Raw genomic sequence first — 279,644 nt, forward strand, 5'->3', positions numbered from 1 at the left:
TGCCAGGTTCAGACACATGTCCTGGACCCAGACAAAAGCTGTCCCGGGGCCAGATAATGTTCTGGGCTCAGCCAGGTGTCCCAGCCTCAAACAGATGTTGTCTCCAGCCCAGGCAGATGCTACTCTAAGCTCAGACAGATGTCTGCCACCAGAGATATATAAAGATGCTAAGAGGTCCCTGGGAAAATATAATTCCTAAATCCTCCTTTGCCACTTCTCCCCTCCACCTGCTACTCTCAAGAAAGCTGAAGAAGGCCAGCATTGAGCCCAGCCAACTCTCTCCAGACCCTCCCAACTTGTATCAGCCAGGGAGCTATATCATTCTGTCCCTCCCCCGACTCCAGGCTAGACTACTTCATGGGGCAGGGGGAAGCACATGCAGTGAGGCGATGAATGAGGCACATGAACAAGAGAACAGGGCATCTGTGCCATCTGTACCGTGGTATACAGTGATGTCCAGGCTACCCAAGCTGACTCCATGGAGAAAGGGGCCTGGGAGGGTTATAGACTCGGGGACATAGAAAACAAACTGGTTACCAGCTGCAAAGGGGGAAGTGGGGGAGAGATAGATTAGGAGTTTGGGATTAACAGATACACACTACTGTATATGAAATAAATAAACAAGGACCTACTGTATAGCACAGGGAACTATATTCAATTTCTTGTAACCAACTATAATGGAAAAGAATCTGAAATATATATATATGTATGTGTATATATATATATGTATGTATATGTATGTGTATATATATATGTATGTATATGTACAACTGAATCACTTTACTGTACACCTGAAACTAACATTGTAAATTGACTACAGTTCAATTAAAAATAAGAATAAAAAGAAAGAAAGAAAGGGAGAAGGAAAGAAAGAAGGAAAGAAAGAAAGAAAAGAAAGGGGCGAGGGGGGATCAGAGGAAGGAGTGGGTTGATGTAAAGACCAGGCCCACTAAATCTGACCTCAAACCCCCACACTCTGGGCCTGGAGGGAAGAAGTCCAGTCCAACCTCATACTCATGTACCCTGACCAACACCCTAGGAATGTCATTACTGGATAATTTAAAAATAATTACTGCTCTAAATCTAGGCTGCACTAAGCTAGGGAGAAAGTCAGGAATAGAGAGGTTGGCCTAGTGTGGGCATAAAGTAGAAGATAGTCCCATTCATCAGCTTGGTCCTGGCTGGAAGCATGACCTCCCATCCCCAAAAGCCCTCAGAGGGGCATCCCGGACCTGGAAGGAAAAAGTACTTCCCCCTGATGGCCACACAGCTCCCATCAGGAGCTAGAGTTGTGTGCAACAAAGCTGTGCAGAAGTGGGGTTCAGAACCATAGGTGTTGGATTTTCCCAGTCCACAGCTGGAGGAGGCAGCCTCTAGACCTGGAGTGGAGGAGTGAGAGGCTGACCTCCCATCTCCCCATCTGCTGTGAAAAGCCTCAGGCTAGACTCAGTCTCTTCCAGAGGGGAGTTCCGAGAAGCAGCCATTCATGAATATGTAAATTAACCACGAGCCACGCCCCCAGCAGGTGAAGTTGGGGCTTCTCTCCAGCTCCACCTACTCCCCCTCAAGAGCTTCCTGGAGGCTGAGGAAGGTGAGGTATAGCCTTTAAAGCCACTTTCAAAGGGAAGCACTGTCTGACACAATTACAACCACTAATGCACACATATTAATACAAAACAAGCACAAGCACCCTAACACAAGGATAAAAATACTTATGGGCATCTATAAAGTACAAACACGAATTCATGCAAGCATGCTAACATACAGTCACCCACATATACATGCACACAGGCCCCCAACACACTATTGTAAACACTGTAATGCACACAAACACAAAGGAACTCCCCTCCCTCCCTTCCACCCCTCCCAGGCTGCCCACCCTCACCCCTCAGTCAGGCCACAAAGTCAACACCAGGCTCAGAAAGGCACCTCACTCCTCTAACAATGGCGACAAAAACTTAAATTATCCCTTGCTGCTCCCACCCCACCCTGTGGTGGTGAATTTTGCAGCCATTCAGATAAAAAGTGTGTTTTTTAAAAATAAATAAATAAATAAAGGAGAGAGAGAGAAACTCAAACCCAGCCCCAGCCTTTTAGAGTGATTAATCCCCACTTACGATTTACCGATTTGCAGAGAGCGAGTTCTGCATAACCGGACTGTGGGCATTAACACCAGCTTGGAGGCTGCCATTCTGCTAAAAATGAAAGTAAATTTCAAGAGCAATTGACCACCTCTAATTTGAATATTCCAACAATGCACTGGGAGGAACCTCACCCCTACCCGGAGACCTAGGGGGCTGAGGCAGGGGAGAAAAAATACAAGGAAAGTTTCATCCCTAAGAAGTATTTCACTTTTTATCTTTCCATCCCTTAACCAAAATTGAGAGATCGGGAACTTTAAATGAGACTGCCAAAGGCAGCCACGCCTCTCCCACTCCTCTGTTCCTCTATGCCAGGTGCCTGTGAACACAGCAAGGACAGAGGAGGTAGGACATCTGGAGGAGCTGAGTTTAGAGGGGTGGGGCTCGAGAGCTTGAGTGATCACACACCACGTGGGAGAGCTCTCTGGACGGTGGTGAGACCTGTGAACCTGCCTAGCTAGCACCAACCTGCACAGAGGCTGAGGATTCGCCTATCCAGGCTGGAATCTGCAGCAGCCAGGACCCTGCCAGACTCTTCCAGTCAAAAACACGTTCCAGCACAGAACAAGCAGGGTATGGGCGTGGTCATGCCTGACACTGCTTAGCAAGAACTGGTTAGGGGAGCAGGCAGGTTCCGCTCCTGCTCACATAGCCTCTTACTCACCCCTGGCAGCCAGGGAGGAAAACCAAGCCACACTTTCCCTTTCCAAGTTTCCATTAGGGCAGTGATCTCATCCTGCCTTCACAAGAACCCAGTGGTGACCATCCCGCCCAGCTTACAGACCAGGATACTGAGGCTGAGAGGGATCGGGAGGTTGAGACTGGTCCAAGGTCATCCAGGCCTGAGTCTGAGCCAAAATGGAACACAGAACCCTTGACACTCTGAGAACACCAGGTCTAGGGCATGAGAAGACTGGCAGGAGGGAAAGGAAGTGTGAGCGCTGTGAGTGCTGGCCGCGTCCCACCCCACTTCCAGCCCAGCCTGTCTCAGACAAAGACTTAAAGCCCATGCACACGGAAGGGCATCCTAGGACACGAACTCCTCCAGCCGCCCTCCCCACTGGCTCGATCTCTCCTCTCTTTAGCTCTGCTCAGCACTCCTGACTTGAGAGGAATCCAGGTGGAGTGTCCTGCAGGCAGTCATCCCCCAACACTGAAAAGGCCTTAGGTCTGTGGCTGTGTGTGCTCCCAGTGTCTCCTGCACTCCGAGGAGGACCCCCCTGACCAACTGACAAGACACAGCGGCCAGGGAGAGCAGTCAGTCCCAGCTGCCCCCTCTTCTTCCCTCCTTAATCTTGTTCTGTGCGCCATCATGTCGGCTCACCCATCTGGGACATGAGTCTGGAATATTACAGTGCATGTGTGGCTGCAACGATGCTGATGGGGAGCATGGTCGTTTGCTAGAGACCGCATCTGAATCTCTCAGTCTGGCGTGTGAATGTAGCTTGCGGGGGTTTGTGTCTGTGGTCTGGGACTTTGCAAAGAGAGTAAGCGGGGCTTGTGTAGCTGTGGTTCATCCCCACAGAGCCTCCCCCTGCAGCCCCTCTGGCTCAGAGACCCCCCACAGCGAGGGCCCCATCTGCTGGAGGCTCGGTGACCTGTGTCAAATGAGCAGGCGCTCGGTCACACTCCAGAGCCTGGAGGAGGCCTTGCCACTCTGGGAAAGCCCGGGCAGCTCCTGGCCTGGGGGCAGGCTGGGCAGGGGCCCCTGCTGGGGAGGGAGGCCCGGGAGCCTCTGAGGCTGGCGGCGACCTGGCTGGGAGCTGCCCTCCATAGAAAAGGAGAGTGAAAAGAATATGAAAAGAAAGGGCTTTCCCACTTCCTTAGGATGAGTGGGACCCCAGAACCACATGGACTGAGCTCTAGGCTGGGTACAGCCCGTTCCTCTGCTCTCTGATCCGCTGTGCAAATGGGTTAGTTCCTACAGGGTGTAGGTGTCTGTGTGATGCGTGGAGTGGGCCTCTCTGTATCTGTGCACTGGGTGGGAGAGGGTGTGCTCACGTTTGTGAACACACGAGGGTGTGCCCATTTGTGTGAAGAGACAGTGCCAGCTGACAACCTCCATGCTTGTCACCCCAACGGCCCGTAGGTCTCCTCCATTTCTGTGTCACCGAAGGAATGCCTATTTGAGCTGATTTCAGCCTCTGCGTGGGCTCTGCGAATGTTCCCATTGAGACACAAGCCTGTATTTATCATTGTGTGTTGGTTTATGTGATTCTGAATATCCGACCTAATGATGTAAGTCCATGTGTTCCTATTGTGAATCTGTATGTTTGTCCCCAGGCCAAATTGCATGTATGTATCTGTGTGTTATGTGTATTTGCATGTGTGTGAAAGCACCTCTGTTCACATGCCTAAACCATCCTGTGTCTGCATGGGTCAGGTGGGTGTCTGACTTCCATGTTCCAAGTTTTCTCCATGGTCTGTGAGGGTAGGGCTCCTGGAGAGAGGCGAAGTTCTGTAGCAGGTGTCTCTGCCAATGGCCATGGCACAGCCCCCAAGGTCCCACCCAGAATCTCTTGGAGCAAGAGCAAAGGGGATGTCGAGACTTCCTAGGGAAAACTTAACTCTCAAATACAAGAAAATTTTGACTCAAGACCCAACCCATATCTTTGTAGAGGATCTGAAACTTCCAAAGCAGAGAAAAGAATGTTACTCTTTCCTAGTTCACACTGCTGTTAACCCCAGGGTAGCATCCCACATGAAGAAGGCATCTAAGTTATATGCTTTGCTTTATCCTTGCAGCTTCAGAGCAAACCTGAAAAGCAGGCATTACCGTTCTCACTTTAAGATGTAGAAACTGAGGCTCCAACGGGCAAAGCAACAAGCACAGGACCACAGGGTTGTTAAAGGGGGTAATGGGACTGGGACTGAGATATGCTAGCTGACAAGGTGGTAACCTAGGAGCATGACTGCCTGGCTTGGCTGCTGCCACTCCTCAATTGAGCACAGACCTGGGAAGTCAGCTTCAGGAGTGCCAGCTGGCCAGAGATAGGGCGGTGAGCTCTCTCAGCTATGACGGCCAAAGCCGCCTCCTCCGCAATCACCCTTCCCCATCCCACAGCCCTGAGGAGAATGATGATGAATGGGACCTCCATGCATTCTGTGCCCTCAGACAAGCCTCAGTTACTTCATCTGTGCACTAGGAGAACAATCCTTGTGCTCTCCCTCAGGGCAGGTAACGTGACAAATGACAAGCACTTCATAAAGCACCCATTGCTCATCGTGAGCATTCCAGACGTGACACCTGTCCACTCCAAACACTTCCCTTCTTCCAACAGACACTGAGACAGATTTCTAGACTCGAAGACCATCAGAGCTGGAAAAGAGGTTACCAGAGAGGTCATCTAGTCCAAACCTCCACAACCCCACTCTACAGATGCGGAAACAGGTTTAGTTAGAGAGGGGAAGTAATCTGTCCAGTCACTGGGCACCAACAATAGAAACAACCACAGTAAAAGCCCTTTCTGACAGCTTTTCCCTTCCATTGTCTTGTACCACCCTCTGACTTACCTTAGTGAGACAGGTGGGCTGCCTACGGTACTGTTATCCCCAGTTTACAGGTAGAAGAACCAAGTGCTAGGGAGACTGGACCAGAGTTATTTTTGCCCAAGAAGATAGTGGCAGTTCCAAGTTGGAAGCCCAAGCTTCAACGTCATGCATGCTTGGTTAGGGCTGGCATGAGAGGACACTTCACTACAGAATTCCCAGCCTTGGTCCTACCTCCTGGGCCTGGGAGAGAGGCCAGGAAAGTGAATGGACCAGGAAGTCCTGGGCTGCCTCAAGGTGATCACTTCCTGAGCCAGAGTCCAGAAAAGCCCAGCATCCCTAGCTAAGTTCAGACCCAGGGCTCCATCACAGCTCTTGCAGTGAGAGTGGTACCTAAGGAGCCTGCTCAGGACAGTAGCCAGTGGCAGACATAATCCTGCCTTGTCCCGTTCCATCCCTTGGGGGATAGGCAGAGGCTAGTCCTATGTGTTCAGGGCCTGAATGAGCACAGTCTGTGCCCAAGGATGGCCCTTTTCACTGTCAACTCTGTCCCAGTCATCCTTGGGATCACCTGAGCACCCCCCCATCACCCCTCTTTACACATTGAGGCTTTATTGCACAGGCCTGACTTGCCAGTAGGATCCTAGCTGTGTCCCCAGATCCATTCTGTGATCTAGGACCCCCCAGGGCCCTGGAATCTATGAACCCATTGGAAGCAAGATCAGGGAGAGAAAAGAGGTGGTGAGCTGGCAGCTGGAAGACTCCCCGAGAGCCAAGCCTCAGCGTGGGGAAGACACGGAGACTACAGCTCACTCACTCTGAAGAGCTGCTACTGAGGCCACAGTCCACTCAGGATCCTTCAGGGAGTCCTCAAAGATCTGGTGGAGTAGGTACCCCAGCCGCACTCCGCACCTTTCCAAGGCCTCTTCAATTCCAGTTCCCTCTTCAGCAGCCCCAACCAAGTGTATCAAACTCCAGCCCAGGGCTCCCTGCTAGGCTGGACAGCTCCCGGACTGCACTCAGGATTTCTGAAGTGCCAGGGCCCTTCCCCAAGTCCATGCCACTCCTCACCCAGTGCAAGCTTCCCCGGGGCGTGACCCTGCCATAACCCAGGACAATGAGCCGTGCAGGCAGGTATGAGAAAGAGCGAGAAGGCGGCGGTGTAGGTCAGATGCCCATGGGCCCAGTGTGTCCACCATCCCTGTCGGCAGCATTTTCCCGGAGCCACAGTCTCCACCTCGAGGTCTTCTCACTCAGGAACCCCGGAATCAGCCTGGTTACAGAAGCTCCCGCGTCCCCGCAGCATCGCTGCCGCCGGCGACGCCGGCTGTGAGTCACCAGCGCGGTACTCACCTGGCCCGCGATGCCCGAAAGGAGAGCCCGTGAGAGGCATGAAGCTGGGGCCGGTCCAACTCTGCCTGCGCCGGACGCTTTCTCAGGGCCGTGGAGGTCGACAGAGTTGCGCTGGGTGGTCTAGAGGGTGACGAGGGAAAACGAAACGGGACGGGAGGCGCCCAGAGGAGAGCTCCGTGCCCGCTGGAAGCCGAGAGAGGCGAAGCGAGCGAGGTGAGCAGTCGCGCCGCAACCGAGCCGGGGACCCGCGCCGCCTCGCGCTCGCCGCCGCCGAGACCCGCGGGAATCCCGGCCCGCCGGCAACGGCACTGCTGTGGGAGGAGCGCGGGGCTGAGCTGCTTCTCGGAGCCCGAGCGCCTCCCGGAGCCAGCCATCCCCGCCACGGCTTCTGGCCGCCCCGGCGGGAGGCCGGCGGGAATTCAGCTCGCGTGGAACGTGGGACCTGCCGGGCTCGGAGTCTCCAGAGCCAGAGGAAAGCGGGGCCCACGCAGCCAGGACGAGAGGGGGTGTGGCCCCAGTGCCACCCCCCGCGCCACTCCCCACGTGGCGGCCGCGCCCCCGGGGCGTGAGTGTGTACGCGGACGGTAGGGGGACTGTGAATGAAGCCCCAGCGGCCAATCAGCACGGCCGGCGCGCGGGACCCCGGGAGCGAGGGCCAATGGCGAGCTCTGGGCTGCCGGGCAGGGAGACAAGCAGGGGCGGGGGGCGGGGGCCGAGGCCGGGGGGCGGGAGGCGGCTCCGCGGGCAGCCAATGGGTGGCGGGTGGGGTGGGGCTCCGGAGCGCCGAGCGGGTCGGGGCTTTAAGCCGGCGGAGCGCGGCGGCGGGGCCCGCAGACGGAGCGGAGCGGCGGCGGCGGCGCGGAGTAGGGCGCGGGGCGGCGTAGGGCGCGGGGCGGCATGGCCACCACCGCGCAGTACCTGCCGCGGGGCCCCGGCGGCGGAGCCGGGGGCACGGGACCGCTTATGCACCCGGACGCCGCCGCGGCAGCGGCAGCGGCGGCAGCCGCCGAACGGTTGCACGCGGGGGCCGCGTACCGCGAAGTGCAGAAGCTGATGCACCACGAGTGGCTGGGCGCGGGCGCGGGCCACCCCGTGGGCCTAGCGCACCCCCAGTGGCTACCCACGGGAGGAGGCGGAGGCGGCGACTGGGCCGGCGGCCCGCACCTGGAACACGGCAAGGCGGGCGGCGGCGGCACCGGCCGAGCCGACGACGGTGGCGGTGGCGGCGGTTTCCACGCGCGCCTAGTGCACCAGGGGGCGGCCCACGCGGGCGCGGCATGGGCGCAGGGCGGCACAGCGCACCACTTGGGCCCTGCCATGTCGCCGTCGCCTGGGGCCGGCGGGGGCCACCAGCCCCAACCGCTCGGTCTGTACGCGCAGGCCGCCTACCCGGGGGGCGGCGGCGGCGGCCTGGCTGGGATGCTGGCAGCGGGCGGCGGAGGCGCGGGGCCGGGCCTGCACCACGCACTGCACGAGGACGGCCACGAGGCGCAGCTGGAGCCGTCGCCTCCGCCGCACCTGGGCGCCCACGGACATGCACACGGACATGCACACGCCGGCGGCCTGCACGCGGCGGCGGCGCACCTGCACCCAGGCGCGGGCGGTGGTGGTTCGTCGGTGGGCGAGCACTCGGACGAGGACGCGCCCAGCTCGGACGACCTGGAGCAGTTCGCCAAGCAGTTCAAGCAGCGGCGTATCAAGCTGGGCTTCACGCAGGCCGATGTGGGGCTGGCGCTGGGCACGCTGTACGGTAACGTGTTCTCGCAGACCACCATCTGCCGCTTCGAGGCCCTGCAGCTGAGCTTCAAGAACATGTGCAAGCTCAAGCCGCTGCTCAACAAGTGGCTGGAGGAGACCGACTCGTCCAGCGGCAGCCCCACCAACCTGGACAAGATCGCGGCGCAGGGCCGCAAGCGTAAGAAGCGCACGTCCATCGAGGTGGGGGTCAAAGGCGCGCTAGAGAGCCACTTCCTCAAGTGCCCCAAGCCCTCGGCGCACGAGATCACGGGCTTGGCCGACAGTCTGCAGCTGGAGAAGGAGGTAGTGCGCGTCTGGTTCTGCAACCGGCGGCAGAAGGAGAAGCGTATGACCCCCGCAGCCGGCGCCGGCCACCCGCCCATGGACGACGTTTACGCACCCGGTGAGCTGGGGCCGGGCGGGGGCGGTGCGTCGCCACCCTCAGCACCCCCGCCGCCCCCGCCGGCCGCGCTGCACCACCACCACCACCACACACTGCCCGGCTCCGTGCAGTGACCCCGCGGGCCGGGCTCCCCGCCGGTGCGCGGCGAGGCGCCGCGCGGCCTGAACTCTTTTTGTTCGGTTGCTTTGGATTTTACAAAAAGCTCAGAAACTTTCGAACAAAACCAAACACCCGGACGACCCTCTCCGGCAAGCGGCGAAGACGGCCGATAGGCTGCGTCACCCGAGCCCTGAAAGAGAGGAGCGAAGATCCGGAACGCGCCAACTCCACCCCGGGCATCCTGCCCGCTGCCTGCTCCCTGCCCCCAACCCCTCAACGACCCCCGCCCCTGCCCCCCGGGCTGTTCGGGGCCGGATCCCGGCAGCGGCCTCCCCACAGCGACAGGTAACGCGGTACGGGGCTAGGGATTCCCCGGGAGAGAGGACGAAGAGAGGAGGGTTTCCCATCCTTCTCCCCGGCGCGGATTCCCGAGCCTGCGGGTCGAGGATGGGGGACTGTCACTTTATTCGCTCCACGCCTCTTCTCTTCCATAAGGATGAGCCCCATCCCCCTTACCCTTCCTCCGGGCTTGGTTTTTTACGGTTTTTATTTATTCATGGAGCCTCTCGGCTCCTGGGTTCCTTCTAACTCCGCCCGCGCCCTTAATTTAAATCGCTGTATACTGTATTTATCGGGGCCCCGGAGGGGAGGCCGCGAGAGCCGCGTCTGTGTATAAAAGCAGGAAATAGCCAAAGCTTTAATCTAGCCTAATTTATTTTTTCCCTTACCTTCCCCTACCCTACCCCCAAGAAAGCAAAACAAAAAAAAACAAAAAAAAAACTAACAAAAAAAAATTCGAGTGTTAATTTTTCGTTTCGTTTTATCCGAGCTCCGGCTCGGTTCCCGGCCTCGCCGGAGGGGTCTGCGCTCCCAGGCACACCCAGGTAGGAAGGGGCTTCTGCCCGGCTGCAGACCGACCACCGCACTGCAGGGCCCCCGTTCCCCGCGGGACCCCGCCCTCCTGGCCACAAACAAACGAAACTTGGAAAAGTTGGAGATATTTTTTAACCAGCTGTAGAAATAAGCCGTTCCCTGAGAACCTTCTGCCTGAGTCCTTGCAGCTTCCATCCGCTCCCTTTCCTGACCCCTGGGATGCAGGATGCTGGGGGAGGCCTGGAGAGAAATTCCCCAAGCCTGGGGTGAGGCGGGAACCATGTATATATGTGAGATATGTACACACTGGCGGGGAGAAAGAAACATTTTGTGCTTGGTTTTTATTTTTGGTTTTCCGGGTTGCACTCCCTTCCCATCCTAAAGGATTTTGTACACCCACTAACCCGAAAGAGATATTTTAATATGATTTCCAGATTTCTGATCCATCTCTATTTATTTTCTGGATGTTTTTGGAGCTTCCCCCTTCTCCATTTCTTGTTCTGTTTGTTACCGTTTGAATTTAAATTTTGTTATTTTATTTTTATTATTTTTTGGAACAATGTTTTGGTGCATTCTCTTTGTATCTTTATTGCAAAAATGATAATAATGTAGACTGGGAAGTTCCCTTTATATTTATGTTATAGTAAATATTTTATTACTCACATAAACATGTACCCCAGGGCTGTGTCCTGTCCTCTTTACTACTAGGGCTGGGTTGGTTTGTGGGGAACCTCAGGGGATATCCTGATTCACCTCCCCAAAAGTTCTGGCCTCACTGTCTTGCAGAAAGGTGACCTTCCAGGCCAGTATCAGGCTGCCTGTTACTTGGGCAACAGTCGGGCCCCTGCCTCAGATGAGTGAGGTTAGGGAGGATGAAGCTGCCCGTGTCCCCTCCCACAAACAGACTCTACTGCGACCAGACCAGGGCCTAAGACGCTGCAGACACCTACGGGATTTGGGTCAGCCATCCCTCAGGCACAACTCAACTGCTCTTCTGGGTCAGTGAAGAAGCCTAACTCTCTCTACCTGGACCACCAGCCCAGCATCTTTGTATCCTCTACCTGACACCCCTCACCCCTGACTTTGTTTCACTTTGTACTCCCTGGTGGGGCCCAGGCCAACTTCATCATTCCAGGTCCTGGGCCAGTAGGAAGCCACGTCAGGCCCCGCTGGCCCACCCCAGCTAGCTTTCCACCCTCAGACAGTACCCAAACCTGCCTGAATCCACTGGGAGTTCTGACAGCTTAGACAGGGGTGCTGTGGGAGTTGAGCAGCCAGGGAAGAGACCCCTGCCTGTTTGCTTGGGCAAAGCCAGTCCTTCTTCTCTACAAACAACCTGCCCCAACTTCTTTTGTGGAGCGGGAGCACAAACAGCTGGGCCACCAGAAAGCCCTGGCACCTTCTCTCTGGGGACGGGTCCCCAAGGGAACCCGGGACCCATCCCCAGGGAGTGACGCTTATACCTATGGGAGTACTCAAGGCCCATGCAGTCATGACCTGGGGAGAGAACACAGCCATTCTCAGACACCCCCTTCTCAAGCTTTCAGCACAGCAGGCCCCTCCCCAGAGTCAGGAAAGAGGGGGCAGCTCTGGATTCCAGGACCAGAGCCCGAGACTACACATGTCCCAGTCAAGGTCTTCTTTCTCCTTTAAAACAACTCCTTTTAAAAATGCTAATAAAACAGCCCTTCCTGTTTCCTCCGTAGATGCAATTCTTTTCCCTTCTGAGGAGAAACCACGGGGTTTCTCTTACTCTTCGTGGAGACAAAGCCCAAAAACACCAACGCTTGACTAGGGAGAAAGTCATGCCCCTAGTGAGGGTCTGTGTGTGGCCCCCTCCTGCCAGGGAAGCTGTCCAGACCTGTGAGAGGCCTTGGCTCCAGCTGACAGCATCTTGAGTGCCCAGAGAGATGTTCCCAGGCCCCCGAGTTGGCTGGCTCTGGCAGGCTGGGGCCTCGGGATGACTGGCGCGATGCTGAGGGTCCCTGGCTCTGCCCCTAAATCTCAGGAGGAGTCGAGTTCTCTGCAAGTACAAAGGCCACTGTGGTTTTCCAAGGCTCAGCTTCTCGCTGCTCCTTTTTCTCCCTCTCCCTCCTTTGGTCCAGCCTAGTGAGCGATTAGCCCTGCAGTTGGCACCTGCGTCCCAGCCATTCCATTCCCCGCACTGGCAGGCCAGGGACCCTCCCCAGTCTTCTTAAAAGGTAGGCTGGAAACTTTACCTGCTGGTTGGGTGACAGCATCCCCGGGAGCCCCTGGCCACCCTGCCTGAGCCTCTCATTCCCTGCTCTACTAAGTACAGAACTTCGAAGTGGTCCCACACTCCCGCCTTGTCTCTCCCTTCCTGGATTTGTCCCAGCCTCAGGGCCCTGAAATGGGAGCAAACATCGCTCAGAGCCCCCTGCCGCCCGCGCTGCCCTGAGCCACTGCAGGTTTGGAAGTTGGAAAGAGCGGCCAGGAAGACAGAGCCTTTTCTGGCCTCTGCCTGCAGCTGACACCAATTGATTGATTGATTTCCTAATTGTCTGCTTAATCCCATCCAAGAGGGTGGATTTATTATTTAAGCAAGTCAACTCAAAAACAGCAAAACAATGTGGCCCCCAAGAACCAGCAGCAGCTGAGGAGTAGTACAAAAAGAAGGAAAAAAGTGGGCAAAGAGATGGAAGAAAAATCTCCCGGCTGGCGAGGATTTTGCTTAATGAGACACCAGCCTGGGACAGCTACCCCGTCACCCACCCCGTGGTCACAGAAGGCCTCTGGGGGCTCCTTCCCCCAGTCTCCAGCCTGGGATAATGGTAGGAACCATAGCTAACTATATAAGGAGGAAACCTTAGGAAATACAGAGAAATATTTTTCCCTGGAGTCTCCCTGGATAGAATGGAGTCCAGGAACGGCAGTCGGCTGTGAGCTTGACCGTGGTTTTTCCATCCCAGATGTATGCAGATCTACCTGCTCCCTCCTGAGACCTTCAAAATTCCTTACCTTCAAGAGAGCAGATGTCCCTAACACTGACCTCCCAGGAGGCCCAAGCTTTTCCCTGGCAGATTTGGGATTTCCTGATCCCATCTCCCTCCCCTTCTCATTTGAACAAAATGATTTCCTAAGATCATGCAGCCACAGATTCTGGTAGAGAGAGCTTCCCTCTCCCCACGTGAACCTCTGTGTGTTGGTGGACGAATTTGTGTGTGTGCTTCTGTGCGGCTCCCAGGCATAGCAGGGGGAAGAAAAAGTCCCTGCTAAACTGCTACTGCTTTGAGCTGGGAGAACATTTGCAGTCGGGGATTGGCTAAAATAGGAAGATGGAAGGTAGCCACTGTGGTCACCTGTGGTCATCCAGGCAGACCCAGAAGGTACCTGGCCCTGAAACTCAAGGTCATCTGAATTTCCCACCCACCCCCGCCCCCAACCATCTTCCCCAGGAAGTGGCACTGGCTTCTATGCTGCATAGCTGAGGACCTGTCAATCATCCCTTGACCCCAGGATTTAACTGGATGTCCACAGTCCACCCCCAGCCACAGCTGCCCACTTTGTGCTCTTTAGAATCCGGTCTCCTCTGGAGAGCTTCAGGGCCTGCATGTGGGAGGATCAGGCCCTCAGTGACACACTCAGTCCCAGGCTTTCCCCAGGAGGGCTTGAGCTCCAGAAGGGAGACACACCTGGGCAGTGAGAGGAGGTTGGTTACCTGGCCTAGCTGCTCCCTAAAGGTTTAGCAAAGGGGATCCATCCGGGACGTCAGACTTAGTCACCGAAGCCAGAGTAGCCATCAATCTTGTCCCTGCTCGGCATATTTGAAGGCCCTGGAGTTAGCATTTGGCCCTTCGTTCAGGGCTCCCCTTGCCACTTGGGAGGCCTCTGTGTGGGAGGACTGCCCTCTATTGGTCCCTGAGCTGGGACATGGCAGCAGTCACCAGGGCCACCTCATGGCTGAGCATACCCCAAAATCAGCGTCATGTTGGCTACTCTACAGCAGGTGCCAAGTAGAGCACAGGCAGCTCCTGCCTCCACAGGAAGCTGTCCTACTTCACGCACACACAGGCTGGCCCAGGACCGTTCCTTCTCCATCTACCACCCTGCCTGTTCCCACAGCCGTTCTCAGAAATTCGCCATCACAGCTACCTCCTCTGTCTCTCTCTCTCCCAATCACACCCATCGCCCCCACGCCTCTCAACCAGCTAAAACCCCAAGGCACACTCTGCCAGCTTGCTCGCTCACGCACATGCTGACACCCTCGCGGGCACATCCATACACCGTTTGTCTGTCCAATGCCAGGGCCTTTGGCACTGAGCCCTCCAGAGTCACTGGATGCCTGACACCTGTGCTATTTGATGCAACACACACAACCATCCTTCCCATCCCTTGATGGGATTCCCCTCCTCTGGGGATTTCAAGCACCCACCCCATAAACCGCTTTCCAAACGCATCCCTGCTCATCATTGTTCCCAGCTCCTCCCAGATTTCGCCTGCTTCTTTCAGATAATTAAAGTTAGGCTGTGTGTTTGTATGTATGTGTGATCTTATTTTTTAAACACACACCCCCACACATACATATGCGTGTATATATACAAACACACGCAGCAATTAGATCTATCCATTCCTGCCGTCGTCCCTCTCGTGCAGTACAACCTCAGCTAAACACATGTCCCCACATTGCCACACCATGAACCCAACATCACCTAGTCACATACACACACACACACACACACACACAAATGCTGGTACTTTCACACTGTAACACACACCCCTAGCTCCCTGGTGTTTCTCCAGGGGCGCGACCTACCTCCCACCCACCTCCAGGGCATCTGAATGGACTCCCCTGAGATGAGCCAAGTACCAGGAAGGCTCTGCCTCAAGGTCCTCCCCACCACACACATGCCCCCAGTGGACATGTCTCTGGCTGAGCCTGACCAGGGTGGGTCTGGGTATTATTAGGCTGCAGAGACAGCACGGAGGCATATGGTCTCGTACACAAGAAATAATGTTCATGTTAAATCAGACCTCATGCATAATGCATGGTGCCTGATCTCACATTATTTTGGGTGTTCGTCAAAATCAGTGTTCTTTCTTGTGAGGGCTCCTGGAAAGAAGGGGGAAAGACGTTTGTTAATTGCACCCGCAGCCTGGACCAGGGAGCCGAGCGCGCCCTGGGAGCCTCCCTCTGGCCCCACTTCACCTACCACTGGGTCTCATCCCTCTGTCCTCTCCGTCTTTCCACATGGAAGGAGGGGCAGCTCGGGTTTGTAGCAGGCGTAAGGCCCCGTGTTATTTTTATTTCTTTTCTCTCGGCTCTCTTGTCCCCAGAGGGTTCTGGGGAATAGCAGTGCCTCCGTCGTTCTCACACCCGATTCATTTGCTGTTTTATGAACTCCCCTTTGATTCATCGCCTCCCTGAGTCAATGATTCACTCCTGATGGCTTTTCAGAAATCCTTCTTCAAAGGCTCCAGATTATTCAGCTCTGAATAGGAGCAGATCTGGACCCTGCACTGCTACTGCCCTCCCCACTTAGGATGGGAAACTGTCACCATCCATGACCTTTCCCTGGGGCTGGCCGGCCCCGGGTAAGAGGGAATGCTCCCTCCCTGCAGAAATGGCTAGAGTTGACCCCAGTAACTCATGGACAGACCTGGCCCTCTGGCAAGGCCCCCTCCTGCCACTGTGGGTCACCTGCCTTTTCCTATTGTCATCAAAGTCCCTGGGGATGCTCTTCATGTCTCGAGGGAGGCAGAGAGCCGAATGATGAAGCATAGGAGCTGTGGACCAGACAGATCTGGGTACCAATCCTGGCTCCACCTCTTATCAGCTGTATGACTTTAAACCAACTCCTTACCCTTTCTATGCCTCAGTTTCCTGATACCGTGACAACAGCAATCCCTACATCACAGAGTTATTTTGAGGATTAAAAGGAGTGATGTACATGTAATGCTTAGTATAAGTAGGTGATGGATAAATGAAAGCTATTTTATCGTGGGGCCTGGGCAGGGTATGAAAACCAAAATGTAGTGAATATTTACCTCGGACCTCACTCTGTCCAAAGCACTCTGCCATAATACTTATCCAAGCACTGACTTTGTGCTTTATTTTCATTATCTGACATTAACCATTCCTATTTTGCAGATGAGGAAACTGATGCCCAGAGAATTTGAGTGGCTTGTCTAAGGCAGCAAGACTAGTTAAGGATGCCGCCTGGGACAAAACCCATTTCTGACACCCAGGTCTGTGTAATTTTTCCACTCCCTGCTGGGGTGAAGAGCAGTGCCCAGTGCTTGGGGTATGTACTCAAAACAGGGGGGGTTCCCGAACTCAGGACTGGTCAGGAGAGAAGTGGGGACCAAGGGTTATTGGAGCTAATTGGCTAGGATCTGCCCCCTTCTCCACCACCCTGCAATCAGGTCAATCCCATGAGACTCAGGGAAGTTGGTTGACTTGCCAGGAATCACCAGGAAAATTAAGAAGCCCTCTTGATATGTCCATTCAGAGCACTGTGTCCTGAGCAGCTCCATAGAGTGGCCAAGAATGTGGGCCCTGGCGTCTGCCCAGGTTTTCATCCTGGCTGTACTACCGACCACCCACGGGACCTTGGGCAAGCCGTGTATGCTCTCCACACCTCAGTTTCCTCATCAGTCAAAAGCAGAAGATGCTAGCACTTGCCTGGTGGGATTGCTGTGAGGATTAGTTGAGAGATGATCTACGTAAGCACTTAGAAGAGAGCCTGGCATGTTGTCAGTGCCCATTAAACATTAGCTATGAAGTCAACCTTATATGCACAGCGTATATTACTGTATTATTGCTGGGACTGAAGCAGTGCGGGAAAATCATGCATAGAACTCTTTTCCCTCCAGAATTATTTCTCCTCAACCTCAAAACCATTCTGGGAAGAAAAGTTCAAGCTCTCCATTCCCAGTCCACAGAAGAGGAAACAGGGGCCCAAGGATGTTAAGGGACTTGCCCAAAATGACCCAGAAAATTAGTGGCAGGTGCAATTTCCCAGCCGATTCCCCACTTCCGACTCTTGTGGCAACCCCGAGCCCCTGGTAATATGCTCAAAATCCCTTCTAAGTACTAAGGCTCTGTGCTGGGTTCTGGAGAGACAGCACCCATGGGGTCAGGGAAGGCCTCATAGAAGGTGGTACCATTAAGCTGGGTCAGGAAGAGTGAGTGGGGGGTCGCTTCTGGGGCTCCTAGCTCAGGGCCTGATCCCAGGGAGGCAAAATCACTCAGCCGCAAAGTCCCTAGACTCCACAAATTCCCCCTTCCTAAAGCTTCGTGCCTCTTCCTGCCTTGCTAAGGACCCTTCCACACACCTCCTCTGACCCCAGCACAGAAGAGTCAACTCAGGGTCAAGGCCCCTAAACCCTGCAAAGCCATCTACCATGACACTAATCTAACTATAAATTCCTCCAGGTCCCAACTCCTGGTTCTGCTGCAACCCTGCCCAGAGGTTGACCACCAAACCATGCCACAGGGCATCCCAGCCTCAAAGGTGGGGCCCTGGAGTACCTGGATTCAGGCCTCACTCCACTGTTTATGGAGTTGGGTCCATAACCCACATGGCCCTCACTAAGTTGGGTCATTTGTCATCTCTGGACCTCAATATATGAAATGAGCATTCCTCATTTATCCATCCATCCTTCCTACCTCCATCCACTCATCCATTCACCAACCCACCAATGCACCCATGCAACCATCCATTCACCCATCTACCCCCCCATCCACTCATCCATACCACTCTTAGTTACCTTTTCAACCATCCACTCATCCATTTACCCAACCATCCACCATCCATCCACACATCCAATCACCCAATTTAACAGGCCCTATGTTGAGAAGCAGGAACGCAGAGATAAGACCAATCTCCCTGTCCTTGAAACACTCCTGGATCAGCCTCTTCCCTTCCCTACCTCTCAGTCATATAGAATACGCACGCGAGAGCCCAAGTGAGACCATTGTTTGGGAGGAAACAATGAAGTCTATTGTTACAGCTATGAATCTTGTGTGTTGGAGCACTGGTAACCTCCATGCCCAATTCATTTCTTCGGGGCTCTACAGAAGCTGTAGTCAGTATGGCCTCTGCATGGCCCTTGGACTCTCCTTACCCATAATTTCTCATTCCAGGGATGCCAGGTGCTGACCTAAACTAGAGGGATTTCAAAGGAAGTCGGGGAGAGGAAGGAGCTTATGAACATAACTTCTGCCAGTGTTGAAGATTCCCACTGGGTCTCAGTTTTTTTACCAGAAATGACAACAGCATCTCAACACCAGAGAAACATGGGGAAATGTTCTGGACCCAGGCCTGTCCCCACCTAGCTGTGTGACCTTGCCATTCTCTGGACCTCAGTGTCCTCACCAGTGCTGTGTGAGGCGTGGTCTATGGATCCTCCCAGCTCCGAGGTGGCTTCTCTCCATCCTCACTTCCCTTCTAGTCTGGGTGGGCCTGCCCCACTGACAATGAGGCCTCTCTGACCAGCCCACACACGAGGAGGAGTACAAGATGACGTGGTTAGTGTCCACGGCCCTGAGTCCTCTGGCTATTCAACCCCCCCTCCCCTGACACAAACAACCCTCAGTCACCTCCCCCTCCCACCCCCCAGAATCTGGGCACAGCTGGGGCTTGCTGTGCCCTGGTCACCCCATGAATCATCCCTCTATGGTCCCCGGGGGAGTGGCCCGGGTAGCATCCTACGCCCCACGTGGGGTGAGGGCCAGAATCTTGGCCCTCAAGCAGGCAGTGTCCACAGGAACAATAGGGGCCTGTGGCTGGCAGCCGGAATGCAGCCATTGTCCTGCCCTGGCCCCCAACCCCAAGGCCTCAGGTCCCCAGGCTGGGCAGGCTGGGCAGGCTGGCGTGGGTCGGTGCGTCAGGCACTCATGTGCCAGGGCCAGGACACAGGGCCTGCTGCTTCCCTTCTTTGGGCGGGCAGGCGGGTGGGCGGATGGGCCACAGCCCACCTCCACAGCCCAGCTCACAAAGGATCCCATGCACAGGGTGAGGAGGAGCAAGACAGGACCCAAGGAAGCCAAGCTGGCCTCAGACCCGCCCATCCCTGGGGTGCTTGGAGCAGACTCAGAGAAGGGGCCTTGCAGCTCCAAGACTCAAGCTATACATCACAGTGGGGAGGGGGACCACATTAGAATAATGCAGGATTAGAGTGGGGTTGCTATAGCGACGTATTAGGGCAATACATCTAGGGAGCCCGGCCCCTTGGTGATGTATGACTCTGCTCAGCTGAGGGGAGCAGGGGGAGGGGGACTGTCCCGCCCCTCGGAGGGGAGAGCAGACACCAAACATTCTTTTCATTGGGGGAAAACATCTGCCTTGGACCCCCAAAATAGGTTTCTCAGAATCCTGTCAAGACTGAAAGAGACACCCTGCCAGCCCGACCTCCAACAACCTGACTGGTCCACCCACGTTCAACTTGGCTTCAACTTCAAATCCCAGCTCCAGCCGCTCCCTCAGCCTCAGCCTCCATCCCAGCCCCTTCAGGCTCTGTCCTTCCTGCTTCAGTGCTAAGGACCATTCCCGTACTACTACAGGGTTTCCCCAGCATCCAGTGGGATCAATAGGACTCTATGGGGGGGTGGGCGGGGGGTGGCCAGAAAGGGAAACAGAGGGGAGGGAGGGGGAGCGTCCAGAAACACCCCTCCACCAAACCGCTCAAAGCTGTTAATTTGAGAGAAGCCCAGAGAATCAGCCTGAGGGTATACGTGCGGTCCCGTCCTCACAGGCCTCCTCACAACAGCATCTGGACACCCTACTCCCACCCAACCCCAGATCTGGGAATGTAACTTCCCTCAACATATTCCCAGGGCCACCAAAGGGATGTTGGGGTGGACTGGCCCTAGTGAAAAACTTGGATGGGGCTCCCGACAGAGGAGGACTCCTTAAAAAATCTTCACGTAATATTTGTAATATTATGTAACAAAGTCAGGCCACATTCAAACTGCTATAGCAAGTCATTTGTGCTGGCTTGCCCCATCTCAGAGGCCCAGGGCCTCAGCCCCCTGGAGATTTCAGGGAAAGAGTCTCTTGAGATAAAACCTGCTTTTCTATATCCACCTTGTTGAGGAAGAGGAAGCGGGACAGATAACTCCTTTCAAGAACCATAGGTGTAAGTATATCCCTACCTCCCTATCTCTCTGTATCTCAACTTTCCTTCTGTGTACACGTGTCTGTGCATAACTCCCAGTGTGTTTGTGTGTGCACACGTGGATGCATCTTGTCTTCTCACTGAACGGTCATTTTTTGTTCATTTGTTTTGTTTTGTTTTGTTTTTGCCTTTGTTTTGGAGCAGAGAAAAGTTTATTGCAGGGCCAAGCAAGGAGGACCAGGTGGCTCATGCCCAAGAAAACCCCAAACTCTGAATGGTAATTTTTGGTTAGTGCAATTGATTACGCTAATTACACAACTTCCTCTCCCCTCCTCCCAAAATAAAAAATGTCTTCCTTTTTCCTTTTGAAAGTAACACTCTGGCCCTGTGCCAAAAGGGGGATGTGGCTCCAGCCCAAACTGGAAGATACTGACGAGAGATGTCCCCCGCCTCCCACCAGAGGAGGACAGAGGTCATAGGACAGGGCAGGTTAGGAGGCATTGTCCTCCACGTGCACACACGTGTCCACCTGTGCCCATGAACACACATGCGTAGACACACACCTGCACTTTGGCCCCACCCTGTTCCCCACAATTGTCCCCACAGTGGAAGAAACTTCATCCTTGATTGGAAAGAACCCATTAAAGGGGGTTTCTTCTCTCACTGTCCTTCACTGTCTGGCTGCCACACAGACAGACATGCTCATGTACAATATACACTCATACAGAGCGGAGCAAAGAGGAAGGGAAGAGGAAGGCCAGAAGGAGGAGGTAGGTGAAGACTATGTGTACCCAGAGGGCTGTTCTTGGGGTGGGGGCGGCAGGGTGCCCCGGGTGTACTGAGTGGGAGGGAGCTCCGTGGCTTCCTCTCTTCCTCAGCCAGCGACCAAAGGTCAGTCCAGGCGGCTCAGCCACGTGCGGTCCAGCCACCCCCGTTGGGTCATGTGAGACCAGGACCAAAGCCTCATCAACACGCCATTGTCCTCCGGAGCCCAGCCTTGTGCTGAAGGGAGCAAGCCCCCTGCAGCCCAAGGCTAGTCGGTGCCCCTCCAGAACCTGTGGTCCCCTACTGAGGGACCCTCTCAGCCCCCACCTCAAGGAAAAGATGCCTGACGCCCAGGAGAGTCCTAGCCCTCTCTGGGACCTTCCATCCCCTTCAGAGAAATGGGGAACAGCTGGCTTTCCATGTGCACTGAGAGTGCCCGGGGTGGGAGTGGCAAGCGGAGGAGGAAGGGCCCTTTCTCATATGCCCTCTGAGGGGTGCATACAACACCCATGCCACCCACTCCCTGCCCATTCCCCAAATACTCTGGAGGGGAGAGAGTGCGAAGCAGAGAGGGCCTAAGAGTTGCCCTGAAGGTCACTGTGCACGTCAGCACAGGACGGGCCCCAGAGCCTCGTGCACCCTGGCTCCCGGCCTGGACCACAACACAGGCACCATTGACTCCCGGGCACCCTCTTCCCCAAGACACATGCAGAGCTGTGGGCTCGTGGTTCTGGCCCGCGGGCCGCAGAGTCCTGCAAGGCTCCATGGGGCGGAGACCCACAGGACCCAGTCAGGAAGAGAGACCAGAGCTAGCTGGCTGGACGGCACGGGTGGATTCAGCCCCCGGGGGGCTGGCAGAAGAGAGGAAGGAGGAAGCGATGGACACCACACCTACACAGTCTCTGGGCTCTGGGCTAATGGCCCTCATGGCCAAGCTACCAGCCTGGAGTGGAGTCAAAGATCATGGGCACCCCACAAGGACAGGTTACCTACCAGTGCCACCTCTACCCACCCCTAACCCCTGCTAACATCTGGCAAAAACAGGAACCATTGAGACTAAAGCTGGGGCAAAGCCACCCTGGCCCACCTCTCTCTCCTACAAGGGAAGTCAGGTAGGGAAGGATGGTTGTGTCGGGGGGGGGCGTGGATTGGAGGAGAGCCAGGCTCCAGGAAGGGGAGGGCTTCACCAGCAGGATGACAGAGAGATGATTAAACCCACAGAGAAGATTGATAAGAGAGCTGAACAGCTGCAGCTCTGCAAGGTGGGCTGGGGACAAATCTCATCTTGTCCTGGCGGCACTCAGAGCACTGGGGGGCTGGGCCAGGCTGGCTGAGCCCGTGACCTACACAAGCTCCCCGGGCAGAGGTGGGGGTGAGAGAGGAGGGTTGCTCCCACCTTCTTCCTCCCTCACCCCCCACCCCGCCTCTGATGGTGGCTTCCAGAGCATAGGCCCCCAATCCTGCCAGCCCGGAGCTCCCTCCACGCTTAACACTCCTCTGCACCTGGGCAGCGCGCCCCTTCTCACCAGTGCCCCCTTCACCCACAGCCTCTCTGCCCCAGCTCTCACTCTCGTTATTATTAGATGTGATTTACAGCGGAAACGCTGAGTCAGACAAACCCAGACTCCCCAGGCAGAGGCAGTGGGAGACGAGAGTCCAGGGGAGGTGGCCCTCTCTGGGCAGGGTTCTCGGAAGAGAGTGAGGAGATGGGGGTCTAGGATGAGCTGGAGTTTCATCTCTCCTGTTTCTTCTGTCTGCTCCAGGCCCAAGATCCTCACCTGAGTCTCCTGGACGTCCAGACCCATTTTCTGATTCCCCACCCAGCTTCTCAGCCTCTGATCTCCCTCGGCAAGTTTGAGAGAAGAGCCCAAGGATCCAGAACTCTTGAAATCGAGGTGGTTCTGCTGGACCGTATCCTCATACCAGGGCTCATGGTTCAGAAGGCAGCCCTTGCCTCCCAGAGATGGAGAGAGTCAGGAAAAGTGCATTGCTGGGGTCCCAGCCCCCATCTCTGCAAGCAGAAAACATGGCCACTGTGCGCGTGTGGGCGTCTGAAGGCACCAGGACACCTGGGGCATACATTCCTGCTTCCACTTTGCACCGAAGAGCTCTGCAGGCAGGTCCATCTCTGCTCCCTGGGTCTCTGACTCCCTGGCAGGGAGGAACTGGGCATTGTTGCCAAAAATAAACGTTCACTCTCCCGCTCCCTGGCTCCCGGCTCCCGCTCATTAGGATGCGTGGCGTTTGGCTGTGGTCCCACACCTTGCAGCTCATTATAAATATGCAGTCGCTGCTGGCGCTACCCCAATCATCTCTGCAATCAGAGCTTTTAATTAGGTTAATTAAATTGTATCAAATCTCGCAGGGACGCAGTTCACTGATGCTGATGAGGCAGCCAAAACAGACCCCAGCTCCCCCGCTAATGAAGGCCGCTGCCTGCCTGCGCAGTGAGGGAGCCCGAGCGCATAATGAACGGGTGCGCCCTCTGGGAGGAGCTGCTGCCCAGGCCCTGAGCTCCGGGGACCTGGCAGGGGTTCTGCCTGCAGCCGACCAGGCTCCAGCTGCGGCAGAGACTCCCACTCCGGGACCATCCTCTTCACTGCAGAACTAACCCAGGGTAGCTTCAGGAGCCCAGGCAGGTGGGCAATGTCGGGGTCCTGAACACCTGCCACCCCTACACAGCAAACGTAGGTGTGGCCCCAAGGTCCACGACTCTATCTGGGGTTCCCTCTTTCCCTCACCCCCAGAATGGCCCAGAAAGTCCAGGACTCCATCCCGTACACACACACACACAGACACACATATCCTGCCACTGCCCCTCTGGATTGTCTTATTAGCCAGGGAGGCTGGGCTGAGATTCATCCAGCCACTGCTGGCCTAGTCTCCATCTGCTATGGAAGCCATCTGCCCCTGTTGGGGTTGGGGCAGGGGGTGGGTTTATAATGCTACTAGCTAGGAGCAGGTGGGGGTGGTGCCCCCCAGTCTCCACGTGCCAGATGGACCCTGTATCCTCCCACCTACCACTCCACCTCGAGCCCTCTCCAAGGGAGAGCCACTTGACCCCAATCTCCTGGGATCAAATTAGCCAGAGATGGTGGCTTCCTTCCCTGGTCCCTGCCCATCCTGAGCTGACTGTCCCAGCCCCCTGGCAATCCGTGGCTGGCCACTGGAGACCCAGCCTCCAGAGCTAGAGAGCCCTGCAAAGGTCCTCCCCTGTCTTTACGCAGGAAGGCAAGTGCTGCCACCACCTCCAAAGGGACTGTCCCCAACACTCTACTCAGCCCGGCTCCAACCCCCACTCCTCTGAACCCCTCAGTCACTGGCCTCAGCGTCGCTGAACAGCTGAGAGAAGATGGGGAAATTTTCATTACTCTCGGGACATGTTGTTTCTGCTGTAGAGGCTGGTTTTGGGGTTTGGAAAGGTTATTTTTTCCACCCAGTAATGTGAAAACATGAAACCTGAAACCAACCCCCCCACATTTGTCACCTCAGAGAGAAGCCTTTGGGGGAACTGGGAGAGAGCTGTAAATGAGTCAGGCTGAATTCAGGGCGGTGGGGGGGCTGCCCAGCTGCCTCCGTGGGGCACCATGATTTCATTAACACTTATGATCTGGGTTTGGCCGTCAGGTGACAGACGACAAGAGGAAAGGAAAGGGCTTCCTTTCCACCCTCAACCCCAAACACAACAGTCCTCAGACAAACTCCTCTTGCCGAGAAACAGCTTGGTCTTTGGCTCCGTTTCAGACCAGCCTCTACCACCACCTCCGCAGCACCAGCACCCCGACACCAGTCTGCTCCCCTCACACGAGAGGACATGGCCATGGTCATTACCAGGGCCATCGAGTGAAGCAGACAGGACTGGGCAGGGAGAAGAAGATACCAACTCCAGTTAGGAGAGATACAGATTAGACAGCTTCCCAAAAGCAATGATGATGGATCTAGGAATAAGGAACCGGGAGATCCCTTCTAGGGAGCCTGAAGAAATGGGAGCGATTTCTTCCCTCTGCCCAGGGAAGTTAGGACAGGAGAACCTGCAGCAGCATGAACTGGGCAGGCTCTTGACCCTCCTAATTCTACGTGCTGGACTTGGGAAGGGAAGCTCTGCCCCCTTGGGATTGCGTAGCTTATCTGCTCCTTCCCTGCCCTTTCTGCTGAGACAGACCCAGGGAGCCGGCTGGGAGCCCCGCCAGCAGGGAGGACCCGTGAGCTGGCTGGCAAAAGAGAGTGCACCCTCTGACCCCAGGAGGCAACTCCAAGAAACCTGCCGGCTCAGCCTCAAGATGGTAATTTCAGGTCCGACCCTGACTCCTCCACTCACCTGGGCCTTTGGGCCAGGACTCCCACCCAAGCGTCAGCCCACCCTTCCCCAACCCCCAGTGCATGAGGCACTGGGAGAGCTGGAGGAAGGAGGCCAGCACCATACACCCACTTGCCTCACTGTCTCAAGTCCCAACAGGCTCCGGCCTCACCGGCCTCTGCAGGTAGGCAGAGCGAGCCTGCATCTGCTGGCTGCCTTCCCTGATGGAGGATGTGCAGCTCAAATGGTTTGCTGCCCCACAGCCAGCAGCAGCGGAGACAGCCAGCCATAAACAGATGCTCAGAATCACACACGGGGAGACCCGGACCACGTCTGGGTGGGACCACTCTCTAGCAACCTGGGACTCCCAAGACATGTTTCCTTCATGGTCCTCATTAGAAATGGGAGGGGAAAATCCTTTCCTGCCCAGTCTTTGTTTGGGGGCCACCCTCATCTCCAGCTGGGGGAGCTGGGGTGGAGAAAATCTTTTTTCACAAGAGCTCTCCCACATGGCATTAAATTCAATAAACAAATGCATATTAAGCGCCCACAGAGTACAGGACGCTTTCTACAGAAGCAAAGTGTGCTAAGTGGACACCAGCATCCTGAGAACTAACCCCAGTGAAGGGGCAGCAGCTCCACCTACTGGGCTCTTTCCCACCCTGTCACCAGGAATCAGATTTTCTTCAAGAATAAAGCTAGGGCCTGACACTCTCTTGCTTCCGGGCCCTAAGATGTGGCAACAGGCTAAGCCTGAGCCGGGCTGGCTGCTTCTCTGCTGGAGAGGCCTGGGAGTCCCATGTCGTCCAGGGAGCTGCTGGTCTGTATGAAACCTGAACCAGAAGAGCTCTGCCGACAGAAATGCTCTCCACTTCCATAGTTCCCCTTGGCACAGCCAGAGAAGGACACCAAGAGCCCAAAGCACCCTCCAGACCTGGAGGGGGCGGACCCTAAGGAAGCAACAGTCCCTCCCTTCCTAAGCAAGGAGCCAGGAGTCTGAGGTCCCGGTGGGCACCAAAACATCAAATTCCTGGCCTATTTTCCCGACCCATGAGGCTGGAGTGTCTTAGGTTCATCACATCAGAATCCTTGGGTCTTAGCGACAACCCTCAGTTTAAGAGCAGTTCCCTCCCAGAGCTTTATCCTCTGACAGTGAGTGCTCTGATTACTTGTACCTTGGAACTAATGGTACTGGGAGAGGATGGACTTTCCTGCTCCATTTGGCCTGTGCATGTGCCTCTTCAAGCATCACTGTGTACCCAGGTATCATGTGAAGCCTTGTGGGTGTGTAACCTGTGTACCTGGAGGTGTGTTTGTGAACCAGGGGATACACAGATGTTCACGCATCTGTGTTTCTGAGGCCTGAGCAGTCTGTACCTCGCCCATCTCTTCATGTGAGAGCCCACGAAGTGTGGGTACTTGGTGTGGGCGTGTGCTTCCACGAGAAGGCATTTAGGCTCACCGCCCTCCTCCTCCCACCTTCCTCCCCAGCAGGGGCAAGGGAGGGTCAGAGCAGCAGGATCAAGCTGTTTTGTCCCAGGAACAGACTGCTGCTTGATCTGTTCGCTCCTCAGTCCAGTCCTCACATGATGAGTCCCTTCCCAGGGTTGGGTCTACGTTACAAGAATATCAACATTTACTCAGCTCAGCACCTCCCCAGGAGTGACTTCCTGCACAGGCTGGGAAGCACTTCCTTCCTGAAGGCAAAAGCTGCTCACTTCCAGTCCCCAGGCCCTTCTTCCTATTTTCCAGGGCCCCCAGATCTGAATCCCACTGAGTATACCCTGAGGAAACAGGCTTTCATGTTAGGCTTTGTTCAAAAAATACAGCATTCATGGGAACTTAATAGGTTTTAACAATTTTTTTTTTAATCTTTAAAATCTACACAGAACTGTTGCCCCTCCAGGGGGTGAGGTATAAGCAAACCTCCCAGAATCCTGTTTCTCCCACATTTACTCTAAGCATGCTCAGTCCTGTCCTGACCGGCCTCAGCCTACCATCCCTATATGGGCAGGGAAAGGAAGGGTGAGGCTCGGGAAGTCTGTGTGTCTGCCACACACATCCTAGGGTCTGTATCTCCAGGGTGAAGGCCTGTAAAAAGCCACCGATAGCCTTGGAATCACGAGCTGGCCAGGAGGGCAAGAACAGAGAGCCAGGTCTGTTCTGATGGGAGACTCGTCGGTAAAGAAGAGGTGCCCTGTATGTTCCTAACCCCAAGGATTTCTACCTGCAGTCAAGCGTAAAGGAAAAAAATTTCCTCCTTCGCTAACTTATGAAGTCACCTGAATGCCCAGTAAATGACAAATGAATGAGAGTAAAATCAGTCCATCCACTGGACAAAACATTATGCAAACATTAAAAATATTTATTTTAATTTTTATGATAAGCATATATTACTTTTTAAAAATTTAGTGATGTAATAAAAAAGAGCTAACAATGTAATAGTAAGTGTAAAAAGCAGGCCATAAAAATGTTTACTATAATTACAACTACAAGACACAGAAACCAATGGAAACCTGCACAAACCTTTACAAAACGGAGGAAACAAGCCAGAATGCTCTTGGTAGTTGCTCACCACCGTCTCCCTACCCCCATCACTGTAAGTATACAACAATTATTTGCTGCTCTTGAACAAGTATTGGGATTTGGGATGAACTCATTTATTTTCCAAATTTGCCGTGATGAGATTATATAACTTTCATAAATAAAATAAAAATACATGAAAACAAGACTGATTTCAACAACCCACGAACAATTTAGACAGGGGAAGGGGCTTTAACATAGCTCGTAGCAAATGTCAGATCTATAATAAATTACAGTTACAAACAGGAAAACCAAATCATTTAGACCAACTGAATTTGAAGTTACTGGGGGAAAAAAGAAACCATTAACTCAGCTCCATGCGGAATGACAAGGCATATCTACAACACGTCAACGTTTTCGACGACTCTCAAACTTGTAAATAGCTGGGGAGTTCACTGTTTCTTTCTTCACCTTTACCTTTCGAGTTTTATCCTACAAGAGAGTAAAAAGTTTCCAGTAAACAGCAGGACAGGGTCATGTAAGACAGGAAGGTTAATGAACTACCTGTGAGGAAGCCCCTAATTCAGCGCGGCGCAGTGTTCAGGAGAAACAAAGCCCTTTGCCCTAAAGGCATCCCAGACACAGTGAATCAAGCCCTCCCTGGGCATCTATGTCAGTGCTCGCTGTGCAGAAGTTCTTGGGAAAACTGAGAAGACAGGCACTCAAATCATGTTTTGTAGGACTTCTTCTCTCACGGAACCCCAGCTCACAAAGACAGACCTAAATGACCTGCAAAGCTGAAGAACTTGACATTTAGAGGAATGATAATAATATGAAAGGGGCATCTTACAATTCCTCAGCTCTGCTATTTAACTACACAATGTTGTCTATTTTTAAACACCAGTGAGTGACACGCACTGTTTTGTTAACCTGTTTAAATGTTACAGATAGCTGCTCGTAAGCCATAAAGTTCATATGCCACCCGATCCTACCCTTTGCTGTTCCAAAGCATTGACTAATAAGCCCCTCATTACCTTCTTAATCAAGGAACATTTCAACACTGTCAGAGAAGCAGACACTGGCTCAAACCACTGCCCCTGAGGAGCAGACATTTTCAATGGGGTTGATTTATACACCGCTGAAATCCAGTCTCAGTTAAGACCTTTACAAGGTAAAAATAACACAAAATTAAATGAAGGCCTGAGGCTCTCTCTCCTCACCATGAGATCTTTGCGTGTCTGAATTTTCTGGGCAACAATGAACAATTTCTTCTCGCGTTCAATCCGCTGTGCCAGGCAGTCATACTGCTTCTGCCTTTCTTTAGCTATCCGCTGCAAAAGAAAGCACACACGTTTTCAGTAAAACAATTAACAGGATAAAAATGGGTTAAGAAACTGTTTCTTAATCCACTTAGGCCCAAACGCATAAATGGTTTCATCAATTCTCTCCTTAGCCAGGAATCAACGTAACAAGATACTTTCAAGTTGTCCATTTTAGGAACAGCACATTCCAGAGCTCGATGGAACCTTGGAGACTTGCCCAGGGACACACGGTTCACCTGGAGCAGGGTCAGGACTGTGCCACGAGCCTCGCGGATCCCAGGAATCTTTCCACTACTACACTGAGCTGCTTCACCCTTTGTGTGAGAGTCGCGGTTATCTAAGGCGAAGCAGGAATGAACCAATACTGGAAACCCAACACGAGGTGAGAGGAAAAGACCAGAAGAGCCACCGGGCAGTGTGCTGGTGTCTGAGAACTGAGGAACTCAGAGGGCAGAGGACTTTTTCAGCAGAAGCTGACCTGAGAATTCTTACTGCTGATGACTCCTCAAAGACCAACGGTCCTCAAATGTGGGGGAATCATAGACCTCTGAGAAACTGATGACAGTTTTGGATTCTTTCTTGAAATAAAGGTACACATGCGTTTGTACAAATTCATACAAACATATATATCCAGTCGCACAAAATTTCCATGTGAGCAGAGGGTGTTTACAGACTTCCTAAAGCCCATTCATGGACTGCCTACCCCCTCCAAGTGGCAGACTAAAAATTCCCTTGCAACCCACCCACCGGCGATCTAATAAAATTAATTTTGCTTTAAACAAAATCAAAAGAAACAACACCACTAGACAAAAATGGCAAGATCCAAACCTTCCCAACTGCTCAAAAGGTATGCTGGTGAAGTATTCTACACAGGAATTCGAAACACCCATCTCTTTAGGGACTCTGCCAGACTTGAGAAGTGTCAGTGACACAGCTAACTGAAAATACAACTAAATGACAAGCACGGTGCTCACTAGAACACCAGCCAGCCGGCTCCTCCACTGGACGTGTTATCCACACAGAGGCGACCACTCCTGGGCCTCAAAACTACACAACCCACCAACTTGAGCACAGTCTCACAGCAGTGGTTTCAGACAGCTTTTGTTTTCACTTTATTGCACAGACTGTCAAATTTATGGGATTACCCAATATAGTCAAACTAATTAAGGGTATTTATATTACTAAAGCAAGTTTAGCTGCCTCTGAGCTAGAGAAGCTGCTGTGAAATTAAACACTGGAAGCAAAGCTGATGGGTGTAAATGATTCAAATCAAAACAGAACAGCTGTCTGCTTGAAACACACTGACAGCATTTTTCTAAATGAATCAGTCAGAAGTGAGAGTTCAACTCCAGAAAACTTGGAGAAAAAGCATGTTTTCTGCACAAACACAGAGATGGAAAGCACCATAAGGACAAATCAATACAAAATTTGGGGTACAAATCCCTAATATGGAAGCCTTTTTGACATGCATATTCACTGCTAGAGGTTTAGTCTCAAAGTATACCAAATCCCTTCGTGTTCAGTGTCCCCTGCTTTCTCTGCAGTTTTAAACTGTTGGCATGTTACAAGCAATGAAAGCACGAAGCCCAGGATCAGAGCTGGGATTCAAATGTAGATCTAGAGGCCAGAATTGCAGCTCCTGACACGATGCTACAGGTCCTCCAATCTTAGAAACAAGAACCCTCCTCCACTTCCATCCCCATCACCAAATCCTCCTTCCACTTTTCTAAAAGAATTTGGTACGTTTTCCACAAATAATTACATTAAATGCAGGGGGGTGGGGGAGATTCCCCTAAACTCAGACCTAAAGAAAAATGGAGAAAATTACCTTAAGTCGAGTCTGATGGTTCACTCCTTTCACTTTCTCCTTCTGCAGGGTGTCTATCGTGGGCCTATTAAAGACTCTGTCAACTAGTTCTGGGGCTGTTCGTAGGTGAGTTGCGATATCAAACTGTTCAACTAAAATCAAGAGAAACCTTAAGGCACTGTCTCTAACACCAAGCAACACAAATCAATGTTAGACTGTCCCAGAAACCTTCAAACATTTCATACCTTCCTTTTTGGTGTCAAAAAAGAACACGTGCTTATTCTGTTGCTTCCCCTGGAAATCCAGCAGATGGAGCTCTGATTTTAGTCTTTCAATTTTCTAGAATACAGAATACAGTCTCCTTTTATATTTGGGTATCCAGGGTATCAGAAATGAATTTGCCAAAGTTTAAACCATTTCACATCATTATCACCAGTCAGCAAAGAATTTGCTTCATTCTTTTAAAAGAAAGGACCACTAAAATTTATCAAGCACCAACCACATATCAGGTACTAGACTAGGTGTTCCACAAAACTTATCTAATCCTTACAACAATCCTATGAGATACAAATGAGAAAACAGCCTCAGGGAGGTTAATTTGTCCATAACCATGGGGATAGTAAACGGCAGAGCCAGAATTTATACCTAAGTCTGCCTCATTCCATTCCACCATGCTGACCATACTTTTTTCTTTTTTGAAGTATAGTCAGTTTACAATGTTGTGTCAATTTCTGGTGTACAGCATGTTTCAGTCATACACATACATACGTATGTTCCTTTTCATATTCTTTTTCATTATAGCTTACAAGATATTGAATATAGCTGCCTGTACTATACAAAAAAAACTTGTTGTTTTTTATATATAGTAGTTAGTATCTACAAATCTCGAACTCCCAATTTATCCTTTCTGACCCCCTTTCCTCCCTGACAACCATAAGTTTGTTTTCTATGTCTGCAAGTCTGTTTCTGTTTTGTAAATAAGTCCGTTTGTGTCTTTTTTTTTTTAAGTAGATTCCATATATGAGTGATATCATACAGCATTTTTCTTTCTCTTTCTGGCTTACTTCACTTAGAATGACAATCTCTAGGTCTGTCCATGATGCTGCAAATGGCATTTTAGTCTTTTTTATGACTGAGTTTAAGTATTCCGTTGTGTAACTATTCCACAACTTCTTTATCCAGTCATCTGTCATGGACATTTAGGTTGTTTCCATCTCTTGGCTGTTGTAAATAGTGTTGCTATGAACATTGGGGTGTATGTATCTTTTTGAATTAGAGTTCCCTCCGGATGTATGCCCAGGAGTGGGATTGCTGGATCAATTATCCAATAAGTCTATTTTTAGTTCTTTAAAGAATCACTATACTATTTTCCATAATGGCTGCACCAAACTACATTCCCACAAACAGTGTACGAGGGTTCCCTCTTCTTCACACCCTCTCCAGCATTTATGGTTTGTGGACTTTTTAATATGGCCAATCTGACTGGTCAGATGATACCTCATTGCAGTTTTGATTTGCATTTCTCTGATAATTAATGATATTGAGCATTTTCTCATGTGCCTATCAGCCACTTATATGGGACCATACTTTTAAATTATTATTATAATTAAGAATACTTCAAGATTGGAAATGTCAGAATAAATCAACTTGTAACTTGAGACCAGTGGATTTCTATTTCTCTTCTTAACCAACAAAAATATCAGAACAAAGAGTTTTGGTTGTTACCTTAGCTTCTGCAAGCCTCTTCATTTCTATGTATTTGACATCCTGAGTTCTCATCAGTTTCAGCTGTTCTGGAGTTACTTCTTCCTTAGTCTCCTTAATAACATGAACTCCATCCTAGAATCCAAATTTAAAAGACACATTTGCTATTAGATTAAAATCATTAGCAAGTCATTGGCATAGTTCATGGTTGGAACAAAGACAACCAAAAGCTACACGCAACAGCCATCCAATGCACCAGGCCTCCAAGGAGCACACGTCCAATTCAGAACCTCCAGTTATCCTCTCAGAACAGCTCCAGGCATGAGACAACTCAGACTCAGGGGCAGAAATGCATGCTGCTCACCAAGGGGCAATTTTGCCTTGGATACTGACCAAGAGCACCTGACCAACTGGAGAAGGGCTAAATAGCAGCCAAGGATCCAATCTCTCCATTGCCTCTCTTATCTTTATTTTTGCTACTGAGCTGGAGCTCAAAACATCAACTGCTCCATTAGGCACCCACCTGGAGTTTAACCCGGGTCATTTTATAGTAGAATTCATCTGGATTCTTTTCAAGAGCTTTCTTCCGGAGAGCTCTGAGGTACTCTTGCTTTTTCCGGTAGTCACTAAAAAGCAGGTGAAACAGGTTCATGACAAAAAAGAAAAAAAAACAAAAACACAAAACCACAACAAGCAAACTTTATAAGCATCTAATGATACATACAAAATGAAACTCACAAAAGCCAAAGCAATGGCTAGATCTGATCTGCACTCCACTGTCACGGATGCTGAGCTCCTCTCTCTGTGGGTCCTCTCCTATCCCAGTCCCACCTGAAATTAACTGTCCCCATCTCATGGAAGTTTTAGTACCATTTACATCATTACAGGGAGAGACCAAATAAAGCAGAAATTAAAACTCTTCAGACACGGTTCTGATGCAAGCTTGGGCACCAAGTGATCAAATAAGATTCAGAAACTACATGGTGAGCAGAGTGACTAGAACCATGGACTCTGCAGCCAAACTGTCTGGGCTTCAACCCTGACTCTACCACTTCTGGCTGAGTGCTTCTGGATAAGTTAGTTAACCACTCTGAATCCCAATTTAGTATGTAAAATGGATGTGATAATAACGGTATCCCCAAAGGTTGTTGGGAGGAATAAACGAGTGTAAAAATGGTAACCGTCTTAGAACACTGCCTGGCCCAATAACAGTACTCATTATTATTATTTGCCTTAGAAACTCTGGGACCCAGAGAAATCCACTTAATCCATCATCATCTGCACCAAGAGTATAAAAAAGGACCTCAGCTGACATGCATGGCTAACAAATAATTGTGAAATATTCTGCAAATAAAGTGCTAAAGAAGAAGAAGAATGAGGATAATTGTTTTATAAAATGTTTTCGGACTTCATTATCACCCACGCTCAGTCTCATGAATCCATCTTTCATATCTCTTCATTCCACACCACACATGGTGATGTAAGAGACTCAACCACTGGAATTTTAGATTCTATCTTGAACTAAGAAAAGGGAGAGAAAAAAGATTCAGCTTTTGGCTCAAAAACCAAGGCAGAGGCAAATCAAAGCCACTATGAGGAAACGATCTGGAACAACATAATAAAAAAAAATTCACAATGCAACTACAGTTAAACAAATAACGCTCTGCCTAAACAAAGAGAGAAGTTCAGGGTCCCAGAAGAGTATCTGACAGGCTGCCAGAGCTTTGGCCATTTTATCAATGGCAGGAAATTATCCCCTGTTGGACATTCAGGGAATTCAGCTGCAATGCAGGGAGGTTGTAAGCTTTCCTGGCAGCACCTCTACAAGAGAAGATTGCACTCACTCTGCACGAAGTTTGTAATCTTTCTTTTTCTCCAGCAGACCCAGATGTTTTCGAAAGCCGGGCTAGAAGACAAAAGAAGAAAAAAAAATGCTTTGTTTCCTCAGCAAACACATCCCCAAATCAACATGACACCTCATGGGAACAAGAGTCCTTGAAGTGCTCAGTAAATCCATGTCTTGGGAGCCAATGTGCTGCCCTGTGCCCTCCCTCCCCCAGCTGGGCTCTGCCTGAGGCGGAGAGGCCGTGCAGGCGCCAGAGAGGTCACAAGGACTGCCATAGTAGGTTTCTTGGCCTATTAAGGACAGAGAAAGGCAACAATGACTCGGCACTAAGCAAGCAGTTACCAGCTGTACTAAAATTACTACAGGCTTAATCCAAGGGTTTATAAAATACTATGAAGGGAAAACATAGTAACAGGGAAGCAACTGTGGTAAGGGAGCTAAATTTAGAGTCTGAAGAACTGAGTTCAAATTCAAGCTTTACTTCTTAACAATCTGTAACCTTGAGCAACTCACTTGACTTCTCTGAGCTGCTGTTTCCTAGCTATAAAATGAGAATAACTGTACTTACTTTTCATGGTTATCCCGAGGAGGAAACGAGCCTCTGTAAGTGGTAGTGCCCACACACAGCTTGGCACACAGCAGGTGCCCAGCACACATGTACTGTTGTTACTGTAAGTTTGGTACAAAGCATGAGAGAAAACCAAGTATGACAGAAAATACTTTCTCTAACATGGAACTTGGATGGCACAGAAGGTATGAGGCTTAAATCTTGAGCACTTGATCTACGGCAAGGCCAGTGCTAGACGCCTGACGACATCGTGATCCTAAGCCACATTTATTAATAACTACTCCATCACAAAACAATCTACTATACTCATTACATGCAATCTCATTTATCCCCACACAATCACGGAAAGTAGATAAAGCAGACACTAGTGTTAGCCCAATTTTCCAAAAGGGGAATAAGGTTTAGAGAATGACTGGCCCAAGAACATAGATAGAACTAGAAAGTGGCAAAGCTAGAACTAGACCTGTTCGATCTGGGGCCACAGTCTGTGCTCTTCCCCGCCCTCCTACACTACATCCTCTTCCACTATCAATAATCTCTATCTTTGACGAAGTGTGTAATTTCTCTACTATCTAAACTTGTATAATAACTCAGGTGGGATTTTTAAGTCTCCTTTCTCACCTTCTACCCTTGAAGTGATGCAATAAATAAATTTAAAATAACACCCAAATCCTCTTCTAATGATTTTTATTTTAATTATAGCCAACAATGGGAGGTTGACAGTAGAGAAGGAAAACTCTTATGATCAAAAGAGCAACACGAGTCAGCAATCTTGAAATGTGTCATGTCCATTTGAATGTACATCTGCATTACAGAAGGAAGCCTAGCACATACCCCCCCATACCAAGTATCTTCCGTAGCTCCCTCACTTTCTCAGTGAAGGACCTACAAGATAAAGTCCAAACTTTACCCAAATACAGAGTGCTCTCATCAACGTGTTTACCATCGTCTCCAGCCTGGACTTCTCCTCACCTCTCCCACAAAGATTCTCCATTACTACTCAGACATGGCCATGTCATGCTCTTGGCCAGCCTTGAAAGCTCTGTCTTCTCTACGAATCCAAATCAACTACCTTCAACTGTACCTCTGGACACACTATTCAACCTCTTTAGGTATCAGGTTCCTCATTTGTAACATGAGGATAACATTCACCTTATAGGGATGCTGTAGGATTATGTGAGATAATCTTTGTACGGTATACTGGGCTGTAGCTAACATGCAGTCAGGGCTCAAAGAGTGACAGCTATTACTTCTGCCTTCCAAGTCCAACAAGTTTCACTGTGACGCTTTCTCTCATCATCTCTACTCTTCCCTCTCATGTTCCTCATTTGACATTTTTTGTATCTCTAATAAAGTTGCTTCTTTATTCAACTTTCAGTAGCCTCTAGATCCAAAACCCTTGGTCTGGTTCCTGGCTTTGCCGATTGCCAGCTGCAGCTGTATGTCTTTGGGCTAATCACTTAACCTACCTGAGCTTAGCTTCCCCATCTGCAAACATAAGAAAATTAGAGTACCTACTTCCACATACCCCTGAGAGCTGAATAAAATAACAAGAGCAAAGCATTTTGCACTTTGGGTCTGGCACACAGCAAGCACTTCTAGCTATTATTACTTTTTAGATAGGTCCACACGCAGGTCCAAACAAAGTGGCAAAATCACACTATTCCTCCCAATACACCACTGAACACACAGCAAGTGCACAATAAATGTCTGACAAGTGCTATTAAGCAGGAAGACTAAACTGTGGTTGGGAGGCCTTAGTTCCATCCCATCAGTCAGCGACGCAACTTTGGACACATCCTTCTCTCTCTCTTCCCCATCTGAAAAGTGAAGTTGGACTAGATAGCCCTACAGGCCTTTCTAGATTGGATATTGTGATTCCTGAGAGCAGCAAAATAAGTTGATTCTGCATACATTAAACAAATTTCCACTCAACTTCCCCACACAGACACACCCTCCACAGAAGTCCTACAACTGTTTATTCGACCTGAATTTGGTGTTTGTGACCAGGCAAGCCAATTTTGCTCTTTGGGCCTCAGTTCTGTCATCTGTATAATGGAGACGAGAAACACCAATATTACAGGGTGAGACATAAACAAAAAGCGTATGTGGCTAATATTCATGAACCACAAAGCCCAGGCATAATGATGATATCACATTAATAACACCAATCTCTTGGGGGTCAGCCCGCATACGCAGCGAGCGGAGCTGGGTATCTTTAGATGTGGGTTCCTGTTCCAGCCGGGACACTTATCAGCAGTGTGAACTTTGACTTCAACTTCCCCAGAGAAGGTCAAGCACTTTATACACAGAACCTCACTTAACTACGTCACTAAAACCTTGCCAGATAGCTTTGATTATCCCCAAAGAATGGGGATAGTCGTGCTCTTCCTAGACAGAACGACAATTCCCTCCTCCCGGAACCGCGAGGCTCCGCCCCAGCCACCCCGGCGTCGTTAGCATATATTTGCATCTATCTGCATGTAGCATCTCCATACAGAAAAGACCAGTACCCGCAGATGGCTGGGGGGAGGGCTTGGGTGAGAGTAGCGCATGGAGCCACCGGCCAGCGCTCCTGGGTCCTGTGCGGTCCTACCTGGCTTCGCTCTCGATGTTCCCGCTGCCGGGACTTAGCCGCCTTCCGAAAAGCCGCCGCCATGTCTGTTCACTCCTGGAAAAGCTCAGTAGACGACGCCGGCTCCTCACTGCCTCAGCCGCCGCGTCCACTGAATCTACCGGAAACAGGCCAAGCCAGTAGCCGCTTAGAACCGCCCACTTCCTCTCCGCAACCTATCCAGCGCCTGTCTTTCCGGAAATACGTCATCGAACAACGGCGTCCACCGCAGGCCGCTTCTGGGAAGTGTAGTTCTCTAGGTTTAGTCTCGTGACTTACAACAGCGGGTTCTTATTCGCCAGGGCTTGTCCACGTGTAGCGAGAGCTCGCCTTCGCGCTCCGCTCCGCGTTGGCACCTGGGAACACGAGGCTGGCACTGCCCTCGGGCTGAGCTGGGTATGGAGTGTGCGCATGCGCAGTCACCTATGGCTAGATTCCACTTGTGGTATTTACACGCTGCGTTTAAAGGTAGGAGCCCTGTGAATTTTCCGGTGTATGGGCAAGAGAGCTCTACAGAGACACAAGACTCCTTAAAACTACGTCTGTCCGGTTCTGCCACTTACTGCCTATGTGACTTTTGACATGTCTCTTGACTTTAATGAGCATCATTTTTGTCATCTATAAAGCAAGGATAATAATAGCATGCACTGCTTGCCTCATGGGTCCGTCAGGAGGCTCATACTTGAACGGAGGAGTCATATCGTGGCTGCAGTTATAAAGTTTTGAGTCCCTCACACCCTCAAGGTGTGGCTGACAGAATCAGCGTCAGAGGCAGCACAATGTAATGATTAGGACCATAAACCACAGAGGTGTGTTCTGATCCTAACTGTTACCAGCCAAAACAAAGTTGGCTTTCACTGAACCTTAGTCTCCCATCTGTAAAGCGGAGGTAGTAATACCATACCTACAAGGATTGTTGTGAGGATTAAATGAAATAATATGTTTGAAGTTCTTAATGCTGTGGTCACCCATTAGCGAGTTCACAATCAATTGGAACTGCTGTTACTATTAATATTACTAAACCTATCTGTAAGGTTTGAAAGAAGGTTGGGCAAAGCAGAGCATTCCAGAGGCATTTGGTTTCTTTGCCACCACATGAAGCTAACCTTCTGCGAGTTCTGTAATTGCACCCATTTCTCATGACAGGGCTCACCCCTCCAGCTGAGGAGCTCTGAGGAAATTGGCTTCTCAGTCCCTAGAGGTGCGAATCCAGTAGACCAGTGGGTGTGTAAAAGCTGATGTAGCTGAGCTCTGCTGTGCAAAAAGTTTTTCCCTGCCTCTGAGTCAGCCTTGCAAGGCCACGGCTACATGCAACAAAATTCCATTTCATTTGTTATTTAACCATTGAAAGACAAGGCTCTTCATGATCTGGCCTCTGCCCACTTTTCCAGCTTCACCTTGATTAAGAAGCCCAGCCTTCAAGCAGAATGATCAGGTGGCAGCCCCAGTAACTCCTGCCACTTCCCCTGAAGAAGAAGAACTCCCATTGAGTGGCAGGCATACTCAGGAGAAGGCAGTTCTGCACACTGGAGGAGGAGGGTCAGGGGGGCAGAGACTGGAGTCAGCCCTAGATTTGAATAGCATATCCACCACCTTTTGGCTTGTGATTTGGGGCCATGTTGTCAAACTCTCTGAGCCCTGTGTACTACTCTGTAAAATAGTGATAATAATAATAACCACCTCATATGGCTTTTGTAAGAACTGAAGGAAATAACGACAACTACTTAGCATGGTGCCTTGCATGTAGCTGGCATTTAACCATAGGTTAGTTTCCCCTTCACCCTTCATCCCCCATGCTCAGCAAAAGTCACTCATTTCACTTATGCACCCAGACGCATTGCCAGGCTTAGGGGGTGGGGGTCAGAAGGAAAATGTTTCTGGGCAAGTTCTGGGCAAAGAGGGTGTCTGCTAAGTCAGTAGGCCCATAGGCAGCCCAACGGGTAAGAGTGAGCAACACACCCAGAGAAGAAAGGAAGTTTTCTCACTTGAGGGGAGGAAGGCTTGTGGTTACAAGCATCGGAGAGTGATTCAGCAGCTGGAGGAAACTGTGAGAAGCCTGTCAGGCATCAGTCACCCAGGGCCTCTTTGTGAAAAATGCTTTCAAGGTAAAAGAACAGCTGAGAGACCCTGAGAAAGCCCCCTTCCACCACAAGGTAAGGAAGGATGAGTGGAGATCTCCTGGGTGGGTGAAGGGACAACCAGATCCCACTCACCCGAGGCCAGTCGTCCAGGGCTCAGGCTCTGCTTACAGCCTCAGCTCAGACACACCTGTTCCCTGGAGAGGGGGGAGGACTAATGAGGGGAACAGGAACAGGGAGTCCATGAGGCCGATCCGTAGACCTCCCTGGGGCACGTCCACCTGGGTCAACGGAAATAGAGCAAGCAGGGAAATGTGAGCCCACTAGGGAGCTGGAAATGGAGAGGGGAAAGGCACAGCCCCCGCCCTACACGAGTCTCCCTCCTGCAGGCTGGGCCAAGTTAGAAATCTACTAACTTTCCCTGGCCTCTGGACTCCAAGTCCAAGAAGCAAAACCTTAACACTTGACCAGGAAAGGGAGGGGGGCGGGGGGTTTCTCACGTATTGAATACCCACTGTGTGCTCTCATCCAATCCTCACAAGAACACTGTGAGACAGGGAGTCCACCACTTTTAACAGATGAGGGACTGAGGCTTCAAGAGGTTGAATGATGACAGAGGCTACAGAGCCTAACAGTTAAGCTCTTTTTTTGGCATAAGGAGCTTTGACATTTCATTGTCTGGATTTGAATCCAGGCTTGGCTATTATTAGCTGTGTCACCCTTGGCAGGTTACTTCCTGTCTCTGTGCTTCCATGTTCTCATCCTTAAAACGAGGATAAAAATACATATTTCACAAAGTTGTTGGATAATTGAGTGCATTAATATATGCAAAGCGCTTAGATAGGGACTGGTGCAAAATAAGTACTCAGGAAATACTGGCTCTTGTTCAGGCTGCTCATCAGAGATTCAAGCTGTGAGTAAAACCAGAGATTCCCCCCCCCCCCAACTCTGCCTTTGATCCAGCACCTTCCTTACTCACTCATAATCCCTCCCTTTCTGAAGGCTGCTAACCTTTGCCTTCCCCTCACTCCAGAGCAGACCCTTTCTTGCCACCTCCTTCAAGCAGGTAGTCTTCCCTGCACTCCCAGGGACTAGGAGTCTCCTACACCTGCAAGACAAACTCCAAAGTAAAGTCCCTCCCATGGGTTGACTGCTCCCTCCCTAGCCTCCAGATAGCATGTGCCTATGGTCCAATCAGAGGGGGTGGTGTGGGGGCCCAAACAGAAGCAGTGTCAGTCATTCATTCATTCATCAGATATTTATTACATGCCAGACATTGGAATAGGTACTGGGAGTGTGGGGTGAACCAGAAGGCCCCAGCCGTTGCCCTCATGGCACTTACAGTTTAGGCATCAGGAACAACAACAATAAACAAACAATTTCTTAATTTTGAAAGGAAACCTGGCGTCCAGGGTGACTTGGGACCCAGGAAGGCAGGCTTGTGATTCAGAGATGGGAGAGGAGGGTACTCAGGAGCCCAGGAAGGAATGTTTCTCTGCTCTGACAGCTTGGCTGGACCCAGCCTGGGGGATGGGAGAGCCTCTGTGGACACCTGAGTCTCTACTCTAGACCCTGAGGTTATTTCCAGGGTTGGTTTGTTGTCTCTTGTTTTGCAGAGACGCAGCAAAGCCTCCTCCTCCCTCCCTCATCCTTCCAGATTAAGGCTATTTATTCCTAGTGACAAGCCTGAGGATCCCAGAGGGGGTGGCCTCAAGGACCTGGAGGGGCCTTGTGTCCCTGGCAGGCGCCAGTTCTCCCTCCCAGGCAGGGCACAGGGAGGAAGCCAGAAGGCTGGAAACTCTAGAGGTCGGGAAGGAGGACTTCCCTCCACCACCCCTACCGCGCCCCATCCATGCACACGCCTCACACCCCTTCTTGAGAATATCAAAAAGCATGAGCCAAGGTTTAGGGTCTCTCCTGGGCCTGAAAGGTCAAAACTATTCCTGGGCACTGTGGAAACCAAGGGAAGATTCCTCTGTTCCTCGATGCATTTGGAGGTGAGGAGGTGGTCACTTTTGGTTTTGCCACTCAAGAGTGGAATAAAGCCCTTTTGAAGGTCAAGGCCCTATAGAGGGGGTCCTTCACTCCTCCTTTCCAGAGAGCACCTCGGTTCCCACTGACAGGGCCTTGACACAAGGTCAAAACTGCCTCCTCCTCCAGGCTGGAATAAGTCCTCTTTTACAAATTCGGGCTGAGCGTGATCCCTGGGGGTAAATTGCGAGGGGACAGAGACACGAAGAGGGAGGGCAGGAGGACTCTAGGTCCCCAAATGGATCTTGGTCGGCTGCCTCCTATATCCCTGGCCAGAGATTGAATATAGCTAGCCGCTGCGGGGGTGAGTGGGGTGGACAGGGAGAGAGGACAGCAAAAGCTGCAGGGAGGGGACGGGGCGGGGTCCTGGCCGCCGGGGAAGGTTGGGAGAGCCAGGTTAGGCCCGGCCGGCCGAGGGGGCTGGGGCGGGCTTCTGGCCAAAAGGGAGGTGGGGGCGGGGTCTGGCCCCCGGCCTCCGGGATGAGGGGCGGGGGGCGGGGGGCGGGGTTGGTACCCCGCGGGCAGGGGCGGCCGGGGGCGGGGTTCGGGCGGGGCGGGCCGCCGCGCTCACTTCCTCCGGGAGGGGTTGGGGCCGCGCTCCCACTCGCCCACACAGTCCGTGCCGCCGGCAGCCTAGCCGGCAGCCCGCTCGCCCCCGCTCCGCCCGGCCCGCAGGTACGAGCCGCCGAGGGAAGCGGCGCCGGCTCCCCTGCCCCACTCCCTCGAGAGCGCCGCGCCCCGCTCCTGCCGCCCGCTTCGAGGTGAGCTCCCCGCCAAGCCCGTCTCCCCATCTCGACTCCCGATCCCGGCTCCCGGCCCCCGCCCTCGGGCCGGGGAGGGAAAGGTGGCCCGCCGGGGGTTAAGGGCAACCGCGGCCCCCGCTCCCTGCCCCCGTCCCCGCCGGGGTCGAGCCGCGGGCTCCGGGGACACGCTGGGAGCCGAGCCCCGGAGGGCGTCCTTCGGACCGAACCGCTCCCGGCCGCCCGGCGGGCTAGGGGCTGTTGAGTTGGGCGGGGGAGGGGGCCAAGTTTGAAATGGTAAAGCCAGAGAAGAGCGAGAGAGAAAGAGAGATCGAAATCTAGAGATCGAGATCGGGAGGGCTCGAGAAACAGGCTCACCAGCGGAGCAAGAGACCGAGACAGGACAGGAGCGACTAGCTTTGGACCCGAGGCAGCAGAGATATCCGAAACAGAGAGTAACTTGGGCTTAGAGTTACCCCGGGGGCAGGCCCGAGGCATAGGGACTGTCCCAGGTTTTGTGGAGCGGAGCATTTTAAGAAAAAGCATACAGTGACCCTAGACGTGTTGTCGGCCCTTTCCAGGGCCTTGGAGATTTCTGCGCAGGTTGAGGGGCCCCAAAACTTAAGCTTCATTAGCCTCGTGGTAAATCAGCCTCTGAGAGGCCTAAAAAGACATCCAGAGGCTGGAGACAGTCACTGAGGGGCAGAGAGATGCTAAGAGATAGAGAAGGGGGGTGGGTAAGGACCAAGGCAGTCCACCCTACAGAGACTCAGAGATACCAAGACTTGGGTGGACAGAGGTGGAAATCCACAGAGGCTCCCGTTGGGAGATAGCCAGTCAGAGATACAGAGACAGGGAAACATAAAGACAGCTGCTGAAGTGTGCAGACACAGACGTGCTGAGCAGAGCAGGGCTAGACGCCGAGAGACAGATGTAATGGAGGCGCAATGACAGCTTCCAAGACAGACCTGGAGGGACTCAGGCCTGAAAAACTGGGAAGCGAGGATGTGGGGAAACAGAAACTCTGGGCCAACTGATCCCCCCTGAGGCAGAGGACCTGAGACAGTAAGACTCATCAGGAAGGAGCCCCACACATTTACTAAGACAGCCCCAGCTTATTTTTAAACTCAAATCTTGGACTCGCTGCTTCAGCCCTGGGGGACCCGGGGTGAATGAACTGTTCCTCTTCTGTCCCCAGAGCAGCTGCTGGATCCTGCTTCCCACCCCCCTTGCCCTAAACTGCTCTGACTCCCAGGCCTCGTGGGGAGAAGGGAGGGGGAAAGAGTGGAGAGTTTGGGGTTGATGCCTAGTAGCAGGGTTTGATTTCTCTCCTCAGGTCTCCTGTCAAGTCCTTGGAGCTGGGGGAGGGGTCTGTTCTGATCCTGACTCACAGCTGTGGGACCTGGCCAGGGTCCTCCTGGACGGTGGGGGCTGGGGGTGGGGGGGAAGGGCTCGAGCGGTTGGCATAGGGACTTGGAAAGGCTTCTGGGTGTCTTCCAGTCTCAGGGCTGGCAGCTGGGGAGAAGAGCCAGGCTCCTGTGCTAGTGATATCACCCAGCATCTCCTGTCCCTCAGCCCTTAAATGCTGACCACCCCCTCCACTGCCATTGCAGCAATTTGTAGGGAAAGAGAAATGGGAAAGGGCTCTAGGCTGGGAGGCAGGGGCCCTGGGTTGTCTGATACCTGAGTGACTTTGGGCATGCCTGTGCCTTGTCCCTGGCCTCTGTGCTCAGCTATAAAATGGGGACGATACCCTATCCTTCCTGCCTTTTCTGTGATCTGTTAGGTGGCAGGTGAGGGGGAATGTGCTTTGAGAGGCAAAGCAGCACGCAGGTGTGTACACCTTTGTACCCGTGTTGCAGGTTTCGGAGTTATGCTCTCTGGAGTCACACTTTCCCCACTGGTCTCAGTGAGCCCCATGGCCTCAGTGAGCCCCATGGCCAGGGCCTCTTCAGTTCCCCCAGCAGATCTAAGGGGTTCCCTTTTTGTTCTCTCCCTGGGTTCACACTGCGAATGTCAAGGTCAAGTCCCAGGCCAGCCCCTCGACCCAGGCCTGGCTGAGAAACTGTTGTCTGACCCCAATATAAGTGAAGGGCTAATAATAAAAACACTAGAAGCTACCATTTACTGACTGCTTGCCATCTACCTGGTGCTTTCCAAGTATCATCACATTTAAGCCTGGCAACAACCCTATGAGGTGGGAGGTAGTATTAGATGGGAAAACAGGCTCAGGGAGCTTAGGTGACTTGCCCAGGATCACCCAGGTTTAGATATCACAGCCTGAGCCTCAACACAACATATGCCACATCATTTAACCAGCCATTCGGAGCTGCAGGAAGTGGGTGGGGAGGTCTCAGGTGTGTCTGGGTCAGGTGCAGGGGGGTGTGTGTGTTGGTAGGGGCAGTGACTGAGAGCCATCTGGCAGACTGAGCCGTCTCCCCTGCACCACCCCCCACCAGCCATGAAGGAATACAAGACTGGTTCCCTTTAGTCCCCTAGCCCTGCCAGGGCAAGGGGGAGGCGGGGAATGGGCAGAGACAGGTGGGCCTTGGTAGTGCCCTTCACCCTGTCCTCACCAGAGCCCAGGAGGACAGACTAGAGGACTAAGGGATTCTGGGAAAGAAACAGAAGCCACGCCCATACCTTATTTGGGGTTCTCCTGTCTCCGAGTGGTGACTGCCTCCCTCCCAGGGGGCGGACCTAGGGCTAGCCTGGGCCTGGGAAGGTGGCAGGGCTACTGGGGGCCCAGCCAGGAAGGAAGGGCCCAGGACACTCCCAGACAGACGGATGCATGGTCACTCTGCACCTGTGTGGCCCCCTGCTGCCCAGTGGCTGACAGCCCAGGCAACCCTCAGATGTGGGGCCAGAGGAAATCCAGGCCCGAATGGCAGGGAGCGTACAGAGAAGGAGGGGTGCCCTCACCCTCCAGCATAGCCCCCAGCCCAGAAGTCCCTGCTCTGAAGACCTCAGCTCCTGGTGACCTCATGCCCTGGCCTGGGGTATGAATTGAATGTCCTTCCATTGTACAGAAGGGCAGCTGTGAGCTTACGATCTGTCCCTTCGAAAGATCCAGGCCCTCCAGGCTTGGGGTGTCTGCTGGCATCTGGAGTCTGAACTCCAAGCCAGAGCAACGCTCGCTCATTGGCAATAATTTCCTGCTGGGGGTGGCTGAGAGAGGAGGGCTTTTTCTTCACCTTGAGCCAGGCCAGGCTCTGGGGACTGCCAGTTACTGGGGTCTAGTGGGGAAGAAGGGACTGGGGGGTTCCTTTGTACTCCCCAGACCCCATCTGCAGTGGTGAGAACATCCCTTTCCTGTGGTCCTGGTGGTTCTGCTCCACCCACCCCGGGATCCCAGTCCTCAGTGAGTGGGCTTCATGATGGAGGAAGCTGTGGGTGGGGAGCTCTAAGTTTGGGGCCAGGGACTGGAATCAGGGGCAGCAGGAGGGACTGGGAACCCCACTTCCCTAACCCTCCCTACTCCCCAAGCTCCTGCTGCAGAGGCAGCTGTGTGGATGACCTCATCCCACAAACATGCTTTGTTCCTGAGAAAATGGAAAGTGTCTGAGGTTTGGTGGGGGGCTGGGTATCTGCCATAACAGCTCTCAGGGCTCCCCACTTGCCTGACTAACCATCCAAGAGGGGGCATGATTGGAGAGCAGTGTCTTCAGTGGCTCCCACTCTTACCCTTCACTCCTCTGGCCCCAAACCCTTAGAAAAGCTGGGGAGAGGCTGTCTCTCCCAGAGGCAGGGGGAGGGAAATAATGACCCAGGGGATGGAAAGATTCTGGGGCTTTGCCAGTCACTGCCAGGACTGAAGCCCGGCAGGAGATGGCAGGAGGCACACTGCATTATCTCCAGTTCTCCTCTTTCTCCCCAAGCATTTCATTTCCCTTTTTCTCCCCTGTTGCTGGCAAAACGTGACATCTGGCCATCTGTGCTGCCACAGCTGCTGCAGATGTTGCAGGCCCGGGCTCCCCAGGCTGGTGTGACCAGAGACTCAGTGGGAGGTGGCAGGGGGTGAGGGTAGAGGGTCCAGCTAGGGAAGCTTGGCTGTGTCCAGCTTGCAGGATTTCCTTCCTGCTTAAACCTAGGTCGAGCCTCTGAAGTTCTTGTTGCTGGATTCTCTTGGGAGGGGACGCCCTGTGTGATTTCTCCCATCAGCCTACTCCACCTCCACCATTCATTGGCCCAGCATCCTTCTTACATTCTGCCGTTTCCTGGGTCAGGAGGGAGAGTAGGAACAGCTCATGGTCATCCTAAGCTCCCACTCCCGAGCTCTGGGTCTACCCCTAGGATCCCTTCCTGGGAGTCAGGACAGGGTGAGTGTGCTGTTCATATGGGATAGAGTGGGGTCCTGCCCCTGCTCTTGCCCACCTTGGGGACATTAGGGACAGTTGGAGGCTAAACGCAGGGGCAGGAAATGAGTCACTGACCCAGGAAAAGCCCCCTCCTCCCAGTTCTGCCAGGGCCCAGATAAGAAAAGAACTTCTGCTTCCTGATTTGCTTCCTGACCCCCTCTCACCCCCCAGTGTTAAATACAGAAATAAACATGCAGGACTTGGGTTCCCAGAAGTACCCGCTCCCCATCACAACCTGCTCTGATCTGGCATTTCCTACATCTAGTCTCTTGCTTTTTTTTCAATGCCATGGGCTAAGCCACAGCCCCTCTGAGTGACCCCTGCCTCACCTTGTGCCCCTAACAGGGCTCACTCAAAGCCACCATGAGCGAGGCCTTTGACTGTGCAAAATGCAGTGAGTCCCTGTATGGGCGCAAATACATCCAGACGGACGACGGTCCCTACTGTGTGCCCTGCTATGACAACACCTTCGCCAACACGTGCGCCGAGTGCCAGCAGCTCATCGGGCATGACTCGAGGGTAAAAGAGTGGACTACACAGGCCAGGGAGTGGTGGGTGGAGGCTGGCAGGAGGGGGCCAAGGTGCCAGTGCCCGTGCCCTGCTCCCCGCAGGAGCTGTTCTACGAAGACCGCCACTTCCACGAGGGCTGCTTCCGCTGCTGCCGCTGCCAGCGCTCCCTAGCCGATGAGCCCTTCACTTGCCAGGACAGCGAGCTGCTCTGTAACGACTGCTACTGCAGTGCCTTCTCTTCCCAGTGCTCTGCCTGCGGGGAGACCGTCATGCCTGGTACGTTTCCGGGGGCTCACTGTGTGTGTGGCACTGGCATGCCTGTCTGATCCCTACATGGAGGTTTGGTAAAGACCTGCACACACAGCATGTTCCTGGAAATCGAATGTGTGCAGGATCCATGGTGCCTGCGTGCTCCTGGGAGCTTGGCACACACAGGAACTGACACGCTCAGGTATGCACATGAAAGCTTGGCACGTAGAGACTGACACGCCTGGTACACACCTTGGGGCTTAGCATGTATGAAGACCTGCATGTTTGGCACAAGTAAGCTGAGTGGGCTGAAACTGTCATGCTTGGTGCCTAACGTGCGTGGCAACCTGCACGGCTAACAGAAAGTGAGGATTTAGAACACATGGAGGCTGGCATGATTAGGATATGCCAGGGCTTATTACATACTGAATCTGTCATGTCCAGTGTGTTGGAAATTGGTGTGGGCAGAGACTTGCTTGCCTACTACATGGGCCTTTGTGTGTGTGCTCACACCATCATGTCTGGTGTGTGAGGTCTGAGCATATGTGGAGTCATCAGGCCTGTGACCTGGAGGCCTGGTGTGTGCTGAGATAGTTACATCTGGTACCTATGGGGACTTCCCATCTGCCAAACCCTCAGGTCTAGTTCGTGGGGGCCTAGCACATGCTCAGCCAGCAAGTCTGGTGTTGAGCAGAGGTTAGCATGTGTGATGTTCGTGCCCCTGTAAAAGCCTCGACACCACCCTGTAGGCTGTGAGAGCAGCAGGGACTCTTCCTTCAGTGGGCAGCAGAGGGTGGTGCTCAGAAGCTTGGGACACAGCCTCTGAGTGGGACCCCTGTTCCCCGCAGGGTCCCGGAAGCTGGAGTACGGAGGCCAGACGTGGCACGAGCACTGCTTCCTGTGCAGCGGCTGTGAGCAGCCGCTGGGTTCCCGTTCCTTTGTGCCCGACAAGGGTGCCCACTACTGCGTCCCCTGCTATGAGAACAAGTTCGCTCCTCGCTGTGCCCGCTGCAGCAAGGTGGGGGCTGGGCCAGAGGGGCGGGCGCTCAGAGTGGGGGTGAGCAAGGCTCCGTGGTGGTTGTGAGGTAGGAATCCCCGCTCCCCCCCTGCTGACAGATGCTGTCCTCTCAGACGCTGACACAGGGTGGTGTGACATACCGTGACCAGCCCTGGCATCGAGAATGCCTGGTCTGCACCGGGTGCCAGACGCCCCTGGCAGGGCAGCAGTTCACCTCCCGCGATGACGATCCCTACTGTGTGGACTGTTTTGGAGAACTCTTTGCACCCAAGTGCAGCAGCTGCAAGCGCCCCATCACAGGTGGGACAAAGGGTCAAAGGACAGAGTGGTAGGGCATAGTCAAGGGAATGGGGGACCTGGTATTGGGTGAGGCCAAGGGACAGAACGGCCTCCCTCCAGATTGCAGCGCTAACCTCCAGCCTCCCTCTAGGACTCGGCGGAGGCAAGTATGTGTCCTTCGAAGACCGCCATTGGCACCACAGCTGCTTCTCCTGTGCCCGCTGCTCCACCTCTCTGGTCGGTCAAGGCTTCGTGCCGGATGGAGACCAAGTGCTGTGCCAGGGCTGCAGCCAGGCAGGGCCCTGAGCAAGGGCTCCAGGGCCCAGGCCCTCCCAAACCAGGTCTCCAGGACTAAGGCTCCTTTTACAAACCACCTCTGGGACCTAGCCCCTCCCCAAATTGGGGCTCCCTCTGGGCTCCAGGATTCAGCTTCCCCACTCCAGCATCCCCAGTCTGGTACTCCGTGACCCAGGGCCCCCAAACCTGGGCTCTTATGGGGCCTCCAACATTCAAATCTCCTCCCCAAGCCAGGACTCCAGAACTCCATCCTCTCCTTTATGGTCTGGGTTCCCAGACTGAGTCCTCTCCCCAAATCAGGGCTCTGGGACACAAGCCCCCTTCAATCTGGACTTCTTTCCAAAGATTTTAGGTCTCCTGTGGGTGCCTGAGAAGTCCTCCAAAGTAGACTAAACTCGGGCTTGACTCTCCCCACCCCTGTCCCACCAATGTCCCGAGGGATGGGGCTGTCAGGGCAGCAGATCCAGTGTTCACTGGTTAGGGGGTCCTAGGGTACAGGGTTTTGCCCAGCCCATGTTGTAGAGTGTTTTCTCATTTCATTTCATTTCAGCTCAGTTTTGCCCAGAGATGGGCAGAGGGGTGGGGTTGGCTTACCCCACCTTCAGATTCTGCAATAAAGCAGTATGAGGAAGTGAAGGCCTCTGTGTGTTTGTCTGGGGGTGGAGGGGCAAGGAAAATTCCTTCGCACACAGGGGGACCGAGGTTCCTACTGGACCTCCTCTGTTTAGAGCTGCCAGGCGGGATGGGAAATCTCTCCAGAGAAAGGAGATCCCCACCGCTGCTACCGTCCCTCTCAGGCTTAGCCTGCTTACCCCTTGTTGGCAAAGGGCTTTTTCCTCTGGGTAGGGAAGAGGAGGGGTTTGAGGGAGGTTCCGGACGGGAGCAGGGGTACGGGTGGCGTTGGGTTTCCCCGTCTGGTACCAATCGCCCCCCTCCCTTAACAGCCCATCCCAAATCCCGCAGAGCACCCGGTGCGGATCCCCAGTCTGGGCCCAGACCCTAGCCCCCTTCCCCCTCTTCCCGAGGATTAGCGGAGGCGGCCTGGGATCCGCTCGCGGCCGCACGTTTTTTGCCAAAAAAGGCAAGGATGCAGCTGCACGCGCCGCGGGAACATCTGGATCCGATTCCCGGCATGAATGGGTCATGGCCCCGCCCCCCCGTGATTCAAGGGCGGGGGCGGGAATGAGAGAGGGGGGCTGTCCCCCAAAATGGGGAGATGGGGCGGAGCGCTGCTCCCCTCACTCGACGTCCGACGCCCCTGCCCCTGTGCTCTCGGCGGCCTGCGGTCTGGGCTCCGCGGTCCAGACTGTCGGAGCCCGACTCGTGCGCGCCGGCGGCCGGCGCGGGCTAAGGGGCTCAAATCCTGCCCGCAGACTCCCGGGGTGGGGGCCCCGCGCCTGGCGGCGGACCCTCGGCGCCCTGTGGGGGAGGGGCCCCTCCGGTCCGGCAGAACCGCGTGATTATATGTATCTCAAACGCAGTGCTCCCAGAAATCCTATGGGGCGGGCGTTTTTCCACTTCACAGAGGTGGAGACTCCACTTGTCAGTTCCCCCAAAGTCACAGAGGTAGGTCCCGAGTTCTAATCTGCTCCGCACTGCCTCCCCCGCCCAATTCGAATCCTAAACATTCTGGTTGACATTTTCAACAAACCTTTACGAATGCCCACCATGTTTGCTTATAAATAATAATTGTATGTTTACATTTTTGTCTCTTTCTTCCACCAGCCTCTGTGAGGATTGGGCTCATGACAGCTGCCTCACTCACTCCTCCGCTCTCGGTAACCGGCACTTAACTACATGCTCAATAAATACTTGTAGTCCAAGCATACAAAACAGCTAGTGCAAAGGCCCAGAGGCCAGAAAAAAACATATGCTGCTTTGGGGAAGCAGCAAGTAATTTCATCCGGAGAAAGTGCCAAGAGACTAAAATGGCAGGCAGAGGCCAGTACATGAAAAGCCGAATGCCAAGTTAAACAGACCTCACCCTGCGGAGAAAGCAGCCAGTGGAAATGTTTAAGCAGGGGCATGAGATGATCACTCCACTGCAGCGTGAATAATTGATTGGAGGGGAAAGATGAGGAGGCTGATTAGGAAGCTAGTGTAGTGGTCCGGGTGAGCGATAAGGAGGCAGGTGGCAGCAGGAGTGGAAAAGACAGGACTTGGTGACTGGTTTGAAGGAGTGGGGAAGATTTTAGGGGAAGGAAGACCTCAGGTGAATGGTGTTGAATAGGTAGTCCATCCACCCATCTAAGAGGAAGGGATGTACAAGTACGTGTGTCATTGATTTCAGGATAAACATTTTTCAGATTTAACATCTCAAAAGCCCAGATGCCGTGTATAATCAAAGGTGTGACATAGTTTAACTGACAATTTTTATTTTCTTTCTTTTTTAGTGGAACGAAAAATAATGATGGGGTTAATATTTAATAGTGTCTCATATTCGATGAAATACGGTAGATCTCAACCCTTTACCCCATCACACTCCCCCCAAAAAAGATACACACGCAGAGGCTCTGCAATCCCGAACGAAAATTTCTTACCACTTTCCTAGTGCTGCAGGAAAAAACTCTGGGAAGGAGTTGTGCCCGAGGGCCTCTCCCTGAGGTTGAAGTCTTGCTTAAATTTTTAGACATAAATACAACCTGCGCAACACCCATAAGCGAGTAGGACAAAAGTCATCTCTGTTATCTTTTTAACTTTAAAAAACAAAAAGCAATGCATGCTTATTGTAGAAAAGTTGGAGAATTCCAAAAAGTAAAAAGAAGGTAAAAAAAAAAATCACTAATAACTCCTTGACATATTATAACCTCCTAGTTCTTTTTCCTTAAGCAGGCATGTACATATTGTGTATTTTCATTTTTAGTTTTAAATTTATTTTTAAAATGAAAACAGTAATACATGTATATATTAAGAAAAAATTTTTCATGCTGTACTTTGGCTATATACAAAGAAAAATTTCCCTACCATACCAGATCTTCCAGTCTATCTCCTTATAACAACCACTGTTTACTGTTACTTGGATATTCTTACAGAAATAATCTCCTTGTGTATCTATTTTTATATACACTATTGTGCTTTTAGCTTTTTTCACTTTGTGTGGTCATCTTTCCATCTGAGTTTATACAGATTTTTTAAACAGCTTTATTGAGGTATAAATTACATACCATAAAATTCACCCAATTTGAGTGTACAATTCAGTTAGTTTTAGCAAATTTAATAGAGTGGTGCGACTATCACCATAATCCAATTTTAGAACATTTCTATCACCCCTCCCCCAAAGATATATTGTCTTTTGCAGTAATTTCCTGTCTCCTTCAGCAACTGGCAACCACTCATCTACTTTGTCTCCATAGATTTGCCATCTGTACATTCAATATATCATTTTTGTGTGTGTGTCTGGCTTATTTCACTTAGGTTGATGTTTTCATGATTCATCCATATTATAGCATTCCTTTATTGCCATATAATATTCCATTGTATGGATACACCACATTTGGTTTGTCCATTTACCAGTTAATGGACTTGGGATTTGCATCCAGTTTTTGTTGTTTATGAATAACACTGCTATGAACATCTGAATTAATGGACATAAGTTTTCATTTCTCCACCTAGAAGTGGACATGTAGACTTGCTTCATTCTTTTTTATTTATTTTTTATTCTTTATTTTGGGGGGTATTTCATACTTTTTAAAACAGCTGTATAGCATTTTACTGCTTGGATGTACCGTATTTTAACCATGCCCCTGCTGGTAGACAATTAGGCTGTTTCTACATACGAATTTCTTTTAAAAAAAAGGAAGGAAGGAAGGAAAGAAAGAAACGGAAGGAAGGAAGAGGGAGGGAGGGAGGAAGGAAGGAAGGAAGGAAAGAAGGGAGGAAGGAAGGAAGGAAAGAGGGAAGGAAGGAAGGAAGGAAGGAAGGAAGGAAGGAAGGAAGGAAGGAAGGAAGGAAGGAAGGAAGGAAGGAAGGAAGGGGAAGAGAAAGGAAATAAAGAACAAAACCCGCTATCATCCCCATTTTATTGACAAGGGCATGGAGATCCCAAGAAGGGAAAAACGTTGTCACAGGTCACACTGAGAGATGGAGATCCAAGTTCGGGTTCCCCAGCTCCCATCCACGCTCTTCAAATACTCAGTCCGAGACCCTGCCAGCAGGGCCGCCGGGCCCCAGGAAGCCCGGGAATGCCAGGTTAGATTCCTTAACGCCAGGCAAATGGGTTTCTGTATGCCCCCTAGAGGCACCTGCAAACCGTTAGGCATCGCGCCACACACACCCGGCCAGCAGGGGGCACTGCAGCCGTCTCCATAGCACTGACTGGATCTCCTACAGTGCTCGCTTTTCTGAGTCCCCGAGGCACTTCCGGCAGGCGCGGAACTTTGGTGCTGCCGGACGCACAGCTTGCGGACGCGGGCGCGCAAGGCGGCAGGAGTTGTTTCCGGCCGGGTCGGTGGTCTGGATTGAGTTGCCGCGGCGGAGGAAGGAAGATGGAGACGATTCTGGAGCAGCAGCGACGCTATCATGAGGAGAAGGAACGGCTCATGGACGTCATGGCTAAGGAGATGCTCACTAAGAAGTCCACGGTGAGTGGGGCCTGGGCAGGAGGTACCTCTGAGGTTGGGCCCCATACCGTGTTTAACCTGAGAGCTTTCTTAGGCCCTCAGACCCGCCCCACGGCCCGCGCCCTCCCCGGGCTCCCCCGCCGAGCTCAGACTTTGGTAACCTCCCTCCGGGGCCTAGCGCCCCCGGGGCCTCTGGGCCACTAAGACCTGAGCGGGTAAGCTCCTCCCTCGGGCGGCCTTCCCAACTCCAGAAATCCGACTAACGGCGTCTGTGTCACCGTTTGCCTTTCTTCAGCTCCGGGACCAGATCAATTCTGACCACCGCACACGGGCCATGCAAGATGTGAGTGCCCCATTGTCCGCTTCTCTTTGGGTCTCGATGGGCAGGTAGAGGGGGGAAGGGGCCGCGGGGTGTCAACAATCCGGTAACCGGATTGGCCAGTCGGGTCGTCTGCCCTGAGATGTCCACGCTGCTGCCAAACCTGAAGGTGTTTAACCGCCCTTGTTCGCGTCTCTAAATGGAGAACTCTTACTCATTCTTCATTACACTCAGAAAGATGCCCCTTCTTATAGCATCGTGTCTCATGGATGTACAGAGTAGTTATGAGGAATCAATGATTCAGGCTCAGAAGGTATTCTGCCTTCTCCCCAAAAGAGAATGCTGTGTATTTGTGTTTTCCTCCCAGAACACTGTATTGAAGTATTTGAAGAATATTTGGCTACCACGCTGCATTTCCTAGTAATAGTTCAATTTCTTATTTTTAGAAAACTTATCAAAATCAAAATATTGATGTTCGTTAAAGCCAAATGATAAGTAAACGGAGGTCTGTTATACTGTACTCTCTACTCTTGAACGTTTGAAATCTGTTTAGAAAGGAGTAGAAGACCTAATCAGAGTTTCTGATTTGGGGGAGAAAATTAGCATTACAAGCCCTTCGTCCCTTATCTAAATTCCCCAATCCAAAATACTCTGAAAACAAAAGGTTTTTTGTTTGTTTTTTCTGGTAATTACTTGGTGGCAAAAACCTGACTTAACCTGAACAGATGAGAGGCTTTTTTTTTATGGTTTATCCTATTTAATAGATAATGGTGTAGGTTTCACTGCAGAACTATTAATACGCATTCCAGATTCCACTAGGGGTATTATGTATAGTACCTTCCTGAACTTAAAAATTCCAAATTCTAAAACAAATCTGACCCCAAAAGTTTTGGAAAAGAGACTGTGTACTTTTACCATGTTGAGTTTGAATCCAAAGGAAGCTGTATGATGTTTTATTTAGCCTGTGCACTCCTCAGTCACACTACTTTCTGAAGTAGTGAAAACCATCTTGGACCATCCTTTTTTAGCTTTGAGGGTCTCGGGTGGAAACTAATGTTTACCAAAAGATGACTCTCTTACTTGGCTCTGTTTTATGATTCTTCTAGGGAAAGTTAAATATAGGAACTTTCTGCCACCCCTCAAGTCACATCACTTAGGTAATCTTAAAAATGACCTGTTTTAAAAGCTAAGTGGGAACCAGTGCTGTCTATTAAAGGTACTAGAAAGCACAGGAATTTTTAACACATTTCTTGCGTTTTCCCTGGGCTTTGACTAGAGAGCCTTTGTTGGTTGTTTGGCTCTACATTGTACAGACTGCTTCATTCTAATGGGTTTGTGTTTGCCTTTCAGAGGTATATGGAAGTCAGTGGGAACTTGAGGGATTTGTATGACGATAAGGATGGGTAAGTGACAGTCACAGCCAATCCAGGAATTAGTGCTTTTGAGGCACCATGGTTAAAGGACTGACTTTCTGTGCTCCATGTTCTTTGGATTTTTTTTTTTCCAAAATTGTAGGTTACGAAAGGAGGAGCTCAATGCTATTTCAGGACCCAACGAGTTTGCTGAATTCTATAATAGGCTCAAGCAAATAAAGGAATTCCACCGGAAGCACCCCAATGAGGTATGACCTCAGGAAGTGTTTTCTCCAAACCTGCCCAAAGTGTATACTAAAGGAAAGGTGTGAGGAAAATAGTTGCCGCTCAGATGTCCCTTCAAAAATGAACTTGCCATTTAACTGCAAGGAGCATAGTTAGCTGATGTCCAGTGCTCTCCAGTGCTTTCAGGATCTTCCTCAACTTTAAGCTAAGGCCATTCTCTTCCTTGACAGCCCCCAGCCAGAGGCTGAGCACAGTGGGGGTACCACGGCCTGGTTATTTCTGCCCAATGTGAAACTTCTAGTGAGTAATCTTTGCTCAGGAGCTCCCTGTTGGGTTGTCCTATCTGCATCGTGATGTAGACTGTCCCTGCCCAGTCTTGCTCTCTCCTTTTTATATTCCATGGGTAGTACACCCCAATAAACTGCTTACACTCCTAATTCTGTCTTGAAATCTGCTGCCTAGAGGATCCAGCTAGCACAGAGAGGCTTTTACTCATTTCCAGGGGTCATTACACCTTCAAGATTCAACCCAGAGGCAACTCTTTCATGCAAATTCTTTCCTAGTCTATCCCATCCCCTAATTTTTCCTTTCTTTGTGATCCTGTCATATTTTATGACAGTGAATGTCTGCCCTACTATACTGTAAAATTATAAGGAGTAGGGATTGCATCTCAGTTTTTGAGAAACCATTAAGCATCTTGCAGAGCTGACCAATGGAATTCTAGGGTTAGGGGGAGTGAGGCATGGCTGTAGGATAAGTGGAGAGAGTGGAGTTAACAATTACTCTGAGCTTTCACGACTGTGTAACTGAAAGTTTGTTTGTTCCCTTGATAGAAATAAGGAAGAAGGAGATAACCCATTTGCAGTGGAAAATGAATTTACATAGATTTTCAGGTGATATATCTAGGTAGAAGTGTCCTATGAGCAGCTAGGTGACTGGGGCTTGAGAATTGTGTCACGTGGACTTGATGGTTGGAGCCATGAATCATAGAGTTCTGGGAGGGAGAGACAATGTGAAGGGAGACTGCCTTGGGGTACACTCACAATAAGGTACTTAGCTAAAGAGGAGTCTGGAAGCCTCCACCACAGGTCACATGGCCTCTCCAGGTCATGTTGTCTTACCAAAGCTCAGCAAATGAGTTTCAGAAAGGAAATTACTGTGTCAGCTGTTGTTGATGGGTAGCTGTCAGGATTGCTGCTCTGTTGAAGTAGGTTCACAGATAGATGGGAATGTGGTCACAAGGGTGCAAGTGGATAATGGGGACATAGTTGTGTGGAGTGTTTAACATACATTTGAAAGACTGGCAGGGAAGAGGAGAGGAGAAACAGGAGGATTATAAGCAACATAGGGAAGGTATACATGTTTAAAGGAAACAGATGCGAAAATGAGAAGACTGCAGATACCAGACAGGAGGGGCTCACTTACTTGAGTTTAAGTGGAGGCAGATGGAGGTGTTCTCACACAGCTACAAGTCTCCCCAGTCCCTTTAGAGGGTAGAGTATTAGGTCTTTTGATAACCAAGTGAGAGGCCATGAGTACCATTCTGGTGTGTTAACCTTATCCCAGCCCCAGTAAAAAGGTGATGCAGAATAAATGGTTAAATGAATGATGGGGAGGTTGCCCAAGATACATTAAGGCAAAAAAAATAAGTCTGATTATGTGGAAAACAAAATAATAGTCTTGCACTTGCCTGTATGTACTTGCACAAATACATATATTTAAATACATAGAACAGTGGTTTCCACATTTTGCTGTGTATTTGAATCTGGGGGTCTTTGCAAAGTACTGATACTTACCCATGTCCCATTCTGATTTAATTGGTATTAGGTGCATTAGGGGTTTTTTTTTTTTTTTAGCACTCTCCCAGGTGATTCTAATGTGTAGCAAAGTTTGGGAATGGCTGGCATTTAAACAAAGGTCTATTGACAGTATTTACCTATTTGCAGGAGAATTTTTAAGGGGTACTTTGATTTTTTTTTTAAATTTTGTCTTCTTGTGTTTTTTGAGTTTTTGTGATCATGTGTTACTTTAGCAATTTTTAATTAAACAATGCAGAAAGGAAAAGGAAAAAGCAAGGTAAGTGAAAAACAAGTGCACTCCTAATGAAAAATAAAGCCAAATAAAGCGTTAGAAGTTCAACTTTCTATATAGCCCATTTCTGTGATACTGCAACGTTTATGTTGAAAAGTCCACTTGAGGTTTTCTTTTTCCCATCAGATCTGTGTGCCAATGTCAGTGGAATTTGAGGAGCTCCTGAAGGCTCGAGAGAATCCAAGTGAAGAGGCCCAGAGTAAGTAGGGTTTAACATTTCTATCCAGCACGAGAAGTACAGGTTAATGACAGAGCTCAGATTTGTCCTGAGAGTCCCGGAAAGTGGCTGCAGAGAAATTTATAGCCAGGTTCTCTTACTGGTTTCCTTGTTGCTGGTGTCTAGGCTAGATTGACATCCTAAATTGGCCTTGGACAAAATACTCATTTTGTCTGAGCTTAGCTCAGATTCAGTGACCTGAAAAGCTGAAGCCTGTTCTCCTTATGAGCCTAGGGAAGACACTTGGATGAAGTGCTGCTTCATGAAACAAAAGACGAGCAGTCCACTTGAAAAGCCAGGTCTAAGAATGTCGTCTTTAGGATCTGAATCATTGATTTCTCTGATTCCTTCAGATTTGGTGGAGTTCACAGATGAAGAAGGCTATGGTCGTTACCTCGATCTCCATGACTGTTACCTCAAATACATTAACCTGAAGGCCTCTGAGGTAAGACCCAGGAGAGGGCAGAGTGGCTGTGATTCTAGGGGTGAGTCAGGACACTGGGCTGGGCTCCTAGAGTATCTTCCTTGTGTTTTGTAACTTATGTAGGTATTAAAGAGCTGGTGTGCTTTCTTGGAATGAAGTAGTATTCAAAATGAAAGTTGGATATCTATAGTGAATACAATATGCATATTTTATTTATTAATTTTACTTTAATAATACAACAGACATATTTTGCTTTTGTAAAAAAAAAAAAACTTTTTAACTCACAAATACATATCAAGCTCCAGTGTGAGGCACACATATTACTAAATACATGAAAGATACAAAAACATAATCTCTGCCAGCAAAGGGCTATTTAGTATCTTTTTTAAATGTATTAAAAAGTAACTTACCATAAGAGATGATTTAATGTGAGAGTCTCAGAAAGGTCACAAGGAAGTATACGGTGAAGTTTCTCTTGGCGTTGTAAGGAAATGTCCCAAAAGTTATGACTAAACTTTAAGCCGCATCTGTCTGTCATGTTTTCATCTGTATTCATGTACTTGATCCAAAGATGTTCAATATGTGATTGAATGAGTGAATAAATGACACCTTCCAGGACCTTATTTTAGGATGCAGTGGTTGTCAGAGTCTTTAACCAAGTGCCTGGCATGTAGTAAGTGTTCAACAAATGTTTCTTTTAATTTACTATTACCTTGATCTTTATTTTGCAGAGTTAATTATGTGTCTCATATTCTACTCACTCCAGTGGAGTTAACACCCAGTTAGTGAAGGAATTAATTGATCGGGGGAAAAGACTAAAATGATCCGGGCCTTGTTACTTTGTTAGGCAGTGATCAATTTTGATCTCATTTATTGGAGATTATATATTGTAACTTGGTACAAACACCTATTTGAGCCTCTTGTCATTTCTCTTTCCAGAAGCTGGATTATATCACGTACCTGTCCATCTTTGACCAGTTGTTTGACATTCCTAAAGAAAGGAAGAATGCAGAGTACAAGAGGTAGGCATAGATTTGACTAGAAGATTATTTGATGAGAAGGCTTGAGGGCAGAGTTCTGAATTTTGTTGCCTGAAAGACATACATGAATGACTTTCAGGCTAATTGTAGGATAGGAATTTTGAATAGCGTGGGTGTTTTTACCCCCTTAACGGAGGCACTGGAATTGAACCCAGTACCTCGTGCACGCCCAGTACACACTCTGCCACTGTGCGGTACCCCCACCTCCTTGAATGGCATGGTTTTAAAACTCTGGCTCTGGAAAGATGTGTGTCTGTGGGCACATCTAATCTTAGACCCATACTGTTCCTAATTTTGTCTCATTGTAGAAGGAAGTCTCCCACCCAGGTGCCTCTGTGTCTTTGGAGTTTAATGGGGAAAAGTTAAACTTTCTCAGATTGTGACTGAAGTCAGGTACCTGGGTCTGATGTGTAGATGTTAAATTCTGTTTGTGTCATTATGTCCCTGGTTAGTAATCTGTGCTCTAGCTTCTTCTCTTTTTCCTCATTTTCTTTTTACCTGAAATCTTTTCTATGTGAGTTAAGATGTTAGTATTTGAAATTGTATCATGAGGATAAAGGAAGATAGGAAAAGTTAGAATTGAGATGACATTAGGAGAAAGCCAGTTTTCAGCTCATTTTAAAAAGTAGTATTATTACTTTTAAAAACTAGTATCACTGGATTAGACTTGTATTTTATAGGGCGTAACAGTGTTCAAAAATAGAAACCCTCTTGTTGTCTCTGTATTGTTTGTTCACCTATAGGTACTTGGAGATGCTGCTTGAGTACCTTCAGGATTACACAGATAGAGTGAAGCCCCTCCAAGACCAGAATGAACTTTTTGGGAAGATTCAGAATGAGTTTGAGAAGAAGTGGGAAAACGGTACCTTTCCTGGATGGCCGGTGAGCTTCAGGGGGGGGCGTGGGCAGCGGACATGCCAGGAAAGTGGACTAAATTATTTTACTTTAATCTTGAGCCTCTGCTTTAGGGCATGAGATGCTGATCCCCTGGGATCTGTTGTGGCCATGAGATGTTCTCTGCCAAGTATGCTGGGTTTTCTCTGTGTACTTTGGAACGAGATTTGTCAGCGCCAACTTGCCGTTGGCTAGACCCAGGATTTTCACCAACCATGTCTTTACTGCGTGTGGTTCCCACTGACCAAAAACTGATACAATTTTGTGCTAGAAATCTTTACTGTAAATTTTCATTCCTGGGGATAAACTTGAGTTTTCCTAAACTCTCGGGGAGAGTTGGACCATCTGGTTTTTTTGCTCTGCTCTTGTAGGGATTCGGTTCTTATTCATACATGTGGATAAGAAAGGGGCCAACCAGCACCTAGTGCAGGCACACCTCATCTTACTATACTTTGCTTTCTTGCACTTCACAGATGGTGCATTTTTACAAATTTAAGGTTTGCAATTCTATTATCACCATTTTCTAACAGCATTTGCTCACTTCATGTCTCTGTCACATTTTGGTCATTCTTGCAGTATTTCGAACTTTTTCATTGCTGTATTTGTTATGGTGATGTGTGATCAGTGATCTTTGTTACCACCAAGACTCACTGAAGGCTCAGATGATGGTTAACTGTTTTTAGCAATAAAATATTTTTGACCGAGATATGTACATTGTTTTTTAGACATAATATTAATGCACACTTAGTAGACTACAGCATAGTGTAAATGTAACTTTTATGTGCACTGGGAAACTAAAAATTTCGTGTGACTTGCTTTATTGCGATACTTACTTTACTGGGTGGTCTGGAGCCAAACCTACAGTGTCTCCGAGATGTGCCTATAATTTAAGTGGCTCCCTTGCCTTCATTCTAAACCTGGATCTTGACAAACATCTTATTATTCTTGCCAGAAAGAGACAAGCAGTGCCCTGACCCATGCCGGAGCCCATCTTGACCTCTCTGCTTTCTCCTCCTGGGAGGTATGTTTTCTTTAGCTACTGTACTGGTCTCGTCTGTTCACTCCCCAGAGGGCCACTGGATCGCCTGGTTTGTTTTGGGGGGGGTGGGAAGGGGGTGGTAATTAGGTTTATTTATTCACGTATTTATTTATTTATTAATGGAGGTACTGGAGATTAAACCCAGGACCTTGTACATGCTAAGCAGGCACTCTACCACTGAACTGTAACCTTCCCCCTTGATCTCCTGTTTTTAATGTTGAGGACTTACCATGATAAGACACCAGTTCTTGGGGCCAGTTATCTACAAAGGATAGAAAGTATATCCAGTTACACTTCTAGCTATGTTAAGCTGTAGCGGAGGTAATGGAACACTACCATATGATTATGTATGAAGCTGACCACAGAGTCATCCTTTGAAGAGTTTGAGCTTATTGCTAGAAGGTTGGCTCTGGAATGTGTGGTCTTGCCACAGCTTCAGGAACACCCACACACCAGCCTGCAGAGACCAAATATTGAGCATTTGTTGTTTCTCAAAATCTATATATATAAAGTTGTAACTTGTCTCTTTTATTTAGGAGTTGGCCTCCCTTGGTCTGGACAGATTGAAATCTGCGCTTTTAGCTTTAGGCCTGAAGTGTGGTGGGTAAGACACTTTTTTCTATTAGAACTATCTGGTTTACTGTGTGTTTCATGATTTTCTAAGTGGCTCTGATTCCATTCTTTGTCACCCCACACTGGAAAGATAAGCAAGTTTATATGGTAAAGTAACCCTGAAATCCTTTGCCCCTCGTGTCTCCTCAGGACCCTAGAAGAGCGAGCCCAGAGGCTATTCAGCACCAAAGGAAAGTCCCTAGAGTCACTTGACACCTCCCTGTTTGCCAAAAACCCCAAGTCAAAGGGCACCAAGCGGTAAGTGGGGGGGCGAGGGGGAACCTCTGCTTATAGTTTTAAATTTGTATTTCCATGCGTAATTCTTACCATGACCGAAATTTTAAAGCCTGTCTTATCACCATTATTGGTCCATCAAGATCCAGTTTGCTCTTTTTCTCTGCTAATGGCAGAGAGTCCTATCATTGTTGTAAACCAAGGACAACCTGTAGTCAGGTGATTGAAAGAGAGTGTCAACTCTAATGTTGAAACTGCTCTGGGTACCTTTTGTTACCTTGATAGGTCATTCAGGCTAAATAGATTCAAAAATATTTTTCTATGTGCATTTTTGCTAATGACAGTTGAATCTGTTCTTGAGCCACATGCTTGTACAGGGTATTTTTTATATGTGGGTTTTCCTAATTCTTGAAACAACCCTGAAAGGTATTTGTTATCCTGACTTTTTGCAGATAAAGACTTAGAAAAGTGGTGTGGAATGCACCTGTTACCTCACAGTTACTAAGTAGCAAAGTCAGAATTTAGGCCCAAGTCGGCCTGTTCCAGAGCTTGCTTTCCTGTACCACATGTCCTTCGTATACTATAATGATAGGAATTTAAATACCTGGATGTGTTTTTCACCTTCTAGAATGAAGTCAGAAAGGAAGCTTCCAAGCATTCTAAAAAATAACCTCAGTACTTCAGCAAGTCCTGAGCTAAACAGAGCATTTGCTTTCACAATGTGACAACTTCTCATGTGCCTGTAATTTAATACACTCATGGAATAAATGTTCCCAAATGTAGGGAACATGGCACTAGGTAAAAGAACCCATTAGTAATAGTTTGTTTCTTATTTTCAGAGACACAGAGAGGAACAAAGACATTGCTTTCCTGGAAGCCCAGATCTATGAATATGTAGAGATTCTTGGGGTGAGTAACTGACTTTGCTGAGGGCTGTAAATGTTACAAGGTACGGAAGTAAGAGAAATATGAACTTGGAGGATTTTTTTTAGGATTGCAAGAGGAATGTCAAACTACTTCAGCAGAAAATTGGGTTCTCCCAGGGACTTGGCCCTTCATTGAGATCTGTCCTGCTCTGTTCTTAGGTGTCTGTTGTTAGGTGATATTCCCAAGGTTGCCCAGTTCCCATGAGACTAGGCAGAGAGAATAGACTCCCCGCTCAATATAGTATCCAGATTCTTGGCCTGAGCTCCAGAGTATACCCAGAGGTGACCCAAGAAACAGACACTCAAAAGGCAAATAAGAATGGCTAATCTCAGCAGCTTTTCAGGTGTGGCTTACTACGAAAACGCATTACATATGTGTTCACAAAATTGTGAGAAACTTATTAAGGCTAGGAGGTTAGTGGTACAGAGCTGGCTGTGAGCTACTCCTTGAATATTCTTTCCGGAAGGAGCTGAAGTAGGGTTTGGGGGTTAAAAAAAAGGGGGGTGCTACCCTGGCCCGGATGCTTATCTCAGAGAGAAAGGAGGAGGAGGAGTGGGAAGAAATGACTATTTCAGGGAAGAGAAGGTGGAAGAAAGGGCAGCACTCAACCCAAAGAAGGTGGTCGGTGTCTCTGGGAGTCCTGCAGAGGGCCAGCCTTCCTGACAGGGGCTGCTTTGTGGAGTTTGCAGCTGCTCTCAGAGCCTTTCCCTTGACAAATGCTCACATGGTGTTTTGAGTGGGTGGCTCTGGCTCAGATAGCTGGTCTGCAGGTCTTTGTCCGTTGCCATGGCCAGTTTCATTCTGCCCTTGTTTAAGGACCACGCATACAGTGGCTATAGCACTGGTCAGCTGTTGATTCCCTCTGTTACAGCTGCTTGTGCTAAAAGGCGGCCAGTCAGACATTGGTCCCGGGGACACTTGTATTTCCCACAGTGGACTTGGGCTGTGCTAGTGTGGGCGGCGATCTGAGTCTCCAGTCCTCTGAAGGTGACTGCGAGGTTAAATTGTGCCCTGACATAAGCTGTACCCACTACTTCTCCTTCCTTTGAGAGCATTTTGCTTTCCCTGCCAGGAGGTGGCACCATTTTCTTTGGAATTCCAGCCCATTCCAGCCAAAATGGCTTCCAGAAGTTGCTCTCATTATGTACTGATAGTATTTTTACTGTGATCTCACCATTTATTGATACCTGTTGGTTTCCAGACATTATGCCAAATCTTTGGATACGATAGTGAATGTGGCACAGCTCTTGTCCTTGAAAACCCACTTTGTGGCTGGGGCTACAGATAACTGCAGTATAACGTGACCCATGCTGTAGTACATTGAGATTGAGTGTTCTAAGTAGAAAGGGGGGAAAAGTGTTCCAGGTTGACGAAACAGCAAGCATGAAGGTAGAATATTATGAAAGGAAATGAGATATTTAGTAAATAATGAGAAAACCAGTGTGTCAGGGGTGTGCCTTTTGAAGGAATGAGTGGTCAGAGTGAAATCTGGAAAGTTATGTTGGAAATTTGGACCTTATCCTTTAAGCAGCAGAGAGCCAATGAAAGTTCTTTAGCAGAGTGTACCATTAGACTGGTTTTGTTGAGCAAATAAACATGGAAGTTCAACTGAAATAAGGAGAGATTCAGGGCAGATTAGAAGGTTGTCATCTTGGTGAGGGCAGTAACAGTGGGAAAGGGAAGGAACGACTGGTTCAGGAGACACTTTAGAGACAGAAGAGAGAGACTGCTCTCTGTTGTTCTGTGATAGTCTGGGCCTCAGGTGAGTAACTTAGGCAGGGCTATAAATCCTTTCACTTTTCCTGTTAAGATCAGGGAAGGCCTGCTGATAAGGAGTTCTGATTTGAGAGCAAGACTTTCCCTTTGTTCTACAAGAAAGAAAACCTGATCCTTGGAAATTAAGGGATCAGCAAGGGTTACAGGAAGATAGGAAACTCCCCCTTTTGTTCTGCACTATTCTCTGACATACCTTTTCATTTATGGACCTGACTTAGGAACAGCGACATCTCACCCATGAAAATGTACAGCGCAAGCAGGCAAGGACAGGAGAAGAGCGAGAAGAGGAGGAGGAAGAGCAGATCAGCGAGAGCGAAAGTGAAGATGAAGAGAACGAGATCATTTACAACCCCAAAAACCTGCCCCTTGGCTGGGATGGCAAGGTAGGTCCCAGCCCTGCCGTTTTTCCCCCATCTCCTATTTTGGAAGCAGATGCAGGCATTAGTCTAATACTATTCTCTTATCTGATTCTTTTCAGCCCATTCCTTACTGGCTGTATAAGCTCCATGGCCTAAATATCAACTATAACTGTGAGATTTGCGGCAACTACACCTACCGCGGCCCCAAGGCCTTCCAGCGGCACTTTGCTGTAAGGAATTGAGAGCCATTTCTCTTGGGCTTTGAAGTATGAAACATGAGTCTTAGAGAAGGGGATAGGAGCAGCCTGAGAGGATCACTAGTGTCCAGAGCTTAAGAGACTCAGAGAGGAGTGGATCTAAAGTCCAGCATGTGACACATGGCCTCTAGCACGAGCACCAGCCGTGAGTGGTGCCTGAGACAGTTCTGGAGGCATTCCGCCACTCCACTGTTTGAACCACATTTCTGTTTTCTCTTGCTTGCTCTTTGCTTCTCTCTTTTTGTCTCTCTGACTCCTTGGTCATTCCTCTATCCTATTGCTAGCACTCAGGACCAAAAAAGGGGCTGACTGCCTCCTTCTTTGGGTCTTAAATGGGTCTTTGCCTCTTGAAAAAAAGAAATGAAGAGGATGACATGTATCAACCTATTCTTAAGACAACGCATTATCTGGGTGGTACTCCAGTAAGTGGATTCACCCTTGTTTTGTTTCTGCCTTCAGTTCTTAGTACTTGGAAAGAAATTTTACATAATCAGATGGATCAAAGTGGGAAATCCAAAAGACAGGTTCTTGGAGGGGATAGTGGGAGGGAGGGAGACACAAAAGACATTTGACCAAGTCTTCAGTCAGAAGGTCCTAGAAGGAAAAGAATAAGAGTAGAGACAGGAGAGAGTAGGTGGAGCCTTCACAAAGGGTCAGGATAGGGTTTATGAGTAGAATGGAGTTAGTTCTCTGTGTTCAGTCAATCCCATTTCACATTGTCCTCTCGCTTCTCACTTCTCCCAGGAATGGCGTCATGCTCATGGCATGAGGTGTTTGGGCATCCCAAACACTGCCCACTTTGCTAATGTGACACAGATTGAAGATGCCGTCTCCTGTAAGTAAGCTTTACTTACTGTTCCCTGGGCCACACCAAGGGGCCACTCCTACAGTTCCCTGTCCTGATACTCTGGTGTATGCAGGCCTGAGGGTGGCAGCTGGTGGATTTGTACAAACTACTGCAGTCATACAGTTACTGCTCTTTGAAGGGATAAGTTAGGCAACTGATTATTCCTCCTTTGAGGAGAACTCTGTGCTAGTATAAAACAGGCCTTTTAACTGGGGTCTGTGAACTCCCCTGTATGGAAGAGTTTGAGTGAATGGGTATGTGTATATTTTTCTGAATTGATTTTACTGTGTTAAGAACTGCAGATACGAAGGAGAAAATAGAAATGGTCTCAGTAAGTTTATTTCTGAGCTGACAGAACAGATACACAGCAACGTGGCAGCAAAATACCTCTTGGAGAGAAAGCCAGGTGCAGTGTGTGTCCAGGAATGTGTGGTTGAGGCACCCAGGGACCTCAGTCAGGCTTCCTGTTTGCCTGGCAATGGTGGCTGTTTGCACCATTAGCAACTTCCTCACAGGCTTCTTGTTTTCTTTCTGGTTTATCTCTTCTCTGTCATGTTTTCACTTTCAGCCAGTTAGACTGTGAAGAAAGGAATATTACCACTCCACTTTGTCAGATTTCAGGCACTCCCTCTCAAGTGCACGTATCACACTACTTGGCTGCATGGTCAGCTAACTCCTTTGGCTCCCAACTCTGGGGCTATTCAAATCCTCCGTGGCAGGGCCAAGCAGAAATGACCTTCTAAAGAGCTCCCTGATCCCTGACTTAACCCGTGGATTCTGGGAACTCTTTCATTGAATTTTTTGTGTGCAGTCAGCTTTAGGGACTCCTAGCTTTCTTGTCTTCCCTTAATCATTTATAAGCCAGGATCATATAGTTGCAATCAGAATTATAATGTCTCTTATCAGATTATCCACTTAGCCTCTTTTCATTTTTGCCCTTCACTTTGTTGGGAGGAAATTAAAATAGTAATGAAATTTCATAGAATCATAATGCATTTTGAATGCAGTCTCATTTTTAGATGTGTTTTCTAGCTGCATGTCACTAATAAATAGATCACAGTTCATTTTTTGTGTATTTACGTCCTTCAAATTGCCTGAGTTAATTTGTTACTTGATATCTTGAAATTGATCCATTTATTTTAGGCTTACAATCATGCCAACTGCAAAAACAAAGGTGATGTTTTAATTAATTTTGTTCTGTGTGTTATTTCTCTTCATGGATAGTTATCTTAAGCATTGCCCCCCAAGTCTTATGTTAAACAGATGCAGGTAATAGGTCATCCCTGCCTGGATGCTGTTTTTAAAAACTGTGGTGATGCATACTAACTTTTAAGATTGGCTCATGATTTTATCATCATGTTCCCCAAGAGAAAGATGACAACATTTTTACCACTATTACTTTTATCAGGCCTTGGATAAAACAGCATTCCTAAATTATTTCATACTGGGTGGTAGATATTCTTTTAATGTAGTTATTTATCCTGTTAGGATTCTATTTAAAAGTTATGTTTTTACTTTCATAAATAAAAGAAGTGCTTTTTCTTTTCCTTTCAGGTGTCAAATTTAGGGGTCAAAACCATATATGTGGCATAAAATCAATGGGATTACATGCTACATTCTGTTCTGTCATTTGAAACTATTTACTATTTTTTAATTGGAGTATAGTCAAACTGTTTATATTTAAACAGAGGTTACTTTTTCAAACAAAGGGACAACTCTGAGAAGATTCTTTAGTTAATAGCCCATACAGTTCCTTGATTTATTATGACAGGGTAGGAAACCAGGTGCTTTATTTCTATTGAGTTTTACTCTTTCCTTTTTCCTATTAGTACTTTCTTTGATCTTGTTTCGTTGTTCCTTTCTTCAATCTTTAGTCAAGAATTCACTTTTTTTGAGCTGTAGTTGATTTACAATATTAATATCAGGTGTACAACATAGTGATTCAAACTTTGTATGGCTCATACTCCATTTAAAGTCATAAAATATTGGCTATGTTCTCTGCTGTATAATACATCCTTGTAGCTTATTTATTTTATATATAGTAGTTTGTACCCCTGAATCCCCTGTCCCTATCTTGCCCGCCAGCCCTTGCCTTCCCCACTGGTAAGCACTAGTTCTCTATATTTGTCAATCTCTTTTTTGTTATATTCACTAGTTTATTATATTTTTTAGATTCCACATGTAAGTGATATCATACTTGTCTTTGTATTTGTCTTTTCTGTCTGACTTATTTCAGTTAGCATAATACCCTCCAGATCCATCCATGTTGTTGCAAATGACAAGTTTTCATTCTTCTTATGGCTGAGTAGTATTCCATTGTCTCTGTGTGTGTGTGTGTATACATCATGTCTTTTTTATCATTCACCTGTTGATAGACACTTAGGTTACTTCCATATCTTGGCTACTATGAATGTTGGGGTGCATGTATCATTTCAAATTAGTTTTTGTTTTTTTCAGATACATACCCAGGAGTGGAATTGTTTGATCATATGGTAGTCTTATGTTTAGGGTTTTTTTTGTTGTTGTTGTTGTTGTTTTTGAGGAACCTTCCTACAGTTTTCCATGGTGGCTGCACTAATTTACATTCCCACCAACAGTGTACAAGAGTTTCCTTTCTCCACATGCTCCCCAACCTTTGTTATCTATGGTCTTTTTGATGATGGCCATACTGACAGGTATGAGGTGAAATCTCTTTGTGGTTTTGATTTGCATTTCTCTGATGATGAGTGATATTGGGCATTTTTTCATGTGCCTGTTGGCCATCTGTATGTCTTCTTTGGAAAAACATCTATTCAGATCATCTGCCAATTTTTTAATCAGTTGGTTTTTTGCTATTAAATTGTATGAGCTATTCATGTTTTGGATATTAACCCCTTATCTGTCAGTCATATCATTTGCAAATTTTTTCTTCTGTTCAGTAGGTTGTTTTCGTTTTGTTGACAGTTTCCTTCACTGTGCAAAAGCTTTTAAGTAGGTCCCGTTTGTTTATTTTGCTTTTGTTTCCTTTGTCTTAGGAGACAGATCCAAAAAATATTGCTACAATTTATATCAAAATATCAAATTTATACCATGTTTTCTTCTATGAGTCTTACATTTAGGTCTTTAATCCATTTTGAATTTATTTTTGTATATGATGTGGAGAAGTGTTCTAATTTCATTCTTTTACATGAAGCTAATTTTCCCAGCACCATTTATTGAAGAGACTGTCTTTTCCTCATCATGCCTCTTTTGTCATAGATTAATTGGCTGTAAGTGTGTAGGTTTATCCTTGTGCCCTTTATTCTGTTGCATTGATCTATGTGTCTCTCTTTGTGCCAGTACCATACTGTTTTGATTATCGTAGTGTTAGAGTATAGTTTGAGGTCAGGAAACATGATACCTCTAACTCTGTTCTTCTTTCTCAAGATGTTTTGGCTACTTAAGAACTCTTCTTTGGTTCTTTATTCTTTCTAATATAGGCATTTAGAGCTAGATGTTATTCTGTTAGGAATCCATCAGAAATATCCATTATTTATGTTATATTTAAAGCTTAATTAAAGCTGTTACTTCTGATTTTTAAAAAACTAATTCAGAAATTATTTAAAAGAGTACTATTTTTTTTAACATCTTTTATTGAGTTATAGTCATTTTACAATGCTGTGTGAAATTCCAGTGTAGAGCACAATTTTTCAGTTATATATGAACATACATATATTCATTGTCACATTTTTTTTTGCTGTGAGTTATCATAAGATCTTGTATATATTTCCCTGTGCTATACAGTATAATCTTGTTTATCTATTCTACATTTTGAAATCCCAGTCTGTCACTTCCCACCCCCTGCTCCCTTGGCAACCACAAGTTTGTATTCTGTGTCTATGAGTCTGTTTCTGTTTTGTATTTATGGTTTTTTTTTTTTGTTGGGTTTTTTTTTAGATTCCACATATGAGTGATCTCATATGGTATTTTTCTTTCTCTTTCTGGCTTACTTCACTTAGAATGACATTCTCCAGTAACATCCATGTTGCTGCAAATGGCGTTAATGTTGTCGGGTTTTGTGGCTGAATAGTATTCCATTGTATAAATATACCACATCTTCTTTATCCAGTCATCTGTTGATGGACATTTAGGCTGTTTCCGTGTCTTGGCTATTGTAAATAGTGTTGATATGAACATCGGGGTGCAGGTGACATTTTGAAGTAGGGTTCCTTCTAGATATATGCCCAAGAGCAGGATTCCTGGGTCATATGGTAAGTCTATTCCTAGACTTTTGAGGAATCTCCATACTGTTTTCCACAGTGGATGCACCAAACTGCATCCCCACCAGCAGTGTAGGAGGGTTCCCTTTTCTCCACAGCCTCTCCAGCATTTGTCATTTGTGGACTTTTGAATGATGGCCATTCTGACTGGTGTGAGGTGATACTTCATCGTAGTTTTGATTTGCATTTCTCTAATAATTAGTGATATTGAGCATTTTTTCATGTTCCTATTGATCATTTGTATATCTTCCTTGGAGAATTGCTTGTGTAGGTCTTCTGCCCATTTTTGGATTGGTTTGTTTGTTTTTTTCTTATTCAATCATGTGAGCTGCTTATAAGACTACTATTTTTAAATTCTGTTTTATTTATTCCTGTTTTTCTTGGTCCATGCAGTAAGATACAGAATTTCTGCCTTTAGAATATATTGTAAACTTGTGTCCAAGTATATAGTCAGTGATTTGTTAAAAGGTTTATGTACACCTGAAAGAAAGTACTCCTCTCTATTTGTAGGCTGTTTCATTTTCTTCCAGTATTCAGGTCTTTTATTTCATACTTAGATCTATTCATTTTGAATTCTGATAGGCTTTGTTGACATTTCCAGTTGTAATTAAACTTTGTCTCTTGCATTTCAGCCACTTTTGTGTGCCCTTTGTTTTGTGTTTGAGCCACATAAATTCAATACTGTATTGTAACCTAAATTGATCACTGCCATTTTCTTTTTGGAATTCCCTTTATCTCATAGCTTGTTTATTCTCTTGTGATAGACTTAGACCATTTCCCCAGTTATCAAAGTTTTGGCAGCAAATGTGGGCTTTTTTTCACCCTAGTCATTTTAGTACCACTCTGGGTTTGATTCCTGAATGGCCTGGACAGAGAATAAGAAGAGGCTCTGCCCTGGCACATAATAAATTCTCCATTCCTTCATGGTGTACATATTATCTGGACCAGTTAATTTAAGGTGATTAGAAAGGAAGGAAAAGATGGTTAGTTGAGCACCTGTACGCCAGGCACAGAGCTAAGCACTTTCTTATATATTGCCTCATTAATTATTTCTTCACCCATCTTAGGCTTCCATAGGATATTTTTCCATAGGATATTTCTTCTAAACTTGTCAAATTTGGAGATTGTTCTACTTGATGGGAAATGTGAAAGCATATAGGAATCAAGTAGTTCCTTTCACTGTCATCTAGTAATATTTTATCATCTTACCTCTGTAGCAGCAGACCTGTCTCATCTGTTCCACGCATGTAGTTGTTTGTACGTATCTGCTCACTACCTCTGAAGCTATGGTGGTGTCTATAAAGGTCTTCCCTTTTCATGTTCTTTGGAATAATTTGTTACTGAACTATCAGAATTCTTGTTTTTCTAATTCAAAAAGGCATATGCACCCCAGTGTTCATAGCAGTACTATTTACAATAGCCAAGACATGGAAGCAACCTAAATGTCTATTGACAGATGACTGGATAAAGATGTGGTGTATGTGTATACAATGGAATACAACTCAGCCATAAAAACAAATGAAATAATGCCATTTGCAGCAACATGGATGGACCTAGAGATTATCATACTAAGTGAAGTAAGTCAGACAGAGAAGGGCAAATACCATATGACATCGCTTACATGTGGAATCTAAACACATGACACAAATGAACTTATTTACAAAACAGAAAGAGACTCAGACATAGAAAATAAACACAGTTACCAGGGCAGAAAGTGGGGAGAGAGGGATAAATTGGGAGTTTGGGATTGGCTGATACAAACTACTATGTACAGAATAGATAAACAACAAGGTCCTACTGTATAGCCCAGGGGGCTATATTCAGTGGCTTGTAGTAACCTGTAATGAAAAAGAATATATATATTTATATATTTTTTATAAAAAGGAATTCTTGTTTTAATGTCTTTAGTGTTTCTTCAGCTATCTTACCGTATTTCACTTTTTTCCTTCTGAAGTTTTTGAAATTTATGCACCAGACTTTTTAAATAAATGTATTTGACAATGTGTAGTGTTTTTTTCTCTTTATTATGAAATTTAAGACAGTAAGGTTATGTGTTGTACCACATTAACTTCTGCCTTTGAGAGTGTCAGTTCTCAATTCTAAGAGGTCTTTGATTATATTTGATCTAGCTTTTATTTTATAGCAAAGCAAAGATGATGGTAAATTTTGCAGTGGAAGGCGTTTTGTCCACAGGTGTTCCAGAACCAAAATTCTAGTTAGGGCCCTGCAAAAGTTTCAAGGGCGGGCGCTCAGGGGGACCCTAATGAGGGATGTGTTGTAACACTGCGTGCCCAGTAGATAAACTCAGTTGAATCTGATTGCTGATCGTTTCTCGTCCTGCAGTGTGGGCCAAGCTGAAACTGCAGAAGGCGTCAGAACGATGGCAGCCTGACACTGAGGTGAGTGCTACTGTAGCATCAGGGACAGCATTAAGCGACAGAGGACCCTTCCCATGTAGAAGGGAGGTGAAAGATCCCTGGTCCCCTGCAGTAGCAAGTATAATGTGACAATATCTATAAATTGGCTCTTGACTTGTAAGCCTAATTTATTTGTGATATTAAATGTATCAGCCTTTAAATCTGTGTCTTAAAACGGGTTATGTTTTCCCATTGAAATTTTTTTTTTTTGATGGAGGTACTAGAGATTGAACCCAGGACCCTGTGCATGCTACTACTAAACATGCGCTCTACCCCTGAGCTACACCTGCCCCCCATCTCCCACTGAGGTTTTGAAGTGGCAAGGAGGAGTATCCTGTGGCTAGCCCTGCCATGAGGATTCCTAAGAAGCTGAGAATCCATGTCATACGTTAGCTCTCCTCTGAGGAGAGCATCAAAGGGGAGGTGATCCTCTCGTGGGGTGGGAGGCGTCCTCGTAGGTGCTGGGTTCTCAAGAGTTCTCAGTTCTCAGAGATGAGGGGTGATGGGCACGTGAGATATCGTAGCTACTCCCTCTCTTTCAGGTCAGTGGTTTTCAATATTCCTTTTTTAGCACCAAACCCCTTTCCAAACTGTAATGTAGAACTCCAGTATATAAAATAGAATAAAGCAGAACTCTGGATGTGGAGAAGCTCAGCCTTCTTGGCCTCCCTTTCATCCTTAGAGTGGGATGACAGAGTGGCATCTTGGATAGAAACCTAGATTTCTAGGGTTCTTAGGAACCATTTGAAAACCGTGTCTTAAGTGAGCCTTTCTCAACCAGAGTTCCTCGTCTTAAACACAAAAAGTGATTTGAATAAACTGTTTTCTCAGATTTCCCCCAAGGGTCGGTCATAACTGGTACCATTCTGGATACCTGATGGATGCCATGGGCAGTAGGGCAGAACCCCAGTTGAGAAAGGCTGTCTTACAGGAATGTCTATCAGTCAGGCCAGGATGAGCTCAGGTACCCAGAGGTCGGTTCCAAACATGTCTCCCAGGAGGTGTAGCTAACAGTGTTCCTCTTCCCTTTTAAAGGAAGAGTATGAAGACTCCAGTGGGAATGTTGTGAATAAGAAGACTTACGAGGATCTGAAAAGACAAGGACTGCTCTAGTGTTCGGGGACGTCTCAGCTTTTGGGCTTGCCCAGGCTTCCCTAAGATCTGCTTTTTCTATTTCCCAACCAGATGCTCCTAAAGACTCTTTGCTACTTAGTCTTATGGACTAGCGTGCATCTTGTAGAAACAAGGCATGCTGGCAGATTGCAGGGTTGGGATGTGTTTTTATCTTTGTTTTATATTAAAAACGATTCTGTTGGAAAATAAGACCAGCCCATGTTCTGAATGTGTTTTGTACTGAAGCCCAGGATTATTGACTAATTCAGTTCTCTAGTTCTTAACACCTCCCTACGTCTTTCTCATAAACTTGAGTAGCAACTAACGATTAATGAGCACCTGGTAATGTTATATATGATACTTGGTAAATCTGACCTAGCCTCACTCCCCGCCCCCATTTGCTGCCACTTCCCCAAATGAGTATCACCCCAGGATAAGCCCTGCCCTTAACTGAGTCAGCCATTCATGCACATATTAGGGAAAGTAGGGAAAGTGAGCCAGGACCTCTGCTAAGGACAAAGTTGTGGCACCACAGTTGCTTTTTTATTTGCATAAAGGAAGGAGTTGGAATGGCCTGCAGCCCTGCCCCTTCTTCAGGCCACAGCAGCCTGGCATGCAGTTGGACTAGAGCAGAAGTGACTTCCCCTGCTTGCTAGTTCAGAGCAAGAGTCTTTGGTGATCCTGCCTGCCTTTTTCATCTGTAGGATCCCTACTTGACTGGGAAGTGGTTAATATTCTTGTGTTCTCCAAGCCCAGATAGCCAAGGTGTCGGGTGGAAGCTGAGCAGCTGCCTCAGGATCTGAATCTGGTGTCCCAAATGGAGACGGGGAGCTTGGATCTGCCCACAGGCACAGTCAGCTGAAGGCCAGGGCCTGCTCCAGAGCAGGATCTCCCCAGGGGCCCGGCCTCCTTTGCCCCTCAGGGCCCAGACCTTCAGTTCCTTTGTAACGTATCTACTTGTAAATATCCTAACTCCGGAGCGGCCTTCTCCCTCACTCACCTGCTGCCCCAGTCATCTCCAGGAGGAGGGTTTCGCCACCCTTACCCTGTGGCACTTGGCTCTGGGTTGATATTTTCCTTCCTGCTTCAACCCATCCCTCAGGCAACTCCTCCCATGTTCATTTGTACTTTGGCTCCTCCATTTGCTTAAAACCCTAGTTGGACAACCTCTCCAGGGTCTGAGCTTCCGAAGCAGAGTAAGTAGATAATTAAACCTAATTGAACCAACTAAAAATACTACCGAAAATGGGCCCAAAGTGCAGGGAGACATTGCCATTTGGGAAAAGAGTTAAAGCCTCGGAAACGGGAAACATGGGAGGGTATGTCCCTCCAGCCGTCCAGTTGGGCAGTAGCAGCATTGGGCCTCCCCAGGAACCCACCTGCTGCTTTCCAGGCATTACATTCCTCCCAGCCTCACTTTTAGGAGTAGATACCTGGGGCTCCAGGGTCAGCAGAGCATCCCGAGAACCCACTTTCTTTACAGTGCGGAGGGGAGGTGGGACCAGGTTCAGAGCAGTCCTGCCATCACCCTCGCCCAGATGACTGCAATCGTCCTGTGACCTATGAGCCAGAGCTGCCTTGGAGTAAACCTGGGGCTTCCCTGTCACCACACAGGCTTCTTTTGTTCATTTGTTACATTCACCCACATATTTTTTAGTGCCTCCCATGTGCCAGGCACAGCTGTGTTTGCAAATCTTGAGAATTAGGTAGCGGTGAGATGGTTGGAACAGAATCAGGTAAGAAGGTGCAGTCACAACCCAGGCCGGCATGGTGTGTGGCCAAGTCCACCCAGCCCTGAGGGCACAGAGCTACTATGGAGGTGCCTATGAACTTAGACCAGAAGTGGCTCTCCCCAGAGGTGACTCCTTTAAGCTGGCCTTTAGGGGGCGTCTTCTACAGGAAGAACAGGATTTCAGCTGAGCCCCCTGACCAGGCTGGGGAGAGTGGAGGGGTGCTCTTTCTTGGTTTAGATCAGTAGTTCTTAATTTTTTTAGGATCATAGATTCCTTTGGAAATAAAAAGATAATTGTAGGCTTTCTCCTAGAAAAATATACATGCACATACATTTTTGCACACATTTCAGGAGCTCATGAATCCCCAGAAGTGCATCTTTGGAGTCTGAACTCCACCTGGGCTCTGCTTGCGGAGAGCAGGTCATTCAACTTGCTCTTGAAGGAGGAAAACTGCTCCATCAGAAAAGCTGCAGGACTCCGCCTTTCCCTCTCCAGCCCAGGCAGGAAGCACCTGGGAGTCGTTCCTGGGGTCGACCCCCAGACTAGTGCTGCTGGACCCCGGGGCCAATCTTGGGATGAACCTCCCAGAAGCAGGAGTCTCCTCACTCCCCACCTCTGAGAGGACAGCAAGTAAATCTGTGTCCCGCCTCAACTCTCATCCCCTTCCTCCACTTCCCTTCTGTTCTGGTCCCTGGGGTCAGCTTGTGCTGGAAGGTTCTATGGACGGAGCATCCTAAAGGGAACCCATGTGTCAGGGAAGTGAGGGGCAGACAATGGCGAGGTTTTCGTCTTCCCTCAGCATTACTTTTACATTTTTTAATCCTTGGGATGACAGCTACCTCTCACTTCATCCTTCCAGGCCTGCTGGCAGCCTCACCTCAAAGTCCTCATGGTCGGAGTAGGCCTGCCACCTCTCCCACACATACCCTTTCCACTATCAGCCAGACAGCCTTCTCCCGTTGCAGGTGGGCCCTGGGAGGACCCTGGCCTCCCCTCCCTCTGATCTCTTCTGACAGCCCTCTCCACCTGCCAGGTTTCTCATCTACACAAAGCATGTCCCAGTGGGGTCCCTTTATCTGCCAGTTGGCTTTATTTTCTCCCTCTGGCTCCAGTCTGGACATCAGCTTCCTTCTTCGCTCGTGTCCCCAGTGGCAGCAGCAGCATCAGAGGGAGCTCCGAGAGCTGACAAATGATTGGACAGAATGAGGGGCAGCCACCAACGTCCAGGGGCCACACCTGGATACTCCCCAACTCCAGCACACACACTGGTTGCCCTCCATACCTTCAGGTGCACAAGTAGGTCTCCAGTGGGGAGGAGGTGGGGCACAGTGGGTATGGGAATACTCTCTCTAGTCAGAGAGGTGTGTACAGGCTAAAGGAGATGGGCCAGGAGCCAGAACGAACACGGACCAGCAGGTAACCATCTCGGCTTTGCCCAGCTTTCCGATTCAGCTGAGTGTCTGCTTCCGTCCCTGTCCTGAACTGTCCCTCCAGCCTCATCTGTCCCCACCAGGGAGGGGGAAAGAGGCTGTGTGGGAGGCCTTGGCCCTTCCTTTCACCAGGACACAAGGGCTGAGTAGAACCTTTGGGCACCCCCTCTTGACCTATTTGTCTTCGGAGACTGAGGTCCCCTTGGAGAGGAACTGACTGGATAAGAACACTTCTTTTCTTTGAGGAGGGGAGTTAATTAGGTTTATTTATTTATTAACTTACTTATTTTTTATCAGAGGTACTGGAGATTGAACCCAGGACCTCGTGCATGCTAAGTACACGCTATACCATTGAGCTACGCCCTTCCCACTGCCAAAAGCTTCTTGAGTGTAGCATTGGAGGGGAGGGGGTGGTAGAGGGGCTGAGGCTTCTGGTGGTAAGGATGGGTGAGGGTGGAGAGAGAAGTGGCCCCTATTGACAAGGGGTCCCATTCTGCCTCACCTCCACACCCTGGATTCTGAGCACCACCCCATTCGTGCATTAAAGACCACTGCTAGCAGGGGCCCAGCCCAGGCAGGGTCCTAGCTCCAGGCTCCCCTCTGTTTCACATCACCCTGGCAGCCATCACCTGAGAGACTGATGTGGTGATGGAAGTGCTGATGGAGGACTATACCCATGAGGACAGGGAAACATGCCCTGTTAGCCCTGGGGACGCAGGGGGCTGGGTTGTGCTCAGCTTCCCAGGGTTGAACCTGAAGATGGGAATAATGCCCCCCTCTCCCACCTCCAGCAGTTGTCTGCCTCACCTGGAAAAACTTGAACCTGGGCTTAGCAGACGCTAACAGGCTTGATCCTTTCGTACTGGGGAAGACAGAGCTGGGATCCTGCTATCCGAGGTCTGAGAGCTACGTCCTGCCCTTGGCTCAGCTCTGATTTAGGAACAGGGTGGGGTCTGAACCCTGAAGAATCTGGACAAGGTGAGCCCTGATTTCTGACCCTCTCTGTGACCCAGCGTTTCCCTGCCCTGAGTTCTGAGGAAGCCCATCACCCTCCACACCCCACCCCTAGCACCTTCTGACATCAGAGGTAAATGAGGCCAGATCAGAGGCACCGGATGTCTATTTCCTGTCACTGCACCTGCTCCAGCTCGGTCTCCCCTCAGGGCTGGGATGCTGCTGTTGCCATGCCATCAACAACATTCACTCTCAGAGGGGCTGTTACCTGGCTACAGGCCCCTTTATGCTGGCCTCAATGTCACTCTGACAGTATGACTTGCAGGAAGCAAATGCCCAGCCCCTGGGATCCCTTATTCCCTCCAGGTTGACCACACCCCCAACCTGCTCCCAGCCTTGGTTTACTCATCTGCATAGTGTGTAATGGGAATCCCTGTTTGCAGCCCTCCCCTGGGCTGCCCAGGACTGGTCTTCACTCTCTCCGGCTCCTGAAATCCCTCAACAGATGTCTGTGGCCAACAGTAGCCATCAAGCTGCTTTGCTCAGAGGTAGCTGTCCTCAGCCAAGGGACCCCAGCCTCTCCCAGACCCTGTGACAACCCTAATCTGTGATGACTTCTGGGCCCTGGGGCTGTCCCTTCTTCTCCCTGACATCATGACCTCTTCTACTTAACCACTGCATGACCCTGCCTTGACCTTGACTCTTGAGCTGATGACTCCCTGCAGTGGTCTCCTCTCTCCTTCTCCTCCTACCAGTCCTCCTGCTGTTCTTACTAGTAGCTCAGAACCTGGTGAGAAATCAGCTGACCCCTGCTCCTGTCCAGGTAAGCAGCATATGAAGGCAAAGAGAGTTTCCTGGAGGCCTTCACCCATGGGAACTGGGGCCACAGAGTTCAAACCCTCCCACAGATAAGCCACAGTTTCCACTGCTTCAGAGAGGCGTGCTACTAGGAGGCAGGGTTCTCCAACCAAATGGTGGAGCACCCCTGCGAGGAGGTGTGGGAGGGGGGCTGCTGTTGGGGACAGGGGGACCCAGGCAGGATGCTGCCAGGAGGGACTGTTACAGGGTTGAGAGGGGTGCTGACATTTGGGTATGTAGAGTAAGGTGCTGGGAGCGAGATACTGAAGTGGGAGGGAGAGGAGTCAGTGTGTGGGCTGCCTGGAGAAGATGAGGCCTCCTGGACTCACAGGCACTCTCTACCCAGCTGATTCAACTCAATGCTTCCCTCTACATAGGCAGGTGCAGCCTCAGCTGTGAGGGCAGAAATGAAACTGGTCCCAGCCCTTGCTGGGCCAACCACTCAGCCCCAGCCCAGGCCCCTGCTCTCTGCAGTGCTGCAGGGGTGGCTGCTCTGCCTGGCTCTCAAGCTTTGGTGACACAGCCCCACCAGCCTGCAGCTCTGGACCCCTCCTCCATGGTCCTCTAACTCGGGGCCCCTCTGCCATTGCCCCTGACTCTGACTCCTTCTCCCATTAGCCCCTAAGTTCTGAGCCCCACCCCACCTGTCCCCAGCCCTGAGCCTTGCCCACCCACTAACCCCCAGCTGCGAACCCCACTCTTTGACAGGCCTCCAAATCTGAGCTATTTTCACCAACCTCCACAACCTCTATCAGAACCTAACCTTTAAACCTTGTCAGGCTGACCCTGATCTTTGAGGTCTACCCTCCTTATCCATACCCCACCCCTTCTGGATTCCCGTCCCAACTCCCCTCCTTTCCCCGCCCAGCTGAGTCAGTGCTCCCCTCCCCACAAGAGCAGGGATACCAGAGCAAGGTCCTGTGCCGCTCCAGGGTGGTGGAGATGGGGGCCTTTCAGGTTGTGATGCCCACATACAAGATGCCCTCCCTTGGGGTGATGGCTGGGACTTTGCAGAGGAATTGTCCCCCAGCAGAAGTGTCACAGCACTTCCCCAGGCAGCCCTGCTCTGCTCCCAGGCCTAGGCCACCTGACCATCCCAGAGGACAAGCTACTTTCCACTCCACCCCCGGTGACCATCACCTATCCCGCCAGCCCCCAAGAGAAATGTGAGTGTCTGACCCCACCTGCCTGCTCTGGGAGGTGCAGGCAGGAATGGACTGTTCCTGGTGGCTGGTGTTAGTGGGACAGGCAGGGTGGGGCTCCAGCCCTGCCTCCGTTGAGAGTTCACAGAGCTCCCCACCCTTCACCCTTCCTTTCACTTTCTCTTCCAGGGTAAAATCGGTTCCACCTTCTGCCAAGGCAGTGTGTCAAAGGGCAGAAAGCTGTGGCCGGGTGCCCTGAGGACTTCTGTGAGGCAGGCTCCTGGGAGGCTCCAAGATCGGGGATGCTGCCCTCCCTCAGAACTGCAGGCCTCTCTTCTCCTGCCGGGACAGAGTGGGTCAGCAGCTGAACCCGGCTGGAGCTAGACTTGCTGGGGGCCAGGCTGCCTGAGGTCTAGCATGCTCCACCCTCTTAGCTCTGCATTATGCTGAAATCCAGGGTGGCAGCAGCAATCTTCCAAGTCTCCATGACATGCCCCTTATTTCTGATCACCCTGTGTGTTCTCTGGGGACTGGCTGGTCGGCCTCGTGAGGAGGGAGTTAGGGGTCCAGGGAAGTTCCGCTCAGCCTATTGCCCCGCTTAACATTTTCTGCCTCTGTGAACAGGGAATGAAGGCAAGGGGAGGATAAATGGTCCCATCTCTTCTTGTAGCTGAAAAGGTCCAGCTCAGGCTATGCTGCAGGGTGCAGCCAGGCCTGTGTGGCAGGGACCACCAGGTGTCACAGGGCTGTGGCTCAGCCCTGCTACCAGGAGTGCTGCCAAGCCTCAGCCTCAGGCAGCTGCCTCCAGCTGGCTGGGAACCTCCTCTTCAATGGGGCAGCCCCAGGGGCCACCAGGTGCCCCCTGCACTGGATGCTGGCTGGGGCCACGCTGCGGCTCCTCCACTCTGCCCTGCTTCTGCTCCTGCTCCCCTAGCTCAGCCCAGCAGAATCAGGGAGTGGCAGCCAGGAAGACACTGTAGACTGTGCAAGTCCCAGGCCCACCCCCAGCTCTGTGCTGTAGCTGTAGCTTTAGTGAAAAGGATATATCAAGTCCACAGCTCTGCGCTAGAGACTGCCAGGGCATAGGACTGAATGTGATGCTTTCTGAGGGGGCGGGGCCTAATCTCCACTCCCAAGGAGGGGCTGGGGTTTGTCTGGAGAAACGGAACAATTTCCTGTCTGACCCCCATCAAGTGGGAGGACCCCAAAGTCCTGCAGGGACAGTTCCTTCATCTGTAAAAAATTCCCGGTCCCATTTACTTTTCCCAGATCCTCCCCAGCCTTTGACATAAAGAGGGGGGCTGGAATTGAGGTTCCTTTGCTTTCCTTCAGTGACCACCCCCACCCCCTTTGTCCTCCCCCCTTCCCTTCATGCCCCACACAACTTTGAAACCAAATTCAAATAAACTTGAGCTCCATGTGTGTTGTGGATATTTCCAGGAAACAAAGAAGACTGGAAGAAGGTGATGTCTGTTTTTGGAAGAGGTTTACGTACACAAACTTGGACTGGCCACTAGGGCAGCAGCTCTCAGCTTAGGGCAAAAGAAAGGGGGACAAGTTTGAAGTCACATGGTCAGTCCTTCCCCAGCAATGATGTTTCAGTTTGGGTCAAAGCTTGAGAGAAGGTGGATTCATTAAGATAATTCACTAACCAATCAACATGTTCTGAGGGTCAGCTGGATGCCAGAAATTACCCTGGGGTGACGAGGAAAAGACACAGCCTGTCTTCAGGGAGATTTCAGCTTAGTCAAATGGCCATTAGGCTGAGAGAGACCCGTCTTGGATGCTTGGATCTTGGATCTGGGCTGGTCCTGTTTGTCCATTTGGAGCAAACTTATCGTAGGTGGAGAAATCGAGGCCCCAAAGGAGAAAGGCCTTGCCTGGGTGCCCCAGCCAGTGAGTCTGAAAGGTGCTGGAGAACAGCAAAGTGCACCCTCAGGCTGTCTTGAGACCTGGAGGGCCCCCTCCCATGTCTCAGTACTGCATAGGAACAGGGTGACACCCTCTACAAAGTGCACTCGCATCCCTTATCCTCAAATAGCCCCCTGAGGCAGGCGTGACCGGCTGCTCCCACCTCACACACCTCACACACACCACTGACACTAAGGGAGGAAATACAGCAGTGTGTGGCAGTGTCGAAGGCACAGAAGTTGGAGTCACACTTTCAACTGAGGCCCCGTTTTGCCACTCTGCTAGCTGCAGGGCCTTGGTCAAATTGCTTAACCTCTTTGAGCCTCAGTTTCTCCACCTGGAAAATGGGGGTGGTGGTTCTTCATAGTATTGTTCTCCTTTAAGCCAGGACGGGTGGTTATCTGGGGAGGAAGAGTTTCAGTAGAGGCCAGAGTTGGCCTGCCTCGGTGGAGAGGAGTTGAGGTTGCAATTCAGGAGAAAATTTCGCCCCTTAAAGTGATTATCTTCCTTTCGGGCCCTGGGCAGAGGGGAGCTCTGGCCCCATGACTTAGAGGGCCAAGGGTGAGGCGAGGGCAGTCCTTAGGAAAATCTTCCCAGAATAGGGAGCCCGGCGCATCCTGGGACCTAAGGAGTTAACAGGGGCAGGGAGACCCTCCTACTATTGGCGCGGGCATGCTGGGACTTGCAGGCTGGCTGACCATCCTGTGGCGCGGGGGCTGCTGGGAAATGTAGTCACTGATGGGGGCCCGGGGCGTAGTGTTCCTCACACTCAGCAGCGGTGACAGCTCAGGAGGTAGGCGGTAATGGCAGGGGGCCGGGGAGCAGGTGTGGAGCAGGAAAGCGAGGGCAGGGATGGGCAAGCTGAGGGCTGGGACTCTTGTCCGAGGCTGTCAGAACCGGACACCCCCCAGCCTGTGGCTGATGCAATGGGGCCTGCTGGGCTGTGGGGGAGGGCCAAGGAGCAACGGGACACTTTTATCATCTCCAAGGAAAGAGGAACAGGACTGGGGTCCTTGTCCAGGATGAGATGCTTCTTTCCTGGGAGTAACAGGATGTTCCTCCAACCCCATGCAGATACACCCCTGGCACCTCCCAGAGAGGTACCAATAGGACTAATACTACTCCCCAAAAAAGGAGGCAGAGCCCCATCCCAGGGGGACCGTGTCCTTCTCTCCAGTCATGGGACAAGGCACCCCACGTCCAACAAGTAGACTGGACCCCACTTAGAAACGACTGGATGCCCTTCTAAAGGGCGATAAGCAAATTGTACTTCCCACCAGAGGCAAGGGATGGCCCTTCTCCCTGGAAACTAAAAGGCCCATTCTAGAGGGAAGGGGGATGGGGAGGAGGAGGGAGAGCCCTCTGAAGCAGCTCCATCACCTCCTAGGTGTCTTGTTGATCAAGGGAGCTCTCATCTGCCCTCCCCCAGGTGTGTCTGCTCAGCCGGGCCCAGCATGGACCAGTCTGTGGCAATCCAGGAGACACTGGCCGAGGAGGAGTACTGCATCATCATATCCTTCCTGGTGGGCGCCCAGCTCCCAGCACCCGGGCCTGCCAGGGGCCTTGGGAAGTGGAATGACAGATGTCTCCTTGTCTTATCTGCTTGCCTCCCTCTCTCCATCATCAGGGGGAGAAGGAACACAGTATCCCCTAAGTACTTACTCAGTCCTGGACTCTCTGCTGGGTGCTTTGAATACTCAGTTATCCTCCCACCTCTTGTGAAGTTGGGGATTACTATTCCCATTTCACAGATGAGGAAGGCTCAGAGAGGTTGAGCAACCTTCACCCAGTGAATCTGTGTGGGTGAGGGCAGGGCAAGGCTGGGAAGATGGGGCGGGCTGGGTTGGGAGAGGCTTGGCTGCCAGCTTCCCTTCAGTTTTCCTTGACCCTGAGCAGCAGGCAGTGCAAGGTGTGCTGTGTGAGGGGGACAGCAGGCAGAGCCGCCTCCTGGGACTCGTGCGCTACCGCCCAGAAGGTGGTGGCCAGGAACACGCGTAAGTCACGGGTTTGGTACTTGCCTGTCTGGGTCCTGGGGTTTATTCTCCACTGTCCCTTCAGCTGGAGTCCATCCATCCCTCTAGGACAGAGTCTGAGGCTTCTAAAATAAATGTAATAATGATAGTTAATATTTTTTGAACACTATGTTCCAAGCCCTATGTATTATTAGGTCATATAATCCTCAAATTCTGATGTAGCAGCTTCTCAAGAGACTGTTTAATGTACTGCTCCAGACCTTGAGCCCCGGGGCCTGACTGGGTTCAAATCCAGGCTTTGTTACTTCCCAGCCATGTGATCTTGAGCAAATTGTTTATTCCTCTGTACCTCAATGTGTCCAGACTAAAGAATAAAATGAGTTACTACACGTAAAATGTTTAAAACACTAAAGCACATAGAAAGGGCTTCATAAATGCCCACATATTACATCAAAGCAGAGAGAGAATAATTGATACATAGCAAAGGTCTCACAGACAGAAAGTGAACCCTCAGGGTGGGAGGGAGGAGCCAAAGACATTTTCTAATCCAGTCCCCTCACTTTACAGGTGGAAAAATGGTGGTTCAGGGAGGGAGAGGGGAAAGCTAAGTTTGCTCTGCTCTTGTCACATGCGGTGCTAGAATGCACAAGGAAACGATCAAGCATGGGTTTTACCAACAAAGCAGGGGCTCCCCAAATGGGACAGGTTCAGCTTGGATGACCCTGATGACCTATCCATAAAACTGCAGTCACTGCTGGGCACGGGGGACAGAGGCATGAGGTTTGTGCCTGGCTGGGCACCACCAGCATAGCCCTGGGGATCAAGGAGGGAGTGCAAGCACCCTGACGCTTCCACGATGGGCTGGAAGGATGGGTGCCCTGTCCTCACTCTGCTTCCTGCCCTCAGTCTCTTCCTGTATACGCACCGGAGGATGGCCATTACTGGGGACGATGTCTCCTTGGACCAGATAGTGCCGATCTCGCGGGATTTCACGCTGGAAGAAGGTGCCACGGGGGCTGGGCGGTGTGATCCCTCTCCTCTGGGCCCCCAGATCATTTCTGTCCTTGTTCGGGGTCGGGCAGTGGGAGCCTGGACGATCACCCCTGGCTGGGGTGATCAATTGCTAAGGGCCTTTTCTCTTCCCTCCCCACAGTGTCCCCAGAGGGTGAACTCTACATTCTTGGTGAGTGGTCCTTTCGTCTAAGTCCTGGTTGGGGCCAGGGGTACGGGATCTGCAGAGAGGAGCCCTGTGAAGTCAGAGCATCCTCTGGTAGCCTTCTGTTGGCAAGACGGTGCAGGGTCTGGCCCCGCCCCTCTCTCCCATCACTCTCTATCCTGCTGGCTGCGCTTGGATGCCTCTAGATTGCTTCCATCACCTCAGACATGACGCGCGTTCTCATCACGGAGCCCTTGCACACGCTGCTCCCTCCTCCTGAAAGCCCTCACTCCTCTTTTCACCTAGCCACTCACCCTCCAGGGTTTTAGGTCACACTGACTTTTCCCAGGAAAGCTTTGGTTGAACCCCTGAGGTTGTTTGTATCTCACTGATACACATTCCTTTTTCTCATCCTTGCTACCTCTCTGCCACTCACAGTGATTTGATTATTTATAGAGCCCTATTTAATGTCAGTCTTCTTTGCTAGACTGTAGTGATGGTAGTAAAAGTAATAATCATAATAGTCATAGAAATGAATATTTAATCAATGACCTTGTGCCAGGCTCTCTGTTAAGAGCTTTCCTGGCAACAATTCTATGGGGTCATCACTGCTTTCATCCCCATTTTATGGACAAGATAACTGAGGCCCAGAGAAATAAAGTACCTCAGCAAGTAGGGGAACCAGGATTCAAACTCAGGATCCAGACTCTGGCGCCCATGCTCTTGAGCACTCTGCTAGGTGGGTCCTACTCACTCATTAGTTCAGCGCATGTTTTGGATGCTCACCATGGGCCTGCCAGGTGCAGGGGTTACCCTATGAGCCAGACACTGTCCACAGTCTAGCTTCCTGAAGACAGGCCATGCCTGTTCTCTTCACCGTGGCATTCCCAGTGCCTAGCCTGTGCCTGGCACAGTCAGGGAGACTGACGGATGGACAGCCCCTCTGTCCACCTCTGAGTGCTTTTCATTCCACTTGGAGGGGGTGGAGGGTAAACTGGGTCGAGAACTTGTTCTCTTCTGGCTCCATCCTGTACTGTTGTGTTGAAGCTTACTGACTATTCAGTAAGGTCTATCCCCTTTATAGACTGAGGGTGATGTTAATTTGGAGCCAAGGGTACAGAGGGCTTCCTTATTGTCCCAGCAGCAGCCTTTAGTGAATTGCTTAAAGGGCCAAAGGGGCTTTGGGAGCTTGGGCTGCTGATTCTCCAGCCTGGGGACACCAGCCTAAAGACGCATCTAAGCATCCTGGAGCCAAGGGCTCATTTCCTGCCCCCCACTCCCACCCCTGTGCAGGCTCAGATGTGACTGTCCAGCTGGACACAGCAGAGCTCAGCCTCGTATTCCATCTCCCCTTTGGTTCCCACACTAGAATGTTCCTCCAGGAAGTCTCCAGGGCCCACCCAGGTAAGTAAGACTTCAGGCTCCCTGGGGGTGGGGTGGGAGGGAGGGGTTGGCTGGGTACTGACCTCCCCACCACCAGTTGACTTGGCACATTTTGGACACACACTCCACAGTGTCTGTGCCCTCTCCAAGCTGCTGGCAGGAGGCCACAGTGCCCCCAGGCCACCAGCTAGTCACAATGTTTGCATATCTGTTTTCTCACTTCTGGACTGAGTTTTAACTCCAGTAGGGCTGCATGGGTGGGCTGTGATTCTGATGCAGAATCTTTTCCAAGTGAGCAGGGTCAGCAGCTTCTAGAGGCCCATCTTCCCTCTGTCTGCCAACCACAGCTAGAACCAAGGGAAGTCTGTCATTAAGAGCTCTCCTGCCCTTGAACCCTGCTCTGTCCCCCACAGCAGCTATGAAAATGGTCTAGCTTTGACCTAGCAGTGAGAGGTTAGTTGCCTTTAGGGCAGAATTTGTTTCTACTGGGAGATGGGCCTGGCAGGTAAAGGAGAGTTTGTACAAAACAAAGGATCAGCTATAGAACATGCAAATTCTAACCACCAGGTGCTGGGGCTTCGCTGTTGACACAAGGCTGTTACTTGTTTCCTTTCTAGCTGACATCTTATAGCTGCAGGAACAGGGGGAGGGCTCCCTTTCTGTCTGGTCTCACCATGGAGACTGAATGTCCGGGGGCTCCAACTTAGTTCGCTCAGTATGTAGGAAGGGGACTGATGGTGGGTGCAAACTGGGGTGTGTGGGAAAAGGAAAGAAGATGATAGAGTCTTGAATGCCTAGTTAAGGGGCTTCAAGTTTATTTTAGAAGCAGGAGGAAATTTATCTCGGAAATTTCAACTAATAAGGATAACCTGTTTCATGAGTGTCATGGGTAATTGTGGGAGAAGGAACAATGGTAATCAGCAAAGAGCACAGACTTTGAAGCTCCACCCCCTTTTATATTTAAAACCTATCTTTGCTGGTCCTTAGCTGTGTGACTTTGGGCCAAACACCTCACCTCTCTGAACTTTGGTTTTGTAGACTTTTTTCTTCTAGCTTTATTTAGCTATAATTGACATACTACACTGTGTAAATTTACAGTATACAGCATAATGATTTGACTAACATTCATCATGAAATGATGACCACAATAAGTTTAGTGAGCATCCATTATCTCATATAGATATACAATTAAAGAAATAGAAAAATTTTTTCCTTGTGATGAGAACTCTCTTTTCAACTTTCATAGATAACATACAGCAGTGTTGGGGGGAGGTATAGCTCAAGTGGTAGAGCTGCATGCTTAACATGCAGGAGGTATCTGTCTCTCAGTGCCCTTACCCACTCTTCCTCCTGGAGTCCGCATGTGAGGTAATCAGTAGGGAAACTGCACTCACTCAACTTCTCTGAGCAGCTGTCACGATGTGGACTTTCTCAGGGAGGGGTTTGGGTGAGAGGGGACTCTCAGGGCAGACAGCTCTTGGAAATCCATCAGCCCAACCCTTGCATTTTACAGATAAAGGGACCAGAGTCCAGGAGGAGGTTACAGGTGAAAGGAAGTAGGTTTTTCCCACCCAGTCCGTGGTGGGTAATGTGCAGCAGAAAAGGCCAGGGAGCAGAAGTGCCTTGGTCAAGAGACCACACAGTTAGTGAAAAGAATTAGCCAATATTAATTGAGTACCTACTATATGCCGTCCATTTTTCTAGACAGCTAGACAACACACAACCACCATGCTCTCCTGCTCAGTCTTTTGAGCGATACTAAAGAGTAGATATCCTGTTTATTTGATGAGTAAGCTGACACAGAGAGTAAACTGAGACACAGTAACTTACTCAAGGCCATTCATCATTTGAAGAAATAGGACCAGGTTTGGAACTCCAGGTTTTAAGTCCAAAGCCTATGGAGTCCGGAGATTTCAGTTCAGATTCTAGCTCTGCCAGTTCCTAGTTGTGAATGTGGACCACATATTTTATTTCTTTGAACCTTGGCTTTATTATTTGTATAATGGAATATGGGCTTGATTTACCTACTACTTACTCCCAAGAGTTTTGTGAGGATCAGATGATGCCCAGTATGGGTTAATAGTACATAAATGCTGAAGATAACTTAAGAGCTGTGTGATGGTGCCATTGTCAGTCGTGGGACCCAAGTCTCTTCATTTATGATGCCCTTGGGAATCCAGCTTGGTCAGGTTCATGCAGTTCTACAAGGGGAGCAGGAGGATAGCATAGGAAACAGCAAGTTTTGGGGAGTCAGAGAGACCCGGGTTTGAGTGAGAGGCAGAGAGGACTCAAGAATTTCTAGGAAGGAAGAGTGACAATCTGGTTAAGGAGGGACCAGCAGACCTGTCTTGAAGGCATATTTCATGGCAAACACACTGCTTTTACTTACAAAGTGTATTTTTTGGAGTGATTTGCGAGTTGCTGACTGAGATTATGGGTAGTTAAAGCCCTCAGCCCACTCCCTGGTACTGGCATCTATTTGCATTCCCATCTGCCACTCGCTCTTCGACCTCAGACATCACCTCTCTGAGCTCAGTTGCCATGGGGTAAGAGTTGTCACGGGATAATAGTTCCCTACCTCCTAAAGTTAGTTGTGAGAATTAAGGCGGTTTCATATATATATATATATGAAGCATAGACCTTGGCACATAGTTACCAGAAGGTCGGAAGAGTGGCACGGGTCTATTTTGGTAGAGGACTCTTGTTTTCATGTTTATTATTGTATTTGAATCTCAGACCTACCCTGTGAGCGAGGGGAAAAGGCTTGGAGCCTCCCTGGAGAAGCTGAGCGATTTGCTCACGGTCAGACAATCATGCGGAGGTGGAACTGGCTCTTCAAGCCTGTGGCTCAGTATTCGTCCTTGTTCCTTCCACAGGCTTGGACCCCGCGACCCCAGATCCTGAGTTCCTGTGGCTGTCTCGATACAGGTGCGCCAGGCGGGAGCCCGAGCCTCCCGCGACGCGCGTTTGGAACTCGGCCCCAGGCACCTGGCCTGGGAGTGCCAGAATTGGCGGAGGCAGGTATCGGTCTTGGCAGGCGCTAAGGGGATTGGAGGAGGCCCGGCTTCAGGGGCGGAGCTATGGAGCAGGCCGGCCTTCGATTGGCGGGGTGGCACGCGGGGGCGGACCCCTCTGGGGGGCGGAGCGGGTGGGGCGGCGCGGGCGGCGTGATGAAGAGCTTGAGGAAGCAGGCAGGGAAATGTCCGCCGCCGCAGGCTCCCGGGAGCGCGACTCTGCAGGTCCGGCGGGAGGTGGGGAGCTGAGCTGGGGCTCTGGGTCGGGGGTGGTGGCGGGCCTGTCCTTCGGGCGGGCAGGGTCTGCGGGTTGGCCGGTGGACGCACGGGGCAAAGACCAAGGTCTCGGCCCTGGAGAGGCGGGGACACTGGGGAAGCGCTGTGAGGATGTTAGTTATCTTAGCCGGGAGTGATGAGGGCAGGAGAGTGGCAGTGGGGTACTCAGGAATCCCGGGCCGAGGTTGTAGTTGTAGTAAAGCTCCATTCCTGACTCTCCGTGTGACTTGGGGCGGGTTACTGTCCCTCTCTGAGCCTGTTTCTCCATCCTGACCTTCGAGTTTGACTTGTCAGGGTACACTCCCCACGACAGAGCCTTCCTTGGCGTGAGAACTGGTGTGTGTGTATTGGGGCTGCCTGGCTCTCTTGTAAATCCTCAGCTGCTCTGAGAGATTGGGCGGTGCACAGACCTGGAGTCCAGAAGAGCCTTGTCCACCCTGGAACTGGAGGCCACGATGAGGTTACAGGTGAAAAGGACTAGATTTTTTTTCCACCCAGCGCTTGTGGGATAATGTCCTGCAGCACAAAAGGCCACTTGTTAAGCAGGAGGTTGTCTTTTGGAGAGCAAGAGTCTCACGGCTGAAATTTGGGTCAGCCTGGTGTGTTGGGACGACCTGCAGACCTGTATTTTCTGTCCAGCTCCTAGGTTTTCTGCCAGGGCTCCCTGGGATTTTTTCTCTTGGGTGTGCCCATGTGGCTACAGTTACACCCAAGCTTTGGCATGACCAGTAGTACCCACTTGTGCTCCCTCTTCTCAGCCATTTGCTTGAGAACCGTCAAGTAGCTGTGTAAGCTGTGGGCCCTCACTCCACTTACTCTTACAAGGCTTGGAAACTTTGAGGGGCAGGCAGAGGGGGATAGTGTGTTGCACAAGTTTGTAAAATGAGAGGAAACGAAGCGAGCAAAGGACTTCCTCCGTGCGTATGCTTTTCCTTCACTGCAGCCACCACAAGACGTGGTCACAGCATCTGATGGTGCTGATAGTTTGCATCTTTCGTGGGCTTATCTCAGCTCACTCGAAGTGCTGATCTTGAGACAGCTGTTGCGTCAGTTTCCATGACATTCTGGGCTAAGGTGCTAGGACAGGTGAGACTTTAAGATTAAGAACACATCCTCTCCTTGCCCCATCGAAAGAGGCTGTCAGCACCCAGACAGTTGGTGGAGGACAGGCCCAATGGCAACAGGAAGAGGTGGGTTCTGTCTTTTTAGCCAGCACACCAGAGCCAGGTGTGGGGAGCGCTTTCTCCGCTGCAGTTGTCTGCCCCTGGGCGGTAAATGCAAAGGGATCGAAGAATCTTTTGTGACCTTTCAAAAACCAGAAACTAGCCACATGCTGGTGAGGAGTTATTATCAAGGTTTTAGTTTGATTTTTAATTTGAAATGATTTGTCCCCATCATAATACCCACCCTAAGTGGGTTACACTATTAATTGCTAAATTGCTCATTGGTAAGAAAAGGTATCAAGCCCCCAGTTGTGTTTGGGTCAGCTCTGAGTTGCGTTGGCCTCAGGGGAGGGGCGTAACACCTACAACAGGTAGGAGGAACCCTTTGGGCCTCGTCTGGATGTTTGGGACTGTCCAGACCCCAGGGAAATAGCAAATTTGGGGCTTCCCATATGCATGTCATCAAAATACCCACTTCCTGATAGCCTGGGGAACCAACCCAGAGACTGCTTTAAAATGCTATTTGTGATGCACTTCAGGGGACACAGGGCTTCCCCAAGGAGCTGACAGTCTGACAGAGAGGGATGTGACAATTCATAGAGGTAAGAGAGTGTAAGATCGACTCAGCAGGACAGGGGACCTTGTGGGGTGAGCTGAGGCCTAGGTGTTTGGGGGGCAAAGTGAATCTGGTCTTCACTGCTTGCCTCTGTCTTGGTAGAGAAAGGAAAGGTCTCATTTGGATGTTTCTCTCCAAAATGTTCATTCTTTTCCTTGATTTGTTTCTCCTGAGTTCAGGGATGTCAGGCCAAGCTTGATAAGGATTGTAGAAAAGGGTAATGCAGCTAGTATTAGACTGGAGTCCATGGGTTCAGGGTCAGACCGGTATCTCTGAGCTAAGTCATGATGTTGAAGTGAGCTGTCAGGCTTCTGGTTGAGTGACCACCTGTTCATCTGATTCTCTTGGCCCCTTCAGCTGCCGAGACCCTACACGGGTCTCAGACAAGTAAGCTGTTGTAAGTAGGAGCTTTTCTGCTTCTTCACTTATTTAACTCCTCTTCTTTGTGTAGCTTTTTCTTTCCTTAAAAAGAAATAAAGAGAAACGCCTTGTTGTTTTCATCTTGCAACCGAAAGTGCACTTATCCAGAAAACCCCCTGGGGGATCCAGCCTCAGGCTCAGTACCCTTCCCTGTCATTGTGTAAAATATCTGCCTGCCTCATCCAGGGCACAACAAAGACCTGGAGCTGTGTTCTGGATTCTGAGCTATGCACTTGAAAGGAAACAGCTACTCAGGAGTCCCACTGGGGCTGTTCGGGGCTAATTTAACAAGATGCTAGTAACAAACAAATTTGGGTCTTTTGAAGTGGTTTTGTTATTCCACAGTTGATTCAAAGTGAGGTAGCTTTGGAGTAACTCAAATTCAGAAAGAGATGGGCTATGAGAATTTTTTCCTTTGGACCCAGGAAATACAGCATTACAGTCTGGCCTGAGAAAGGAAATGAATGCTATTTATATCTCAGGGTAGCATGAAGGGTAACCTAGATTACAAGGATGGAAGCCAGTGAGAATGTTGGAAAAACAGCCCCTGGGTCAGTCGGTCGGTTGGTCTCCCTGTTCCACATCCTCCCCCTCCTACCCCTGCCCCCGGCCCATCCCCTTAATAAGTAAAATCTTTGACCAACATACCCTTTTAAGCATGGAGAAAATGCATTTTCCTAGCTGTTTATCCTGCATATGGACATCTTGCCCATCATCCCCACCTTTGTGGGAAGCTGCAGGTTCCTAAGCAAATTAATTTGGCTCCCTCTGTTTCTTTAAACAAAAGAGAACTGTGTTCATTTTTCTTCCTTGTTTTGTTGTCCCCTTCTCCATTTTCCCTCTTGGTCCCATCTCACCTTGGGTTTGTTTCTGAAGCAGGAGAAGCCCCTGAAGACTTTCCTTTCCCTTCAGAAAACAGTTTGTTTTGGAATCCTCCACTGGGAGCCTAGAGCAAGAGAGGTGACCCACAGTCACTCAGAAGGGGAGCTTTGCACGGAAAGTCCTCAGGGACAGAAGGTTTGGGAAGAGGGAGGCATGGATGTTATTAGGGAAAAGAAAGTATTGGAACACAGAAGCTCTCTGGCTTGTGTGTCTTCTTTGCTGCTTAAAATCTGCTGCAACGGATTTGCAGACTTTACCGGTGGTGCATATGTGAACTAAAGCGACCAAATATGAATGCTGAGGGTGTGAGCAGAGTGTATGTCTCAGTGGCCTGGATACTTGAATCTGTATTTTCCTTTCCTTGGTATCTTACTGGACGTGCCTCTTGACTTTCATCTCTTCCATCTGTAAAATGGGAGTGCGTGTTTGCCTTCTAGTAGGTCTCAGAGGACTGAAGGAATGCTGAATTATTCTGGGGTGCTGTCCTCTGGGAAACACATTTAGGACTTGTGCATGCCTGCCTGCAAGAGCTTAGAACCTGGCCGCCCTCTTCACGGCCTTTCCTACACCAGTTTCTTCCAAATAACTACATTCATTCTCTTCTTTACGCCTTCCCTCCCTCCAGTTTCTTTTTTGTCAGTGTAATCATTAAAAAACCTGGTCATCAACTCTTCCCTCTCCTCTTATGTCTGATAACCAAATTCTGTCCATTCTTTTTCTGTAGTTTTAAAATTTTTTTGAAAATGAAAAATTTAAAGCCCCAGAGTTCATGTTGGGGGAAGGGGAGGGTCTAGCTCAGTGGTAGAGCACGTGCTTAGCATGCACAAAGTCCTGGGTTCAGTCCCCAGTACCTCCATTAAAACAAACCAACAAACCTAATTATCTACCCACTCCCCCCAAAAACCCCAACAACTAAAAATGCCCACAGTTCGTGTTGGTGTCCTCTTACTTGCACTAGTGCTGTGGTCCCCTCGCAAGTCTTCCTCCCCTGAAATCTCCCTGTCCCTTGGGCCTCTCCTTAGGACAGAACTTGTATCACGCCCTGCTGTTTTGTTGGTGGACTTGAAATGCTGCGCCACTCCCTGTTGCCTGTGGAATGAAGTTCAGATTCTTGAGCGTGGTGTTCAAGTCCTGCTTGGCCTGGCCTCAGCCCCCTCCTCCCCGCCCCCTCCCCCAGTCTTCTCTGCCCTGATTCACCTTCATTTCCTCTGACTTCAAACCTGACTGCTTATTATTTATGGGTAAATAATTATCTCTGCTTTTGTGTCTCTGGGTTGGCTGTTTATTGAGATGCATTTTGACAAGCTCGTACTTACTGCCCTCAGCATTTTACATCCTCTCACCTCCCCGAATGCCAGCCTAAAGCCTCGTACATCAGGAGGTGCTCAGAAAATGTCTGTGGTCCTTGAACTGTAGAGGCCCCATACTGTTCCTCGCCTGAGTGCCTTGTCGCCTGAAGGACGCCTGCCCCCTTCCTCTTTAAGCGGGCTCTTCACCTCTGTCCACCCCCACCCCCCTCCTGTCTCGCTTTTGCCCACTTCTCTCTCAGCTTTATCACCAGACCACAGGCAGTTCTCGGAAGACCCAGTGAAGGGAGAGCTGAGGGAAAAAGACAAGACGTCTCTCCAGTAGCCTGTTAACCACTGCAGCCTGTTGCTGAAAAGTAATTGCTCGGTAGTGGTCTTCCTCCTTGAAAGCTAAACAGGTCAGATTTAGTCCTTGCTAACCTCAGGTGGCAAATTGGATTTTGACTCCGAGGCTTACAGGTTGGCAGAGCCTGGGATGTGTTTTTAGAGGTGTCTCTGCTAATTTTAATTGTTAAAATCTATCGTACATTTTTTTTTAAGCTGTGAAATCATGGGAAATGTTTAAAAAAAAAAAAGGAAGGAAGAGAAAGAAGGAAAAAGGAAGGAGAAAAGAAAAAGGAAGAAAGAAAAGAAAGAAAAAGAAAGAAAAGAAAACAGAGAAAAGAGACAAAGAAACACAGTTATTTGATTTTTAAGAAAGTAACAGAACTGTTTGCGGTGGGAGCCAGGCTGAAGTAGGAGCCACTGGTTCTTTCTTCTCTTTTTGATGCTGGGTGCCCTGTGCTATGGGCCTCTCTCCAGAGTTCCCTGCCTGGTGTGTGCTATGTACTTAGCTCCCTTTTATCTTAAGCATCAAATCCATACTCCACATGGCATTCAAAGTCTTACATTTTGGCCTTAATACAGATAATAAAAATCTATTACTAATAAAAAAATAAAACTTTATTGATAAATAAAAATGGATTACAGTTAGTATTATTATTAGCAGCTAACATTTATGAAGCACATACTGTGGGTCTGTGAGCCTCACGCTGTGCCACAAAAGTTCGAAAAAGTAAGAGGATGTCTGTTTTTCAGATGGAGAGACTTGAGGCTCGGAGAGGGTAGGTTACATACCTGTGATCACTCACCTGGTCGGTGACAGTGAGACTAGAACTCAGGCCATCTGTTTGAATCTGATGCTTGAGCCCTGACCCCAACACTCCTCTTTTGTATCCGCTGATGCTTCTCAAGCAAAACTTTTTTTTCATTTTTTCTTATTTATACTACTTATTATTACTTATTTCTGAGCCTACCATAATGCCCTGTCTATGTGCTCAAATGACTTCCTCTGCCAGAAATGCTTTCTAAACATCATACTTTTCTGATAGTTAATGTAGTTTTTGATTCAGAACACAGGCTCTTGATCCAGATTCCCTGGCTGTGCCATTTGTTAGCTATGTGTTCTTGTGTAAGTCACTCAACCTCTCTGTGTTTATCTCCTATTCTGTAAAGTGGAGATAATACAATAATACCACCTATGGGAGGAGGGTTTAGCTCAAGTGGTAGAGCACATTCTTAGCATGCACAAGGTCCTGAGTTCAATCCCCAGTACCTCCTCTAAAAAATAGGTAAATAAATAAATAAACCTAATTACCTCCCCCCACCAAAAAAAAAAAAAAAAAAACCCACCTAAATCATGGAGGAGTTGTGATGATTAAGTGTATGTAAAGTGGTTAAAGCCATGCCGGCATGTAGTAAGCCTTAGGCATTTGCTATTAATGTTATTCATGATAGTATTACTATCATTGTCATCATTGTCATCATGAGCACAGCCTGACTTGGATTCTGGGTAGTTGGAACTGGATTTGTTTATCTCCCCGTAAATTGAATGAATCTCTTGCTGGTATGTGGTACGTGTCAGAGAGGCCACGGGACGGCACCCTGGTGTGTACACAGCACTGATAAACATTAGTCCTGCCAGTTTGAATTGCCAGGTGGTTTGCTCACATGGTTTTGCAGGTTCTTCTAGTGTGGGTGTCAAATTTTAATGGAATGCTAAGGCCAGTGACTGAGAAGATTGGAAGGAACACCTCCCAGACCTGTCTTGTAGATGCTCAGGGAGGGTAGGACGTGGTCTCCAGCCACTAGTGACAGCCAGACACCCACACAACCTGTGGGGACTATGGTGGAACTTTGGCTTTATTATCGAAGCAGACTTAATCCTTCCATCTGTAGAGTACTCCTAAGAGTTTATAGTTTCATTGAAGATGTTGTGCTCATGTTGGCAAAAGGGGGCACTGTGGAGTCAAGCAGATCTGGGTTTTAATGTCAACCGTGCCATTTACTGGCTTGGCTCTGTGTCCTTGGGCATGTCTGCTACGTGCTCTGGACCTCAGTATCCTTCTTTGTAAAATGAGGTCAATAATCAGACATAACACATGAAGCACTTAGCATGATCCTCAACTGTTAGAGGTGCTCGAGACGTGGCAGTCATGATGGTCCAAGCAGTGGGGGTTAGGAAGAGAATGAACAGTTCCTGTGTGGCTGCTGTGTACCAGGCATTGTGTGAGGCTCTTGACCCATTTAGAAGTTCATTTGTTGATCCTTTTGGCTTCTCTGTAAGTTTGGTGGTTTTATCCTTATTTTACAAATGAGGAAGTAAATGAAGTAATTTGCCTGGGTTTCATATGAGATTACGGATCCAGCCAGTAGAATTGCCAAGTCTGTTTTAGTCCAGAGCCCAAGACTTTTTCCAGGACAACAGAAATCTCTCTTAAAGTGCCAGACATGCTACACAGATAGGAAGGCCTTCGGAATTCAGAGAAATGACTGCCGAGGACGAGTGTGGTTGGGGAGGCCTTGGTGGTGGAGGGCATAGGAGTTGAGGATAGACTTCCAAGGAGAGGTGGGCAGAAAGTCAGAGGGGCTTCCTTCACATGGAGGCAGGAGTGAGGGCGGCAGGTATGGGGAACCTGTCTGTTTCGAATCGGCTGTCTTTGGGTGGTGGATGGTGAGAGAGAGCGGGACCAATGTGCCAAGGGCCTCCTGTGCCAGTTCAACCAGTTTACCTTCACCTGCAGGCAGTGGTGTAATAGTGGTTAGAGCAGGGAGAGATGAAATCAGAGTTCAGTCTGGCCAAGGCCAAAGACACAATTGGTAAATTGGGTAGGGGGAAGTAGGAAGCTTTCTTAGCTGGGAGGCTCCTGAGGTGGCAGGTGAGGAGAGGATGGCCTGGAGGAAGGCAGCTGTGAGCATGAAGAGACGGGTGCCTGACTGGCTCTGGGGGCCCACGGAGAGGGGTGAGCTAATGGCAGGATGGCATACTTGGCTGATGGGGAGATGGTGGTGCTGGTGACAGAAGGGAGAGCTCAGGCAAGGGCCCAGAAGTTGAAGCACAGTTTTACCTGGGACGCCGCCCTCCCTGGGACACAGAGCATCTTGTAGAAGTGCCCAGTGAACGGTGGAGGGACTGAACTCACACAGAGCTGGGTAGCTCTGTTTAGAATGGACTGTGCTGGTTGATGATCCTTGCAGAAGAGAAAGACCAAGATGTAGAGCTCTTGGAATTTACTTTCGGTAAATAAGATTAAAAAATCAGTTTCTCATTTACTCTAGCCACATTTTAGCTGTTCACATGTAGCCTGTGGCTGCTGTTTCGGGCAGTGCAGTTGTGGAACATTTTCATCCCCTAGTGGATAGCACCTGTCTGGTCAGGAGCCTGGGGAGTACCTATAAATAACTGGGGGACCTGCGGCGGCAGAGACAGCAAGAGGAGGAGACAGAAGGAGCAGTTGAATTAAGAAATAATATTACCGCCTCTTGGGCAATTCTCAAAAGAAACAGAGTACTTGGATTTTGGTTCGGGTTTGCTGTTTTCCCTTGTGTGAGGTTGTGTTTTTGAAAAAGCCCGGCCCCCAGGTTAATGGCAGGCCTGGCTACAAAACACTGAAATGGGGGCCTTGCCTCCTGTGTTCATTTTATAGGTCTGGGCCTTCAACAGGTCTGGTTTGGCTTCCAGAGCACCTTTTGGCCATGGAGTGAAGGGTAGCCTCGATTAGCCATAGGAAAAGAAGACAGCAACCATATCAGGCAGACAGTTGTTCAGTTGAGGAAGCATAAGCTTTGAGAAGTTAGATAACGTGTTCAGGGTCATGTAGCTAGTAAGTAGCAGGGCCGGGAATGGAACCGAAGTCTGACTCCAAAGCCTGTGCAAGAGATGTATACATATATCTTACTATAATATATACTATATTATATAACTATAGTATAAAGCACAATATGTTATATTGTATTCTATGTAATACATATAACTAATATAAAGCACTATATATAGTGCTTTATGTAATAGTGATATATGTGTGTGTGTGTATATATATATATATCTTATTTTAGCTAATACATCTTATTTTAGCTAACTTGGAAAGTACCTATAAGCAAAAAGAAACCCTACCACTGAGTAATGCCTACTAATGACATTCAGTGTATACATTCCAGACTTTCCCGTGTGTGTATGTACGTGTCTAAATATGTACATATATGTGTAATTTATAGACGTGGTATTTATGTTCATAGACATACATTCCAATCCTTTCTGATGCATATAGATGTCAGGCCATGCCCCTAACTACCACCCTTAATCCTTTATCAGCATTCTTGAAGTCCTAAAATCTCTGAAGATGGAAAAAACAAATTTTTTTTGTAAGTTTGGCTCAAGCTCAATTTGGCAGTAAGACTAGCCTGAACTGACTTGAGACTATTTATAGGTTTTATTTATCCCTCCAAGTGTTACCACTCATACGTTGCACTGTGGAAATACTAAAGTGTTTGATTTCTGGATGTTGCCTCAGACTGTGGTGGTGCTGTGTAACAGGTGGCCTGGGTTATGTGTTATCCTTCTAAAATGCCCCACATTTTGGATTCCAAAATACACTTGGCTGCAGGGATTTCCGAGAAGGGGTTGTGGATCTGTGTTAGATTGTGCTGCTGCTTGGGGAAGGAAGGAGCCTCCAGGGTCCATGTTGTCTGTGCAGCCAGGCATTTGAGAGGGGTTTTGGTTCTATAAGATGGGCAGTGCAGCACACAGAATTCACAGGAGAGTAGATAGAACACTCTGTACTTCTGTACATCCCCATCAAGCTGCACCTGTCACCCTGGTTGACCTACAAGGTAGGCGCTTACCCGGAAGTGGTTTCAGTTGCAGGAGTGAAAGTTGGTCGTGAGCTTCATCCCTGCCCTGAGGCTGTTAGCTCAGTGTGTGTTTGCTGCCCCGTGGTGTGTTTCATACACTGTGTTAAGCCAGGGGCCACAGAGAAAAAGCATCACCCCCACCGTCTCCTCTTCTTCTTGGTCTAGCTAAAGAGGAACGGTTGATAAAAAGAGTTAAACGCGATTACAGTTCCATTATGATAAATGCTTTGATAGAGGTAAGCACTGGGTGTGTGAGAAGAGAGGGAGAGGGCTAGGGCCAGAGAAGCCTTTTTTTTTAATCTGTTTAAAAAATTTATTTATTTAATTATTTTTTTTGGTTAATGGAGGTACTGGGGATTGAACCCAGGACCTCGTGCATGCTTAACACACACTCTACCACTGAGCTGTACCCCTATACCCCGAGAGGGCTTTTTTGAAGATGACTCCTGAGCTGAGTCTTGAAGGATGAGTCTGAAGTTTGCCTTGTGAGGGTGGGCTTCAGGGGTGATTAGACTCCACCCAGGATCAGGGGTGGGATGAGGAGGCAATATTTAAAAAGATAAATGGTTTCCTTGTGACTGGATTGGGGGTGGGAGAGAAGGGACTTGAACACGGGGTGGACAGTGGGCCTGGAAAGGAAGTCTGGGGCCAACTAGGAAGGCCCTTGTGTGTCACACGGAGAGGTTTGGGTTTCAGCAAAGGTGGTGGAAGTTATTGAGGGGTTTTACGCACAGGAAGGATCTGCTCAGATTTGTGTTTTCTTCTAGGTGTTGGCAGAATGCACTGAAGGGGGTGAGAATGGCGGCAGGGAATCACTTAGTGTGCTTTCCAGAAATATTAAGGGCCTAAACAAAGGCATGGCAGTAGGGGTAGGGGAGAAGCTCAGTATAAAAATATTTAGGAGAGAAGATTTATAGGGCTCAGTGACCAAACATGAGAAGAAAGGGGGGAAAAAAATCTAGTAGGTGTCGCCCATTAGATTGGAAGACAAAGGATTGGAAACCCAAGGTTGGAAAAAGGGCAAAGAAGGGAAGCAGGAGAGGAGGAAGCCATGAGTTTCCCTGAGAGGGAACCATGGGGCTGCGCGATGGTGAACTTGGTAAAGAGCTGCTGATAGCCAGCTTCCGTGCCAGATTCAGGGGAGATGAGATTCCGAGAAGACTGCCCTGTGGCTGGAAATCCCCCCAGTTATGCCTTAAAGTTTCCATACATGAAGTCATGAATGAAGATATTCCGGTTCTTGCTGGACTGAGTCCAGGGAGAGATGTAGGGTGAGGTCATTGATGAGGTGCAGGTTAGCAAGGTGGTTTTCTACTGCACACTCTGGGACAGAAGCTGAATTCACAGGGACAAACCACTTGTCCCCAGGAGATGTCCTGAAGGAGTCCTCAGAAAGCATTGACACACAGAAGCAAAATCTAACCATTATCCCTAAGTTTGTCTTTGCATGTTGTAAAGCCCTATGAAATATTTATATTGAAGTCTCTACTTTAGAGATGAAGAAAGTCAGACGCCAAGAGAGGAAGTAACTTTGTGACACAGGACGATGAAGGTAGAGTAGACTTCAATATATGTCTCCTGATACTTGTATTTAACACACTGAGGACCTACTGTGCACCAGGTTCTGTTCCCAGTCCCTGGGAAATAGCATAAAGATGACCAAGTCCCTGCCTCTGAACAGTCTAGGAGGAGTCAGAGAAGGCTTCTTGGAAGAAATGGCCTCTAAGATGTGCCCTACACCAGGGGTTGGCTAACTACAGTCCCGTGGGCCAAATCCAGCCTGCTGCCTGCTTTTGTACAGCACATGAGCTCAGAATAGTTTCTACATTTTTAAACGTTCAAAAAGAATTAAAAGAGAAGAATGTTTTGTGACACATGAAAATGACATGATATGTACATATCAGTGACTGTAAAGTTTTATTGGAATACAGCCACGCTTACAGCTGCTCTTACACTGTAATGGCAGAGTTGAAATGTGGCCGAGGCCACATAGCCTGCAAAGCCTGGGACATCTACCCTCCGGCCCTTTCCAGAAAAAGTTTGCTTTCCTCCCGGCCACAGGAGGGGTAGGGGTTAGCCGCCTAAAGCAGAGGGAGGAAGAAGGAAGTCGGTTTCTGATAGGCTGTTTGTATAACTGCTCAGAGTATGGCATTCAAGGAGGGAGTGCGCCCCAGGGGGCTGTGGTGAGTGCTGTGGCTGGAGAGGTGGGCAGGGTCCAGAGTAGGAAGAGACTTGGCAGCCCCATTACGGGGTTTGGGTTTATCCAGTGGGGAGCTGTTAAAAGCTTTTAAGCCATGTCATCAGATTTACTTTTTCCAACAAAAAAATCCTCTGGCCACAGTGTAGGGATTGGATTAGAGAGGGTGGGGTGAGGGAGGAGGTGGGGATACCAGGTGAGGTTTTCGTAGTTATTCCAGGGAATTGTCAATAACCTAGGCTAGTAGAGTGACACCGGAGCTGGGAGTATTGAACCGTAATTACTTTCACGTGTTAAATGACTGTTTACTTTTTCAACCCCAGAGTGTTGTTTTTTTTTCCCCTCCGGTTCCCGTGAATGCATGGCTGGCAAATCCATGTTTAGTAACAGTCTTCAGAGCAGGATTCCTTAGTGATGTTTCACACCCCCAGTGCTCCTTGTACCTTGTGCATCGAAGCGGCATCTCTCGTGGCCTCTTCATGTGGTTCCCTGTTGACAAGGGATTTGGCTTAAGGAGCAGAGAAGCAACATGTTGGCAGATTGCTTTTCCTTGTCTGGCTTATCTTGGTTTAGCGACTTCCCCCAAATATTTCGTGGTTGCAAGTCCTTGGGCTCCTTGTTTTCTAGGCGATTGGTTGACAATGACAAGCCCTTCTCATGCTCTCGAGCACTTAGGCCCTTCCTGATTTTACTTCTCTGACCCTTGCCTTTTTCCTCCTCAGAATTGAAGGCTCACTCGCAGTAAATGGTGAGACATCACTACGTTATATTGTATAATATGTTGTGTGGCTTTCAAAGCGCTTACTCACAGGTCAACTATGCGATCCCTACGATAAACCTGTGAGGAAGGCAGGACAGGTCAAGTTGCTGAGATCAGGAGAGGTGAGGTGACTTGCCTAAAGTCGAAAGAGTAATAAACAGCAGAGCTGGTGATGGAATTTAGGCCTGCAGATTTCTTAGCTTTATTCTTTCTATGGTGCACTCCACCTCTAAGAAAAGGGAGTCAGATTAGCTGGGAGAGTTATGTTTTCAGAAGTAAAGACATCTGGATGAAATACTTAATTCCCCCTGTCTTTGTAATGGTCTGTGACCTTTCCTGTGCTTTTAAGCAGTATGTGAACCACCAGTAATTCCTAGACTCCAATTTGAGAAGCTGTGGTCTGTACATTAAAGCGTATGTAAGTATGTTTTAATTCCTTCCCCCACCCGTAGGTAGTTCTTCCTTTGATGATTCGAAGCCAAATGGGAAAGGTCTGCTTGTGGACCAAAGCTCCCGGGGTCAGGATAAACCAGAAAACTTGCTCCCAAGGTAAGGAAGCTCTCCCTTCACTTGTGCCCCTTAGGGCCAAAGTTTTCCTCACCATAGAACTGAGACCATTACTGTGCCTGGTGTACACCGTCTCTGGGTAGTGGGCCTAAGAAATGTTAGACTTTTACTGAACATTTACTGTGTGTGCCAAGCACCGCACACTTACATGGATTACCTTATTTTAACCTAAACAAGTAGGTACCATTATTTTCTCTGTTTTACAACTAAGGAAACAGGCAAGGAAGAAACATTATATAACTTACTCAAGCTCCAGAACTAGCAAGTGGCAGATCTAGGATTTGAAACTGGCAGTCTAACCCTCCCTTAGAAATGTAGATTAGAAACATTTTGATTTCTCACTCCCATTCTTGTAGGAGTTTCCTGACTCTGACAAGTTTTTCCCGTTCATTATTTATACCTTTTTTGTGATTTGCTGTTGTATTTAGTCTGTTCTGCAGTGCCCCCTACTGATCATAACCAGAATCATCTGGTCAAGATAAAAACGTTCTTATTTGTGTAAATATTTAAGTTATGCACTTAAACAGCAATGAACAATCCATTAACTTTATTTTTTTTCCTTTTCCTTCTTTCTTCTTTTTTTTTTTTTCATTGATAGAGGTACTGGTGATTGAACCCAGGACCTCGTGCATGCTAAGCACACACTCTACCACTGAGCTGTACCCCCCACCCCAATGCCTGAACTTCAAATGTAGCCAGATATCATCCTCAATTCAGTTTTGAGCCTTCTTGGTATGCATAGATGCATTTTACATAGCCTTAATTAGTGTGTGCATGAGCATATATTATTAAACACTTAAGTGGCATTTATTCGATGGCAGAAATTGTTTAAGGTGTTTTGTATATCTTAATTCATTAAGTAATCTTCAACAAAGGTTTTTTGGCTATTAGGATTCTGTCATGTAAATATGTGAAATTTTGCTTAACTTTAAATGTTGGCATTTGAATAATTTTTAGTATGACTATGAAAACTACACAAATAATAAAATACAAATTTTCATTGCCTTTTTATTTCAGATTATTCCCGTAGAATAGAGAGTCAGTAGAATTATCAAGTCAAAGGATCTAGATAGTTTTATAGTCTTGTTATGAGAATCAGGATCCAGAAAGAGCACTGTCAGAACGGAGTTCTGATTCATACTCTGCCACCTTCCAGCTGTGTGAATCGTTGATGACGCTGGGTCTTACTTTTCTCATTTGGAAAATGAAGGGGAGGAGGTATAGCTCAAGTGGTAGAGTGCATGCTTGGCATGCATGGGGTCCTGGGTTCAGTCCCCAGTACCTCCTCTAAAATAAATAAATAAATAAGTACCTCCTCTAAAACAAACAAACAAACCAACCTAATTAACCACCCCCCTACCAAAAAGAAAAGAAAAGAAAAATGAAGTGATTAGATTAGATTATCTTCCAAGTCTCCTTCTAGTCTGAGATTCTATGAAATTATTATCAGAAGAATCTCTGGACCAATGTCCTATATAGTCAACAACATACAAGGTTGTTCTACATAGAAAGTGTTATTTTAGCAAATAAGTTTTACTTTAGCCTTTGTAGTCTCCTGTGATTCAGATGCTTGTGTGTGGAAACTCCTGGCTTTATAGTCATGTATTTTGTCATGGAGGACTCATCAAAATATGATTAAAAATAACTTTTTTTTTCTGTTGCTTTTCTAGACAAAATAAATCCAAATCTGAAATAACCGACATGGTTCGCTCCTCCACCATCACAGTATCAGACAAGGCTCATATTTTATCGGTGCAGAAGTTTGGACTGCGAGATACAATAGTGAAATCACAGCTAATGCAGAAAGAAGAGGATTATACCTATATCCAGAGCTTCAGGTAGCCAGCCGGCTTAGACTGTTTCCATAGCAAACCGATCACTCAGCTCTCCGAAATGTAAGCGCTTCCCCCATACCCTGGATTTGAAAGCAAATCCTCTACAGAATCTCTCCCATCATTTTCTAAGTGAGTGATTCCTTTCATTCTTCCTTAGCAGGCATTTATTCGGTGGCTTCTCTGGGCAGGCACTGTGGGAGGTGTGGCGTAGTGGGAGTGGCACAGCTCGCAAATAGCCGCAGAAATATTTGAGGAGATTCACAAGCACAGAAGAAGGAGAGAGATCCTGATTTTTGCATCTCCCTCTGTGTACCCCTTGGTCATTCTTGGTCTTTGAAGAAAGTCCTTTGAATTGAAACCGGTCAGATGGAGTTAATGTTTAGTAATCTTTTTAGACAGGTTTACTGAAAGTTATATGAATAAAGGGTGCAGGATTCTTCCAGATCTTTTTAAATGCTTGCATCGGGACTAAATGACAAAGTAATGTCACTTCTAGGGACATAAACGTGAGCTGTGGGGAACACTGGTGTTGCTTTCCTTCCAAAAGCAGTTGCCATGGTACTTTTTCTTTTCCAGTTCAGTGGGATACACAGAAAACAGTCATTTTGTGGATTATGACTCTCTAATGGCTGTCAAAGCTAAGCAGGAATGTGCAGGGTGGGTCTCAACTATTTGAAGTTATCACAAAAGCAACAAATATCACAGCAGACTGCAAGTCACCCCTTGGTGCCCGTCATTGGTCCAGATTAGATGTGACATTTCTTATGTCTCCAAATTCCACTCCAGGGAGAGCCGAAACCAGGCAGAATCAGCATAAAATGCTTTCCCCGTCATGTCCATAGTCCTCCCGAGTGACCGACTGATTGTCTCTGGCGACAGGTTTTTTGTGGGAACGTACAACGTGAATGGACAGTCCCCCAAAGACTGCCTCCGGCCCTGGCTCAGTGATGGTATCCAGGCCCCGGACGTATACTGCGTAGGGTGAGCGCTTCTCTTCTACTGGGCTCTGTGTTTTCAAGAACGTATGGCTGTGGTTGAAGGGAGGGGGACGAGGATGTGTAACTGAGTCTTCACAGCAGGTGAAAGTTTTGAAAAATGAACACGTACTTACTAACAGCTGCTTCTCTGATGTTCTTCCTCATAGTAAACACATTTCTGGCACCATTAAAGTGATGTGCTTGGCATTTAAATGCTAAGATCAAAGTTTTAGTGTTAACCCTCTGTTCAAAATCAGTGTGCCCTGAACTGAATTTCATTGCTTAGACATTCAACACTTGGTTGGTCACAAAGCAAAAATATCTTTTGCTAGGAAAGGAAGGTTAGCTAAAAAAAAAATAGATAATAGTAATAAAAAGGCCCTAGCGGTCAGTTTTTCTTTTCTCACACTTCCTGTCTTCTCAGGACTGTACTGGGCACTATTGATGGGGAGGGGCAGCAGAGGAGCCTGGGGGGTAAAGTGGAAAGGGCCTAGAATTGGGAACGTATGCAGACCTAGGTTGGACCCGTTTACCACTTGGTGCTTGTGTGAGCTGGTGATCCCAGATGTAAAATGAAGACATTTCCAACTACTTGAGGCTGGTTACGAAGGAGAAATAGGCTGCTGCTTCTGAAAGCACCTGGTCAATAAGTTCCTTGGAATTTAGTCTCTTGGCTCTAGGTGTTCATTTTTCTTCCCTCTTGAGGGTCCTGCAGTTTAGCTAAAAAGCTAGGCCTTCCACACCTACACTGAGCTGAGAACGAGCCTCCCACCTTGCACGTTACCTTCCTCTGCTCTCTGACTGCTTGCTTCTCCTAATAGGTTCCAGGAGCTTGATCTGAGTAAGGAAGCCTTTTTCTTCCATGACACCCCAAAAGAGGAAGAGTGGTTTAAAGCTGTATCAGACAGTCTTCATCCAGATGCCAAATACGCAAAGGTAAGAGAGGAGTCAGGGACCTTCTAATTTTATGTTGCCGTGCAGGGAATCCTGGGGTAACGTTTGACTTTTAGCAAAAGCCAGTCCTAATGATCCTGCGATTTTCAGTTCCAGGTCCCCCAAGAATAGGCGTCTCTGGGTGGGAAAGAGTCAGGTCTTGGCACTTGTGGGCTGTCGAGGTTGTCACGTACGTGCTCACTGAGTCGCTGGGGTGATCACCCTGTGTCCCAGTGTGGAGGAGGAGATACAGCAATGCGCTCAGCTACCTTCAGGCCCACCTTTACTTTCGACTCCAACTTAATGCCATGACCTGAATGTTTGTCTCTTTTCCAGGTGAAGCTCATCCGACTGGTCGGGATTATGCTACTGTTGTATGTCAAACAGGAACATGCAGCGCACATCTCAGAAGTGGAAGCGGAGACCGTGGGGACGGGGATCATGGGGAGGATGGTGAGTTCCTGGTTGGTACGTCTGGCACATTGAGGGCCTTGATCCCTAAGGTTCCGACCCCAATTCTTATGATACCAGGACTGCACGTGTCCGAGTTTCAGGGTGCTGGCATCTTGAGGTGATCTGTACCCACGTGACCTAGTGGGGCTAGATTGAGCAGACCATTTAGTAATCATATTTTAGTGACTTGCCAGCTGATTTGCCCAACGAGCCCCCATCTTCGTGTTCAGGCCACACCAGAGCCTCTAGCTGATCCTCCCAGTTAATGTGTGACACATGTTGCAAACTATGTTTGGTCACAAAGAAAAAGAAAGAATGCTGATAATAGGTTTGCAATTTTCTCTTCTCGAAGCGGTTTAAGTCCTGTTTTTAGATTCTGTTGCAAGAGCTTAGTTTCCCATGGAGAATGGAGAGCATGTGGAAAGTGGACTCACCTTCACCACTGACTGGCTGGTCCTTCTGCTGTCTTGGATTTGTTTCCTTATCTGTAAAATGTAGACAGTAACGTTCTTTGCTTACCCTCCAGCGTCATTGTGCAGACTAATTAAGAGAGCTCATGTTGAAAGCTGGCAGGGTTTAAATGACTAACACAGTTAAGTTGTGAACCAGTCTTTCTGGGGGCTCCTTTCCATAGGGTAACAAAGGAGGAGTGGCGATCAGGTTCCAGTTCCACAACACCAGTATCTGCGTGGTGAATTCCCACTTGGCAGCCCACACGGAGGAGTATGAGAGGAGGAACCAGGACTATAAAGACATTTGCTCTCGAATGCAGTTTTGCCAGTTGGACCCAAGCCTGCCCCCTCTCACCATCAGCAAGCACGAGTGAGTCTGGGCTTCCATGCCAAACAGCTGGCCAGGCCTGAGGTGCAGGGCGACGGGCTCTCAGCTTCATTGGGGGGTGACTCGGGGAGGCTACCCACTGCTGGAGCCGGAACTCCAGCCAGCTGTCAGTTACACATGGGTTACATCTCTTTGAAACTTTTAGTTTCCTAACCTACCATCCGGCAGACCTGTAGAGTCTTTCTCAAACACCATTTGTTCCTGGGAAATGTGTCAGATTTATTTTAATAGGGGTCTGCCTCGGCACAGCATCGGGAGAAAAGCAACCACAGCGCGGGCATCTCAAGCCCAGGTTTCAGAAGTATGTTTCGCAGTTCTGTCCACCCGTCCTTACCAGAAGCACATGTCATCGAGACCTGGGCTGCATTTGTCTGTCTTCACTTTGTCTTTTTTGCCTCTTGTTTCAGCTTGACAAAAGACACAGTTGCAGCTGCTTGGAGCACGTTGTGCTGCCTTTTTTCGATTCTCTTTATTTCATTTATCTCTAGTACTTGCTGTCTGTCTAAATTCAAGGCGTATTAGAATTTCAGACTTGACAGTAACCCTGGAAGCTGGTGCCACTTCTTTTATAACAAGGAAAGAAGCCACTGGGGCCGTGGCACCTGCCCAGGAGGACACAGAACCAAGCCTCTCGTCCCGCCGGCTGCAGTGGTAGAGCTGTCTTGAGCTCACTGATGTTCTGGAAGCTGATGGGATGGCTTTCCTTCTCCTGGGAACCTAGCAGGGATTGCCTCTTCTGTCCTGCTGACCCTGCAGAGTCCTAGTTTGTGAGGTTTCAGCTTGCATGTCGGTGTGTCTGCTTTTAGCTTCTGGTTGCATTTATTCTGGGGCGGGTTTGCTGCCATGCAGATTCTCTGATGATCTGGGTCTTGGCTTTAGATAGAGCAGCATTGGTCTTTGTGGGACGTGCAGTGTCACCTGGGAGCATGCAGTGATCATTTTCCCAAAGTAGCAGGTGTAATGAGACACCTGTCACACTCTGCCAAAAGAGCTAACCGATGACACGGTGGTGGTTAAACCCAGACTCCGCTGGAAAGGTGGAGCTTTGTTTCCAAGGAACTCAGCTCCAGAAACAAAGGCTGAGAGTGTGTTTTGTGGACTGGAGTGTGGGTGGAGGCAGAGGTGACATCATGGCATCATCTGATTTGGCTTCCTGGGTGATTGATGTGACTCCCAATACTTGGATCTTTTTTGCCTCTTTCCAGGAATGAAGTAAAATTTTGCCTTGCTTTTAGATCTTAATAGATTATCTTTCCAATCATACAAGAATATAGTAGTCAAGGAGAACTCAAGGCTGTGTCCAGTGAACTTGGACCAAGATAACTGAGCAAGCAGCATGTTGGACACAGTATATTCAATGGGATGGCAAGAGGAAGATTTCCTGAGCGTCCATGTCCCTTCCCTGCCCAGCTCCCCAGAGGTGGAGCATTGTGGGTGTTGTGTCAGAAGCTCGCTGGAGAGAATTGGATGGGCAGAGTCCCTCCTAAACTCTGTGACCTTTGTGCTCTGTCCTCACAGTGTGATCTTGTGGCTGGGGGACCTCAACTACAGGATAGAAGAGCTGGATGTGGAAAAAGTGAAAAAACTCATCGAAGAGAAGGCCTTTCAAACCCTGTATGCTTATGACCAGGTACCGATGGCCCCCCTGGGCCCTCTTCAGGCAGCCGTCCCCCCACATGAGGGCACAGAAAAGCCCGCCTTCCCAACTCTCAATCTCTTCCTTCTTGTCTTGGGGGGTTTCGTTTCGGTCATTCTGTCCTCCCGTCCACATTTCCCTCCCCCACAGCTGTCTGCCCACCAGCTCTTTCCTTGAGGCTTGTGGCCCTCGGGGGCCGGAGCTGTTCTCTCTCTTGTGTGTGCCCATTCGTTCTGCCCATTCGTTTGTTTGTTCATTCATTCAGTCGTTCAAGTTGGGGCCAAAAGGGTACCAAGCCTCTCATAGAGAAGATACTTAGTATACTTAAGATGATTCACTGATGTTTTGAATGAGCCTCTCACTCTCTCCCCGCTGCTGCTCCTCACAGACCTGTCCAGAGTGAAGGACCACTCTTTTTTCTCTTTATAATTTTATTTTATTAGAAAACTTTTTTTTTTTCTAATGGAGGTACTGGAGATTGAACCCAGGACCCCATGCTTGCTAAGCACACGGTCTACCACTGAGCTATACCCTCCCCCAGGAGCAAACTCTTCTTCTGAGGGGGGTCTCTTCACCTCTGACAGGAATCCGTTCTGTATCCCGCTGTTCCCCACCGTTGTCTGGGTTAGCGCTGCTTTCTCACAGCCTTAGCTGTTCCCCAGGACAAGAGGAGTCTATTTCTGACTTTCTTCAAGCTGCTCCTCTCAACAGATTTCAAAACTGTTCAAGCAGCCAGAGTTGCTCAGAATGTTAAAGTCCTTTTTCTTTTTAGTCTGTATCTCCCTTTTAATCACCTCTGTATTGTCATTTGTGTAAATCTTTCCGTTACCTTTATTTTTCCCCCAGTGCAGATCAGTTGAAGGGGTAAAAAGAATCGCAACGTTGTTGTGTCTTTCTTTATGGAATAATCTCTTTATTGACCCATTTTTCTCTTCTTCCTTGGTAAAGTATTCTCTTTAACCCCCATCTCAGCCTTATCCCAGTCTGGTCTATAACTCTCTGTCTATGCCTCTGTTTTCTGGACTGCGGCATTCCCATTTCCCTGGTAGTTCGACACCCATCTCCTCTTGCCTTCTTTTCTGGTCTTTCCTTAAGTAATAGGATTATTTTGTGTGTTTCTCTGCTTTCCAGATGGTTTTAAGGTCTGTATTTACTCATTTAAGAATCATCTTACACTAATACCTGAATTTTTACTGTTTCCTGTTGCTTTTTCCTTAATAGTTGTTTTTTTTTTTTTTTAGGAATTCATATTTTGGGGAATTTGTCAACTGTTATCCCCTGGATAGCTGACCCTGTCTCCAGAGTTAGAGCTGAGAGTTCTTTAGTCCACGCAGCGCCAGGCTTGGTGCTCCAGGGAGGAGGCAGGAACACGTGTGGTTTTGACCCCTTGCTGAGAAGAAGCTCTTAGAATGAGTGCAGTGGGTGGGAAGGATGCTAGTTATCGTAATGTGTCAGGCACTGTTCTAAGCTGACAGTTCATCTTTGCAACAATCCTGTGAGGCAGATTCTATCATAAATCCAAATTTACAGATGGGGAAACCAAGGCACAGAGCTTCCCCTAGGTCATGTAACTAATTTGGCAAACTCTTTTGAAAAATTGTTTTACTTTAAACTTGATTCATAAAGATTTGGGTATGTTTCTACTGTATATTTCTACATACATGGAAGTGCCCCTTTGCTTTTTGGTTTGTATCTTTCCAGACCTTTTTCTGTGCAGTTACATCCCTCTGTGTAATTGGAACGACTGTGCTGCACAGATGAAGTGCCTGATACCTGCAAGAGGAAAACCCTATGTCCACGGGGATCTAGTCCTCCTAGGGGCATCTCAGTAAGATGGTACTCAGGCCCCTGGGATGCAGGTACACTTTTATCAAAAGAGCCTTAAAAAAAAGGTGAAGGAATGGTCAGCATGCTCCTCTTCTTAGGGGTTAAATAACTCAAGCTCTTACAGAATAGCTGTCTCAGGCCTTTTCTTTTGGGGCAGGGCTTGGATTCCAGATTGATTTCCTTTCCTCTGATGATTCAAGGTTTGCCCTTTTTATTCTGAGGTGTTTTTGTATTTTTTTTTTTTTATTCTTCCATCTTTTTGTACAGCTGAGAGCTCAGGTGGCTGCAAAGGCTGTCTTTGAAGGCTTTGAAGAGGGCGAGCTCACATTCCAACCTACCTACAAGTACGATACGGGCTCCAATGACTGGGATACCAGGTAGGTCAGAGGTTGCTTCAGGGGCTGAGCAAATGGAAACTGAGAATGTTAGGGGAGCATTTGCCCTCATGGACCTAAAGAAGAAGATGGGTTTCCTGCCACTTCCTCCCCACACTTTGCACTCGGGTCAAACACTTTCTCCCAGTATCTGCTCATTAAGCTGCCTGCCTTCCCACACGTTTTCTCCTGGACTGCCTTTGCCTTTGCCTTTGCCTGTAACGCTTCTTGAGACTTACTTCCCTGTCAGTGGTGCTTAGGGTGATAGGGTGATTCCAAAATACTCAGCTTGTACTTGGTCGTTACATAGTAGTTCATATTTTTTATTAGTGCCAGTGGGATGCCACGCACTATTCAATACACTTTACTTGTATTATCTCATCTAATCTTCCGAACAACCCATTGAAAAGTAAGTGTGATGTATTATCTTCATTGTATAGATCAGATAGCTGAAACACAAAAAAATTAAAGAGCCTCCCAAGCAGGCAAGCGTAGAAGCAGGATTTGAACCCAGGCAGTTGGCATTCACAGCCTGTTTTAACCACCGCCTTTTGAGGACCACAGAGGACTTACTCTCAGATTGCTTTGACTCTTGCCTGGTCCCCATAGGAGGCGAGAGAGCAGAGAATCGTTCTGGACAGTGGTTTGGCTTTGCACTTTTGTAGTCGTTTCGGGTGGTAGCCCCAGGATACATGTCACCCCTCGGTAGGCCCAGATCACTCCTGCCGTCTCAGGTCACTGGACGCGTGGACTGTCACTCCCAGCTGAGCCAGAGCGCTAGCCAGGCAGTGGGTGCTGCCGTGCCCGGGAGGGCTCCTCCCAGTGTGGACTTTGTGTTGCAGTGAGAAGTGTCGTGCTCCTGCCTGGTGTGACCGGGTCCTCTGGAAAGGGAAGAACATCACCCAGCTGAGCTACCAGAGCCACATGGCCCTGAAGACCAGTGACCACAAGCCCGTCAGCTCAGTGTTTGACATCGGGGTAGGTGGGCAGCTGGTGCCCGTTGTAATCATTCTCCAGGGGTCGGTTCTCAGAGCCGAGACCATCTTGGTTGTTCTGGTCTCCTCCTCCCACCTTGAGTGTGGGGAAGCTCCTTTTAGAAATGGTTTTAATCTAATTTAATTCATAATCATTTTTCAGACTTGTCTGTTTCTACATACATGGAAGTTGTCCTTTGCTTTTTGGACTGTATCTTTCCAGACCTTTTTCTATGCAAATGTGTGTCAGTATTCTACATATAACATAAAAAAGTGTTTCCCTTTTTGTGAAAGAGACATATCATGCATATTGTTCTGAGAACATCATTTTTCCCCACTATGTTTTATGAGGATCTTTCTATGTCAGTAGAGGTAGAGCTCCCCCCTCATTTTTTTTTAACTCCTTGGGGTTTTTTTTCCCCTTTTTTAAAAAATCTATTTGATTCTTTTATTGTTTAGCGGAGGTGCTAGAAATTGGACCCAGGACCTCATGCATGCTAAGCATGCGCTCTACCACTGAGCTATACCCACCCCCCACTCCTCATTATTTTTAAAGTCTGCAAAATATTTCATATTATGGGTGAACCATAGTGTATATATTGATCATTTAAGTTGTTTCCAAAACTTTGCTATTATATGCATTGCTGTAGTGACCACCCTTCACTTATATCTTTGTATACCAGAGTGAATATTTCTGTAGTATAAAATCCCTAAAGGTGAAATCAGTGGTTCAAAGAAAATTGTATTCTGACTTAATTGGAGCCTGCTAAATTATCCTCCCACAGTCCTTACCATTTTACACTTCTGTCAACCATGTATGAGCTTATTTTCCCACAGCCTGGCTAATAGTGGGTTTTATCAATCTTTTCTTTATTCTTTTTTTTTTGGCTGGGGTGGTAATTAGGCTTATTTATTTATTTATTTTTAGAGGCGGTACTGGGGATTGAACCCAGGACCTAGTGCATGCTAAGCATGTGCTTTAGTGCTTGAGCTGTATCCTCCTTCCCATAAATCTTTTTTTAATTAAAAAAAATTTTTATTGAAATATAGTTGATTTACACTGTTACATTAATTTTTGGTGTACAACATAGTTTTTTTTTGTTTTTTTTTTTAATGGAGGTACTGGGGATTGAACCCAGGACCTTGTGCATGCTAAGCACGTGCCCTACCACTGAGCTATACCCTCACCCACTGGGTTTTATCAGTCTTTTGAATTTTTACCAACCTAGTGAGCCAAAAGAGAAAGCTACTCCGTTATTTTAGCTCACACCTCCCTGATGACTAGCGAAGTTGAACCTTTTTATTTATCCTCCACTTGCACCTCTTCTTCAGTGACTTCTGTCTGTCTTTATATCACCAGTTCTCAAGGGTGCAGGTAGAGGCACAACAGAATCTATGCAGGTGTGGGTGGTTTGAACAAAGCCTAATGAATGTTATAACTAAGGTTTTGTTGTTGGAAAATGACAAGAATTGTGTTTGTAATTCAAAATACAGAAGGGAAAGCCTGACAAAAATCTTGGCTGATGGAGCCCGAGAAACGCTGCTTTAAGTCAAAGCCCTAGAGAAGTTCCTCAGTGCAGGGCCGTTGGCAGCAGCAGGCATAGCGGAGCCAGGCCCTGGGATCTTTCTGCCTTGGGCCTAAGACCCGGCAGAACTGCCAACCGAGCTTTCACCCCTGCATCTTCTTACTGCTCACCAGGGAGCGGCTCTGATTTTACCAGAAGCTTTGCCTCTCGGGGACGCTTCTACGTCTATTGTTAGTTGGGTTCTTTGTTAATTAACTAAATGTATTTAGTGTTCACTGCCTGCTTTGCCATCAACTACTATTTCCCAAGGCTGTGAATGTCCTGGATACTGAAAAAGAGGAAGTGGGCCCAAGACAAGGCACTCAGTCTCTGCTGTTTCCCTTCCAGGTGAGGGTTGTAAATGAAGAGCTTTATCGGAAGACTCTGGAGGAGATTGTTCGCTCCCTGGATAAGTTGGAAAACGCCAGCATTCCTTCTGTGTCCCTCTCCAAGCGAGAGGTAGGAAGGACCTGCCAGGGCATCGGGCTCTTCTCTTCCTAGAACTTAAACCTCGTCTGCCAGGGCTCAGCATCCCAAGAGGCACCCATCGACTGCTGGACTCGAGTCTTCCTCGATCAGCCGCTTCTAGATAAAGTGAGGCTGAGGATGCTAGCCGACAAGAGCGGGGTCGTTGGTTTAGATTTTATCTCCTGATCTTCTCAACCAGAAGCCTGCAACCTTTTGTGGCTCATCTATTTCACCCACACATGGGCCATCCATGAGTTAAATGATGGCACAGAGGATCCAAAATGTGTTTCATTTGATTTTAGTGTAGCTGCTGTGTATACTTACGTTGGGTTTGTCTTCTTACTGATGCTTTGCTTTGAGGTTAAATTGAGTCCCAAGTTTTGGGTACATATGAGTTGATGGGAGGGTTGGCAGTATGGAAAGGTCATGGGCATTGGGAGAAGTCAGGTCAGGGCTAAAGATTTTTCATGGAAGTACCATAGCATGGCTCATTCAGAATTGACCATACCAAAAAGTCCATTAAATGAGGATTTATGGTGAGGGTATTTCTAAGATAGATGTCCAACTACTTGGAAGAATGAGCTTGGTTTTCATGTTTGGGAGTGGAATTGGTGAAGGGTGTTTTGGAAATGGTCTTTGGGTAGAGAATTTTTAAAATTTGATTCCTTCAGGAAACTTATTTATGAAACCCACGTGAGTTTTTTGAGTTTGGGGATTTTTTGGTTAAACATAGGCAGAGGCCACAGCTGGTCTTCAGTGGTAGCTGTGGCCTCCTGGGTAAATACTTAGAGCAGAAACATGGTTGGAAAAAGATAGTCCTTCGTTTTTTTTTTCCAGAAAAGGCAAGGATTGCCCAGTTGGGGTGGCTGGGCAGGTTGCCAAGGAGAGGGTGCTGGTCTGACTGGTCCTGGGCTTGTTCCCAGTTCTCTTTTCAGAATGTGAAGTACATGCAGTTGCAAGTAGAATCCTTTACCATTCAGAACGGACAAGTACCATGTCAGTTTGAATTCATCAACAAGCCCAATGAAGAGTCTTACTGTAAGCAGTGGCTGCATGCCAACCCCAGCCGGGGCTTCCTCCTGCCAAGTAAGGCCGCTGTTCCCAGGTTCCTGGCTGCTGGCATGGGGAACACCCTACCCTGCCTATCTTTGCTCATTTTCCTGATACGAGCTTTTTGTCTCTGAGTGTTTGGTTGTCTGCCTGAAATTTTTTTAAAAGCTCTGTGGATGAACCATCCACAAATAAAATTTCAAATAGTGAGGAGCATGAGTTCAGTTTCAGAAGTAGTCTCAGTCATGTGTATGTTCTGTAATTTCACAGAAAGAGGAAACACAAGATTGCTGTAAAGCAGGTGCTGCTGTTAAGGGAACCGTTTTCACTCTCTGCCTTACTGTAATCAACTCCCACCTACCTGCTCTTGTGGGGAAAGACAGTAGGGCGATAATCCAGAAATGTTATCTGGCCCTGGAAGGTACCACCCATGTCTTTCCCCTGACTTCTCCGTGGCACTCGATGTTGTGCTGTGAGGCAGAGGGCTTACGCATGCTTTGTGGACAGTTCACAGGCTAGTAGTGTGTTATCTTTTCTACCGGGTCAGATGTCTTCATCTGAACCTGGCTCAGGGCAGGCTGTTTTGATCCATGCCTTTTTTATTGTATTAATAACTTCTAGCTTGAGGGGAGGGTATAGCTCAGGGGTAGAGCGCCTGCTCAGCATGCACGAGGTCCTGGGTTCAACCCCTAGTATTGCCATTAAACATAAATACATAAAAAATAAACAAACCTAATGACCTCCCCTGGTGCCCCTGCCCTCCTCCCCAGATAACTTCTAGCTTGAGCTGGGCCCTCAGTTGCCTATTCATGTTTTTGTTGTTTTCACACTCCGCCTTGGATTATAATCTCCTCGTTCATGTGTCTCCCGAGTGCCCAGTGTGTAAATTCTTATTGGTTGGCCGACACTTCTTATTTCCTCTTCCCGTCCCTGTGTGTCTGACCCTCTTCCCGTCTGTCTTCTCTCCCACTTTCCTCTTGGCCTCCCACCAACCAGCATTCCTTTAATTTTTTTTTTTTTTCAGATACTGCCATTGAAATTAAATTGGCACTATTTGTAAATAAGACCACAGCTACAAAGCTCAACTCGGGTGAAGACAAAATTGAGGACATCCTGGTTTTACACTTGGACAGGGGAAAAGATTACTTTTTGTCTGTGTCTGGGAACTACCTGCCCAGCTGTTTTGGATCTCCCATCCATACATTGTGCCACATGAAGGAGCCCATCTTGGACCTGCCGCTAGAGACCATTAGAGAGCTGGTGAGTTACGTGCCACAAAGAGCCATCTAGAATTGTAGCAGCCAAGCCCATCAAACAGGATATCTCAGAGACCTGAGAACTTACTAGCCTTCCTAGAGTTTCCTGATTCCAGCGGTTATATATTGCTTTTTAACAAACACCCTGACATTTTCAGTGGTTTAAAACAATAGCATGTTATTGCTTCTCATGACTGTGAGTTTCCAGTGTGGCTCTTCTGCTGGTCTCACCTAGGCTCATCTGTGTGGTTGCAATCAGATGGCCGCTGTGATGGCTAGAGGGTTGGAGGAGGCCTCCCTGACTTGTCTTAGCTTTGGCATCTGCCTCCACATGGGCTCACATCAGTCAGTTGGCTGGCCCAGGCTTCCCTAAGTGGCAGCAAGAGTATGAGAGCAGAAAGCCTTGTGGCCCCAGCTCCCAAATTCACACGAAGCCATTTCAGTCAGAACGAGTTGTGAAGTCAGCCCAGATTCTAGGGATGGGGACAGACTCCACCTCCTGATGCGAAAAGTTGCAAAATGTTATGCCCTGTTTTTTGGTCTTTCATACATAATAAATTAGATAAACTCAGCTGTGGATACTAAGATCATGAAATTTCCCTGACCCATGATTTTATTCCTTTTTCTGTTTTAATCATCACTTGGTCATTTATCATCCTAAACTAAATTTTCTGAGCTCTAAAGGCTTCTAGGGAGACAATTATAATACAGGGGAGCTGGTTTGGAGCAGATTTTTGGTAATAGGTATGCTTTTCCTTTTCCTTCATGTCATTTTTAATTAATTATTTTTTGGGTGGGTAATTAGGTTTATTTATGTATTTATTTATTTAATGGAGATACTGCGGAATGAACCCAGGACCTCATGCGTGCTAGGCACACACTCTACCACTAAGCTGTACCCTCCCCCGTCCATTGCCTTTTTTAATTTCGGGACTCTTGAACTCTGTCCTCTCCATATTAGAGATGAAACCAGAGGCCCAATAAGAGGAGTGGTTTGTCACGGGTCACATGGCGAGTTAACACTGGACCTGGACCTTGCAATTGGGTTTTTGAATTCCCAAGTCTGTGCTCATTTTTCACCAGGCCACACTGTCTCTCTGGTTCTGACAGTGAAATGCTATAGGCAGGATGCTTTTTCTAAAATGATGAAAACTCATTGAAACTACTTGTCGTAAGCCAATCCCATTTCTCAAAAGTCACCTTTTGTACCTTGATTGTGCCACTTGGTCTCATTTTTGCCTTTGGAATGTTTGCTTAGGGGCATGGAAATGCTTCCCTTCTTCCATGGGTTTTCTGTCCCCATATCCTACGTTCTCCTGAAGTCAGCCTGTCAGAAGTTTCATTGGTGGACCTTCTTATCATGCCTTTTTTTCCTTTAATGGAGGTACTGAGGATTAAATCCAGGCCCTCGTGCATGCTAAGCATGTGCTCTACCGCTGAGCTATATACCCTCCCCGCCTTATCATGCTTTTTGTTTCGTTTCAGACTCTGATGCAACTCCACACTGAAGATGATGGGAGCCAGTTGGAGAAATCCATGGAAATCCCCAAAGAGCTCTGGATGATGGTTGATTACCTGTACCGAAACGCTGTCCAGCAGGTGGGTGGTGGTGAAACAGTCAGACCTGATGGAGACCAGGCTGCCTTGAGAAAGAGCATCAGCCCCGAGAACTCCGGGCACGAAAAGCTTTTACCGTACGGAACCTGTGGGAAGCTGCTCTTCCCCCAGGGAGTGAATGAGGGACAGACCCTGCTAGTACCTACAGCACTTGGCTCCACCCCGGAGAAGCAGCCTTGCACAGCATGTTCCCTCCCCTGGCCTCTTGGGTCCCCCAGGTAGAAAGCCATCTGGTAGCTTCTCAGGATGTCCGCTTGCTCTCCTTTTCAGGAACTCTCACCAGTTTCTGGGAATGGGAGGGGCTCACTTGCTGACAGGCCAGACAGAGGCAGGGACTAGGTGGAACCGCTGGGCCATGAGTCAGGAAGCCTGATTTCTAGAGTGAGCTGGGCAAGCTTCATGAGGTCAGGTTGGTCAGATCCACTGATTCATTTATCTGGGTCCCAGGGAGACCAATAGAAACTCTATAATCTGCCACAGCTCTGCCACTCAGAGCAATGGACATTCTTAGGTTAGTCTCTCTCCCCTCATGTCTATTGAGCGTTACAGCGTACCAAAAACTATTCTAAGTGTTTTACAGCATTGCCTCATTTAGTTCGCAAAGGAGTAAACACATTCCCAGAAATGTTAAATAACTTGGTCAGGGCCCCAAAACTGACAAACGGGCAGGATGGGGATGCGAACCCAGGGCATCTGGCTGTAGAAGTCGCTTTCTGAAGGACTGTGCGAGTCTACCTTCTCTGCTGAGCTCCTTTCAGGCGTAACTTTTGAGCAATACGTGTAATATTGTTACTGTTCACAGTCATAGGGCATTAAGTCATTTTGTAAAACAAATGAATGTACAGGATCCTAGCACTAATGGAAATACCTTTTTTGCCATAATCTCATTTTCTCAGAGTACTGAGGGGCCTTTTTAACTTTCTCCATCTTGTATTGTCTACAGTTTTTTCTTTTTCTGGTTAATCCCTCCATAACACTGCAGGAAACATAGCTACTTTCAGCTCTTCCCTTCAGTTGGATCTTACTGTTGTGTATGTTATACGCCCAGCTCATAGTTTTATAATAGGTGTCCTATAAAGACCTGTTGTGGGAGTGTGCCTGGGAAGGCCTGAGAGATGAATTAGCCACATCACCCGGCATCAGACGGTCTGCCAGGGTGATTCCAAGGTCTCACTACCCTGCCCCTTTTTGTACTGCTGCTCGTGATAATACTTCTAAGTCAGGAATTCACTGCTGCTTTTCAGAGAATGTAATTATTTTGTGACTTTGTTCCCTTTTCCAGGAAGATCTGTTTCAGCAGCCAGGCCTGAGGTGGGAATTTGAGCATATCAGGGATTGTTTGGATACTGGAACGATTGATACCCTCTGTATCCTTTCAACATTTGTGTGTGTGTGTGTGTGTGTGTGTGTGTGTGTATGGTTATGAGTAAGAGGTGAGGAAAAGGATAGGATATTTTAAGGCTCAACATCAGACAGTGTGTCCTCAGCTGTCATGTTTTTCTTAAAGTTTGCTTAGAGAAGACGTTACAATTTTAAGCAGCCAATATAGGAGGAATTTAGGGGGGCCTAGCTAAGCTGACAGACAGGTTGGCCCCTTTGAGATGTTGGGCTTGCACCCCACCTCTGAGCAGAGATCCAGGCCGAGCAGGCAGCACCCTGGCGTGTGCTGGCTCCTAGGCCTTTTCCCAACCGTGACTATAGCAGCAGCATCACCTCTTCCTTAACGATGGGCCCGAAGCTGCCAGCAATCATTCTGTAGCCGAAGCCTTGCTGCTTTTCCTGGAGAGCTTGCCGGAGCCCGTCATCTGTTATAGTGCCTACCGCACCTGCTTGGAATGTTCTGGCAACCTCACAGCAAGTAAACAGGTGAGGGGAAGCCTTGCCCATCAGCTTGTACAGGTTGCAGCACCAGGTCTCATGGGGCTCTGAGGGAACAAAGTGGGTGCCGTCCCCCAAACGCAATATCTTAGAAACTCAGCACCAAGTCTTTCCTTCCCAAACCTGTTCTTCCTCTCATGTCCCTTTTTCTCTTAATGGCATCCCCTTAATTCTAGTGACTCAACCCAGAAACCTGAGTCATTTCCTTCTCCTCCTCCCCTCACCTCCCACACACTCAGTCTCTTTGGTCTATTGCTCCTCTTCTTCCATTCTCTTCCATTCGCCTTGGTTCAAGACCCTACATTCAGGCTCTCTTGCTGATTTGTTTTGCCTGCTGCCATCAGATTGTGGGTTCTAAAACTCTCATCATGATGCCATTGGTCAGAAATGCTCTCCATTGCCAATTAAGGATTTAAAAAAAATTAATTCATATTTAAATTATTTTAGAGGGGGTAATTAGGTTTTTATTTGTTTATTTAAATAGAGCTACTGGGGATTGAACCCAGGACCTTGTGCTTGCTGAGCATGGCCTCTACCACTGAGCTATCCTCACCCTGCAAATAAGGATTTTCTTGAACAAATGTTTGGGAGTTTTTATGATCTACTCTAGTCATTCACTTATGTATCAGGCCATAGCAGAATAATCTGGAAGACATGCTAATAATACAGGTTCTGGAGCCTTACCCTGCATCCACTGAACCAAAATCTCTTCTGGAATAGACTGTACAGGCTTCCCCACTGAGTCTGATATGCAGATAGCCAGGGTACTCACTGAATTCTACCCTGATCAACCCTTCCAGGCTTAGGGCTGTTCACACACCAATGCTCCTGCCAAAAGGGGCTTTTCACAATGTATTCTCTCTTCTTATCTCACTGTTTTCCTTATCTTACCTTTTTCTGCATTTTCTTTTGCCCTAAATACCCTAGTCCTTACCTCTGCAAGTCCAGTCTTCTTATATTCAAGACCCAGTGAAAACATTTTCTGTTCCCTCAAGTCTTTTGACAACATGCAGTTAGAAATGTGACCTCTAAATTCACGAAGCACTTGATCTGTGCTGTTCTTTTGGCACTTATGCCAAGTGGTAAGTGTGATCAAGGTTTCTGTGCACAGTTTTACTCATGTACTTGGATCACATACTCAGTTCCCTGGAATACAGCAGGCAATTGACAAATGATTGAAGGAACAAAAAGACAAATCCCAGTTCTCCTTCTTTCAGGTCATCACTACCCTCCCCGCATGCCACAGAAATGTCTTCACCTACTTGATGGCGTTTTTGCAAGAACTGCTGAAAAATTCAACAAAAAATCACTTGGATGATAATATTCTAGGTAAGTAGCCAAGTGTGTGTGGAAAGTACCTCTGCAGACTGAGAGACTCGTCATGAGAACTGTGGTTGAGGAAGGTCCCAGGTCCACTGAAGTAGAACTAAATTCTCAAGCTCTGGGCAAAGTTTATCCTCAAATCGGTTTTTCGTTTTTTTTTTTTTTAAGCAGAAAATACTGCTTTGGGGCAACCCTCCCCACTTCTAAGAACAGGAGAATAAGTCACACTTTTTTTTGCTGAATCCTTTGTTTTTTGTGTTTTCCATGCAGCTAGCATATTTGGTAGCTTACTGCTTCGAAACCCAGCCGGTGACCAAAAGCTTGAAATGGCAGAGAAGAAGAAGGCTCAAGAATTTATTCACCAGTTCCTCTGCAACTCACCCTGAGCCTCTCCATCGCCCCTCCTCTTTTGCCTGAGGTGGCCAATTGCCAGCCCCACCTGTTTCAGCTCAAGAGCTGCCTTAAGAGGATGGGAGCCCACTTGGAAGCAAGCCTGGCAGCTGCCTGTCTCCTGAGCCCAGACTGCCCTGCCCAGCATGGCTGTCACACTCGGTGCTGCTGCGAGTTGTGAAGACACGAGGGGAAATCCACCACAATAAAACTGACATTCAGCATTCAACTTTAGTTATTTAACAGATAGATCTCTATTTTTTTTTTAATGTTTAAACAACCATACTTCTTGTTCTCACTCAGCCAGCGTCCAGGGCATACAGTACCTTCCCTGTAGCTTGGGCTGAGCTCCCCATGATCAGATATTTGTAACAAACTTTGGAGTCCTGAAGGATGAATGAGCTGGACGGCAAGAATGCAAATGGAAGCTGCTGGATAAACAGGTCACAGTCACCCCAGGTGCTTCCAGCGCTCTGTCTGAAGATGTGTGTATGCATATGCAAAGCCGCCCACCCCCTCAGATATGGCTCAACAACTCTGGAGCTGACCACTCAGCCTCCAAGGGCAATACAGTGGCTTGAAAATGAAAATACTGAAGAAATTTGGTGTTCTGGTGAAACAAGTGGAATTTTCTGGGCCAAGAAATCTTCCAAACTGTATATAATGCATCCCCTCTCTCATATGTGTAATATATTTTAATGATAAATGTATTTTTAACAGTGGTTGTTTGTATGTTTTATCTTTTAAGAGATGGCAGCTCTCAGCAGCTGGACCTTGTGGTTTAGGCACTGGGGCAGCTGGTCAGAGGCCAAAGAGGTATCTGCCAGGCAGTCTGGTGATAACAGCTGCTATCCACTTTTTTCAAGCAAGAGAGAGTAAAGGCACAACCCCCACCCCTTGACCTCGATCTAGTTCCTGAGGTTTGTGGCTTATGGGGAAAACAGGCAACGGCTGCTGAGAGGTTCTGCCAGCTAGATCTTCCAGGCATTTACATATCAGGAGCAGTGAAGGCATGTGCAAAATAGCTTCTTGGAACACCACTCACTACTCCTTGGCAGTGTGAAGTGATTTAGAAACGGACCAGTAGAATGACAATGTGAAAGGTTAAAGAAGGAATGGCCAGTAGGCGGCGTTGATTGGCCCGGGCACGAGTCTCGTGGAAGCCGACAATCCTCTTTGCACGGGAAAAAGTTGGGACAGACGGCCTGGGCAGGAGCGTGAGGAGGGAGTTGGGCGTCTTAAAGAGAGCATGTGAGACAGGGAAGCGGTGGCGGCATCCTCTGGGCAGGCCCGGAATTCTCCCTATTTCGGCCAATGGGGTCCAATCTCCCTTTCTTGGACCCTCGCGCCCAGATTAACTTTGTTGGAGAGGAAACGGGCCACAGAAGGAAAAATCTGGGAATCCCTCCTTGCGGTAATTCTGCGGCTAACCATGGTCCTTCCGTTTGCGGTTGAGGCTGCCAGGGCGAGGGCAGCGCAGGCCGGCCTGAAGCTACTTTGAATTAGTGACTGGGAGTTCGATGCCTTTCCCTCGAGTCCGGTGCATCTGGAGCGGAGCTCTGACTCCCGGCAAGAGGACGAGGCGGGCACTAGCCGCCCGGGACAAACTCACTGCCCCGCGAGGTCTCCGCGGTGCCCCGCCCCATCCCTCCCGCTCGCCAATTGGAGGCTCGAGCTCGGGCTCCACACCGGCTAAACCAACCAGAAGAGCCAGGGTGAGGCGGAGTCAGTATCTCCTCCTTCCTCCGGAAAGGGGAAGCGGAAGTGACGTTCGGGGAAGGTGGGGGCAATCATGGTGCCGCTGGGGAGGGGAGAAGCTGCTGCCGCCGCCGCCGTTGCCGGGAGCCGCGGAGGTAAAAGGCGAAACTAGACGCGGCCTGGGCTGGGGACTTCCTGGGGGGCGCGGGACTTAGGGTCTCTCCTGAAGCGTTTCCTAGTAGGGACCCCAGTCCGGTCACCATAGGGACCCCACCCCTCCTCCGTTTCCATGGGGATGGGTATCCAGCCCCCCTCCCCTGTTTCCATGGAGATCCGGACCCTGCCCCTCCTTGCTGGGCTTGGAGCCCCCCAGCCCGTCCTCGGGTTTTTCCATGTAGCCCTGGGCTGGGAGCTATCCCAGACAGGTTCCTTTTCCCAGCTTTCTCAAAGGTGCTCCGTTTGTACTTCTCGTTTGCCCCCCTCAAGCCTCCTGGTCTTGTTTGTTCCGGACAGTTGGTCTCCGCGTTGCCGCCTGTGGTGCCGGGGCAGCCCAGTGGGGCCCCCAGTGCTCTTATCTTTCTTCTCAGATGCAGCGAAATGTGCATCTACGGGGTTGCGTAAGCCAGAGCAAGGGGTCGGGCCGGTTCCTCCCGGATCAGATCCCTTGGCTTGTCTCTGGTAACTACCACTCTGTCTAGCCTCCCTACTACGTAAAGGTTCACTTTCTAATCCAGAGCAGAAGAGACAGATAAAGTGCAAAGCTAGACTGAAAACTAAAAGGGATGTGCTGATTATTTTAAAATTCTCTGTTCTGTCCACCAAACCCATGTTTGTAGAACCTGTGTGTTTGCAGGTAAAAGAAGAGTCACTATTGCAGAACAGGAAAAGTTCAAATTTGGTATTTTCGCCAAGAGAGTATATCTTTCCAAGAGGGTATATCTGCAGGTCTTTCATTCATTCAACTGACATTTCCTGAACTCCTAGCGTCAGTGTACTGTGCTTAGGGCAGTAGAAACAAAAATAAGACTCATCGTTCCCTCATTGCAGAGAGTACGCTATAGCTTCTAGTGGACACCAGATTGTTTTAGGAGATAAGTAGACAAAGTGATCTTCATTAGATATGCCTGATTAGGGATCAGCCCTTCTACCCAGAAGCTGAGACATCTGTTCTCAGAAGAGGAGAACAAGTTCACACTTAATTCCTCTGCTGTTGTCTGACATTGTGCTGTAACATACATTATCTCGTTTACTCCACGTAACAACTTTGTGAGAACAGGAATTACCAGTCCCACCTTACATATGAGAAAAGTGAGGCACAGAAAAGTTACCCAAGTAGTATGTAGTAAAGCCTGGATTTGTAGGGAAGTGGCCCTGCCTCCAAAGCCCTGCCCTTTCCGCCATAAACTGTACTGCCTCTGGTCTGATTTGGGGGATATTTGGGTTGAGTTTCCTTAAAGATTTATAGCAACTCAGCCTTAAACAGTTTGCTTCTGTTTCTTCCATTAGGTATTTTGACCAACTTTTAAAGATTTTGACAGTAGGTCATATTTGGAAGGTCTTATGAACTGCTACTTATTACTTCCATTTTTTTAAAAAGGCATTGTTTTTCTTTCAGAATGACCTAGTGGATTTTAAACTTAAGCTTAAAATAAAATTATTCCCAAGGAAGATGATTTTTCACTTCCTTTGCCCTGCTCTTGAAACGAGAGGAGAACAGAGCCATGTGGTTGTTGAGGGGGTCCTTGGGTCCTGGGGTGTGGCTCTGACTCTGGCTTTGTTCTGTTGCAGACAGGACACTACCTTTCCAGTTCTCACAGTTGGGCTGAGCACGATTGAACCATGGGGGAACACAGTCCAGACGACAGCATCAGCTACTTTGAGGCAGAGGAAGATGAGCTGACCCCCGACGACAAGATGCTCAGGTTTGTGGATAAGAACGGACTGGTGCCTTCCTCATCTGGAACTGTGTATGATAGGACGACTGTTCTCATTGAGCAGGACCCTGGCACTTTGGAGGACGAAGATGACGATGGACAGTGCGGAGAACACTTGCCTTTTCTAGTAGGGGGTGAAGAGGGCTTTCACCTAATAGATCATGAAGCGATGTCCCAGGGTTATGTGCAACACATTATCTCTCCAGATCAGATCCATTTAACAATAAACCCTGGTTCCACGCCCATGCCAAGAAATATTGAAGGTGCAACCCTCACTCTGCAGTCGGAATGTCCAGAAACGAAACGTAAAGAAGTAAGTAAAGCAGTGGGTGAGGGCGCAGTGTGGCTTTGGGGAAAGTCCTTACATGGTTCTTCTTGGCTGTTTCAGCTGGGGAGTATACGAGTCCCGGGAATGAGGCCCTACAATGGCTTTGCTTACTGTAGATGCTTCACATTTTGTTGTGACTGCTTTCTGGAACTTCTGGTTTCTATGACCGCAGTGAAACTGGGGAAAACTAAATTAGTTTTTCAAAATTTCCTCCCAAATCATAAATAAAATAGAAGTTTCACAGAGGTAAACCCATGTTTCTGATGTGGAGATAACTGGATTTGGCTTATCTCTGGGTAGTGTATGAACGATTTGTTTGGGAGAGATGAGTATTTGCTGGAATATGCTTTGTTAGTGAACGTTTAGTGAATAATAAAGGCTAGCTTTCTTTCGTAAGCAACTCAGACTAGATACAGTAAATGAGAGCGGGTTATCTAAAATTTTCATGCTCAGATTTGGCTAATGTTGAATGAGGTAAGGCATATTACAGTGCTTTGAAAACTGTAATACGTTGAACAAATTGTACTAGTGGTGTAATTAACAGAATAAAAGATGTGGTTAAAGGTAGTGACATATGTTATCCAGGAACTAATTACAGGTCAACAAGAAAAAGCCCAATGACCGGTGGTTGCAGTGCCAGGGACTAAACGTAGATGTTACCAAACAGCCATAGAGTGAATCGTTTAGCCAGATTGTTTTCCCTTTTGCTGTAATTAAGGTCTTGAAACTGGAGAATTTTATTTTTCACAGCCTGTGGTTTTCCTTTGCTAGCCTTAGAATCTCAGAGCAAAACGATCCTTAGTGAAACCAGCTTGTTTTACCTCCCATCTCATGCAGGAGACTCTCCACAGCACCTCTGACATCAAGTCCTCTGGTCTCTGCCTGAACACTTCCAGAATGAGGAGAGCATAGTGTTTCACAGTTCAGCCTCATACATTTGTTGGCCACCTCTGATTGTTAGAAAGCTTTTGTTCGCATGGAACCAAAATCTGCCCTCCTGTAGCTGCTGCCCACTGGTTCTAGCTCTCCCTTTCTGAACAGCAAGCTTCCTCCCTGAACAGCAAGCTTCCTCCCACAGGACAACCCATCAAGTAGTTAAAGATCATGAATTTCTCTGCATCTTCTCCTGTGCAGGCTAAACACCTCCATTCTCTTAAAATATCCCTCTTAGAACCTTTTCCCCCAAATTTCTCATCAGCCTGGTCACCTTTGCTTGTACGAGTTCCAGTTTTCCAAAGTCCTCTTAAAATTCGTAATTGGCACAATCTCACAAGTGTGAGTCAATGAGCACTGAATACCGTGCGACTCTTTATCTCTTAATCTGGACACTGTACTACAATTACTGTATGATTTAGATTTTATTAGCAGTGACATCTTACTGTTAGCTTGCACTTGGAAATCTCTAGAATAGTGGTTCTTAACTGGGGGCAGTTTTGTCACCCAGGAGACATTTGACAATGTCTGGAGACATTTTTGGTTGTCACACTGGGGAATTCCTACTGGAATCTAGCGGGTAGAACCCAGAGATCCCGTTAAACTTTCTACAGTGCACAGAACAGCTCCGTACAACAAATAATGGATTATCTGGCCGCAAATGTCAATTAACTGTATTCCAATAAAACTTTACGTACAAAACAGTCAGTGGGCTACCCACACTACCTTGAGACTAGAACATAGGGAGTTGTAGAAGATCAGGGCAGCAAGGTAGCAGAGATCCAGACGTGGAAGGCAATGGTAGCATGCCAGGGGACTTGGACTGTGTTCTGGAAATAGCGGGAAACCACTGAAGGTGTCGGAGCCAGGGAGTGATGTGGTTAGAGTAGCATTTTAGAAAGTTTGTTCTGGTAGCCGTGGTAGCTTGACTGCCCAGTTGGGAAATAGTTGTAGTTTAGGTTTGTGATTTCATTTGATTCTGATGAAGGATAGCATGGAAAGAATCCAGAACTTCTGTTGAAATATAAGAGAACTTGGTATATTACTGGAGCCATGAACTGGGTATGAGTCAAAGGATTCATCCATTTTTCCAAGTGTGTTGAGTTTCTTCTGCCTCTTAGCATAGCGGCCACATAGATGACTGATGGAGCTTCAAGTCTAGGAAGTGAGTTAAGTAGAGCCCACTGTTATAGGTACTTTGAGGCATATTCAGAGCGCTCTGTGTTTGCTGAGGAGAAAGCGGCTGACTCTCCTGTCCCCCTCAGCCTCCAGGAATGGTAATTCCATAACAGGAATCAAGAAGACAGGCAGGGGAGAAAGTCTGGTGGGGAAATGGATGAGTTTGGTTGGAGTACATTGAATGTATGTATAGTCCTTGGAGAAAAGTAGAGTGAACAAGTTGAGAAGCCCTTTGGGAATGTGGATCTGAAGTCAAGGACGTGGCTTGGGATTAGACTTGTGGATCCATGAAGGGGCAGTAGTTCAAACTGTGGGCAAATTACCCAAGGGAGAAGTAAGAGTTGATTCTGAGAATTTAAGGCATTTTAGAAAGAGAAAGAGGAACCAAAGATCACATAGTCCCAGGGATGGGTGGAAGACAGTGTTGTGGAAACCGAGGGAAGAGAGATTCAAGAAGTGTAAGTATTCCTTTGTGACTGCGGAGGGACCGAGGGACTGAAGAGAAGCCATTAGTTCTGCTGTTTGCGCAGATGATCACATAGGAAGACTTTCACTGGAGCACTGGGGGCTGAAGCAGATTTCAAGTGATGGAGAAGTGAGTGGGTGGTGAGGAAACAGGAGGCAGGAAGTGTCAAGGGTTTTTTTTCTTTTTTTAAAATATGGTAGTTGGAGGAAGAAGAGCGATGAGGCAGTAGTAACTTAAGGGGATTGAATCATTTCTTTCGCAGAGGGAAATCTGAATATGGCTGAGGGCTTAAACTTTGGGCCATCCTCAGTTAATGATTACTGTGTAAGAGTGTGTCAAGAGCAAATGTTTGGGAAACATTAAGACAGAGGTTTATTAGTATGAGATTTCTCAAGAGCTTCTGAAAATAAGAAGGAAGGAAATGCAGAATTCTCCAAATATTCTGAGCTTGGGAAACCATTTTTCAAGTCTCATTTCCACAGCCAATGTTTTGTGGAACACATTTTGGGAAGTGCTGATCAGGCAGGAAGGGAGAAGATGGTAGGGAAGGAATGATTATGCAATCAGTGATTGGAGCTGTCACTTTCCCACTTCGTCCTTCTTGCAAGCCTGGTTTACCATTCCTGTCTTCTGGTCGTTGATAATCACGTGGAATAGGACAGGGTCAAGGGCACTTGTAAGCACCTGGTTCAGTCTACCACGGATGAAGCTCACTGTACTTTCCTCCCACCATGTTTTCCCACTCTATCCATGAGACCTACATGGAAGGTTCTAGAAACTTAATTTTTTGGTGGTGGGTGGAATTAGGTTTATTTATTTATTTATTTAAAGGAGGTACTGAGGATTGAACCCAGGACCTCCTGAATGCTAAGCATGCACTTTACCACTTAGCTATACCCTTCCCCCTAGAAACTGTTTTTGAAATTATTGGGTGTGGGGTTGGTTGGGGGTTGGGGGAGAAGCAGCAGTGGCTTTTCAGTCTTTGAAATCTTACCCCATGACCAGGTATTCAGGAGACTTGCCTGACTGAAGCACCATCTTACTGTAGTTTTTTTCTTTAATAGTGATGTTATTTTATTTTTTGGCATTGAAATCCATTTAATTGGCTTGAAGAGACCAATGTTTATGACTATTAGATAACACACTTCGGAATTTCATACTTCCCCGCCCCCTACTAACCTTTGTTTAAAAAAAATAAAAAAACAAAACTTGGTCTTTTTCTCCATCTCTATGCCCAGGCATTACTCTTGAGAAATCAAGTCATTTGATAACTAGTTAGTCTTCTTGGCTTCCTAAGCAGCTTATTTTCTGAGTCAGATTTTAGCTTGATTTTCCTGTTTACCCTTGATTGTTCCATTGTTTCCTATAGCTTGTGGTTGGCTTACCTGTTACTTCTTTTTTTTTTTTTTTCCTCATGCTTGTCTTGCGCAAAAATAAACCAATCAGAACCTTGCTACAGGTACTGTCTTCTCCTTCCACAGAGCCACTGGTCATTCCGATTCAAATTCCACATGTCTTATTCTCATACTTCCTTCTTTACTAATGTCTACCTGTTGATCTGGTAGCTTTGAAAAATCTCAAATCCAAATACTGTCATTCTGCTCAGGATCAGCCTTCTTAAGCGTTGCTCCTTTAATGCCTTTCTATTCCAGGTTTCTAAAGCTGTGTTTCATTTAGTTGGTTCATGCAGTCAATGGTTTCTCAAACTTCCTTGCATCTGTGAACCTGCCGGGACTGTCTGGTTACCTGTTCAGCTACCTCTGAACCACATCAGTGAATATAACATCCCCCCCCACCCCACCCATCGCTAACTGACCTTGCATTTTTCTGCTGGATAGCTGGCCAAGAAGTGTGAAGAAGCCCAGCAATCACATACCAAATATGTTCTTTCTGCTGCACCCAGGTATTCCAGTGCATTGATCGGGAAAGAACATTTTTTTCCCCCAAGAAGCACAGTTACAGTGATGCTTTATGAATTAGGCTGCTTGCTGGGTTGGTCAGTGACACTCCAAGAGATTTATTTTAAGTATAAGAATAAGGGGTAAGATTTGACTCCAGTGTTTCAAGCCTTTTTGCAATGTGTCCTGTACCTCGGGAGACCCAGTTCCAATCTCTTTCCTCATTATCAATCCCTCAGGCAGTGGAATGATGCACTGAGACAAACCAGGTTGTTACTGACTCTTCAGAGTGGACCCACCCACATCTCATCTTTGCACACTGTGGCTACATTCCTTCCCCAGTCCCTCTGAACTCCCACGAGATGACCATTCAGAACTAGGACTGCGACTGTGTCTGCTTGAAATTCTAGTGTTAAGGATTCATTCTTTCTTTCCACAAGCTTTTACTTATTTACTTTTGTCAAATATCAGGAAGGACAAAGAAGTCACCCCTGCCCTGAGGGACTCAGAGTCTAGAAGGGAGACTGCCAGAGGCTGTGTGCGCGAGGTTTAGGTTTGGTGGGACACCAGGGCAGGAAGCGTTTTCCCTCTGCCACCAGGGGAAGCCCTTTGAGCGCTGTCCCCGTGTGCCTGCGAGTGTGTTCCATACCTCTCTGCAGCCGTCAGCATTTCCATCACTGAGCCCACTGGCTTGGAAAGGGACAAGGGTGGTTTTGTGTTCGTACTGGTTTTCCAATATGGTGCTGCAGGAATAACAGTTCTCAGATTTTCATTTTATATAGGCTGTACCTGTTGAGTATTGCTAAAATTTTGCTGTTGTAGGACATTAGAGAAAGAATCTGAATGTTAATGTTTTGCCCTTATTTAAATGAAGCTTATCCTTAAAGCTATTTCTTCTGTGATGTGCGAAGGGATAATTTAAACCTGGGTTTCATCTTTGTTCTGGTATATACTACGTGGCCTGGGCCAAGCTGCTCTGTTTCCTCTTTTGTAAAATTGAAATGAAAATATCCCGTTGCGTTTTGTGAAGATTAAATGAGGTTTATTCATATATAAATATACAACAGTGTATGCATAAAACATTTAGCATAGTGTCTGGTGCATGGTGGTTGTTCACTGAATGTTCATTTTACTTTTTCTTCCTCATAGGCCCACATGGTTCTTGAAGGAGATATGGAGGTAATCTGTTAAAGAAAAGATTAAAATTGTCTTTGTTAGGAACTCTTCAGGAAACATTTTCTCCTAAAACAAGGTTCTAAATTGTGTTTTAAGTTCCCTGGAACCCGGTAACCCCTAACTTGCTGAACTGTCATATTAATACTACTGTGGAGTGTGAACCACTGTTTATAACCACATTTTACAAGGAGAACGTGTTTGGAGTCCCACTGCAGGGTTCTCAGTTCAGCCCTTGCCGCAGGTAACATTCCACGCTCATAGTCTGTCCCTTGGACTTCTTGGATTTCTTTAGCAGCAGGCCCCTGAGAGTTATTACTTCCATAGCGGACAGTCAGGGCACCAGGCAAAGCTGGGGGTTCTTTTTAAAAATTATTATTATTTTTAAAAGTTTTTTTTAATGGAGGTACTGGGGGTTGAACACAGAACCTTGTGCATGCTAAGCACATACTCTACCACTAAGCTATACCACCCACCTAAAAATTATTTTTAATTTTTAAAAATTGACATACAGTTGACACATAACATCATATAATGATTCAGTGTTTGTATATACTACAAAATAATCATCCTAATAAGTCTAGTCAACATCCATCACCATGCATAGTTACAATTTTTTTTCTCATGATGAGAACTTTTGAGATCTACTCTCTTAGCAACTTTCAAATATACGATACAGTTTTGGGGTTTTCTTCCCCATAACAGAGGTACTGGGGATTGAACCCAGGACCTTGTGCGTGCCAAGCATGCACTCTACCAATGAGCTGTACCCCCACCCCACAATACAGAATTATTAACTGCAGTGACCATGCTGTATATTACATCCCCAGGACTTACTGGTCTCATAAGCTGAGGGCTCTCACAGCTAAAGAATGAGGACTCCTGTTATGCCAGCAGTGGCAGTGACGAGAGGGTAAGATGGCTAGCATCTGTTGTGTACCTGCTGTATGCTAATCACTGTGTTAGGCGCTCTATTGTAGTTTTGTATTTAATTTTCCTAACAGTCTTATAGGTACTATTAGTTCTAATTTTTCAGATGAAACAATGGAGGCTTAGCCACATACAACTAGGAAGTGTAGAGTTGAGATTTGCACTGAGACTTTCTAGATGCCAAAGCCTGTGCTCTTCTATCATAACATGTCACCTTTGCAAAGACAGGGGGGAGAATCAGACACTGAGACCTGCTGGCTGTGGAAAGGGCTGAGAAATGAGGGGCACCAGGATGGCATTAGTTCTGTAAAGGTAAAGGGTTGAAGTGTGGAGAACAGCTGTATGACTTCAGCTCTGCAGTGGCAGTGGAGGTCAGTTAGAGCTCTTCTATTTCTAGTTCAACTCTTTGGCTCACATTGTGGAGTAGGAGAAAGGAGATCATTGCTAGCGTGGGAACAGAGTTCGTACTGGGGAGAGGGCTAGGAAGTCCCTAGTGATGGGAGGAAGGGGCAGCTCTTCCAGCCGTAACAGCCAAGCCAGTTACTCATTTATAAGAATGTTCAAGGGGGGAAAGTATAGCTCACAAGGAAGAGCGCATGCTTAGCGTACACAAGGTCCTGGGTTCAATTCCCAGTACCCCCTCTAAAAGTAAATAAATAAATAAGCCTAATTACCACCCCCGCAAAAAAAAAAAAAAACCTAAAAAACTTTAAACAATGTTCATACTCTGGGTGCTCAGAATAAGACTTCCCTTTCCTTATTGAGGACGGTGCTGTTAGTGTGTAGTATTACACATTACTCGGGCTCGTTTCTTTTTCCTCCAGCAGAAACCCAGCCTTTTTTCTTTTCTGAATTTTTTTAAGCTTTTGTCTTCTGGAGTTCCAGTATTTGATTTTCTCATTTTTGTTTGTCTCATTCACCTTTCCTTCTCTGGTCCTTTTAGCAGAACAGGGAAATCATCTTTGTTAACTATTTCTCTGTTCTAGACCCACTCAGAACGTTTTATAAATCAGCTTCAGTTCTCTGAGAGCTCGTGCCTCCTGCCATTACTAGCATTAGACCCTGTCCTCTGTGAGCCTGTCCTGTGCTGCTCCAGGCTCCTTAACTTAGTCATCCACATCCATTTGAGGCCATACAGGGAAATTAAAGTGACATAGTTCTTAAGCTCTTCTGGAGAAATGTGTTTTCCAGTGGAATCTTTGATGACATTATGTTCCTAGTATAGATGCTTTCATTAATTTCAATAGGCAAATTAATTACATGTCACCTGTCCCTCAGGTTCTTTTAGTTCAGCTTGGGCATCACCTCCTTCAAGAAGCTTTTCTTAATCATCCCCAAGTCTAAGTTTTTCTTAGTCTAAGTTTCTCTTTCTGAGTTTTTCTTTATATTTCTCTATATGCTAACATTCGTTACCAGTACAAGTTCTCATACCATATTGTTCTTGTCTGTTCATTTGATTCACCTCCTAACTTTGAGCTCACTGAGAGTAGGGGCAATTTTTTCTGTATTCCCAGCACCTGGGACAATATAATCCCTGGAAACATAATTTTTTAAAATACATGCATGCATGATAATCCTTAATTGTATTTAAATGTACCAGATGGTGCAATACCTCCTCTGTGTAACTGTGTTTTTTGCAACTTCCTGCCCTGATCCAGTTTGAAGAGGTTTAGTTTTCCCTTTTTGTGAAACTTGGTGCTATTTAAAAATGATTCTGAAAGACACAGAATAGTGACTTCCATTTAGTGCCTCCCTCCAGATGGGGCGTTTATTCGGTATATTACTGGGGATTATTTGCTTTGACAGGCACCTGTCCCACCTTTAAATACAAATACCTCCCCTAGCCTGTGTCCTCTCCTAACTTTCTCTCCTCTCTCTCTCTTCTCAGCCATTTCTTGAAAGACTAGTTATATTCACTGTCTCCAGCTCCTCACTTTTCCCCGACTTCTCAGCTGGTTACAGTCTGGCTCCTGCTCCCACCCCTCCAATGAAGCTAGTCCTGCTGGGGCAGTTCTGACCTTGTGAGTTGGCTGAATCCAAGAGATGCTTCATCAGTCTCCTCTGCTCCACTTGACCTGGTTGACCATCCTCCTTGAAACTCTGTTCCTTTGTCACTTGTATTCCTTACCACGACTTTCCTCAACCCTAAGTCCTGCTAGTTTGGTTTTGTTTGTGTGTTTAGTCACCCATTCCTTCACTCAGTGAATCTGAGTCACTTCTCAATGAGCCTGGCACTGGTGGCTGTGGCAGTGAACAAGACGGATGTGGTCCCTGCTCTCATGGCACCTACAGTCCAACAGGAGAGTAGGACTTCATTCATTCATGTAAATCCACAGATATTTATTTAGTACCTCCTGTTTTCCAGCTGCTACTGTGCCTAGCAACTAAATAAATGATTATGTAAATTGTTTAATCCTGTAATTATTTAATCTTACTGATATTATGTGCTTTAAAGAAATATAGGAAGCTGTGAGAACCTGTAATAAGGATACCTGTCCTATTTTGGGGTGGGGGTCAGGGAAGAGGTCCTTGAGGATGGAACATTCAGTGGAAGGTTGATTGGCCAAGAAAGAAAACCTAGATGGGAGCAGGGGTTGGCAGAGTGGAGAGACTGGAGTGGGTAGTTAATTATCGATGGCACTTATTACTTATAAAATTATCAGCTGCTGTAGCATCTTAGGAGTGAAATTCTGCTTTTGTCATTTGCCATTGTCCTGAGCTCCTTGATTGAGACCTGCAGACTCCTTTGTTACAGATTCGTAGTCCTGCTTCTCCTTTCTGGTCAGTGATCATTTTGAAATCTCTAGCTTGCAGCACCAAAGAGGTTTTTGGTTTTGATGAGAAATCAGGACATATTCATGAGAGGATAGTCAACCGTGGAAGCTAAGTGTCAGATGAGTGATACAGTTAAATATTATTGGAATTCAGAGAAGGGTGCTGTCACAGAGATATGGAGTGATAGTGGAGGGCCTTGGAGGGAGTGAGGCTTGAATGGCAGGGAGACAGAGGCTCAGAAAAGCTGAGAAGAAAGGAGCCAGGCATTCCTACTAGGGAGAAAGGAGAGAGCAAAGGCAGGCGAGTGGGAATTCAGGGTAGCCGTTAAGGAAGAGGGTACTGTGGCCTGTAGGCCTGAACAGAGCCTGCTGTTGGACTAGTGACAGAAGAGGACCTGGGAAGGACTTTGAATTCGTGGCTAGGGCAGTGGGACTTTATCATCTGAGCAGAGATGGCATGTGTAGAATACTGTTCTAGAATAAATCTGGCAATGATTGGGTTCAAAACTAGGCACAGAGACATGAGGATGCCTGGTCAGCAGGTCGGTGCAGCAGATGTTAATGGAGCACTTCCTGTGTGGCATGGGAAGGGGAGAGGGCTGAACGAGTGCTTGCCTACGAAACCTAACGTGTGCAAGATCCTGTTGGGGGTTGGGCAGGTGAGAGCCAGAGGGGAGACAGGAGGAGTCTGGCCCTTCCTTCCCTATCCCTACAGGTTTTAGGGTTTGGCAAACTGGTCTACAGGCGAAATCTGTACAGATGCTCAATTTTGTAGAATGGTTTTTACATTTTAAAATTATTTTTGAAATCAAAAGAACAATATTTTCATTATATATGAAAATGATGTGAAGTTCAGATTTTATTGTCCATAAATAAAGTTTTTTTGGAGCACAGCCTTGCTTGTCCATTTATGTACTGTCTGTGGTTACTTTCACATACAGCTGCAGAGTTGAGTGGCTGTAACAGAGACCATGTGGCCCACGAGGTCTAACATATTTGCTTTTTTTTTTTTTTTTTTTTTTTGGCCCTTTCCCAGAAACGTGGTCCACCCTGAGTCACACCTGTCCTCATCTCAGACCTTCTATTCTCTGAAATTGAATGTCCTTATTCCTATTTGAGATTTTAAACTTCCTTGTCCTCTTTATGTTCCTCCAGTTTCTTGGCTTCTTCCTTCCAGGACCTTTCTCCTTCCAGATATGTTCAAGACCTATCCCACTTAAGGTAAACAAACCCAACTTCATCCACTTGGACTTCTGTTCTCCATCTCCAGTCTCTATCCCCCCCTTTCATTTCTTCACCTTAATCTAGATTTCTGACTCCATCTGTCCATTACAACTAGTCTGGCTGAGTCATTGGTGAATTCCTAGCTGATGGATCCAGTAGTTTCCCCAGCCCTTATCTTCCTGTTTTCTCTGACATATAACAGTTTAATCATTCTCTATTCCTTGAGACCCTTTTTCTTTTGGCTTCTGTGACATCCTTTTCCTTTGCTTCTCTCCCTAATTTCCTAGTCCTGTCTCCCAGTTTCCTGTCAATGGCTTCTATTCTTTTACCAGTTCCTTAAATACTGGTGACATTCAGGGGCCCGTCCTTTGTTCTCTTAGCCAGTATTTGATTGAGTACCTACCATATGCCAGTCCCTATATTGAAATAATTTATACAAATTATTCCTAATTCTTCCAACAACCCTAAAAAGATTGATTTTGTTTCCTCCATGTTATAAAGAGGAAACAGGCTTAGTGAGCTTAAGTAATTTTCCCAAGGCTACACAGTAAGTGGTAGAGCCAGCCTACTTTCATGTACAGTGCGGTTAGCTATTCTCTATGTACCAGACACTCCTGCCATAGCCTATGTGTCTGACTGTCTACTAGACATTTCCACCCAGAAGTCCAGGCAGCACCTCCAACCCAACTCATCATCTCTCCCCCACCCCCCATCCAGTCCAAAATTGGTATGTGACCATCTGTTTAGGTATCCAGGTCATAATCTTGGGAATTGATCTTGACTTGGCCTCTCTCCCACCCCTGCCACTCCTCAGCACCCAGTTGTCATTACTGCCAGTCATTTCTCTCCCTTTAATTCCTCTGGAATCCATCCCTCGTAATGTCCGCTGTCACTTCCCTAGTTCAGATTTTTCTCATCTCTGTCTTGAACTCTTGTCCCTCTTCTCTTAATCTCTACCCCTTCTTCTATTCTTTTACCCTTTCAGTCTATCTTCCACAGGCTTCCAGAATGATCTCTTCTAAACCCCAAGTCTGATTGTATTGCTATCTTGGTTAAAATCTGTCGATGGCCCCCCATTGTCCTTTCCCTCTACTCCACAGCTTAACTAAGGAGGCTTCACCTTACTTGTCTAGATTCCACTTCCTGTCTCCTACATACTGCAGGTGTGTTTGTGGCTCACTGTACCAGCATGCTCGTTCATCTTTCCATATAATTCTCCAGATGTTAACTCTTTTTGGAATGCCCATCTCTTGCAGTTTGTCTGGGGAACACTTTTTCAGTTTATCCCTAAAAAACAGACAAACAGGCAAACAGCCCCCCTCAGTTACAAGCGAGTACCTCGGCTTCTGAGCCTTCACTGATTCTAGTCTTTCTGAAAAGGGTTAGGTTTCCCTTTTTTATGTTCCTCAGGCACCATGGCTGTGTGTCTGTTGTCACACTCAGCACTGTGTGTAAGAATTTGTGCATGTCTGCCTCCATATAACTGGTGCTCCTTAAAAGCAGAGAGTTTTGTCTTTTTCACTTTTTTCCCTGTGGTATCTAGCTTGTTGCCTAGGACATAGTAGTTCATTAACTGTTGAATGAATGCCAGTAGTGTGGTGAGAGATACGGACTGAGGCTTTGCAGAAAGGTTATGATTAAAGGATGATGTTTGCAGAAGCTGAAGAATGGGCGGTACTTAGTACCCTGATATGGATAGCATCAGATAATTGCCAAAGTCTTTTCACAAATGATTTGTCTCATTTTATTATTGTATTATTTTTATTTTGGCAGGGGGAGTAATTAGGCTTATTTATCTTTAGAGGAGGCACTGGAGAATTGAACCCAGGACCTTATACATGCTAAGCATGTGCTCTACAACTTGAGCTATACCCTCCCCCTAATGATTTGTCTCATTTCGTTCTGCCCAGAAGCACTATGAGACAGGGCAGGCATTCAGATTTGCCTTTTAGAAATAAACACCTGGGGGTAGGTATAGCTCAGTGGTAGAGCTCAGCACGCACGAGGTCCTGGATTCAATCCCCAGTACCTCCATTAATAGAGAGAATAAAGTTGAGAATGTTACGTAATGTATAGGTTGTTGTCACCCTGACTTGTCTGTGATGGAAAAAAAAAAAAGAGAGAGAAATAAAAAAACCATGAAGTTCAGAGAAGTGAAAAGTCCTAAACATAAGTGCCAGAATTCAGTCTTCTGCAGCCAAGTCTGTGCTGTTTCCCCTGCTCCAGTGGAGAGATGGGGAAGGCTTGGGAGATGAGAGAGAAGTCTGGGACTAAACCTACATATAGAGGTTAAAGAAAGGAGTGAGTTAGAGAGGAAGATAAAGAGAGCCCCCAGGAATTGCTGTCAGTGAAGGACAGGCTCTCAGAAGGAGAGGGCATCGTCCATGAAGATACCTTTTCAAATGCTAAAGGAAAATGGGACAGGAAGAAAGAGTTTGACCACCAGGAAGCTCAAGAGAATAATTTCACACAGGAAGGCCACCTTGCTGAGTGGTTACATGGGCCGTGTAGGGAACGGAGACCCCTGTGTACAACACCCTTTCAAGAAGGGTGGTCGTAAAAGGAAACCAAGAGGCCGGCAGTTTGAAAAATGTTGTACTACCAGATATTCCAAGGAATTCATGATACATTTTTTTAAAAAATTTGTAGACCTGAAAATATGTAGTGGAAACTGTGCTAGTATATAACTGAGCTAGTGTACCTCTGACTGAGTATATAAATTTCAGAATGTTTTAGACGCAATTTAACATTGCTCAGTTCCAAGCAAGATATAGTGCCAGAAGGCAGGATATTCAATCAGACCTTACAACAAAGTCAAATTGTGTTTGAATATGGGTGGCTGTAATAGTATATGCTCACTTTTAGAGGACAGATTTTTACTTGAATCTGAAAACACCATGCTTGTGTTCATTTAGAGCATTTACCTACCTGCAAGCTTGTCTCTTCCCTACTCCTCTCATCATTTCTTGTCCAGGTGTAATTTGATCAACGAGGGTTAGAGGTTGTTTTCTGTATTTATGATACAAACCTGTTTGTCTCATCCGTATCTCCTGAGAGCCGAGCTCTGGGGGCAGTTAGGCCCTGGGCTGCTCTTCTGATGAAGTGTCCTCTGTCTGCCAGGTAAAGCGGTACCAGTGCACCTTTGAGGGCTGTCCCCGCACCTACAGCACAGCAGGCAACCTGCGCACCCACCAGAAGACTCACCGAGGGGAGTACACGTTTGTCTGCAACCAGGAGGGCTGCGGCAAGGCCTTCCTCACCTCCTACAGCCTCAGGATCCACGTGCGAGTGCACACGAAGGAGAAGCCATTTGAGTGTGACGTGCAGGGCTGTGAGAAGGCATTCAACACGCTGTACAGGTCGGCGCCTTCCCCTGCACTGCCAGCCTCTGCCCCCACCTCTGTCAAGATGGCAGAGCTCTCCCTGCGTGGGACAGATGTTCACTTCCAGGGCCTTAAAGAGAACAGTGAGGCTAACTGTTGACAGTTCATTAGAGGAACTTGTTACTTAAAGATTGACATGTGTTGAGTTGGTTAAAAATCAGAGTACATTTGTGTGGGGGTTTGTATCTCCTGAAATGATATCTTGGCCTGAGGACTTTAATATTTGGCATAGAGGAATATCTCTTGTTGGCCTCAGGATCTTGGTACTAAAATTTCTTTGATTTTCTTTCCTGCCTCCCCTGGAATGTTAACTTTTTTCTACCCCCAAGAAGTGGGGAGTGGGCCACTCGGTAGCCATTTCTCTTTTCCACCACTTGTATCAGGAGACTTGTATTAGTCTTCAACATCGGGTTTAAAATAGCAAGCATAATAATAGCTATCACTTAAGCACTCACTGTGTGCTCAGCAGTGTTCTGAGTGCTAATCCTCACAGCAGCTGATGAGGAAAAGGAAGCACAGAGAGGTTTTGTAACTGGTTCAAGGTCCCCCTTCTGGTAGGGAGTGAGACTAGAATTTGAGTGCCAGGCAGCCTGACTCCAGAGTCACACTCATAGCACCGTGCTAGCTACCTCTCTGAATTTCTCCTTGAGCACCAAATGTTGGATACTCATGTTACTAATACATGATGGATACAGAATTCACATGCACTTGATCCTACGGCACTAAGCTGACGTGGAAGGCTCCGTAGTACGTGGCGACAAAGCGGGTTTCTCTGGGATGTCTTGCAGGCTGAAAGCACATCAGAGGCTTCACACAGGGAAGACGTTTAACTGTGAATCTGAAGGCTGCAGCAAGTACTTCACCACACTCAGTGATCTGAGGAAGCACATTCGAACCCATACAGGAGAAAAGCCATTTCGGTGAGTCTTACTGTTTTCTATTTGTCCCCGACCAGGTTTCAGCTGGGTGTCTTGATGGACTCTAAAATGTTTCAAAGTGGAAAGGAAATTCCTTTCACTAGTTCTTTGGCAGCGCCTGCTCTCCCCAGGTTAGCTATCGCCAGCTACTGCAAATTGGAGGAGTGGTGATGGATTCCAGGAGCACCCCTCCTGTGTGGATGATAGCCTCTCTGCCTCATTTTTTTCCCTTTATTTTCAAGAGGTGTTTGTTGAAGCTCACTTATGTGGTGGGTACTTTGATCAGTGCTAGAGAAATACTAAAACACAGGCCCTCCTCTTGAGAACCTTAGTCTGCTGGAAATGAACCACAAGTAACCAGACAGGATCTGAGACTGAGATGCTGAAAGTGCTTTGAGCGCAGGGGAAGGGCTTTCTACCTAGGAAGAGGTGAGGAGGAAGGGAGGAGGCGGGAGGGAAAATGAGGAGTAGCGATGCTTAGGCTAGTGGTGCAGGTATTTTATTTTATTATTCATTCAGTTGTTGCTTTGTAACATGTCACGTGTATATACAGTGATACAGGAGCATCCATTTCTATCTGTAGATTTCAATTTATATAAATATGTACACACATGTTTAATAGATATAGATATAAATGTAAGCTTAAGGGAAGGAGCTGTATCATCTCCTTTTTTTGCTCGTAGCATATAGCATGGTTCTGGGCATTCAGTAGAGATTGAAAAACAACTTTGGGATGATTCTATGACATTTTTAATGAGATTTCAGTTTGTAAAGATTCCCCCTAAATATCATGTAGATATGTTACTGAGAATTGCCCATAAACAATGTCTGAATTTTGGCAGGAGAGATTGCTGTTACGTTCACAGCATTAGATATGCTACTTTTCTGTTCTCAAATCACTCATCTCACTAGGATACCAAGAAATCAAAAAGCTTTCAGGGACAGTGAGCTCTTAAACACCAATTAAATGGAATTGTGTTTTAAAAATTATAGATGCAAAGATTAAACAAACAAACAAAAAATTACAGATGCATTCCTCAGCCTTGGCCCCTCTGAAAGCAAGAGTATTTAGATCCTAGTTGGTTACTCTGCAGAATCTTAGGTTCCTTAGGTGAATCTTAGGTGAAGCTTAAGTTCCTTTTTCCCTGTAGGACTGTTAAGGGGACTCTGATTTCTATCCAATCACATGCATTTTTGTAATGATTAAAACTGCTAATTTTTCTTGAGTGTTAGATGGGGCTGTAGACACAATGATTACATGTAATTAAAGAGTAAAGTGCTTTAGAGAAGCTTTCTACTTAAAATATTTTGGCTATAAGCAAATGCATTTATTCATATAAATAGTTACTGAATGCCTGCTATGTGCAAGAGCTACAGCAGATGTAAAGAACTCCGTGGACCCTGCCCTCAAAGAGTTTACAATCTAGGAGAACAGATAACAGATGTATGCACATGGAGATAAATGAAGATTGGAAATGACTGGTGTCATAAAAGCAGCGTGTGATAAACGCCCTAGGAATTCTGAGGCGGGAAAGATTCCCTCTAGCTTTGGTTATGGAGGAAGTGAAAGAGAAAAGCTCTCCACGTTGATTATAGATGATTATACTACAGCCTGTGTGCTCTGACTGATTTTGTTCTAGCTCCATGCCTGCATGAGAGCCTCTGTACCCACTACTGATACTCCTCCTATTCCATTTTCAGTAAATTTCCCACGTGTGTTCTCATTGTCCATAGACTTCTATTGTGTTATTCCCCCGAAGGCTTTTATTGTTAGGGCTCTCAACATGTGCCTTGCCTGTAGGACAAGAAATACTCATCCTGGACCATCAGCTCCCTCTGATCTTAGATTTGTCACTTATTTTTCCAGGAACCTACCATCATTCCCATCTGTAAAGCCAATTTCATCAATCTGATCTTAGTGTTCTGAGCAGTTGTTTTAATTTAAATTTATATTTACAAGAGATACTGAAGATAAAGGTCTATTAGCTAATGATTGCTGTCCTCTTTGCTTGAACAACTTATTTAGGTGTGATCATGATGGCTGTGGAAAAGCATTTGCAGCAAGCCACCACCTTAAAACTCACGTCCGTACACATACTGGTGAGTTTAGGCTAGTTTTTTATCTTTTAACCTTCGTTGAGCTAATAAATATCTGTGTTTCCATTCAGACTGTAGAGCTTTGTGGAGAGAGCAAGCCTAATCAGCTTAGCCTTCACCTGTAATGTTTGAGTTTCTTTCAGAGCTAAAAGGGATCTAAAGGTTGGACATAGGAGTCCAACCTTAAAAAATAAAGCCAGCACACAGATACTCCAAAAGGAATCTGGGAAAAAGAAAACTAGTCTCTTTAAACTTCCCAGGAACAGGCCATTCTCAGTGCTTTGCTCAAATATTAGGACTGCGATGATTAACGTGTAATTTATCCAGTTTATTACTTGAACCTTCATTAGAATATTTACTTTCCTCTATTAGGGGAAAGTAGCTGTCTTAATCCAGTGAAATGCTTTTATGGTAAAATTAACACTGTTTATCATTCTTGCAGGTGAAAGACCCTTTTTCTGCCCCAGTAATGGCTGCGAGAAAACATTCAGCACTCAGTACAGTCTCAAAAGTCACATGAAAGGTCACGATAACAAAGGACACTCGTACGGTGCACTTCTAAATCACAATGGATCAGAGGTGTGCAGTCTTTAGTCTCTTGTTATGATCTAAGCACCTCAGAGCAGTAACAGTTGTTTGTGTATCAGAATAAAAGGTTAAAATGCCTTCTCTCTAAATCGGTTAGTGAGAGGGAAGAAGTCAGTGTCAAGATCTATATCTCTGTGATGAGGTGGTGGAAGCCGGAAGTTTCACCAGGCTCCCTGTGCTTCAGCCTCCGATTCAGCCCTGCCCTTCCTTCAGGTGTGGTGGAAGAGATGTCTTGAAACCAGAGGCCTCAGAATGGCCTCCGAAGGGTGCTCTCAAAGGGTGTTATTTTCCCATTCATGTCTATAAAATGGTATGTTTGAACTTGACTTTGGGACACAAATTAATGATTTGCTTCACACATCTGTTAATTAATCTATCATTGGAGAACCAAGCAGAGTCTGCGGGGGTCCCTTGCCCTTTTGAATTGTCTGTAGACCAGAAGGTGTGAGAGCCACCGCTGTAAGTCCCTGAACCACAGAGCAAGCCTCTGCAGAGCTTTAGGCAGATTTGTCTGTTCTTTACAAACCCTTCCACCATATTTCCCTCTCCTCTGCTACTTCTTTCCAGAGAGATGCTGAGGTAAATTTACTGTTACCACTTCTGACATGGTATTGGGCACTTCCCTTACATCTTTTAAACCTAGAAAGTGAGTACTGTTATTATTTTACTAATTCATAGATAAAGAAACTGAAGCACACCGACCCTGTTTCGAGTAACAAGGTTCTTAAAGTATATAATACGTTTCTTTTTAAATTATATTTAGTTATGTGTAATATAGTTTTGATTTGGGAAGAGACAGCATACTTTTAATTCTGTGGTTTCTAATTTTTCAACAGTAGAGGATCCCTTTAAAAGGACTCTCCCCTGTGTTTTATTAGTAATAGTAACTAATATTTACTGAATGTTTACTACGTGCCCAGTACTGTGCAAGGGCTGTTGTATGAATTTTCTCACTCACAGGATGCCAGTACTGTTATTATTCCCATGTTACTGATAAAGAAACTTGAGGCAAGGAGAAACTAAGTATCCAAAGCTTGTCGTTAGTCTACTTCAGGCAGGCGGTCTGATTCCAGAGCCTGGTTGTTGACGCCAGTGTTGTAAGAGGCAAAACAGCATTGGTTGTGAAGAGTGTGAATTCCCATCCAAGCGCCACCATTAATCATGTGACCTGAGGCATGTGGCTCCTTTGTGCCTCAGTCTCTTCTAAAACCCAATAAAAATGTTAAGATTTGAGAGTCTTTGTCCACTAAGCAGCATTTATGAAGTTGTGATCAATTCTCTAGTTTTTGTGACAGTCCGAAGACGGTTTCTTGCCAGCAGCACTCTTGCAGTGCCCCAGTGCACGGGGCCCAGACCTCACCTTCTCTGGAAGGCTTTTCACTCCCCAGGGGAAGGAATCCCCTCTAGTCTCAGGCTTTCAATGCCTCTGAGATTGCCTTTGAGTCCTAAATTTATATCCCCAGCCAGACTTCTTCCTGAACTTTAGACTTGTGTGTTCAGCCTCCCACTTGACGTCTCCATCCAGCTGTCTTCCCCTTTTCCCAATCGTGGCGTGTCCCAACCTGTCCCTCCTGCAATCTTCCCCATCTTAGTAAACAGCACCTCTGTTTTTCTAGTGGCACGGGCCAAAAATCTTGGAGTTGTTCTTGACTCCTGTTTGTTTTTTTTCCCCCTCATACTCCACACCTACCAGCAAAGTCTGTTAGCTCTACCTTGAGAACATGATCTAGAATCTGATCGTTTCTTCTGATTACTTCATTCAAGCCACTGTCATTTTTTGCCTGGATAATTGCAGTAACTGCTAAATGGTTTTCTTAGCACCTTTTCCCCTCCTCTTCCCACTCCTACTCTGCCTTGATCTTTCAAAACAATAAGGCAAATCATGTCAGTCCTAGGCTCATAACCCTTCAGTAGCTTCTTGTGTCACTTAAAGTCAAAGTCAAAATCTTACAAAAGTCCAGAAGGCCGTGGACACTCTGGCCTAGTCACTTCTCTGACCTAATTTACATGTCTTCCTCTCACCTCAGGCATACTGTCCACCTTGTGGTTCCTTGAACAAGGGAAGCTCACTCCTGCCTCAGGGCCTTTGCACTTGCTGTACCCTCTGCTTGGAATACTTTCCCCACATACGTGCCTGGCCCATGCCCTCTTTCCTTCAGTATCTACTCAAATGCCACCTTATCTAAGAGGCCTTCCCTAACAAATAAAAGGGCAGCTCCTACCCTGGCATTCCCTGCTCCTTTTACTCTCCATAGTAGTTATCATCACCTTGTATACTATATATATATATTTTTTGACACCCTCCCCAACTAGAATGTAAGCTCTCTGGTGGCAGCAACTTTGCTTTGTTTATTATTGTATCCCTGGGCCTAGAACAGTACCTAATACATAGTAGATGCTCAATGAATTTTTGTTGAATGTGTGCATGAACATCTGATTCACGAGGTAAAGCAGGGTTACCATGTAAAGTTGTGCATGAACGTCTGATTCATGAGGTAAAGCAGGGTTACCATGTAAAGTATGGAACTACAACTTGCATTCTAGGAATCCAGGGTTCAGAGTTAGCCCAGGCAGCTGTATCTGAATAGGAACTCCCCAGCACCGCTCTGGGCAAGGATCCCTGAGATGCCCATGCTGGGACACAGTGATATACTGGAAGGAAGATGGCCTTTCAGTCAGAAGCACTGGGTTTGTGTTATGCTAATTAGCTGTGTGATTTTGGACAGTTTACTGCAAGTCTTAGCATTAATTTTCTCATATTTAAAATGGGAATGTGTAAATTAAAAATTTTTTAATTTAAAAAATAAAATGAGAATATGAATACTTCAAAGATTTATATGATTAGTGAATGAGGTCATGTGAAATCACTTTCTCAATGAGAAGACCAATTATACAAATATTATTGATTTATTATTATAGCTTTTGTTACTCTGTAGCCTGAGTTATGATGTAATTCTTAAACTCTGTGAACCATCTTTTAAGAAATGTAAGAGAATCTTCTTAAGAATATCAGGATTTTAAAAGTTGAAATAATTCACATAGCCTTTGCTTTAAGTGGTTTTCACCTCTCGGTAACACATCTAGACATTTGGAACCTTAGGGACACTGTAATCAAGTGTTTTATTGCATGATAGGCTATTCTAAATCCTAATTTTTTTCATTTCTCAATTAGAATTTTCTATTTTCTTTCACAGGATACAAATCACTCACTTTGTCTGAGGAATTTGAGCCTTCTGTCCACAGATTCTGAATTTCAAGAAAATTCCAATACAGTAAGTATGCCTGTAATGTGGGTGCTAGAAAAATAAGGGCAAATATTGAGCCCTCCCTTTGGTGGGAAAATTGAGGAAACCCAATCTTTGAAGTCTTTCAGATTTATTTGTGTTCAGTTACTAACCATTCACGGTTTTTTGGTTTTGGTTTTGTTTCCTGATAAGAGCTCTCCTGGGAGAGGCTGTTCTCTCTGACGCCTAGTGCCTTTTGACCCAGATTGCTCACTTGATAACCTCCTGCCCCAGAAAATGTCTTTATTTATTCACTTAGCAAATATTTATTGAGTGCCTGCTCCTGCGGGCAGAGTGCTGGCGCTGAGCCTGTAGCGGTGGGAAAGTAGGTGTGGTCTGTCTTTAAGAAGCTTAAAATTAGTCCACGGTAAAGGGGAGCCCGGATTCCAGTTTCCAGACTTTTCTCAAGCCCTGCCAGTCTGACCCGAGTCAGTCTTCTCCTTTCTTTGAGCTCACTAGACTGGAGTTCTGAAGGGGGCCTCCTCTCCAGGCCCTCTGCTAAGGGACAACCCCTGTGTCTCTTGATCTGCTTGCTGTGGTTCCCAGTTTGGAGTTTCCCTGCCATTCCCTTGGCTCCATGATGTGCCTTGCAAACCACTGCATGAATCCTGAACTTACGTTCCTTCAAGAGGATCTGTGAGCTTTACTGTGTCACCGATTCTGGTTGTTAAATGTGCATATTTTGTGTTTTTCGTAAATAAATACAGCTTAAGTTAGATTTTCTGTGAGTATATGCATAAAAGTAAGGAGGAATCCACGTGGTAGGAAGTATTTGAACAGAGACTGAAGGACTCAGGAATGCTGTGAGAAAGTGTTTCTCAAAGTGTGAAGGTGGAGTCATCTGCAGCCCTTCTACGACCTCGGTTCTTGGGCCCCACCCAGGCCCAGAGTCAGTATCCTCTGGGAGGGGCACCTGACACTGCATTTTTATATTAGCAGGCCAAGGCCTGGGTTCTTCTGGTAAGGGCAGAATTGCTCTTATCAGACCAGCCCTCCCACAGAGAACAATTGTATATGCTGAGCAAAATATAAAAAATAACTACTTAAAGACACCAGCAAGCAACAAGCAGGCAGAGTTACACTTGGAAGAAGGGGCCACTTGGAGGATAGCAAAGGCATTGGATGGATTTCAGGTTTTGTGGCTTATCCATTCTGATCAGAGCAAGCCTCACGTGATACCAAAAAAGATGGCCCAAACTCAGTAAACACTCAATCTTCCTGGCTTGACTAACCTGGGACAGAGTTCAGGGCTACCACAGCACCTGAAAGTCAGCGGGGATGGCCTGGAAAGGAGAGCGCCACAAAGGCGAAGCCCCAAGTTCTGTGTATAAACTCCGTCCAGATTGCTAATTGACCCCTGAACTCTGAACGCGTGGGGCAGACCCCAGCAGTCCAGCAAAGGCTGAAGAACTGGACAGAGATGACAGCTGCCACCCACTGCAGGGAAGACAGAGCTTGGGGTCAGAGCATGGCCAAGTCACCAGAACGTTAAAGCAAACAACCAAATACTCTTCCAAGAAGTGTAACAAGAGTCCTGAGTCTCTAGAACATATCATTTGCAATGTCTAGGGTTATCCAAAATTAGCAAACGTAAGAAGACACAGGAAAGCATTACTCCTACTCAAGAGAAAAGGTAATCTTTGGAGACCGACCCCAAGATGAGCCAGATATTAGAATTAGCAGACAAGGATTTTTAAGTAGCTCTTAAATGCTCGAGCACATAACAGAATGTGCTTGTAATGATTGAATAAATAGGAAATCTCAGCAGAGAAATAGAAACTCTAAAAAATGTACCAAGTGGAAATTCTGGAACTGAAAATGTATTAAAATTTTAAAATTCACTGGCTGGGCTTAACAGCAGATTGGAAATGACAGAAGAAGGAATCAGTTAAATAGAGCAATAGAAATTAACCAACATGAAGAACAAAGAAGAACAGGAAATAGCACTTCATGGGATTGTTTTGCATATTCACATTTCAGAGCTGATACTCTAAAAGAAATTTCAACACTGGGTGGCCTAGATTGCCCTCTGAGCCACACAACCTAAGATTTCTGGGTTTAATGGCTCCTTAATCTCAGAGGTCATGTTAAATGGTGTAGGTGTCCACTCCCTGGCCAGAGCTGGGATATATGACTGAGGACCTTCCTAGAACCCAGGGGTCACCAGGTGAGGAATCAAATGAGGGGACAGTGAGTACCTGTTTTTTCTACCACAATTTATAGCCACAAGAGAGAGCCTTGCTCTTTCTCTGGGGATCAAATTACCTGTTGTCTGCTTGTCACCCAGCGTTTATTTGTCCCAGAATTGGAAATAGGCTCATTTTTAGTCTTTCAAACTAAGGCCACAGTTCTGGAAGTTACAGGATTAATTGTGCTTTGCTTTGCTTTAAAACAAAATGATGAATGATTAAAATCAAACAATATATTTTTATGAGATCATCATTTTACAGGTTCCTGAGCAGCCACATTGTTCTGTATGTCTTCAAAGTGAACTTGGGTGGAAGTGGCGGGGGAGATGTTGGCTCCTGAGCTTCAGGATCCATCCTGCGCCCCAGCAGTCTAGTGTTCTGGTGGCTCTTTGCTCCAAGGCCCAGGGCCCAGCCTGTCCATGTCTCTACTTTGCTGGGCGGTTCCCATTCAGTTTGCTCCCAGGGTTGTTTCCCTGGGGGCCTGCCAGTGGCTAAGTCACAGTCCCCTCAGCACTTTCCTTTTTTCTTTTTTTTTTTTTTAAATTAAAAGAAAAAAAAGCTTTTTATTGAGGTATAATATACATACAGAAAAGTAGGCCTATCATAAATATACAGCTTGGTGAATCATCATCATTTCTCACCTCCATATACCTGGCACCCATATCAAAAAACAACATTTCCAGCACCCCAAGAGCCCCCTTCAGGCCCTCTAACCACCATTACTTCTCCCTAAGGAGCCCCACTATCCTGACTTCTAACAGCCCAAGAGGAATTTTGCCTGTTTTTGTGTTTTGTGTAATTGGAATCACGCGGCACATAGTTGTTTGTGCTGGCTTCTTTCCTGCAACACTTTAAGACGTTAATCCATTATTGTCACAGATAGTCATTGATCATTCATTCTCATTGTTGAACAGTATTACACTGAGTGTATCACAGTTTGTTCTGTCTACTGCCCTTGGGTGCTGGGACAGTTTCTAGTTTGGAGCCATTATGACAGTGCTGCTCTGAACATTGTTGTGCATAATCCTTTGAAGTCACACGGACTCATTCCTTTTTAACAGTGTTATTCCTGATAATGATTTGTAAACAGGTGGGACAAAAATAACAACCATGAGAAAGTTGCAGAGCTTACAGCTTCATGGTGGTTGTTTGCTCACGATGTTTCCAACTGGGTGGCCCCTCTTTATTGGGTTATAAAATAGTGGTTTATAATCAGCATTTTAAGGACATCAACAGAAGAGAAAAGATCAGAAGACATTGCACATAGTAAGGATACGCTCTGTGTCATAGACTTTTGTTTCAGTTATACGTACGGATATGTATGTAATGTGAAATCAGTGTATATGTAACATATTTCTTACTTTTTAACCTGATGGAAAGTTTGAAGGCACTGACTTGACCTGTGATTCTTAACTCCCTCTGAACTGGAAGCTGGAAGCCTTAAACAGATTTCTGCCTTCAGCTTCTGTCACGGTGGCAATCAGCACCACTGAACTTCCCCTCTTGTTCTGCCAGTGATGGGACATGTGAGAATGATTGGCCCCTCTTGGCTCAAGTGAGCAGTTTTGTGTGTAAGGCCCTGTAGATTAGATTGTGGAGGCTCCGCTCACCACACTTCCGCCCAGCCCCACGCGGGTCCTTCTCCCTCCCAGAAGCAGAGTTGTTGCAAAATGCCCTTAAAGCACAAGTTGGCATCAGGTTGAAATCTGGCCTGAAGATAGGTTTTGTGTGGTCTATGCAGTGCTTTTAAATTGTTTCAGTTACTTGCTTTTAATTATAAATCAGTGGATTTCACATAAAAATCCAAATTTCGATGGTTGGTGAGCTTTGGTAACCCTCAGCATGTGTGTCACCTTCAGCTCAGGCCTGTGGCCGAGGTCGCGGGCTCCCTGGTTTGCCACGGCGTCTCCGGCCCTGCCCTCTGCTTCACGAATTTCTGTCGCTCCCTGGACTTTGGAGGTGGTTGTCTTTGTCACTCCTGCCCTACAAAATGCAAATATCATATCATATCGGAATATCAGATGTTATGTAATAACCTTGAAAGGTATTCACAATATATTATTATTACATGGGAAAAGCAAGTTGCAAGAAATAGATATTATACAACACCAGTTTTTTAAAATTTACATATATTTACCTTTCATTGTTTCTAAGAACAGTTTAGAACTTCAGCTTTTTAAACTTACATAGTTATCATATACAACATCGTTTTTATGTAGAATTTGGTCTTTTAGAGCAGGGATCAGCAAACTTTTTTGTAAAGGGCCAGGTAGATATTTTTGGCTTTGTGACCCATGCATTCTGTCACAGCTCCTCAGCTCTGCCTTTGTGGTGCAAAAGCCACATAGACCTTCCAGAAATGAACAGGAGTGCCTGTTCCAGGGCAACTTTACTTACAAAAACAGGCATTCAGCCAGGAAGTGAGTTTGTTGATGCCAGCTTTAGAGTATGTGAGGAGCTACGTCCTCAGTGTCTGAGGTTTAGGGAAATAAACGTCACCTCGGGGAAGGAGAAGTTAGAGACAAGCGTATCCGAAGAGCGTTCTGGTTCCACTGCTCTTTGTCCTCTCGTGGTGAAGAGTTGCTTTCTGATGGCAAGCCTCTCATCTTTGCCTGTCTCTTTGACACAGGGCCAGAATCTCAGCACAGTTTCACCAGCAATCCTTTTTGGACCAATGTTCCAGAAGTCAGATGATATGGCAATTCAGGGAGATCCTCAACAGACAGGTTTGTCATCCGGACTCTTCCTGCTACACCTCAGCACTGGGAACGGGAACCCACAGCTGCTGACACACTGGATAACACGCACAGTGAACATTTCAATTCCTTTGAAATGTTCTTTCCATGAGGTGTCAGAAAAGGATAGGTTTTTTCAGTCTAGTTCCATCTTTTTCTTTCATCAGGGGTTTACTTGAGGATCTACTTTCCCTGCACCCTCAAGAGAAGAAGGTCCCTTTTTCCAAAAGCTCTTGTTGGCTTTAAAAAATGGGAGGTTGTAGTGGTGAGCCCTTCTGGTGTGACACCCCATTCATGAGTGGGTACGATCCGCAAACCAAACTTCAGACGCGTAGATCAAACTGTTTAAATGAAAATCTGTCCCTGAAGCTTCACAGTAGTCAGAAATTGTGTTCACTGGTCACGCCAAAAAGGATGTCTAGTCTCTTTTACAGAAAAGTTGTAGGACACTTATTTCTATGGTTAGAGTCGTACTAGGTCTTCACGGTTAGAAAGTGAGGTTGATTGTGAAGCCTGGTACTTTGACCAGAGATATCATTATATGAAAAGCAGCAGGCCGGCCTGCTAGCAGTGAAGGAATTGGCTCTAACAGACTTCACCTGTCTTTGGTGTAGCCCATAATGACCGTGTTTTTGTGGCTCACGTAAGGCTTGGAATATGTATATATATTTCTATTTCTTTTTCTTGCCAGCTGCCTTGATTGAAAGTTTTAATGGTGATGCAGAGTCAGTCAGTGATGTTCCGCCATCCACAAGAAATTCAGCATCTTTATCTCTTCCACTTATACTGCAGCCTGGCATCCCCGAGCCACCCCAGTCTCTGCTACCAGCCTCGGCACCGTCTGCTCCTCTGCCTGCTCCCTCCCTAGGAACTGGTTCCCAGCAAGCTGCATTTGGCAACCCCCCTGCTCTCTTACAACCTCCAGAAGTGCCTGTTCCCCACAGCACACAGTTTGCTGCTAATCATCAAGAGTTTCTTCCGCACCCCCAGGCCCCGCAGCCCATCGTACCAGGACTTTCTGTTGTTGCTGGGGCTTTGGCATCGGCAGCAGCAGTGGCATCAGCCATGGCAGCACCGCCCCACCCACAAAGTACTACTGAGCCCTTGCCAGCCATGGTCCAGACTCTGCCCCTGGATGCCAACTCTGTCCTAACTGGTAATCCCACTATAACCATCACCCCGACTCCCAGCACGGCTATCCTGCAGCCCAGCCTAGTCATGGGAGAACAGAACTTACAGTGGATATTAAATGGTGCCACCAGTTCACCACAAACCCAAGAACAAATGGTAAGTATTATATATGCACGGATCCAGTAGGGTGACATGTGTTTCCATAGGTGATGCATTCAGAGGCTTTTACTTCAAAAAAGCAAGTGGCTATTGTATCCACCCCGAAACTTAGTCATTTCCCCCATAACCAAGTGCTGTAAACCCAGGGAATGCTGCAGTCAGTGCATCCAATAAGGAGGCAGAGAGACAGCCTTCAGGTTTACTTAGCAGTGGGCACTCGGACAGACACGCCAGCTGCAGTCCAATCCCCTCAGCTAGGACAGAGATGCAGGCAACAAATCCCGGAGACCCAGGGGCGCTTCAGGAAAGCCAGTCCTTCTCCAAGGCAGAGTCTAGACCGAGGTGAAGGGACTGATAGGACCAGACAGCAGCAGCCAAGTCAGAGAAACCCTCTGTGCTCCCAGAGCCCACTGTATGGCCATTTTCTACCAAAACGTTCAGTCTGGATGACTAAGGAGATGACTTGGCCGCTCAGTTGAACACACTGAGGGCCTGCTATGCACCAGATACCACACAGGGTGCTCTCAGGCACACAGGAAAGTGAAAAGGCCATGATCTCTTTTTCATAAAAACATATTCTGATTAAAGAGTCTAAGTGTCTGAAAGAAAGTTAGTTAACATTACCAGTAAGCAAAGTGTCAGATCATAAAAGTAATAAAAAAATGACAACAGCTGTGATTTATCGAGCCCTTGTTATGTGTATGGCCTTTACTGTGCTCCCTAAGCCCTTTTAAAAATTGAGGATCTAGCATGTGCCAGTCATTACCTTAGCTACCTTATTTTTAGATCTTTTTTTTTTTAGGTTTTGTTGAATAGATAATACAGAGAATTTCCATACACTTCCTATAACCCCCACCCTGCTCCCCAACAGCCTAGTTTCCCCTATTATTAACATCTTGCTTCAGTGTGGTGTGTTTGTTACAGTTGGTGAATTAATATCAGTGCATTATTATTGACTAAAGTTCGTAGTTTACCGTAGGGTTCACTCTTGGTACAGTGGGATTCTGTGGATTTTTACAAATGGGTGATGTCATATATCTACCATTAGAGTATCCAGAATAGTTTCACCCCCTAACCTTCTCCTCTGCTTCACTTCTTTGTCCCATCTCCCTCTCCCCACTCCTCCAGCAACACTGATCTTTTTATTGTCTCTATATATCTGTATCTCTAAATGTCACCCACTATGCTAAGTACATTTAAATGCGTTACTCATTTAATCACAACAATCCTAAGAGGTAGATAGGATTTTACCACTGGAGCTGAGGCCCAGAGAAGTTAAGTGACTAGCCCCAGGTCACACAGCTCATAAGCTGGGATTTGAGCATAGACAGACCAATCCCAGGCCCCCTGCTCTTGATGGCTACATTGTGCTGCCAGATGAGGGGTTCAGACTAAAGGCTTGTTGGGTGGCCATATGGGTCAGGTGAGCCTTCAGGTATGAGTAGAAACTAGATGGAGGAAAATATCTACTAAGTAGGAGAAAGTGGATAGATGTATGACACCATCAGACAAACTGGAAAGGTAGTTTAGGGCTAAATAGAGCATTCAGACTCCATAAATGAGGTGCCAGGCACCTCTGGAGGCAACCTAATTCCATTTTCAGATGGCCAGGGTCACTGGCAAGGTCTCTCCAGCTTTAGGACCTAGTCTGCCTCCATGTAGTTGGGTTTTGTTGTTGTTATTGTTGTTCTCATTATTTAAAATTGTTTTCACTACTCTCATTTTTATTTACTTAGATTTGCTGGTGGCTATGTACGGAAAATGATCCTACTTTCTCATTTATGATAGTGGCATTTTTTCTTTTTTTTTTTCTTTCAGTTTTGTTGAGATATAATTGACTACAGCACTGTATAAGTTTAAGGTGTACAGCATAATAATTTGATTTACAGATGTCATGAAATGATCATCACAGTAAGTTTAGTGGATGTTTCAGATAGATACAAAATTTAAAAAATAGAAAAAGATATTGTGTGTGATGAGAGCACTTAGGATTTAGGCTTTAAAAACTTTCAGATAGAACATACAGCAGGGTCAATCTTGTGTATCACATTGTACGTTACATCCTAGTATTTACTTATCTTACAACTGAAGTTTGGACCTTTTGACTGCCTTCATCCAGTTACCCCTACCACCATCCCCGCCGCCCCTCCTCTGGTAACCATGAATCTGATCTCTTTTCTCATGAGTTTGTTTGTTTGTTTTTGAAGTGTGATTGACCTACCTATGTTAGTTGCACAACATAGGGATTCAGTAGTTTCATACATTTCAAAATAATCACCGTAATAAGTCTAGTTATGATATGTCACCATCCAGAGATTTACATAGTTATTAACTATATTCCCCACACTGTACATTTCATACTCATGACTCATTTATTTTGCAACTAGATGTTTATACTTCTTAATCTCGCTCACCTATTTCTCTACTCCCCTCTGGCAACCACATGCCTCTGTGCACTTTTTAATCTTCTTTTCCTAGATCTGCCCTGGGGAACTGCATGGATCAGCTCTTTCCTTTTCCACTCAATTCATTTTCATGTATTTAAATATGGGTCTCATTTCTCCATCATTATTTTATAGTGTCATTGCCTGTGACTTAGCCAGAAGCTTTCATATTCCTTCTAGATGAATTTTAGAAGCGCTTTTTTTTCCTTAAAGGGATGAAAGATGAAGCCCTAAAAAGATAAGACTTGAAGAAAGCAAGGAGGGGAGGGTATAGCTTAGTGGCAGAATGCATGCCTAGTATGCATAAGGTCCTGCGTTTAGTCCCCAGTACCTCCATTAAAGATGAATAAATAAAAATCTAATTTAAAAAATTAAAAATAAAAAAAATAAAAAGACGATGAAAGCAGAACCCCTATAGCCAATTGATTAGGAAGTGTACTAAAGTGAGGGGGTGATTTCTGGGCACAACTTCTTATAGTCTAACTTAGAAATCCTATAAATAGCTAGTGTTTGCTGAATAGCCATGATTTGCCAAGGGCTCCACATGCATCACCTCATTTCATCCTCTGGGAGTCCTGGGGGAGATTCTTTGGTTGTCATCCCAATTTTGACAAGTGAGAAAACCGAGACTCTTAAGAGGTTGAATTACCTGCCTGACCTCATCAACTAATAAGTGGCCAAGCTTGGACTTGAATCCAGGTGTGGCTGAGTCCAGGGCCCACCCTGGAGCAGCTGCCCCATGCAGCTTACAGCACCCTGCCCAGGACCTTTGTGGGAGGTCTTCTGCCTGTGAGAGGAAGTCCTAGCCCATCCTGAACATGCAGCTTAGTCCTTGAGGGGGAAAAAGAACTTTCCAGTCTCATAGACATGTTGCAAGGCAGCGGGGAGTGGAGAGCTTAGGGGGGAAGCTTGCCCTGGGGCTCCCTCTGAGGAGACCATCCACTTGAAAAAAGCAGCCTTAGAGGAGACTTTGAGCACATAGAACCAACTGGAATAGGCAGCTGGGAGACAGCCAAGGAATAGAGGACAAAGCCAGCTACATTGTCAGCACTGAATGTCAACCAGTGTGGTGACCTCATGTCAGAGTGCAAACAAAACATCGCTTAGTGCAAAAATCCCTGAACACTGAGGGTTTTCTGTCCCCTTGGATGACCATTACAATTGGGAGGCTTCAGGTCCTTGGAGATCTGCCTTATTTGAGTGGCCATAATGTGATTTTTTTTTTTTTTCCAGCAGCAAGCATCTAAAGTTGAGAAGGTGTTTTTTACCACTGCAGTACCAGTAGCCAGTAGCACAGGTATGTAATTCTGTGTTAGTTTTAAAAGAAAGTCAACTCTTTGGGCTCCTTGTGGGCAGTTAGTTGATTGTTTCTTTGCCCCCAGTTTTTTAAATTTAAAATTAAATTTATCAATTTTTTATCAGAGTATTTCATACTCTCACAACTCTTGAAAGTTACTGCACTTACGACTTTAATACCACATTTAACATTCTGTAACTGGTAATGGCTCTTTCCCTTTCAGATATAGCCTTTAATGTAGCCAAAAAAAAAAGGTTTGAATCACAGTTAATGCTAAAGAGAGCAGCTGTTAATTCACTGGACTCTTGTCTAATTACAGTAATGAACCAGCATCTGGGTCAGAGACTCCTATAGTGCTGAAAGATCTCAAACTTTTTTTTTTTTTAATTGCAGTGTAGTTGACTTACAATGTTAGTTTCAGGTGTACAGCAAAGTGGTTCAGTTATACATATACATACATATATATTTTTCCTTTTCAGATTATTTTCCATTATATGTTATTACAAGAAATTGAGTATAGTTGCCTGTGCTATACGGTAGATCCTCGTCCTTTTCTCAAACTCTTTACTTTATAGATTAAGAAACTCGGACCCTGCAAGATTACTTGACTCCTGCAGAGTCATAAGTGAGTTTGTGAAAGAGCCAAAGCCAGTTCTGAGGCCTCCTGACTCCCAGTCTTTTCTCCTGCCCCTTGGTCTCTAGCTCTTTTGAGACACACAAAGTCTGTCTGAATTCAGAGTGTGTGTGTGTACAACGCAGGTACGCAAAACACAGGAGTGTGCATGCACGCAAGGCTGGCGGGGTGCAGAGAGTTACTGACTGTGTATCAGAGGCCTGCAAAGCTAAGCAAGAGATCCTAAGCTCAGAGCAAAGCTAAGCTCAGAGCTCCGGGGCAGGCTGGACTAAAGGGTCCATACAATGTGGAGTAGGTAGCTCTGTGCCAGTGGCCCTCATGCTGGTCCTTAAGTATAAGCCCGCTGCAGACACTGCCTGGAGGCATCGGGAGAGGATGCTGGGTGTTCAGAGGTAAGAGTAAGCATTTAGGCCAAGGGAAGAGCCCCTAAGCCGAGAGCTGTGAAGAATCTGTCAGGAAAAGGGAGGTGTCCGCCGTGGCTGGCATGGGAGAATGGCCGGAAATGAAGCTGGAAATACAGGGTGCATCTAAGGTGGTGTGTGGCCTTCCAAGGAAGAGGGACTCTGTCGTGGAGGGGTTGGGGCATGTCAGAGGCTTTTTACCTGAGGAGGAACATGGTCCAGTTGAAAGCAGCACAGATCCTGGAGCGTGGCTTCCAGCCTTCCCGTCCTTCCTGCCTCCATGGTGCTCAGCTCTCAGCTAGCCTTTTACCCTCCTGTCCCTCTTGCCCTCGCCCTGCGGCTACTTGAAGAGCAGTCTCTCTCGCCTCTCTCGCAGGGAGCGCTGTCCAGCAGATTGGCCTCAGTGTTCCTGTGATCATCATCAAACAAGAGGAGGCCTGTCAGTGTCAGTGTGCGTGCCGGGACTCTGCCAAGGAGCGGGCAGCCAGCAGGAGGAAGGGCTGTTCCTCCCCGCCCCCTCCAGAGCTAAGCCCCCAGCGTCCCGACGGGCCCAGCCTGAAGCTCCCACCACAGACCTTTTCCCCGCCCCCCATCCCCCTTTCGTCCTCTGCTGCATCCTCTTCCTGTGAGCCAAGCAGTCAAGCAGTGACTCCTTCAGACCCTCAGACAGAAACACTACGTGCCATGGATATGTCAGAGTTTCTGTCTCTCCAGAGCCTGGACGCCTCGTCCAATCTGATCCCCATTGAAGCACTACTGCAGGAAGAGGAGGAGATGGGCCTGACCAGCAGCTTCTCCAAGTGAAAGGCCCAGAAGTGCTCGCCTCTGGGCAAGAGGATGAGCAGGGAGCAGAAAGTGCGATGCCTACCATCATGGGGTCAGCAGTTTGAAGGATGAAGGATGAAGAAATCTACTGTTTGAAATCCTCACCTTTCAGATGTATTTTCTCTATTCATATCCCAGGAGCATCCATTTTTAAGGAACTGATCTTTGGAAAAAAACAAAAAAAAACAAAACGAAAAAAAGCTAAGTTATAAATGAACTGTTTGGCTGCACTGTATGTCACTTTTGCTTATTGTCATGTGAACTTGGAAGTTAAGGTTACTCGTACGCATAAAAATTCTAAATGAAAGGGTTGTGGTTTCCATCAATCTGATGCTGCCCATCACGTGCACTGCGGTCTTTGTGGTCTGGGCAGTAGAGTTCAGTGTGTCGGATGTTGCTCCTCCTGGTGTGTCTTTTGAGACCAACGCTGAAGCTTGCTTGGAAGGCCAGATCCTCACTCCATCAGAGAGGGAGGTGGCAAAGGCAGGTCAGACGGTGAGATGGTGAGATGGTTTTGTTGTCTGCGCTTGGTGTCGGTGGAGCTCAGGGTGATGGTGGCAGGTGCCCTCCTGCAGCCAGCTGCAGCACAAACGGGCAGCTGAAAGCCTGGCCCGAGACAGTGGGGATGGTCTGCTTCTTCGCAGGGGCCCTAGGCAAGTTGTTGACTGCTCTCTGTCAATGATACATGTGCAGAGCAGGCTCCAGCAACACGATCACAGTCTTTGCCTTCCTGGTTCGCTGGCTCTCTCCATTGGTTGGTTGCCAGGGCTTGCAGATCACAGTGATTTTTTTCTTAGGGAACATCCCTGCTCTGTCCTAGCGTGGACACACGGCTTATGGCCAGTTGCTGGTCAGTGGTCTGCTTTCCTTGAATGGTATCTTCTTTCTCAGAGCAGAAGAGCTGCATTTTGCTGATCAGAAGGTGTGGCTTTACCGGAGTTTTGTTCGGGCAGCATGTCATCAGCGGGCCAGGTCTCCTGGTTCCAGGTTCCAGCCAGGCTTTTGGTTGCCCCCTCCCGGCTCCACCTCTCACCCCGCGGGATTTTGTATACAGCCTAGTACAGTGCAAAGAAGGATGTGACTTGCTCAGCTTAGTCATATGATTTCTAAACAAACAAAAAAGAAAAAAAAAAACACAAAGCGATGATCTTCTACTCAGGGTAAAACAAAAACTTCCCCTCCCACCAAAAAGCCTGAAATGTTGCAATAAGTTATCTCATTTGCAATGTTGCATTAAGTTGTGTTACAGGAAAAAAAAATTTTTTTTGATTTGTGTGTAGAATTATATCCATCTGTCTGCCTTTGGCTCTGAGTCATTGCCTCTTAAAATAAAACATAAAATACAATCCACGCTAAAATTGAAAGTTTCTCTCAAGTGGCTATATTCATTTAGTCATGCGTGCTCTCCAAGCCCAGAAACTAGGCATGGCCCAAGGTCTAGACTAGGGCTCTGCCTCCCAAGGCCCCTTCCCTGCCTTGAGCCAGGAGCAGGATTCCACAAACCGGGCTGCCCCTCTCAGTCAACAATGTCGGGCAGAAAGCAGCTGTATTTTGCCTTCCTTTCCCAGCCCCTGAGGTAACGAGATCTGCATTTGTCTCTCTCCTTTTCTCTGAGCCATTACTCAAGGCCAGCCAAGACAGTGTCTAGAGTAGATCATTTACCTGGGAGCCAGACACCCTGCCTTTAACAGGATGTTCAAGGACAGATTCGGACAAGAGGGCAGTGGTGGTAAATGTTACTGCCATGAGAGGAAATGAGCGTAACTTACAAGCAGCTGGTGGTTTCTCATTCTAAGAGTCTAGTTGGGAGAATCAGTTTCTTTTTGACCCTCTGCACTCGCCTGTCCAAAAGGCTGGTGGGTTCTGGCAACCACTGACCTCAGCAGAAGTAGATAAGGCAAGAGGAAACTTCTGTTACTACAGTGGGTTCGTCTTCCCAGAAAAGCAACTGCTGAATGTGGGTTGTCCTTGGCTCTCTTTGGGCCTCGCACCCATAAGAAGCTTTGAGGTAGGATCCTGGCTATTTTCTCTACACCTTCTGAGAGAGAGTAGCATGGTGGGGTCTCAAATTCCCTCTTCATGTGCCCATCCCTAGGCTCACCTGAGATTCGGTTCCCTGGTTGCTGAGTTGGGAAACAGAAGCCCAGGAAAGGCCATTGGAATCACCCATAGTTTAAATATTGCTTCTTTCTGGTTCATCTAGGCTGTGCTTGTGCTGGGCCTGCCCAGGTCAGTGGCTTTTCCACTGTCCAAAGTTTGGGGGTGATGAAGAAACAGTGTTTAGGTTGACAGATTTTTCTAGTTGAAGTATCTGCCTTTTGAGGGTGACTTGAGTTTACAAGGGGGGTTATCAGATCCAGTCGGCTTTTGAAAAATCAGGAGTGTGCTTAAAATGCCAGCGAGTAGTTGTAAAGGGCAGGTTTACTCCACAGGGTAGGCAGTCTCTCCTTTCCTTCTTTGTCTTCTAGTACCCTCCCCCTCCGCCCACCCCCTTCTTTCAGCCTGGCTTTTAGTGCCAAGAACCTTGGACAAGAAAGGGCTGCTGGCTAAAGTGGAGCCACAGAGGGCCTTTGTGGAGAGTGGTTTCCAAACCTAGGAATGGATGGAGGTTGAGATTAGAGAAGGTTTGCCGACTTCTGGCAGGTGAAATGAAGCCTTTTTTCTTCCCATGATAACCTTAATCATTTTCACCCTGTAGATTGAGACTTCAAGCTCCCACTGGCATCTCCAGCTCTACTGCCCCTTTACAGGGTGCTAGTCAGCACCAGGAATTGGAGTTCATGGGCTTAGAAGGTGGTAGGAAGCTTTGGCTGGCACCGCCAAACTGCCTTAGTGAATTTGGCCCTGCCTTTCCTGGCAGTCCGGCCAGCTTTGTGGGGGCATCACTAGTTTGACAACAGGAGTTGGTCTCATTCAGCAAACCACCACCACCCCACCTTAATAAGGAGATGACCGTACAAAGCCCAGGAGGGGCTCTAAGGTGTGAAGACCTCTCTGGGTGGAAGCAAGGGACTTCACCACCTCCAGGAGAGTCAGTAGATTGGAGAGTTTTACCTTCAGGGTCAAGGCAGTGGACTGATGGGGATAATGGAGGGTGGGTGGGTTTTCCTGAGAGACTTTGTATAATGCTGAATGTGTCCAAAGGGACAAGTTTGCAGAACCTCATATTGGTATATTACAGAAATAATAAAGTAAAAAAGCACTTTAGGTTATTTTATCTTTAACCCAGTTGCTGCAATTTCTTTGTGTGTGTGTGTGTGTGTGTGTGTGTGTGTATGTGTGTGTGTGTATATATATACATACATATATATACTTTCACAAAGTTTTTATTTTTTGTTCAGAAAAAAAAAGTTAAATTGAGGTGTGAAAAGAAGAGCACTTACCTTGGTGCAATATGTGTAGCTTGATGGTTGTTGTCCCATGTGGCCCTGGCCTGGCCGCATTTTTCCACTCGATCAGCCCCGTGCTATGAGGCTGTCCATAGGGAAACACTATTATGCATTCTCATCAACTGCTCAATCTATGCAAGCCTTCCCTGTGTGCCCAAGGGCGCCCCCTCAGGCTCTCTGAAGAACTGCTGCAGGTCCTGTTTCCTTCTGCTGAGGCCCTTTTTCATCATTTCTTGGTCCCTTGCCATTCCCCAGATCCTAAACCATTACACAGTGATGCCTGAAAGGAAGAAATAGGTTGTTCCTAGGTAGACACCTGGCACCTTTTAGACTTCTATATTTGTAATCACGTCTATCGTCTTTAATCTTAAAGACTTCTCCAGAGTCACTGAAACCATTGATTTGTGGAACTGCAACATTATTGCTAATGAATTTACAGTTTTCCTACACCACCAATCAGAAATATGTTTGGGGAGGTGACGGTGGTAGTGGGGGGGGGCAACATGAGCCGTTTCCATACTGCTCCCCATCCCAGCCCTGTTGGCTCTTCAAGCAAAAAGGCCTCCAGCCTCATTAAATCCAGTAAAGAAAGCTGTTAATAATCTGCTTTAACAACTTTCTTCCTTCCCCCCACTCCCCCTCTTTCCCCTCTCCCCACTCCATTTTATCTTCAATTCTCAGGCTGCTAAAGAATAGAGAAGTTTTAAAATATCCTTAAGCCAAAGCAGACAGAGCTCCATAGATCCAATATGCAAATGGTTCTGCTGTGACATAGATGGGAAATTGTCTATTCCTAAATGCTGGGGAGGGGAGAGGCAACAAAACAGAATTATGCATATTTCTGATTGGTAGTCAGTTCAGCCTGTTTCCTCTTGCGTATTTTGAGGGGTGAGGGAAAGGGTCCCGTGCTTCTTCTCATGCCTTTGGGGAAGCTGATGATCAGTTTGGGCATTTCTCACTGTTACTCCTATTCAAGAGAGGGCTTCTCAGTCTGCACTGAAAAATGCAAATTAAACTGGATCTTTATGTCAATATGTACATAGTACAAGCTTTTTTACTGGAAGCAAAGTTTAAAACCACACACTGCCCTTTTGGTGGTGTGCCTTCTGGGCCTCAAATTGGGTGAAAATGGCATGTCACTTTCTCAGCTCAACGCAGTTTCTACTCGTTTTCTTATGGGGAAATTTTTCATAAAATCTTTTTTCACCAAAAGCCAGGGGTGTTTTCTGCAATATCCTTGTTATCCTCCTAGTGGTGCCAAGAGGCCTCTCTTGCCCTTTTCCCCTGTGTCCTCAGGCCTCCCAAGGGCACTGTTTGACTCAACAGTCTACATCCTTTGTTGTGTTTTGGAGAATGTAGGGGTGGGGGTTAGAGTTCAAGGGTTAGAGTTCCCTTTCCCTGTGAACTCCTAGTCCCTGTTTGGGGAAGGTGGCTGGAAATAGGTTTTTGCTAAATCTCTGGCTCAGACCTTCTGGCCAGGAGAGGCAAGACCCACGAGAGCTTTGTTTTTTTGACACACACTAGTCATTGGCCAGAGGTCTTGGTGACAGTTTTTAAAATCCCAAATAGTTTTATTTGAATTATGTAAAAGCCTATCAAATTTATTTAAGTGTGAAACATGGGAACAACGGACTTCCACTGAGCGATATGAAAACGTTACAGGTTCAGTACTTCCAAAGGAAGAAACCTCCAAACCCAAAAAAGAATAAATATGAATTTGTATTTTTGAAGAATGTGAAATAATAGTGTTTTCTTAATTGCTCATTTTGTATAAACTTAATATTGTACTTTAAAATATCTGCTAAGAAGTGAAAATTTAACTTTTTGGAATTGAAAAAGCAATATTAAATACTAATGAAATCCTAATTAAATGCTTATTTAAATCTGGTAGTATCTGTGGCATTTCTTCCCAACCCTACCCATGGTTGACAATTTTCAACCACTTCCCCCTCCTCCCCAGCCATCAAAGTCTTAGAGAGGGGACAGAAAGGAAAGGTCGGTCACCAGGAGAGTCTGCAGGTTTCCTTTTAATCAAGGCTCTGCTAAAAGTGTTCTGTGGGGCTAGGAGCCCCCAAAGCATGAAATGGACATGTAACACCACCGGATCCCCCAAAGCAGGCCAGACCACGCTGGCGAGCACTGTTGGTCCGCCCAAATCCGGGTAATCAAACTGGGTATTCGCTGGCTACATTTCAAAGCTCAGCACTGCCTTCAGCCAGGATGAAGTGGGAGTGAACCCAGCTGCTAGCAGAGCTGCCACCCCAGGCTGAGAGCCAAGTACCAGCCACTGCCTGTGAGGACTGGCCCCTTTATTGTAAAGGGAATTGTTTAGAGTCCAGCCACCAGCCCCGGGGAGGGAGAGAAGTCAGGGCGCCCGCCTCGGGGATGGTCAGGGCTCCGCAGCTCCATCGCCAGTATCCTTTGGAAAGCCACCTCTGGCGGAGACAGCTGGCTGGGAGGGTACTCCAGGTTTGGCTGAGACGTTCTGGTTGGAGCAGGGGGGAAAAAGTGAGGCTAGGAGGAAAGGCCTTGGACTAGGCCCCACAAGAGATGGCCACTTGGCATCTGGCTAGCACTTAACTTTTTCAAAGCCTCTCGCCCATTTGAAAGGCGTAGGGGATAAAGCTGTGGAGGCACTTCCACCCTCCAGGGGAAGCTAGGGCTTAGCAAGTGCGGCCAGTGGGCAGTCCCCACCTCCCAGGCCCAGCTCGGGGTGGCCACTGACCCCGCCACCAGCCGGCTCCGGGCGCCGGCGGCCCAGCTGCCGCAGCATCTCCTCGCAGGCGGCGATGGTGTCCAGGAGCTGCCGCTGCCGCTGCTCCACCGCGTCCAGCAGCTGCTGGGCGCGCTCATCCCGGGGCGGCTGCGGGGGTGGCCTCCCGCCGAGCCCCAGCCCCGCCTTCCCACGGTCCACGCCGGCAGCCTCCCTGCCCGGGAGAGAGCGAGACAGACGGTCAGGGTCGGCGCTTGCGCGGGGTCGGAGCCCCTTCCCCCCCCCCCCCCGCCCCGACGGGCCCCCTCTCACCCCCGTGACCAGTCTGAGCCCGGGCCCCATTCCATCTCCGCCTGCGCGGCCCGACCACCGCCCCCCTTTCAGCCGCCCCCCTTCCCAGCGCTGCGCTAAGGCTCCGCAAAGCTGCGCCCCGCCCCGTCCCCACCGGTCTCCTTCAATCCTCCTGGGGGTCGCGGTCCCTTTAAGTTGCCCGGCGCGGAGGTGGGGCAGAGCCTCCCGGACCGGAAGCTGACTGGGCTCGTCACTTCCTCCCGGAAGCGGGCCTGGGCGGATGTCTTCGGTGCGTCCGTGCAAGGGGCTGAGGGCCGCGGTGGCTGCCAGCATGGGGCTGAGCGAGGGGCCGGCGGGCTCCGCCCGGAGAGAGCGTCTCCTTCGCCCGCCGAGCCCCGCTCCGGCGGCGCCGGGGGCTCGGCTGCTGCGGCTCCCGGGGAGCGGGGCCGTGCGGGCCGCAAACCTGGAGCGCGCCGGCTGGACCGAGGCGCTGCGGGCCGCCGTGGCCGAGATGCGCGCCGGCGCCGTGGTGGCCGTCCCCACTGACACGCTGTACGGCCTAGCCTGCTCGGCGAGCTGCTCGGAGGCACTAAGCGCCGTGTACCGCATCAAGGGCCGCAACGAGATCAAGCCGCTGGCCGTATGCCTGGGCCGCGTGGCCGACGTCTACAGGTGAGGCCGCCCCGACCCGGCCCCGCTGGGGGCGGCACCGCGGGAGGGGTTTCCGGTGACAGGCTTGGGAGACTGAGGCGCAGAGAGCGGGAGGGGCTTGTCCAGGCTCACCCAGGAATCCGGAACTGGAACTGTGTATGGAGTACTTAGCGTCTGCCAGTCCTCGAACGAGATCAGGGGCGCAGCGATGAACGAGGCAGGCGGGGTCCCTATTCTGGCGCTTTTGTGGTAAAAGGGGGACTCCCACGGTTTAAGGGAAAGGTGGGGGACACGGTAGCTTAATTTAGTAGGGAGTGCCGTGAAGAAAATACAACACAGAGTGTGCTAGTGATGCAGCTGGCCTCGGAGACCAGAGGCAGGTGGACTCCAAGCCTGGGGTGCTCCTCTGAAGCCCCACCTTCTGCTCAAGCTCTTGGGAGGTGAAGAGGGAAGACAGGCGGTCTCATTGTAGTCCCTGGGGTAACCTTTCCTAGATCTGCCTGGAGTCTGGAATTGGACCAGCAGTACTTTTCATTTGGTTGGATTTGTGCCCCTTTTGTTTTCTAGGTACTGCCATGTGAGAGTACCTGAGGGGCTCCTGAACGACCTGTTGCCAGGACCAGTGACGCTGGTGATGGAGCGCTCAGAGGAGCTCAACAAGGACCTGAACCCCTTCACTCCTGTGAGTCAGACTTCCTCCTGTGTCCCCAGACTCCTTCCGTTTGGCTTTCACTAGGATCCAGGCCAGACCCCTCCCCCACCCCTTCCAACCTTTCTCATGATCCCCTTTCTCCTTACCTCACAGCTTGTAGGCATCCGGATCCCTGATCATGCCTTCATGCAGGACTTGGCCCAGGTATTTGGGGGACCACTTGCTCTCACCAGCGCCAACCTCAGCTCCCAGGCCAGCTCTCTGACGGTCGAGGTGAGAGTTAACCAGTTCTCCACGTGGAAACATCACTAGGTCACAGTTCCTCTGAACCAGAGGGGTGGATGGTTCACTAGAATTGCCTGGCAGGAGAGTCACTCTTTTGGTCTAATGGTGGGAAGTCTGCCCACTTAGGGTGGGGGAATCCAAAGTAAAGAATCTCAGAAAAGTTTTATAAATTTTGAGAGGCAAGGGGAGATGATGTTTTTTCAGTCTTTTTAAGGTTAAGAGACGTAAGTATAGTCCATTTTTTTTCCATTTTTGTGAGGGTAGCAGCTGTTGGAGAACACAGTTAGGCAGTAAGTCTTTACAAGTCGTTGTAAAGAAACTTAAGACTCTGAAAAGTTAAATCACTTATCCCAGGGACTCCTGGTCCTGTTCTCTTACCTCTGCCACAAGCCACGTCAAAGAAAGGATCATCCTAATCCTGTCTTGGCTGAATAGCTTAGAATGAATGAGGACACAAAGCAGTTTGACTTAGCACACTTCCTTCTTCTTACTGAACTTAGATGTGGAACATAGTAAAGTGATGGGGTTTCCATGCCCATACCTATTGAGAGTGGGTAGAGGGGCTTTGGTAAGTGAGAGCCCAGCATCCCTTCTTATTTTCAGACTGCAAGCTTTACTTGGTCCTGGTGGCTATACCCTAGGCAGTGGGGGTGGTGAGTCTTGCCTTTTCGGCAAGTAGTTGACCCATCCAAGACAGTAACTGGTATTTATGATCCCCCATCCCAAATTCCCAGGTGCAACTGCCACTGCAGTGTCTTCATGACGGGTTGGGGTGGGGAGTGGTGCTCTGGCTCAGTTAACAATTCAGTCCACAGTTCTGAAGGGAAAATCTTGCCCTAGCCCCAGGCTTGAGCACGGATGACATGCACTTACAGAGTCCACCCAGTCTTTCTCTCCTACCCTGATCCAGAGTTACACTGAGATCTAGGATCAGAGTGGTAGATCTGGAAGGACCATTAATGCATCTAGTCCAGCCTCCTTCTTTTACAGCCCCAGGTAAAGTAACTTGCATACAGTCACACACAGTTTTGATGGAAAGTTGAGGGGGGAGCCCACAGCTCTGGACTCCCCCCTAGGACTCTGATCATCGCGTTTATAATTCCTGAAGTGTAGCAACATGGGACATTTCCTCTTGGCATAGCAAGGTTTTCTTTATGCTCTAAATACATGTTACTTGGGGTGCTAACCTGGGGGTGGGGGCTCCAAACCTAATAGGATGCAGTGTCCTAGGTGCAAATGCAGTGTCCTTGCCACAGGTGACCTTAACTTAATGAGGTTCCTTCCCCTGCATGGAGAAAGATGCCTCCTTTTTAGAGCTATGTGGCCTTTGTCTTACTAATGAGCCCTGGGCAGTATGACAGTGTTGCAGATGCCAGGGGTAGTATCCATGCTCTTTCTCTCCCTCTTCTCAGGAATTCCAAGACCTCTGGCCTCACTTGTCTTTGGTCATTGATGGGGGACCAATTGGGGATGGCCAGAGCCCTAAATGCCGACTAGGCTCAACTGTGGTTGACTTGTCTGTACCTGGAAAGTTTGGCATCATTCGTCCTGGTTGGTGAGTCTCCTTTCTGTGGCACTAGGATAGGATTTGAGGGAGGCTGGCAGATGGGGGGAAAAAAAGGAAAACAAAAGCAAAAAAAAAAGCTTTGATAACAAGTTGTCACTCCTATCTTGCCCTGAGGTGAGGGTAGGCAGGTTTAGAGAAGTGGTGGGTGGAATGGAACTAAGTTTGCTAGCCTTTGCTGGATTTTTCAGGATTCATCAAGGGTTTGATGAACAGAGCATAGGAAGATGGAACAGTTTAGAGGTCCCTGATCGTCAGACTCCGGCGGGCCCCGGGCTTTGAGAAGTCAAACCCTAACTGTCCTCCATTTCATCCTCAGTGCCCTGGAGAGCACTACAGCCATCCTGCAGAAGTATGGGCTGTTCCCCTCACCCTCACCCTGATCCTGCTCCTGAAGCTCCTGAGGAGGGAGGGCCCAAGGACTGGTGCTGGACACTATGTGTCTGTCTTCTGGTGGCTGGCAAGGCCTCATTTGCAGAGGCCGCTGGGGCTACAGTGTTACTAGTCTGCCTTTTCAAGGCAAAGTTTCTTTCCCAACACTGCAGACCCGGCCTCTGAAGCTGCTGGTTAAGCTCACGCCTTGGTTGGAGAAGTTTGATGTATTATCTGTAATTTCATGTATCAGCCAAAAGCTGAATAGACTTGAAGAACATTCCCAGGAGGGCCTTGTTTTGATAAGTTTCTTCTTCAGATTTTTGAAAAATAAATAACAAATTTGGAATCAAGTGAGAGCCTCTTCTCTGGTGGGTGGTGGCATTTAAGGCCCAAGCCAGTTAAAGCACCAGCTGGTGTTTTTAAAAGTCTCAGGTGACCAAAGGCATGAGTCTCTACTCCTAAAGCGGGAATCAGGTCAAGATAAAGATTGCAGAGCTTCCTGTGAACCAGGGGCCCGGTGCTGTGCTGTAACTGCCTGGCAGAGGCGTCATTTTGTTTTAATGGTGGGAAGTAAGCTCAACTGGGGGGAGGTGGGGATTGCGGGGGTTCCAAATTAAAGAATATTGGGAAACAAAGCTCTACTATCTTTTTCAGCCACTTTTTTCTTATTTATTCATAATATGAATTATAATAAATTATACCTGTAAAATCTTTATTTAAATCCAGTGTCTACTCAGCAGCCTTTATCTTTATTCGGATGTATACCAAGTGTTAAACATAATTACTGTTGGGTGTTTCAACTTTGCTTTTTTCTTTAATAGGAAATAATACTGCTTTTAAACAACTTTGTAAATGCTTTATTTTCTTCTGAATTATTTCCTTGGGGTAAGGTTACTGGGTCAAAGTGTATGGACATTTTTATGGCTCTTGATACAGATTGGCCTTAGAAGAACTGAATTAAGTTGCATTGCCATCAGCAGTGCGTGAGAATGACTGCCCCTGCCCCCTGGTCTTAGCACATTTCTTGTGTTTTGTGTATATATGTCAAACGAAGCCTCAGTGTTACTCCCTTCTATAAATTACTCCAGGTCACCATCCAGCACTTTTCACCTATCCCCACCTGCCTTGATTTCCCCAACTAAGTCACAGTGAGGGGTCCAGGTCTGCCCCATCTGTTGGTGGGGTTTTAGTATCTGTTGTCTAATGAGCTGGGAGTCTTTGAGACCAGGAGGGCCCACGTCCTCACCTCCCACCTTGCACCCCAGGTTCCAGAGCTGGGATTCAGTCTTGAGCCCATAAACTTCTCAATACAGTGATTTCCAATGTACAGATTTTCAAGTAGATCCTAAGAATCTTGCCAACAGAGCGTCCAAGGGCCTGCTTTGAGGGTCCCTGCAATTAGCATATTAGTTTATTTAAAAAAAAAAAAAAACAACATTGGTTTGTTAGATTATTCCTTCTAGAAATCTTATTTTAAACTACTAATTCCTTAAGCAGTCTTGCACTATGGCCAGCCCATCCCACATGTCAGTTTGTCACAGAATCTGACTGAGGGGGTCAGAGTTTGTGAGGTCTTGAAGGGAGCAAGAGGAAAGCTGACTTAAGAATCAGAACACCACATCATATTCAATACAAATCACAGCAGCACTGAAAACGGCTCTAGTGAGAGGGCCTCGTTCAGTTCAGACAGCTAAAGGGAGAGGGGCGTCCTAGTCCTCTCCCTGGAGCTAAATATCCATTCGGGAAAACGGAGGCTCTGGAGCACAGAGGTATTTTCTTAGAGGAGAAAGAACTGAACTCCCAGCACTGGGCAAAACTGCAAAAAGGAAATGCCTATAGCCGTGCTTAGGCACTAGCTACAAGGCCACACCGAACAAGGGAGGTGGGATCCTGTAAGCTTAGGAAGACAGGAACCATTCCTGGTCAAGGTTTCCCCCAGCACCTGGCACATCGTAAGGTGCTCGACTGGTATGTGTTGTGTGAATGTGTGAATGCTCAGGATTATTTCCTGATAATTGGGTTCAGAAATCTACTGGGAAGAGCTTAAACCAAGAACTTCCCTTTTAGAAAGTCTCAAATATGGTTCCCTAGCTTGGGGAAGACAGAGGATGTGGGAAGAAGGCCTGGCGAGGATGCAGGCTGGCAGATGGGAGCGGGGTGCATGCTAGCCCAGAGCCCTGACACCCTTCTAAGAGCAGTGACTTGGTGACTCAATGACACCAGCTGAGTTCCAAGCTAGAAGGGATTATTTTTAAAGTGTTCTGACTGAGGATGTGGAGCTGCCTTGGGCTAAATTCAGGCACCTGCCAGCTCCTGGGGTTCCCTTTCTGAATACCACCTAATCTGTCCCTGCAGGGCACCCCGGCACCACTTGCCTAAGGAACTAGCTCTGTTCTCCATGGGCCCTGGCTTGATGGGCCCAGAAGCACCCAACCACACCCAAGGGGTGATAATCTTCCGGTGAGGCTGGGACATCAGCACCTCATGCCCATGCTTGCAGGCCCCTCACATCAGCCACTGCTCCTTCTCCTTGATGAAGTGCTCTGCCCAGCGGCGCGTCAGCTCCAGGTACAGGCTGGGCTGATGGGGCAGGTAATCCAGATACAGCCGAGTCGGCGTCTTCTTGGGAATGGCCTTCTCAATCTGGGTGCCCTCGTGCCACTCATTGAAAGAGGTGATCGAGACAATCTCGGGCCTCACTGTCAGGGCCGCCTGCAGGGCTGTCTCATAGTACTTGCCATTGACCCTGTTCCGCGTATTGTGGTTGTTCCAGGGCCGGATGCTGGTGTCGATGTAGCCAGGCCCTACGCTGGGAATGAACATGAGGTTGTTGGCATCACAAAAGTTCTTCACAGCTTTCCAGTTCTGATGGGAGGAGCCGAAGGAAAAACCGTTGGAGGCAAAGTAGGTGTACATGCCATCAAATCCAGCGGCCAGGATGTCGTGGGTGTGGCCCTCCTCCACCAGCAGTGCTATGAAGACCCCATCATAGGGGGTGTTGCGGATTGAGTGGGGCCCGTTTGGTGTCAGGAGGTGGGCCCAGGCTTCGGGGGATGTCAGGTAGGAGTCGTAGATGTAAAAGAGTGGGAGGCTCTTACCCATGCTGTTCTTATAGCGGTAAAATGCACCATGGGAGCCGTACCTGAGGAGCAGGAGAAAGAAGAGCCTGAGCTGGCAGCCTGGGATGAAAGAAGCCAGCACAGCTGGAGCGCCAGCCTTGGAGGAGATCTTTCTTGATGCCCAAGTACAATTTTGCATCCAGCCAGTCTCCACAGTTGGACTCATGCCTCTAAGCAACAACTGAGTTCCCTCCCTCCTTCCCTCTCCCCAGCCTTGTCATTCCTCTGTTCAAGCCTCACTTCCCTGCCTTAGGCCAAGCTACCACCATCTTCCGTCTTCCATCTGAACTGCACCCATCAACAGCCCCCTAACTGGTCTCCCAGCCCCCACTTCCACCTCCCTGTAATCCAGTAAATCAGATCCGACTGCTCCTTACCAAGACCTGCAAGGGCCCCATTTACTCCATGTGGCCCTGTCCACCTCCATTCCTGCTATTACGCCAGCTATCTTTACACTGTGGCTACACTGGGTGCTGTCAAGCTTCACCCACAGTATGGCCTTTGGAGCTGATAGCTCTCTGCCTGGAGTTTTCTGCCTGCCCCAGATCTTTGCAGAGCCGACTCTCCATTCAGGTGCTGGCTCACATGCCGTCTCAGAGAGCTTCACTTCACCACCCATTCTAAAGTAGTTCCTTGGGCACATGCTAACACAACACCCTACTTTATTCTGATACTAGTTTTTCATCGCATGGATCACTATATGATTTGTCATCTGTAACTACTGTCTGCTCTGCTGTATCCCCAACACACACTAGAAGGTAAATTTTGCTAGTCCTACCTATTACTGTACAACTGGGACTTAGGACAGTGCCTGGACACCTGAAGGCACTCAATAAATATTTTTTGAATAAATGAATGAATGAAATGTGCAAGCACCGTACAAGCCGCTTTCACCTATATCAGCTCATGTAACTCTCATGAGACTCAGGTTAAGAGGCTGACCTCCAATCACAAATTGGAGGCCACAGAACTAGAATTCAAACCCAGGGTGCCATCTCCAAGCCCAGTACTCTTTTACTATAAAATAGTTGCTGGGGACACAGGCATTCTGCCCTTTTTTCTCTTAACCTGCACCTCCAAATCTTCTTTCCCTGCCTCCATTTTGACCCCCACCAAAGTCCAGGCCCCAGAGCAGCCTTACGTGTCAATGATGTACTTGATGTTGTCATGCAGAGTGATGTCATCCCGGCCCTTGTAGGGTTGGATGTGGAAGGCCACCTGCCACAAACAGAGGAGATACTGGTCAGGTGAGGATCTGTCCAGGGGCCACAACCTATAAGGCTCGTGCTCCAAATATGGCCTGAAGAAGAGGTTGAGTTCAGGAGAGACCTGGCAGTGGTGGGCACAATATAAATGAAAGCAATCACTGCCCTCAGGGCCAAAAAAAGGAGGACTGAGAAGTTTTTCCACCTCTTACAGCAGGTCCTCTGGGAATCATTCTGATGGGCTGTTGCAGGGTGGCTAACAGGTTTCAAGTGATGTGCCAGCTTCCAGTGGTTGGCACTAGCTGCCTGAAACTGTGGGAAGAAGCATACTGAAGCTGTGTCAATGCAAAAATGCGCCAGATTCGTTTAACGTGTCAGTGATGGGCTTGGGAACAGGAGTGGGGCTCCTCTTCATCCTTTTTCTTCTTTGCCATGGGTGAGGGGAATGACTTATTTGAGGGGGAAACAACTGGACAGCTTCAGCCCTCCTCTTGAAAGTGAGCCTGCCTGCTAAGAGTACATGTTGTGCTTTACTCCCTGAAGCCCAGCACTGCCTCCCACTAGGGAGTTGAGGCCTTGTCTGCCCTCTTTCCAGGGTCAGGGTCTCCAACCTTACCTCTGTAACTATGATTTTTATTTAGTCTCCCAATTCTTATATATTTGGTTTTCCCAAATTTTTTTTCAGAACTCAAAAAATAAGAGTGACATAGGCACTATTCATTAGACTCTCAACCCCAACCCCGCACTTGCTGTGTATTTGCATACCTACGCTAACGCCAAGATCTCTAGTAGGCACTATCCCTGTGGGCAAAAGAGGGGAACTCTCGAGAATGAGCCAGAGAGCATTTAACCTCTTCTTGGAGACTCACCTGGATGTTATACTGATGGGCGGTGTCCAGAATGGCGGGCACCAGGTCATCTGAGGGTTCCCCGTTATCATCAGCCATGCCAGGTGGATACCAGGACAGGACCAGAACGCCTGAGACACAACACAGAGGTTACTTGGGAGACACACAGTACCCTCACAACAGATTTGTTTCCTCACAAACCATTTCAACTGCCAAATGGTTTCTTAATGAAACCTTGAGCGAGGCTCCTGCCAGGTTCTCTTCCTGCAAATCAGATCCCAGAGCCTCGCATCCTGGAGCTGTCCACGCCCGCGGTGCTGAAGCGCAGCAGCTGCGGGAAACCTAGTATTTCCGGCCAGGAAGGGGCCTGAAGGCCCCAGCCGGCCTGTGGCCTGCATTAGCAAGCAGTTAAGCAAAGAGAAATGGGTGGACAATGCCACACCCACCTGGAAGTGACAGTCCTATCTCTGGAAGAGAGGCGCACCTCTGAGGTCCCACAGGGAGAGGAGCCCTGAGCAGAGGTCATTTTATGCTTCCCGTGGGAAATAACATTTGTCTCAACTGCCTGCTCCTCGAGACTGTAGAATCCTGAGGGATGGCCTCTGTGCTATTTATCTGTGAATACCTCCCACCATTGTATCTGGCATTCAATTTTTCCCCTATTCACTATACATTTCCAGAGAAACAGAAATGTACCGTAAAATCCAGCAGAATTCAGTGACAAAATCTAAAATAAGTGAGCCTCCCCACCCCAGCCTGCCTACAGAGGGACTTCTTTCCAAGCAGAGTTCTTGATGAAAAGCTCCCGGGCCCCTTACTGCAAATAGAGCACAGTCCATCATGTAACGTGAGCAAACTTTCCTTTCTGTAGCCAACAAAAGTAGAAAGGAGTGCTGCTCTACTCTGTGCCTGGTGTGAAAGCAGAGGGTATCCCAGGTTCTACTGCTCTGAACCCCAGACTTCACTTACCCAAACCTAGAAACCCAACAGACATGAAGACTGCCCTTCTCTCCTCACTGTCCCTACCTGGGACAGCCCTGGTGCAAACGCCTTCCACTGGCCCTCCCAGCAATTCCGCTCTAGCAAAAGGCCCTGGATTGTGTTGGGGCAGAGGGCAGAGGTGGAGGATTCAATACTAGAAGATGGGGAGTGCCTCTTGGTGAGCATTGAATAAGAATTCTAGAAGAGAAGGGGTAAGAAGCCAGGCTGATCAGTAAATGGGACCAAAGGCTGGGTGATAGGAGCAGTGGAAGTTGGAGTGTGGGAACGAATAAGGGCGAGGCTGGGGACCCAGGATTGCGGGGGACTGGAACTCACCGATGGCGGCTTCCTTTAGCTGGGTCATGTGCTCCCGCAGGACGTCGGGGTCCCGGGAGCTGTAAGGCCCCAGTTCTGGGTAGAAGCTGGAGCCCAAGTCATCGGGGGGGCTGTGTCGTCCGCGGGGATAGCTGGCCGAGATCTTGGGGTCCCAGTGCGGCACCATGACGTGGTCCCAGTGAATGTAGTGGCCCTCGCGCCTCGGGCTCCCGTACCACGAGTAGTAGAAGGCGTGCAGGTCCGAGTAGACGCGCAGACTCTGCCCGGGAGCGGGCTCGGCCTCCGCGGGGGCCGGCCCCGGGGAGCTGCCCGGGCCCGCGGTGCGGGGCGGCGGCGGCGGCGGCGGCGGGGCGGCGGGGGCGGCCGGGGCCCGGGCAGCGGGCGCGGGGCCCCCCTCTGGACGTCTCTCAAAGGGCGCCAGCTCCAGGCCCGGGCCCAGCGCCGGGAGTCCGTCCGGAGCCTTGAGCGTGCGTAGGCCCATGAGGGTGCCGAAGGCGAAAAGCAGTACCAGGAACAGCCCGATAAAAGCGCGGCGCCGCCGCCGGGCCATGGCGGCCCCCGCGCTCCCGGCGTCCCGCCGGGCTACCTCCCCGCGCGCCGCGCCATCGCTGCCCGCCCGGCTCCCGCGCGTCCCTCAGCCCGCGCGCGTCCCAAGAAGACGCCGAAGCCGAGCGCGGAGCGCGGCGTGGGCGGCTCCTGGACTCTCCCCCGCAGTGCGGGCGGGCCCCGCACACAGAGAATGCAGGCGGCGCAGACCAAGTGGTCGCGCGCCGCAGGGGGAGTGGACCTGGAGGAGAGATGAGCCGAGCTGCGAGTTCCCGGGCCAAACGATCAGGGGCCTAAGTCAAGTCGCGAAGGATGTGTCGCCTTTCAGCCTGGGGAAGCGGTGGAGGGACCCGGTAGGGGAAAGGGAATGCCCTCCTTCCACAGCCAAAGAGAAGGTCCGGGTGGCGGTGCTGGAGGACGTGGGAGCAGAAGACTGGGAAAGAAAGCAGGGTCTGTGGTTGTCCCTCTCTCCTACGACCTCCTTCCCCGCTGAGCCCTCTTTACGGACTTCACCGACCCCCTCCCTACTGATCTCAGTGACCTTCCTCCTTTGCTCCAGGTCCCTCATCCCTCGGACCGACTCTTAAAAACCCTGGGCAGCCTCTGAAGCCCGGGTTAAAGGGGCGTCGGAAAAACCCCAGGAATCAGACACTTAAGACACTGGCTAGAGCATGGAGGGACCAGAGAGACTATGACTTCTGCAAGGTCACACGGACTGGGCCTAAACCCAAGGGTCAGGACTGGCTTGCCAAAGCTCTTGTCCAGCCTGCCTGGTCTCAGGTCTGTTGTCCCAAGCGTTCTACCAAGCGCTCTGTCCTTGGACAACCTCCTATAGTCAGTGAGGAGTAAATGAGATGGTTACCATAAAGCTCTTTTTACAGGGCCTAACAAAATCAGCAGTCAACACATATTCCAAGTTCTTTCTGGACTCTGAGCTCCAGAGTGCAGGCCCTGAGTCACATTTACCTTTTCAGATTCCAAGGGCTTGGAGAACAGGATCTGACACTCTGTTCCCTGGGTTGCTTGTTGAGTGAATACCAGACTCTGGGTGATATTGTATAGACAGTGATAAGTTTTTCTTTCTTCTTCTTTTCTTCTTCTTCTTTTTTTTTTTTTGGAAATAGCCTAAGTCTTTTTTTTTAATTGAAGTGTAGAACAGTGATAAGTTTTTCACTCAACATTAAGTTCCTAGTCTGTGTTATTCATTATTTCATTCATTCAGAAAATCGGGGGGTTTTTTTTGTTTTTTTAATTGCCTCCTCCACTGGTCCGTTAAGACAGCAACTTTGTTTCATCAACCACGATATCTACAGTGTCTAAAACAGCTTGGCATAATAGTAGGCCCCGAGTATTTATTTCTTAAGTAGATGAATTGTAGGAAAGCCAGGAAGAGGAGGAGCTGGGTTGGGAAATGTGAGTAGGTTTGTAGCCCAGGAATGTGCTTTTGAGAGAATTCATGGTAGTGTCAATGAAAAATTAATCAGTCTATCTAAGAAAGAAATGGAAAATTTTATTTGAGCCAAATTTGAAGATTATAACCAGGAAGAGCATCTCAGAAAGCTCTGAGAATTGTTCCCCTTGTTAGAAGTCGAGGCACAGTTACATAAGTTTTTTGAGACAGAGGGCTGTACATTAAATGACGTATTATTGATAGTTTACATAACCCACATCTAAGCACCCTGTGACCCCTTATTAAGAGGGAATGTTATCTTTAAGGAGCTGTCTTAATTGATGCTGGGAGAATGTTGCTCTTTGTGGTTGAGCAGGTATTTCTGCCGAAGGGGAAGGTTTGGTCGATGCCTAATGCAAATACACAATGCAGAGGTAGGGGAGACGGCAGAGAAAATTTTTTAGGTTTAAATTTTTCTTATCTTGCCATAAAATATGAATTTTATTTCACAGTGGTGTGAATTAAGTAGAATGCTTTCAGCTTCAATAGCAAACACCTGATTGAAACTGGCTTAATGTGGAAACCTAGCATCTCACAGAGCAGAAAGTCCAGTGGAAAGGCAGAGTGGATAGATGACCATGTTCAACCATGTCATTAAGAACCTGAGATGTTTCCCATCTCACTGCGCTGATGTCCCCATCATTGACCTCCTACCAAAACCGGCTCCACTCATAACACAAAATGACTGCCACAGACAGCTGAGGCTGCATGCTTCCTTTTCCCACCCAACAGACAACAGGAAGACTGATTTCTCTTTCCCAGAAGTCTTAAGCAAGCATTTCTTTGAATCTTACTGGCCTAATATAATTTAGTCATGTTCAACCCTAACAGATTTTGCCAAGGGGGAATGGAATTACCATGACTGGATTAGATTAAATTTTGAAGTGAATTAAATATTGGGGAAGATAAACAAGGACCTACTGTATAGCACAGGGAACTATATTCAATATCTTGTAAAAACATATAATGGAAAAGAATGAAAAAATACATATACATATATTATTATGTTATACATTATATTATGTATACATATATTATTATATATATTATATATGTATAAAACTGAATCACTTTGCTGTACACCAGGAATTAACACAACATTGTAAATCAACTATACTTCAGCTAAAAAAAAAAGATAACAGAGAAAAACAAATGTTGGGGAGAAGACCATAATGTCTCGGGATTCTTGGAAATAGCTGACTCTGAGAATGAGTAAGAATAAAAGAGAAAGAGAAAGGGCAAGGATGGAACCCTCAGGGACCTCAGCATTTATGGGTTGAGCAGAGGAAGAAGAACTTGTGAAGAAAACTGAGATAGAATCATTAAAGAGGAAGTGAGAGAATTGGGGGCGGGTAGTGTGGTTTTAGATAACTAGTGGGAAGGTTCCCCAGCTCAGATCATTCTGTTTCTGGGACTGTCCTGCAACACAATGGTGGTCCCCACTGGCCTTGCCTGGAGTCCTTGACACTACCACCTATCCATAATGTTTTGATCCAGGGCTAGAATTCTGACCCAAAATGAACCAGCAGTAGCACCGAGTTTTCCATTGTACCAATCATGGACACTGACCCAAGGGTCCTCAGTTACAGTCCTTTGGGATTTTTCTCCCTGGAGCTGAGGATAGATTCAATCTTTCTCTCAGAAGGTAATACCGTTAAAAGAAAAGGAACACGGGACAGAGAAGAACTTAGTGGTATGGAGTTCCTGATTTGTCTTCCCTGAGACCTGGTTTTCAGTGTGAAACAGTGAAGTAATCTAGTAAGTTACCATTATTCTAAGCAAGATGAGCTCATGGAGCAGACTTTTTTGATTCTCTGTGTTAACCTAAAACAGTCAGTTGTTTTACCAGCAAAACAGTTTTATTCAGAAGCAGTAAAGAGCTGCAACTATTTGGGGAACCACATGGAAGTCCTGATAAAGCAAAGGAGAAGAAACTTTACAGAGAAGGAAAAGTTGGGAGGGGCTGTTAGAAACAAAAAGTCCACTGGAGGAAACTGAGAGTTTGAAGCACAGTGGCTTTTCATTGGCTGAGTTGTGCCAGTCTCTCATTGGCTGAGCTATTGCCAGGCAGGAGAAAATCTTTATTCCTCCTGCTACAGTAACTGAATAGTGTCACTTCCTGTTGAAGAAGTAAGGCACCCTCTCTTCCATTTGGGATCTGCATGGTTGAGTGGTATATGCATGAGCACTCCCCTTCCCGGTCTTCTGACTCCATTTACTTAGGTTTTCCTTTATTTTCACATGTATCAATCTCAAGCAGAGATTGAGAAAGGGACTTGGGAGCAGGGAGATCATTTGGGAGTTCATTCTAGGAAGCAAGAGTGAGGAATTGAGGAGAATGAGACTATTGAGGTTGCTGTCATAGATAATGGGGCCTTGGTTCCACCAGGACTTCTGAGAAGTGTACAAATGCTTCCTAGAATTAAGAAGTTCAAGGCTAAGAGTTATCTACTGGCCCTGGGATCTACTGGTTGAGTGTTTTCTCTAGGGCTATCAGGTTCCTCACACTTCTCGTCTCGTTTGTCCCAGATAGGCTCCCCTGGTATCAGAAGAGCTCCTGAGGCAAGATTTAAGGCAGAAAGACACATTGTATGTCGGAAGTGGGATGCTGCCAGTGAGAAGTAAGTAAGTTTTGGCTTGCGCAGAACTGTCTACCCTGACTGGCTGTCATAACAAATTGCCACAAATTTAGCAGCTTAAAACAGCACAAAAATGTATTGTCAGGGGATGGGTATTGCTCAGTGGTAGAGTGCCTGCTTAGCATGCGCAAGATCCTGGGTTCAATCCCCAGAACCTCCATTAAAAAAAAAAAAGTATTACCACCCAGTGGAAGTCAAAAGTCCAGGCACAATGTGACTCAGCTGGGTCTCTGCTTAGTCAAAGTGTTGGCAGGACTGTGCTCCTTTGTGGAGCATTAGGAATGAATCTGTATCCCAGATCATTGGCAGAATTCAGTTCTATGCAACTGTAGGACTGAGGTCCCTGTTTTCTTGCTGTCAGTTGGGGGCCTTCGTCACCCTCTAGTGGCCCCTTCCTCCATCTTCAAGCCAGCAATGTCAGGCCCAGACCTCACTTAGAATCTCTCTGACTTCTTCTTTGGCGTATCTCTCCTACCTTTCTCTTCTACTGTTAAGGGCTCATAAGAGACATTAGGCCCAGTGGATACTTCAGGATAATTTCCCTATTTCTAGATCAGCTGATTAGTAACCTTATCCCCATCTGCAAAATCCCTTCATAGCATTAACTAGATTCGTGTTAGAATGAATAGCCACAGGATGGGAATCTTGGTGGTGGGGACACCTTTTGAATTCTGCATACCACAGAAGCTGTTGCTGAAATCAAAGTGGGCCAAGGAGATGTGACACATGGCTTGAAAGGTGTTTGCTCCATCCACTCTATCAGTTAGAAGGTGTTCAACTGCAAATAACAAGGGAAATAGCTAAATATGGCTTAAAGCAGCGCATCACAAAATTTAAAAGTATCCCTTGGGGATTCTCTTAAAATGCAGATTCTACTTCAGCAGGCCGGGGGTGAGGCCTGAGATTCTGAATTTCTCATAAGATCTCAGGTGGTGATTCTGATGGCCTCAGACCACATTTGGGGACTTAAAATACAGTGGGCTTATTACCCCACTTTTTGAGTAGTCTTTGGGTAAGCTAGTTTTGCAGATGGTTAAGCCGGTGGTTCAAAGACATTGGGGCATCATATCATCTGTCTGTGGTTTCTCTGGCCTTTGCCTCATGGTTGAAAAAGGATGGAAGCAGTTCCAAGCATTGAATACCCGCATGACAATATTCAGATGCAGAGGAGGAAATGGCTGTCCTATAAGACTTTTCAAGTGTAAGAGAAACTCTTTGAGAAGCTCCCAGTCAACGTCCCATCATTTTTCATTGGCCAGAACTGTTTCATAGGCTCATGCCTAAGCCAATCTCTTGCTAAGGCCATTCAGAGAAGGGTGAACAAAGTCAGAAAGAAGGGGGAAATGGGGATTGAGTGAACAGCCAAGAATACCTCCCACAGCTGCCCAGAGTCTATTCTCCCTTCTTCCTCACAGAACTTGGACTATGTTGAGAGAGCCACCCGCCCCCACTATGACAAGAGATGGCAGTTTTACTCTGCGGAAGAGTATGACAGCCTCCAGGTTCCTGAGCACCAAGCAACAGCAAAGGTAGAGACGGGGTGCCATGCTGAAATCCAGGGGAATGAGTGACCTATGCATAAGAAGTGATAGGAAGACCAGCCCCTAGAAAGCTTCCTTGTAAGCAGAAGTCCAAGTGACTCTCCTCTGGAGAGAAAGAAAGGCCCTTGAGAAAAAATCCTACACATACTGAAAAGCCAGCTCACTACCTGATCAGCCCAGAGTGAAACACGAGTCAGCAAATCTGCCCCGTGCTTCAGGTCTTTAATCAGCTTCCCAGTGCCTCACTCAAACGACAGTAACCAGCCAATGATCCCCAGACACTTAGTGAAAGCCTCTTGTATGAAGGCAGAGATAAAAAATAAGCCTACAAACACGAAAGATAGAGTGAGAGAGCAAGAGCAACTAGATTGGAGGACTCAGAAAGAATTCAGCTAGCCAAATAAAACAGGCAAAAGGCTGCCATCTAATAGCCCAGTGACTGTGCATTCGTGAAACAAGAACAGGATGCTTTATAAAGGAGGGGCAATTTTGATCGCAGAGCAAGAAAGAACTTTGGGAAATTAAAAAACAGGAGAGCTGAAATTTAAAATGTTAATAGAAAGTTTGGATGATAAAACCAAAGAATCTCCCAGGAAGTTAAATACATGCATACATACATACATACATACATACATACACACACACATAACATATAAATGCATAATAAATCCTGAAGATGGAATTTGGAAGGAAAATGGGAAAAATTAAACGACCAATCCTGGATTCTATGTCTAATACAAATTCCACAAGGAAAGGATAGATGACGTTGAAAGGAGAAATTATCAACTCATACAAGAAAGTTTCCCAGACACGACTTTCTGGATTGCAATAGCCCTCCCGGCGAGCGATGAACGAGAAGAGGTCCACAAGAAGACTCATCATTATGCAATTTTAGGATGCTGAAAACAAAGAGAAGATCCAAAAGCTCTGGGGGCGGAAAAATGTCAGATGCCAGGGATTTGGAATTAGAATGACACTGGAAACCAAAAAGACAGAGGAGAGTTGCCTCCAAAATGCTGAGGGAAAATAGCGTTGAACCTAGAATTCTATAATCAGTTTAAAAAGTGTGAGGAGAAGAATCAAGACTTTTTACGTATACAAGGTCTCAATTTTTTTTTCTCCTATGCCCTCTTTCTCAGGAAGCCACCAAAGGATATAATGAGAGGGTAACTGAAAAAAGGTGAGGGGAAACTTGGGATCTTATAAAAAGGAAATCTAACAGACGAAAAGCTCTGGGGAGCACCAGGATGACAGCTGTGGAAGACTGAAAAGCAATCTGCCCTCAAGAGAGGGAGGAAGATGCCCAGGATGGACATCTCCAGGAACTGATAGAAATTGATAGAAACCCTGATCTGTAGCCCCCTCACATTCTCCTCTTTTGTTGTGCCATGTGGCAGTATTATTATTTTAGGTTAACTCCCTAGTGGATACAATGTTTTCTTTACTATTTTTCACCATTGAGCCAAGTATGAATCATGATTACACTTCCTTTCTTGTACAATTTTTGTTTTTCCCCTGGAGTTAATAATTTCCCTTTTTACACCATTTGATTTGTTTTCTGTATCTTTATTAGGTGTTTTTCCTAAACTCTCCAATACAACGATAAAGCAAATCTATCTTCGCTTGGAATACTGTTTCTACACAGTTCCCATATTGGAGTGTCTATCAATCAATGGAAAAAAATGGAATGGCCAGGGGAGGATAAGTTCTACAGAGAAAAGCAAATCAAGAGTTGGAGAGAGGGAGTACCAGGGCAGGGAAGTTTTGTAATTTTAATTATATAAATATATTGGTCAGACCTCACTTCAAAGATAACTTGAAGGGAGACATACAGGAAACCGCACCGATGTTTGGAAGAGGAGTTCCAGGCAGAGAGAGTAGCAAGCTCAAAGTCCTAGAGACAGGAAGATGCTGGTCTATTCTTCATGCATCTACTAGAATTTTCTTTTCTTTTTTTTTTAATGAAGGTACTGGGGATTGAACCTAGGACCTTGTGCATGCTAAGCGTACACTCTACCACAGAGCTGTTACCCTTCCTGCAACTAGAACTTTTCCTTTGCAAGTTTTACAATCATTTCCACTATCCATTTCCCCATCCAGGGGCACTCCAATCTCTTAGACACCCATATTCAAACTTTAGTCACTCTTGGTGCACTTTTTTACTCCCAGGGTCCAAATGGTGACCAAGTCGTATGGATGCTATTTGCAGAACACTTAAGTTCTTTCTCTTTTTCTGTATTTTCACTGTCACTGTATCAAGCCTATAAGATAGAAATGACAGAACATTAGGATTGTAAGGGACCATCTAATCTAACTATCTCATGAGGCTCAAATTCCATTACTTCTCTGAGAACTCTCATAGTCAGGTCTCTGGAGCATCAGGCAAAGCTCGATTACACCACACCTGAGCGTGCCCCTTGCCCAAATCCATCCATTTTGCCTGCTGCTCACACTCCTCACTACTCTCCACTACTCTCCTCACTGCCTATCTGACATGACCCCTTACACCTAAAAAGGACCCAGCGTTCAAGTTACACGAGTCTACCTTCATTGTTCTTCAAACACACCATGTTCATCTCTGCCTGTAAGTCTGCACTTCCATTCTTCTCTTTTCTGTAATAGGCTTTCTTTTTCCCTGTGTTCAAATTCACCCATCTTTCGAGACCTCCTCCAGACGTGGTGTCTCTGATGGAATGGAGCAGGCGCCATGTCTGAGGACGCCTGACTGCCCGCGCCCACACCCTGACGTTTGTATCAGTCTTGTTACGAGTGCTGTCATGCCCCACTTTACAGGTGACAAAACAAAGGCTTAGAGATGTAGAGTGAGACTGGGCTAGGACTTGAGCCTGTGTCTGCCTGTGCTCTTAATCAGTGCAGTACTGTCTGCTAAAATAGTAAATGTTAGCAGAGTTGTTTAGGAGCTGCTTTGTATGTACTAGCGGCCTCATCACCCCCCTGGCTGACCATGCCCCAAGGCTTATAGAGCAGAGTAGAAGCAGGAAGGCACCCCAGTTACAGACTCTGTACCATCTTCCGTAAATGTGAGGAAACACCAGGAGATACAACCACAAGTGCTGAAAGCTCTGGGGGATGAAACTCAGGGATGGACGTGGGGGCGGGAGGGAAGAAGCGGGGTCTTTTTATTTTTATAATGAGCCTTGTAATACTATATGACTTTTAATATTACATATAGTATCACTTTGATTAAAAATGAAAGTGAATTTAAACAAATTAAATGGATAATTGAAGGTAAATAACTCTTTTAGAGCCTTGGATGGGAAGGGAAGGAGCAAACGTAAGTGAACAGCCATCTTTTACCTTTGTAGTAAGGACCAAATAAAACAGAGCACTTAACGCACGTTTGGCACAGAACCAGCAGTAAGCGTTAATACAACATACAGCAGGACACAGGGTCCAGGTTCAGGGTGGGTTCATTGTATCTGAGAGGTGTCATTGTAAGGACAAGCTGTGCTAGTTCGAGATCACTCTGGTCTCCACCAAGAGAGAAAGATGTACATCCTGCCCTGACCTTTCTGCTCCTACTTCTTACCCCTTCATCAAGAGTTTTATTTCAATCCAGTCCACCCAATAGAGTAATTATCCTCACCAACCTCTCGGCACACACCCTCCTACGTACTTCTTCCCATTGTGCTCACATTTCAGCCCAACACTTAACCCTGAGAAAAGGGAGCAGTGAAATCTACAGTCAGATTTTGTAGTTCGGAGGGGAAAGCAATTTGACTTCTCTGCAGTATTTTAGTTTCTGGGAAAGGGAGTTTAGAGGGAAATATTGAATCTTGTTATTAAATGTCCCATTCACTCATTCAATACATGTTAGTTGGGTGCACGCTGTATGCCAGGCATGGTTCTAGCTACTGAAGATACAACAATGGACAAGACAAATAAGTTTCATGCCTTCACGGGCTTTCTGTATAATGCTGTAAGGACCAGAGCAGCTACCAGGGTAAGCCGAGGCCACTGGCAAGGACTGTCCACCTCCATTTGCTGCCGTCCAGTATTGTTCTCTTTTGCAGGGGAAGGTAATTAGGTTTATTTTACTTATTTTTTTTAATGGATTGAACCTAGGACCTCGTGTATGCTAGGTATGAACTCTACAAGTGAGCTATAACCTCCCCACTGCTGCTGTCCAGTTTGATGCAACAATGAAATAAAAGACGTGAACTGGGGTGCCTTCTCACTGACACCCTCCTGTTTAAGTGACCTCTTTATACAAGATGACCCTGTTCCCCTGACCACAGCTTTTTGGATCAGTAACAGACATTTGATCCAAGCTAAGCAATTAGATTCTTCCCCCAAGAATTTGCCACAATTAGCCCTGGGGAGATAAGCTGAAAGATCATGCAGAGTCAGGGCCACAGCAGAAGCCAGTAGACACTATGACAAGGCAGTGCCATGGGCAGACCAGAGCCATGAGGGGCAGATGCTGTGAGGAGGCTGAGGGGGGGCACTCTGTCCACAAAGAGGAAAATGCATAAACTATGCACACTGTGGAAGAAGGAACCAGAGACCATCTGAGCCTAGGAGGAAAGAGGAAAAGAGAGCAAGCAAAAGACTTTCTTTTTTTAAAGGAGAGAGCAGGGGAAGGAGTGAAATAGTTGAGGGAGAGTAAGAGGTACAAACTTCTAGTTACGAAATAAATGAGCCACAGGTATGAAACGTACACTGTGGGGAGCGTAGTCAATAATTATGTAAATCTTTGGATGGCAACCTATCATAGCTAGACATTATTATTGTGATCACTTTGAAATATATAGAAATATCAAATGACTGTTGTGTAACAGGAACTAACAGAATGCTGTAGGTCAATTATACTTCAAAAACAAACTCCTAGAAGAGATCAGATTTGTGATTACCAAGGCGGAGGTCAGTGGGGCAGGGATTGGATGAAGGCAATCAAAAGGTACAAACTTCCAATTATAAGATAAATAAGTACTAAATATGTAATGTACAATATGATGTGTTTAATTAACACTGCTGTATGTTATGTATGAAAGTTGAAATCCTAAAAGTTCTCATCACAAGGAAAAATATTTTTTCTATTTCTTTAATTTTGTATCTATATGAGATGATGGATATTCACTAAGCTTATTGTGGCCATCATTTCATGATGTATGTCAGTTAATCATTACGCTGTACACCTTAAACTTACATAGTGCTGTATGTCAGTTATATCTCAATAAAACTGGAAGAAAAAGAAATTTAAAGTCAAATAGTAGGGGGAAAAATAAAAGGAGACCTTAGCTGCCTCGGTATCTAACCGCTTCCAGACCCAGCTCCATTTCCCAGCACATTGTCCAGTTTATTCTTGGGAGATATTTCCATCCACCAGATGACTCTTCTCCTCTTCACTTGAGTAGGTTTAAATATTTCTGTCTGTGGCAGACAGACCCTAGAGTGGTCACCATGATTCCTGTTCACCGGTGTTCACATCCTTCTGAAACTCCTTCCCCATGAGTGTGGGTGGGACCTGTGGCTTGCTCCTGGACAACAGAATATGGCAAAGACAATCTGTAGATGAAATTAAGGTCCCAATTCAATTTGAGTCTGAGTCAATGAAAACGGAGATTATTCTGAATTAATGACGAAAAAGTCCTTAAAAGAGAGGCAGGATGTCTCCTGAGGTGAGAGACTCTTCTGTGGGCTTGATGGAGTGACTGGCCATGTTGGGAATCTCAAGTGGCAGGGGACTCCAGGCAGCCTCCATCTCACAGCTAGCAAAGAGCCAGTCTCCTCAGCCCTACAGCCAAAAGGCAATGAATTCTGCCAACAACCTGAATGACCTTGGAAGCAGGCCCTTCCCCCGTTGAGCCTTGGATGAGAATGCAGTCTAGCGGATGTCTTGATTGTTGCCTGTGAGACCTTGTGCAGAGGACCTACCTAAGCTGTGCCCAGACTTGACCCATGGAAACTGTAAGGAAATAAATGTGTGGTGATTTGTTAGCACAGCAATGGAAAATTGATACAAAAAGAATAGGGTGAAGGAGAGAGAGACTGAGAAATGGAAGATATTTTAAAGGCAGAACAACTGAGAGATTACTGGGAAAATAGAAAACAGGATTTTTTAAAAACATTTTTTTATTGAGTTATAGTCATTTTACAATGTTGTGTCAAATTCCAGTGTAGAGCACAACTTTTCAGTTATACGTGGAAAACAAGATTTTTTAAACACAATTTTCAAATAATGCCATGTACCAAGAAAGAACATATTTTCCTCTAAGGATCTGGGGACACTCTGTGACAGAGAGAGTGCGCACTAAAACTTCCATGTGCTTCCCTACATTTGTGTAGTTCTCCTTGCTAAAAATTCCATGTGCTTCCCTACATTTGTGTAGTTCTCCTTGCGTAATAGGGAAGAACCTTTGCATTCTATTACAAGTTAATCACTAAAGGGATGTTGCCTATAAGCTTAAATTACACATAATGGCCCATCGCTGGGAACCCTGCTGCCCAGGTGGTGAACGTTAAGCTAAAATACCTTTGTTTAGCTCACAAGAAACAACCTAACCAGGCCCACCTGTGAGTGGCTGCAGGAAGGAAGAAATTAACACATCCCCTCCAGAGTCTGGCTGGAGCCAGGACTTTACCCTCTTCTCTTTTAGTATTAAAAAAAAAAAAAAAAGCCTGAATTCTAACTTGGAGAAGATGGTTCTTTGGGACACTAGTGCACCATATTCTCGGTCTGCTGGCTTTCCGAATAAAGTCACTATTCCTTGCCCCAACAACTCATCTCTCCACTTATTGGCTGGTCCTGCAGCGAGCAGTACGAGCTTGGAATTGGTAACACTTGCAGTTAGAATGGGGCCATGTGACTGGATCTAGTCAATGATCTGTGAGCAGAAATGACTTGTGTTACTTCTGAGCTGAGGCAGTTAAGAATTTGTGTGTCTCATCCATCCCCCTTTCCCTGTCACATGTTCCTGATGGTGCAGAGTCAAGGTGACAAAGCCTTTGTCAGCCTCTTTCCATAAGAACTGTGAATGAGCAGAGTTCCTACCTTACCAGACAAGTAACGAAAGCTAGAAGTAAATTTGTTGAATTAAGTCACTGAAATTTGGAGGTTTGTCTGTTGCAGGAGCTGGCAGTTAATTACACGGATACTCTTAGGCTATGCTCAGATCCCTGGATGCACTCTGTCTTCCACATTCATTCCTCTACACAAATTCTGTTTTCTCGGATTCCCAGGACCCTAAGCTCATTGCTCTTTATACTGCAGACCTGGAGGTGTGGTATGTATGACGTGCTTTTATACACTTTGAGGTTGTTTTATTAGGTGCATACAAATTTAGAATTGTTCTTCTTCCTAGTTTATTGGCATTTTATTCATTATGCAGTATCTGGTGATGCTGCCTTAAAGTCTAATTTGCATTATATTAGTTTAGCTTAACTGATTTTCTTTTAGCTACTGTTTGTATAGTATGTCTTTTACAAACTTTAATCTACCTGTATTCTTATATCTAAGATTTTTTTTTCTTTTTTGGTGGGGGGAGGTAATTAGGTTTATTTATGTATTTATTTTAATGGAGGTACTGGGGATTGAACCCGGGTCCTCGTGTGTGCCAAGTGCGCACTCTACCACTGAGCTATACCCTCCCCAAGATTTTTTAAAGCAGTAAAGAGTTGCTTTTTAAAACCAATCTAACACTCTTTTTTAATACGGGTATTTAGTCCGCTTATATTTAAAATAGGTACTTAAATATTTGTGTGTCAAAGATATCATAGTATTTGTTTTCTGTTTCTCCCATATGTTCTATGTTCCTTTTCTTTCTCTTTTTTAAAAACCTTTTTTGGATTGTTTTTATTATTCTGTATTCCACTATATTCACTTCTTTTGCATATATAATTAAAACTGTTTCTCCATGATTACCATGGTGATTACAGTATGTATCATTGACTTGTTAAAGTTCAATATAAATTAATTCTTTCACCATTTCCTGAACAATGCAAGCATCTTAAAATATCTTCATTTCTCTGTTCCCACACTGTGTGCCATTTTTGTGGTGTGTTTTAATTCTACATGTTTGAAACTCCACAAGACATTACTGCTTTATACAGTCATTGTCCACTTACTTTTACCCATGTATTTACCCTTTCCATTGTTCTTTATTTCTTCCTGCATATCCATACTTCCTTTTGGGTTTATTTTCATTCTGTTTTAAAAATTCCCTTTAGTATTTCTATTAGTGTGGGCCTGTGGATGAATAATTTTTTTCAGGTTTTGATCAGGTCAGAAAATGTATGTATTTTTCTTTCATTTTTGAAAGATATTTTCATTGGGTATAGAATTTTAGGTTAACTGTTATTTTCTTTCAGCATTTAAAGATGCCTTTCTATCATCTTCTGGATTTTATAATTTATGTTGGTGAGTCAGTTGTTAGTCTTAATGTTGTTCCTTTGGAAGTAATATGGCTTTTTTCTAATTGCTTTTTTCTTTGTTTTTGGTTTTCAGCAGTTTTATGATGAGGTGCTTAGGTGTGGTTTTCTTTGTGTTTATCTTCCTTGGGATTAAGTATATGTCTTTCATCAGTTTCAGAAAATTTTCAACTACTGTCTTCAAATATTGCTTTTTCCCTATCCTCTCTCTTCTGTCTATCTAGGACTCTAATTTCTTGTATTTAGGCTTTTTCACCATGTCCCAGATGTCTATAACTCTCTTACCTATATTTTTCATTCTTTTCTCTCTATGTACTTCAGTATGGATAGTTTATACTGACCTGTCTCCCAACTCTTTAATCCTAGAGTGAGCTGTGTCTAATCTGATGTTAGGTCCATCTATTGTGTTAAATTCATGACTGTATTTTTCAGTCCTAGGACTGCAATTGCATTCCTTTTTTAGAATACCCAAGTTTGGTGATTACCTAACATTCCACCACAGTCCCAATGCAAAATCTGGCTGTTTTACACAGATCACCCCATGCTGTTACAGAAACCAAAAACTTTTCTCATTTTTGTTTAAGCCAGTTTAATTGGGTTTCCAGTTAAATGCAACTGAAAACTCTTATTGTTGAGATAGCTCCCTTGATGATGTCACAATGGTTGCAGCAACTCCAGATGTCAAGTGCAGACATGATTTATAGAGAGTAAGTGGGATATAGACTGTCATGCATCTCTTTCTACTAGGAGAATCCCCAGTCAGAAGGCCAGGTTGTATCTCACGTCCGTGCCTAAGCTAACCCTGACACGTGGAATGGGATCAAAATGATTATCCATAACAATCTTTACTCATCCCTGAACTTGATGAGATCTTCTCTGAGCAAAAGACTGCAGTAGGTGAACATCCAAACAAATTTAGGGCTCTCTAAGCAATTAAAAATATGAGAGGACCAAAGTATTGAGTAGACAATCAATGCTGTTTACTTCACTAACAGATATATTTATTTTCTGTAAAAGGATGTCTCTGTGTGTGTGTGTGTGTGTGTATGCATAGAAAATATCAGGGAAGGTATGTTTCAATCTGCTAACATGGTTTAAATTTTAAAATGGAACTTTATGGGGTGGAATGAATGGGTATTTTCACTTTTTACTTATTATATTTTTATTAGTTTATGTTACTTTGGTCATTTAAATTTAAAAGGGCTGCTTCAGTCTTAAAATGGACTGCTCAGAAATGGAACTAGGATTAAAAAAGCAGTCAGAGGGGTGGGGCGGTATAGCTCAGTGGTAGAGTGCATGCTTAGCATACAAGAGGTCTTGGGTTCAAACCCCAGTACCTCCATTAAAAGAAAAAAACAGTTAAAAAAAGTCAGAGAAGTACATGTTGGTGGATCCCGCTCCCAGACCTGGCCCCTGCTGCAGGCACTCAGGTGCCAGTGGCAGGTTTCTCCTCACTGGGGATTTGGAGGCATAAGGCTACTAGAGCCTGATGTCATCAAATATTTAAACCATACGACTCCCTTCTCTATTTCACATCCTAAATTGGCTTCCTGTGTACATTTTCCTACAGGGGAAGAATTTGCTAGACAGGGCAACGTGAGCATTCTGGTCCCTTTGGCAGTTCCATTTCTCATTGTATATTAATACATTGGTTCTTTTGCTCAGATAGCAAGCTAGGAGCTGAGTTAGTACCATCTACTTCCCAACCCTCCAATATATAGGCTCTCTCTTAGTGCTGTTCAAGTCAAGTTTATGAGCATGGACCATGATGAATTCACCAAGGTAAATGTCACCTCTGAGGCCACTTGGCAGCTGGCCAGCCAGCCTGCCCTGATGACACTCTTGTCTCTTCAAGCACATTTCCTCCAGGGTCCTGTGCTTTCTAGCCATATTCATCTCAAAGAGCTGTCTCTTTCTTTATCCTTCATTCTGTCTTTTCCTCTATGACTGTCTAATTCTCTGTCTCTCTCCTCCCACCTCACCACCTAACCTTCCTTTATCTTTTCCTTTCTTCTGTTTTTCACCTTAATTAACCATGGTGTTGAATAATAAAATATATTAGAAATACGTGCCAAGCCCTGTGCTGGGCCATACATATAAATTATATTCTGACCCCACAATAACTCTGAAAGTGTTTTTATCCTTATTTTACAGGGTGGAAGGGTGCGGGAGTAGAGGTTCATAAAGGCTAAGCAGTTGTGTTTGATAATGTAAAGGTTTTGCTTCTTAATTTTCTAAGTCAATAAATTAAATGTTTGATATTTCCTTTATCTTAGAAAATAAAATTTGAACATGATTTTTGCCTGTGAGTCGATTGTCCTAGGAAAAAAAATAACCCTAGGTATGTTTATTTCTTTCTTAAGCTGGAGAATGAAAGACAGAATGGAAGAGGAAAGAGACAAATTGGAGATGTTTCTTAAAGCAGCAGGGCTCCCCACTGCCTTCTGTATCCTTCCTGTCCTTTTCCCTGAGAGCAGGGCTTTGCTCTGATTTCTCTGGCGCAATCTTAGTCTTCTTCATGGAGGTGATGGCTTTCTCTGTGCAGCCAGGACAAACTTACTTTCTGCATCTGTGCAAAAGGAGGAGGTCAAATTTTCAGCCCCTAGATTTGTAGCTTTCAAAAATTGGGGGATGGAAGTTGCAGTAAAGTTGAATCTGCTCCCTGGAAGTCCACTTCTCTTTATTTGGATGTTGGATTAAACTGCTCAGCTCCAACAGGTATTTGTCCATCGTCCTGGAGGTAGTGAGACAGAATTAGAGAGAAACATTTCTGCCATCATTACTTCATATGGAGTTGGAGAGGAGAAGAGAAAATTGGAATTTCTGGATGGGTTCCAGGCTCCTTCACTCTTACTCCAGGGAGTAAGGCTGCTGTTTGTCTCCTGGAAACTCGAATAGTTGGATCTTGGTTATAGGCTGGAGAGGTGGGCTGAGAGGCCTGAGTGCAGCAGCAGAGAAGTCCCAGGTCCAGTTGAAAATGGAGGGTCTGGAACCTGGTATGTTCAGCAACACAGACAGAGAAGAGTGATAGTGGTATTCCAGCTCAGTTAATTAAGCACCATGGCCAGAATCCCCTGAGCCCCAACCCTTGAGTTTGCTAATCCAGGGAGGGATCTAACCTGGCCTCTGGTTGACTGGCCCCTAGCACTTAAAGTTTGCAATAAACCACGGTGAAGTTTCCATCTAAAGCCCTCCTGAATTTCTTCACTGAGGTGTCTATTCCACTGCCTCTTGGTGAGAGTGGTGTCGACCTTGGAGCAACTCTTATTAAGATCTGAATGATTTGCATATATCCATACACACCGGGGCTTCTCCGCTCTGATTTTATTATAAGTGAATTGTTCAGAGGAAGAAAGAGAAGGCTTATTTCTCTCCTTCTTTTCCTCTTTTTCCCCTCTTTCTGAGGACCTCAATCTGGTGATTGCCCTAAGGTGCCTGCAGGTGTGTGTGGTGGGAGAAGGCGGGAATGAGACTCCTAACAGCCAGGGGTTTGTTGGGGCCTCCTATGTGGTTTTCCCCAGACAATTTCCCCCATCTGTTTGGCTTCTGAACGATCCTTGTGTGGATCATAGGGCGTCTGCGTTTTGTTTTCGCACATAGATCAGAACCTCTGGGCTAAAGTCTCTGGAGCTCAGGCAGGGGCTTTAGAGACTGCAAAGGGGATGGGACTCCGTTTTGAAGAGAGGGATGAAGAGTGGTTGAGTGAGGACTCATTGTGAAATGAAAGGAGTCCTGGGTCTCTAAGCAGCTTCTAAAAATACCATCTCCCAGCGCTGGGGGGAGGGGAAGGGGAAAATCGAGCGTGAGGAGAATACAGATGCGAAGGAGGTGGGGGGGTAAGAGCCCTTCTTCAGGTACGTCTCATTTCAGAGGCCCCGCCTGCATCCACAGGCAGGCAGGATGCCACACCTCCTTCTGCTTCCTCAGAGCTTCCGCCTCCTGCGGTCTCTGAGCCTCAGCCCCTCCTGATGACCTTTCTTTATATGGGCAAAGTAGCCCAGTTCCTCACAGCCACTCTGTCTACTGCTGCTGTCCAGCAAGTGTGTCTGTGAACTAGCAAGTATGCATGTACACATAACACACACACACACACACACACACACACACACACACACACACACAGAAATGACACATGAAAGCGCTTGTAAATGGCAGTGTTCATGATGCCAGGAAATTTAATTCTGTTTGGTGCTCACGGAAGTATAGACTATGGCAGGGACAGGGTGATTCACCCAGGTATCCTCAGCACAGGGCATGGCACCCAGTAAGTGCTGGCTGAAAGGGTGTGGTGTACATATACACAAAATGCACAGATATTCCTGCCACGCAGGATTCCCACTCACTCTCAAGGCTTCTCCAGCTACTGTAGCCTCCAAAGGACAGAGGTTGGGTTCCCCAAGAAAAAGCTCTAAAAAGCCATAGGGTGGGTGGAGCTTTCTCCGCTCAAGTTCAGCCCAGATGGTGGCGCTCAATAGCCGCCTCCCTCCTCCTGGAGGGCCCCAGCCCTTCCCACCAACAACGCCTTAAACCCTCAGCAAGCACATAAATGACCTTCACTAGATAGAGGTCGTGTCCCACGTTTCCTTGAGGCTTCTTCAGCGTTGGGTGAACTCTGCGAGGTGCTCCTCCTCTCTCGCTGGCCACTGCGCTCCTCACCAGTCCCCTGGTGTGGGCAGAGAGGGGGGTATTTATAAAGGGAGGAACTCCAGGCTCTGAGCCCGCTGGGGAAAGGGGTGCCTGTAGAGAGCGCTGCCTGTCCTGGTAGCAGGAGCAAGGACCTAAGGAACCAATCATTCATGCAAAATCTATCACCGCCCATCCTGACGTCCACATGATTTCCCAGCCTCAGAAGAGCTGCTAGTAGGTGGGAGTCTGTCTTCCACTTTACTCTTCTTTCTCGAATAGCTCTCGGAGTCGGGCTTGGCCCCTTTCGCCAGCCGCTGTGTGTGTGTGTGTGTGTGTGTGTGTGTGTGTGTGTGTGTGTGTGTGTGTGTGAAGAGGGCGGGGAGAAAAGGGGGCGGGATCGAGCCACGAGACACCAGAAGCCGCAGACACAGGGAGAAGCCAAGGCCTGGGAGACAGAGGGGCTCCCTAGAGCTTGGGGTCAGGACACCAGGATTCAAAACCGTCCTGCAAGTCCTGGGAACGAGGGGTCTTCCACGTTATCTCAGAGGCTGCAGGTGTCGCTGCCTCCCCGAGGTTCGCTCCTCCTTAAGCCACGCCCACATTGTCTACTTCTCAGGAACAAGAGGCTAAGGTACAGTGCTCTGGGCCACCAACGCCAACTCATCCCCCTCCCCATGAGCCCCATCAGCACTCAGCGCTGCCCCACCCCCACGGTTTGGAGATTGGCGGGACCCCTTCCTTCCCCCCTCCAATTCTCTGTTCCCCCTCTGGCCTATGAAACTCCACCCCTGGCAAAGATTGGTGGGCTTCTCGCGGCGGTGCCTAGTGATTGGTCCTCATGGATGATGGTCACCGGCGAGATCCCGCCCCTAGCCGGCGCTGGGGTCTGGGGGCACTGCTCAGCGGTGCTGGGGCTGGCGCGGCTTGAGCCGCCGCCACACTGACAGCTCGGTCTGCGGACCATGGAGACCAGAGCCGGCCCACATCCGCTGCGCCAGTTTGTCTGCCTGATGCCGCTCTGTCTCGCCTTGCTTTTGGGACCAGGGAGGCCCGGGACTGCCGAGGAAGGTGAGACTGGTGGTTGTTCTTGGAGCCTGGGATGCCAAAACATAGGAGGCTGGAGAAGTGGGGTGCTGGGGGAAGGAGTGTATGGAGAGACTAGAATCTATATTGGGGTTTGAAGCAAGCGGGCAGCGAGAAGCAAAGAACTGGAGAGACAGAGAAAAAAGGTGGCTAAGCAGTGAAAAAGAGAGGAACATTGAGGAACTCGGGGACTGGAGACCTGGGATGCTAGGGAAGAAAGAGACCAGAAACCGTGGGAGCCAGAGGCGGCCGTTCAGAGGCTGGTGAGACGGACAGGCTGAGCGATTGGAGGTGGGAGGTGTGGGGGCAGGGAGATGCGGAGGTGAGATCGGAGCATGGGGAGGCAGAATGGAGCCCGAACAGCCGGTGGCTAGGGGATCACTGCGTGGCAAACAGGAGGTAGAGCGCTGGTGGGGCGGCTGGAGGCGGAGGACGGAGGGTGGGTTCTGTGTCCCGGAGCTGCCCGACGTGCTGACCAGGGAGCTGTCCGCAGTGCTGAATTTGAAGCGTAAGACTAACGAGCGCAAACCGCGTTGCCGGGTTTCGGGCTGTCAGCTGTACCAGAGCCCGTGTCTTGCCTCTGACTCTGAATTTGGGGGAGCTGTACACTCAGTTGAATCCAGAGGCGTAATATCCAGGTGCAGATTCCGGAAGAACTGGAATCTGAGGCGTTGGCTGAGGGATTGGTCAGGGCGCTGGATCTCTGATGCTTTCCAATATGCAATTCTGATGTGCTGTCAGTTAAACAGAAATCGGGAAGCTGTCAGCTGTCCTGCCCACTGTCGCTGATGCCTCTTGGGCCAACCCTCTTAAATGTTCTCACCTTGGAGTCCCACCTCCTTTCTTAATCTCCAGATGAGTAATCTTCCGAGATTTGGGGATGGCCTGGACTCTGAGCTGCTGCGGTGCTGTCCAGACCAGTGCTTCTCTGGAACTGATACTAAGAGCAGAATTCAGACTGCTGGTCAGATGCCTCCTGGGGGAAGAAAGTGACTCCAAGCCTCTCTTGTGTAGGAGGGGTCGTGGTTTCACATATTAAAGGAGCCCTGACAGTCTTTCAAAGGCAGTGGAGGTGACAGCGCCTGACCAAGGCGCTGGCTGAGGAGATGAGAGATTTTCACTTCTCTTGCTGCTGGCAGGGTCTCTCCAGTTCGTTTTCCCTGGAGGCCCTGAGAGTCAAACTAATAAGGTTCAAGTTTCCTCCATCCCTGGTGACCCAAGACCTCAGAAGAACCCCTAGAGTATAAGTGAATTCAGGGGTGTATATAGGAATCCTTTTTCTCCCTCTTCTTGACATTCAGTTATAATTTAGGGACCCTGGGAAGGTGAGGAGATCACTGACATCCCCCTCCCATTTTTAGAACCAGTCTTAGAGTACTTGTCATGGATTCTGAGTCAGGCTGAATAATGGCTCCCCAAATATTTCCACACCCTAATCCCCAGAACCTGTGAATGTTATCATAAATAGCAATAGGCTTTGCAAATGTGGTTAAGGATCTTGAGATGGAGAGATTACCCTAGATTATATGGGTGGGCCCAATTGTAATCACAACTATCCTCATAAGAGGGACACAGGAGGAGTTAGAGATGGAGGAGAAGGCAATGAGATGACAGAAGCAGAGATTGGAATGGTGTGATTTGAAAATGGAGGAAGCAGCCACAAGCCAAGGAATCCAGGTGGCTACTAGAAGCTGAAGAAGGCAAGGAAATGGATTTTCCCCTTTTAGCCTCCAGAAGGGACCAGTCCTGCCAACACCCTGACTTTAGACCAGTGAAACCGATTTTCAACTTCTGGCCTCCAGAATTGTAAGATAATAATTTGTTTTGTTTTGTTTTAAGCCATTAAGTCTGCAGTAATTTGTTAGAGAAGCTACAGGAAACTAATATAGGCTCCCTCCTAATCATTGTGATTATTTGTCTTTAGACTAGAGCGCCTCACACCCTTTGTGAGGAAGTGTGGTGTGAGGAAAAGTTGTCCGTGTCCTTCGCCACATTCTTCATTTTCCCTGTTAGCAAATATGAAGTGAACTCACCAAGGATCTCACCCTCTTGAACTTCTAGCTCTCTGGCATTTCTGTTCTCCCCTCTCTCTAGTCATCCTCCTGGATTCCAAAGCCTCCCAGGCTGAGCTGGGCTGGACTGCACTGCCAAGTAATGGGGTAAGTGTAAGCCTTTCCCTCCCTGTCCCTAGGACACTCTGGTGGTCCAGGACTCAGAACCTTTAGCTCCTCGTGGTTACATCAGATCAAAATGCTCCTCGGAGCATGTGGTCTCCACCAGCCCAGGCTTCAGGCCAGAGTGGCCTATTAGAAAACATTGAGTCTTCGGTCAGGAAAAAAAAAAAAAAAAAAAGCAAAAAGATAAGTGAGAAGAGAGCTAGCTGTGTCTAGGAACAGAAATATGGCATCTGGATGGAGCCAATGCTGGACGGGGCCTTGAACTCTGTAGATCCTCCAAGCAGTGTTGTTGATGGGTGGATTGACAGAACAAGAAAGACTGGGAATACAAAAAGAGGCTTGGAAACTTGAGGTAGTGGTGGGGAGATGTGATGGTGTAAGAGCAGCTTGGTGTCGAGGAAAGGCGCTGCGTGTCAGGAGACCCCATTCCTAGCTCTCCACCTCTACCTCCACTAGCTTTCCAGCTCTGCTACTAACTCGACGTATGTATACACTCAAGTTACCTCTCTCTGGAGCCTCAGTTTCCCCATCAATTGTCTCCAACATTTCTCCCATCTCTGTGTCTTGTAATTTCAGGGGTGGATATGGGGAAGGAGGGGAGAAGAGAATGCAGAATGAAGGGGAAGGGGAGGGGGTTCAGCCCGAGTCACCGCCAGGACTTGACCTCTTGGGGGCGACTTGGCTCTGAGCTGCCTACATCTTTGTTCTACACCCCAGTGGGAGGAGATTAGCGGCGTGGACGAACACGACCGTCCCATCCGCACATACCAGGTGTGCAACGTGTTGGAGCCCAACCAGGACAACTGGTTGCAGACTGGCTGGATCAGCCGTGGCCGAGGGCAGCGCATATTCGTGGAGCTGCAGTTCACACTGCGCGACTGCAGCAGCATCCCCGGAGCCGCGGGCACCTGCAAGGAGACTTTCAATGTCTACTACCTGGAAACCGAAGCCGATCTGGGCCGCGGGCGTCCCCTCACAGCGGGCAACAGGCCCCGCAAGATTGACACGATCGCGGCAGACGAGAGCTTCACTCAGGGGGACTTGGGCGAACGCAAGATGAAGCTGAACACAGAGGTGCGGGAGATTGGTCCGCTCAGCCGGCGGGGTTTCCACCTGGCCTTCCAGGACGTGGGCGCATGCGTGGCGCTGGTCTCCGTGCGCGTCTACTACAAGCAGTGCCGCGCCACGGTGCGGGGCCTGGCGGCGTTCCCAGCCACCGCAGCCGAGAGCGCCTTCTCCACGCTGGTGGAGGTGACCGGAACGTGCGTGGCGCACTCAGAAGGGGAGCCCGGCAGCCCCCCGCGCATGCACTGCGGCGCCGATGGCGAGTGGCTTGTGCCCGTGGGCCGCTGCAGCTGCAGTGCGGGATTCCAGGAACGTGGTGACATCTGTGAAGGTATCCAGCGCTCTGGGGGGTGTGGTGTGGGAGTGTAGCACTCAGATGGCAGTTGGGAGAGAGTGTGCACTAGATGAAAGAGGCAGGGTGGGGAGTGGGGAAGCCGTAGGCTGTGGAGCCCAGAGTTGTGACTTTCTGTGGCGCTTCCAGTTACCGCAGCCAGGACCAGTGAGTGAAGTTAAGGGAGGTGCATTGACTCCATATAAGAAGCATCAGGGACCTATATTTCAGGCACCACGACAAGCACCTCACACAGGTCTTCTCACTTATTCAGAGCAATAAAGTCATCATTATCCCTATTTCGCAGATGAGGAAACAAGCTCAGAGAGATTAACCCCTCACCTGCAGTTAGGAAATGGAGAACCAGGATTTGAATCCAAATTTGCCCAACTCTCAAGTTCTTTCCACTACACCATCCTGCCTCCCTTATGCATAAGGAAGAACACTACAGTAGTCCAACTCGTCGAGCAAGGGGCTAGTGGGATTGGGTACATTATAGAGAGTGAGCTCCCTGTCACTGACAACATGCAAGTCAACAACATGAGCTGGAGAGGGCAAGAGATTGGGAGGCTGCACTAGATGACTGCTAAGATCCCACCCACTTCTCTGAACTAGAGTCACTGTGCGCCCTAGGGGGATCCTCCATGTTGCGGTTCTGTTGGGCTCTTTGGTCTGTAGGGGCCCCAGGATCAGACCTCCTCTTCTCTCCCCTATTTGTGGCTTTCAGAATTGAGGGTAAGAATGGGGGATGGATGTGTGCACTTAATGGAGAAAGATCAAGTGATACTTTTTCTAAACCAGGCCCTTTTCTGGGTGCCAGGGCAACAGAAATGAATCAGGCACAATCTCAACTCTTGAGAAACTAACAGCCTAGATGGAAAGATGTAAAAATTTAAAAATCACGACAGGGTGATATACGGTCTAATAGAGGGATTAATACAGTGGTGGGAAGACAGGGCAGGGGGTGGTGACTAAACTTGCTCTCATTTCTTTGTTCAGTTATCCATTCAATATGAATTGAGAACACACCATCTGCATTTATTGAGGGTTTACTATATGTATGTAGATGAATTTCACCATCTCTTCCCTGGGGGAACTTGTGGTTCAGTAAGGGACTTGGAGACATGAACTTTCCTGAGCTCTCCAGGTAAGGTTGCGATCTACCTCTGTGCTCTCCAAACCTCTATTTCTGTTCTCACTCCATGGTATAAGCAGTGACCTACTTATGTGTGTTTCCACCACTGGACTAGGAACTTCTTGAGCTCAGGCAATGGGTTGTATTAGTCTCAGCAGCTCCAATGTCCATAACAGGACATATGGTAGGTGCCCAATGGAAATGTATTGTGTGAATGAGCAGTCATCATAGGGTGTGATATGTATCAATAGAAAGCTGAGGGATCCTGGAGACTGGAGAACCCAATTCTAAGGGTGGAGAGAGATGGTGAGAAGCCCTTTCTTCCAGGCAGCTGAGAGCATTCTGGGTTGAGAGATTGTGTGCAGAAGCACAGAGGCAGGAGAGAACGTAGCATGGTTGGGGCTTGGTAAGTCAGCATGGCCGGAGCAGGGGGCATTTGGGGGTGTGAGGGGTGATGGGGCTGGAGAGGGGCAGGGGCAAATCATGAAGGGCTGAGGGGTGATGGGGCTGGAGAGGGGTAGGAGCAAATCATGAAGGGCCTTGAACACTGGGATAAAGAGCTTAGACTTTAGACTTTAGATCATTAGGGAGGATTTGAAGCAGAGAGGTGACATATTCAGATTTCTATTTTCAAAAGATAACTCGAGCTACAATTACAAAGAAAGGATTGGAGAAGGAAAGAATAGAGACCAGAAGATGAGGAAAGAAGATGATCCAATAGTTCAGGAGAAAGAGCACAAGGTCTGAACTAAGGCAGTAGCAGAGATCATTGAGAGATGAGGATGGATGTGATAACGAGAAAGCATCCACAGCACTTGGTGACCATGTGATCCCAGAGGAGAAAGGAGTCTTTTTGACTTATATGCATCTGGAGGACTGAATGGATAGAGTAATTCACTGGGGTAGAGAATGCAGATCATGGATGGACCTATGAAATTGATGGTTTCCATGGTGCCTTGAAGTAGAGGTAGCTAGAACATGGGTTGGGAGCTCAGCAACAGAGAGAGATGCTACTTGAAGTCGCGGGTGTGGTGGGGACAGACCAGGGAGAATGTATGGGGCCAAGAAGCAAGAGGGCCAATGATGACGTCTCACAGAAGAGTAACACATAAGGGGAAGTGGGAGAAACGGAGCCCATGAAAGACTGCAAGGCAGTGATCAGAGGCTAGAGGAGAGTGTGATTTCATGGTAGTCAAAGGCAATGAGATGTCTAGGAGGGAATGGCCTGCAGGGTTGGTGAGCAGTCAGGTAAGGTGTGGATTGGCCAGTGTCTGCCTGGTGAGAGCAGTCTCAGCTGAATGATGGAGAGAGTGACCTGCTGCAGTGGGTAGGATGAAGGAAGCCAGAACTAGAGCCAGGGAAGGTACACCCTCTCTGGAGTCTCGGTTTGAAAGGGGAGGAGAGGGTGGCATGTCTTGGGGAGGACATTGGGTGGAAAGAGGTTTTCTACTGTAGGTGGGAGCCTTGTTTACATGATGAAGGCAGGAGCCAATGGGGTACCAAATGGGGGGCGGGGACCGTGGGAGTGGCTGGCCTCAAGGAGAAGTATTTTATTACCGATGTGGGTCAGAATTGCTGACGCATGCTGCTAACAAAAAGCAGGCCATGTTTTGTCAGTTTTATTGGTTTTGCAGACAGTGCCCTACTGCCCGCACCCTAAATGGACTGCTTTTAAAGCTCCACTCCCTGTACTGTCAGTGGGAAGTGCTGGTAGACAAGAAGCAGGGTAAGAATCAGGAGGTGAGATGCCCGAATGAAGGTAGTCTGGGAGGAGGTGAAGGGTGAGATCCAGAGGGAAGGAGGGGCTGATCTTCAACTGGAGTGGGGCTCACCCCTCTTGCAAATCTGGAAGGAAGGAAGGAGAGGGAAGATGGGTGTGGATGGAGGAGTTTGTGGGTTTGAGAACCAGGCATTGAGAGAATAACCACCTGATGGCCTCCCCTCTCCCTGTGAGGTAGGAGGAAGGCATCTGTACCAGTGGACAGTGGGATGCTGGTCTGTCTTATTCACTGCTGTCGCTCCGGAGTCCAGAACAGCAGCTGGCTCATAGTAGACGCTAAAAAAAAAATGTGGGATGAATGGATCAGGGGCTGGAGGAAGGGGTTTGGATACACTCTGGGCAACGAGAGAGACAGACACACAGTTAGGAATCCAATCCCACTTCTGACTTAGGCTGAGACCAGACAAAGGCCATTTGTAACGGCATCAACTTTGCCTCTGAGAGGAGGGAACTGGAGAGGATGCCAGGGAAAGCTTCTCAAGGGAGGTATTATTTTGAACTGAGGTTTTGAAAAACATAGGAGTTTGCCAGGAGAGAAGGGAGAAGACCCCGAAGTGCAGAAAGAAGAGTTCAGTGTGACATGGCAGGGTGGGAGCAGGGGGTTGGCATTGTGGAGCTGTTGGAGAGTTTTAAAAAGGGAAGTGAAATGGTCAGATTTGTATTTAGAAAGTGAAGGCCTTCCACATGCCTTCTGTGCTAAATACAGAGATCTCTCTAAAGGCAGATGACCCGGACTTTTGTTCCTCCTCTCCCAGCCACTAGAGCAATTACTGAAAGACTTGGGGTTCCCCTTGGGGGGAAATCAGGGTGTATGACCCGTGTCTTCAAATCTCTGTAGGACTGCCCTGGAGCAGAGGGACCCAAGCAGACATACTATGGCTCCACAGGGCACACTGAGACCCTGTCATGGTGGCATGAGGTGGGTGCCACGCAGGGAGGCTGATCTGGGCTCAACAGAACTTTCTAACTGCCAGCAGCAGAGGCAGCCCCAGCAGAAGGTGGCTCCCCATTACCAAGTATCTGAGCAAAGACAGTGGCTACTGCTAGGAAAGCTGCCTGAGGGCCACTGGGAGTTGAACTAGACAAACCCTGCAATTGTGACTCTGACCTTGAGGAAAAGAGGGAGGGGCCAGAAGTCAGGAGTCACTTCCTGAGTCCTCCCCTCAGTACAACCCTCTTCTAAACAGAGTCTCTTAATGTAGAAGTAACCAGTGTCTAATGGGGCTGCCCATCCCTGGGACCCCAGATGCCCACATGCACATGGAGAAAGGGAGCCTCCAGCGTTCTTTCCCCTCTGCTGTGAGACTCGGCAAACAGAGGTGGGCAGGTCATGCTTCACATTTGACTGAGGGTTTCTTGAGGCCAGAGAGATGCTGGAAGTGGTAGAGGTAACACTGGAACCCAGGTCTCTTGAGTTCCAGCATGGGCTACTGTTGCTCGGGAGGCCATGATGTTAGTGAGTTCCACGCTTTGTTCTGAAGGCAGAGATTTCCAAAGGTTCCTGGGCTTCCGAGGCCCTGCCTAAAGCTGCCGTAAGCCCAGGATGCTAGGTGAGATGAACCCTCCCAAGCTTAAGCCTTCCAGATAATGGGAACCCTCAGTTCCCTTGCCCTCTTCTCCTGGACAGCCTGAAAGTTCTTCCCAAGGGCTAATCTACACCCCTTCTGCTGTACTATGTCTTCCTGGGACTGGAGAGCAGCCAGCCTTCCACAACCAGCTACACTAGAGAAGAGGGATAGAGAAGTCCTGGCAGGGGCAGGGAGCAAGGTGAGGACCACCCCAGCTCTGAGACGAGGGCTAGGAGCCATTTGCCTCCGTCCCGGGCCCAGCTGGTGAGAAATTTTTTAAAGTGGGTGTTTAGCTGTTCCCACTTCAGGCCTGAGATGGAGGAATAGTAATTACTCCCATTATTGTGTAAATGTTGTCTGTGCTGTAAGCGGTTTGCCTGTTTTATCTCAATCCCCCAACCACCTTTTGGAGGTAGGTGTTCTCTACAAACCTCAGAGAGGTCGACCAACTTGCCCAAAGCCACACAGCAGATAAGGGGTACAAAACAGCTGCAAACCCAGGTTGTTTAGATACAAAAGCCTGTGCTCTTAACAAATGAGTTTTGGGGGAAGGGAAGTGAGAGTAGTGAAGTAACTGATGATGTGTCAAGGGTAGAACCTAGAACTTTCTCTCTCCACCTGGCTGGCTCTTCTCTCAAATTGGAACCAAATGTGTCAGCTGAGGATTTATGATGCATTAACCCCAAATAGTGGTGGTGGGAGGGTGAGCTCTGACAACAGTGTCTGTGTCAGAGTGTTTGTAACTGGGAGTGGGAGGGTGTCTGTCCTGGGTAACCGGGGAACACCTCTTGGAGGCACCTCTTTTCTGCTCTCACTCCAAGACTGGAAAGCTTGGCATTTTTTTCTTCTGGTGGGCGTCAGGGCAGTATGGTGTGGGCTCTGAAACCAGTTTGCTTGTGTTGGACTCCCACTATTTACTAGCTGTGGGACTTGGGGCAAGTTACTTAACCTCTCTGAGCCTTAGTTTCCTCATTTGAAAAATGAGGCTAATGTACGTACCTCACAGGTGGTTGTGAGCATTTAATGAATTACTAAGAGTGAAATACTCGTGTTCACACATTAGGGGCTTAGTAAGGGTGAGGTGATACTGGGTTGTTCAGTGCTGGAGTAGCTGAGTGGTCCCCCCACTCCATTCCCCATCAGAATTCGAGGATATAAGCCCCCTAATGAGGCAGTCAGGACAGTGGGGGAGCAAGAAGCTGTGGAGGAGCCCCCTCCTCACGCAGTTCCTCCCCGCAGCCTGTCCCCCAGGGTTTTACAAGGTGTCCCCGCGGCGGCCCCTCTGCTCGCCCTGCCCCGAGCACAGCCGGGCCCTGGAAAACGCTTCCACGTTCTGCGTGTGCCAAGACAACTACGCGCGCTCACCCACCGACCCGCCCTCGGCGTCCTGCACCCGTGAGTCCCCCTCCTGAATGCCTTCCAGAGGTGGGGCAGGGAGGGGGCGGTTCAAAAAGGCGTGGTCGAGGCGTCGGTGAGGGCAGGGAGCACCAAGGCGCATGTGGGGCCAGCGACCTGGTTGGTAGGGTGGAGGGAGGGGAGCCTGCTGGGGAGGGATGGGGGCCGGGGCCTAGGGTTGGAAGAACAGGACCACAGAGAGAGGGATGAGGTTAGGCTTCTTGGGGGATCGTAGAGTGGACCTCCCCCACCGTTCCCGCCCTGGCCTCTCCGGACTCTCCAGGCAGGAGGGGGCCTTACAGCCCGCTCGGTCCCCAGATCCTCATCTTCGCCCCCCCACTAACGTCCTCCCACCCTCTCACTGACCGCGCCCCACTCCCACATCCCGCTCCTCACTGGCCCAGTCCCGCCTCGCTGACCCCACGCCCCCCACCCCGCGCCTCCTTCCCGCAGCCGCCTACTGACGGCGGCCGCCCCTGTGTCCCCAGGGCCGCCTTCGGCGCCGCGGGACCTGCAGTACAGCCTGAGCCGCTCGCCGCTGGCGCTGCGGCTGCGCTGGCTGCCGCCGGCGGACTCGGGCGGCCGCTCGGACGTCACCTACTCGCTGCTGTGCCTGCGCTGCGGCCGCGAGGGCCCGGCGGGCGCCTGCGAGCCGTGCGGGCCGCGCGTGGCCTTCTTGCCGCGCCAGGCGGGGCTGCGGGAGCGCGCCGCCACGCTGCTGCACCTGCGGCCCGGCGCCCGCTACACCGTGCGCGTAGCGGCGCTCAACGGCGTGTCGGGCCCGGCGGCCGCCGCGGGAGCCACCTACGCGCAGGTCACCGTCTCCACCGGGCCCGGGGGTAAGGCCGCCCCGCGTGCTTCCCCATCCCGCGCACCGCGAGCATCCCCACAGCCCGCAGCCACTCCAGATAAACCTCGGTCCCGGGTTTCAGATCAGCGCTGGGCACAAAAACCTCCCACCGAGGGGGCCACGGGGGAGGGATTGAGGATGCAGGTGGCTCTGTGCCCCTGGGCCAGAGAGGTTATGAGTGTTCAGCGAGTCTGCGGAGCCAGTGCGTGCTTTTCCTTCTCCTGACCTCGCTGGAAGGCTTTGCCCCACATCCACCGCCGCAGTTGCCTTGCTACTCATTTCCCCGAAAAAGAGGTGGAAAGTCTCTCGATCTTTTGCCCTCCCTTTTCAAAAATTTCAGTAGGAAGCAGAATCATTCCTCCTCTCCTGTCTTAGAAAGAGGGACCTGGTGTGTCCCCTTGCCTCTGTCTCTCGGCCTCTGCAAGGGTTTTGCTGCACGAGTCATCTCTTTCCCGGTCCTGGAAAACGGCGAGGTAGCCGGAAGGGTCAGACTGCAGAAGCGATAGAATTCACTGGTCAATACACGACAGTCATGTTTTGGAGTCTGGAACTGAGATGAATAAATGAAGACCTACAATCTTTTTATACTATGCCTTCCTCATTCTTAACATTTATTTTGATTTGTCTCTCACTCAGCTGGGGTACACCATCAAGTAGTCCTTCAAGTATCCTTTGCAAGAAAGATCAGTGAGTGGTGTGGTTTCTGAGTCTTTTCGTATCTGAGAACATATGATTGGTTTGTGACTCTGCTTCCCTGTCTTCTGGCAGTTGTATTGCAGAGAAGTCTGAGGCCAGGGTCATTTTCTTTCTTTTGTAAGCAACTTGGGTATAAATGTGAGCACGCGTGGGATGTTTGTATAATTCTTTACCATACTGGTGAAAATAAAATTTAACCAATATTGATCTCTTTTTATTGAGTTTGGCTAGAATATAGTAAAACTTTTGATCTACATACCTTTTTTTCTGTTTTCCTGGGGAAAATTTTTTTTTAGTTATTGCTTGGGCTAGAACTTCTGAAAGCTCCAATCTCTCTCTTAAGAATCTCTAAGCCTTAGGTTGTACATCCATTTTCTGATTCTTAAATCTTGTCACTTCCTTTGTCATTTTCGGCTCTTAATCCATTTCCTCTGCCTCTGGGGAGAGGTTTTCCAATTTGTCTGGTTTTCTGGAACAACAGTTTTGTTCTTTGTTTTACTCTCTCTATTGTGATTTAACATTTGCCATTGCGTTTACATTTTACAAAATTCAGTACAGAGAAAGAAAAAGCACCCATAATCCTATTAACCAGAGGTACACAACTAATATCTTGGAGTACATACTTCCAGATTTTTTTCTCTCTGTATCCATATCTAGAACTATCTATTATAAAGTCCCTTTTGCATGATACACGTAATACAAGTTTTTATCTGGTACTTTCTATTAACAATCTTGGTATAGATGGATTTATAAGGACATATTCTTTGTTTCTATTTCATTAATAAAAATACTAAGCTGCCACTGATTGAGGGCTGCTCTGTGTTGGGCACTGTGCAATGTGAATTTTTTTTATATTAATTCGCTTAAACAGAATGATAATCATCTTTCAAATGATGAAACTGAGAGGCCAAGTGAATTTTCCAAAGTTAGCCAGCTAGTGGTGGAGACCCATCTTTGAACTCAGGTCTGTCTACCACCAAAGCCCTGTGCTTTTAGCCTCTTGACCGTATATTACTTTCACTTTTTACTAGAACTTAAAAAAAAATCAGCAATGGATGTTAATTTTACAAAATGCTTCTTAAGCATCTTTCAAGATGACCACATGGTTTTTTTCTCCTTTGACCTGTCAGTATGGTGAATTCTATTAACGGGTTTTTCAATGTAAGCTCTTTTTGCATTTCTAGATTATACACTACGATATGAGGGTATTATTCTTTTAACATTTGCTGAATTAATTTGCTTATATTTTGATTTTTTTTCCATCTAGATTTATAAGAGATTAGTGTTTTTTTTTTAAATTATTGTGTTCTTTGTCAAGTTTTAACATTTTGGTAATGCTGGCTTTGAAAAAGTCATTGGAAATAATCTCTTCTTTTTCTCTGCTCTGGAACAGTTTAAATAGCATAATTATCATTCTTTGAAGGCATGCAAAACTGCCTGGGAAACGTTCTGGGCCCTGTTCCTTCTTCTGGGCTCTGTTTGATGATATTCTCTATCTTTTCCATAACTTCTTAAAAAAAAAAACAAAACAGATTCATCTTGGCTTGGATCATCTGTCCAAACCACAGTCAACTTTTTTTAAATTTATTTTTAAGTTTTTTATTGACGTATAGTTGACTTACAGTGTTGTGTTTTTCAGGTGTAGCAAAGTGATTCAGATATGCATACATATATGTGTGTGTGTGTATATATATATATATATATTCTTTTTCAGAGTATTTTCATTATAGGATATTATAAGATATTGAATATAGATCCCTGTGCTATACAGTAGGTCCTTGTTTTTTGTTTGTTTTATATAGAGTAGTTTGTATATGTTAATCCCAAACTCCTAGTTTATCCCTCCCTACCTTTCCCCCTTTGGTAGCCAGTTTGTTTTGTATGGCTGTAAATCTACTTCTGGTTTGTAAATAAGTTTACTTGTATCATTTTTTTAAAGATTCCATATATAAATGATATCACATGATATTTGTCTTTGTTTGACTTTCTTCCCATAATATGATAATCTCTAGGTCCATCCATGTTGCTGCAAATGGCATTATTTCATTCTTTTTTATGGCTGTGTAGTATTATATATATTAATATATATATTTATATATGTATATAATTAATATAATATTTAGTATTATATATATAAAGTATATATATATATCAACTTCTTTACCCATTCCTCTGTTGATGGACATTCAGGTTGCTTCCATGTCTTGGCTGTTGTAAATAGTGCTGCTACGAATGTTGGGGCACATGTATCTTTTTGAATCAGAGTTTTCTCTGGATAAATGCCCAAGAGTGGCATTGCTAGATCATACATTAACTCTACTTTTAGTTTTTTAAGGAACCTCAATACTGTTCTCCATAGTGGCTGCACCAGTTTACATTCCCACCAACAGTGAAGGAGGGGTCCCTTTTCTCTACACCCTCTCCGGCATTTATTATTTATAGACTTTTTAATGATGGCCGTTCTGACTGGTGTGAGGTGTTACTTCATTGTAGTTTTGATTTGCATTTCTCTAATAATTAGCAATATTGAGCATCTTTTCATGTGCCTATTGGCCATCGGTATGTCTTCTTTGGAGAAATGTCTTCTATTTAAGTCTTCTGCCTATTCCTTTTTCTCTTGAGTATTCTTGCCAGAAGTTTATTTTATTGGTTATGACAAATAATCAGCTCTTGAATTTATCAATTTCACTGCTCTATACTTTTGTCACTTATTTTATGGTTTTTATCTTTATTAATACCATCCTCCTGCTTTCCTGAAGTCTTTTTCTAGGTGAGTTCAGTGCTTAGTTTTTATATTACAGTTTTAATATTTTAAGCCTATAAGTTTTCCTCTCAGTGTAGCTTTGGTCACATCCAGTATGTTTTTTTTTTAATTTTATTTATTTATGTATTTATTATTGTATTACTTTTTTTATTTTAGGGGGAAAGTAACTAGGTTTATTTTTTCAGAGGAGATACTGGGGATTGAACCCAGGACCTCGTGCATGCTAAGCATGCACTCTACCACTTGAGCTATACCCTCCCCCCTCCAGTATGTTTTTATATATAATATATCACATTGTTAGTACTGTCTTTTTTTGTAGATATAATTCACATACCATAAAATTTCACATATCTTTTAAAGTGTACAATTCAGTTGTTTTCCCTTTGCAACTATCGCTAACTATCTTGTTCCAGAACATTTTCATCACCCCCCAAAGAAACCCATTAACAGTTACTCTCCATTCCTCCTACCACCCTCTGGCCCCAAAAAACCACTAATCTACTTTCTGCCTCTATGGATTTGCCAATTCTGGGCATTTTATATACATGGAATTATACAATATGTAGACTTCTGTGTCTGGCTTTTTTCACTTAGCATAATGTTTTCAAGGTTTGTCAATGTTTAGCATGTATCAGTATGCCATTCCTTTTTATGGCTAATATTCTAGTGTATGAATATATCACAGTTTTGTTTATTTATTCAGTTTATAGACTTTGGGCAGTTTCTACTTTTTGGCTATTATGAATAATGCTGCTATTTACATTCATGTACAAGTTTTTGAGGAAACATAGGTTTTTCAGTTCTCTTGGCTATATACTTAGGAGTGGAATTGCTAGATCACATGGTGTTATAGACAGACTTGTCTCCCCTAAATTCATATGTTGAAGCCCTAACCCCTGGTGTGATTGTATTTGGAGATAAGGCCATTAAGGAAATAATTAAGGTTAATGAGATCATAAGGGAGGGGCCCTAATCTCAAGGACTGTTGTCCTTACCAGAAGAGGAAGAGACATCAGAGCTCCTTTGCTCTCTCTGTGAAAACACAGAGGAAAGGCCAGGTGAGGACACAGCAAGAAGGTGGCTGTCTGCAAGTCAGGAAGAGAGCCCTCACTAGAATACAAATATAAATCTGCAAGCATCATCTGGGATTTCTAGCCTCTAGAGCTGTGAGGAAATAAATTTTTGTTGTTTAAGCCACCCTATCTGTAGTCTCTTGTTATGGCAGCCTGAGCTGACCAATACATATGGAAACTTTTTATCTTTTTGAGGAGCTGCTTAACTTTTTGAGGAATTGTCAAACTGTCTTCCAAAGCAGCTATACCTTTTTACATTCCCATCAGCAATGTACAAGAGTTCCAGTTTCTCCACATCCTCACCAACACTTGTTATTGTTTGTCTTGCTGATTTCAGCCATTCTAGTGGCTGTGAAGTGGTAGCTCATTGCAGTTTCAATTTGCATTCCCCTAATGACATCTTTTCATGTGCTGGGTTTTCTTTTTGTCATTGAGTTATAAGAGGGTTTTTTTCCCCCTAACATATATATTCTGGATACTAGACCTTTCCTAGGAGTGCTGTATAACAAAGCACAAAGAATTGGGTGGCTTAAAACGAAAGAAATTTATTGTCTCACACTTCTGGAATCTAGAAATTTGAAATCAAGATGTCAGCAGGGTCGTGCTCTCTCTGACTGCTCTAGGGGAGAATCCTTCCTTCCTTCTAGCTTCTGGTGTTTGCTGGCTGTCCTTGGCCTTTCTTGGCTTGTAGGCACATCACCCCAATCACATGGCCCTCTTTATCCTGTGTGTCTTCACATCGTCTTCCTTCTATGAGTGTCTATCTCTCTGTCTAAATTTCTCTCTTCTCATAAGGACACCAGTCTCACTGGATTAGGGCCCACACAAATGACCTCATGTTAACGTGATTACCTCTGTGAAGACCCTATTTCCAAATAAAGTTATATTCTAGAGGTACTAGGACACACAGTTCAACATATAACAACCATTATGATACATGATTTGCAAATATTTTCTCCTACTTTGTGGGTTGTCACTCACTTTTTCTCCAGTTGAGATATAATTACATTTAACATAATATTAATTTCAGATATACAACATAATGATTTGATATTTGTATATGTTGTAAAATGATCACCACAATAAGTCTAGAACATCCATAACCCACATTGTTACAAATTTATTTCCTTGTGATGAGAAATTTAAAGATCTACTTTTAGCAATTTTCAAATATATAGTGTAGTATTGGTAACTCTAGTCACCATGCTGCACATTACATCCCTAGGACTTATTTATTTTATAACAGAAAGTTTGTACCTTTTGACCACCTTCACCCATTCTGCCTGCCCCTCACCCTCCACCTCTGTCAGCCACCCGTCTTTCACTTTCCTGAGTGGTATCCTTTGAAACTCAAAAGTTTTAAATTTTGATTAAGTCCACTTAAATTTTTTCTTTGGTTGCTTGTGCTTTTGGTTTCATATTTAAGAACCCACTGCCTCAGTCAAGGTCATGAAAATGTAGACCTATGTTTTCTTCTAGTATAGTTTTGACTAAGATTATTTTAGAGAATGTGTTTTAATTTCTGGTTGACTTGCTTTCATTTTGTCATCTTTTTGTTTCGCATTTTACTGCTTCATGTTTAGAGAAAAAAGGTTGGTACAATTTTTTGCTTTTTAAAGTAACAATTGAGGTTTTCTTTGTGGGCTAAGATACAGTAAACATTTTAATGATTCCATGGCTGCTTTGAAGCGATATGTATTATTTTTGAACTGGGATGTTTTCTTTCTCTTTCTCTCTCCATATATAGCGTGGGGGGGGTAGGTAATTGGGTATATATATATATATATGGGTATATATATATATAGTATATATATAGTAATTGGGTATATATATATATAGTATGACAGAGGTTTTATATATATATATATATATATATATATATATATATATTTTTTTTTTTTTTTTAAATGGAGGCATTGGGATTGAACCGGGACCTGGTGCATGCTAAGCATGCTCTCTTCCACTGAGCTATACCCTATCCCCACCATTTCCTTCTTACTGTCTACTTGATGTTCCAAAGACTAAGCAGTTTAAACTTCCCATTCTGCTTGTGATTTTGTTAAGCTCCTTATACTTATAATGAATTTTCTTTTCAATTTTGCTAATGTGCATTTAGTTTCCCTACAAGCCTTTCTCACCTTCTCCACTTTAATCTCATCCCATTCTGTTTCTTTTTCTTCTCCATCTGTTTTCTCTTCGTGGCCTTCTGTTTCTACTTCAGGAAGCTGTGTTTTCTTTCATCTTCTTGAAGATGCCAGACAGCCTCCTCACTTGTTCTTCTAACTGTTGTACTAAATGACTCTTAAAGATCTGCTCCTCCTGAGTCTTCAGAATAATAATTTTTTTGCTTATTCAGAAATATTTTTTCATATGCCCCATTTTTGGTGTTTCTGTTTACTTGTTCTTGAACATAGAAACAGCTGATGCTTGCAGAAACAAAAAACCAAAAAACCAAGATATGTGAATTGTCCTTCGGATTGGTTTGTAAGGCTTTTAGCTGCAAGTAACAATACATCTTAATCCAAATGACATGCAACTGGCATGATCTCATAGCTTACCTAAGAAGAGTGGAATTAGAGCTTTGTTAATTAAGCAGCTCAACAGTGTTCTTGAGGACCCAAGTTCTTTCTGCCTCTACACTCTGCCATCCTTATAACAGGCTGGTTCCCTTAAGGTGGCAGGTTGGATGCAGCAGTTCCAGACATCACATCCTAACCATGCAGGGCAGAAAAAGAACTGTTTCTTCCTTGCAGATGTCTCTTTAAGAGCAAGAAATCTTTCCCAGAATCCCTCCTTCCCTTAGGTGGTTTCTCATTAAGTTGGGCAGAACAGGATTATAAACCCAACCCTAGCCCAATTATTGGTAAAGGGAGTGAGTGCACGCAGGTGTTTTAGAACCATCAGAATTAACCTGAGTCACCTGGGGGTGGGGAGACCCTGAATCAAAAACTGGGCTCAGTCAGCAGGGAAGGGGACATGGCTGTTGAATAGATTTCCAATAGTGTCTTCTGTAGTCTTGGTACCACTTGGGTGCTGGCTGAACCTTCTACCTCTATATCCTAGCCATCTGATAGCTTTCAACAAATGCTTTTAAAAATGACATTTCTAGCTCTTTCCTTTCCCTGCCCTCTATCTGCATGTACAAGGGATTGTGCCACTTCCTAGGATGTTTCATCACTCTTCTCCCTTTGGTACCTACACCTTGTCCGGGATCTGCCATCTCCAAGTGCATTTAGGCTGAAGAGGCTCTCTCTGGGAACAGGGAAGAACACTTTTCCTCCAAGACAACTAAGCGATAGCATGATGCCTGTGAGTTGTCCCGTTGACAAAGACTTAGCTTTTTTTTTTTTTTTTTTAAAGAGTCAGACAGTGGGAGGAAGGATAAAGGATCTTTCAAGTTATTTCTAGGATGGGAGGCCATGTCACTCTGTGGGCAGCATAGCCTGGGGGGTTACTACAGTTGCATTTTTCAGTCTATTTCCATTGGTTTTATCACAGGTGGAAATATGCGACTCTGCTCCCCCTCCCTCCAATCTGGCAATCAGCCATCAAGACTAGTTTATGGTGATGTTCTGTGTTTTCAACTCTTTCTGTATCTTTAGGTATTAGAATTTGGGAGAGACTGGAGGTGAGGGTTGCTAGATGGTTACCATTTAAAACTGGAAGCCGCATTCATGCACTTTTCAAAGAGCAAGCCATAGAAGCCCTTGTCTCCACTTCCTTGGCCCATTGCCGCCTGCTGCCGACTTCCCCTCAATCCCCTGAAGTCACCAGGAGCCTCCACATTGTTAAAGCCAGTGGGCACTTTGAACCATCATCTTCCCCTGTCTCTTCTCAGCATATGACACTGCCCGCCAGCAGCTCCCCTTACAGATTAACTTGTATTTGAGTGCTTGCTCTGTGAAGGGTATTGTGCTAAGCTCTTCATATGCGTTACTTCATCAAATTCTCACCGCAAGCCTAATGAGGTCGTTATTGTTTGCAACCTACACACAAGGAAGCTGAGGCTCTTGCTTGAGGACTAGAGGTTAATAATGGAAAGAATCGGGAGAGAACTTTCCTAAATGTTCTCTTCCCTGGGCTTCTGTGGCCTGGTTTGCTCCTGGTTTTCTTCCTACCTCTCTGGCTCCTCCTTTCCAAGCTCCTCTTCCTTTGCCTGCCTCTTAAATTTGGTTGTTTTGGGGGCTGATTTCCTGAAAGCGTTTCCTTCTCTCTTTCTGTGACTTCTCCTGGGCAGTTTCTTCAGGTCACCTTCCACTGGCTCTGGGATCTCCATCTCCCTCCCAGATACCTTCTGTGAGCCTCAGAACCACTTATCCGGCTGCCTTTCCAGCATCTTCTCTTGGGAACCCCTCTGCTCAACACACCTAAATTGAAGCCATGATCTTTCCTCCCAATAACCTGATGGTACCTGCCTTAGTTCCAGCATTATTGCATCTTTTTATGTTTGTTTGTTTGCTACTGTCCTCCCAACATTATCTGGACTAGATTAGTGGTTCTCAAAATAGTCTGCACATTGGAATCACTGAGAAGCTTTTAAAAAAAAAGATACTAATGCCTGAGTCCCACCCCATAGAGATTATGATTTAATTGACTTGGGTTGTGTGATCTGGACATCAATTTTTTTTATTGTGGTAAAAAACATATAACATAAAATTTACCATATTAACCATTTTTATGTGTATAGTGCACTAGTGTTAGCTATAGGCATGTTATTGTGCAAACACCTCTAGAACTTTTGCATCTTGCAACATTCAAACTCTATGAACATTAAACAATTCCTCTTTCCCCCGCCCCCAGCCCCGGCAGCCAATATTCTACTAAGAGTTTGATGACTTTAGGTATCTAATATAAGTGGAGTCGTGTAGTATCTGTCTTTTTGTGACTGACTTATTTTACTTAGCATAATGTCCTCAAAGTTGATGTTGTAGCATGTGATGAGATTTCCTTTTTTTAGGCTGAATAATTTCCCATTGTATATCGAGACCACGTTTTCTCTCTTTTTTCAGCTTTATTGAGATGTAATTGACATATAACATTGTATAAGTTTAAGTTGTACAAGGTGATGATTGGGTGCATGTGTATATTGTGAAATGATTACCATGGTGAGGGTAGTTAACACATCCATCACGTCATGTAGTTATGTTTCATGCTTGTGTGGTGAGAACGCTGAAGATCTCTCTTAGCAACTTTCAAGTGTACCGTACTATACATTAGATCCCCAGAACTTACTCATTTTACAGTTGGAAGTTTGTATTTTGGGCCAACATCTCCCCATTCCCCCATCTCCTAGCTCTTGGCAAAAACCAGTCTACTCTCTGTTTCTATGAGTTTGGCTTTCTTAGTTTCTACATAAAAGTGAGGTCATACAGTATTTGACTTTCCATGTCTTGTTTCACTTAGCATAATGCCCTCAGAGTTCATCTGTATTTTTGCTAATGGCAGGATTTCTTTCTTTTTTTAATGGCTTCATGACATATCATTAAATATATACATATAATAATTTTCTTGTCTTAATCCATTCATCCGTCAACAGACATTTGGTTTGTTTCTACATCTTGGGTATTGTGAATAATGTTGCAGTGAACATGGGAGTGCAGAAATCTCTTCAAAATTGTGATTTCATTTCCTTGAGATACAGACTCAGAAGTGGGATTTTTAGATTACATGGTAGTTCTATTTTCATTTTTTAAAACAACCTTCATAGTGTTTTTCACGGTGGTTGCACTAATTTACATTCCCACCAACAGTCCACAGGGTTCCAATTTCTTCACAGCCTTGCCAACACTTGTTGTTTTCTATTCTGTTTTGTTTTTGATAGTGGCCATCCTAACAGATATGAGGTGCTATCTCCTTGTTTTGATTTGCATTTCTCTAATGGTTAGTGCTATTGAGCATCTTTTCATGTGCTTATTGGCTATTTGCATATCTTTTTTAGAGAACTACCTATTCAAGTCCTCTGCCCATTTTTTGGAGGGGAGGTAATTAGTTTTTTTTTAAATTTATTTATCTTTTAATGTAGGTACTGGGGAATAAACCCAGGACCTTGCGCATGCTAAGCACGCACTCTACCACTGAGCTATACCTTCCCCCAACTCTGCCCATTTTTAAATTGGGTTATTTGATGATGTTGTTGTTGTTGAAATGTAGTTTTTTTTTTTTAATATGCATTTCCATGTTTATTGTAGTTTGCAGTAATCAAGATACAGAAACAACGTAAGTGTTCATCAATGGATGAGCAGATTAAAAAAAAATATATATATATATACACATACATACAATGGAATACTACTCAGTCTTATGAATTGTAGTTCTTTATATATATTCTGGACATTAACCTCTTATCAGATATGTGGTTAGCAAATATTCCTCCCATTCCATAGGTTGCTTTTTCACTTTGCTGATTGTTTCCTTTACTGTGCAGGGAAGTTTGGTTTGGAGCCATTTTTCTATTTTTGCTTTTGTTGCCTGTGCTTTTGTCGTCCTATCTGAGAAATCATTGCTAAATCCAATATCATGAAGTTTTCCTCTCTATTTTATTCTAGGAGTTTTATAGTTTCAGGTCTTACATTTAGGTCTGTAACTCATTTTGGGTAAATTTTTGTGTGTGGTATAAGGCAAGGGCCCCACTTCATTCTTTTGCATGTGGTCATTCAATTTTTCCAGCACCATTTATTGAAGAGACTTTCCTTTTTCCATTGTGTGGGCTTGGGCACCTTTGTGGAGAAGCATTTAATCACATATGTGAGGGTTTAGTTCTGGGCTCTCTGTTCCATTCTATTGGTCTATATTTCTGTCTTTATGCCAGTATTATCACACTGTTTTGTTTACCATAGCTTTGTAACATTTTGAAGTTAAAAAATAAGAGACTTCCAGATTTGTTTTTCTTTTTCAAGCTCATTTGGATTATTCACGGTCTTTTGAGAGTCCATATGAATTTTATAATATTTCTTTCTATTTCTGCAAAAAATGCTACTGCGATTTTGATAGGAATTGCATTGAATTTATAGGTCACTTTGGGTAGTATGGACATTTTAACAATATGAAGTCTAAACTCCATAAACACAGATGTCTTTCAATTTATTCGTGTCTCCTTTCTTTCCAGCAGTGTTTTGTAGTTTTTGTGTGCAAGTCTTTTGCTTTTTTAAATTTATTTTTTGGTTAATTTTTTTATTTTTTATTTTTGATGCTAAATATTTTATTCTTTGTGATGCTATTGTAAATGAGATTGTTTTTCTTAATTTCCATTTCAGACTGTTCATTGCTAGCATGTAGAAAGGCAGCTGATTTTTACATTCAATTTTGTATCCTGCAACTTTGCTCTATTCATTTATTAGTTGTAACAATGTTTTTCCGTGGAATCTTCAGGGCTTTCTACGTGTAAGATTATGTCATCTGTGGACAGAGATCATTTTTACTTCCTCCTTTCCCATCTGGATGCCTTTTATTTCTTTTTCCTGCCTAACTGCTCTGGCTAGGACTTCCAGTACTATGTTGAACAGAAGTGGCAAGAGGAGGCATCCTTGGCTAGTTCCTAATCTTCAAGGGAAAGCTTTCAGTTTTCCACCACTGAGTGTGATGTTAGCGTGGGCTTTTCATATACGGCCTTTATTATGTTGAGGTAGTTTCCTTCTGTTCCTAGTTTGTTGAGCATATTGCCTCTTGACCAGACCGTTGGAGTAGTTAAGTAGCTTGTCTTCCTGCTGCCTGTGCTCTCTAATGTCTCCAAACCACAGAAAGTGTAGAAAGATCCTGGGGGATTAGAACCAGCCACCATGAGGGAAGCTGGAGTGTAGGGGGTGGGCAAGCAGCCCGTGGCGTGGTGCTTTCCTGTTAGGAGCCAGGAAGCAGAGAGCAGTGGGGTGAGAGCAGTCTCCTTTTCCTCTAGTCTCGCAGAATTTATTCCTCAGGCCTCGCCCCTCAGGAGCCTCTTGCCCCGCCCACCGCCCCTCGGCCCCGCCCCAATTTGCTCCCACGGCCCCCACCGGTAATCCCCGCCTGTCCCGCCTTTCCGCCCCCTAACCCTGCCGTGCATTCCGATCTGAGTCCAGAACCTGGCATTACTTACTTTCAGCGCCCTGGGAGGAGGATGAGATCCGCAGGGACCGAGTGGAGCCCCAGAGTGTGTCCCTGTCCTGGCGGGAGCCCATCACTGGAGCCCCGGGGGCCAACGGCACGGAGTATGAGATCAGATACTACGAGAAGGTGAGTCCGGGTCTGGGAGGGACCTGGGGCTGCATTCTCGGCTGTGATCCGCCCCCCTCTCCCGCTGGCTTCCACCAGCTCCTCCCAGCCAAAGTTCTTTCTTTCTAAACATCTCTTTGGGCTCCCTAAGTGGCCTCCCCAGCTGGCGTTTCTTCCTGTCCCCTCCACACCATGGACCACGCTGCTTGCCCTCTCTCCCCAGGTCTCCGTTCATCACTGGCCATTTTCTCCATTTTCACTACTGTTGCCTAGTGTTTCCAGTTGACAAAAAGCCTTCTCTGGGGGCTGACCGAGATGTCGTGTGGTAGAATCATGTACATACAATTTGCAACCTTTTTAAGAAAAAGAATGCAGAAGTGTATTGTTTCAATTTTTACAAAAAAGTACGACTGTGGGAGCAGGCTGCTAGGTCAGGTGGTGCCCTGTGGCTGGCAGTGAGCTGGTGAATGTTTAACGGCCAGCTCTATAGAACAATGAGTGTATGCATTGTTATTATAATTTGACTGATGTGAAGAATGTGTAACCCATCATTTGCAAATAATAACAGAAAATATACAATGCTCCTTATTGTAAACTCCATATCGCCAATTGATTCTTATAGGATAATACTCTGCACTGATTTTTGCTGACCTCTTGTATCTATTGTCAGTCTGTGGTTTGACAGAGGGAGTTACATCCCAGCCCACGATCTCTTTTCCCCATAAGTTTATTGTCTTTGAATTTGATATGCAATCTGCGATTACACTGATTCTCTTCTTGGTGCAAATTGTATTCATTAAAGCGAAACCTTGCCTTCTACTTAGCAATACATGTGTCAGAACTTCACTCCCTCCTCAGTGACTCTAGGGACGTCTTTGCTGAATCAGATAACGGTTTTTGAATAGGAGAAGTCTGTGAGTTGGGAGCAGGCAAGGTTGAATAGGAAGGAGGAGGGACTTCTGAGTCCCTGTTGGGAGTATGACCCGGGCAACCTGCAGGATGGGGTGGCACTGGCTGAGGTGGAGAACACTGAGCAGGGGGAGCGGGTGTGGGACAAGAGGGTGAACTTGGTTTTGCTCATGGAGTATTCAGGGGGCCAGGGGACATCCAGGTGGACTCACAGGTCTGGTGGTCCAGGGAGAGGCCTGGCCTGGGGAGAGAGAGAGTTGGGAGCTTTCAGCATAGAGATGGGAGCTGAAGCCAGGGGATGGGAAGGGATGACTGTGGGAGGTGGTGATGTGAGTGAGAAAAGTGATCTGGACAGAGCTCTGGGGATCCCTGATGTCTAGACGAGGCGGGGACAGTCACTGGGAAGGAGCTAGGCATGCAGTGGTTGCTTAGAAAGAGATCAGAGCACAGATACAGTCCCAGCGCTGAGCTGGGTGGATGCTCCCAGGCCCTTCGGGAGTGTGAATTTGCTGGGAACAAAAACCCTTGAAAAGCAGAGCCAGTACAAAAAGGGCTGTGTGTTTGAAAGGCTTCAGAAACATCTCATGGGGCCCAATGACCAGTAGCATTGCTGGAGTCACAAACTCTTCATCCTGACTTCTCTCCACACATGAGCCTCACCTCCGCTGCAGGTGGGCTTGCTCACAGCATCTCACGGCTGCAGCTGCGAGGCTGGCAGCCACGCTCCTTTCCCCCTCCCCGCCACCAGGAGCCTGCCCCATCCCAGAGGTCCTGCATCAGTCTACCTCACTGTCTTCCCCCGATTTGTTCAAATGCCTGGAAGGGAGACTCTGACTGGCCCAGCTGGGGTCAGTCTGCCCTGATTCCTGCATACTGTGACGAGAGAACTGGGGCCACAGGTATATGGGAGGCGCACCTCTGGGGGTTGTGCGTGTAGCAAGGCTCTAAAAAGGAGTTGTGGGCAGAGACAAAAGGACGGCAGCCTCTCTAGCACACACGCCATCATCAGATGTGTTGGGGGCACTGTGGTGTAGAGCACAAAGCACGGGACCCGAAGGAATTGAGGAGGTGTCACCGCGACCCTTCCCCGATGTGACCCTTACCTATAAAAGGAGATAGAAATGCTGTTGTGAAGGTTGTAGAAGTCAGCTCCTATAGGGTCGAGCCCCACAGCTGGCAGTGAGTAGCCCTCAGTGACAGCTGTTGCTGTCCCCACTCTCTGGAGGAGGAGAGGGGCTGGGAAAGAGCCTCTCTACTGGTTTGCACCCGATTCCTTGTCTGTGAATCTGTGCCTTGCAGGACACTGTGAAAGTCAGAGGCCAAGGGGAAGGAAAAGCTCTGGGAACCAACAAGGGCCGGGCAGGTGTCAGGGCTCATTTTCTTATTCTTTCCTCCAAGGGTTCAGATCACCCTCTGGAACACCAGGCCCTGATGTCCTTCATCCTGGCATCCCTGAGAAGGCTAGCACCTTCTCTAAAGTTTCTCTTACTCAGAGGTGGGACTGTTCTCAGCTATAAGTACCACTGGGTATGAGTGGGAACTCGTGGTGGAGAAAGGTGTTGGGGATTCCGTGGAAGAAACCCATAAGATTCTTCTCAAGACAAACGGGATGCCCCCTAAGGGTACTTCTCCCACCTCCCTGCTCCTTTTCCCTCATCATCCTCCCAGGAGCATGGGTCCAGCCCTGGGCCTGGGCCTCACTTCTCAGTTCCTCCCCAGGGTCAGAGTGAGCAGGCTTACTCCACGGTGAAGACAGGGGCACCTGCAGTCACCGTCACCAACCTGAAGCCGGCTACCCGCTACGTCTTTCAGATCCGGGCAGCTTCCCCTGGGCCCTCCTGGGAGACCCAGAGCTTCAACCCCAGCATCGAAGTGCAGACCCCAGGGGAGGGTAAGTGACATGGGCAAGTGGAGAGAAAACCCAGCCCGCGGCTGGAGCATGGAGGCAAATTGAGGGGGATTATCTGTGCAGTTGAGGGAATCTGCAGAAGTTTACTTACAGCATAATTGATGATTGAATTTAGAATCCAGAATGTAGTGCCTATTCAGTAATAGAAGTTAGACTGCGTACCCATCCTGGAGGAACTCACAGGGGAGGGGTCCATGAACAGCTATAACCCAGGTCTCAGCTGGTGTCTCCCTGCCTCTTAGGACCTCCTGTCTCGGCTAAACATCATGTGCCTTTTCCAAGATTCCTGCTCTCTTCCTGGGAGGAGTTTAGTCTCCTGGTCACTTCTTACTCGTGACCACTAAGTCTTCGTTTCCATTCTGCTACTTTCTCTCTGCCACGATACAGACTCAAACAGGGGACCCTGTCCCTCCTCCCACTAGGCCTTAGAGTGTGAAGTAGAGAGGTCAGGCCCAGCTCACCCTCTGGACTGCCAGGCCCTGAGGTCTGGCACCCTAGCATCCAGCCTTCCCTGAGGGTTGAGGCACCGGAAGGGGAGTTGCAACTGCCGCGATAAAGAAAATCAAACACGGTGAGAACTGCACACTCTCAGCGGGGGAATTGTATGGTATGTGAATAATTTCTCAATCAAGCTGTTATCAAAACAAAAGAAAACAGTTGCTGAACATCAGATATCCCGATTCTAAAGCAGCTCCAGCCTCTCTAGGGCATTGTGCCGCCCTCTCCTCCCTCTTCTGCCCTCCCAGTTCCTCTTCTCCCCACCCGCCCCCACGCCCCTTCCTGATGCCTGCAGAGCACTGAGCGCTCTCTTCTGCTGCTCCCCTGCTGCTAACCCAGCCCTTGGGATCTCACCTCTATCTACCCCGTGCAGCTCGTGAAAGTATTTTCCCGGACAAAGGCAGTTCCCCCTAAGAGGCATCCTGGCACCAGCTGTCAAGATAATCATCCTTTCCAACCTGCTACACGAGTCTAATCCAAGATAGGAAGCGTTCTGAGCCCAAAGGGAGGTGGAGATAAAATGTTGAGGGAGTCTGAGTTCTGGGAAGGAGACAGCACTTCTCGCTCGAATGCCTGTCTCTGCCAGACCTCAGCCAGGTGCAGGCAAGAGGAGATTAGAGCTGGGTCTTGAAGGCTGGGGAACATCTGAGTGTGTGGAGGTGGGCAGGGAAGGCATTTTGGATAGAGGAAGCCATCCGAATGAAGACTCGCGGGTGGGGCTGGAGTGGGTGTGGCGGAGGGCAGGAGCTGGGGGCCATTGGCTAAAGAGGGCTGATGACTTCTGTTAATTTGGTGCTTCTCAGTTGGTAGACACTGCCCAGCTCCCGGCCTCCTTTGCGGTGGCCCCTGGCTATGTGGAGTGGTTCTTCCAATCTGCAGAGCACTTTTTCCATTGAGCTGTGACCCCAAATTCCAATCACAATGAAGAGCCATGCTGTATTAGTTACCTAGTGCTGTGTAGCAAATTTCCCCAAAACTCAGCGACTGAAAACAGACATGTATTATCTCAGTGTTTCTGTGGGTCTGGAATATGGATGCAGCTTAGATGGGTACCACCTGCCTCAGGTCTCACACAAGGCTATAATCAGTCTCCTCTGGGGCTGCAGTCACCTCCAGGCTTACCTGGGGGAAGCGGGGCATCTGCCTCCCCACTTGGGCTCTTGCTGGCTGTTTGCTGGAGACAGACACATGCCTCCTGGGCTTCTCCAAGGGCTATTCATAGTCCAGCAACTAGATTCTTCCAGAGACTGAGTGAGAGAGAGAGCAAGAGGTTGCCCAAGATAGAAGCCATGATCTCTTGTAACCTAATGTTTGAATGACATCCCATCACTTTTGCCGTGTTCTGTTCATTAGAAGCCGGTGACTATGTGCAGCCCACACCCACGGGGAATGTATACCAGGAGATGGAGGTTCCAGAAGGGCCATCTCGGAGGCCACCAACCACAACCACTGTTTATCTCCATCCTCCATTTCTGTGTCCATGTGGACACCGCATTTCAAACAGTCCAAAATTCCACCACCTTCTGCCACCAGCCAGACCCTGGACCTTGTTCCCCTCCTCTGGAAACGTGGGCTCTGAAATCCCCTCTTTGACCCTGACCTTGTTGGCCTCTAACTCTCCCTTCCTCTTCTGTCCCTCCTGACTTGCTCTGTGACATCCTCAAAGCAGTTCTTGGGATCTGACCTCATCTCCCAGTCTCTTAGCCATCTGGCCCTACTGCCGTCTCTCCCGTCTCTCCCGGTCTCTCCCGAGCCACCCACCGCAGATTCTCCCGGCAGAACAGAAACACTCCCCGGTTCTGCTGGTCCTCATTCCCCAGACATCATGCTGCACTCGCCCCCCCGCTTGTCCCCAGACTTGGATGTCTTCCTCTGTCCCACTCCCAGGCTGCCGGCAGAGGTGTATTTTCCTAATCTCAGTTTAGTCTTCAGGGGTGTGCAGCATTTCCCCCATTCTTGACAGTTACCCCAAACCTTCCCCTCTCTCAAGCACCTTCCCTCCTTCCCTGCTCCCCACCCAGCAGATACCCTCATTCCTTTCCCCATGGGCAGAAGCCCTGTCCAAAGCTCCTGACTCCCTGCTACCCTCAGGATAAAGCTCACACTCCTGGCCTAGCATTGGTCTAGTGTTCAAGGCCTTTCACGTTCTGTCTCCTCCCCCTGTTCCCTTCATCTTCTCACCCCCTCTTGCTTCATATCTTGCCACTCTCCGCCTCCATACAGTGGAGGTGCTATGGGACTCCTGCAGTGGGGTGAGGACAGGAGTCTGTCCTGGGGCTGACCCAGGAGCCTGGTCCCTTTCCTGCCTCAATGTTGTGGTTTTACTCCCAGCCGCCTCCAGGTCCAGGGACCAGAGCCCTGCAGTCGTCGTCACCGTGGTGACCATCTCAGCCCTCCTCGTCCTGGGCTCTGTGATGAGTGTGCTGGCCATTTGGAGGAGGTAGGTGGCTGGTCCCAGCCTGGCTGACCCCTGGTGGGCCGCATCTCCATGTGCATGAACACGTGCTCACTGGCACCTGTATCTGGACCTGCACGTGCACGCATGCGGATTTGCACACCCCTGTGTCAGTACAGGCATGGCTGGCACACGGCCCCTCCCCCGCCACACTGCTGCTGCGGCAGCCAGCACTGCAGCAAGCTCTGCTGCTCTGGGATGAAGGGGATTTAGCTCCTTAACTCATTAAATGTCAGAAGGCATCGCTGAGGATGGAATCAAGCACCGGCTGCTCTGGTGTGATTAGGATCCTCCTGAGGCGCTCAGAGGCCCCCAGCCCCTGCCCCCACGGGATCTGGAGGCCCTTGAACACAGGCAAAGGGAAGAAAGGCAGAAATTGTGTGTGTGTGGATGTGTGTGGGAGAAGGGAGGACATGGAGGGGAACTCATAAGCCAGAAACCCCCAGCCCCCAGTAGAAGGAAGCTTGCAGCAGAGTGGGCAGAGAAAGGGATGGGAAGAGGGGGAAGATGGGGAGCTTGGGTCTGGTTCAGTGTAGATTGCAGCCTTCCGCACCCAGCAGAAACCTCATGGTGTATATATGCCCCTTCTTCCCAGGGCCACGCTGCCACATGCAGAGGCACCCCAGGCAGGTTCCAGGCTAGGGCTGAGGTCAGCAGGCGGGAGAGGTTGGCAAGTCTACAGGCGACGGGCTGGAGTAGGGGGAGCAGAGGAGAGAAATGGGCTGGCTGGGGAGCCACGTGTCAGCATCCTGGGGTTGCCTGTGGGCTGGAGGGACAGAGAGATTTCACTTGGCACAGACGGGACTATTTAATTGGCCTTGAATGACGCATTGCAGTGGCTGAGGAGGAGCGGTCCTTGACCCTCAGGTCTGGGAGCTAGCTCTTTCCCGGGGCCAGGTGATCCAGAAAGGCCGAAGCTCCTTCCTGTCCCGGTGGTGAGCTCAGGGGCTCAGGGAGACAGGAGGAGGACAGGGAAGTGAGGCAGCTTCCCAGGAGTGCCTCAGAGACAGATGCAATAGAGCAGGCAAAGTGAGCCAGCGGTGGATTTCAAAACCTGCTCAAGATCTAACAGCATCAACATGGGGAGAATCAGCACTGATGGACAGAGAGGAGTAGCTCTCCGGCAGGCGTGGCCCAGCTTTGTAACGTTTTCCTCGCCCATCTCCTCTCTACTCTCTGCAGGACCCTCTGTGCAGTGGCCTCTTCACCTCGCCTTTCCCTCCCCAGTCCATCCTGGCTCACCCTGCTTCTCACTACAGGGTGTCATCCAGTGGAAAGTTCTCGTTTTCTCTGCCGCTCCTCCATCCACTCAACGTTGTCCCCTTCATCCTTCCCCACCTCTCCCAGCTGTTCCCCTGGTTCATGGACATCCTGCCTCCATGCTGGGTGACTTCAGTAGCCATTGGACGACCTGCCCCACCCCTTGGGCTCTGGCTTTTCTGACTTCCTTGTTTTCAAGGGTTTCCTCTCCTGTTCCACCTCAGCCGCCCTCTCCCATCTCCTGACGGGGACCTAGCCATCACCCCAAATGGTGACTCCAGTTCTGCTTTGCCCTGCAGACCCCCCGTCCTCGCAGCTCCCTTCCTCAGCCACATCTGCCTCTCTGCACCCATCCTCTCCCTCCTTTTGCTCTAAAGGAGGTGCCATCCTCCTTGCCGGGATCAGTCCTTCTACCTGTGACCGAACCCACCCCTTCCCACCATCTCAGGAGCCTGTTACTATTTATAATGTCCCATTCTTCCCCATGTAATAGCTAACATTTACTGAGCGCTTAGTAAGCTCTTTGCACCAGGGCTATCTGTCTTTATCCTGATTTTATTAAAGAGAAAACTGAGCAACCTGGTCCCACAGACAGTGATTGGAGGAGCTGGAAACAGTCTGTGCCATCGAAGTCCACAGTCCACGCGGGTGACCACCAGAGTGACCACTTCATCCTCCGTGACAGCCTCTCCCCTTTCCTACTAGTACCGAAACATGGTCCTCTCTCCAGTCTCCCCTTGTCCCGCCTCCTTGAGCCATCACGTGACCTCTCTCCTCCGCTCCACTTTTTCTTTCCTTGGTTCCTGTGACAGCACCACCGGCCAACTTCCCTTCTTTTTCCCTCCAGTGTCTCTTGACGGTTCTTTCACAATCACCTCATGGCTTCCTTCTCCTCTCCCCAATCTCTAAATGGTGGGGGTCCTCAGACTTGTTCCTCGTCCCACTTCTCAGGCTCCTTCCTCTCCCTGGACAACACTCCCAGCTCCAGAACTTGTATCTCCAGAGCAGACCTCTCTTCCAAACTCCAGACACACGCATAGCTGACTCCCTACTCACTGACCATCCCTGCCAACTCAGATGTCTAAACGAGAACTTGTCATGTCTCCGTCTGGGTAAATGGTACCCCACATACTCCGCTGGGCAAGCCGGAACACCACGAGTTGTTCCTGCCTTCTCCCTTTCCCTTTCTGCCTTCCAGTGATCTCCAAGCCCTGTCACCTAAATGTGGCTCGAGTCCTCTGACTTTTCTCCGTGTCCATAGTCACCCCATAGCGGGAGCCACTGCCATCTCCTGCAGAGACAACAGCAGCAGCTGGGAGGATCTTTCTAAAATGCAAATTGAACCACCTCACTCCCCTGCTCAGAACCCCTCAGGGGCTCCCCCGCCCCTCCCCCCCTCCTCCAGAACAAAAACCAAAGCCTTTATCTGGGCCAGCAAAGCCCTGCCTCAGGGGACCCCAGATGCCAGCCTGTGTGTGACTTTGTTGATTATGATGCAGTCCTTTGGTCCATGGCTGCCTTTGTCTCAGGAAACCATCCTCATGTCCCCGGCCATGCGAGGGCCATCTGTTACGTGTTTCCACCGTGCAATGCCCTTCTCCCCTGCCTGGACCTGTGAATGGCTTTTGGTTCACTTGCTGAGTTTTGTTTTTTCTTGTTTGTTTGCTTTTTCCTTGACTAGACCAGAAGCTGCCCTGGGGTTCAGAATCTGCCTGTTTTGTTCAGCTATAGGCCAGGGGGCAGCTTGGGCATAAAGTCAGGGCATGGATTTGGCTAGCGCTGAAGTTACAAGAATTCATTTTGTCTCAAAGTGAAAATAACTCGGAATGCTGAGGGGGTGAGGGTTTAGGCCCGGGGCCAAGGTTATATGTGTGTTGTGGGGAGAAGCATCAAACCAGCAGGACAGCAAGGTCCCTCCCCAGGGGCACAGACCTCGTCCTTTCAAAGGGACAAAGAGGTGCTGCCCTGAGTACTGGTGAGATGGGAAGGGCTGGGACACCCGCTCCAAGAATGACTATGCACCACTTCCCCCACCCCCAGGCCCTGCAGCTATGGCAAAGGAGGTCGGGACGCCCATGATGAAGAGGAGCTGTATTTCCACTGTGAGTTGTCTGGGCCTGGCTGGGGCAGGGCAGCTACCACCCCGCCTCACTCTGCAATCCTCTTCCTCGCTGTCATTGCATAAACCCCTATCCCTCCAGCCAGGGAGGCCCCTCTCCTCACATGCCTCTCCTCTCTGCCTTCCCAGTCAAAGTGCCGACCCGCCGCACGTTCCTGGACCCCCAGAACTGTGGGGACCCGCTACAGGCTGTTCACCTGTTTGCCAAGGAGCTGGATGCGAAAAGCGTCACGCTGGAAAAGAGCCTTGGGACAGGCGAGCTGGGCACCACGGAAGCCCTGTCTGTTGGGAAGCCCCGCCTCTGCCCCTTCCCACCCCCTCTAGAAGCCCCTCCTCCACTCCGCCCCACCTCTATCCTGTAAAACCACCTTTACCCCAAGTCCCGCCCCCGTTGCTGGAGGCCCCTCCACCACCCAGTCCCGGCCCTGTCCAGGAAACCCCACCTCCACACCTAGCCAGACCTCTGCCCAGCAGGGTCCCTGGGGAAGGAGGTGGCAGAGGCATCAGTGACCCTGCCTGCCTTCTCTCTGCTGGTCCTCAAGGTCAGAGTTCCCTCCTTTCAGGCACTTTCAGAGGTGGCCTCTGCAGACTGCCACTGGCAAAAGTTTAGTCCCAGGCTTTCTTGGGGCAGTGGGGGGGCCTTTACAAACTTAGGTACCAAGCATACCTGAGCGCTAGTCCTGGCCAGCTGTGTGACCAGGGGCATGCCTCTCTTCTGCTCTGAGCCTCAGTTTCTCATCCGTTAAATGGGCACACTGTCTGCCTCCTGGCTTCCCTTCTTCCCATCTACAAATCCTCAGTCCCTGTGCTCAGAGAAGGCAGCCACTTTCACCAGGAGCCCGACGCTCTTCCCTGGCACCAGCAGCAGACCCTCTGGGCAGAAGCCAGAAAGGGGCAGTGTGGCAGGACAGATGTCATCGTCACCCTTCCTGAGTCATGCTGGGCTTTCATAGCCTTCCAGGTGCTGGCGTGTGCAACATCTTCCCTTTGAAGCTTTGGAATTTCCTGCTGAGGCAGGCGGGGAGGTCTCCCCATTTCACAGAGAAGAAAACTGAGGTCAAAAGAGCGAAAAAGCAGAAGCCCACTTCCCACAGCAGATACTCAGTTTACTAAGATTTGAACTCAGGTGCCCTGAGTCCTGGGCCAGAAATGGCCCATGATCCAGAAGCTGCTTTCTCCTTGGCTCACCCTGCCCAGGCTGGCCAAGGGGGTGGCCTCTAGGGTGGTGTCTGACGTGTGTTTCCCCACAGGGCGGTTTGGGGAGCTGTGCTGCGGCTGCCTGCAGCTGCCCGGCCGCCAGGAGCTCCGCGTGGCCGTGCACACGTTGCGGGAGGGCTGCTCCGACTCCCAGAGGCTCAGCTTCCTGGCGGAGGCCCTCACCCTGGGCCAGTTCGACCACAGCCATGTGGTGCGGCTGGAGGGCGTGGTCACCCGAGGTAGGGCCCGGGGCTTCACTGGGGTTGGGGGGAGATGGCAGGGTGGGAGATGGGGTGCCCCCAGGCCCTCCACTCAGCTGTGAGAGGGAGCCCCACCCTGCCCAGCATGGACAGCAGGGCTCAGCTCCCTTTCGCTGCCCTGGGGTGGCCTCTAGACATGTGGTGATGTTCGGTGAAGGTGGATCTCTTGGACCTTCAGTGATCTTTCTCAGTTAACTCACTGCAGCTCCTAATCTTGGCCTTTGTCCCCCTCAGACTCTACCTCTTGTTCTTCAGCACAGAGAGTCCTTGGGAGGGTGGCAAGACTGGGAACTTGGCCTTGGTTCTGGCCATCGTGGCCGGGTCTGAGGCCCAGGTTGGGGGAGCATGTGTGTGTGCAGAGGGCAGCAGGCACCTTAGTGTGTGTGCTCCCTGTCCTGGGCACAGGAAGCACCTTGATGATTGTCACCGAGTACATGAGCCACGGGGCCCTGGACGGCTTCCTCAGGGTGAGTGGCCTGGGCCCCGGGGGTGCTGATGATGAGGCTATTCTCAGTCTCTCACTTTTCCTTTTGCTGGGACTTGGAGTTGGTCTTCTTCCCCATTGAGGTGTCCACTGGCCAGGCTGACCTTTCAGGTCATGGGACAGACGGAAGCCCAGAGAGGGCCAGGTGACTTCCCCGGGGTCACACAGCAACAGGGGAAGTGAGAGTGCAGCCCAGCCTCGGCCTCCTCCTCTCTCACAGCGGCATGAGGGCCAGCTCATGGCCGGGCAGCTGATGGGGCTGCTGCCCGGCCTGGCGTCGGCCATGAAGTATCTGTCGGAAATGGGCTACGTCCACCGGGGCCTGGCAGCCCGCCGCGTGCTGGTCAGCAGTGGCCTCATCTGCAAGATCTCCGGCTTTGGCCGGGGACCTCGGGACCGAGCAGAGGCTGTCTACACCACCATGGTGAGGGATCCCCATCACCGGAGTCCCCAGCTCCCCACTTCCCCCCTCCCTGCCGGGTCAAGGTCACTCCTGCCCCTCCATGCGGTTGTCCATGCCAGTGTGGGTGTGCCTTCCCTAGGTGAGCAGCAGGGAGGACAGCAGGTGGGGCTGGATCTGGGGCTCTGTGGGTGGGGAACCCTGGGTGTGACCCTGTCCCCTCCTGCCCCTGACCTGCCTGCCTGCCCACAGAGTGGCCGGAGCCCGGCGCTATGGGCCGCCCCTGAGACACTTCAGTTTGGCCACTTCAGCTCCGCCAGCGATGTGTGGAGCTTCGGTGTCGTCATGTGGGAGGTGATGGCCTTTGGGGAGCGGCCCTACTGGGACATGTCTGGTCAAGACGTGAGTGGCACCATTGTGGCTCCAGTTCCTCGCTCTCTGATCCTGTTGCCCTCTGACCTCAGACCCCAGCTCCCTGACCTCTGCTCATGGACTCTTGACCTCTTAGCCCCAGGCCCCTCTTCACTGTCTTCTGATTTCCAGTCTTGCCAGGCTACTACTTGAGTCTTTCTTGGAATGGGGCGTGTGTGGGTGTGTGTCTCGGGGGTACCTAAAACCTCCTGTCTGTCCCCACCTCCATGGCCCAGGTGATCAAAGCTGTGGAGGACGGCTTCCGGCTGCCACCCCCCAGGAACTGCCCCAACCCCCTGCACCGACTGATGCTTGACTGCTGGCAGAAGGACCCAGGGGAGCGGCCCAGGTTCTCCCAGATCCACGGCATCCTGAGCAAGATGGTGCAGGACCCAGAACCCCCGAAGTGTGCTGACACCACCTGTCCCAGGTATAGCTGTCACCTCACCTGTCCCAGGTACATTTCCATCTATCCCCACCCATACCAGATACAGCTGAACTCTCATCTGTCCACGAATCGCCTCCCCACCTGTCCTACTCCACCTGTCCAGGTACGACTGCCCACCCAGTTGCCCCATATGATCTAATACTCCCACCTGCCTTAGGCACATAGGACTTTTCACCTTAGTCACTTCTGCTTGTCCTGGGTTTTGCCCCATGTATCCCAGATACAATGACCACATAAATAAATGTGGTAACAGTCCTAACAAATCTGTAGTTCCAATATTATGTAAGTGAAATTAGCATTAGTTGACCCCAATATGAGTCACCTCCCAAACTGTCTTAGGTATAGCCTCCCTCAAGACTGTTTCACATACTCCCAGTACCGTTAGCTGGCTCCTGCGCCACGCACTCTCCGCCTGCCCGAGTACTGTGACTCCTTGCCTGCTCTGAGAGTGCTGGTCCCCGTGGGAGCCAGGTCTGCCCTGGGGTTCGGTCATCTTCCCCTTCTCCTGTCCTTTCTCAGATGGCCTCTCCTCAGGGGACTGACAAGGTCTGGGCACCAGGTCCCTGCTGTGGACTGACTGCAGCTGCTCTGCTTCCCAGGCCTCCCACGCCCCTGGCGGACCGTGCCTTCTCCACCTTCCCCTCCTTTGGCTCCGTGGGCGCGTGGCTGGAGGCCCTGGACCTGGGCCGCTACAAGGACAGCTTCGCTGCTGCCGGCTATGGGAGCCTGGAGGCCGTGGCCGCCATGACTGCCCAGTGAGTCTAAGAAACCCGGGGCCCTGCCCCTGCCTGCCTGGGAGGCCCAGCCTGTCCTGATTGCAGGCCCTTCCCTGTCCAGGCTGGGGGAAGGAGGGCAGAAGCGGGGTGGGGCCAGCTGGGTCTGACCCACCCCTCTTTGCAGGGACCTGGTGAGCCTGGGCATCTCGTCTGCGGAACACCGGGAGGATCTCCTCAGCGGGATCAGTGCCCTGCGGGCCCGGGTTCTCCAAATGCAGGGCCAGGGGGTGCAGGTGTGAGTGGCCCCGCCCTTCCTGGCCAGGACCCCAGGGGGGCTCTAGCCCCCTAGCCCTGCCAGGGATCCTGGCAAACTGTGCTCCACTTGTGTGTAAGTGAGCGCTCTCTTCCTCCACTTGGGCCCAGAGCTTGTGCGGGGCCATGGTTCCCCCCATTTCACTGCCTTTTCCTCCCATTTGCCCCAGTCTGAACACCTTGGCTGACTCAGTCCCTCTGGCAAAAAGATTCAAAACCTGGGGAGGACCCCTGAAATTATAGTGGGAGGAAATTCAGGGTCTCAGAGACCAAGGTGGGCAGGGGCAGGGAGGAAGACGTAGCTTTAAATCACCCGGTTCATGCCCCTCGGTCTTCCACACCCACTGGGATCTGGGGCCTACCCCAGTGGGTGCCCCATTTTCCCACAGACCATTGGCCAGCAGCCAGCATGGGCCCCTGATGTGCTGAGCTACTGTTAGACCTCACAGTGGCCACAGCTGCCTGGCAGCCCATTATGACGGGCCACGGGTCCTCAGCTCCCTCGGCTCCAGCTGGGACGTCTGGACCCTGGTCCGGAGGCCCAGGCAGGCAAAGCTGGTGCTGTGTCAGGGGCTGGACCCCACAGGCCCTAGACTCAGGAGCTGATTTCTGCTTCCCCTACCCTTGGGCTGACTGTCTGGGGTGAGTGTGAGGGTCCTGGTGCTCCCGAGGCCCCTCTAGGCCTCCCCTTTGCATTCTTTTTATTAACTCATTGGCCAGGGTATCTGGGAAGAGCACGAGGGGAGGTGTTTTCTCCCTGGGGCCCCAAGAGCTTTGCTCCCAAGGCTTGGGGGTTGGTGAGGATATGACTCTCCAAGATAGAGCTTCTCTCTCTTAACAGGCTGGTCTGACATTCACCGTACAGGTGGGAAAACCAAGGGCCAGAGCTGGCGTTGAACCCTTGTTCCCAGCTCTCTATCCAGGGCTGAGGTTGGCTCTGGAGAGTCCTTAGTCCTGCCTTGTAAAACCAATACTCTTTCCCAGGGCAGCCCAGGAAAGGTAACCCAGCTCCGCCCCCTGCACCACCCAGCCTCCCATGGAGTGCCTCCTCCCTCCGACCTCTGCGGAGCTCTGGCAGAACTGACTGCACTGAGCTGACTCCAGAGGTCCTTATCCAAGAGGGCTTCCCAGAGGCAGGTGTGATGATGAGGCCAGGGTTTTCATAGGACAGCAGAAAGGCAACTAGTTCTGGATAGGGTCACCCCTGACATATGCCTGCTCTGGATTTGGCTGCGTGCGATAGGGGTTGGAAGGAGACCAAAGCTGCAGGAAGGGGTGAATGAGACACAGCCAGTCCTTGGAGGGCTCAGGCAAAGCAGAGAGATGAGTTCAGGTTCCTAGAAGTACTATACGTCCCCCACAGGAGACCTTGGGGCCTGTAGGCTGGTGGGTGGGAGGGGCAGATGGATGCTCTTGATGTGTGTCTATGGAGGGCTGGAAAGGTTCCCTGGCTGGGAGTCTGACGCATACATTGAACAGGGCCTTGGAGGTGGTTGGGGGAGGGCTCTTTCCTGAGGGTCGGTGGAGTTTTCCACAGGCCAAGATGGAGAGCCTAGGATACGAGGAGTCCAAGCAGAGGCACCAGCATGAGAAGGAGCCTGAGGCTGGAAGATGCAGCGCATCTTTGGGGAGCACCCAGTTGTGGGGGGATGGTGCCTCCCAGCAGTGCCTTTGGCCTCGCTCTGCCAGCAGGGCAGGAGTCCCTCCACCACGTCCCCCATCTCCTGAGCACCTGCCCCAGCTCAGTGTCCTTGGGGCCACTAGGGGAGGCCGAGATACTGCTTCCACCTTTGACAGGGCTGGAGGGCCCCACGCCAGTGCTCTCCAGGCTCTGCCCCCACTGCCCCCAGGGAAGCCTGGGAAGGACACACCAGCATCCTATCTCAGTGGAGGGAGCCTCATCCCTGTCTCCAGCTACATCATACATCAGTCATGCTCTGAAGGTCAAAGTGCCCTCCCCACGCTGTTCCAGAGTGCCCTGGCTATGTTGGCAGGACTTCGGTGTCCAGGGTAGACCTCCCTTTCACTGAGTGAGGTCCCAGAATCCTGAAGGGTCCCAGGTCTCAGCCCTGCACAGGTGCCGGCGTGATGCGGGCTGATGGCTCCCTGGGAGCCCTCTACAGATCTATTTTTATATGGAACTTATTCACTGGATAGAGAGAGGTGGCCTGCAAGCCCCCAGCACCCCTATCTGAGCCCATCCAGGGAGGGAAGGGGCTGGTTGGGGGGTGGGGGAAGTGGTTCCATTAACTAATTCTGGAGATGTTTTTATATTTCTTGAGTTCTATATGCAGGACAAAGTAATAAAAACTTGTCTGTGATATGGTGCCTCTGTCAGTGACAACTGCGTAACCATTAAGTAATATGTGTGGGAGTGTTTCTGCCCCCCACCCCGTGGGGAGGGGTCTCCAAAGTTTGTGTCTGATATCTCTTTGCATAGAGACAAATTGGACCGTCCCTGCCACGAAAGATCCCTCAGTCTAGCAAGGGACGCATTTAGGAAACATGACAGGACAGTGTGATCAGGGCAACAATAGGAGTGAGCACTGGGTGGCCAGGGAGTGTGGAGAAGGATGCTGCCTCCTCTCAGGAGCAGTAAACCAAGGAAGGCTTCTTGGGGGAGGCAACATTCGGTGGCAGTGCCATTCCCTGAGATGATAGACCACATAAGGAGAGGAGGGGGCAGGCTGAGCAGGATGTGAGGGAAGGTGGGAAATGACAAGTTCGATTTTGGACCGAGATGAAATGTATGCCCCATCTTCAGATATTAGAGAGATTCTGCCTGAAGTAAAGGTTTTCAAATCTTCTGAGGAAAGTAGCTGTTCAAAGACCACCCACCCACCCTTCTCCAACAGCTTCAGCTCCACAACTGTCTAGTCTGAGCAGCACAGCTTGGAGGTGACAGGCAGGCTGAATATCAATTAAAAGCAAACCCACAATTTATTGAAAACAGGTACCTTTCAGTAGCTCTGATTAGAATAAATCCGCTTACAGATAGCATTACTCAGGCAAACAATATGTACAAAAGTCTCAGGAAAGAGAGAATAAAACAACTTGGAAAGAACACGACTTGAACAGGACTGGATTACTAGAATGGTTATGTAGCAGAATACAACAGAATACAACAAAGAGCCACACACGGAACACGGCGCTCTCAAGCTTGGGGTGGGAACTCAGCTCCCACATTCTTGGACCACGTGCCATGGTTCTTTGGGGCAGAGGTGCTGGCTGGAATGCAGCGAGCTTGTTGCCCACATAACAGCCCGCGCCAGGGCAGAGGCCCCTAGGTGAGCTACACCCGCTCCCGTGGTGGACCTAAGAGAGAAGCGCTTTCTGCGAAGTCTACAAACCTGAAGGGACCACTGGACCACGGAGAGCTTAGAGCCCCTCTGCGGCCAGTCATGTAAAAACCCCAGGCTAGTCTAAGCCCTGGATTCCTTTATCCAGATTCCCACTAACTGGAGAGGTAGAGGAGCAAGACAGGGAAACTGCCTCCAAACCAATTTTTGGTCTTTGTTAAACAGGGAAAATAAAAAATACTATTCCACAAGTCAGCCTGAAACAAAACTACTGGTCATGGCGGGTGGAAGAGTCCAGGGCCCCGTCAGTACCCAGCACAGGAGGAAGGAAGGGCTGGGCGAGGGAGGGGGGAGGTGTCCTGCAGGGGTCACTGCTGTGACAGGTCCTGGCCCCATGTGCAGAGTCCCTCCCAGCTTCCTGGCGCCGCCCTCTCATGGAGCTCACCTCTCTGAGCCTAAAGTTCCCAGCATCAAGCAAACAGAGCGGAAACACCAGCTGCAGAGGGCTCTCTGATGAGGGTGAGCAGGCAGTCTTCCAGAGGACGCGAGGCTCCTCCACGCGGCCCCCACCGGAGCTAGGGTAGGGCAAAGAGGACGTGGAGTTCTAGGAGGCAGGGGGGCAGCTCCGAGAGCAGGAAGGAGAATCCAGCCGGGAGGATGGCAGGAAGTTTGGGCTGCAGGGACGCAGAGGCAGTGTCTTTGTCACCTGGGTTGGGAGGTGTCAGTAGCAAAGTTGTATCTAACTGAGCAAGAACAGTGTCTCCCTGCTTCCTGAATTCTCCAAGAGGAACACTTGTGCTCTGGAACTTCACACTCAAACAATAAGCCCAAAGAGAACAGGTCCCTTGAGGGTCCCAGAAGTGCCCAGTGAAGATCTGTCCTGTCAATTTTGGCTTCTTGGAATGGCACCCTCATTTGTGAGTCCGAATGCTGCTGCAGATTTGAGCAAGACGGCTCTGAAAGAAAAAGGAGAGAGGTCATTTACAGGAGACGGTGCCAGGCACACTGGCCCAGGGAGCCACTCAGTCTGCTCAGGTAGCACTGGATTTGGGGTCAGGCAGGTCTGAGTGAATCTCAGCCCTCTGTTCTCTATTTGTAACACAAACCAATTAACCTTTCTGAATCTCCACTTCTCACCTGAACAAAGGTGCAAAATAACATCTCAAATGAGCCAGTGAAGGTAGAATTTGAAAACAGTATGCTGTCAGTCCAGTTAATGATGGGTGTCAGCAGGTTTGTGGCTGGGTGTGTGTGATCTCTGCACTGGTCCTGCATTCTGTAGGACAAGTCTGGGAAAGCAGCTCCACCCTTGCCCCCTTCCTGGGATGTACCTTTCACCTCCCCCGCCCCCCTGCAGAGGATGCCACAGCTGTCAAATTTGCACCAAGCGCTCCTGTCCGCCACCGGAGACCATGCCGACGGGACCAGCGAGCCCTGTCTGACCAAAGCCAAGCCGCTTCAACACTTCTTAAGAATTTGAATGAGGACAGTCCACGTTGAACAACAGAGCCAGAGTGGCAAGTGTAGCTACCTAAAGCCACACGCAGAACCAAATTAAGGGAGAGAGAAGCAAGAGCCTTGTGGAGAAGGTTACCTGCTGAGAGGGGGGTGAGGGGCAGGAGAAGTCCCTGCTTGGGCCCTAGAGACGAGCTCTGAGGGAGCGGGCGCACCAGCGCAGGGCCTCACAAACCCGCAGCACTGGCGGTCCCCCCACTCAGAGGGCCTGGCTGGTCAGCACTTTCTCTGATTCTGTGGGATTCCTTGTAACAAGCCCCTTGCCCTGTTCCTAAACTTCTGTGAAGAAGTTTCAGTTCCTGGGGGTCAATGGCGCCCTAACATACAGGCACTGACTGCCTGAATGAGGCAGAACTTAGGCAGAATTTTGATCCTGTTGTGGAACTTCTATGGCAGGCACTCCGGGATGGATCAAAACACAACATCAGTTTAGGGACAGAACTGCTGCCAGGCAAGCAGGTTAACAGTCAAAATCCCTTGGCGGAAAGAAGACCACACAGTTGTAAATGTAAAGCACTAGCCCAGACCCAAAAGGCAATCCTAAGAACAGCTAAACCCAGAAGGTGACTGGAGGCATCCTAGTGCGGAGATGAACACAAGACTTACGGAGAGCTTCTTAATGTTTCCCAGCGCCTCTGGATCCAGCTGCGCGATATCAATCCTCTGCAAGTCACTGGCCAATAACCGCATGCTCTGTGTGGAGGGGAAAGGGTTAAACTGGCACGTGTCCCAGGGCAGGAATCTCCACCCAGCAGCCCAGTGTGTCCTGGGGGTCCACCTGATGTCCTGCCCTTGTGGTGGGGGGTGACCAAGCAGACAAGAGGGGGATTAGCCCTAAGGAGACAGTGACTTAGAATTGAGCCAGTGGCTGGATCTGCCAGACATCAGCTTAGAAATGCCCTGCAGACCTCATCTGAGATAAACCATCCCTCCCCCACAAGAGGTGAGGTCAGCAACTTGCTCTGCTCAGCCTGCTTCAGACCCCCTCGAAGGTATACAAGATGGAAGACACAGCTCACACTCCCCTTTCTAGGCTAAACACACACCTCATAGTGCCTTCCTCTGCCCTGCCTTTAGTATCTCCATTACTGCACTCATCTCATGATGTTATGGTTAATTGGGAGCCTATCTTGACTGCTGAACTGCTTCTCAAAGGCAGGAATGTCTTCTATACTTCTTCAAACTGCTACCAGACAGGTGGGCAAATGTGCATGATGAACAAATGGAACCCAGAGCTGGGCAAGGATCTTCCCAGTCTGGAGCTCTAACCTGGGAGGGGAAACTGGGTTCTGAGTCCTACAGAACTGTGGAGATCAGGATCCATGCAACCAGAAGGACTCTGGGTTCTGGAGGAGAAGTGGGTGATGGACAAGAAAGAAAAATGCTGAGTAAGCAGCACACTGTGGCCTGACTTCCCTCTGGAACACTTACCTCTCCGCCTCCCACTGGCACGGTGAGGAAAATCTCTTTGCTGTCGGCAAGAGGGCTGCCATTCAGGGAAATATTGTAAATCCGCTCTCTGGCTGCTGGAGTACGTAGGCCTGGGGTCTTGAAGACCCTAGAAAGTGGGAAAATCTCTGTAAGGATGGCTTGGCAGATTGAATGACACCAGGCGCTATGAGCCCTTCCAAACCCCATCTGGCCTCAAGCAGCAATTTTCAAATCACATTTCTAAGAAGGCGAGTTCTAAATTTAGGGTTAAAAAGCAGTAATGACTACACACAGCTGGAGAGAGGAGGTTGTAATTATCAAACATACATCTAGTGAAGTCAGTTCTTATCCATGTAAATTTTAGGTCCAAAGCTCCATATGGATGCCAGTCATCCATCCATCCATCCATCCATCCACAAGGCCAGAAATAAACTGTGGTTAATGTATGTCCAAGAGCGGATAAGTGCTTCCATCAAGAGGAATTTGCCAGGGTCAAAGGAGGATGATTCAGAGATTACATCATTATATTAATTCCCAAACTGACTTTCTCAAGACCTTTAAAATGTTGCCATCTGTTTTCCCCTAAATGTCCTTTGCTATATGCTCATGGGGAAAAACAAACAGTTAAGGGAGAGTGAGAATTAGAAGTAGAAGGTAAGTCTTTCTCACTCTCCCCACCCCAGATAAGCACTCTCAGCTCCTTATGCATCCTTCTAGACACTTCTGTCAAAAGGGACCATCCAGGACACGCTGTTCTGCCACCTGTTCGGAGATGCTCCTGCTCATGAAGCTCTTTCCCATCAGCACATGCAGATCCACCTACTTTTTAATGGCCATCAGCACTTCCTGTCTAGGTGACTAGCCCTATGGAAGGGATTAATTTACAATACAAGAACATCCTTGTTTATATTAGTCTCCCAAAAGGTGGTGTTAGTTTTCACTCCTATCAAGGGTATGGGAGAGTATCTGCCCATTAAAAAAGAGCTTCATCAGAATCAGAAAAGACCAAAATAGTTATTATCAGCCTCCTATCATCAGAGACAGGCTGGTCTCCTCCCTCATCAGATGAAAAAATCATTTTGTCACTGAAAACAGGTGACCTCGCACTCAGGGGAGAGGCGAACACTGGGAGGCCCAGGTGGCTCCCCTCCTCTGAGAGGGCCTCCTAGTATTTTCTTAAACACCCTTCTTTTGGATGGATGTCGAATGTTGGGCTCCCATCAAAATCCAAGTGAAGTGCTGCTCGCAGTACTCACCTTGAGTCAAATCTGGGTGTCAGGCCCGGAGTTGGTTTCACCATAGACAACTCCAGTCGGCCCACAGCTGGCGTAACAGTGGTACAATGGCTTGACCTACAGGTGAGAAACAGCTATCAGAGGTGAGCCAACTCTCAGGTCCAGTGACAGCAGCTGCAGAGGCAGGTACCGCTTGGAGAGCTCGGACCTGGAGGGACTGTCCTGGGCACCTAACACACATCAACTTGTGCAGCCCTTCCAGCTGCCCTGTGAGAAGCACCACTATCATCCTCATGTCCAGATGCAGAAACCCAGGCAGACTGAGTTAAGTAATTTGCCCCAGATTACACAGCCAATGAGGGCAGAGCCAGAACTCTGAACCCAGGCAGTCAGCCTCCAGAATCTGACTTCTCAATCAAGCTAACAGAACACGAGGGAAGAGACAGCCCCTCAGCAACCTACAGGCCTGTGGCTGGAGCTCTCGTCCTCTGGCCAGGCAGCTACCACAGCCCGGGGAGAAATGGGAGGGGCTCACCCCTTCCCATGCATGCCCCAGTGACTACTTTCCTGAGCTGGCTGAGATGCAGATCCCCTCCCCAACTTCCAGCATAAGCAAGCCAAGTCCATGGCGATTCATGACTTAGCAGGACCAGGAGGATCCTTTCAAGAAACTAACTACATGGAGGTGATAGCCACTTTGTGCCCGACCATGCGGTAGCTCTGTATGTGGACTGTCGGTCAACTGACTAGGCAGTGCTTACTGTGTTTCTGACTCAATCCCCCTGTTTGCATTAAAAAAAAAAAAAAAAAAAGTTGGGGAGGACAGAGAATGTGGGCAGGAAGAACTGGAGGTGGTGTTGGGTAAGCTCATGTCTACAGGCTCCTCCAGCTCGGATCCTCAAGGATCCAACGATGTTAAGCTCTGCTTAAATACGAGTCACAAAAGCCCTTTCATCACCTGTTTCTACCATGATGAACGTGGCTCTCCAATAAAACCAAAAACATATCTAAATTTGGAAAACCTGTTACCTTTTATTTTTGCTTTTTCCTTGTATGGACTGGGTTCTCTTCTTGGATGGAGGACACCTTTTAACCTGAAGTCACAATCAAATGAAACTGAGGTTACAAAAACCCCTGCAAGGAAAGGTAAGGCAGAGGGGTACCAGCTCTGGGAAAGAAATCTAATACTGAACATCAGAAGGTCTATCTCAGAGAATCCCGTGACTTAAATAATTCAGAACATAACTGAGCAATTGAGAATTTATACTGGCTGAGACTTCAAAATAGAGGATTTCGACCAAGATTAAAAACTTTGACCAAGATTAAAAGTAACACTCTTTTGAACTGAGTGCAGCCTGGTTGGTCCCCCCACCCTGCCCCACCCCCTCATAAAGTGCTGCCGTGAAGGTCACTAAGGGCATTGGGGTGCCCAGTCCAAGGAACCCTCAGCAAGTCCTCACCCTTGCTGAGTCCTCGGAGCTGCCTGCCAAGAATCACTCCTTACCTTCGGACAGTCCTCCCTTGTCTTCCAAGATCAACCCGCCTCCCCCACTTCCCTGGCTGGCCCTCTGCAGTCTGCCTCTCGAGCTGCTCTTTCTCCCTTCCCTCCCAGTGTCCATTCTCAGCCTCCCCCTCCACACTCTCCCTGCACAACCTTGACTCCCACACTGGTACAACCACCTAAAGATCTGGGAGTCGGTGTCTCTCAATCTCTTGCTTCTCCCCGAGCGCCAGGCTGAGACTTCTGTCTGGGCTGGACACCCTGGGGAAGTAGTAAACACTCAGCATATCAAATGACTGACACATGAACTGCTCCCCTTTGCCCTAAACCTCCTGTGCCCCTACATCCCATCAGATGGCAGTTGCCTAAGCTAGAAGCTACTCAGTTGCCTCTGGTCCCTCCTTTCCTCCAGCAATCTTGCCCACTCTTCCTTGTAAACTTATTCCGAAGCCATTCCTTTTCTTTCTATACAGTTAGTGTCTCAGTTCAAGAATTCAAGCAGCCTCACAACTGGTTTCCTTGTCTCTAGCTTTTCCCCCTCCTGTTTATCCTGAATACCGTTCTGAAATACCAATCTGGTCATGTCACTTACCATGACCTATTTCATGAAATTGCAACTTCCAAGCTGGGTGCACAAGGCTATTCATTATCTGGCCCCTGCTCTCCCCAGATTACCCTCATAGCTTATGTCCCAGCCATACTGAACTGCTTCCTGTTCCTTAAACGGGCACGTTCATACCTCTTCCTGGAATGCCCTTCCCTTTCTTCTCCAGCTGGTGAAATCTCTCTCACTGTGTCCTACGGGGGGTTGGTAGGATTTAATCGCTTCCTTTTCTACATTCCCTGCACTTTGTACACGCTTCTGTTACTGCTTTTGCTGTCAGCCATTTAAGTGGGATCTTCTCTACTAAACTGTGAGTTCATGGGGCAGGGGGCAGGGGAGAGCACACAACAACACTGTGTTTTAAGTGTTTCCTCTTCTCCTGACAGCCTCCAGCCCTGAAGCTGAGTGCCTACTTACTCGTGCAGTTTGAGGATTCTTATTTTTACTTTCTTCCTCCTCTTCTTCCATTATCATGTCATCCACTTGCATTACCTTTCGTGCTATAAGAAAGTTTTAACAGAGTGATTTTCTCATGAGAACAAACTTGTATGCATTCAACATTTCTTATAGGAAATAAAACTTAGGCAATCTTAGGCTCTAATCAAGAAATAGATGTAATATAAAGCTGACCTCAAAAAAGAGGGTTTAGACAAAGGAAACTAACAAGAGTGGTTAAGAAGCCCCGTGTAATGCCTTGTATGGGCAGCCCAGTATTCTGGTTAAGAGCACAGACCCTGGAGTCAGACGGCCTTGAGCCTGAGGCCTGGCCCTGCCACTCACTAGGTCACATGGCTTTCGTGGTGATGCCTCACTTTACCTCATTTATAAAAGGGAAGAGTCACTTTATAGGGATATTATGAGACCTAGAATGTATGCTCCATAAAAACAGGGTCTTTGTTATTTATTCCTGTATCCCCAAACCTAGAATTGTGCTTACAAGTGTTTATTAAGTATTTATAGGATGGATGAATGTTAAGTCCTTTGGATGGTACTTGAACACACATTATAATAAGTATTACTACTTATTACAACTGTCATCTTAGGAGGAAGAGGAATTTGAGGGATGTTTAAGATGGATAATTCCAGAGGAGATAATACCAATTTTTAATATTTAAGGGGTTGTCATAGAGAAGAGAAGACAGCTCTATGGGACCCCAAAGGGCAGGACCATATAAATATGGAGAAAGCACAAGGAACTTTTGATTCAAAATTAGAACAAATGTTCTAACCACCATAGTGATAAAAGGTGGAGTGTCTCATTGCAAAATATGTACAACCATGGGCTAGAAAATCCCAAGCAGGGATTCAACAGAGAAATTCCATAGAGAAATTTAACTGTGAGAGGAGAGATTAGACTAAATGACTTTTAAGCTTTTTTTCCCCCTAAACTGACACAAGTAAGAATATATATATTATTTTTTTTTGATAGCTTACAATGTAACTGAAGTCCAGTGGTCAAGACAGCACAAAACCCATTTCTATTGTTGTTTGGCATGGGTCCTAGTGTGTTCAGGTCCCATTGGCGAAATCAGAACCCCCACCCCAGCCTGCATCCACCAAGTCAGAAAAAAAAACTGGAAATCAGAAAGCAAGCTGGAATAAGACCTGGATGGTGTTTCTGGCCCTGCCTGGTGGAAAAGGTGCCTGGTGGGCCAGCCCTGGAATTGAGGCCTCGGGTCAGGTCCATTCTCACAAAAGTTGGAATGCATTGAGCTACCAGAGCTTGATGACAACGACATCAGGTCCATAAGAGAGCCCATCCTGGCCTGAGCCTACGCTCACTAATTACAGCCTGGCTTCCCCAAAACTTTCCTTGTAGGACAGTGTTTCTCAGAGTGTGGGGCGTGTACGTGGGAGAATTTTACATGGATGGATCACTGAACTGAGTAACATGGAACTATGTGCTGAGAAAGCTGGTCCTTTCACAGCTGTCTCAGGGAGAGTCTCAGCTGGTCCTACCACGTCTTGTAACACCTCTCTAAAGCTTGCTCATCTCTCTAACTCAGGGAAGCAGGCAGGCAACAATGTTTGGTTTCCAGCAGTTTCCCATCCCCCAGTTTCACTTTAGCTCACACACTGGTCTGCAAAGTCTCATTAGTTATCAGTCCCGCATACAATTAACTGAATACAGAGGCCAAAATCAAATTTCTGGATTTACAAGACTGAGGAGCAGACACTAGAAGGAAGAGTCTCCTCCAATGAGGCCTCCCTAAGCAGCTGGCCAACAACCCTGGCCTCAGCTCTCTCAGTTCAACAAGTGGCTTTGAAAAGTACTCACTTCTAGCAGATTTCAGGGGTGTCTGAATAGCTTCTGCTGTTAGTTTGTTTATTTCTGTGATATCCAGGTCAGCCTGTGACAAACACAGCCACAAAACATTAGTTATATGCCATCAAATACAAGGAACAATATTTTAAGATTAAAAACAATTCATTTAAAAACATATTCTTTGATACATATAAAAGATTATTACATGTTTGTTGTAACACATTATAATGAACTCTCATAAGCCTACCAGTCAACCCAAGGCCTAAAACATTGCCAATAACGTGCCTCTAGCTATGTTTTTTTCCCTGTTCTTATTTCTTTTCTCTCCCCATAAGGTAACCAGTCTCCTAACTCTGTCATTCCCCAGAGATAACCACTACCATTCCATTTTCTTAAAACAAGGTTGAGTATATGTGTGTGTGTATGTATTTCTCCAAAAATGTTTATGTGCTTAGACAGTATTTAACTTGATTTTGTTCTTGACCATTCTTTGTGGTTGCAGTTAATTTGTTTTCACTGCTATATAAAGTCTCACTCTGTGACTCTATCACAATGGATTTGCCCAATCTCCTGTTTACAGTCTTTTGCTATTACAAACGCTACTACTTTAGCGAGAGGAGGGTGTAGCTCAGTGGTAGAGTGCATGCTTAGCATGCACCAGGTCCTAGGTTCAGTCCCCAGTACTACCTCGAAAAATAAATAAATAAACCTAATTACTACCCCCCCCAAAAAGAAACAATGCTGTACTTGATTTAATATAAGATGGAACAGACACTGGCTACCAAACATCTGGCCAGTGTGTCTGAGGAACTGCATATTTTATTTTATTAATTTAAATAGCTACATGTGGCTGGTGGCTATTGTAACAGGCAGTACAGATCTACCAACTCTTTATTCTGCCTCCCCATCCTACAGCCTTCAGTCCTGGTACTCATACTGGGAGGAAGGAGGAGCGATGGGATGGGGAATCCAGAGAGTCCCAAGCAAGAGGAGAGCTTCTACAGTATGAAAGGATAAAGCAATAGGCCCTTTGTTATGTAGCAGGCCAGATCACCTGTCATGACCTAAAGACTTAAAGGAACCTGGACTTTGTACTTTCCCTGAAGAGGTCAGGGCAAATTGCTGCAAGAAACCTGCCAAAAGCAGAACTGCCTCCCTTTTTAGGGCTCAAAACTATTTGTCCTTCCTGTACTCAATATTTGACAACTGTAATTTTTTCATTTGACATAGATGATGTCCCCCATGGAACATCTTCCACAGTTTGCAGCCACTGATTAAATTTTGTGGCCAGACTGAACTTAAAAACTAATCCACAGTTTAAAAATAGGACAAGTCACTTACTGTTGCTGCCTCTTCCAGGGCCCGCTTGTTTCCTCCGAGGGCTTTGAAAAGAATATTTTGTTTAGTTACTATCAGATTTTAATAATAAACCAATCTTCCCTAATACAATCAGTTATCACTCTAAAACTGGACCAGATTATGCCCTTGGCTCAACATTCAAGAAATTTTACAATCTACTCAAATCTTTCTCCAACCTCGACCCATTCCTCTCATGCCCTCTTCTAGGTTCCACCACACCAAAGTTCCTGTTATTTCCAAAGTGTGTCACTGTCTCTCATGACTCAGTGCCCTGGTACTTATTTCCTCTGCACAAAATACTCCTCTGCACCCAATGCATTTCTAATTAATCCTTCAAAACTCAGCTCGAACCCCAAACTCTGCTTATTTTTCTCTCACACAGATTGCTGCAATGTGCTGAACGGGTTGCTCACTCTCATCACACCCAACAAATGATTCAAAGCTGTTTAAGTGCCCACCCAGACATTGAACTGAATTGCTTGGTGACAGAGATAATATCCATAGCTTCTGGCCAAAATATGTCATACAGCAGGTATGTAGTAAATGTGTGTTGAATGATGAGATATTTGTAAGATTTAAACGTAGAATAAAAACTTAGGTTAGATCCTCCAGCTGGAAATACTAATAGTATCCTGCATAATAGTTAAGAACTCAGGCTCTGGAACCAGAATGCCTGGGTTCAAGTAGATTCTGACACTAATGAACTTATGAGACCTTGATAATCTTGTCATCTATAAAACAGGAATAATATTAATAATTAACACGGTTCTTATGATAAAATTAGTTAATATATGTAAAACACTTGGTACAACGCTTGTCTGGCAGAGGAAGCACTATATAAACGTGCTTACTGACCACTACTCTATTCTCTTTCGTAGTACTTATAGTTTTAATTATACAATCACGTCCAAATACTTCACATGATCCTTCTCTACTAAATTCTAAGTTCCTGGGGCAAGGACAATGTCTGTTTTATTTCCCAGTGCATCTTTAGCACCTAGCATTGTGATTAACATAGGTTCAATGAACATTTGCAGAAATGCACAAATAAATTAATAAGTAAAAGGGAAAGTCAAAAGGGTCATTAAATGTCTACTATGTGAGTAGAACATGCATTTTCTATTCAGGAAGGAGACTACACACTGAGTAATTAGCAATAAGGCAAATAGTCACAGAAAAGGTAACGCAGCAGAAAGGACAGCCTCTTGCGTTTCCTTGGACATTTATCAAAGGAGTGGGGAAAAGGCTGGGATTTTCCTCTTGCCAGGAAGATTCTTGAGTCCTTGCACTTTGCAATTTCATTTGTCCATTTTTAAATTGGCAATTCCCATAAGCTGCAGAAAGAGCTTCTTGAGGTTATCCTTCCGTCTGAGCTCTGGTAATAAACCAAGTTATTCATTCATTCTTTTTTTTTAACGGTTGGATAAAAAAATTAAAGAAAAAAAGTACTTCCTGACACAAGAAATCAATGTGAAATTCACATTTCAGTGTGCACATAAGTAAATTTTTTTTGGAATACAGCCACGCCCATTTATTACAGCTGTTTTAGAACTGTACACAGCAAAGATGAGTAGTTGCAACAGAGAACCCTCTGGCCCACAAAGCCTACAATATTTACTATCTGGTCCTTTAGAGAAAACATTTGCCTACTGCAGAGGCGGATAAAGGTAAGAGCTATGGAAAAAAATAAAGCAGGGAGGTGAGACAGAGAGCGGAGGTAAGGGGGAGGGCTACAATTTCCTATAGCGACCATGGAGAACCAACTAAGAAGATGAAGGCTGTCATGGTAACCACAGAGGGGCTCCGGGCCCAGGCCTGGGGAAGCTCTAGCAGCTCTTACCAAAGTAGTCGAGCCAGTTCATCTCGCGCAGCGCCTTGGGGAGTCGCAGGATCTCGATGTTGTACAGGTTATCCATCTCCTTGAGGAGGTTCTGCCTGTCTGACTGAATTTGCTTGGTTCGTATTTGCACTGAGAGAGGGCAGAGCGGACAGGACACAGGTCACCCGGCAGCAAATGGGGCCTAGAATCCGTGCTGCCTGAGCCCCAACTCGCCGCCAGCACTCAGTGATTGTCCCAGATGCCCGCGACGAGGCGGGCTCCGCCCCTTACCTTCACGATCGAAGTCCTTAAGAAAGGAGGCGAGCTTTCGGCTCCGTAGCGAGTTGGTCTTGGCTCCCCGACTGCCGCCCTTCCTAGCCGGAGCCATGGCGCTTCGATGAAGGCTGCGGGGAGCGGGGTGCCGAGCCACCAGACGTCAGTGGCAGAGATGGGGAGGGAAAAGGGTCCGCGAAGGGGCGGGAGAGGGCGGAGGGCACCCAAGGGGGTTAAGAGGGGGACCCCTGCCCTTCAGGGCCTGGGCTTAAAGGATTCGCGAGGCACCCACCTGTGTGTCCCGAAACAGGGGCTGAGAAACACCAGGCTGCTTCAGGGGAGAGGGAGCGGCTCTGGGACTAACCGGACGTGCGACCGCTTCCACCAAATTCAAACTGCCACAGGCTGACCAGTGAGAAGCCGCCGTCTTAGGAGAGTCCCACGATAACCAATCACAGGGAAGCTCCGAGATCCGGCAGCCAGTCCTCACGTAGACTACAGCACCCAGAAGGCATTGCGGTTTGACGACATATTTTCGCGACTTAGTAGCAACGTTGGGGCATGCGCAGATAGGTGGCGGGGGGCATGTTGGCGGCTCTGGAAGGGCCTGAAGCATTGATTGCTTTAGCTTTAAGTTTTCCCTCTGGTTTAGGGAAAGTGACCCGCAGCCTCAAGGAGAGAAGATTCTAGCTTCGGAAGCACGGGTCGGCCTGGGGAAGCTTCAGTCTAAAACAGGAGACCGCTCTAGCCCGGACGAACCTCCGAGGGATACTTAGGAAACCCTTCCCGAGGTGGGAAGCAGGGGCCCTGCCTTCCAGAAGCCCTTCTAAAGGTAAGACAACGCCTCGCGCTAGGAACTCCTGTCGGGAGGGATAGACGGCCCTACCCGGAGAAACCCTGGTTTAGCTGCACCTCACCTGAGAACAGAAATAACTCCCACCCTTGACCCGGTACTTCCCTTGCCTACTTGGGACTCTAATGCTGGATTTTTGTTTTTTCTTTCTGGTTTTGTTTTGTTTTCCTAACAGAAGATGACTCAAGACGGGCCCTTGTTTGCTGTGCAGGAGGCCCTGAGGAAGTGCTTTCCCGTGGTGGAGGAGCAGCAGGGCCTGTGGCAGAGCACTCTTAGGGATTGCCCACCCCTCCTGACCTCCCTCAGCAACTTGGCAGAGCAGCTGCAGGCAGCACAGAATCTGCGATTTGAGGATGTGCCGTCACTGCGGGCTTTCCCAGACTTAAAGGAGCGGCTGAAACGCAAGCAGCTGGCGGCTGGTGACATTGTCCTGGACAAGTTATGGGAGAGGCTGTAAGAGGCTCAGTGACGCTCGTTCTTGGTGGAAAGATTCTTTTTTTTCTTTTTAGTATAGATAGATTTATTTGGAGAGACACGTACTCCGTAGAGTGCAAGCTGTTTCAGAAGGCAAGAGAAAGGCCACGAGGTGTGGGGGTTGGGTGCTCAGGTTAAATTAAAATTAGATACACACTCCATAGACAGAGGTAGGCCATATTTCTCAGAAGGGAGAGCTTCTTGGAGGAAAGATTTTTTTAAACGGTGTTTAGTAAGCTCGGATCAGTCAGAAGGGTGTTTTTCTCCTTACTTGAGAGTATGGTACTTGGGAGTCTGAGCCATAACTCCTTTCCACTTATTGCAATGGGACCTCTGTCAAAAAGCCATTTTCTGGCATTTCCCTTGTTAGGCCAGGCATGGCAGTCGTGGACTTGGTAAAAGTTACCAAAGCAGAATGGAAGAGCAATGGAGAAAACTTATTAACCCTCGTTTACAGTTTTTCTTTCATAAAAAGCAGCATGAAGCTATAGGTGCCAGAGCTAAGGGTTTTACACATATTATCTCATAAAATATTTTCAACACCTCTGTGACTTAACCTCACTTAATCCCATTCTTCAGGTGAGGAAACTAAGGCTCAAGCAGATTGCCTGTGGTCACACAGTTAATAAATAGGAAAGCTGGGATTCTAACGCAAGTGTGTCTGACACCAAGGCCAGAGCTCTTAACCACCACTTTGTTCCGCTGTACATTGGTGTCTTTGTGCCAGGAGCAGCACCTCTCTGGGGTCTTATCATGCCTACTGTTAGGCTCTCTAGCTTAGAGTTATAGGTATTTGAGGATAGAAAAGAGACAGGGCATATATAGTCTCTCCTTGACCAGGATAAAAGAAGGTCCTAGTGTATAGAGTCTGTTTCCATAGCCTAATAGAAAACTGTCAAAGATGAGGGCCTTCTTTGTATTCATCTGTACAAAAAACACTCATTAAACATCTATGGGATGCCAAGCACGGGTGCTGGGAATACTACAGTGAACCAGACTTAGTTCCTTAGTTGAGTAGAAGAGATTGTCAATTAAATTATGTCATGGAATGTTCTAAGATAGTGAACTTTTGTTGCAGTTGATTAGCCACTTGTGTGTGGGTATTGGGCTGTCATTTTCAGTCTGTTTTTAAATTGTGAGTCACAGTCATTTTTGAAAGCTGCAATTCTATGCTTGGGAATGCCTTGCCCTTTGGGACATTGTAGCCTTCATCTTGGTGGCTGGGCCCCTTCGAGTTACCAGTGGAATAATAACAATTTCCCATAGCCAGGCACTTCCCTAAGCACTTAATATGCATTACTGCATTTAATCATCACAAAGTCCTGTTCATTCATTCATTCATTCATTCATCAGACAAGTGTTTGTTGTCCTGTGCCAGTCTCGATGTTCCAGGTACTCAGGATGCACAGTGAATAAAATTTAGAGACCATTTTTATCTGTGATTGAGGATGAGTAACTTCCGTAAAATCCACAGTAGTCTTTGTGCATCAAGAGCCCAAACTTCACCCATTCAAGAATTCACTTAAATGAGGCGAAGTGGCATGTGAAGAGTACTGTTCTGATGCATCAGTTGCCTCTTGCTAATTCCCTTTCACGTACATGGCAAGGGACTGTGTGAGCATCTTCTCTTCTTGTATGGCTTTATGGCAGCCCCAGAAATGCCGCTTGGTCTTTACTTTCTTTGGCAGCTGGGCTCATCACACAGCTTTGAGAGCCATTTATTTCAGCCTTCCCCTCTTTAAGTCAGTTCTTAATTCTTGAGCCACCCCTACCTCCAAGGCACCACCACCAATCTCCCTAGAGCAGTGGGTCTCATTTGGAAGCAGTTTTCTCCATTGGGACGTCTGGCCACTTCTGTAGACATTACTGATTGTCACTACTTGGGAGAAGGGTGGGGACATGTCATCAAGTGGGTAGAGACCAGGGATGCTGCTGGACATCTTACAACCCAGAAGGCAGCCCTCCACCACAGAGAATCTGGTCCAAAATGTCCATAGTGCTGAGGGTGAGGGACCCCGCCTTAGGTCTTTCTCATGATATTGCCTAAATCCGACTCTTTACTGCAGAGACGCCCTCCTCAAGGTGCGTGATGTGGTCAGCAGCCACGTGGAACGCGTGCTTCAGATCTACGAGCAGCATGCAGACGCCCTCGGCGTGGACGCTGTCCTGCAGGCTTCAGCCACGAGCCCCTCCGTGGCTGAAATGTTGGAGTGGTTGCAAGATATCGAGAGACATTATCGAAATTCGTATCCTTTGCAAACATTTCAGGTCGTCCCAGAGCTATTCCAGGAAGTCTTTTTAATTTCAGTTTTCACAAAATATATAGTATGGGTCATTTCTCTTTGGTTGCTGAACTTGGATTCTTCCTGCATTCCTTTGTACAGTCATTCCTCAACTCATTTATTGAGTAGCTGCTATTTGCCAGGCATTGTTCTAGGTGCTAGGAGATGGGCGTTAGAAAAAGGAAGATGTATAAAATATCAGGTGATGATTAATGCCATGCAGGAAAACAAAGCATGGAGTGGGGAAAGTAAGAGGTGAAGGGTGCGCTTGTGATTTTAAATAGGGTGGGCAGGGCAGGCCTTGGTGAGAAAGTGGTATTTGAGAAAAGACCTGAAAAGGGTGAGCGAGAGAACCGTGTGTTTATTTGAGGGAAGATTGTCCCAGGCAGAAGAAATACCAAGGGCAAAGGCCCTGATGTGAGAGTGAGCCCTGTATGTTCAGGAAATAGCAGGGCGGGGAGTGGGGTGTCTAACAGGAGATGCGGTCAGACAGACGGGGCTAGACCTGGTAGGGCCTCTGAGGTCTTTGAAAGGATTTTAGCTTTTACTCTGAGTGAGATGGAAAGCTATAGGAGGTTCCGAGTAGAGGAGTAACCTGGACAGACCTGTTTTCCGTAGAATCGCCCAGCTGTGTTCTGAGGGAAGTTTTGCGTGGATGCAGAAAGGCCCGTTAGTTGGAGTCCTCTCACCTTCTTCTATGTTTCTTGCCTGATACCCACATCCTTCCTCTGGCTGAGGTTTCTGCCTTCGTTTGAATCACTCCCAAACCCAGCCTTTACTCTTGCCCCTCTTCTTGATTTTCCGTTTCCTGCAGGTGCCGCCAACTGGAACCTCACAGAATTGCAAGCGCAGATGGAGAACTGAACTCTGTCCAACCCTTGCCTTCAGCTCCCTTTTCCTTCACTTGTAGAGTCAACCCCGTTTAATCACTTAGCCTGGAAATTGAAGCAGCAGCTTCCCCCTTTCCCACTCTGTTTTCTTTTTAAATTGCAACAGTGGCAGCAGCAGCAGTGGTGGCAACAGCAGTGTTGGCAGTGGGAGCAGTCGCTGTGGCCAGCATCACTGGGCGCTTGTCACATGCAGGTGGGTGCTTGTCACGTGCCAGGTGCTGTTCTGAGAACGTTTGCAAGGTCGTCTGTCATGTCCTTCCATTCTGTCTCCCTGATGCTTCTTGAATTTTCCTTCTCTGTCCCCACTGCTTCGCCCATGGTTTCTTACCTCTCACTTGGATCCTTTATCACATGTTTTTCGGTCTCTGGCTTCTTTCCCTCTAAGCCACCCCTAGTTAGCGGCCACACTCCAGAGATCTCTTCAGGAAGTGTCGTTCTGATCCTGTTGCTTGTACAGGAGTTTTCAGTAGCTTCTGTTGCTCCAAGGGTGAAAAGTGCAGGACCCCACCTTGGTCTTTGTGTTCCTGTCCCAGCTGCCCTCCCGGCTGCCTTTCCTATTACTCCACGTCATTCCATGCCAGTCACGCTGGAAGATGTACTGTCCCTGAATCCCTGAATCCATTCATGCTTCCCCACTTCTGGGCCTTGGCTTCAGCTCGTCCTACCAGCTGGAATCTCTGCTGTCCTCTAAAGGGGATGAATTCATCCTCAGCTTCACTGAGCTTTATCTTTCCTGTCATTTAGAATCTTGCTTTTCAGTTTCTGGGTTTTTCCTCACTACGGTGAGATCCCAGATGGCAGTGGCAGTGTTTCCGCCCTTTACCCCGCAGCCCGGGGCCACGTGTGTAAAGAGGGGCTCAGTAAAGATCTGTAGCGCAGGCGAGTCCTGCCCACCCGGTGAGTGTAGTGCGAGCTGCTCTTTCACGTTTCTAGCTCCCCAGAGCTCTCTCCAGAGTGTTTTCCACCTTCAGTGTATTTCACTTTCTTTTTGAAGAACTTCCTTAACTCCCAGGAAGGTACCTGAAGAGGAAGTACCTCCTGTCCTCGATCGAGTGGGGAGACTTGGGAAACATCCGAGCTTTGCCCACAGCCTGGGACCGAATTTCAGAAGACGAACACCCAGACCTTGTACGAGGTACTGGTTTGTACTCAGTCCTTCGTGTCTCCTCCCCTCCTTTCTTTCTGTGCCTCGCCTCTCTGGAAGCGGATAGAGACGCCCTCACAGTGCCTCTGTATCTTCTGTAACTCTGATGGTTCGTGCTTTCTGGTGAGGTGGTGTGCCACGTGTTTTCTCTCTTCGTGTTCCAGATATCCTATTGAATGTTTCCTTCTTCCTGGAAGAGTGAAGAAGCTGTGTGTTTCTCTGGAGACCAGGGGACACAGTTGAAGACCGACATTGCTGTACTCTGGTATTTCTAAAGATGTGTTAGCATCGCAACCTGACTCACTGGAAGTATCAGTGCCTCGAGCCGGAGGACACGCTTTTGGGAGGATTGTGCTAGATGTTTCTGATGTTGGGGCTTCTTCATACAGCTCATGGCTGAGGGTGCATGGTCTCCCCTTGCCCTTTCCTAAGGCTCAGGGGAGTGGACAGAGGCAAAGAGGCTGCAGGAAAGGTGGTGCGGTAGAACTCTGAGGGCAGAAGCAACAGCCACAGAAGTGGTAAGGAAGGAAAGGACAGGGTGGGGGTGGAGAGTGGCCCTGCCCTTGGCACCATCCAGAGCTCTGCACCTCGTTGACACCAGGTCCTGGTTTCGTGTATTTGTGTTGACACCTGACTGTTTGACAAAAGAGAAAGTGGCTTTGATGATTCAAGGAAGTAGAGGTGATGTTGATGGAAAACAGTAATTGTCCTCCAACTGAAACAGTTCCTTATCAAGACAATTCCAGTTTCCAGAGCCTGCCACCAGGGGGAGGTGGTGCTGCATGAATTACTCTGAATGCTTTGTCTTTGGAGGGGTTCCCCTATTGCTCTTGCTACCTAGGAGTAAGTAACTACGGATAGTGGGACTCCTAAAATAACAGGGGTTCTTTTTATTTTAACCAAAGCTAGCAACTGACTTGCCACAGTCCTCTGATCTGGTAGTAGCTGCATGGGCCAGAGAAGGAACACCAGCCCAGAGTCGCATGATCAGGGTTGTGTTTCTGAGGCCCAGTGCCTTTACGTGTGAGGTGGTCATGCACAGGCCAGACCTGCCAACTTCCTAGACCGATGTAAAAATATGGATCATTGGATGTGAAGGGGCTTAAAAGAATATAGATATTTTCAAAATGAAAATGACTTATTTTTATTACAAAAATGATATGTGCTTTTTAAGAAAATTGTAGAAAACATTTAAAATGTAGAAAAGTATAAAACAAGGTCCACCAGAGATATTTTGATATGTATCTTTTCAACGTCCATATTCACAATTTTTTTAACAAAAAAATAAGGTATCATTGTCTATTATTTAAGTTGTCTTTTTAAAAAAAACCCTTAATATAGTTGGCCAGTTTTTCATATTTGTGAATATAGCTCAATGCCATTATGTACCATTTTATATATTATATACCATTATATGCATGTATTATGTCTTATATTTTACATGTATTTTCCCAAAACTTCATGTTTTTCTACCTTAAGGATAATACATTCTGACTGTGAAAAATTGAACTATTACAGAAAGTGAAAATGCACATTATCCACCTACTGGATAGCTGTTTTTAATAATGTGTATATTCTTCCAGGAATTTTTTTTATCAATTCTATCACATACGTAAGAGTTGTAAATAGAACTTAACTTAAGACATTTGGGGATGGGGAGGAAAATAGCTCAGTGGTAGAGTGCATGCTTAGCATGGACTAAAAAAAAGTAAGAACTTTAAAAAAAGACATTTCAGTATCAGGTCTTATGATGTGTTCTGGGGAGAGAGGTGGAGAGCCCTAGAAAGCCTTATAGTCCAACCAGTGTTTCTCAAACTTGAATGTGCATATAAATCACTGGTATCTTGTTAAAATTTAGATTCTGATTCTGTAGGTCTGGGGTGTGGCCCTGGACTCTGCATTTCTGATGAGGTCCCAGCTGATGGTGATGATCCAAGGACCAGACTTTAAGTTGAACAGATGTAATACAATAATAGAAGTATTTGAAATAACAGAATTCCGTGGGAGTATAGAGGTGACAACTAACTGCTTGTGGGACTACTTCATGGTGACATTGACATGTGAGTCAGGCCTCGAGACTGATTTTTCTTGGACTCCGGGAGGAGTGCAGGGCGCTGAATGCACAGAGACAGTCTAAGCAAAGGCAGTGTTCGGCAAGGAATGGAAAGCTTGTACCCCTAGAACTGGGACAGACTGAGTAGTAATAGTTCAGTCTAGCAGGTCGCCAGAGCTCATAGGCGGACAGAAGTGTGGCAGGAATTGGGTCTGTGCGGGTGGACTGGAATGAATTTGTGAAGAGCCCTGAATGCCTGGCTCAGGAGTATGTATTTTGTTCTGTAAATGGGAGTTGCTTGTTGGTGTGTGCATCTGTGTGAGTATGATAAAGAGCTTTTTAAACTTCCCTCATTGAAACAAGTAATCATACTGTAAATTGATTTAAGTGTGTTTATGGTGCTAAGTAATAACTATGTATTATTGAAGTATAATTGTTCCTTCTTAGCTTCTCTTCTATTAAATTGCTATCCTTCTAATTGTTCTGTTTAAATTTAAAATTAGTTTGGTTTATTTTTTGAAGAAGTGGTACATTCACACTATACCAGATTCAAAGGGCACAAGTGTATATTCAGTGAAAAGTTCACCCCTACCATGTTACTCAGTTCCCCTCCTTGGAGGCAGCTAGTGTTAAATGTTTCCAGTGTGTCCTTCTAAAAATGTTCTTTGCCTGTATAAGTCCTGGGGTGGGTGTCCTCTGTGATAGCCCCAGTGATGCCAGCAATCCACACCCTTGTATACTCCCCTGCCCTTCAGGGTGGGCTGGCCTTACTGAGTTTCTTCTAATGAGGAGAAGATGGTAGAAGTGGTTAAACTAGGCTGTGGAAAAAGACTGTGGCTTCTGTCTTGAGTGCTGTCGCTCACTCTCTTGGGGGAATTCAGCTTCAAGGCTGTGAGGCAGCCCTGTGGAGAGCTCATGTGACAGACAGATGCCAGCCAGCAACCACAAGTGAGGTTGGAAGCAGACCCTCTCCCCGAGCTGAGCCTTCAGATGAGACCACAGCCCCAGCTAACTGCTTAGCTGGGACCTCATAGGGACCTAAGCCAAAAACAACCAGTTCAGCTGTTCCTGGATTTCCGACCCAAGGAAACTGGTAATAATCGTTTGTTCTAAGTCATTAAGTTTTGGGGTAATTTGTTCTACAGTAATAGATGAAAAATACAAGCAAGTATGTTTTTGTATTTTCTCCATAACTTTACACAGATAGTAGCATGCTACAGACCCAGTTTTATACCTCATTTTTCCCACTTTATCTTAGAGACCATTCTGTGTGAATACATAGAGCTTCAATTTTTTCTAAAACAGTTGCATAGTTTTCTGTTGTGTGGGTAACTGTTTATTTAACCAGCCCTTTACTGATGGCCATTTGGGTTCTTTCTAAAGTGAGTATCTGTTAGGTTTCAGCAACCCTCCCTTGAACTCCCACCCCTGCTCATTATGCTTTTCCTCCCCTGGAATTTTCAATTAGCTAATCCCACCCCACCCCACCCACTCACCCCCAATAAAAGAATTCTCTTGGTAGTTTTACTGGAATTGTACTAAGTTTATAAACTAATTTAGGGAGAATCGTGGTGGGACTGTCTAGCTCTCTTCCTTTAAGCATTGCCACTGGCCTGTGGATTGAGATATCAAATGTGAGTCATTTTCTCTGTTTCCTTCAGTTGGGGAAATAGACCCTTGGTAGTCAGAACCTTCTTCCCTGTTAGGGAGACAATCTGTTGGGAGAAATGAATTTATGCTTCTTTCCTGTCTCTACCCTATCTGCATTTAGAATTGACCTCAAGATTCTTCTCTCAGGTAGGGTAGGGGGTTTTCAAAGCCTGTGGGATCCTAGGCTCTGAAGAGAAGGACTTGTCCCTGCCCAGGGAGGGTCCAGGCTGTATGGTCTCTCTGACTGTAGTCAGGATGATGGGAGCTGGGTACCATCACCAACCTGTTTGAGCACTGGGTTATTTGTAATTCCTTCTCCCTGTGAGAAGGTAGGGAGAGTGCACATCTGGAGGAGCAGATTCAGGGATGAGGGGAAGGAGCTAGTGTGTTGATAACCAGCTCTGGGGAAACCCTGCAGAATTGCTAGTGACCCACACCTGGGTCCAAATCTCAGGTCAGTCTCTTACTAGCCAGGTGATTTTGGGCGAGTTGTTTCTTCTGAGTTTCAGTTTCTTTGTTCAATGAGATGATGATATCAATCCTTACAGAGTTGTAAGGCTCAAGTGGGAGGAAGTATGTGAGGGTTTTTGGTAAATTTATGAACATTTAAGGGCCTGAAATTCACTTAAGGTTTATTAGTCACCTTCCAAGTGTGTAGCTCTGGGCTACGCTCTTCAACATCTTCCTCAGCCCTTCACAAGCAATGAAACAAAAATGCTCTGAGAAACATGGTGATTTTCTCAGTGCCCACAGCTGGTAAGTGACATTGCCTGGATTCGTCCCAGGGTTTTCCAGGTTCTGGTATAAAGGGTCTTTCTTTTATATCACCATTTCCTCTCTGCCACAGAGGCAAAAGCATCCCTAATACCTCCTCAGCTGTGGCAAGAGTTGGTTTCCTTAATACTCAGCCACGCGTGGGACCTGAGTCCTCCAAACACAGCATTGAGTACAGCGCTGCCCCATCTGGCTTGGCAGGGGCACCCAAGGCTCAGGGCGCTGCAACCTTGCCAGTTACCCTCCCTTCGGATCCCATAGCCAGGAGGGCTGGAGTGAGTCGTGAGGCTGTCTGCCAGAGTCTTACACTTTTGCTGTTTATGCCAGGGGCTGGGAGGAGAAAGCCAGTCCTTCCAGGCACTCTCCCTCCTCCCCAGCATTCCTGGAAGGCACCTTCTTGGTTTCTATCGAGTGCAAAGGAGAGTCATTTTTTCTGAGACTGGTACCTGGTCCAGCACATGAGGGCTCCAGCCCCAGAGACTCTGATCCAGTACATGCGGGCAGGGGCGAGGTAGCTGTATCCTTATCAGGTACCCCCTCATTCTCTTGCAGGGTCATTATTTAAGAAATAGCCTTAATCCAGAGAAAAAACAACAGCATAGAGAGAGAGTAGAATAACCACAAAGGTCGTGCTTCCCTGGGGAAGCAACCAGCCTGAATAACTCCCTCATTGCACCTCTTCCGTTTTTGTTGCTTCCCAGCTCCTCGCTGGTTCTCAATTCCAGCAGGCATCTCAGCTCTGTTCTCCCAACCCCTCTATGCTGTTTGGAGTCGGGTAGCAGTAACTGATTTACATGGCTCCTTGCAGTCTGCCTCATCCAGATACATTCACTTAGAGACCTCCGTGTGTGCCCAGCACAGAACTAATTGCCGGTGATAGAACGATGCTTAAGGGCGAAGTGCACAGTTAGTAGGCCCGAGCAGATACATAAGCCCCTTGTGAGACCTGCTGTCATAAAAGATGTGCCAGTAATGCAGTGGCCAGAGAGCGATGGAGCCTTTCCATGGGTTTTTGTGGGAGGCAAGAAGAGAGAACCTAAGAGTAGACTTCCAGCGTCTTAAACTCAGTGAGAATCTTCCCTCTGGTCTCAAATGAAGTAAGTGACGGGGGAGGTGGTCAGCCTGGCCCGTTTGCCATCATGTGAGCAGGGAGCAGCATCTTCCCAATTCAGACATGCGGAGTAGTTCTTAATTTGCACAGAGAGCCCAGACTAATAAATCCACCACTCAATTGCAATCCCCACAGCGTGTTTGTAGGCAGCAGCTGACTTTTATCAGCTCGTTTGTTCTTTTCATATAAGCAGAGTTTTATGAGGGTCTCCTGAGCTGGCTCGTAACGCGATGAAACGTCTGCAAAACTCAACCATAAATCCCCGGCACCTGCCAAGCAGAGGATGCTGTTTTCCAGGCACATTTTGTCCAGCTGGCGGCTCTGTCCCCTTGCCCAGTTTGCATTTTTGCACTTGTCTCTTTAAACTTGGATTTGTTTTTCAGTTCTCTGCGGCCTCTTTAAAGGCAACTGAAAAATGAGGGGTAGGAAAAAGGAACTAGAAAGTTACGTCTGTGCTAAAAATTATGTCTGGCTTATGTTGCCCTGAAAGCTGGTTTTGATCCCACTGCTGAAACAGAGATCAGGCTTCCCAGCCCCACGAACCCCAGGGCCGGGGACAGGAGGATGGTGCCAACCAAGCCCGTTATTAATACTGCGATTCTTTTCTGGGCCATCACCCTTTGTACTTGCCAAAGGCTACAATCCTCGGTTGTTAGTTCTGTAAATTAAAGGAACATCTCCAGAGGCCTTTTCCCCGGATGGTCTCCAAGCATGACATCTTTTCCCAGCATTTCGAGCTCCCCCAACACAGGAAATTTAAATGCCCTCCCTCCTCCAAATAAGGCAAGACCTGGAGTCTCTGAGGATGCTGGTTGGAGGAGGTGGACTGGTTACTTGGGAAAGCCACAAACACCTTAGTGAAGCAGGCTGTTTGTCTAGGAAATGCTGTGTGGCCCAGGCTTTGCGTTCAGATTATTCACCTCTCTGTTTACAGGGTCTCTTGGTTTGGGTCAGGGCCCGTAGAAGATCCCTGGGGCTACCCATCATGGCCTCATCTTTTGCTCACTCTCCCTAGACCCCACTTCAAGGCAGCTTCCTGGGTGTGTGACCCGTGCTTACAAGGGTCCCCCAGCTTGCCCTAATGCTCTGCTGTTGCCCTCTTGAAATTCTTAATAGTTTTTGAACAAAGGCCAAGTTCTCATTTTGCACGGGGCCCTGCAAATTATGTCACTGGCCCTGCCCCACTTCCCTCTGGCCCTACTGCAAGGAGCTGCCCCAGAGCTGTGGTCAGACCCTCTGTCACCTACCAAGTCCAAGTCGGTGGAGAGCAGGTTCCTTACCTGTCAACGAGGAATCTGGCCTTGCCTCACTCCCCAGGGCTCCCATTACCTTGTCTTCTGGTTATAGCCACTCCCTATCACGTGACAGCATCTCTAAAGGCCCTGAAATGGCCTCTTCCAACCTGACTCATTAAGTGTCGTCACCTGCTCCTGGCCATGCATCACCTTCCAGAAAAGACTTGAAGTTAATGCCCTCTGCTAGGAGGAAGTGGCCTGCTCTGGTGGAGGGGCTGAGGCCTCTGCTAGAAAAAACAGCTGCTAACCCCCACCTCCACCCCGAAGGCAAGACACAGTTCCTTGCCCTGGGAAAGGGGACCCACCTTATTTCTCCAAGCCTAACTAGGACACCATCTACTCTATAATGTCTTCTCTCTTTCCCCTACTCGGAGTAAGCCTTCCTTTCTCAGCACATTTGTTGGATCTCTTATCACTTCATGTTTTATATCCATCCTTACAAACCTACCGGCCCAGGCAGGGACTCAGCACCTCTGGGGACTGAACCGAGCAGCAGAAATGCTGCAGAGGCCTTTGCAGCTGCCTGGCCCAGGGAAGGTACATCTGCCCCACCTGGTGGGCTGGTGCAACGGGTGGGGGTGGATTCCTGTGAAGCCATGGTGTCCTGGAAAGATGACGAGCTTTGGCAGAATCCCAGCTCTACCACCTAGGACTGGGGCCTTGGCTTTAACTCTCTTCCTGTGAAATAAGGATAATAACCCCTGACTCACTGGGCTCTTGTGAAAATTAAGTGTGCTAATTCATTCAAAGCACAGAGGAGCGGGCCCAGCACACAGCAGGTTCTTAATAATTCTTGGTTTTATTCTCCCTCCACCCTCTGGAGGACTGGAGGCTGAGGCCTTTTCTCCTCTGTTGGGTACCCTCTGGGCTGAGGTCTGGGCCCTGGCTCTCTGTGCCTGGGAGCAGGGCCAGGTGACGGAAGTGAAACAGGGCAGGAGTGGACCACTACTCCAATGACAAGAGCCACTGGCCAGGCGAGGCAGAACATCCTCCCTTCGCCAGCCCTGCCTGGCTGGGCTTCCCAGATCCACCCGGCATTACCTCACTGGCGGAAGTGGTGGTTGCTGTCCCAGCCAAACCCCAGGACTGTGGCGACAGCCCCAACTGGGCCCAGCCGCCACATTAAGGACACAGCTCCACCCTCTTTTCTGCACCCTGTCCCGCTTCGGGCTTCCCCGCTCCTCTCCTTCCCAGAGAATCCAGGGCGGAACCTCTCCTGGGGGCCGGGGTCAGCCACAGACCTCTGTGGCCACTGCTGCAGTGCACAGTGGAGAAGCTTCTGGACAGGGAGTTGGGACACCTGCCGCTCACCTCTGCAGGACCTCAGCCAGCGACCTGACCTCTCTGGACCCCAGTGTCTTCACCAAAAAAGCAAAAAGAGAGCAGGGTGGTAGACAAAGGTTTCAACTTCACAGGGCTGCTGCAGGGATTCAGTGGGCTAATAGATGTAAAAGAACTTCAAACCATATACAAATACAGGCCATGCTCCTCTGAGAAGCAGCAGACTGTGATGGAAAGAAGAGGGGTTTGGGAGCCCAAGAAGAATTACACGTGAATCACTGTTGAGCAGTTTCCCTGCTTCAGGCTAATGTTTAGGGCTTTGATATCCATCACAATCACCCTGTGAGTTAGATATATTTCCTTAGTTTTACAGATGAGACTAATTGAGGAGGGGCAGGTGACTCGACTGAAGGTTACATAGCTGACTCGGGATTTGAATCCTTGAGGAACTCCAGTGTTTCAATCCACTACCTAGCCATCTAAGACAGACCTGGCCAGTGCCCTTAGGCCAGGCAGTGAGACCTCTCTGGGCCTCAGCTTCCTCCCCTGTGCAATGGAGACCTTTATCTGCTTCTGACAACTGCTGGGAGGAAGCGAACCCAGGAGTGGAGCGGAGCTGGCAAAGTGCAGGATGCATGGGGATGGTGGCTGACACCCCCGCCCACCCCTCCCCATCTCCCAGGAGTGGTTCACAGCGAGGCCTGCGACTCCCTGATGCAGGCAGGAGTTCTAGGGACTGCTCAGTGAGGGAAGCCTGACTCAGGTAGGAGTAGGTGTGTCATTTCCTGGCTATGCCTGGCTACACTTCAGAGGCAAAGCCGGTGGATGTGAGCCACCTCGCTGCTCAGGGCTATCTGGGACCTGTCTCATGTCTACCTCTATCTACTGAAGTCACCATCATGCTCCACGAGTCGCCCAAGTACCAGAATTTCACACCACTGCATGGCGGAAAGCGCACAGTGCAGCACACCCCGAGACCTGCTTAGGAGACTAACCAGCACCACTGGTGCAAGCTGTCTACCCCAGCGAGCACATTGACCCAAGGCCCCGGCTGTGAGTAGTCACTTAACTTCCAGTGGAGGACCCCAGACTCAGCTTCTCCCATCCCCGCCCCTCAGCCTGGCTGCCTGGCCCAGCAGGAGAAGGCAAGGGATGGAGTGGGCATCATTTAGACCCTGTGCAGCTCCCACCAAGCAAGGAATAAACAGTCGTTCCCTCAGTGAGGACTGAAGAATTAAGGCCAGTGGTTCTTATTCTTGGCTGCAACTGGAATCACTGGGGGAGATTTGTAAAGCACTGATGCCTGTGTCCACCCCAAGATTTTGATTTAATTGGCTGGGATGCAGGAATTTTAAAAGCATCCCCTCCCCGTCACCTTAATACACAGCAAAGGCAGAGAACAACTGATTTTATACAACTCGTTCATTTAAGAATCTTGTTTCTGAGTGTCACCATGAGTCAGGCACTGTGCTGGGCTCCGAGGTGAACAGGGGTCTGGGCCTCTACCCTTAGGAGCCTTGGATTCTAGTGGGGAGACAGAGTAAGCAGGCAGGAAAGTGGGGAATTGCAGGTGGCGGTAAGCGCTGTAAGGGACACGGAGCAGTAATGCAGTGAAGGAGGCAGATGGGTGTGAGTTCTCAAAGTGTCGTCCGCGGACTCCGAGACCCTTGCAGGGGATCTGCAGGGTAGAAATGTTTTATAACCCAGCTGTCTCTTGGTATCCATGGGGGGTTGGTTCTGGGACCCCCTCCAGGATACCAAAATCCGCAGGTATTCAAGTCCTTTATTTAAAATGTTGTACTATTTACATATAACCTATGCACATCCTCATGTATACTTTAAATCATCTCCCTTAAATCATCTCTAAATTACTTATAATACCTAATACAGTGTAAATGCTATGTAAATAGTTGCCGGTGTGGTCAATTCAAATTTTGCTTTTTAGAACTTTCTGGAATTTTTCCCCCCGATTTTTTCCAATCCTTGGTTGGTTGAATTTGCAGATGCAGAACTGTGGATACAGAGGGCTGGCCGTGCTAAGATGCTATTTGCCTTTTCCACTCTTACTCTCTCACGAGCGTACCGGGGAGTTTTCAGATGCCCTGTGGCATTTAGTGACATCATCACTCTGACAGCTAACGAGGCATGTGATTGTGTGTTCTGGTGTTTTAAAACATTCTCAGATTTAATGTCTATTTTGGCAAATGTTGATAGATACAACCCACATGAACACAAACAGAAGCTCTTTGATGTCCCCGATTTTAAAGAATGTCACGGAGTCATAAGACCAAAAAGTTTGAAAACTGCTAATCTGGTGGAAAAGGCTTCCATAGGGTCCTGAGATGGAAACGAGCTCGGCGTGTTCAGGAAAGAGCAGGAAGGCAAGGGGTCTAGAGTGAAGAGAGAAAGGAGTTGGTGGTAGATGAGGTGGGAGGGGAAGGCAGAGACCAGACAAGCAGGGATTTGGAGGGAGGACTACTTCAGGCAGAGGAGGACTGGGAGGCTGTCCAGGTGTGAGATAAAAGATCGAACAAGATGACAGCAGCGGAGATGGAGAGAAGTCGATTCCAGAGACATCTGGAAGATGGAGTCAACAGGACCTGGTGATAAATCAAATGCAGGGAGCAGGGGAGGATGGCGCCAGCTTGCTGGCCATTCACCAGGGCAGGGGACACAGGAGCTGGGTGAGTTTTAGGGTGGGTGGTGGAGGACAGAATATGAGCATTGTCAGGGGTGGGAGGTGTCCACCTGGCTTCTGGATAGATGGGTTTGGACATCACTAGAGGAGTCAAGGCTACAGTGATAAAGCTTTGGGAGCATGTGTGCAGAAAGGAGAAAAGCCATCCAAGGAAATTGGCTGGGGAATCCCAAGCTGCAGGACATTGCCCAAGTTGCTGTCAGAGAGGCTCAGAGGAGAGCTAGCAAGTCCTGGGGGTCAGGGGCCAAGAAAGAAGACCATTTCAAGAAGGAAGGAAGGTCTGGGCTGGGAAGAGTGCAGAGGCGTCACGCAGGATGAGGATGGCTGTGACCTCTGTAAGTTGGGTTTCTTGGGTTGGGTTCAACACTGGTTTGAAGTAGGTTGAGGGGTGAAAAAAGATGAAGACATGGAAGGGATGTGTGCAGAAAGACTTTCAGGAGGAAAATAACTTGAAGGAGATGCAGAGGGGGTCTTTTAGGATGGAGGAGACGAAATTTTGTGTAGGCTGAGAGGGGATGGTTAATGGCATCCTAGAGAGGCTGGCTCAGGACCTGGAGAGAGAAGGACAGAAATAGTTACAGTGAGTTTGGGGAGAGGGTAGGAAGTGGAAGGAGTGTCATCTGGATGGCAGGTAGCAGGCAAGGTGGTTTGCAGAAAGGGAGATCAGGCAGGCGGAGACTTGAAGAGGGAGGGGAACGTTTGGACGGCCACTAAGGATGCTGAGTAAGGAAGCTGCTGGGCTCAGCGGCAAGGCTGGGCTTGAAATTTCTCTGCCCCTCACCCAGAGTGGTTCCAGAGGGCTCAGAAAACACCAAATAGACTGACGTTACCCAGTGATTCCCCACAAAGTGCTCCTGATACCTTCCCCCAAATGTTTCTCAGTTATCTTCACCATATTGAGAGGAAATGGATGGAAAAAGGGGTGGGAATTAACATTCTGACTTGATGTGGGGAAATAGAAGAGAAGCCCTCAAAACACTTCTGCAGGCAGCCAGGATTATAACACGGAAATCCTAGTTCCCTGAACCAGGCCACTGGGCAGTGATGCCTTGAGGGTCCTCCTCCTCCTTCCCCCATGGCTCCCTTCCTCCCACCCTCATCAGCCTTGACTCCTCCCTCTTTTCTGCCTTCTGGTCCCATTGCCCCTGCCCCGGCTCCCACATATCAGTCCCCAAGGTGGTGGCATTGTCCACACCTTTCACAAATCTGTCCTTTCTCCTCCTTTCTCACTACCAGGACTATTGCTGGCCTCTGCTTCCAGTCTCTCTCCTTTCAGTCCCCCCTCTATCACGAGGATCACTCTAGAACATACGTAAATCTAACCATGTATCCACTTACTCCTGAAATCTTTCAAAGATTCCCAGAGTATCTAGGTAGAGACTCAAACTCTTCAGCCTGGTATTCAAGGACCCTCCTTAGCCCACCAAGCCCGCTTCATCTCCCAGCATTCCTCAGATCACCTCTGCCACCGTGCCTTTGTTCACAGGGGTTCTCCTGCCAAGGATGCCCTGCTCTCCTCGTCCACCTGGAGGGTGATTCTTTTCACCTTTCAGGGCTCAATTGAAACATCATCTCCTTCGTAAAGTCAACCTTGACCACCCAGGCTGAGTCACCTCCCTCATCTAAGTCCCCATAGTACCCTGTCTTCCAGTAGAACAGCCCATGCCACTTTGTGGTAACTGGCTATTTATTTTCTTATTTTTATTTTTTTATTGAAGTATAGTTAATTTATAGTGTTGTGTTGGTTTCTGGTTACAGCTTGGTGATTCAGGCATACATCTATATTCTTTTTCATTATAGGCTGTTACAAGTTATTGAATATATTTCCCCATGCTGTAGAGTAGATCCTTGTTGCTTATCTATTATGTACCTAGTTTGTATCTGCTAATCCCAAACTCCCAATTTATCCCTACCCCTGCCCTTTCCCCTTTGGTAACCATAAGTTTGTTTTCTATGTCTGTGAGTCTCTTTCTGTTTTGTAAGTAAGTTCACTTGCATCATTTTTTAGATTCCACATATAAGTGATATCATGATATTTTTCTTTCTCTGTCTGACCTCATTTAATGATAATCTCTAGGTCCATCCATGTTGCTGCAAGTGGCATTATTTTATTCTTTTTTATGGCCGAGTAATGTTCCATTGTATAAAGATACCACATCTTCTTTATCTAATCATCTGTCAATGGACATTTAGGTTGCTTCCATGACTTGGCTATTGTAAATAGTGCTGCTTTGAACACTGGGGTGCATGTATCTTTCCAATTTGGAGTTTCCCCAGATATATGCCCAGGAGTGGAATTGCTGTATCATAGGGTAAATCTATTTTTAGTTTTTTAAGGAATCTCCATACTGTTTCCATAGTGGCTGCACCAAACTACATTTTCACCAGTAGTGTGGGAGGGTTCCTTTTTCTCCACACCCTCTCCAGCATTTATTCTTTGTGGACTTTTTAATGGCGGCCATTCTGACCTACCCAGCTATTTATATATCCATCTCCTTTCCTTGGACTGTAAGCTCCTCTAGGACAGGGCCAGGTCTGATCCCAGTGAGGAACAGAGTTTGGAAACTCATGGGCGCCGAAATGAATGAATGAGTCAATATTCTTCTGGGTCTTGTGTCATCAGTGTGGGAACCACTGCTATAGCTGTCTTTTTTTTTTTTTTTAATGTGTTACCATTTTTTCACAACCCCAAAATGCATAGGGATTCAAAGACCCAGGGTGGTGGGCTTTACAGAGCACATGGAAGAGGACTTTGGCCCTCGGGAGCCTGCACAGAGGACCACTGGCGCCTTGCTTCCCAGTGCCTCTGCAGAAGCTCTCCATTAGCCAGGACCCCTGGGAGCCCTACCCCGCCAGCTGGACCTCTGGACAACCCAGGACTGAGAAGCACTGATGGCTGGGAAGCCCTAAAGAGGTAGCAATCACTCATCAGCTCACACTGGTAAACGTCTACCCTGCCCGGAGGCAGGGGGCTGCATGAAATGAATCTGCTCTTAGAGGCCCTGGCTCCCCGGGCCTGCGTGACAGCCCGGACAGTTAAAATGGTTGTGCATAGTCACATCTGCAGGTAATTTTTGCATCCATCTGCATTGGAACAGATCTCATTCAATTAATTAGAACAACACCCTCTGTCCCAGCACCATCTCTCAAGCAGGAGGGGCCCCAGTGTCCCCCGGACAGCACGTTGCTCAGGCTCTGTGTCGGAACCCACTGTCTCCTAGCGGGCTCTAATTGCATTAGGAGTAACCATGAGGTCAGTGGGGATGCTTGTTATGAGCGGCCTGGCCTCCAGCCGCCTGGGTGCGTGCGCAAGGAGCTCTGAGGCCGTGCTGCCTGACATTTGCAATCGTTTAATGGGAATAAGTTCCATCTTCGAGCTCTGCTCAGCCTTTCATACAGCAGCCAAACTGTCCACCCTGGACAGGACATAAATCCTGTTGGCAAGTCCCTGGGCCAGCTCTCCTCCTGGAGTTGTTTCCTCCCCACAGCTTGCCAGGGGGAGCTGTTTGCACCCCAGTTCAGGAAAGGCCCCAGGGAACCGATGGGGTGCAGGGGAGACAGAGCACCCTATTGGGGGCCAAATTCCTGAGGAGGAGTCCAGGTTAGGTAAGTTAACTAACTCCCTGAGCTTTGGTTTTCTCGTTTGTCAAAAGGGGATGATGATACCTATGTTTCTTAATTATCCTAAGAGTGAAAAGACCCACCTATGCCTGATACCCTGTAGCGAGCGACACAGAAAGTGCTTCTTTCCACCTATGTCCTGGCTGTGTGACCTTGGGTAAGATCCGTAACCTCTCTGTGTTTCAACTTCCTGATGTGTAAAATGTATGAAAAAAAGAGACCATGAAACAGCCCACCTCATGTGACAATTATGAGGACTAAATGAGGTAAAACATGTAAGGTGATTAGAACGGTGCCAGGCACATGGTAAGCACTCAGTACACATTGGCTGTCATCGTTTTTACTCCCTTGTAGGACACAGTAGTAGGAGAAAGGCCTGGTAAAAACACGACTTGGGATGCTTTGGAGGTTAATTATCTCCTTGGTGGGGTTCTAAGCTGAGACAAGTTGCAGTTTTAGAGGAGAAACAGGACGGGTAGGAGGGCTGAGTTCCAGACCGACCAAATGTGTTGTCCATTTAACAAATGTTTATTGAGGTCCTACTGTGTGCCAAGCACTGGGCTAAAAATATAGTGTTGATAGGAACATCCAGCCAGTTACTATTATTTGTGTGGTCCGGTGATTTTATTTTTCCCTTCACTAGGCTATCCATTTAAAAAAAAAATCACCAGTGAAAGGAAAGAGGCTCCTTGACACCACCCCAGCTGAGCTTCTGGGTCAATCTCCAAGGGACTCAGGCCCTGGGTGACATCTTTCCAGGATCTTCTCTGTTTACTGCCTTCCCTCTTTTTCTAGTCTTAGCTAAGAAACTCTTCCTCCAGGAAGTCTTCCTCAGTTCCCTTCTAGACTGGGTCAGGTGGCCTGTCCTTAGCTCCTCATTCTTTGTCTGTCACTAACAATGCAAATCTTGAAGTTGCAGGGTTCCTTATCCATGACCTAGGATGGGCAGGCACTGTGTCTCTTGTTTTCTGCTCTCCTCCAGAACCTAGTGGATGCCTGGTACCAAGCAGATGTTCAACAAATACTTGTCAAAGGGGTGAGGCACAGACTTTGGGCCTGTGGTCAGGTGTAGGGCTGGGGCCTCTAAGAGGTGACCTACCTCCACCCTGGACAGTCCCTCAGACCCTCCTTCATGCCCAGCCCCCATGGAATGTCTCCAGGGCCAATGATTTCACCATCTTCCTCTAGCTCCCATTCCAATTTAGAAGCCCCTGTGGTCAGGAAGTTCTTCCTGATGTCTGCCTAAATCTCCAGGAATAACTTAAGCCGGTTGTCCCAGAGCCAGGCAGCGTGGAAGCAGATGGGTGTCCTCCCTGATGCCTCTTCTCGCTCCCCTCAGGACAAGGCTGCACGAGGGACCAGAACAGGAAAGCACGTGGGGGCAGGGGGCGGGTTGGGAATGAAACTGACAAATGTCAAGCACATGTTCCCCAGGAAGTAGAATGTAGTTGTGGTGATCCAGGGCTTGGCGAAGCGGGCCTGCATCTGACCGGAATCTTAAGAGCTTTCCTGGTGGAGAGGCACTGGCAACGAATCGGGGTGAGCTCTCACCAGCTGGGTGCACGATGTGGGGCGTTGAGAATTCTGGAATACCTCCCTGGCAGGGTTGGGGTGGGAATCTCTAGAACCTTTGCCTTCCCGGACTGGGCTGGGGTTGAAAGGAGGAACTCAGCCTGGTGTGGACAGAGGACCCTAGAACCTGGGCCAGGACAGCTTGCCACCCGGCAGGCCAGCGAGAAGGGGCAGTTCTGCAGGGAGGGAGGGCCCATCTTCAGTCCGGGTCAGCTCCAAAGGCAGAGGCCTCCCAGCTGGACCGCAGACAAGCCACTGCATCCTCACTGCCTTCACCCCAGTGATCACTGTCACCTCTGCTGTGTATGCCTCGTGTGACCCAGAGGGACAAAGCAAAAACCTCACAAGGGCCCAGGGAACACCAACCTGCACACTCCTTCCTGCCTCCTCGCTCCCTAAAGAGCCGTTCTCAGTCTGTCTCTGTTTCCGGAAGTCACGCTGGTTACTCCAGCAGCAGGTAGAGGGATAGCACCGGGCCAGGAGGCAGGGGGCTTGCAGTCAAGTTCCAGCTTTGTGTGGCCTCGGGCAAGCCTCTTCTCTCTGAGCCCTGAGCTATTCACCACACAGAGTGGGCAAGGGCAGGGATAGTTAAACGCTTTTTGTTTTTTCCAGTAATGGACACTTTAGTATTTTAGCAAGAAATCTGAGTTGGAATGTCGATGCATAGAACAAATCAAAGTGGCGCTGCTCTGGTTGGAGTGGGAGCGGGTCTGGGGTCCCACCTGCTCAGCCTCCCCCAAACCCATGGCCGAAAGCCACAGGACCTCATGACCTCTAAGGGACTTGTTGCCCTCAAGTTCAATGGGGCTCCCAAGCGGGTGAGGATCGGGAAGTCCAAGGGCAGTTTTATCTGCTGGAAAGGTGTTGACATCTAATTCAACAGCAGGGACCGGAGAGGCTAGGCCCATGGTGCCTTGCTCACAAAGAAGACATTTCTCAAATAGAACTAGCTTCCTGTGGGTGGTCCCGGCTCTACCTGAAGGAGCAGTAAAAAACTACCTTCCTCCTGGAGCTGCCCAGGAGGGGAGATGGCTCCCTGGGCTTTCCTCAGGAGGTCTTGGGGGTACATTGCCTAGAGGCAGATAGATATAATGGCCTCCCGAGGGCCGGCACCTTGGGTGGGGATGGCAAGGGGCAGGTGCAGAGGGACAGCTCAGAGCACGAATGCCCCTGCCAAGAAGCGACTTGAGTCCTCAGGCCAGCCTTGCCCTCCCCAGGGGGAGCTGACTTTGAGAGCACCCGACCAGACCCTGCCTCCTGCCTCTGCTCCGGAAACCCCCTCATTCCGTGTTGTCTGCTTAATCCCTGTTCACAGCAGGCTGACCTCCCGCCTCCATGGCCTCACACTGAGCCTGCCCCAGCTCCTTGCAGACCCCTTCGAAAAATAAATAAATACTTTCTCTATTATCCCATTAGCAGCTTCACAGGTTTTCTGCTATTAATTCCCAACTCTGGTGAAAGTGGAAACACGTGCGTGTCCTGAAAAGCCTCACTTGCCCATCGGCTGCTATGGGGCTGGTGCTAAACTCCAGGTGGGAGCTGTGCCCATCCACCTGCAGCTGCCTGCTGGGAAGAGAGGGAGTCAGAACCAGCTCAGCTTGCCCCTAAGTTCATCCAACTTTGGCATCTACCAGGGCCCCCCGCTCCGCCCTGGACAAGGAGTTGGAGACACAGCTTTTGCATGCTGCTCCTCACAGGCTGTGCATCTTCAGGCAAAGATCTTTACCTCTCTGGGCCTCGGGTTCTTTTTTAAAATGGAGTTTATAATCCTTGTCTTGAATGATTGGAGGAACCAAAATAATCTGAGAGAACAAGGAAAGGTCTTAAACAGCACAGAGTGCTTTGCCAATGGGGTAAGGTATTTGGGAAATATTTTACTTTTCCGATCTCTGCTCCTACAGACTTAGAAAAGGAAGCAGACAGGCCTCCCCTCACCACATCGTCCTACAGCTGAAGAGGGGCCTTTGGCCGCTCGGACTCTGGCATTGGCTCATCTGCCTCCCCTTCTGCACCCACTGCACTCTGCTTCCCATGGCCACAGCTCTCTGAAAAGATTCTAGGATGCCAGGTAGTCAGTTCCTCAAGGTAGGGCAGGGAGCTCCCCCAGTAGCCTCATCTAACACCCCCACAATGCCCAGGGCAGGCCCTGGCGCAGAGCAGAGTCAGGCTGGGAGCTGGGGATGCGTCTATCTCCCCATTTCATCTCTTGGCCCCTTTTTCCCTTCCTCTGCCCATGGCCCCAGGCAAGGGGGCCCAGGAAAGGCAAGGTCAGCCCTTCAGCCCAGGTGTGCAGGAGTGTGGGCTCTTTCTGGCTGTCCATGGGCACCAGACAGCTCTGCTAATCTGGGCAGAGCCTGTCTGCAGCCGGCATCTGTCAGCAGTGCCTGTGAGGTCACTGCTCTGCCTTCCTATTTCTAACGAAGTAGGACTAAGTCCCAGCTCCAGCCATCTCTGGAACGCTCTGTCCCTTGGCTCCCACCCTAGTGCCCCTCCCAGCCCCTCCCAGCACCCCAGCCCCACTTTCCTTCTTCTCTTGTCTGTGAGCTCCTTGAGACAAGAAGGATGTCTCGTTATCCTTGGGCAAGCAGTCCTGCCTGGGCCTTGGCATCAGCTGGGCTCCATTCAGTTCCGTTCAATGCTGGGTTTGGATTGTATCTCTCTTCTTGATTGGCTATGTAACCTTAGACAAGGAACCCAATTTCTCTCTGTACCTCCAATTTTCTCACCTTTAAAGTGCAGACAGCATGTTGTGCTGCTATGAGGATCTAGTGAGGTAACGCACTAACGCAGTACATGGCACTTTGCAAGCTCTCCGGAGTAAGCTGTCATTGTTACTTTCCCTCGGTCCCCAGAACTCAGCCCTGGGCCTGGTGGAGTGTCCCAAGCTCCAGCTCCCCAGCCTCTCCTTCCAGTTCCTGGCCAGGTGAGAGATGCTGTCAGCTCTGCCAGAGTGTGGCTTCCCAGCTTGGAAAGGCTGTCCAGACACCTGGGAACTGCAGATTAACTATGCCTGGGAAGCCTCAAGGCCCACAGCCTCCCTGGGCAGACAGGACCCTGGAGCGCATTGCTGGGTGGGGAGCTGGATGTGCCCATCTGCACCACTGGACTTGGCCTCAACGTTCTGTCTGATGAGTTGGCCTCATCTTATCAACATGCTGCTCCTCACTGTGGGGCCATGTCAGTTGTGTGAGGAGATTGGACCAGGGCATTCCTCCACCTGCTATGCTCCTCTCCAAGTCACCCTTGGAGGTTGAGCTGAGGCTGGGGACTGGCAGAGGAACACCTGGAACCGGTTCTCTCTGGCTCGGCCGATGCTGGTCCTCAAGGGAGCAGGGGGAGGGCTGAGCCTTCACCCTCCCGGGATCCTGGGCTCTCCATCCAGGAGCTAGGGGCCTTTGGGGAGGTTCTCAGGACCAGCTGAATGCTTAGGCATCAGTGCAGGCCAGGATGGGGGTGGGCAAGCCCAGTCCCTTCTTGCCAGACATTAGCAGGGGGTGGAGGGGCTGGGCATGGCTTTGTGCGGGACTGGCCTGGACACGGCAGAAGGCAGGGGGCCGGACTGCCTGACCTCCTGTGAGGCCAGAGGCTACAATTCCTGAGTGATTCTCCCCTCTGAGCAGCTCTCCTGGGAAAGCTGGCAGGTCTGGGTCAAGGGGAGGGAGTCTGGTATGGACCATATTCAGGGGCGGATTAGCTGGGGGAACGGCTCCCACCAGCAGGGAGGGGAGAGATAAAGCCTGTGAGCTGGAGAAGGGGGGCCCAGCACGGAGACATTCCCTCCCCTGACCCCAGGCCCGTGCAGAGCCGTTTCTGTGATGGGGGAGGGGGCTGCCCCCTTTCCCAGGGTACTGGCCGGCCATGGAGCCCAGCACTTTCTCAGGCCCTTTATTAAATTTCTCAGGAGCAAGAGGGGAGGTTATCCCTCCCCCTCTTCCCCAGGCTCCCCTCCTTTTGTCTCCCTCCCCAGGAGGGTTGGAAAGGAGCTTTTCTCATTATTGTGGTTATTAAAAAATAAATGAGCCAGGGACAGAGACACACACACACCCAGAGACAGAGACAAGCAAAGAGAGACAAAGAAAAGACAGACTGATCGAAGAGGGAGGTGGGAAGACAGAGATAGAAGGAGGTTGGCATAGAGACTGACAGCCCAAGAGACATAGATGGAGAAATTCGGGGCAGCTTGGTATAGGTGGGGGAAAGGAAGCATTGGAACTTTCGGCTGTGTTTCAAGTCACACCTGGTGCACAGCAGCATGGCCTTGAGCAAGCTCCCTCATCTCCTTGAGCCTCACTTTCCTCATCTGCAAAATGGAAATAATAGTTCTTATTTTGTGGCATCACCTTGAAGTGTAGAAATAATGTCTGTGCAATCCTGAGTGCAAAGTCTGGAGCTTCATAGATGCTCAGAACATGGCCTTATATATATATATTACATGTTGTGTGTGTATATGTGGGCGGGGGACAGTGGCAGTGAGAACTCAGTGGTGTCTGGTAAAGTGCCCACGGCCCATGGGGCAGAACTGGGAGTGTCACGTCGCCTTCCCCAGGGAATGACTGTTATAGGGTCCAGGCCCCCTTCTTGTTCCTCACCTCACTTCTCTGAGCCAGTTCTTGGCTCCTAAGCAGGGAGGAAACTGGGGTCAGAGATTGTCCATCTCAGGTTGTTTTTTGGTTTTTTCTTTTCTCTCCCAAATGAAAGGGTTTGGAAGCAAACAAACTTGGCGTTGAATTCCAGAAATTTACTACAAATTTTTTTTTAAGGGTAAAGGGCTAAGAATGTTTATCTCATAGGTTTTTTTTAAAGAGCTTTCTTGAGTTATAAAATTCTCTAGTAAAACCCAGCTGCTTTAAGTGTACAATTTGAGGATCTTTAGTAAATGTACAGAGTTGTGCAACTATCACCACAGTCCAATTTCAGAATATTTCTATCACTGCCCCCCCAATATCCCTCATGTGCATGTAGCCACTCTGAATCTCAGGCACCTACTAATCTATTTTCTATCTTTATGGATTTGCCTTTTCTGGACACCGCCTATAAATGGAACCATATAGTACGTGGTCTTCGGTGTCAGGTTTCTCTCACTTAGCATCATGTTTTGAGATGCATCCGTATTGTAGCAGGTAGCAGGCCATCACCCCTCTAACTACTGAGTAGGCTTCTGTTTATGGGTGCACCCCATATGCTCCATCCATTCACCAGTTGATGGACACTTGGGTTGACCACAGGGTATTTTAAGGGTTAAATAAGATACTGTGTATAGTGATTAGATCAGTCTTGATCAGATAACTTTAAATAGATTAAGGAGAGAGAAACAAATTTCTTTGCAGGCTTACCAAGCACCAGTCAGAGCTGGGAGCCCTTACAGGAATTTACTTCTCACATCACCAGGCTGGGGTAGGTAGTACTATTATCCTCTCTGCTTTAGGGAGAAGAAAAGCACAGCTTGGAGAAGGAACTGTCTTGTCTGCGGTCACACCTGGTAAGTGTGGAGCTGGATCTGAGCCCAGGTAGTTGGCCCCTGCCCTGCGGCAGCCACTCCGCTGTCCAGGACCTGCCCGCAGCCCCCGAGGAAGCATCAGAGGCAGAGCTGGAATTCCTGCAGGCCCGGGGCTCTCAGCACCCAGCCATTGCCTCCCCCCACCCACGGAGCCTGCTGCTGCACTAGCTAAAAGTTCCCCCAGGTTTTCTCTGTCCTCTCCATCCCTGCGGAGTCTCCAGGCATGGAGAACCTACTGTGTCAGGCACTGCTTCCCAGGTGTTGCATTCACGATCTACTTTATAATCTTTGGCACCCCTTGAGCGTTGCTGTGAAGGCTCAGAAAGGTTCAGATACTTGCCCAAGATCACACAGTTTGTGTGCAAGTAAGTAGTGGAGCCCAAATTCCAGTGTTTACATCTGTTTGATTCCAAAGGCCCTTCTCTCTTTCCCTCCCGCTGCTCCCCTCCCTAGCAGAGGCTGGAGCTCCACATCTGGCTCCCAAATGACCCCTCAGGAGGGAAAGTGAAGGCCTGGGGACCCTGTTGCAGGGGAAAGAGGAGAGAGGAGGGGGCTGGAGAGGGTGGGCAGAGGGACGGATGGGCCTTCTCTCCTCTGGCTCTGAGGCCCTCCCTCGGGTGGCGGGGCGCTGAGCCACCCTCTCTCAGCTTCTGCTGGGAGGGAATGTGCGTCTCATTAGGCTGGCGTTGGGTTTTGCAAACCGCGCAAATTGCGAAGGTTTGGGGGTGTGAGTGAGTGCGCGTGTCGTGTGAGAAGAGCAGTCAGGCCTCTCCCACTTCCCGGGGTGACTCCCAGCACACTGGACAGTTGCTGTGCCCCCAGCCCTCCCTGAGTGCCGGCCCAGGGGGACAGGGAACGGGCTTCCTGAGGGAAGTCCTTTAGAGCAGGAGCTGGTAGAGCTTCATCTGCATCTGTCTGGAGGATGGAAGAGTCATCCAGCCCTGGGCTCATCTAGTTAACTCCCCTCAGATTAGGGCTCCCCAGGGCAGGTCTGGGCCCCTCAGGACAGTCTTCCAGGACCAGGTCTCCATCCTCAGCCTTTCCCCACACCCAGCAGGAGGACAGCGTGGGGGCTGCAGAGCCAGTGAGGGTAGGGGGCAGGCTGAACCCCGCCCTGTTCCACAATGCCAGGTTCACAGTGGAGAAGCTGTGTAATGAGCGTGTAACTGAGTTAGGGCCACGGGAGCCTCCGAAGGCTCTGGTTTCCTCCCCACCCAGCGGGTCTGTCTGGGTGACTGCGAGGGGGCCCGGATGCTGCCTTCTCAAAGGTTCTGAAATCCTCTCTGTGAGTCTGAGCCAGGCACCCCCTGGGGACAGGGCAGGGTGTGACTGTTAAGCCGCTGGTGTTCCCATCACATCCCACAGCATATACACGTCTGTCACAGCTGCATAAGCACCCAGAGACCTAAGTGCGACCCTCACGCCCAGTTACTGACTCGCGCATGCGCACACCAGCATCAGCGTCCCCCGCGCCCCACAGCCCCGCAGACACACAGATGTCTGTACTTCCCGTCCACCCACACACAATGCCGTGTACTAATACACAGGGACACACACCGCAGCCACTCTATGTAGTCACTTAGAGTCACTGACACACACTTCTGGGGCACACGCTCAGGTACGCACGTGTCAATAGGCACATGCATAGATACACACACCGACGCCCGTAGCAGACACACTCAGGTGTGTCCTCATTCTCAGGGCAGGGTTACAAGCAAAAAACCCTAGGGTTCCAGCACTGGAAGGGACTTTGAAAATGCGCTTGTCCAGCCCCTGCCTGGCGGGCCCTCCCCAACTCTCCCCAGCGGCTGCAACCCACAGAGATACGCAGCTCTCGGTCTCAGCTCCAAGGTCAAGGAGTTCTCACGACATCTGACTTTTGTCAGATGGACCTTGCTGCTCTGGTCCTTTGGGAACTGCCTTCGGTTACTCAACCTGAGGTGCTGGGGCCTGGGGCTGGCTCTCAAAAGAAAGGATCTGTGAGGGTCGGTGGGCGGGTAGGAGGATTCTCAGAGGCCCTTGCCAAAGAGAAGCATTGGTTTGGATCAGGGAGGATACCTTGTCTCATCCAAGCTGAGAACGTTCGGCTTATTTGTTTGCTCGGACAAAAGCGGGAGGAGCAAGAGGCCCTGGCACCTGTCCCCATGATGCCCTCAGCAGAGAGGGAAGAGGTGGGGTGGGGACCAAGGCAGGCACAGGTCAGCATACCTGAGCAGGGCGGCTGATCTGGTCCCCCTAGTCTGGGCAGGAGAACTTAGAAGGGAAAGGCGGGGGCCTGGGTTTTGAGAGGGCAGGGAGGGAAGGCACCAGGATTGTGTAAAGGGAGAGGCCCCGCCTGTAAGAGCATCCGAGGCCAGAGGGACCAGAAGGATCACCCTGAAAGTGATCTAGAACAAGACTTCCCTCTATTGGGGCCCGAGGCCTGAGCTCCAGGTCACTTGGGCTCTGTTAATTACTCCCCTCGTTCATTCCTGGGGTAGAGCCTTCCACAGCTCCTGGACTGCAACTTATCTCTCTGTATTGTAACCAATTATCTGCCTCCTTCACTAGATGGTGACCTTATTTTATGTCATTCATTTGTTCGCTCATTCATTCATTCAGTCATTTGTTACTACCTGCATAAGCTGGGGCCATTAATTCTCTTCTCTAAAAGATGGATAATAATAGTACCCTCCTCAGGACTGTTAAGATTGAATGAGTTATTATATGTGTAAATCTCATAGAACATCACCTGGCACATGGTAAATGCGTGGAAATGCTAGCTTAAAAGAATGTACAGTTGCATACCAGACCCTGAAGGCTGGGGACATGGCAGTGAGTAGGGGTGACACAGAGCTCAAATCCTTAGGGGCCAGGGGGTGGGATGGGGTGTCATCCTTGATTAAGTAGTCACAGTAACGTATGATGCTTGTTTGTAGTGGGTGAAGGCAGGACTTTAGGGGACCACAAGTCATGGAGTCCTAACCTGGGCAGAGGATTGGAGAGGGGCCCCCTGAGAAAGGGGCATTCAAGGTGAGACTGAAGGGTGAGGAGGAGTAGTCAGGTAAAGAACTGGAAGAAGGGTGTTCCAGGCAGAGGGAAGAGCATGTGCCAAGGCCTGGAGGGTAGGATGTCTAGATCACTGTTATAAACTCCAGGATTTAGCCCAGAGCCTGGCCCAGGGTAAGCCCTCAGTTGTTATTTGCTGGATGGAATATTGATCTTTCTCTAGTTCCTTCAGTGGACACTCACACTTCATTCTGTGGAATTTGTAGCAACCTTGCGAGATGGGAGCTAATGTACCCCATTTCACAGAGAGACACTGGGGCCAGCAGCTTGCAGAGGTGGCCAAGGTTACACAGCTGGTGGAGACTCAGGATGCTCTGGCTTTGGAGGGTCACGGGAAGTTTTCTTTTCTACTACCACAGAGGACCCCCGAACAGAGACCCAGGCATGAACTGGCAGGCTGGGGACAGGCCCTCAGGGCCCTCCCTTTGAGATGCAACCCCTGTGATCTGAGATCAAAATGCCTGGGGCCCAAATTTCTGGGCCACCCTTGTCCATCCTGAGCCTGTGGTCTGACCTTCTTCCATATCCAGCCTCTTGCTTGCCTTGCCTAAAGACCCTATTGCTTGGGGCCCACCTCTTCACATCTCTCTTTCCCTGGAATTCCTGGACACTGCATCTGGCTCCTGTCAGAACAAGGCCTCCAGGTCTCCATTCTCTGGGCAGCGCTCAGGAACGTGTGTCTGCAGCTGCAGCAGATGTGGGCCTGGGCCAAAGCCATCATGAGGGGTGAGGGCGAGGCCTGCCAGGACACCCCATGTCCAATACCCCTCTCCAAGCCCCTGCCTGCACATCACCCCGCTACTCAGCCCTGCTATAATTTTATCAGACCCTTCAAATGGACATATCTGGGGACAGGAAAGGCAGTGTGCCTTCCTTTAGAAAGCTAAAATCCAGGAGGAGAACTCGTGTGCATTGAGTGCAGAGGCCAGGCCCAAGGAGCGCAGGGCCAGGGGCCAGGGTTCCTATGTGTCTGAGGGTTTCTCAGGCCTGGCTTAGGCCCTCAGGCCCATATCTAACCAACTGTCAGCCTGTTTCCAAATTAAAAATGTCTCTACCTTAGGGTGCCAGGTCTCCCTCCCCAGAATGAACACCAAGCCCGCGACACAAATAGGAAAACTGAGGCCTGTGGATGCTAGGAGGCGCTGGGTGCAGGTCTGTCTTCCCATCCTTCCCTGGCAGGGGAGGGGAGACTGGTGTGTCTCTCTTTCCACCCACCCATCCTCGGGCCACTCTCAACCCCCAGCCCCTCTCAGTGCTCCCCAGAGCCCATCTCCAGCGACCCCCTTTCTGGGAATGTGATGAAAGCTCTATTTATTATGCTTCAGCTCGGACAGTTGTTTCAGATGTTTCCAATTCGTTAGCCTGCTCAGACATCTGTTCCTGGTTGAAGTTAGAGAAGAGAAAGAAAAAAGGAAAACTCCATGCGTTTCGCACACCCTCACTCAAAAGCACATGGACTGGGCTCCCCCACCCCCAGACCCTCGCAGTCCTCCCTGCATCCTTGACACACTCACACCCCACTCACTTTCACTGCACACGCCCTGCTTCTCAGCTTCCACAGATGTGCTCAAACCCAACACACCCAGTCAACACCGCCCCCCCAGAGTGCACGGCTCTGCACCTGTCCTCTTGTGGACCCGCCACCCAGGTCCTCCACTGTCTCAATACCTTACAGGTCACAGGTGAGCTTCACAGCTCCAGGGGTAGGGGGTGGGGGCAGATCAAGTCCTGGCTTCCAGTCTGGACGCTGACCCTCTGAGTCCAGTGACTGTGCTGAGTCCTCTGAGCTTCAGTTCCCTTGTTTATAGAAGGATGTCCTCTCCTTCTTTACTTCATGGGGCTATCGTGCTGGTTCACATCTCATGGGTGAGCACCTGGCCTGGTGCCTGGCAGTGAGCGGGTGCTCCTGGACCAGAACACGGGTCATTGTCACTGCTGCTACTTCCGC

At 48.1% G+C, this 279,644-nt stretch overlaps 12 protein-coding genes and 1 long non-coding RNA gene across 24 annotated transcripts; 9 read left to right on the top strand and 4 right to left on the bottom strand.

The window, feature by feature from the left end:
• Positions 1-7,821: 7,821 nt before the first annotated feature.
• On the top strand, positions 7,822-9,968 carry POU3F1 (POU class 3 homeobox 1). The gene has a single exon (XM_031464814.2). It carries the CDS (start codon positions 7,881-7,883, stop codon positions 9,234-9,236), a length of 1,356 nt encoding a protein of 451 aa, XP_031320674.2. The 5' UTR covers positions 7,822-7,880; the 3' UTR covers positions 9,237-9,968.
• A 17,115-nt stretch (positions 9,969-27,083) lies between these two features.
• Positions 27,084-37,754, bottom strand: UTP11 (UTP11 small subunit processome component). Its single transcript, XM_010977490.3, has 8 exons — positions 37,604-37,754; positions 34,438-34,499; positions 33,117-33,219; positions 32,615-32,728; positions 31,135-31,228; positions 30,911-31,041; positions 28,981-29,091; positions 27,084-28,252 (listed from the first exon to the last, which is right to left on the bottom strand). The coding sequence occupies exons 1-8, from the start codon at positions 37,664-37,666 to the stop codon at positions 28,169-28,171; spliced, it is 762 nt and encodes a 253-aa protein (XP_010975792.1). The 5' UTR covers positions 37,667-37,754; the 3' UTR covers positions 27,084-28,168.
• Positions 37,755-39,628: 1,874 nt separating this feature from the next.
• FHL3 (four and a half LIM domains 3) lies at positions 39,629-49,812 on the top strand. 2 transcript variants are annotated; one of them, XM_064493737.1, is made up of 6 exons: positions 39,629-39,774; positions 47,174-47,347; positions 47,440-47,614; positions 48,436-48,605; positions 48,719-48,905; positions 49,036-49,812. In XM_064493737.1, exons 2-6 carry the CDS (start codon positions 47,192-47,194, stop codon positions 49,188-49,190), a joined length of 843 nt encoding a protein of 280 aa, XP_064349807.1. In that variant the 5' UTR covers positions 39,629-39,774; positions 47,174-47,191; the 3' UTR covers positions 49,191-49,812. The 2 variants fall into 2 exon arrangements, with proteins under 2 accessions (XP_064349807.1, XP_031320673.1); XM_031464813.2 differs by lacking the exon at positions 39,629-39,774 and adding an exon at positions 42,363-42,491.
• A 3,684-nt stretch (positions 49,813-53,496) lies between these two features.
• On the top strand, positions 53,497-74,352 carry SF3A3 (splicing factor 3a subunit 3). The gene is made up of 17 exons (XM_010977493.3): positions 53,497-53,761; positions 54,036-54,083; positions 55,410-55,462; positions 55,575-55,680; positions 57,875-57,947; positions 58,319-58,410; positions 59,329-59,411; positions 60,173-60,311; positions 61,276-61,344; positions 61,899-61,966; positions 62,125-62,232; positions 63,048-63,117; positions 65,130-65,294; positions 65,390-65,500; positions 66,272-66,362; positions 72,956-73,011; positions 74,065-74,352. Exons 1-17 carry the CDS (start codon positions 53,666-53,668, stop codon positions 74,140-74,142), a joined length of 1,506 nt encoding a protein of 501 aa, XP_010975795.1. The 5' UTR covers positions 53,497-53,665; the 3' UTR covers positions 74,143-74,352.
• Positions 74,353-82,903: 8,551 nt separating this feature from the next.
• Positions 82,904-123,171, top strand: INPP5B (inositol polyphosphate-5-phosphatase B). Of its 7 annotated transcripts, none has more exons than XM_031464804.2 (24): positions 82,904-82,963; positions 83,600-83,681; positions 84,070-84,164; positions 85,050-85,147; positions 85,297-85,326; positions 86,593-86,703; positions 89,559-89,921; positions 102,939-103,035; positions 104,724-104,891; positions 105,768-105,869; positions 106,687-106,801; positions 107,135-107,251; positions 107,886-108,073; positions 109,610-109,721; positions 111,822-111,931; positions 112,771-112,906; positions 114,816-114,926; positions 115,859-116,021; positions 117,010-117,245; positions 118,727-118,840; positions 120,141-120,225; positions 120,597-120,724; positions 121,954-122,065; positions 122,330-123,171. In XM_031464804.2, the coding sequence occupies exons 2-24, from the start codon at positions 83,625-83,627 to the stop codon at positions 122,443-122,445; spliced, it is 2,964 nt and encodes a 987-aa protein (XP_031320664.1). In that variant the 5' UTR covers positions 82,904-82,963; positions 83,600-83,624; the 3' UTR covers positions 122,446-123,171. The 7 variants fall into 7 exon arrangements, with proteins under 7 accessions (XP_031320664.1, XP_064349808.1, XP_064349810.1 ...); XM_064493738.1 differs by having other exon boundaries at positions 89,559-89,703; positions 102,943-103,035; XM_064493740.1 differs by having other exon boundaries at positions 89,559-89,703; positions 102,943-103,035; positions 115,859-115,973.
• A 1,052-nt stretch (positions 123,172-124,223) lies between these two features.
• MTF1 (metal regulatory transcription factor 1) lies at positions 124,224-160,183 on the top strand. Of its 4 annotated transcripts, none has more exons than XM_064493742.1 (12): positions 124,224-124,302; positions 125,936-126,394; positions 132,035-132,064; positions 140,107-140,345; positions 141,158-141,289; positions 143,313-143,386; positions 143,826-143,962; positions 147,166-147,243; positions 152,074-152,170; positions 152,871-153,466; positions 157,147-157,210; positions 158,622-160,183. In XM_064493742.1, the coding sequence occupies exons 2-12, from the start codon at positions 125,987-125,989 to the stop codon at positions 159,047-159,049; spliced, it is 2,283 nt and encodes a 760-aa protein (XP_064349812.1). In that variant the 5' UTR covers positions 124,224-124,302; positions 125,936-125,986; the 3' UTR covers positions 159,050-160,183. The 4 variants fall into 4 exon arrangements, with proteins under 4 accessions (XP_064349812.1, XP_064349813.1, XP_010975798.1 ...); XM_064493743.1 differs by having other exon boundaries at positions 157,150-157,210; XM_010977496.3 differs by lacking the exon at positions 132,035-132,064.
• Positions 160,184-164,466: 4,283 nt separating this feature from the next.
• Positions 164,467-165,600, bottom strand: C14H1orf122 (chromosome 14 C1orf122 homolog). Its single transcript, XM_031464812.2, has 3 exons — positions 165,485-165,600; positions 165,185-165,386; positions 164,467-164,944 (listed from the first exon to the last, which is right to left on the bottom strand). The coding sequence occupies exons 1-3, from the start codon at positions 165,517-165,519 to the stop codon at positions 164,849-164,851; spliced, it is 333 nt and encodes a 110-aa protein (XP_031320672.1). The 5' UTR covers positions 165,520-165,600; the 3' UTR covers positions 164,467-164,848.
• A 10-nt stretch (positions 165,601-165,610) lies between these two features.
• Positions 165,611-169,340, top strand: YRDC (yrdC N6-threonylcarbamoyltransferase domain containing). Its single transcript, XM_010977499.3, has 5 exons — positions 165,611-166,135; positions 166,682-166,796; positions 166,920-167,039; positions 168,464-168,606; positions 168,935-169,340. The coding sequence occupies exons 1-5, from the start codon at positions 165,744-165,746 to the stop codon at positions 168,996-168,998; spliced, it is 834 nt and encodes a 277-aa protein (XP_010975801.3). The 5' UTR covers positions 165,611-165,743; the 3' UTR covers positions 168,999-169,340.
• A 2,155-nt stretch (positions 169,341-171,495) lies between these two features.
• On the bottom strand, positions 171,496-176,147 carry MANEAL (mannosidase endo-alpha like). The gene is made up of 4 exons (XM_010977500.3): positions 175,480-176,147; positions 174,184-174,293; positions 173,251-173,327; positions 171,496-172,132 (listed from the first exon to the last, which is right to left on the bottom strand). Exons 1-4 carry the CDS (start codon positions 176,027-176,029, stop codon positions 171,496-171,498), a joined length of 1,374 nt encoding a protein of 457 aa, XP_010975802.3. The 5' UTR covers positions 176,030-176,147.
• A 91-nt stretch (positions 176,148-176,238) lies between these two features.
• Positions 176,239-184,462, top strand: LOC135322889 (uncharacterized). The gene is made up of 3 exons (XR_010383883.1): positions 176,239-176,378; positions 180,005-180,096; positions 181,530-184,462. It is a non-coding gene; the product is annotated as an uncharacterized LOC135322889 (long non-coding RNA).
• An 11,129-nt stretch (positions 184,463-195,591) lies between these two features.
• EPHA10 (EPH receptor A10) lies at positions 195,592-234,438 on the top strand. The gene is made up of 17 exons (XM_031464799.2): positions 195,592-195,740; positions 197,850-197,914; positions 198,650-199,328; positions 205,051-205,206; positions 205,695-206,045; positions 218,664-218,794; positions 221,402-221,573; positions 224,421-224,529; positions 227,845-227,906; positions 228,053-228,178; positions 229,174-229,359; positions 229,786-229,847; positions 230,085-230,288; positions 230,517-230,666; positions 230,912-231,105; positions 231,723-231,878; positions 232,024-234,438. The coding sequence occupies exons 1-17, from the start codon at positions 195,635-195,637 to the stop codon at positions 232,136-232,138; spliced, it is 3,024 nt and encodes a 1,007-aa protein (XP_031320659.2). The 5' UTR covers positions 195,592-195,634; the 3' UTR covers positions 232,139-234,438.
• Positions 234,439-235,068: 630 nt separating this feature from the next.
• CDCA8 (cell division cycle associated 8) lies at positions 235,069-247,851 on the bottom strand. Its single transcript, XM_010977502.3, has 11 exons — positions 247,746-247,851; positions 247,472-247,584; positions 247,202-247,330; positions 245,344-245,384; positions 244,015-244,087; positions 242,154-242,236; positions 240,661-240,725; positions 239,653-239,748; positions 238,397-238,523; positions 237,572-237,658; positions 235,069-236,406 (listed from the first exon to the last, which is right to left on the bottom strand). Exons 2-11 carry the CDS (start codon positions 247,566-247,568, stop codon positions 236,362-236,364), a joined length of 843 nt encoding a protein of 280 aa, XP_010975804.1. The 5' UTR covers positions 247,569-247,584; positions 247,746-247,851; the 3' UTR covers positions 235,069-236,361.
• Positions 247,852-248,022: 171 nt separating this feature from the next.
• On the top strand, positions 248,023-255,627 carry AIRIM (AFG2 interacting ribosome maturation factor). Of its 2 annotated transcripts, XM_010977504.3 has the most exons (5): positions 248,023-248,285; positions 248,482-248,759; positions 250,847-251,026; positions 252,969-253,087; positions 253,261-255,627. In XM_010977504.3, exons 2-5 carry the CDS (start codon positions 248,485-248,487, stop codon positions 253,296-253,298), a joined length of 612 nt encoding a protein of 203 aa, XP_010975806.1. In that variant the 5' UTR covers positions 248,023-248,285; positions 248,482-248,484; the 3' UTR covers positions 253,299-255,627. The 2 variants fall into 2 exon arrangements, with proteins under 2 accessions (XP_010975806.1, XP_031320660.1); XM_031464800.2 differs by lacking the exon at positions 248,023-248,285 and having other exon boundaries at positions 248,485-248,759; positions 252,965-253,087.
• The last annotated feature ends 24,017 nt before the right edge of the window (positions 255,628-279,644 follow it).

The sequence above is a fragment of the Camelus dromedarius genome, chromosome 14, assembly GCF_036321535.1.
Source record: "Camelus dromedarius isolate mCamDro1 chromosome 14, mCamDro1.pat, whole genome shotgun sequence".
In the NCBI taxonomy this organism is placed as follows: domain Eukaryota; kingdom Metazoa; phylum Chordata; class Mammalia; order Artiodactyla; family Camelidae; genus Camelus; species Camelus dromedarius.

What these genes read in the sequence shown, in the direction of transcription:
- FHL3 (XM_064493737.1), top strand. Translation starts at nt 47,192, where the DNA reads ATGAGCGAGGCCTTTGACTGTGCAAAATGCAGTGAGTCCCTGTATGGG. An exon ending in GCTGTGCCCGCTGCAGCAAG is followed by an intron (nt 48,606 to 48,718) that starts GTGGGGGCTGGG and finishes CTGTCCTCTCAG; the next exon opens with ACGCTGACACAGGGTGGTGT. An exon ending in CTGCAAGCGCCCCATCACAG is followed by an intron (nt 48,906 to 49,035) that starts GTGGGACAAAGG and finishes GCCTCCCTCTAG; the next exon opens with GACTCGGCGGAGGCAAGTAT.
- CDCA8 (XM_010977502.3), bottom strand. Translation starts at nt 247,568, where the DNA reads ATGGCTCCGGCTAGGAAGGGCGGCAGTCGGGGAGCCAAGACCAACTCG. An exon ending in TAAGGACTTCGATCGTGAAG is followed by an intron (nt 247,331 to 247,471) that starts GTAAGGGGCGGA and finishes GCCCTCTCTCAG; the next exon opens with TGCAAATACGAACCAAGCAA. An exon ending in TGCCAGTGGGAGGCGGAGAG is followed by an intron (nt 237,659 to 238,396) that starts GTAAGTGTTCCA and finishes CCCTCCACACAG; the next exon opens with AGCATGCGGTTATTGGCCAG.
- INPP5B (XM_031464804.2), top strand. Translation starts at nt 83,625, where the DNA reads ATGGACCAGTCTGTGGCAATCCAGGAGACACTGGCCGAGGAGGAGTAC. An exon ending in GGGTGAACTCTACATTCTTG is followed by an intron (nt 85,327 to 86,592) that starts GTGAGTGGTCCT and finishes ACCCCTGTGCAG; the next exon opens with GCTCAGATGTGACTGTCCAG. An exon ending in TGTCCCTCTCCAAGCGAGAG is followed by an intron (nt 114,927 to 115,858) that starts GTAGGAAGGACC and finishes GCTTGTTCCCAG; the next exon opens with TTCTCTTTTCAGAATGTGAA.
- EPHA10 (XM_031464799.2), top strand. Translation starts at nt 195,635, where the DNA reads ATGGAGACCAGAGCCGGCCCACATCCGCTGCGCCAGTTTGTCTGCCTG. An exon ending in CGTCTCCACCGGGCCCGGGG is followed by an intron (nt 206,046 to 218,663) that starts GTAAGGCCGCCC and finishes ACTTACTTTCAG; the next exon opens with CGCCCTGGGAGGAGGATGAG. An exon ending in GTGCTGGCCATTTGGAGGAG is followed by an intron (nt 224,530 to 227,844) that starts GTAGGTGGCTGG and finishes CCCCACCCCCAG; the next exon opens with GCCCTGCAGCTATGGCAAAG.
- MTF1 (XM_064493742.1), top strand. Translation starts at nt 125,987, where the DNA reads ATGGGGGAACACAGTCCAGACGACAGCATCAGCTACTTTGAGGCAGAG. An exon ending in TTCTTGAAGGAGATATGGAG is followed by an intron (nt 132,065 to 140,106) that starts GTAATCTGTTAA and finishes TCTGTCTGCCAG; the next exon opens with GTAAAGCGGTACCAGTGCAC. An exon ending in TCACGTCCGTACACATACTG is followed by an intron (nt 143,387 to 143,825) that starts GTGAGTTTAGGC and finishes TCATTCTTGCAG; the next exon opens with GTGAAAGACCCTTTTTCTGC.
- AIRIM (XM_031464800.2), top strand. Translation starts at nt 248,485, where the DNA reads ATGACTCAAGACGGGCCCTTGTTTGCTGTGCAGGAGGCCCTGAGGAAG. An exon ending in GAGAGACATTATCGAAATTC is followed by an intron (nt 251,027 to 252,964) that starts GTATCCTTTGCA and finishes CTTAACTCCCAG; the next exon opens with GAAGGTACCTGAAGAGGAAG. An exon ending in ACACCCAGACCTTGTACGAG is followed by an intron (nt 253,088 to 253,260) that starts GTACTGGTTTGT and finishes TTCGTGTTCCAG; the next exon opens with ATATCCTATTGAATGTTTCC.
- MANEAL (XM_010977500.3), bottom strand. Translation starts at nt 176,029, where the DNA reads ATGGCCCGGCGGCGGCGCCGCGCTTTTATCGGGCTGTTCCTGGTACTG. An exon ending in GCTAAAGGAAGCCGCCATCG is followed by an intron (nt 174,294 to 175,479) that starts GTGAGTTCCAGT and finishes GTTGTGTCTCAG; the next exon opens with GCGTTCTGGTCCTGTCCTGG. An exon ending in ATCAAGTACATCATTGACAC is followed by an intron (nt 172,133 to 173,250) that starts GTAAGGCTGCTC and finishes CCTGCTCCTCAG; the next exon opens with GTACGGCTCCCATGGTGCAT.
- YRDC (XM_010977499.3), top strand. Translation starts at nt 165,744, where the DNA reads ATGTCTTCGGTGCGTCCGTGCAAGGGGCTGAGGGCCGCGGTGGCTGCC. An exon ending in ACCTGAACCCCTTCACTCCT is followed by an intron (nt 166,797 to 166,919) that starts GTGAGTCAGACT and finishes CTTACCTCACAG; the next exon opens with CTTGTAGGCATCCGGATCCC. An exon ending in CCAGCTCTCTGACGGTCGAG is followed by an intron (nt 167,040 to 168,463) that starts GTGAGAGTTAAC and finishes CCCTCTTCTCAG; the next exon opens with GAATTCCAAGACCTCTGGCC.
- POU3F1 (XM_031464814.2), top strand. Translation starts at nt 7,881, where the DNA reads ATGGCCACCACCGCGCAGTACCTGCCGCGGGGCCCCGGCGGCGGAGCC.
- C14H1orf122 (XM_031464812.2), bottom strand. Translation starts at nt 165,519, where the DNA reads ATGGAATGGGGCCCGGGCTCAGACTGGTCACGGGG. An exon ending in GGCTCAGACTGGTCACGGGG is followed by an intron (nt 165,387 to 165,484) that starts GTGAGAGGGGGC and finishes TCTCCCGGGCAG; the next exon opens with GGAGGCTGCCGGCGTGGACC. An exon ending in CGGAGCCGGCTGGTGGCGGG is followed by an intron (nt 164,945 to 165,184) that starts GTCAGTGGCCAC and finishes TGCTCCAACCAG; the next exon opens with AACGTCTCAGCCAAACCTGG.
- SF3A3 (XM_010977493.3), top strand. Translation starts at nt 53,666, where the DNA reads ATGGAGACGATTCTGGAGCAGCAGCGACGCTATCATGAGGAGAAGGAA. An exon ending in TCCAAGTGAAGAGGCCCAGA is followed by an intron (nt 57,948 to 58,318) that starts GTAAGTAGGGTT and finishes TGATTCCTTCAG; the next exon opens with ATTTGGTGGAGTTCACAGAT. An exon ending in CTGCTTTCTCCTCCTGGGAG is followed by an intron (nt 61,345 to 61,898) that starts GTATGTTTTCTT and finishes TCTTTTATTTAG; the next exon opens with GAGTTGGCCTCCCTTGGTCT.
- UTP11 (XM_010977490.3), bottom strand. Translation starts at nt 37,666, where the DNA reads ATGGCGGCGGCTTTTCGGAAGGCGGCTAAGTCCCGGCAGCGGGAACAT. An exon ending in AACATCGAGAGCGAAGCCAG is followed by an intron (nt 34,500 to 37,603) that starts GTAGGACCGCAC and finishes TTTGTCTTCTAG; the next exon opens with CCCGGCTTTCGAAAACATCT. An exon ending in ACCATCAGACTCGACTTAAG is followed by an intron (nt 29,092 to 30,910) that starts GTAATTTTCTCC and finishes TTTCTTTTGCAG; the next exon opens with CGGATAGCTAAAGAAAGGCA.